The 269,612-nt window shown below is 42.1% G+C and overlaps 2 protein-coding genes across 16 annotated transcripts; one reads left to right on the top strand and one right to left on the bottom strand.

Moving 5' to 3' along the window:
• Window positions 1–50,046: 50,046 nt before the first annotated feature.
• On the top strand, window positions 50,047–69,340 carry LOC119655285 (zinc finger protein 420-like). The gene is made up of 6 exons (XM_038061102.1): window positions 50,047–50,329; window positions 50,639–50,743; window positions 50,802–50,894; window positions 66,789–67,218; window positions 67,274–68,800; window positions 68,868–69,340. The coding sequence occupies exons 2-6, from the start codon at window positions 50,639–50,641 to the stop codon at window positions 69,236–69,238; spliced, it is 2,526 nt and encodes an 841-aa protein (XP_037917030.1). The 5' UTR covers window positions 50,047–50,329; the 3' UTR covers window positions 69,239–69,340.
• Window positions 69,341–82,245: 12,905 nt separating this feature from the next.
• On the bottom strand, window positions 82,246–218,665 carry LOC119654291 (ryanodine receptor). Of its 15 annotated transcripts, none has more exons than XM_038059580.1 (38): window positions 217,937–218,664; window positions 137,208–137,411; window positions 136,545–136,556; window positions 135,772–135,849; window positions 135,516–135,704; window positions 129,866–130,065; window positions 129,604–129,778; window positions 129,190–129,539; window positions 129,007–129,131; window positions 119,763–120,327; window positions 119,565–119,705; window positions 118,782–119,498; window positions 118,117–118,720; window positions 108,931–109,030; window positions 107,549–107,655; window positions 107,387–107,484; window positions 101,216–101,440; window positions 100,704–101,161; window positions 100,567–100,631; window positions 99,328–100,499; window positions 98,717–98,932; window positions 98,547–98,662; window positions 97,407–98,493; window positions 96,464–97,334; window positions 96,099–96,410; window positions 95,419–96,036; window positions 94,966–95,252; window positions 94,230–94,903; window positions 94,046–94,164; window positions 92,607–93,920; window positions 92,304–92,416; window positions 91,173–91,509; window positions 91,064–91,084; window positions 90,554–90,854; window positions 86,603–86,737; window positions 86,122–86,541; window positions 85,861–86,062; window positions 82,246–85,794 (listed from the first exon to the last, which is right to left on the bottom strand). In XM_038059580.1, exons 1-38 carry the CDS (start codon window positions 217,988–217,990, stop codon window positions 83,118–83,120), a joined length of 15,459 nt encoding a protein of 5,152 aa, XP_037915508.1. In that variant the 5' UTR covers window positions 217,991–218,664; the 3' UTR covers window positions 82,246–83,117. The 15 variants fall into 15 exon arrangements, with proteins under 15 accessions (XP_037915508.1, XP_037915510.1, XP_037915514.1 ...); XM_038059582.1 differs by having other exon boundaries at window positions 86,603–86,713; XM_038059586.1 differs by lacking the exon at window positions 91,064–91,084 and having other exon boundaries at window positions 86,603–86,713; window positions 94,966–95,243; window positions 217,937–218,665.
• Window positions 218,666–269,612: the final 50,947 nt, after the last annotated feature.

Genomic DNA, 269,612 nt, shown 5'->3' with positions numbered 1-269,612 from the left:
TTTTTTTATGAAAGCAAATCAGGCAGAAATCGGGATTTTGCAAAAGTAAATAACTAACAATAAAACACAAAATTTCTAAACATTCCTAATTTTTCTCAAGAGCTCTTGGACCGATGTTAATAAGTTTTTTTTTTTTGAAAGCGATCACATTCGTCATTCTGAGATTCGTTGACATTAAATAACTTTTGCAATGTTTTAGGTATACAAATTAAGGCTATTTTGAAATTCAATTTTTTAAAATCTTGCAAAATTTTATTTTTTACCGAATCCGGCTAGTTCTAGTTCAGACCATAGTTATATGCGTTCTAAACAAAATTGTAACTAGTCAAGCATTAAAAAAGGGCAATTTCAACATCAGATGCAACCTTGTGTACGACATCAGCAACTGGATACATTTCTTATTTTCATTTCATTTCTTATCTTTTAAATAAAAAAAAAACATTATTTCATTTCTGAGAAGCCACAACGGTAAACACTGGCGCTCTGATTGTGAAAAAACACCTTCACTAGTGCCTGGTAAGGTAGTTTTAACAAGTTTTTGTTTCATTTTTTTGTAAACCTGGTGACTGCAAGTCTTGGTTCTTTTCTTTGCTATTAAAACGCGGGTATTTATTGGCTACGATTTTCGGCTATCGTATAAGGACATGAATTGGTTAGAATGTGCATACGCTTCCCGCCAACAGTATCGCGGACTGCTAAAATACTCGTTTTTTCCAACTTGAGCGAAAGTTCTAGCGCTAATCTAGGCAAGTGAATTCCCGTTAGCGCGAATTACGTGAACATTCCATCGAAGAAGCCTTTCTCGCAATTTTTTTACGATCGGTGCAACCCCATATCGAGAGCGGATATTTAATTTCTGATTCGATTAAGGCGTGTTACGCCACACGTCAAACGTGACATCTTCGTCTCCATTACCGCAAGACGCCATTCATTGTCTTAATCGGCCAACACTCAGTACCATAGAGAGTGACAGAGCGGACAATATTGGGGTAAATTTTAGACTTGAGACTTTCGAATTTGAAATAATAACAAGCCCTTGTTAGGACTGATGAAGGGAACAAGTGTTAATTAACACTAGCGAATAGGAATATTATTTCAAATAATTTAATCCCTAGAAATACCGCGTAATTACACTCAGATTGAGACTTTCGTTGGTATGTCGATCACAAAGAACACCATTTGTGGAACGCCGTTTTATTTAGATTCTGGAACTCTGGTACTTTCTTCCGGCTTCAAATTCTTGGGAAATTTCACTCAATAGAGCATGTACAATTTAGTGGGATCTCTAAAATCTTTTTCCTTTGTAGACTGCCGAAAGCTTTCTCGAAATCAATGAAGAATAGATGAAGCGAGGATCTGTTCCAAAATGACCCGCGGAGTGCCAATATGATCAGTGTAATAGGAACCAAAGGGGAAGCCAGCTCGCCCTCTGCCCATCAAATTTTCGTTTGTTTCGGATTATTTTAGCTATTATCTTCGCGACGGCAGGAAGCATGCAAACACCCTTCCAATTATCGCTCTTTTTAGGAATCTTAATTTTCCTTTTTTTACAAATCTTAACCAACCTATTGTGCCACCCTCTGAATTACCTGAATTTCTCAATATGTGGAAGTCACGGCTCTGCAGGATCTCTAGGAGCTGCAATAAACCATTACAATGGGAGATGACGATTGATGGCTGAAATGATTTCACTTCTGTTTGGAGGAGCAGACCGCGTTACAGCGAGAGGTTAAACCTCACCAGACGCTATAGTGCATAAAGTTTAAAGCCCATTGGGGACAGCACGAGACAACAGACTGGCTAACGCTCACAAGAAACGGCAGAATATTGTCCGGTGTATTTGCAATATATACCTATTAACTTAAGTCGGTAGTTTGATTTGCTGGTTTGTGATTTGAAAGTCTCACGACTTCATCCAACCCAGGTCCTTGACAGAGCAAAAAGGGATCAAGATGAGCCAATCCTGCTTCTGAATAGGACAAAGGTGAAAAGAGAAGAAGAAGGCACGTTAATTTGTGTCAGGCTTAAGCAATTGTCTCTGTTTGCCTCAGACAGCAAAAGGACGAATGTCTCTCTCGGATACTTGTCTGTTTCAGACAAACCTCTGTGCTTATGTCAGACAAATGTCGGTGTTTGTCTCAAACATTAGAAGGACAAATGACTGCGTCTCTGTCAGACAAATGTCTGTCTGACTTCTTCAGCTCTACAGAATGTACTTACTTATGGAAGTGTAAATATTTACGTTTCAAAATTGGGAATATTTTAGATCATAGTAAAGTCATATATTTGTGCACATCTCAGTTTATCATTTCCAACAAGCTTGTGTCTGTTGCGTAGCTGCGGGCGAAAACAATGGAAAATTTGCGCATTAGGAATTAAGGCTACTAGCAACTGCAAAGGGCGAGCATTTATGGATGGTTTTAAAAAAAGATAAGAGTTTCATCTGTTTATCTGAGTCAAGTAAAGTTAATAATCACGAACGAGCGCAATGTTCACCAATTCTTTGGAAATAACCATAATTACAATGATTCAGAAAACTGACAAAGACACTACGCAATAAGCCTCCTGCTAACTTTTAAAATTTTTTGGAAAAGCCGGTTCTTTTTAAAACCATTACCCATTTGAATAAATTTAACGGGATATCCAAATATAATTTTGAATTCAATGAAAAACATGGGGGCGTTGTCCTTGCAGTGTACTTGTATAGTGAATGCAATGCTTTTGAAGAAAGTGGATACTACTTAGCGATATTCTTCGACATAGTGTTAACGTTCGAACGCACGTAGGATTTTTCGGTTTCTGTTAGGGCAGTGTTGATGGCAGTACTAGTAAGGAAATTATTAGATAACAAAATTGGTTTTAGTCACCTTAGTTAGTTAGGTTAGTTCATATTTTCATTATTCATTCACGGTGCAACTTTTTTCGGCATTAGTATCTTTGTCAATTTACTTCAAGGATAACAGTAAGTTTTATTATGTTAACTAACCGCCATTAGAGTACATTTTATTGCTTTTGAGCCTCAATGTATTTTAGAGGAGAAGAAAGAGGGGTTGTATCAAAATTATCAAAGTTAGCCAGTTATATCCTACGCCAATTTACCGTTGAGAACATAAACAAGTAGAGAAAACTGAAAGCCCGGTGCTTCAGATACGAAAGATCTTGTTGATTTTTCATTTAAGAATAGTTGCATTCTGATGGTTTCTTTTGTAGTAAGTTCGTAGTGTATATATGTATATATCAATGTGGCACTGACATTTTATGATTTTTTATGGTACAGAAAATTTGCCGGAAAAGGGCAAAGAGAGCAACTGCAACTTTGTTAATAATAGTAAGACTTCCATCAAACCAGCATGATGATCCCTATTATAACCAACTACCCTACAATTTATAATTCTAGAATCAACTTCCGAACTTCCCGAAAAAAAATAAAAGACACAATTATTAACTTTATTTGAGCAGCTATCATTATAAAGGGCATTTTGAGACCCAGACGTTGTATAGAGGCACTACCATGTTTATTTTTTTAAATTTTTCCGGTAGGGAAATTCTGAAAATAGCCCTTTAATAGAAGTAATCTATTTTTAACCACCTCGCTCCTCCTTTGGAATTGGTGCTAAAACTAATACCTGATTTGAAAGATACTAGCTCATATCTTTCATTTGACACCCCACATTTGGTGAAGAAGATTACAAACAGGAGAAAGTAATGTAATGTTATGTTATTTGTATATTTAAAATTAGCAATTTTGACTTTGTTTAGTAATTGAACTTTCCATGATTGGGGTTCTAGCGAGATTGCTAGTCAACAGCTAGGCAAAGTACTTTCGTCATAAATACATATATATACAGTCGCGAATTGATAAAATAGAAGCAGTCAATCTCTGCTTCTTGTGTTTTAATGCTTTCAGGGTAGAGGTCAGTCAGACTCTGAGGAGTTATCTTCGTTCTAAACGAACCCTCCAAGTCAAATTTTGCAATGATGCTATGATCATAGGGTGCCGGAATTTATCAATAAAGCAAAAACAACTTAGTTTTCAGGCAAATTTATTCTATCTCCTTCAAAATAACATCAATTTGAAGCAACCCACGTGCGCCAGCGTTTCAGCCAATTATTCATGCACCGTTGGTTTAGCGCGTTTAGCTCTCGTATTCGCCACGCCACTCGGACGATTGTTGACTTGTTTTCATGTCACTCAAAGGCCCACGTCTCATCACCGAGAATTATGCGTTTCATGATGGTCAGGTCATTATTCGCCCCAGAAGTCATGTCTTCACCAATCGTCTTTCGATGTTGCTTTTGCATGAAATTCAGGACTCCCCAAAAGCTGTTTGCAACATTGTCAATGCATTAGCACACGAAATTTCGTTAGTAACACAAAATTTCGAACAAACCTTTTGCTCAACAAAATTATCCACATTAAAATACGACAAAAGGTAAAATGTTAACTGATATAAATAGACGCCAGGCAGATGCTAATTATCCATTGTCGGTAAAATATTGACTTATATATATCAGTTAAGGTGGTACTAGCTTTGTGAACAATAGTGCGACTTCCACCAAACTTGGTAGGATAGGGGTTTTGCTGTCAATTACTAAAAATGATGGGGATATACTATAATTAACTTTATTTGAACGGATATCGGTATGGAGGGTATTTCGGAGCCTAGGCACCATATAGTGTCAGCCTCCTGATTTTTTCCGATTTTTCGGTTGGGTAGTTTATGAGAATGGGTCCGTGAAAGAAATGATCACTTTGGACGCCCCGCACACCCCAGTTTCCAACAAATGTCAAAACTGGCTTCGGAAAGTATTAACTGGGACCTTTCATTTAATACCCTACATGACTATATTTGATGAAAAAAAATTTACATCTCCCCTCCGCGCCCGTTACATGTATGCCCCCCACCCCCTTAATTCGACGTGGGATGATGTAGCTCATTGTATGCATCTGAACATCGAAGTCGATGGTAAACGACCAAAAGGCCGGTTGAAACAACGGTGGCTTGATACGCTGGATGGGGATTTAAAAGCCTCGAGATTGCATTCACATCAGGCATTTGATCCAGCCAATCGGCGAAACCGATCACGGCGAGCCGACCCCGCTTGTGAACGGGACAAAGGCTGAAGAAAAAGAAGGATCTATGATCTTGTAACATGAGAGCTGGGGCAGATCCTTGGAAAAGAACAGGAAAGGAAGAAGTGCCTTGTAGGATCCTGTGCTGCGTTTGATATTTCAATGGGCAGGGGGAGTGCTTTGATGGTTTTGTTTACTTTCAATCAAGTGTCCATTATTCAAAGACAAATAAGTGCGCGTTCGATGTATATCGATATCTCCAAGAAGAAAAGCCTAAAATACAAAGCTTATCTTAAAAATAGAACACGATACCTGATATTTTTCCACTTTGAAGCAGTTATCATTTCAAGTTGTGCATGTAGTCAATCAAAATAAAGTTGAAGCTAGATATTAAATTTTGTGCATTCCGACTATATAACATTACAGACTGCTTATTGAATTAGACAGTTAAAAATCATTTTAGCGTAATCACACGCGTATTTACGAATAACTCACGTTCTCAAATTAATGAAACCGATTTGTACGCACGAGTTGAGATGAATATGCGTAAATGTTTGTTTGTATACACTTAAACTGTAAACATGAAGCATTAGTTGGAAAATGCATTGTCGTGGTAAAATTATGGGACCACCACGAGTGATAAAATGCAAATAACTTCACAAAATGGATTGACATAAGTCTAAGTGAATTCGCTATACACATTTCGGTAGTTATGCAATTTAAAATTGAAAAGCAATCAACATAAGGTAAGATTTTAAATTGAAAGAAGTCAATATTCTTGAATGTCCATCCAAACTATTCTGAACTCGCCATATACTTTCGTAGCTTGCTTTTATGCTTTTGAACTAATGAGAATTAAGTATTTTGTCCCCGATATCTAGGCAAATGGTATTTTCCGATGTTCTGGAATATTGAGATACCTCTTCGTCGGAAGTTAGAGTTTTCAGCGCATTCTTAATAACCTCATTCGTCACATCATTCAAGTTACTATTAACCAAGTCGGGTTTATCAAGCACTCTGGAACTTCTAACGCAATACACGATGCGACTGCTTGTGGAAAAACTTCATGCGAAACATGTCCCTCTCTATATTGCCCAACTCGATTTAAGTAGAGAACGTGTAGCACTAACTCATGTAGTACACACTGTGACAACATCTGGTACTAGAAGAAGGCAAAATTCGAAGCGCCGCAGGTAAGTCAAAACCGATCCGCCACTCCTCTTCGTTCTTCTGATGGATATTGCTACGCAGAATATATAGATGATGCTTTCTTATCATACAAAAACAAATTTGATGCCGAGTAGTTCACCCAAATATGAAATGATTAGCTCACCCAGCATAGTCTACGACTAGAGGTGAGTTCAAAGAAAACTCAGCTTTTGAAACTGGTACGATCAGTGACAGCAACCTTCCCAGAGCTGAGCAGTTTAACCACCCTGAATCGGTGTTTTTATTTAATGGTGGATTTAATATTGCTTCACGTATCAACGCAACCCGGATGAAATGGCGTTTCGAAACTGTCGCTCTCACCATCGCCGCTTCAATGGAAGTCTCAGATCCGTTTTTCCTCCGTGCGGATACTGCCCTATCTAAGACTGACATCCAAGTCGATGGGGAACAACTTAAATACCGACTGGAATAGTAATGGCTTCGTAGGCTACACGGTGATTTGAGCACCTTGCAACTCCCGTATCCCGCTCTCGAATAACATAAAGGCTAAAGAAATTTCTGAGAGGGAAGCTAATTTTGATGAATAGATTTCAGAAGTACTCGAAAAACACGGAGGTCGAAAAAGCTTAGAAAAAATATAATAAGTATAATGATAGCCATTTCACAAGTAGAGAGATAAAGCCACTACATCTTCCAAAAAGCCTCCATTGAAATGTAGAAAAGTAAGGAACAAATGCTATAAAACCTACCCATCCCAAAAACCTATTCCGTTAATGTAAATGCAGGACTGCATGCTAATCAAAGTATTTATTATTTACGGTTGTCTCAAAACCCCTAACATATGTCAAACATAGCACGCCAGCTACCTATACACGTCATCACATTAAATTGTCGCTTTTTTTCAATGTGTGGACTACCCAGTACCATTTCGGTACTCCGTGCTCGTATGCCGACGAAGTTCTTTATTCGACATTGTCTCTTTGATGAAAGTTTAGAGCTTTCAAAAAACCAGGAGTTAAATTATATAAAACTAGAACAAGTCAGAAAACCGGAAGCTGGACGCTTCAGGTACGAAAGGTTTATTATGTGAGAATATCCACTTTCGGATGATATTGACATTCATAGTCTTGAATTTGCAAAGAAGCAACAAATTTGAAGTACTATAACTTTGTTAATAATAGTGCGATTTCCACCAAACTTGGTGAGATGCTCTATATTAAACCCTATATTGTTGCGAAATTTCGTGGTGCTATCATGAACTCAAGGAGGTTTTTGCAGCCAATTACTAAACACTATTATTAACTTTATTTGTACAGATATCCACATAGAAGGTATTTCAGAGCCCAGGCACCATATAGTGGCAGCATCCTGATTTTTTTCAGATTTTTCGGTTGGGTAATTTCTGAGAATGGCCCCCTTAAAGGAATGATCAATTTCAACCTCCCGCACTCCCCACCTATCAAACAAATGTCAAAACTAAGATCTGCTTCGAAAAGTACTTACCGAGACCTTTAATTTGATACCCCACATGATTATATTTGATGAAAAAAAATTTACATTTAGGCATGATGTTTCATAAACAGATGAAAAATCGGAGAATCAAACATGATGTAGGGGTAAGCATGGTCCAATGGTGAAAATGTTCAAAGGCATTTTTTCTAAGAATACAACTATTTTAATTTCAATCAGCGCCAGAATGGGCAATATTTGCTATTGTTTACTTGGTAGCGCAGGTATGTTATGTTTTCAGCAAGTAGACTACGCACAGACGAGTCTATTCGCGACTCAAGGAGGGGGAAAATCCCTGGTAGCAATTCCGAGTGGATGCCCGGTAGGACCAACTTGGGTTCTGTGCATGCTTTACATGGGTTGATGTGTTTCTGGTTAATTGCCAGACATATTTTTGTCAAGTCAAAGTCAAGTCAAAGTGCAAATTGTGAAGGTGATGAGATGTATTGTTAATAATATAGTCAAGTTGCGCATCAAATGAAAGGCCTCGAATAGTACTTTTCGAAGCCAATCTTAGTTTCGACATTTGTTGGAAAAGCGGGGAATGCGGGGATCAAAAGTGATGATTCTCAGAAACTACCCAGCCGAAAAATTTGTAAAAAGTCATAAAGCTCTAGCCTCTAAACGGTGCTCAGGTTTCAAAATACAATTCATATCGATATCTACTCAAACTAAGTTAAAAATAATATATTACTGTGCTTTTGAGAAATTGATTGGAAACCCCTTAAATTTGTTATAGGATTACAGAAATAGGAAAAGATAAAAGACTGTTGTATGAAGCAAGATATCCCGAAGTTTGGTTAAAAGCATTCTATCACTGACAAAGTTACAGTAGCTCAAAATTGTCTCTTCCGTGTAAATTTACTGCAACCCAAAATACTAAATATCAATATTGCACTAGAATTAGTAATTTGACACGCTGGTCATAAATTTTACGGGCTACCTACAATTGGGAGGGTTCTACACTCAAATATACTTATATAAGAAGCAAAGAAAAACGTTCATACTTGAATACCATACCATACCGATATCTGTTCAAATATTACTACTTTTTTTAGTAATTGACAGCCAATTTCCCTCAACTATTGTATGCATCGGAAAATATTTATTTATTTTTTATAATGTAGGTACATGTCTAAAGTTTTTATTTACATTGTTTTGAAGATCAAATCTGTTAGGTGACGTCCCCCATTCTCCATACATTGCGTAAACCGATTTCTGGCGTTTGTCATGACTCTTGTTAGCATAGCAGGTGTTATGTTGGCAATTTCTTCTTGGATGTTGGTCTTCAAATCTTGTAGGGTTCTTGGACGGTTCACATAAATACGGGATTTCAAAAAACCCCATAGAAAAAAATCACAATGCTTTTGCACCGTCTTGTTGGAACCAAGTGTCAACCAAATCCAAATTTTCTAGCCGTGATAAAAAAAAATTCTGTAGCATGTTTGCATACCGGTCCGAATTCATTATCACTGTAACCTCATTTTCCTCAAAAAACTAGGGACTCCAGTTCTTCCTTTTGTCGCACTTGCAGTTTGTCTGAATGTAGTGACCCATGTAACAATTGATTTGCGATCTGGGACGGGATCAACGGGGCTAAATTAAAGCGATTCCGAAATGCACGCTGTGTTGCAATAACCGAACATCCGCTTGAAAAGTAAACCTCAACGGCAAAGGCACGCTCCTCATTATTCCAACGCATGATGGCGACTGAACCGTGTGGGGACAAAACTTTACAGTATCCCCTCTTGAACGAGACCACTAGCGCTCCGCTATGACATCAACTAACTGAGTGGCGCGCATTTTAAAAAAGGAAGTTATGCTACCGCACCCTGTATATAGCAAATTCTGACATTTTTACCTGAACGACAATAAAACGTACGTTTCTGAAAGATCCACACCTCGCAAAAAAATGAATTTGCACTGAACGGGATTCGAACCTTGGGTACGTTGAATATTCTGCGATACCTTTTCTCCTGTGACTTAATTTGAATTTGAATAATAGTGACACAAAATTCTAACGCAATCGTATATTATCAATTAAGATTGAAGTTAAAATTTAAGAAATGCTAATTCATATTGAAATGATCCTCACAATTTAAACCTGACTCCAGAGAAACTGGATTGTTTCCGTCAGACGATGGCACTTCTTCGGAAAATCTCCTTTCGGAACAGCCGAAAAACCGTTCTGCAGGGTTTTATGCAGTTGTTTGTGCACCATGGCACGAAACAATATTTCATCGTCCTCCTGAGCATTTGACTCGGGAAATTAATATTGACAGCTTTATATTTCTATGAGTAACTGCCAGTTGCCGGGCTACTGAAGTTTCCTGGGTCGATCTGTGATGTCACACAACATGGCGCACAAATGCCCGCTTGGTTGAAATTTCAAATACTAATAATTTCTAAAACACATTTTCTTTGTCAAAAACGGTCTTTGAGAGTTTTGTTGGATTGCACCATAGTGTAAAATACTGTAAACTTATTCACTTTATCATCGCCTACTATGTATTATTTTCTCTAAAAATACTGTAAACTTATCATTGCCTACTATGTAATATTTTTCCTAAAATACTGTAAATTGATATGTACCGGCCTACTAAGTATAGGTAAAAATTGTATAAAAAAGGAAATATAAATTAAAAATACGTAGTTCGTTGGAACTATCAAACTCAAGCTTAACGTGTTTCATTCTGTGGAGTCCAAGCAATTCGCTGCTCCCATAATTTACACTGCTTGATTAGGTCATTGTGGAGTTCAGGCAATTGCTGCTCCCATAGCTGGTTAGTCTGGAGTTTTGGCATTTAGCTGCTCCGACTAACCATAATCTAATCTAGAAAGAAAGAAGAATAAGGTATTGCCAAGTGGACTGGCAACAATCACATAAGGTGGCACATCACAGGGATTGCCAAGTGGACTGGCAACAACCACATAAGGTGACACATCACATGGCGACCGTGACAGTCTAAAGACTTCATACATAAGTAACAGTCTAAAGACTTCTGCTTACTAGCGTTTCTACTTACTATCGTGGAAATTTGGAAATCAAGGTCGTGTAAATGAACGACATTGGGGAAAAGTTCGACCAGCTTTACCAGAAAATCTGGCAATTGCTCAAAAAACCAGAGCAAAACAATGGAGGCATAACACTATATAAAATTGGAGAGCAACCACCACGCTGGAAGCCGTCAGAATCAACACCGACAACTACGGTTGATGATAAACTTGCGGGACCTCGACGCCTTACGATAGAAGAATATAAGAAACGTACGAAACGACTATCCAATAACGAATCTGTCAGCGCTAAAGGAGGACGAAGAAGAGAACTCCAGCGGCAGTTCATAAAATATAAACGGTTAGAGGAAATCGCAGCTACACCAGAAGAGACCAACAAGTATAAATATTTAATAACCAAAGTTAAAAAAGAAATAAATTATTTAAAAAAAATGCAAAAAAAAAATAATAAAGTTAATCAGTAAAATAATATAAAAAAAAAAAAATGTTTGTTCCAAATTAGAATTAGTTTAATAAATGTAATAGTAATAAATAATAAATGATTTTTTTTGTTTGTTCCAAATAATGTTAGTATTTGTATCACATGATTGAAAGCACGACAATATAACAATATAAAAGTAGATGTCTGAAAATGTTATTCTTTGCTTTTTCTAAATGGACAAATTAGAATCTCTAAAAGAGAAACTTCAATTTACACTAATAAATCTACGGAAAAGTGTAAATCGTCCTTACAGTGAAAAAACTATACGCGAAAAACGCGAATTAATTGAACAAACACTAATAGACGCAAAGTCGACTGAACAAAATATACGAACAGACGTTAAAACAGCAACTCTAATAAAGAGAGTTTACAAGGAAATACAGCAACTATCTGCTGAAATACTTTCAATATTAGACAAACAACAGTTAGGGAACATGGCTTTCGACATTAAAACAGCCACAGCTTTAGTCAAATACTTTGACGGAAACCCAGAGGAAACAGAATCCTTCATTGAGTCAGTTTCACTATTGAACGAACTCACACCAGTAGAACACAAAGGTATTCTACTTAAATTTGTGAAAACCCGGATAACCGGCAAAGCCAAATACACGGTATCCGAGGAATTAAACACAATAACTAAACTAATCGATAAACTGAGAGTAAAATTCTCTATAAAAATATCGTCTGATGCCGTTCTGGCACAACTTAAAAGTTGTAAACAGGGAAATACCAAATTAACTGATTTTACAAATAAAATAGAGGACTTGTCAAGGCAATTGACAAGAGCCTTTATATCAGAAAAAGTCGCAGAGGGCGAAACTGCAGAGAAATTAGCCGAAAAATTTGCAATGCAAACAATAGCGGAAAATGTTTCGAACAGCGAAACCTCATTAATTTTGCGTGCCGGTAATCTTACAAATCTATCCGACACAATTGCAAAGGCAATTGCAGTCGATAAACCAATTCCCAAAAATGTCTATCATTACAAAACAAACAGAAGAGGTAACAATCACAATAATAACTTCAATAACCAAAACCGACGTAATAATCAAAGTTTTAATAATACCGCAAATAGAAATTCATATGAAAATTTTAACAGAAACAATACTCCAAATAGAAACCAAAATTATAACCGCAACCAAAATAACAGGTTCAGAAATAATAACAACAATTACCGAAGACCCTTCTGGAACAACAGTAACAACCGACAAAATATAAACCATTTGAGTTCGGGGGAATCCCAACCCCCTCAGTCGGTGCTAGAAACCAACCAAAATCGGTTGGGGGGAAATCAATAAGAAAGGTCACATTCCATACTATAAATCCATCGCTCACAAGCTTTGTACGAGCTTTCGTTGACATGTGCAACACAACATGTACCTTTATAATAGACACAGGAGCTGACATTTCTATATTTAAACGGGGAAAAATTGACAATAATCAAATATACTATCCAAATAACACATGCACAATACAGGGCATTACTGGGGTACAAAAAGAATCAATTGGTGCAACAAAAACCCATATAAAATTCGATAGTACTCTTTCAATTGAGCACACATTCCAAATAGTTGCTAATGACTTTCCACTAGACGCAGATGCGATTCTAGGTTTAGACTTCCTTACTAAACATAGGGCAATAATCGACTATGACACCTGGATATTGACAATTAATATCAATAATATTCTTCATGAAATTCCAATTCTAGATGGTCCTACACGGAACACAATCTTAATCCCGCCCAGATGCGAAGTAATACGCAAACTAAACAATCAATTCTTAAACGACATAGTTATACCCGGACAAGAAATACAACCCGGAATATTCTTAGCAGGATCAATTATTTCTCCTCAAAACCCACTAGTTAAAATCCTAAACACCACTTCAAGTACAGTAAAAATCAAAAACCTCAACCCTCAATGGGAACACCTTTCGGATTATTCTGTATACAACAATACCGATAAACTGCATAACACACAAAGAATGCAAAAATTGTTAAATACATTGAACGTAGAACACGTACCAGAATATGCAATAAAAGACCTTAAAACACTATGCCGAGAATTCGCGGATATTTTTAATATGGAAAATGAGCCATTAACCACCAACAACTTTTATAGCCAACATATCCAGTTGAGTGATAACTCAGCGGTATACACAAAAAATTACCGTATACCTGAAGCCCACAAAACAGAAATAAATCGTCAAGTCAAACAAATGTTGGACGACGATATCATTGAGCACTCAACATCGCATTTCAACTCACCTATACTACTAGTCCCTAAAAAGTCATCAACAGGAGATAAGAAATGGCGTTTGGTAGTTGATTTTCGTAATCTTAACAAAAAAGTGGTAGCAGATAAATTCCCACTTCCCAGAATAGATGAAATTCTTGACCAAATGGGTCGAGCCAAATATTTTTCCACTTTAGATTTACTATCTGGATTTCATCAAATACCTCTAAAACAATCATCGCGAAAATACACAGCTTTTTCTACAAACCAGGGACATTACCAATTTACCCGCCTACCCTTCGGACTAAATATTAGTCCCAATAGCTTTCAGAGAATGATGACCATAGCATTATCAGGTTTATCACCCGACACAGCTTTCTTATACATTGACGACATAATAGTCACTGGATGTTCGAAAAACCATCACTTAAAAAATCTAACGTCAGTATTTCAGTGCTTACGAGCCAAAAATTTAAAGTTAAACCCTGATAAGTGTAAATTCTTTCAATCAGAAGTAACATATCTTGGACATCAGATCTCTGCCGAAGGAATACAACCTGATCCTTCAAAATTCGAAGTCATTAAACAATTTCCAGTACCAAAAAACCCAGACGAAGTAAGACGATTCGTCGCATTCTGTAATTATTACAGACGTTTTGTCCCAAATTTCGCTGAAATTGCCCTACCTTTAAATCAATTGTTGCGTAAAAATGTGAAATTCGAATGGACACCACTGTGTAGCACTGCATTCGACATCCTTAAAACAATATTAATGTCCCCACCCATACTTCAGTACCCTGATTTTAAACAACAGTTTACAATATCCACAGATGCATCCGAAAATGCATGTGGAGCAATACTATCACAGACAATAGATGGAACTGAATTGCCAATAGCTTTCGCTAGCAAAACATTCACTAAAGGTGAAAAAAATAAATCTACCATAGAAAAAGAACTAACAGCAATTCATTGGGCAATAATGTATTTCAAACCATATGTTTATGGAAGACATTTTATAGTAAGAACAGATCATAGGCCACTTATTTACTTATTTGGGATGAAAAACCCATCATCGAAACTAACACGGATGAGGCTTGATCTAGAAGAATATCAATTTGACATACAGTACATTAAAGGTAAAGAGAACATTGGCCCAGATACATTATCTAGAATAGAACTAGATATAACAGACCTGACAAACCTGAAAAATATCTTGCAAATACAAACAAGAGCAATGACCAAAAACACAAATCAATCAAAACTCATTCACAATACTTCAGAAAACCACATTACTAACAAAAACATGCAGCCTGATCAACTGCACGTTTTCGAGGTTCTATCACCTAATGAAGTAATCCAATTACCGGAATTGAAATTTAATATTGCGCAATATAAAAATAAAAATACTGATATAGAGATAAACGTAATACATAAAAATAAAGTCCAAATAAAGCGGTATATAAATCTAAATAATAACCAATCAATTGAACCCGCATTAGTGCAGGAACTCACAGAGTTGGAAAAATATCTAAATAATAGGTTTCAGACCAAGACTCTGAAACTATCGGCCGAAAGTGAATTATTCACTATATTAAATACAACCGCATTTAAAACGCTAGCGAATAATACTTTGAAAAATATGGATATCCAAATATACAAACCACTAATTACGATAACGGACAAATCGAAAATAATAGAAATATTGCATAATAATCACTCTACTCCAACAGCAGGACACATTGGACAGAGTAGAATGTATAAAAAACTTCGTGAAATATACAAATGGAAAAACATGAAAAAAACAATCGCTAATTATATTAAAAACTGTAGTTCATGTACAAAAAAATAAACATCAAAAACAAAATAGGGAATTACTAGAGATAACAACAACACCAACCAAAGTATTCGATACCATGTCCATAGACACAGTTGGACCGTTTACCAAAACCAACCAAGGTAATAAATACGCTGTAACTATGCAGTGTGATCTGAGCAAATATGTGATAATAATACCTATTCCAAACAAAGAAGCGAACACTGTTGCAAGAGCAATTGTCCATGGATTCATATTAAACTACGGACCCATGAACAAAATAAAAACAGATCTCGGTACTGAATACAAAAATCAAGTATTCTCAGAGATATGTAAATTGCTAAAAATTGAACAAATATTTGCAACACCAGCTCATCCTGAAACCATAGGAGCTCTAGAACGTAACCATAAGTGTCTAAACGAATACCTACGAAGTTTCGTTAACGAAAACAAAGACGATTGGGATGATTGGGTACAATACTACTCTTTCTGTTACAACACGTCACCCAATTCCATACATGGTTACACACCATTCGAGTTAGTGTTTGGAAAAAAAGTAAATATACCCTCAGAACTCTCTAAAACAAAACCAGAACCAATATATAATTACGATTTGTACAATAATGAACTAAAATACAGATTACAAAATTCCATTAGCAAAGCCAAACAACTTCTAGAAAAAGCAAAGAAAAAGACAAAGAACCAAAATGACCCAAAATGTAACCCATTATCATTGAAAATAGGAGATCAAGTTTTGTTATCCGTCGAAAACAGACGAAAACTAGACCCATTGTATGAAGGTCCTTATAGCATAATATCAATTGACAATGTAAATTGCCTGATAAAAGACCAGGACAATAAAATATCTAAAATTCACAAAAATAGGTTAAGACGAATAAATAAATAAATAAAATAAACAAAATTGCTTTGAAATTGCCTATACTGTTATAAATATAAATATACCACCTAATTAATCAATACCAATACAATATATTACAATAAGTAGACTTTAAAAATATTACTCATTATTGTTAAAAAAAAAAAGAAAAAAAAAAAACTTCTGACTATACATAATATAAACAATAAAGAAAAAACGAATTGTCTACCGTTCCTAAAGACAATTCATTTTTTTCAAAAGGGGTAAGGTGTAAAATACTGTAAACTTATTCACTTTATCATCGCCTACTATGTATTATTTTCTCTAAAAATACTGTAAACTTATCATTGCCTACTATGTAATATTTTTCCTAAAATACTGTAAATTGATATGTACCGGCCTACTAAGTATAGGTAAAAATTGTATAAAAAAGGAAATATAAATTAAAAATACGTAGTTCGTTGGAACTATCAAACTCAAGCTTAACGTGTTTCATTCTGTGGAGTCCAAGCAATTCGCTGCTCCCATAATTTACACTGCTTGATTAGGTCATTGTGGAGTTCAGGCAATTGCTGCTCCCATAGCTGGTTAGTCTGGAGTTTTGGCATTTAGCTGCTCCGACTAACCATAATCTAATCTAGAAAGAAAGAAGAATAAGGTATTGCCAAGTGGACTGGCAACAATCACATAAGGTGGCACATCACAGGGATTGCCAAGTGGACTGGCAACAACCACATAAGGTGACACATCACAATAGAAATGATCTCCGTCATTAGTGAAAATAAGGCAGGGAGTCTGTTATGCAAGAAAAACACCCTTCAAAAAACATCATCATCATCAACGGCGCAACAACCGGTATCCGGTCTAGGCCTGCCTTAATAAGGAACTCCAGACATCCTGGTTTTGCGCCGAGGTCCACCAATTCGATATCCCTAAAAGCTATCTAGCGTCCTGACCTACGCCATCGCTCCATCTTAGGCAGGGTCTGCTTCGTCTTCTTTTTCTACCATAGATAGTGCCCTTATAGACTTTCCGGGTGGGATCATCCTCATCCATACGGATTAAGTGACCCGCCCACCGTCACCTATTGAGCCGGATTTTATCCATAACCGGCCGGTCATGGTATCGTTCATAGATTTAGTCATTGTCTAGGCTACGGAATCGTCCATCCTCATGTAGGGTGCCAAAAATTCTTCGGAAGATTCTTCTCTCGAACGCGGTCAAGAGTTCGCAATTTTTCTTGCTAAGAACCCAAGTTTCCGAGGAATATGTGGGACTGGCAAGATCATTGTCTTGTACAGTAACAGCTTTGACCCTATGGTGAGACGTTTCGAGCGGAACAGTTTTTGTAAGCTGAAATAGGCTCTGTTGGCTGACAACAACCGTGTGCGGATTTCATCATCGCAGCTGTTATCGCTTATGATTTTCGACCCTAGATAGGAGAAATTATTAACGGTCTCAAAGTTGTATTCTCCTATCCTTATTCTTCCCGTTTGACCAGTGCGGTTTGATGTTGCTGGTTGATTCGTCTTCGGTGCTGACGTTGCCACCATATATTTTGTCTTGCCTTCATTGATGTGCAGCCCAAGATCTCGCGCTAATTGCCGCCTGCTCGATCTGGATGAAGGCAGTTTGTACGTCTCGGGTGGTTCTTCCCATGATGTCGATATCGTCAGCATAGGCCAGTAGTTGGGTGGACTTAAAGAGGATCGTGCTTCTTGAATTTACCTCAGCATCACGGATCACTTTCTCCAGGGCTAGGTTAAATAGGACGCATGATAGCGCATCCCCTTGTCGTAGACCGTTGTTGATGTCGAATGATCTTCACAGTGATCTTGCTGCATTTATCAGGCCTCGCACATTGGTCAGGGTCAGCCTAGTCAGTCTTGTTAGTTTCGTCGGGATACCGAATTCTCTCATGGCCGTGTACAGTTTTACCCCCGATGAATAGATGGTGGAACTGTTGTTCATATTCCAACAGTTTTTCCATCGCTTGTCGCACAGACAAAATCTGATCTGTTGCTGATTTGCCTGGAGTGAAGCCTCTTTGGTATGGGTCAATGATGTTCTGGGCGTATGGGGCTATCCGGCCTAGCAAGATAGCGAAGAATATCTTATAGATGGTACTCAGCAACGTGATACCTCTATAATTGCTGCACTGTGTTATATCTCCCTTTTTTTGTATGAGACAGATGGTGCCTCGCTACCAATCGTCAGGCATTGATTCGCTGTCCCATACCTTGAGCACAAGTTGATGAACCACTTGGTGTAAGTGGTCGCCTCCATATTTAACCAATTCGGCTGTAATTCCATAGGCTCCTGGCGACTTATGATTTTTTAGCCAATGAATTGCACGGACTGTTTCTCCTAAACTTGGTGGTGGCAGTGTTTGTCCGTCGTCTTCAGTTGGCGGGACCTCCAACTCGCCGATGTTTTGGTTGTTCAGTAGCTCCTCAAAGTACTCAACCCATCGCTCCAATATGCCCATTCTGTCGGAAATCAGATTTCCACCTTTGTCTCCGCAAGGTGAGCATCGAGGTGTATAAGGCATCATCCTGTTGACGCGTTGTTTTTCCGTCTGTGAAGTCGCTTCTCCACTCGCCGGAGTTCGTGATAAGTCTCTGCGCGTACCCGCGTTCTTTGAGAATACAACATTACTCGGTATGCGGCATTCTTCCGTAGCTAGCTTACATTCATCGTCAAACCAGCCGTTCCGACTTTTCTTGCGGCTGGGGCCAAGTACCTTTGTGGCCGTATCAATGATAACGTTCTTCAGGTGATTGTGAAGATCATTTGTTGATGCTTCATCTCCAGGATCTCTGTTGACAAAGGTTATTGTGGCATCCATTTCGCCCTTATAGGTGTCGCGGAGGACTGTGTTGTGGATGGCTTCAATGTTCACTCTCACCTGATTGTCAGAGGGGATTGTAGGTGGTGTCGTAATTCGAGCCTGGAGTATTATGCCAATGAGATAGTGGTCCGAGTCTATATTGACCCCCTAAAATGTTCTGACATTCATCAAGGCTGAGAGGTGACGGCGTTCGATCAACACGTGGTCAATTTGGTTGAAATTCGTCCCGTCTGGAGAGGCCCACGTATGTTTGTGGATCGCTTTCCGCGCAAACCAGATACTTCCAACAACCATTTCGTGTGACCCTGCTAATTGAGTAATCCGCAGTCCGTTATCATTTGTTTTTTCGTGTACGATATGGGAGCCAACGTATCGCCTGAATATGGGCTCCTTCCCTACTTGGCTGTTAAAATCTCCAAGTATGATTTTAATATCATATCTGGGACAGGCTTCGAGGGTTCGTTCCACTGCCTCGTAGAAGGTATCCTTCTCCGACTCTGCGGTCTCCTCTGTAGGGGCGTGAACGTTAATGAGGCTTATATTTCTAAACTTGCCTCGCAAGCGCAGAGTGCATAGCCGTTCACTTATGTTTTCAAAGCCGATAACAGCAGGTTTCATTTTTTGGCTGACTAAGAAACCTACTCCGAGCACATGGTTTACTGGATGACCGCTATAATATATGGTGTAGTGGCTCTTCTCCAGGAAACCGGTCCCTGTCCATTGCATCTCTTGTAACGCCGTTATATCAGCCCTATATTCGGACAGGGTATCGGCTAGTTGCTCATCAGCGCAAAAGAAGAGAGAGAGAAAATGCGCAAATCGTTATTCCGTGTTCGTTGCCGGGTCCGTCGTTTTAAAATCCGTCCTGTCCGAGGCTCCTGTTGTGGCTTCGTAACAAGTTGTTTTCCGTGTAGGGTTATCAGCCCTACCCAACCCCCAACCTGGAGGACCAGTTGGTACAATTTGTCCCGTTTTTAGGCGCGGGAGACTCGCCTTCATCCTTCTCCGTCTGCAGCTTTTCGTTAAGAAAGAGCTCCCAGCGGTCACCACGTGGAGGTGGAGATAGGGTTTGGTAGTAGAGCTGTTGGTGTTGGTTCAGCAGGCATTTCCCAGGTTTAAGCTCCATCGTGGGTACCAGTCCACGTTTCGCCCTACCGTTCCACTACTACCCTTTGACCACCTCAAAAATCATATTATTCCCAATTTCAAAAGGAATCATATTTCTAGAATGCTTAATGACCGGCTAATTACTTTTTGGCTTAGGATTCCCACAAATGTGATAAAAGTCATTTTGAGAAAAACGTGTTTAAAATAGTTTGTTTTGGAAAGTCGCATTTTGGTTGTGAAAGAATTTGTCGCTCTTAATTACAAACGAAATACAGTTACAATGAATACAAATCCACAAGTAGAAGGAATTGACGCCAAGTATTTATAAATAGCGCTACAAGATTACGTAAGGACATAAAGCGACTACCGCCTGGGCTCTCGAGCTTGAGCCTGTATCGAATTTCACTTTAAAATTTTCGTGGCGTATTCTGGGAGAGCTAAGTTAACCATCGCATTAAAAAATCGATTCTGAAGCCTACTTATGTGGTTTTCCTCTTAATTATACAAATCATGAAAGATTGGTAAAACATATTTGACGTAATAATTGGCGGATATCTATGTACATATGTATATTTATTGTAAACATAATGTAATCGAAATTATATTTTAAATCATAATCCCACCTTCATACAACATCAATGATTTAAAGAATTTACAGAATATACCGCAGTGTTTGGTAAATTTTTCAACATCACTTCCGACTTTGACAAAACGCTTCATTGTACATCACCCCTAACGTAGGAGATGTTTAGGGGCCCGTTACGTAAATGTCCCCAGATTTGAATGGAATCATGCGCGAAATCTATTTTTTCCAGACGTCACGCAATCATCAGCAGAAATTTTAATCCCTAAACAAAGGTCACAACGTAGTAATATATATAGAGGTTTTTATTCAAGTTGTATTCATAGCATACATGCATATATCCTTCGGGGAAGCGGTCAAAGTGAAGCTATTGAACTACAAAAAGAGAAAGAGAAAAAAGCTACTTAATGTGGTTATATTATGGACATTCATATTTGTGCAGGAGAATGTCAACTGTTATGTTGAAAGGAGGGTAGATTGCGAAAGTGAAGTAAAAGCTACCCCATGTGCCTGTTGGCTGACGTATCTTTGAAAACATGTGCAGCTTCTCTAATGGAAAGTACTTGGAACTGAGAGCGAACACACCTCCTAATCGTCACATCGCTTATTCCGTTCCTCCCGCCGTGTCCTTTCGTTTCCCGGAAAGCTTTTTGAAATGTACAAGCTTCGATATACATAAGTATGTATGTTATATGCTACTGCAGGTTGGCCGTAAAGCAAAGAGAGAAGGGTCAGGAATTTTCATTCTGTTTTCGGCTTCCCCTTTCCGCCCTCGTGCCAAGCTCTGTCCTAGTTCCCTAACCCTGCTTACAAAATTCGCAATGTCTAATTGTACTCGTAGAGACGCCATTTCTATATATATGTATATACGAGGATATCCATACATACATGCACGGCCATCTAGATTGATAGCAACTATACAAATCAAGGATGACGCTGTTTGCTATATACTAAAGCCACCATCTGCCGCTCAAAGACAGGGAATGGAGTAGCGTAAGCATAAATGGTTTTCAAATCGAAGCTTTCAACAACAGGAAATCACAGAGGAACGATGTGTTTTCAGTTGACGGGGGTAGGCGTTTGCATGTGAGGATGGTTTTTGCCTTGATTCAGGATCAGGTGAGGGGAGAATTGCGACGCATGCAACTTCACACGACTAGCCCTAACAGGATATTTGCGGATGAGGTATTGATTGTGATACTGTAAAGCACGTGAACTAGGTTGAAAATACCGGTTACGTCTTGAAAGTGGGTGTATCTATTTCTGGCAATATATGCTTTGATGTGTTCATTTGAAGATCAGGACTAAATCGATGACAATTTCCTTTTACATATTGCAATCAGCCGGCGTCATGGATCAACATGTGCTGAGAATGTTTTTTTTAATTTCGACAAAGTCTCCGTCTTACAGTCTCAATCCATAATTTCAATAAAGGTAATCTCTTTACTTCGTGAACGTAGCCAATCATTGTCATCGTCGTGCCTGTGCACCTTTTACAAACTGCGTCGAAACTTTCTCAATCTAAAACAGGACACATTAAGGAGACTTAAATGTTGTTTAGCTCCCACGCGTGAACGTCAACTCGTTTTCATGGTCTCTGCGAATGGAAATATTTCGTTGGCTTGATGGCGTCTTTCTGAGGTGTTATTATTTTCTTTTTAAATTTGATGAGAACAATTGACATGGGGTATGAAATAGGGAGCGCGAGGATGGGAAATCTACATCAGCCGGAAAAACGTGTTGGGAGGATCTACTTGCGTGCATACATGCAAGCAAAATGGCTTCATATTCAGGAAGTTGTATTTGATTATAAAATGTTGCGAGGATTATCAAGTTTAAAAATTGAGCGCACTAATCTTACCTTGCCATGATTTTTTGCATATGAAAAAACCAAGTGGCTAATATTGCCTTTCCACATATGCACATGCGCTTCTTAGAAAAAGATTTCAATTTTCAGTTGATCTATGTAAAGTATATTTTATAAGCTACTACTAACCCTACTATTATTATCAAACTAACAGTAAGTTAAAGTTGCGTCCAAGATGTGAAATTAAAATTCCTTATGGGATAAAACGCTAGTATCATATCGAATTGAATACTCAATTCATCATGCGCAGCTAACGAAAGATAAACACGCGAGTTAAACCTGGAAGTTAAAAACAAAATTAACGGCTAGATCGCTTGCGCAGACTTGCTCCGGCTATTATATTGGAAAGCTGCTGTTATCGGCAAGTATGATATCAAAATCATACTAGGAGATTTCAACAGTCAAGCAGGGACGGACCCCGCATTTAGAAGATACGTCGGCTTTCATAGCTTACCTAGGGATACCAATCATAACGGACTGCGGATTATTCAGTTAGCAATATCACACTAAATGGTTGTTGGAAGTACCTGGTTTGCGCGGAAAGCGATTCACAAACATACGTGGGCCTCTCCAGACGGGACCACTTTCAATCAAATTGATTCAGCCTTGATGAATGTCAGAACATATAGGGGGGTTAATATAGACTCGGACCACTATCTCATTGGCATAGTGCTCCGGGCTCGAATTACGACATCACCTACAATCCCCTCTGACAATCAGGTGAGAGTGAATACCGAAACCATTCACAACACAGCCCTCCGCAATACTTATAAGGGCGAAATGGATGCCGCAATAACTGCAGTCAACAGAGATAAGAAGCATCAACAAATGATCTTCACAACCACCTGAAGAACGTTATCATTGATACGGCCACAAAGATACTTGGCCCCAGCCGCAAGAAAAGTCGGAACGGCTGGTTTGACGATGAATGTAAGCTAGCTACGGAACGGAAGAATGCTGCATACCAAGTAATGTTGCATTCTCAAAGAACGCGGGTACGCGCAGAGACTTATCACGAACTCCGGCGAGCGAGAAGCGACTTCACAGACGGAAAAACAACAAGTCAACAGGATGAAGCCTTATACACCTCGATGCTCATCTTGCGGAGACAAAAGTGGAAATCTGATTTCCGACAGAATGGGCATATTGGAGCGATGTGTTGAGTATTTTAATGAACTGCTCAACAACCAAAATATCGGCGAGTTGGAGGTCCCGCCAACTTAAGACGACGGATAAATGTTGCCATCACCAAGCATAAAAGAAACAGTCCCTGCAATTCATCGGTTTAAAAACCACAAGTCGCCAGGAGCCGATGGAATTACAGTCGAATTAGTTGAATCTGGAGGCGACCAGTTACACCGAATAGTTCATCAACTGATGCTCAATGTATGGGACAGCGAATCAATGCCTGACAACTGGCATCGAGGCATTATCTGTCTCATATATTAAAAGGGGGATCTCGCGCAGTGCAGCAATTATGAAGGTATCACGTTGCTGAGTAACATCTATGAGATATTCTCCTCTATCTTGCTAGGCCGTATAGCCTCATACGCCCAGAACATCATTGGCTCATACCAAAGAGGCTTTACTCCAGGCAAATCAATAACAGATCAGATTTTCTTTGTGCGGTAAGCCGCCTATGACAGCATAGTCAGGGTAAAACTGTATACGGCCAATGAGAGATTTCGGTATCCCAACGAAATTGATAAGACTGACTAGACTGACCCTGACCAATGTGTGAGGCCAGATAAAAGCAGCAGGGTCACTCTCAAGACCATTCAACATCAACAACGGTCTAAGACAAGAGGATGCCCTATCATGCGTCCTCGTCAACTTGGCCCTGGAGAAAATGATTCGCGATGCCGATGTAAATGCGAGAGGCACCACCCTCTTCAAGTCCACCCAACTACTGGCCTACACTGCCGATATGAACATCATGGGAAGAACCCGAGGTGTACAGTCTACCTTTATCCAGATGGATCAGGCGGCGATTACCGCGAGATCTTGGGCTGCACATTAATGCAGGCAAGACGAAGTGCATGGTGGCAATGTCAGCGCCAAAACCAAAAGAACGAACAGCATCGAATCGCACTGGTCAGACGAAAACAATGAAGATAGGAGACTATAACTTTGGCACCGTTAAAAATTTCTCTTATCTAGGGTCGAAAATCACAACCGATAACAGCTATGACGATGAAATCCGCGCACGGTTGTTGGCTGCCAACAGAGCCTATTTCAACTTACAAAAACTATTTCGCTCGAAACGTCTCATCATAGGGTCAAAGATTGTACTGTACAAGACAATGATCTTGCCAGTTTTTATATATTCCTCGGAGACATGAGTTCTTAGCAAGAAAAATTGCGAATTCTTGGATGCGTTCGAGAGAAGAATCCTCCGAAGAATTTTTGGCCCCCTACATGAGGATGGACGATTCCGCAACGTACATAACGACGAAATCTATGAGCGATATCACGACCATCAGGTTGCGAGTTTTACGGGTTTAGATAGGAAGAGGGGAAGAAAGAGTCTTTGAAACAAAATTTTAGTTTCTCTTCATTTTACCATAATTTGTGCATAAATAAATCAAATACAAAAAAAAAAACAAACAAAGCTAACAGTTTTAAAGAATATATATATAAAAAATAGGCTTACAATAAAAAAAAGGAAAATATGGAAAAGAATATAGAACTAGGAAAAGTAAATAAAAATAAAAAATAAAAATAAGAAAACCAAAAAGTACAATTAGAAACAAAAATAAGAGAAACAAATAACAAAATTTTCATGAATTTTCCTTTGATAATAATAATGAAAAGTTGGGTCAGTTTATATTTTTGCCTGAAATGTTGAATTTCAAAACTAATTGAGCAAATATTTGGTTGTTGTTTTGCTTCGTATTTCGGATTGGGTACTTGAACCCAGATACGATATTGGAAGTTGATAATACACCGTTAGTGTTGTGTTGTGGGAACGATCGCTCAATTCGATTGTTTCCAGTGTGGAAGCGAAACATAAGCGCGGGCCGGAATAATGTCCGCATTGAGGAGCGTAGAGGTCACGGCCTCAACTGCCAAACAAGTTCAAATAAACCAAACGCTTCCCCGAGCTTCTTTCGCAGCTACAGATTTACACTTAAAGACTAGTTTTTTTACAATCCAGATTAGTTTTGTGGTTATGAATGTCAATATTCCAGTTTCAGAAGCAATCAACATACGCAGAGTTGAAGTGTCCCCAGGCGCTTTCAGATCCCCATAAATTTGGTGTAACAACTTTCGAAAATTCTCCAAGTAGTTCTTGTCGAAAGATAGCAACGAATGTACTTATATAGACGCGGGATAAACTATGAACTTCACTGATAGTGACGTTAGTGAAAGGTGATAACACCCATTATTTATCCTTCTTCAATCAATAGCTGTTAAAAAAACAAATCCATTCCCTTCGACACAAGAGCCACTACAAATTCTTGCGAAGTATCTGTAATTTTGGAACCATCCATTATCCGCCCCCTTCTTAATTAACAGCTTACCTTTTATTAGTTCCGCAATCGATCGACAAGGTGCACTCGCAAGACAAAATATGTTCGATTAATTAATGATAATGTGGTCTTCCTAAATCACATTATGTAAGACGATGCAACTTCCTTTAATTTTTCCAAAAGTCCCTCAGTCCAGCCGATCACCGAATTCGAACTTGAAATTCAACATCGCTGGGACTATAGCAAAAAACCCCAATTTTTCCCCAGTCGTTTGCTTCGAATCGCCTCACTACAAATACAAATTCCTGTTCGCCCCAGCCAGAAACAAGCGTTCGATATGCACTTAATAATATGCTGCTTAAGCAAGCCTATGTGAAAGCAAAACGTCAACAATCATTTCGCAATATTAGGAAATTAATCGTTGGCGCAACAATTCATATTCAATCAGGGCTTTGAAGTGTGTTAGAGCACTTCATTCAAGACCGTAACGGTACACTACAGGATTACAGTACCCTATAGGAGGCAATGGGGTCAGCATTGCGCTCGCCCGAGATTATTACCCTGATTTGTCTCAGGTACTCATTCACAGCTGAGTCGACTGGTATCCGACGTCAAATCATGATACAAATCCCACTGCCACCAGTGAGATTTGAACCGCGACCTTCCGTACGATTGCTGCTCTAAGCACTCAGCTATCCGGACAGGAAAATGCTATGTTAAACTAAGAAATGTTTAAATCAAAATGGGTTTTCCAATTTTAGCGAAATGTACAGGGTGATTAGGGTTTGTGAACACAATAAAATTAATCATCTTAAGAATTGAATTTTGAATATAAGGAAGCTGGAAGGATTATATTGGAGAACCCAATGGGTGCTAAATGTTAAAAAAAGAAAAATGCTGTATATTAGCAAATGCAATCTCTCGTTAGTTTCTCAGTGGACATGCGTAAATTGAGACAATCGTGCACCTAAATATTCTTACACAATCCACAAAACCTTTCATGCTGGTTTCCAACTTGTTTGCTAAATAATGCCCAATTCTCAATGGAAAGCACGTTCCAGATTGAAAAAGTTGTGTAAATTTTTCTTGACAAATATTGCAATCCAAATAGAGTTCATTCCGAAATTTATTCTAATAAAGCTAATAACATTGTATTACCACCTTTCTGGATATTTTCTCGAATGTCTTCCTCAAAATCATCCTAGAAGGAGAATTTGACGAGAATTCTATCACTAATACCAAAGTCATAACCGATCAAATTTTGTGTGTATGTTTATTGCATGTTAAGAGATTATAGAAAGTCAATATTAAAATTAAGTGAAGAGTTTCATATCATCACTATCAACAGCCCAGTGCTGCTCTAATCAAACTCAATTACTAAATGATGCCCAAATAATCAATCATATAGAGTCCTGACATATTGAATGAAAAATTACCCTAATAAACAAATTTTAAAAACCAAAGAAATTTAGGTTTTTTACCATCCGGGTACCAGGGCATCCAAGCTCAAAATAAGTTCATATTTTTTTTTTTTTTGTGCGTACACGTAGGTGGAAAATCTTAGAAAGACACGTCCGCCGCAGCTCCGCCGCCCGAACGGCGGAACAACAGCGGGCGCGTGTGGGATTCACACCCACTAAAAACCACCCCCGGTCTCTCCAGCCCCAGCCCCGCGGGACCACCATTGAGGTATTACTTCGCGGGGTAGGTTTGCTCTTAGGCACTCATCCTTCTCCTATTTGCAGCTTTCCTCCTTCTTTGTTCCTTCTGCAACTCCTCCTGCATTTGGATGATTGCGGAGCCAACCGCAAGCCACTTCTCCTCGGACTCCAGCATCTCAGTAACCAAGCTCTCCGGGGTCCCGCTCCTGCCCAGCACCTGGTTTAAGCTTCTTCTCTCCATCGCAAATCGTGGGCAGTGAAACATCACATGCTCTGGATCCTCCGGTATGCCATCGCATCTGGGACAGTTCGGAAAATCATCCAACCCAAAGCGGTGCAGATACTGCCTGTAGCAACCACCGTGTCCCGTGAGGAACTGGGTAATGTGGTAGTTGGTATCCCCATGTTTTCGCTCAAGCCACACCCTAATGTTGGGAATGAGCCTGTGGGTCCACCGACCTTTCGCAGACTCGTCCCATCTGCGTTGCCAGAGATCAAGCGACTCTGACCTTGCCGCATTTCTACGCTGTGCATGCCCCTCCATATGTTTTGCATTGTACAGGACACTCATTTCTTTGGCCAGAATGTCAACCGGGATCATGCCTGCCACCACCAATACTGCCTCATCTGATGTGGTTCTAAAAGCACTGCCAACCCTCAAAGCCATCCGCCGGCAAACCGAGTTCACTTGCTTCCGTCTCTGAGAGTTTGCAAGCGCCTCTGCCCACACAGGCGACGAGTAGAGCAGGATGGAGCGCACCACTCCGGCTAGCACCAACCTTCGGCAATGTTTCGGCCCACCAATATTTGGCAACATTTTTGCAAGTGTCGTGGTGGCACTGGCTGCCTTTTGGCATGCATACTCTAGGTGCTCCCTAAAACTCAATTTGGTATCAATTATTACCCCCAGGTATTTGATAGCCGGGTTTGATACGACCATATGTCCACCGACCTCCACTTTTATAGTGTTATTTTTCCTGCGTTTCGTTATCAAGACTGCTTCCGTTTTCGCGTCCGCCAAGGTCAGCCAGGACTTTACCGCTCTCACTGTTTCCGTTGCGTAAACCTCCACATCTTCTGGGTGTTTTGCTGCAACAACCACAGCTAGGTCATCAGCAAAGCCGACAATTGTAGTCCCCTCTGGGACGGGAAGAGCAAGCACCCCATTATACATGATATTCCACAACAGGGGACCGAGTACCGATCCCTGTGGTACCCCGGCTGTGACAATGTACTCTTTGGGGCCCTCATCCGTCCCGTACCAGAGAGTCCTCTCTGAGAGGTAGTTTTCTACCAAATTCGCTAAGTATCTGGGGGACACCTATGTCAGCCAACGCCCGTTTAATTCTATTCCAGTTGGCCGAGTTAAATGCGTTTTTGACATCCAACGCCACCACGGCGCAGCAGCCGCTAGAAATCAGTGCACCTTTTGCCAGGTTTACCACCATGTCAATTGCGTCCACCGTAGAGTGGGCGCGTCGGAAACCAAACTGGCGTTCCGACAAACCATTGCTGGCTTCAACGATGGGCAGGAGTCTGTTGTAGATGACTCTATCCATCATCTTCCCCATTGTATCCAACAGGCAGATAGGACGATACGACGTTGGGTTTCCAGGTTGCTTGCCAGGCTCCGGAAGCAACACCAACTTTTGCTTTTTCCACTGGGCAGGGAATATTCCTTCTTTTAGGCACGCCTCGAAGGTGTTGGCGAAAAGGTCGGGCCTAGTCTTCACTGCCAGTTTCAAAGCTCGGTTGGGGATGCCATCCAAACCTGGAGCCTTGTTGTCACCGAACCTACCACATATTTCCCCCAGTTCCTTCACAGTTACAGGCGGTATTATGCGGTCATTTGGCTGGACAAAAATTTGCCTTGCCCTATTTTCGTGGTGAGGGAACAGAGTGGTAACAATCTGTTTCAGGAGGCGCGGGCAGGTCATCTGGGGTGATTTCCGCAGCCTTTTCATCACCACTCTGTAAGCCTCGCCCCAAGGGTTTATGTCGGCATGGTCGCACAGCTGTTTGAAGCAGTTCTTTTTGCTCCTCCGAATGGCTTCCTTTAGGCGGCCACGCAATTGCTTGTGTGCCTCCTCTCGACCGTCGCCACCGGGTTTTCCCCTGAGTCTCTGGCAAAGCCTTCTTGACCGAAAACATGCGGCTCGCAAACTTGCGATTTCGTTGTTCCACTAGTAGTTGGGTTGCCTACTGGGGAGCAATCGCCTTCTGGGCATAGTAGCATCGCATGCTTTCGTCACCATGCCCGGTGGTATGCTTGGCTGGACAGTGAAAGCGTTCGAGGGGGACACGTTTTCCGCGGTGCTCAAATCCGACATATCCCTGAATGGTACGGCTGGAGAGAAAGCCACCCAGATCACTCGATGGGTGTCGCATGCTTTCGTCACCCATCGAGTGATCTGGGTGGCTTTCTCTCCAGCCGTACCATTCAGGGATATGTCGGATTTGAGCACCGCGGAAAACGTGTCCCCCTCGAACGCTTTCACTGTCCAGCCAAGCATACCACCGGGCATTTTGCGAAAACTCTTTTTCGAGTTCGATCCGCCCTTGATCTCTATGCAGATTGCCTGGTGGTCGCTGTGAGTATAGTCCTCACTGACATGCCAAGCGATTCTACTGGCTAAAGTGGCACTCACGTATGTCAGGTCCACTATAGACCCCAGGCCCCTTCCCCGGAAAGTGTACGAAGACCCAACATTCGCCAGTACCACGTCCAGCTCCGCGAATGCTTCGAGGAGAACACGTCCCCTGACATTAGATATCCGGCTGCCCCATTCAAGAGCCCACGCATTGAAATCGCCTCCTATTATGATCCGCCAACGTCCTCTTGCATCTAAAACAAGAGCAGCAAGCATCCGCTCATACTTGACGAGTTTAGCGTTGGGTGGAGCATAGCAGCTGTAGATGTGGATGCCCTTTCATCTTCGCTCTGATGAAGCCCTCCTCCGGGTGCTCCATTATTTCCTGGAAGGCTTGTTTTCCACAAGTCCACAGCGCTGCTTGGCCCGTTTGGTCTTTGATCCAAACGCTACCACCGCGGTTTCGGTATGGTTCACTTAGTATGGCCCCATCGATGTTTTTCTCGCGGATGGTTTGCGCGAGTAGATCCTGCGCCGCCTCGCAGTGGTTGAGGTTGATTTGTATCAACCTCATCTGCGATTTGTGCTAAGGGCTCTCCTGTATTCGGGGCACCTGCTGCTGCCTCCCCCTCAGGGGTCGTTAGCGATTTTTAAACGGGTCGCTTACGATACGGGGTGTGACGTCCCCGAGGTGCCCGAGTAAGTAGTTTTGCCCCCTAGCTGGCAGCATACCTGCGTCCTAGGTAGTAGTGAAGAGCGAACCGCGAATGACCGGTACACGTCGGGACACACTGGGAGTCTCCGGAGCCGTCGACAACTCTCTGTCGGCGTCGACGGGGTGATGTGAGCGTAGCTCTGCCAAGGTGGTAGTTGCGACGTGTATCAGGAGCCAGCCCCTTCGGGACCCTGGTCGGGAAGTGTGCATTGAACCGGTGTTAGTAGACCGCGTTGCCCCGAGCGAGCGCTGATCCGTCCGTGTATTCCGGGATCAGCTAAGCGTAGGTCAGGCCTCAGGGAACTGGGGTAGGGGCTGTGTCCCCGAGGGTATACCCGTTCTTGACTATTGCGGCCCGCTCCCTTGCACACGATGCGCTGGTAACTTTTTCATGGAGAATATTCTAAAAATTATAAAAAAAAACGACGAAACAACAGACAAGGAGGAAGAGCTGGGTGCGTTTGGGCGGAGCACAAAGATGCGTCGTTCACCGCAGCGACCAGTGAAAGAGGCAACGAGGGCTGATATACCCGATGAGACACCGGGGCGCCCAAATAAAGAGGAAGCCTCATCAAGTGGTGCGACTGACCGTGCGGGTATGGCAACTCCACTACCTTGCAGTGCCCCTGTCCTGGAAGTAAGCTTAATGAGAAACGCTAGTCCTGAGCAGATGGATTTGGGCACAAATCGAGTGGAAATGCATTCGACCGTCCTCGCTAGAGCCGAAGAGGAAAGGCTCATCCGAAAGTGCGCAGCAGTGGTGAAGCGTATGCGGTCGGCAACGTTCCTTCAGAGAAACGTCAGTAAAGGCGTCAAAAACGGGCTGATGGAACTGGAGGAACTACTGGACCGCGTTTCCTTTTATAGACGCACGTGGAGAGCAGCGGAAGACGATTGTAGAGCAGAAACGGTCGCACTCCCCGCTGAGAATGCTGCTTGCGTCAAACGGACCGCAGATAGTCCTCTGCAAAGTGAACAGGGGAAAAAGCGGAAAGAGGACGACGTGCCTGAAGGAGACTTTATCGAAGTAGTCTCCAAGGCCCAAAAAAAAAAGGCGAAAAAGGATAGAAAGAAACAACTGACTCCGGCGCCAGAGACACGTCTGTCCAAAAACAAGGAGGCTGCCAACCCAAAGCCAGTAGCGGAAAAAACGAGGACACGAAGAAGGACTAGACCGTCGGCTCTGCTCATTAAGCCAACGGAAGGCAAGACATTTGCGGAAGTCCTTAGTGAAATCCGCTACAGGATGAAACCCGAGGAGAACGGAGCAGAGGTGTCTTCGATACGAAAAACGAGGAGTGGTGGAGTTCTCGTCGAACTGGGCCCAAAGACGACCAACAAGAGCACGTTCTGCGAAGCGGTCAAGGGGCTATTGGGGGAGAAGGCCCTTGTTTCCAGCCTAGAACCCATGTGCTCTCTGGAAATACGGGATCTTGACTGCCTCACAGAAAAGGTCGAAGTAGAGGAGGCGCTAAAGCGTGAATGTCCAGAGGTAACCAATGCCCGGGTAGCTATTACCTCTGTAAATGCTCGAGGCCGAAAACTTGCCGTGGTGGATGTCCCCGAGCAATATGCGAGGAAACTCCTTAACAGCGGGAGAATCAAAATCGGATGGGTAGTATGCAGGGTACGAATGCGGATAGTCCCCACCAAGTGCTACAGGTGTCTGGACTATGGACACACGTCAGCAGCTTGCAAGGGTCCGGACAGGAGGACAGCATGCCGGAGATGCGGCCAAGCGGGTCATCAAGCGAAGACTTGCAAGGAAAGCGAGAGTTGTGTTCTCTGCAGGGATCGTGGTGCGTCTGGCGAAAGCGTCGCACACACTGCGGGCTCGGGACGGTGTCCGATCTTCAGGGCGGAATTGGAGAGGGCTAGGGTGCGAACGCCATGATCCGCATTTTGCAAATTAACATGCACCGGAGTGCAACCGCTCACCAGTTGCTAGCACAGTTCGCTGCGGAAGTAAATGCTGATCTAGTGCTGATTAGCGAGCAATACCGAAACAAGGACCCGTCCTCATGGTATCTGGACTTATCGGGCACCGCTGCCATCTGGGTTCGGGACGACGCTCGACTTCGTGTTCTTGCCGAAGGCCGGGGGGACGGATTTGTCTGGATCCGGTGTTTAGGGATAACGTTTTTTAGCGTTTACCTGACGCCGAATGAGTCGATTCCGGACTTTCGGTGCCGGCTTGATGCTCTGGAGGACGCCGTTTCGAGCACGGAGGGACGAATCCTGGTTGGCGGTGATTTTAATGCCAGGGCTCTTGAATGGGGCATGCCTCAATCAGACTCCAGAGGGAAACGGATTCTGGAAATGGCGGCGAGAACCGGGCTCGTAATTTTAAACACCGGATCCACGCCAACGTTTCGGCGCTCAGGTTGTGAAGGAAGCATTCCCGACATCACTTTTGCGTCGGAATCTCTGGCATCATCGGTGGACGGGTGGCGAGTCCTAGAAGACTTCTCGGCAAGTGATCATCAGTACATTGCGTTCGAAGTGTTTGACGCTACTTGCCGGCGAGCACCAACACGACGTTCCCCCTGCGTGTGGAATGTCGCGAAGGTGAACATCGGAAGGTTCGTCGAAGCTCTTGGAGCAGGTAGGGCCGCACTGGGGGGCACTCCGGGGGGTGGTGGTGTCGCAGCTGACACCGTCGTAAATTCAGTGATGAATCTGATAACGACGGCGTGTGAGGCTTCCATGCCCCGGAGGGGCCCCAGGCGCGACAAGCCTTCTATGTACTGGTGGACGGCGGAAATTGCTGACCTACGGAAGGAGTGTCATAAGCTCCGCCGTTTGGCACAACGTTTGTACGCCAACGAGGAGCCATGTGCCATAAAGGCACAATATAGATCAGCAAAAAGGAGACTCCGCAGCGCTATAAATAAAAGCAAAGCTCGCGGCTGGCAAAATCTTGTTAATGAGGTGAATGATGACCCGTGGGGACTTGGCTATAAGCTTGTCACTCGGAAAATCGGGACTCTGCGGAAGCCCTGCATACTGAGCACCGACCAGATGGACCGCATTGTGCGGGCATTGTTCCCCAGACACCCTGTACGGGTTGATGTAAACAGCGCGGAAAGCCTCGTGGATTGCCCCCTTTTCACAATGGGAGAACTCGAAGAAGCGGTTCTCACTATGAAAAACAGGAAGGCGCCAGGTCCTGATGGCATCCCGGCGGAAGTTTACAAACTGGTGTTCCGCCAACGGCCAGAATTGCTGCTCGAAGCGTTCAACGCGTGCTTGAAGGAGGGCATTTTTCCTTCTCGCTGGAAAGTGGCCAGACTCGCGTTGATCAGTAAGGGTAAAGGAGATCCGGAGCTCCCGTCTGCATACCGACCGCTGTGTATGCTTGACACGGCCGGAAAAGTGCTCGAGAAGCTCATCAGGGGTAGACTCGCTGAAGCGATCCGTGCTGCCGGGGACTTATCCGCAAGGCAGTTCGGGTTTAGAACAGGGAAATCTACAGTGGATGCTGTTATGGAGGTCGTAGATGCGTTTAATCGAGCCGGGGCGCACAGCCGCCGATCTCGACGGATAGTGCTCCTCATAACGCTTGACGTCAGAAATGCCTTCAATTCCGTAAGATGGACAGATATGCTGGGCACACTAGAGAACTCCTTTCACGTGCCAAGCTATCTCTTGCGGATATTGAGGGATTATCTGAAAGACCGCTCCCTGTTCTATGAGACGCTAGAGGGCCAGAGGAGGATGGAAATCACGTCGGGAGTAGCATAGGGATCCATCCTAGGGCCGGACCTCTGGAACGCTTCCTACGATAGTCTGCTGAGACTCGATATGCCTGAAGAGTCGCGCCTGGTCGGTTATGCAGACGACGTTGCGGCACTTGTTGCCGGACGCACTGTTGAACAGGCGCAAAGCAAACTTGGCATATTGATGCGACGGGTAAGCGGATGGATGACTGCTCACGGTTTCAACCTTGCGCTGGAGAAAACTGAAGTAGTCATCCTGACCAGAAGGAGAATCCCGACCTTGCGTCCCATATCGATCGGCGAGTTGACTATAGAGTCAAAACCAGCGGTTAAATACCTTGGTTTAATGCTCGACTCAAAGATGAGCTTCTTCGAGCAAATCAAAGCAGCCGCGGACAGGGCTGCTGAGTCGCGGCCTTGAGTCGGCTAATGGCGAATGTGGGCGGCCCTGTATCAACTAGGAGACGTCTCCTCATGGGAGCAACGCAGTCCGTCCTTCTCTATGGTGCGGAGGTATGGGGCTGATGCCCTTGACAAGGAGGTGCATCGTAAACGCCTAGCTCAAGTGCAGAGGCGGGGAGCTTTGCGAGTGGCGTCTGCTTATCGCACTGTCTCCGAACCGGCTGTGATCGTGATTGCGGGAGTGATCCCCGTTGCCCTCCTTGCCAAGGAGCGCAAAGCTATCTATCGCCGTAAGGGCGAAAACTTAAGAGAAGTGGTTGCCCGTGAAGAACGTCAACGCACCCTTAACGAGTGGCAAGTTTCTTGGCAAAATGAGCCAAGGGGCAAGTGGACTGCGCGGCTCATCGACAAATTAGACTCATGGTTGAACAGAAAGCACGGTGAGATTGATTACTTCCTTACCCAACTTCTAAGTGGGCATGGAGGTTTTCAGTCTTACCTGCACAGGGTTGGGAAGGCGCGATCTCCTGATTGTGTGTTCTGCAATAGAGTGCCGGATGACGCTGAACACACTTTTTTCTCTTGCGAGAGGTGGGACGGCCTCCGCGAGCAGCTTTATGCAGATACAGGGGAGCTCTCTCCAGACAACATTGTCAGAGAGATGCTGAAGAGCGCTGGCAGCTGGAATCGTATTGCGCATTATGTTCGGGCTCTTCTTACTACGAAGAAGATTGAACTCGACCGGCAGAGGGATCGGACGGTAAGGGGTTCCCTTAACTAACAACTCCCTTCCTCCCCTCCCCTCCCGTTGGTGAAATCAATTCCCTGAGTTGAAGGCTCCCAAAGCCGGGAGAGCGGGAGGGCTAGCCCGAAGTAATGTGTCAAACGGTTCCAGGCTAGTTCTCTGATGACAGGGAGGTGTTTAGTTGGTAGTCCGCCAGCGTGCTTTTGCGGGAGTCCAACACTCTGTGCGTAAACGCATTCACCTACCCTACTCCAAAAAAAAAAAAAAATAAAAAAAAAAAAAACCTGCTGCTGCCGGCAATGTGGCGATGGTCCACACCCTCCTTTCCTTTGCACAGTAGACAATTTGGGTCAGCTCCGCAAACCCTGTTGATGTGGCCTTCTACTCCGCATCTCCTGCATTGCTTTGACCTGTCATTTGGGTTAGTGCATGACTTCGCAATGTGACCAAAGCCAAGGCATCTAAAGCACCGTTTTAACGCCACCTGTTCCCTAAGGCGACACATAACCCAGCCTATTCTCATTCTCCCTGCTGCTAACAGTTTGAGTGCGTTCTCCACTGGTAGGCCGATGATGGCGGTTTGTGTTCCCCCATAGGCTTTCCTTAGCGTTTTCACCACTGACTCTTGTAGTCCGGCAAGATCGAACTGTTTCTCCAACACTTCGCGAACCTCCTCCTTCGTCGTGATTTCATCTATATCTTTGCAGATTATAGTGATCTCCGGCCTGCTAGCTCTTATGTCGGCTTCCTGCCCTAAAGTCTTCCCGATTTGGCTTAAGAATTTGTCCGCGGTTACATCCTTGGATTTCTTAAGTTCCAACATATGATCTCCCTTCTGCGACCGTCTAATACGGCTGACGTTGTCTCCCAAATAGGTGAGTTCGGGGTCTGCCTTCACTTTCCTGAGAATGTCGGCGTATGACCCTTCGCCTCGTTTGGAAATGAAAATCATCTCCGGTCTAATCTTCCTCCGATAATTTCTTTTCCGCGGTTCTACCTTCCTCCAAGCTTCCGCATCCGCCTTTGAAGGTTCGATCTCTTTTCTCGAGGTATCCACTCCAGTATTTTCCCTGGTAGCTTCAGACGTACTTTTCATGAACTCCGCCTTTTTGGGAGTTGAGTCCTTTTTTCTTTTCGGGGTTTGCTGGCTTGTTGAGTCATTCAGCTTCTCGCGCAGCCTCTTCCCCGGTTTCTCCCGTTTTGTGTTTTGAACCGGCGTTACTTGAGTTGCCTGGTTCACTTTTCCAATCGGCGACTTCCCTACTCGTTCATCCTGGGCCTTGCCGTACGTCAAACGGATGCCTCTTATCATGGCCCTTATATTTTGGTGAATGTTCCTGCGCTCCTTTATAAACTCACACAGCTCCATGATCTTTTTACCGAGGGCAGTAAAGGCAGCTCCAGACTGATCATTGCCCAAAACATCGCTCGGGTGAATCGGCGTCAGTGATTCTTCCTCATCGGAGACTCCCTCTATATGCTTCCCACTGGGGGTAGCGATCGTGGGGGCTTGTGCCCGTGTAGGAGGGGATCTGCGAAAAATCGAGCTCCTTCTGAACGGATCCATCACTGGAGCCAGTTCAAGTTCCTCCCGTACGCTTGTAACATTAGATGCCACAGTAGCCAAGGTTCCCACTACTGAGGCACTGCGGTCGTTGGATATCGACGGCCGGGAGCCCGCTTGCTCACTCCCAAAAACCGCCGGCACTGGGTTTCCGAAGCCCTGCACCGTAACTTCATTCTTCTTCTGTTCCTCCATGTTTGGTTTTATTTCTGGGTATCCTTCCCATAGCCAATTTTTATCCACGGGTGGGCGTTTACTTCCCATACACGCCATGCCCATACACGCACATCGCCGGATGCGTGCATGTGCATGGCCATGACACATTCGCCGAGCATTCCCTTATCTCCTGATGGGAGATTTGACAACTCCACACAGGAAATAAGTTCATATATTAGACAGATATTGACTAAGTTATGGTTTACCAAGGTATTTAAGCTAAATAGAATTAGATATAGTGACTTTTGTATTATATTATTGAATTACAAATAGTGGTTTGTAATACTAAATCAGGTATAATACCTAGTGTACCTTCTTAATTCGGGTAAGACCAGGTTCCTTGAATTGAAAAGATAAGTAAGAAGAAGGGTTTTTATATTCTTTGATATCTAAGAAACATTCTGGAACACTTTCGGAGCTATAAATTCGCTCGCTTCGGGAGACCGTTTATTACCTTTTGTTTACTCGCGCATATTACTAGCACAGCTTGGATATTTGCATATATATGTTGATCGACATTTTCATGGGTTCATGTGTTGTAAATATTATTTAACATTCATTTGTGAAAATAAATACGATTTCTCGCACACAGAAGTGACATGAGCTGAATTTTTTAGGTAACATATACATAGAAAACAAAATATTTGATAGGCTAATATGGGTATAAAGGTTTCAAAAGATATGCATTTATTTATTCTTTAGATGATGATTTAACTACAAATTATTGTTTTATAATCAAACTAAAAATGGCGTCGATATCATGGGCCACATTTGTGTGAGATATGCTCAGCGGCGGTCACTAGCGTTTGTCCTCAACACCCTTGATATTGCCTTTCTTGGCGCTTACATCGTTTATTATGAAAATAAGGTAAAGTTAATCCTAAACAAGTCGGAATACCGGATGCTCACGTTTCGGGTATAAAGGTTTTGTGTTTCTTATGTAAGAAACTTCAACGCACATTTTTCTATCCGTATATAGCTACAAATCCAACATAATCCTTCATATTTTTCCAAACTACAAGATATACGTACATATTAGAACCATAGATATCTCCGAATACTGTACGTACGCATGCACATATATAAATTGATCGTACCCATATTTTCGATTTACTTCGTTCGCAAAAGCATACATGGTTACATGTCCTGTAACATGCGTCACTTCACCTTACACAAACACCACATGCCCATAATACGTATGAGTCATGAGCATCTTATCTTCATAAAATTTATCTTACTAAACTCAAGCGAAATAATATAAACATTGTCATTCGAACAAGAAGCTAGAATCTATCCATAAGAGATAAGCGACATTTGAACATAAACAAAAACATGACTCAAACGAACATTGAGCAATATCGAGTTACAAAAGATGCAACTTTGCAAACTCAGCAATTTGCGCCCTTTGTTCAACTCAACTATAAATATAAGGTAGAATTGATCTAAGTCTTTAGTCTTAGGCAAAATTCATTGAGAAATAAAGCTTACTACTCCGAGTAACCGCCGTGTTTTTTTATTTTAATTAACAGACGGTACAAACTCGTAACTACATATGTACAAGACAGTATGTACATATATAGTAAGTATATTAAATATGATTGGTTTAATGTACAAATATATCTATCTGAATTAGACATTATCCTTCATTAGCGCATATCTACTACTACTACTACTTCATTAGCACACATATTCTATATACCTACATACACACACATCTGTTTGGAGTAATTGATATTCATTCATTCATTCTTTACGGCCCCATTAATACGAATTGCCTTCGTGTGGTATTGATGAATGGATATGTTATGATGACGTCACACCGGTTGTAGAATGCACGAAATTCACAAAAAATGGCAAAGTTTCACCCTCTATAACTTTGTTAATAATAGACGGTTTTCCTTTAAACTTGACCATATTGTGCATTATGTTATCCCTTATCCCCATACCATACATTTTGTACTTCTAGGATGAACATAAGGGGATTGCCAGGTCAATTTCTAAAATGTGGAAATATACTATTGTGGCGCGGCAGGATTCGTGGCATTCGAAATTTATTTCGAATTCGTGGCATTCGAAATTTATTTCGAATGTTGCGAATACGAGCGAGCGAGTAGATGGCGCACCGGAGCTCTCCACGTTTTTCAGAACTCGCCACTGGAGTGGAGAGCTAGCAGCTAGAAGGACCGTATGGAGAAGAACCGGTCCCTTCTGTCCCAGCCGTCGGGGAGCGCACCACGGGCTCAATAATTAAAGTCGTTCATCCTTTTTTCGACTTAAGTAAGAGGTGTACGAATAAGTTTTCAACATTTCCAATTCGATCTTAAGTGAAGTTATTTTAAGCCGATGCTGAATAAATGGATCCGTGCATAAATAAAACTTGAGGATTTCTTGTGTTCGGCCCCAGTAAAGACTAGGACTAGATTAGTTCACTATTATTAACTTTATTTGTGAAGATATCGGAATCGGATGTATTCTGAGGCCAAGATTTCATAGAGATGCACCACTGTGATTTTTTTCAGATTTTCCGGCTGGATAGGTTCTGAGAACAAGAGCTGTTACACTTTTTGGGGGTCATATTTTGGGCCCTTATATTTCACCCAATATCAAATATGAAACCAGTTTCGAAATTGAATTGAATCCTTTCGTTTGATACCCCACATTGCTACATTCACAAAACCTTAAATAAGGTTTTGTTTCACACAAAACCTTGAAAAAACGACCAACGGAGACTTTTACCACGGCAGAAGAATTAGCAATGCGATCGAATATCAAGCTTCAAATCAACAGATTATACGAAATCAAACAACGAAATTGGCGATGAAAAGTTAAGAAGGCAAACCAATTATAGTAGAGGTCGCTGCTGCTAATCAACTGGGAGACAACACTGGCAGAAAGGTTGTGAAAGAATCATGCCTTATTTGCAGTAAACAACCTATTCGCAAAAGAAGAATGATACTTCCTTATAAAGTTTCAGTAGGTCAAAGTGATATATTTCCTGTGAATCGAGAGCTACTTACTCTCTTCCTCAGTACTTAAGCTTACTTATTGTAGTAGGAGAAAGCTAGTTTTATTTTTATTTAGAAGAACTACAAGCATCGGAACGATAACTAGATTAATGGAAACTTTTTTTTATGGATGAAGGTGGAAATCTTAGAAGGATGCTGCTGCCCCAGGTTGCAGCAGTGTGTGGGATTCGCACCCACTAAAACCACCCCACTCTTCCGCCCCTCGGGAACCAGAGCGGGGAGGCTCTGGTTCGCTATACCAGCTCCTCCATCTCGCGTCTCCGTCGCGCCGCCTTCCGAGCTCGATCCAACAAAACTCCCAGACAAAACTCCTGTCTGCGCCACGGCTGCTGTTTCATTTACCGTCATCCAGCTTTCCTCCGACTTCAGCATCTCTTCCACCAGATGCTGTTCAACCCTTTTTTTCTGCTGCAGAAATCTGGGACAATGGAACACAACGTGCTCTGGGTCCTCGGGTGTAGCACCGCATTCAGGAGAGTTGGAAGAGTCGTCCAACTGGAAGCGATGCAAGTACTTCCTATAACCACCGTGTCCCGTAAGGAATTGTGTCAGGTGGTAATTCAACTCTCCGTGCTTTCGGTCGATCCATTTCTCGATACACGGGATCAATGTATGGGTCCACCGGCCCTTGTCAGAGTTATCCCACCGTTGTTACTACCTGCCACACAACTCTCTCCTGATGGCTTTTCGGAAATCCGCATTCATCTCGGCTGGATTTGCCTTCCGTTTTTCGTAGAGCCAGTGTGGATCGCTCGCTAGAAGATCTACAGTGATCATTCCCGGGATGACAGACACTGCCTCCGTCGAAGCCGTCCTAAATACGCTGCACACTCTTAGCGCAATTGGCCGGTATGCTGAACTCAGCTTCATCTGGTTGACAGCGTGGTTCAACGCTCCCGCCCAGACAGGGGCCGCGTATAGCAGGATCGACATCACCACTCCCGCGATGAGTAGCCTGCGACTATACTTCGGCCCTCCCACGTTAGGTATCATCCTTGGAAGGAATGAGCTAGCATTTGCTGCCTTCTCTCGTGCATAATCCAAGTGTCCCTTGAAGTTGAGCTTGGCATCGATCATCACCTCTAGGTATTTGACAATTGATTTTGAGACGACCTCACGATTACCAACCCGGATGTTAACCGTGTTGTTCTTCCTACGGTTGGAAATGAGGACCGACTCCGTCTTTTCATCCGACAGGTCTAGCTTGGCCATTCGTAACCATGACTTGATGGTATGAATGGCTTCATTTGCATAAAGCTCCACATCCTCGGGATGCTTTGCAATTGCAACTACCGCCAGGTCGTCCGCAAAACCAATCAGCGTTGCCACCTCCGGCACGCGTAGGCCAGGCACTATATAGTTCAAAAAGCCCACGGATCCTCTTCCCGCTCAACCGGACCGAGGGGCGACCAACCTAAGAATGGGCTGAAGGCAACATCCAAAGGCCCGCATCACAGCGATGATGCGTTTTAACGCAAAGTGTGTGCGACCATGCGAAAATGTATTACTACATCCCGATTGTCGCAAACACTTCAGCCAATGACGCGGAGGTTCTACACTACAGAGACATAGATCTTATATCGAAGACAGTGCGGATCAAGACTGAAACCCATTAGGTCAGATTGTTACCAGACAGGACTCTTCGGACTATAGCACAGGTTGCAAGGATAACCGCACTACTGGGACTACTTCGATCTTTTGTAGTCTCCAAGTCTGCTTCATATTTTTTCGTGCTGTTTTTCAACAGTGTTCCGGTCCAACGGTACGGCTACATCGATTATAAAGCACGCTCGTTCTTCCTTCAAAAGCAGAACTAGATCGGGTCTGTTATGATTAACACTGTGGTCAGTGGCAATAGTGTAATCCCACAGTAGTTTGACCCAATCATTTTCCAAGATTCTCTGCGGAGTATACTTATAGTAAGGATGGTAGGTTGCCACTAAGTTATACTTCAACGCAAGGTTTTGATGGAGAATCTTGCAGTCGGAGTTATGACGATTGGTGTACTCGGTACTGCTCAACATCCTGCACACAGATGTTATGTGCTGGATGGTCTCCTCTTAACAGTTGCATAACCCACAACTGAAGTTGGTGATTGAGGAGTCGTGAAGAATGTACCGTTTATAATTTTTTGTTGGGAGCGAAGCATCCTGAATGGAAGTTAGGAATGCTTCGGTCTCATAGAAAAGTACACCATTAGTCAACCATTTGTTGGAGGCTTCGATGTCAATGCCTGACAACAACAAATTTTTTATACGACCTCCGTGAATCGGTTTCTCTTTCCGCATGTCGATCTTCTGTTGGACTGAAGTAACATTCGACATGGGATACCATTCTCTGCTTCTCAAGTTCAAAGGAGATAATTTATTATCTGCCATGACGGTAGCCTAATGTATTTGGCTAGAGGATTGTTTCTCATAGAAAAACTCACGAAGAGAATGCACTTGATTGTAGTGCAACGTTTTTAAATCAAGTACCCCCCTTCCTCCCTGATGACGTGGGATAGTGATCCTCAATTTTTCAGCAGCTCTATTGTGCATGTTGTTGTTTGCAAGAACTACCCTTACCCGTCTATTGACACATTCTAAATCAGTATTACTCCACTGTATCACACCGAAAGTGTATAGAAGGACGGGAATGGCGAAGGTGTTGATTGCCATGATTTTATTTTTCCCGTACAGCTCAGTTTTAAGGACAAGATCCAGACGCCGTTCAAATTCCCCCAGCAACTTAGATTTGATTGTTGCCACAGCAGGTGTTGTTGCTTGAAATATGCCGAGGTATTTGTAGACGTCGTCCGAATCCATACCCTCAATTCGGATGTTATTTTGGCTGTATCCTTCGTTGTCGGTGTGTTTTCCCCGAACAATTGTTTTTATGCGACTTTTTTCCAAACCCAACTGCATGCCGATATCCCTGCTGAACTGGATGGTGATGTCCAGCAAGGAGCGAAGTTGATTTTCATCTTTGGCATACAATTTGATGTCGTCAATGTACATTAAATGGCTTAATGTACATTTCGACAATATGCCATGCTTGACTTGGAACCCGTATTTGCTTTCATGCAAAAGATGGGATAGCGGATTCAAAGCCAAACAAAACCACAGTAGGCTTAGAGAGTCGCTTTGGAAAATGCCACGCCTGATTCGTATCTCTCCTGATGTTTGTGAGGATACCGATAGCTTCGTGCTCCACTTCTTCATTACTGTTCTCAGAAGAAGAACGACATTCGGGTTGATTTTATATAAGCGTAACACTTGTAGTAACCACGAATGTGATATGGAGTCAAAGGCTGATTTATAATCGATGTAGGCTGTCGAGATATTTCGTTTCTGATGGACAGCCTACTTTACAGCTACCGTATCGATTATAAGCTGTTCTTTGCAGCCTCGGGAGCCTTTTGCGCATCCTTTTTGCTCCTCAGCTATTAATTTATGAACATCAAGATATTTTGAGATGTTCGCGCACAGAACTGAAGTGAAGACCTTGTAGATGGTAGGAAGACAAGTAATTGGTCGCCATTTTGAAGGGCAAGAGGCACCCTGTTCCTTGGGGGTGAGGAAAGTTATCCCCTTGGTGAAAAATGGTGGAACTAAATCAGGATCGGCAATCATCTGATTAAATTGATTTGCCAATATCCTGTGAGTGCTCTTGAACCGCTTCAGCCAGAAGTTGTGAATCTTGTCAACTCCGGGCGCCTTCCAGTTACCTGCCTTGTCAAGGGCTGCTTTAACGTCGACCTCAGTTACGTCAGGCATGGTCATTTCAGGGAGGGCCTCGCATGAACGCATAAGGTGTGGGAGCCACGCTGCTTCTAAATTGCAACGGCTGGATTCGCTCCAAACACGTCTCCAGAAGTCTTCTGCCTGATCCAAATCGAGGTTACTTTCCCTATCTGAGTTGGTGAGATTTTTGAAGAATCCCCGTTGGTTCTGGAAGAACAAGGTGTTGTCTGCCCTTCGCTGAAAGCTTTTCTGGTACCTACGGATGCGATTGGAGCATACCGCAAGTTTCTGCTTCAGTACCTCGAGGATTTCTTCGATTGGCATATCATTGGACAGATAGTAGTTTCCAATGATGTTCGCAACGCATCTGTGCACTCTTGGTGATGGATTTCCAAGGAGTGCTTCCGTCACACGACCAATCTCCTTTCTCAACTTTTCGACTCTTTTGTTGAGTGGAAACACTCAGAACGGTAAAGTCCTTCTGCGCATACCTCTGTTATTCGCTCTAAGATGTTGATTATGGAGACGAATAACCATGGCAGCTGCAACATAGATCAGGTTGTGAACCTCTGTAGCAGTAATCTCGCTAGCCAAACGATCAGCCAAAATTCTGTCAACGGCAGCAATGATGTTAGTAGTTGCCGAAGTAAACTTCAGTTTTGGGATCTTTGGCCTAGCGTCTGGAAGAATCTCAGCATACTCTGTGAATGCAACCTGGAATGCGGTCAAAGCCTCATTATAAATTGGGTCGACATCCTCAGTTACTAAGCTTCTCCTGACTACTGGATTCATGGAGTGCCTTACAGGTGGAGTACTTGTGTTACTCCTTTGACTAGTCCGGTAATTTGATGACTTCAGCCCGAGCTCAAGTGAAACCTCTTGGAAGATTTGTTGCTTAGTTGGTAAGGCAACTCGGTTGTTATTCACTATCACCCGGTACTGGTTGACGACGTTCTGTTCCGGAACATGACTTAGCTCCGGAAATCGGGTTATGAACGCGTCATGTAGTCGATATCTGTACCCTGATGGATTCTGTTCCAAATCCGTGACACGGTAATAGGTGCGGACGATAAATTCGTTGAGTTGGTTCGTCCAAACCATACGACGCCTAGGTCTCCCGTTGTTGATGTTGCTGGTCGCATGCAGCTCTGCGTTTGCAACTCAGGTGAGGATTAATCTGGTACGCCAGGTATATATATATATATGGACGTAAATGGATGTAATTCACTGTATGCGTGAGCGTTCACAGTTCTCACCTTTCCAACAAATTTCGTATCAATAGCTACAACAGTCTCCGAGAAAAATGCGTGTGACGGACAGACAGATAGTAAACCGATTTTAATAAGGTTTTGTTTTACACAAAATATATTCCAGGTGGCAATATACGACATAGATAGATCTGCTTCCTTCAACCTCCAAAGGGGTTATAGAAGTTATACTATTCTAACCGACAACCAGCGGCCATTAGTCACAGCCTTGCTTGGAGGGTACGCAGCTGCTTCAGCAGAGTGAGACTATCAAATCGGTAATTAAGATCGGCTGAACTATAAACAGCTTCTTTGCGAAGGACTTTCGACGAATCAGCCTCACCTATTCCGTGTTGAAAACCCTAGAGCGCGTCCTGGGCATTCACTTAAGGATAATTGTGGAGAGAATGGCTTTCCATAAGTCCCAGCATGCCTACTATAAAAGCAATCCACAGAAACCGCAATTGGCACGTTCGAACGGTCACTGCAGTACAAGCAGTATAGCAGTGCCTTTCTGGATATAAAGGAGCAATCAACAACAACGCCATCAAGGAAGCCTTGACCAGTATTGGATTGAGGAGATATGTTATAGATTGGATAATATCCATGCTGAGAACCAGAATAATCCAGTCGGATCTGGGAGATAGCTACTTGACCAGAGCTATGAACAGAGGGACGCCCCAGGGTGGCGCCATCTCTGCGGTGCTCTCAATGAACTCCTGCACCTCCTACCCTTAGACCTTCACATTCAATGCGCTGCAGCGTGCAGTTCCGTCAGACTACGTGAGTTCGAATGTTGGACAGCGAAACTCTATGGCCATAGTAATCTCCTAGATGATCTACTTCGGGAAATTTAGGCATTCCCCAGGCACTACAATACAACCAAACTGAACTTCACGAGAGACTTTGCTCTGGACTTTCTAACCACGGTAGAGTGGAAAACGGCGGCATGTTGCAATGTTGGGACAAATTATTCTTCACGGGCGGATCAAAAATGTTCTGCGAAGTTGTTTCGGGCCTTGTCTCGAATACACACAGTGTATCCGAGTCGCAGCGTCTCCCAGGCTTTTCCAATTTATTCTAAGCGAAAGTGCTGGCGATACTGGAAGCCTGTTGATAACTGGGGCGTGATCCCAGCCCCAAACGTGACATTGACATTCTCCAGGCTGGTGAGGTAGTGCAGAAATGCGTTTAACAGTCTCAAAGTCACCCTTCTTCGGGTTCCCGATCATAGGAAAATTGGGGGGAATGAGCGGGCTGACGGATTGGCAGGGAGCGGCGCTGTTCTTGGGAGTCCTTTGGCGAGTACAGTCTGTGTCCCGCTGTCGACTGCTAATGGTGGAATCTACCCGTACCACTTATCAGCCGCGGACCTCAGATGGCGAAGGTTGACCACCTGTGCCAAGTTAAAGAGGATTTGGCCTGCTTATAGCAAAACCTGATCGCGGGAGCTCTTGTGCCAGACGCGTCCAAATGCATCCAAAATTACGGCGGTCTGCACGGAGCACTGGTCTATAGGAGACCACGCCGCCAGACTCTCGAGCACTTCCTTTCCGATTACCCAGCTCTAGCTAGAATCAGGCTAAGGACAGTAGAACCTCAGAGAGATTTCTAGTTTCAGGATGGGAGAGCTTTTTTCCTTTGTAAATGCTACGGGCTGACTCTGAAGGCTTGAGCTGGCTGGACTCTGCCTCCTTGCTCTCATAACAGCATTCATGGTCGTGGGAGTGTGTGGCCTCAAAACGGCGCACCACAGCGCTAATTTGGCTTCTCGGAACGGCCACTAACACCTACCTATCCTACCCCCTTTGCGAGTATGGGGAGGGTCATGCCACTCACTGTATACGTGAGGTTTCGTAGTCTCTATATGTTCATCGAACTTTGTTTAAATCCATGCACCCGTGCTGAAGAAAAGTATGTGTGACAGACAGATCAACAGACAGGCGGTAAGCCGATTTTAGTAAGGTTAACCTTAACCTTAACAATCCGCAATTTTGCATCTCAATGCTTCCACGGTAGCAAGATAAACTAAACTGTGTTTAGAATGAAAGAAATATAATATGTATGCCATCGAGACACAAGTGTAAATAGGTCGTACATTTATTTCAAAATTTTCGAAATAATTGTCCGTGTGTTATGTCATACATTTATTCATGATATAAAAATCTCGGGATTTCTTTTCGTATGTAAACGGTCAAAGCAATTTTTGTCTGAGACCCGGCGATTTTTTTTCTGGAAAGAAGTGTCAGATGTAAATGTACCTTTAGTTTGGCTGGATTCTCGATGATGAAGCGGCATTCCTTTAATACTTTTTCCACCTGTTTGATTGAATTCGCCAAAACATCTTTCCTTAATTCAAAAATATTCTCCCGCGGAAGTCTGTTTTCTCTACTATCAGTAGCGCATTCCTTTGTTCGCTTTTAAATAAAATACTGGCTCACGCTTTAGTTCCTTTATGTATGTCAAGTAAACAGACTTTACGTTATCCGTAGTTCGTTTAGGGCTGGTTTGTTACACGAGGAAAGGAGGCGAGATAAACTGATATTTTTTTGCAAACGAAACCTTATTAAAATCGGTTCAATGTCTGCCTGTCACACGCACTTTTCTCAGGAACGGCTATACTGATTGAAACGAGATTTGGTGAGAAGGTGGGAACTGTGAATGCCCAGACATGCAGTGAGTGATACCTTTCTACTTTGAGGTTAAGGGGGGCTTCCCCATACATGCAAAAGGGGGGTGTACATTTTGTTTTTCATCTAATATAGTCATGTTGGGTATCAAATTAAAGGTCCTGATTAGTACTTTTCGAATCTGGCCTTAGTTTTGAGATTTGTTAGAAAGGCAGGGAGTGGGAGTGGTGGAAAGTGGTGATTTCGTTGACGGACCCATTCTGAGAAACTACCCAACCGAAAAATCTGAAAAAATTCAAGAAGCTGCCACTATATGGTTCCCAGACCTCAAAATACTCCCCATATTGATATCTGTTCAAATTAAGTTAATAATAGTATATTACCATATTTTTGGAGAAATCGAGTGAAACCCCCCTTAAGTTAATCCCAGAGTTATAAAAGTAGTATAAAATATACTATAAAGCATGTTATCCCTAAGTTTGATCAAAATCATACTATTAGGAACAAAGTTCCAGTAGCTCAAAGTTGACTTTGCCGTGTAAATTTACTGCAACTAAATATCAATATCACACTAAAATGAGTAGTCCGACATGCTAAATGCATATACATAACGGGCTACGCACAAGTGGGATAGTTCTGCATTCAAATATGCTCACAGAAGAAGCAAACGAATCCTCTCAGACCGGAAGCGCCGAGCTTCCGGTTTTCCGACTTGTTTTCAATTGCTTTGCAAAATACTCTATCGATTATAGTTAATGCTATACACTTCACATTGGCAGTTCAACAAACAAGGGGAATACCGGAAGTTGGACGCTTCGGGTATAAAGGTTTTTGTGTTTATCATGTGTGGGAAATTTTCTATTCACGTTTCCCATTCGTATTTAAGTAGGTAACGGAATTGAATGTATTTTGAAGCTTAGATTTCATATGGATGCACCATTCTGATTTTTTTTTCAGAATTTTCGGCTGAGAACGAGACCCATTACACTTTTTAGGGCACACATTTTGAGTCCTCACTCCCTTATGTTCCACTCAGTATCAAAAATAACATCAGTTTGGAAAAGTACCAATTGAGACCTTTCATGTGATACCCCACACGGGTACACTAGGTGAAAGAATATTTTACATCTCCTCTTGCATGTTTAGGGAGCCGCCTTCAGCCTCCACATAAATTTACGCCATTGACTGTATGCGTGGGATTTCATAGTTCCCATCGGGCCGCCAAATTTCGTCCGAATCCGTGCAGCCCTTTAGACGAAAAGTGCGTGTGGTAAACAGGCAGACGGACAGACAGTGAATCGACTTTCATAAGGTTTTGTTTTATACAAAACTTTAAAAATGTGTGCCTATGAAAATAAAGTATTAGTTACTTTGCAAGGCGGCTTCAACTAACGGACGATCGACGGAGTACTGTGTTGAGCCGACATGCCCCAGGTTCCGCTTCTATTTTCGACCTCCTTCGTTTTGGGTTCCGTACCGTCGGTATTCAAACGCGTTCTTCGCCCCACAGCACTATATATTTGATAATGGTGGTAGTTCCGCTCTTCCTTGTTTCATCTAAAAACATACTCGTCAATTCAAAAGAACCATGGAGTTAGCATTGCATCTGACAATCGCGTGAATGAAGCCTGTTCTTTGCACGCCGCTGACTAGGTTTGAGTCTTTTCTTGTTACGCCAAGGGAACTACCAACAGATGTCGCTGATATAGGTTGGAGAAACGGCGAACCAGGACTTCACAGATGATGTTACTTGCAGAGTTGTAAATGGTGCCATCACCTCATGAATCCTTTGAATTCCTATAATAACGCGACAGTCCCTCGCCCGCATGTATTAACGTCAGGATAAAAAGTTACATCACAGAGATGAATTGCAAGGCGTTCTTCTTTGCCGCAGTGCTGACAACTACCGGCCGTTGAAGACTCAAATCCATGAAACATTCTTGACAGCGATCGGATTTTCTGGCATATCGAGAAGAGCTTCCTTCTCTTCAGCAAATAACTCTACAGCACTGGAACAATAAACGCAGGACAATGTAAGTAGTTCACTATAAAATGCGGTTGTTTCCCGACATTCTCCCAACGCATTGCTATGATAAATCGCGGATCGCATCCGATGCCGCGACGCCCGCGGCAGCCATTCGAGCTGTCAATTGCTTTTTGATTTCGCCAAATTGGTCAAATTGCTCGTGTCCTTTTAGTCTGAAACGTTGGCATTTTTATTGTTTACAAATTTGTTTTGCAAAGTGGACAGCGCGACTGGGAGAATGTGCGGGCATAAATGGGACTGCATTTCGCAGCTTGGGTGGCGGAGCGCCAGTGACTGCATTTGATTTGGATTTTAGATGACAGAAACAATCGTCAAACATGAGAACATCGAGCTAAAGTGTTTCGTCTGCAGCCGGGAAATGCAGCAGGGCGACTTGGCCTTCTGCCTGTTCAGCGAGAGGGTGAGTAGCAGACCCGCCAACTTGCAAGGGCATTGGTCATTGCTTCTGTGAATTTCAGTATAAACCTGACGGGACTCAGGACACCGCAATATCGGAGGTGCTGTCGTCGATTCTATCGCTGGAAATTTTAGAGGACGGTTCCCAATCAAAGGTACGTAACAATTACCATAAGAATTACATTTACTTTGTCGGTTGGAATGACCTCAGTGTTGATGTTTTGCACTAAGGGCAGTGCCGTTTGTTCCCCGTGATAGTGTATCTTCTTTCCTCCTTCAGTTATGCTCTAGTTTTACTGCAGTTTGGTTTGCTGTTCACTCGATATGTTAATCTCCTTAGAATACATTCCCGAGGATTGAAAAGGAATTTGATAATTTACTATTGCACTTGAAAATTATCATCAGATCCGCGACTCTTCCGTGGCATTTCATCTTCCTAAGTGACTTGCTTTGGAGTGTACACTCCCCGAGCTAGAATTGCGCGAAAATTCACCTTAGTTTAGTGGGGGAAGCCGCGGCTGTAAGCAACTTTTCGTTGGGTCCATTGTACTATCCTCGGAAGTCGCCTATTCAATAGTCTCCCCAACCTTTCCCAGAGGCAGAGAGTGCACAGATTCTTCGTTGAAGAAAAGCTTACTGAGATGTCTTCGTCTCAAATCTGAGGAGGCCGTGCAGGGATGTTCTTCTAGTTAGCGGGTCAAACCAAAAGAGTGGCACTTTGTGTAACGGTACTTTTTGATGTTAGAGGTCTGAAAATGTATCTGGTTTTTGGCGACTCGGGATTCTAAGGCATGAAACAATAAAATATTGGGGAAAATCCTATAACTTCATTACGGTAAAGCCCTGTGAGCTCAAGTAAACGGAGAATTACAAGTTTCCATGAATTTTCAATAAAAGAAGAAGTAGGTGTTCTCCGTGGTGTCAGACGGAACCGCCATTTTAGATTATTTTCTAAAAATAGACTCTTCTTTTTCTTCAGCCTTTCTCCCGTTCACAAGCGGGGTCGGCTCGTTGTGATCGGTTTCGCCATTTGGCTCTATCGAATGCCTGATCTGGGTGCAATCTCGAGGCTTTTAAATCCCCATCCAGTGTATCAAGCCACCGTTGTTTTGGCCTGTCTTTTGGTCGTAAGCCATCGACTCCGAAATTCAGACCAATCTTGGTAAGTGATTTCTCCTTAGCACGAATTGCGTGACCATACCATCGAAAGCGCCTCTCTCGCAACTTTTCCACGATCGGTGCAACTCCATAACGATCGCAGATATCCTCATTTCGGATGTGATCAAAACGTGTCACGCCACTAGTCCAACGTAACATCTTGGCCTCTATTACCGCAAGACGCCGTTCATTGTCTTTTATAGTCGGCCAACACTCAGAACCATAGAGAGCGAAAGGACGCACAACATTGCGGTAAATTTTAAATTTGAGACGTTCTGGGCAGATCACTGCCGCTAACAGTGATTGTGCCTGTTTCATGGGGATCGGTCGTCAAAAATTCAGTTTTGTTCAGATTCAATCTGAGACCGTGTTGCATGAGGCGATAATTCCATTTTTGGACAAGTAGTTCGAGATCATTTTTGCTATCAGATGCTAAGAAAACATCATCTGCATAAAGCAGTGTGTAGGGCGCTGGACGTTGGATATCCCGTGTGACGGTGACCATAAAAAGAAGAAAGGAGTGGTGAGAGGGCGCTTCCTTGATGAACACTAACAGAGACACGAAGCGGTTTCGACACACCCGCCTCGAACTTTACTTTTCTTTGTTGTCGTACAGCATACCAGATGAGTTCCTGTGGCACGCGGTCAAATGTTTTCTCTAGATCCAGAAATGCAATATAAAGAGGGCGATGCTTTTCACGGTGTTTCTCCATGAGTAACATGAGTTCTTGACAAATCCGGCTTGATTCACGGTTATTTCAACGATTTCGCGAATACGGTTGTCAAGAATGCGTTCAAAAATCTTCATGGTATGGGAAACTAATTTGAACATTCTGCTGGGCTATCTTTCTTTTTCCATATTACAACAGTGGTACTTTCTTTCCAGTCAGATGGTGTTCTTCCTTCCTGAATAATCTGATTAAAGAATTCACTGAGCCACAGTGTTGGGTCCCAGCTCTTTGCTTTCCAGAGCTCAGATGCGATGTTGTCAGGTCCCGTGGCGTTTCCCGATTTCATTCGTTTTATTGCCTCCTCGACTTCAGTTGTGCTGACAGTTAAGTCCTTGAGGGTTTAACGTGAGCACCTGTCTTGCGATTTAATCCCACGGTCTTCTTAAGACACGGACTGATTTTGTGACCAGAATCAGAGCCCCGCTGAGACAAGCAACAACAATGGTTCGCTCGGGTGACAGCGACCGCTTTCTTTGCTTCCCGGTTGGCATTCTTATAAATTTGCCAATTAATAGGCGTTTTATCGTCGAGAAATTTGTGGTAGAGGCGTTTCTTTTCACGGACCTTCGTTTCAACATCATCATTCCAAAGCCAAGTATCTCGGTTGATGTCCGCTAACCTGGCTTGGTGACCCCGAGGGTTGCAGAGCCCGCTTTGTGGATCGTGTCTTTCCACGATTCTTCCACATTCGTAATGGTCGGCAATCGTATGAGTAAGATCGTTTCTTCTTTCTTCTCATCAAATCCCCACAATTTGATGTGCCACGAGCCAGTGCGCTCCTCACGCCGTTTTATCGGTGGCTTAATTCGCAGGACGGCAATCAACGGATGTTGAGGTGCGATGGTTTCATAGGGAACGACTTTGCAATCAGTGACGGTGGTAAAATGTCGGCGTCTTATGAGAATATAATCGATTTGCGTTTTACTGTTCCCACTATAAAATGTAGGAAGATGAGACAATCTTTTGATAAACCATGTATTCATAAGTACAAGATCATGGGTGTCCGCAAAATCGATTATACGATCGCCACCCTCATTGCGCGTTCCGAACCCCTTTCCCCAATGGCACCTGTTACCGTCTGCCTTTTCACCCACATGACCATTAAGGTCGCCGGCAATAATAATATAGTCGTCAGCAGGCACGTGACAAGTCTTTTCATCGAAAAGTTGCCAGAAGGCATCTTTCTCGGAATCAGGTCGACCTGTCTGTGGTGCGTACGCGGCGAAGAAGTGAATAGTGCGATCAGCTGATATAATGGTGAGCTTCATCAGCCGATCCTTAAATCGTTCGACTTCTTCAATGGCATCACGGAAACCCTTTGAGATGGCAATGCCAACACCATATTGAGTGTGTGGGTTACCAAAATAGAGAAGTTTATACCCATTTTTACCGTGTTCGCGTTCAATGTCGCAGCTTTTGGCACCAGGCCATCGGGTTTCTTGCAGAGCGCAGATATCAATGCGTTTTTTCCGTAAGGCTCTTGCGAGTTCCTCGGTCTTTCCAGTTAGGGTACCAACATTTAGCCTGCATATACGTATTTGTTTTGTTTGTTTTGTTCGGACTAACTTGCTTACGGCCTAACGCCGTCCATGCGTCAAGAATCCTTGCCCATTTCTCGACAGGACCGGGGCCCGTCCTGCCGCGTCGACTGAGGTGGACGCCCTAGCATTTCTCCGAGGCTTGTGACTCAATCCGCTCATCATGTTTGTAACGACATTGTATGCATTTTCTTGGTCGGCCTGTCGCGGATCTGTCACCAAGAGAGATCAGGTAGGATTGAGCATAGTGGAATAACTCCAACTATACTCTATTTATCTCTTTCCCTGCTGTCAGCATTTTATTTTTGTTTTACTGAGGATAGTACAGAATACGTTGCCTCAAACCCTCCTCCTTTACCTGGGCTTGGGACCAGCATACTATGTTAATAGCATGGCGGAGTTTTTTCTAAAAATTCACTAATTAGGTAAAAGGCATATTACCAGTAATTTACTGGAATTTTATAGAAGGAAAGTCATTAGGGCTTTTGCGAAATTTTGTGATGCAATAATAAAACCCACTTCGTTATTACTTGAACATATCTCCTGCTGATCTCAGTGGCGATTTGCATTGAACAGGTTTCTTCAATTTTCTCTTAGTTTCCCACGGAGAAAAAATAAGTTGATGTAGCAGGCGATAAACCTAGTAAGTAACTTTGTGACTCTTGTCCTCGTTGATCCTTAAAGGCTTCATGGAGCGATCGACTTGCTCCTGCCAGTTGTTTTTTTTCAATCTGCAGCTGCCGTTGTCTTCTCAACTTCGGCTTAACTTGGACCAGCGTTGCGACCATGTACTTAATCTCGTTTTCGTCATTAATGTGCAGCAGCCCCCTGGATGAATGTAGACTGTATATCTGGGTGGACTTTAAGAGTATGTTGCCTCTTGCACTTACATCAGCATTACGGATCACCCTCTCCAGGGACAGGTTAAAAAAGATGCTTGATAGGGCATCCCCTTGTATTAGATCGTTGTTGATGGTGAATTATCTCGAGAGTGACCCTGATGCTTTTATCTGGCCTTTTACATTGGTTAGGGTAGTCTATCTAGTCAGCCTTATCATTTTATCAATTCATAGGTTGCCTGGAAGCCGGTGAAAATGTGGAACATGATGACCACATTCCAACAGTTTTTCCATTGCTTGTCGTAGAGAGAAACTTTGATCTGTTGATTTGTATGGAGTGAAATCTCTTTGGTATGGACCGATGATGTTCTAGACGTATGGGGCTATCCCGCCTAGCAAGACAGCGGAAAATATCTTATAGATCGTACTCAGCAACCTGATATCAAACAAATCAGTAATGGAAAATAAACTTATTGAAAGAACATCGTGATGTGCTATTAATGTTTTAGTTGGATACTGTTCGAATAGATAGAAAGCAAAAGCATGATTAGTTCTCGGCAAAAACATGATTCTTTGATTAGTAGTAATTGTAGATCTCCCTCATCTTAAAGATCTTCGATATGGACCGATCGGCTTATAACGCATTTGTAAATTTGTCAGTTAGCTACCGCGCTTTCACGAACTTTCATTTGGATATCGGCATTCCACAATCAATCTCAGTTGATGAACCGCTTACTGGTGGCTTGATTTGACGAAGGTCCCATAGGGAAATATAAATAAAAAAAAATAATAGCTATAAAAACAATTGTATTGGAAGATGCAGTATACAACAAGAATATTTTCAAACTGGATTCCCTTCGTTTGTCGTACCATATCATTGTTTTGGGATATCTATTCACAGGCTCATATCAGACTTTAAATGGTTTATAAAAAGGTGTTTCCTTTCTTTAACTCGTTTCTCCTCTAAGTTGCCACATTTTGATACTAGGTTGCAGCAGTCTAGGTTTCTGATCCAGTTCATTGCTTTGAGATGAGAGGCCCCCGAGCAGCATTCATTCTAATGAGGACCTGCGAGCACGTCTCGAGATCCCAGGGGCGCTGACCGTGTCTCAGCTTCGGAACCGCGTCCCTAAGCAGGCACAGCACACTAGTATAGTTTAAATTCGACCTGGTGTCGAGCACAGGGTCGGCGGGCAATCTTAAGTTCTTCCAGTATTTCCGAGAGGCTGTCCGCGAATTTCTCTCGTTGGGCTGTTCGGAAGCTGAATAAAACGAAAGGCATTAAAGCTAACTTCAGCGCCTGGTACCATCGTCCCAATACCCCATTTGCGGTTGTTCTTTGGCGTTGCCTAACTCCGAGAAAACAGCGGACTCGAATTGCATTCCTTGGTCTGTTAAGATTACGGCTGGTACACCGAAGCGCGAGATCCACTCTCGAAAGAGGGCCTCATCACATCATTGTGTAGTAATACCAGTCAGAAATATTGCTTCAAGGTAATATTTGAGTCCGTCCGATTCTCGCAAAGGACCCATTTTGTCGAGGTGAGTGATGTGAACCTGTGTGATGGTCGACCGAGGGAATACGCCTAATTCTTTCCTTGCATGTTTGACCTTGCGCTTTCGACATGCGGTGCATTGTTTGGTCTAAGAACTGATGTCCTTGTTCATGGAGGGCCAGAAGCACTTTCCTGTTACTAGCCAGTTCGTTGTCCGGATGAAGTGCGCGAGATTATGGACAGCGTGAAATATTTCCTTGTGAAAAGCGACCGGAATGAATCGCCTTGGTTGCTCTTCCGAGGTTTCGCAGAATAGGTGAGAGTTTGAGCCTCTCTTTGAATCCATACTTGGAATCTGTCCTTAGTCTCTGAAGTTCTACCTCTTCTTTCTCTGCCTTGGCAATTGCCGTAAAAACGACCTTGGCGGAGACTGTGACCTCGGCGACACGTGACAAAGTATCTGCAACCACTTTGTCTTTGCCAGAATGCTGAATGCCAAAAGTGAACTAGCTGATGAAGTTCAGTAACCGAAGTTGGCGAGAGGATGCTTTATCGGGCTTCTGTTTGAGAGCAATCCGTGAAGACTGAAAGGCCTGCCCTCAAGGGAGAAGCAGAAGTATTTCACAACGGTTGCCAGGTTTGATTCACCTGCAGGTGAAGAGCAGCGCCTATCGCTGTGTGTGAGGCGTCAGCGAACACGGCTAGGGGTGCATTTGGTTGAGGAAATGCCAAAAGTGCAGCGTGAACCAACTGTTGTTTCACACCCTCAAATGCCTGGACAGTCTCCCAGATCACGCAATCACGCATTTAGGGTAAGCATAATTAAGCATTGAGAATCGTTTCATGGTGAGCGGTTCTGGGCAAGAAACGATAGTAGTTTAACATGCCCAAAAATCTTTGCAGATGCTACCTGTCGAAATTGGAGAACATCGGCACGATCTGATGCCTGATGCGTCCATAGGCGGGGCATTCACATAGGAAATGGTCCGTGGATTCCGCTTCCTCATTACAGGAGGGACATGTATCATCTTGAGTAATTCCTATTCTGAATTATGGCCATCAGAATGCCCACAATACACCTGCAAGTCCTCCTGCTTTTCGACAGGATAAACTATGCGGTACGTATGTTCGGTTCTGGCAAGAAAAGTTTGGTCTTTCGAGCAGCATTTAGGCTCTGCCACCTGTGATTATGGGAAGCTTGTTGCCAATTTTTGAAAACAGACTTAGTCAATGCTACTGATACTCCGATTGCTGGCTTCAGTACCGGCATAGGGGAGATTGAACTCTCTTTCGCTAAAGCATCCGAGATTTCATTTTCCTCTACGCCACAGTGACCAGGTACCCAGAGTAGTTCCACCGTATTGAATCTAGAGATAGGGTTCAAACGGTTTCTGCATTCCTGAACGATTTTCGAGGTGATCAAAGAACTACTCAATGCCTTCAATGCAGCTTGGCTGTCACTGCAGATTGCGATGCGCCTGTGGCGCGAATTTGCAAGGTAGCGTACATCTTGTCGCTTTATCTCCGAAGTTACGATGATACCAGCAAATACCCTGGTCCGCAGGCTGTCTTGACGACCTGCTACCCGAACGCCCTTTCCGTGTGGCAGACCGTGAGCGAGCTCGCGGCCTGGCACTCGAACGCTGAGCGTCCAACGTCGCCCGCATCTCGGCCACGCTGGCAGTTAAGGCCGCGATCTCGCGCCGTAAGTCGCCGACCTCATCCGACGGTGGTTGAACGGCCGCTATGGTTGGGCGAACGTACACCTCCTGTACTTGATCGGCCGTTGCTGCTAGTTCCTCCAAGGAACCGGAGACGCATGCTAGGATCGCCTGGGTGCCCTCCGGGAGCCGACGCAGCCAGAGCGACTTGATCAGGTCGTCGCCGATCTTGCTCCCACCCAATTGCCTCATTTCACGAAGCAATTGGCTGGGAGTTCGATCACCCAACGTTAAACCCGCCAGCAAGTGGTCTAATTTTGCCGACTCGCTTGCCGACAGGCGCCTGATCAACTCGCTCTTGAGCTGAGCATACGATGCCGACTTCACTACGTCGGACACCAGAAGTATGGACTCTTCGTCCAGGCCGACCACCGCGTAGTTGAAACGGGTCGCGTCCGATGTGATACCGGACATTTGGAACTGTGCTTCCAAATGCACGAACCACAGCTCGGGGTTCCGACGCCAAAACGGAGGAACGCGTACGGCGAGGGCGGTCACTTGTGGGTCCGATGGGCCTGCCGCGTCTTTATTTTCAAACGACATTTTTCCTAACGAGAAGTACGATATTGTGATGCAGACGCGGTGAGTTTATACTGAAACGCGGTGAAATTTACACCGACACGGCAGGCCGCACCCACAAATGCACGCACGAAACGAGAAAAAGAAAACGACGACCGAAGCGGACGCTCTCCAGCGCAGACCAAAAACACCGGGAAAACAGAGAACTTGCGATTTGAAACACCTCAACGCCGTCTCTTGCAGCGGCTTTAATTTTATTATTGTCACTTGTTAAATTTTTAATAATATAAATCACAATTAGTGCAAACCACTTTAGCAAATTGGTTTTAAACTTGGAATCCTCGGGCTAATGCTGATCGTTGCCGCGGCTGATGCTGGAGTTCCCAAGGGTGCTGTTCTTCGGGCGGGGTGTGCCACTGGCCGGGGCTCGGCGCAGTTTATCCGTAGGCGCTTCGTCGGCTGTAGCTGCGGCGTCTGTTGCTGTGGCGATGGTTGTGGCCGTGGCTCGGCGCAGCTTATCCGTAGGCGCTTCGTCGGCTGTAGCTGCGGCGTCTGTTGCTGTGGCGATGGTTGTGGCCGTGGCTCGGCGCAGCTTATCCGTAGGCGCTTCGTCGGCTGTAGCTGCGGCGTCTGTTGTTGTGGCGATGGTTGTGGCCGGGGCTCGGCGCAGCTTATCCGTAGGCGCTTCGTCGGCTGTAGCTGCGGCGTCTGTTGTTGTGGCGATGGTTGTGGCCGGGGCTGCGTGTTTTATCACGTCGGGGTCACCAATTTAGTCACAGTTGTATAACTAAAAAATCAAATCACGCAACTTATATTTGTATTGTAAATATATTATTTCCACTTTGTTTTGAACAAATCTTTGGATGGCAATTTTGTTAGAGTTGTTTCTTATAAAATTTGTGGGAAATATTAGTAACAAATATTAAACCGCTAAAATACTCAACAACCCTCGTCAATTTAAACGAGATAAAACTTTCTAACTAGAAATTTACCAAGTTGCCACGGAATACAATATTTTAAATTAAAGGAGAAAACGCGTGTGTTTACGGCCGCGGTTGGAAACAGAAGAGACCGACTTATTTCCATGCGGTCCTTACTGTCCCAACCAACGGCACTTTTTTACCGCTGGCTCTCCACTTCCCCGGTGCGTTCTGAAAACGCGTGAGTGGAGAGTTTCCACGTTCAGCGCCATCTACCCGTCCGCATCCGCAACATCCGAAATAAATTTCGAATGCTGCAGATCCTGCCGCGCCACATCACTCCGCCCCCCTACCACAAAAAACTAGGTCCGCGGGGGGTCTTGGCGACGGCCACCCAGAGCGCAGCGCCACGTCGCCTAACTATTTTCGACCCCCTCAGCAGGCGCAACTACCTCGTCGACACGGGTGCGGAGGTTTCGGTTCTTCCCGTACCCCAGCATCATCGACTATATCCACAACCCCTCAAACTGGCGGCAGCAAATTCATCCCGCATCAATACATACGGGTACAGGCAAGTGGACGTGAGTCTTGGCTTGCGTAGGACGTTTCCGTGGCGTTTCATCCTGGCGGATGTCAGCTTCCCCATATTAGGCGCAGACTTCTTGTGTCACTATGGGTTGCTGGTGGACTTGCAACATAAGTCCCTTATAGACCCCACAACCAAACTAAATTCGTCGGGCCAAATGGTATCTCACGCTGACAATAACCTTTCCGTTCTTTTGGAAGACATCTCCGACTCTCGTGTTCGGACACTCCTCCAAAAGTTCAGCCAGATAACTACCGAATGTAGTCTCTCGAAACCAGTAAAGCACAATGTGCAGCACCACATAAATACTACTGGTTCCCCGATTTTCTCAAAGGTGCGTCCTCTACCACCCCAGAAACTGGCTATCGCGCGGAAAGAATTTGAACAACTTGTTCAACAGGGTATCTGCAGGCCCTCAAACAGCTGTTGGTCTTCCCCTTTACATATGGTCCCTAAGCCAAATGGCGAATGGCGTCCCTGTGGGGATTACAGAAGGCTAAACGCACAGACTGTTCCTGACCGATATCCAATTCCACTCATCCACGACTTTGCGCATCACCTCGCGAATTGCCGCATCTTTTCGACCTTGGACTTAGCCAAGGCATACCACCAAATCCCAGTAGCTCCTGAAGACATTCCAAAGACGGCAATATGCACACCCTTTGGACTCTTCGAGTTCACCCGAATGACTTTCGGATTGTGCAATGCGGCGCAAACCTTTCAAAGGTTCATTCACTCAGTCCTGCGAAACCTCGATTTCTGTTTCGTCTATTTGGATGATGTTTTGGTCGCTTCTTCTACTGAGTCTGAGCACTTAGCCCATCTCGAGTGCATTTTTCAACGTCTCCTTGAGGCCGGTTTAGTCTTAAACGTTGAGAAGTGCAAATTCCTTCAAAAACAGGTGAGATTCCTCGGCCACTCCATTTCCTCTGAAGGAATACAGCCCGACCCAGACAAGGTGCAAGCAATAACAAGCTTCCCGCGTCCAAAAACAGTGAGGGAGTTGAGGAGGTTCTTGGGCATGCTAAACTTTTACCGTCGTTTCCTGCCCAAGGCCGCCCATCACCAGTCCATTTTGAACGCGTACTTGTCTGGCCCCAAAACAAAAGACACACGAGAGATTGTGTGGTCTGAAGAGGCTGTCTGCGCGTTCAATAAATCCAGACAGCAACTGGCTGATGCTACACTTTTGGCATTTCCTCATCAAGATGCACCCCTAGCCGTTTTTGTTGATGCCTCTGACATCGCAGTAGGTGCTGCCCTTCACCAAAAGGTGGACCAAGTTTGGCAGCCGTTGAGCTTCTTCTCGAAGCAGTTGAATCCCGCTCAACGGAACTACAGCACCTACGATCGCGAACTGCTCGCCGCATACCTGTCCATTAAATACTTCCGTTTCTCCCTAGAAGGCAGGCCGTTCACAGTGTTCACGGACCATAAGCCTCTCACGTTCGCTTTGAAACAGAAGCCCGACAAAGCGTCCCCTCGTCAGCTTCGACACCTGAGCTTCATAAGCCAGTTCACGTCAGACATCCAGCACGTGTCCGGGAAGGACAACATTGTTGCTGACGCTTTGTCTCGTGTCTCCGAAGTTAACATCCCCGCCTCACTCGATTTCTCGGCTATTGCCAAGGCGCAAGTGGATGACGCAGCACTTCAGAGCCTCAAGTCCAACCCCAAATACAAATTTCGGGAGTTGCCCATCTTCGGCTCAAACCTCTCGCTCTGCTGCGAAGACTCGGAAAAGGGACCTCGGCCATACATTCCGGCCACATTTCGCAAGGAAGTGTTCCACGCAGTTCACGACTTGGCGCATCCCGGCATCAGGACAACAAACCGGTTAGTCACCGGAAAATACTTCTGGCCCTCCATGAACAAGGATATCAATTCCTGGGCCAGAGAGTGCATCGCATGCCAGAAGTGTAAAGTCTCCAGGCATGTAAGGAAAGAAGTGGGCTCATTCCCCCGCACTACCAAGCGTTTCCACACAATACACCTCGACATAATAGGGCCTTTGCGAGACTCGCACGGTTACAAGTATTGCCTCACAATCATCGACAGGTTCACGCGGTGGCCTGAGGCAATACCTCTGAAAGACATTACGGCGCAATCTTGTGCCGAAGCCCTCTGCCGAGAGTGGATACCTCGCTTTGGCGTCCCTGCAGTGATCATCACTGACCAGGGAATGCAATTTGAGTCCACCCTTTTCTCCGAGTTAGGCAAACTCCTGGGTTTTAAACGCCAGCGGACTACTGCATACCACCCGCAGTCCAATGGGATGCTAGAACGTTGGCACCGGACGCTGAAAGCCGCCATTATGGCACGCGACGACCCGTCCTGGACTCAAGTCTTGCCTCTCGTCCTACTCGGCCTTCGAACAACCCGCCGAGAGGAATTTGCTGCCAGCCCCGCGGAGCTGGTTTACGGGGAGAACCCAAGACTCCCAAGCGATCCGGTCTTCGACAAGAGATCGGGTCTCACGGAGTCGGGGTTGGTGCGTCTGCTGAGGGACAATCTCCGACGCATCAAAGCGCCACCACCCACTCGACACTCGTCCATACCTGCTTGTTCGCCCAAGGAACTGGACACGTGCACGCACGTGCTGATCAGGACGGATGCCGTCCGGAAGCCGCTGCAGCCTCCATATGAGGGCCCGTACCGCGTTCTCGAGAGGGGAGAACATTTCTTCCAGCTCGAGATCGGTGGTCACAAAAAGGCGGTCTCTTTGGCCAGGCTGAAACCCGTGTGCGCCCCGAAGCAACGTCGTGTCCGCTTTGTGGATTAACGGCGAACGAAGTTCGGGGATCCGTCGCCGAAACCCCCTAGGTTTCGTCTGGGGGCGGAGTGATGTGGCGCGGCAGGATCTGCAGCATTCGAAATTTATTTCGGATGTTGCGGATGCGGACGGGTAGATGGCGCTGAACGTGGAAACTCTCCACTCACGCGTTTTCAGAACGCACCGGGGAAGTGGAGAGCCAGCGGTAAAAAAGTGCCGTTGGTTGGGACAGTAAGGACCGCATGGAAATAAGTCGGTCTCTTCTGTTTCCAACCGCGGCCGTAAACACACGCGTTTTCTCCTTTAATTTAAAATATTGTATTCCGTGGCAACTTGGTAAATTTCTAGTTAGAAAGTTTTATCTCGTTTAAATTGACGAGGGTTGTTGAGTATTTTAGCGGTTTAATATTTGTTACTAATATTTCCCACAAATTTTATAAGAAACAACTCTAACAAAATTGCCATCCAAAGATTTGTTCAAAACAAAGTGGAAATAATATATTTACAATACAAATATAAGTTGCGTGATTTGATTTTTTAGTTATACAACTGTGACTAAACGCCTGCCCTTCAACCGCTCGTCAATCACCCAGTTTGCCGCCCTTAGGATTACATAAACTTCGGCTTGAAAACCGTTGCATACTGTCCCAAAGGAAAAGCCAACTTCTCGGTTTTATTCGAGAGGTAGACTCCGGCTTCAGAACCCTCTTCTATTTTTGAGCCATCGGAGTAGAAGACTTCCGTATATCCCGCTATGCATTCCTCTGGGTATTCCTAGTCCTCTCTACGCTTCAGGGTAACTTTATATCTTCGATACGAGAATCGGAAGGTATTGTCAGAACTGGATTCAGTCCTCTTCCAATGCTCTGTGCCCCCCACAATCGTTGTTTCCCCATAGATATAATCGAATTAGTCTATAAGCTGCTCTCATTGCAGTGCTTTGAATAAATATATCCAGGGGCTGCAATTTGAGTAGTGCATTTAGAGCTGCGCCGGATGTCGTGCTCATGGCACCAGTGATACCCAGACACACAGTTCTTTGCAGCGCGGCTAGTTTACGGTGAAAACCTTTTTGTCTCACCTTAATCCACCATACTACGGATGCATATACGAAAATCGGCCTAATGATGGCAACGTATATCCACATTACCACATGAGGTCTGAGTCCCCATGTCGAGGCAAAGATCCGCCTACACAACCCATAAGCTGTGAGAGCCCGTTTCATCTTTACCTCTACATGTTTGTTCCAAAGAAGCTTTTTGTCTAGAATAATTCCCAGATATTTCACTTCTCCGGAGAGTTGAAGGGTAGTACCCCTCATCTCAGGGAGGTAAAGTCCATCTAGTTTTCTCCGTTTTGTGAATAAAACCATTGTGGTTTTATTTGGATTAACTGACAGACAATGTCTGAGGCACCAGCTGTCTATCAAATCAACGGCACGCTGTACATTCCTACACACCGTTCCAAGATCCCGATCAACAGCAAGTACAGCCACGTCATCAGCATAAGCTTGAGCGTGTATTGGCAAATTTTTCAGTTCGCATAGTGGCGAAAGCACACCTCCTTGGGGGCAGCCCTTCGTTGCTTTTGCAATCAGGTACCGATCGACACCCACCTCAGCGCACAGCAATCTCTGCGTTACCATAGCATGGATCCACTTAATTAAAGCATCATCAGCACCATGCGCTCTGGCGGCATCACAAAGTTTTTGAAAAGGCGCACAGTCAAAATCCCCTTTCAATGTCCACGAACACTCCCATCGCGTACTCACCATTCAAAGTCGCATCCTCTATCTTTGTGACTAAAGAATGAAGAGCAGACTCACAGGACTTTCCACGTTGGTAAGCATGTTGGTTTTCACGAAGTGGATGTGACCTAAGTGCGTTTCCACGAATGTGACGCTCTACCAGTCTCTCCAAACCTTTCAGCAAGGATGAAGTCAAGCTGATCTGTCTGAAGTTGTTTGGATTAGAATAGTCATCTTTCCCAGGTTTCGGTATGAAGACTACCTTAACCTGTTGCCAAGAAGAAGGCACGTAGCCCAGAGCAAGACATCATCGAAAAATATTTCTTAGAGGTGGCTTTAAATGCTCCATACCCTCCTTTAGTATTGCCGGATAGATGCCATCCATACCAGTATGGCAGCTCTCATCTTTTCATGAGTAACAACCGCTTTCGCTGTGTTCCAGTTCCCCTTACAGCACTTGCGTGTTGAAGGGGTTGTAAGAACCGTCAACTCTCCCCCTGCCACTTCTCTCGCCCGTTCTCCCGGGTGGTGTACTTCCAGGAGGGTCTGTACTGAAGTCTGTCTGAAGGAATCGTTTTACCGCTTTGGCCTCGGGAAATAGGACAAGCCTCTTCATAGCACTCCAAAAGTGCATATTTCAGAGTTTTCAATTCATCTTCCAGCGCCAAAGGAGTCTTTAGTCGCCTAGGAAACTGTACTTTATTGCCGAGAAGTTTATTAAACTTTGCCTAATCCGTTTTACTAGGGTTCCGTCTTTGTACTGCAGACTGTTCGTCCGCAATAGCCAAATTGAATTCTAGATATCGCTGATCTGACATTGAGACCTCGTCTAGCACTCGCCAGTGTGTAATCAACTCTAACAATTTTGAGGTACAGATTTTTAGGTCAATCACTTCGCTTCTTCTCGGTCCCACGAACGTAGGGGCGCACCTTACAAATAGTTGTTTTCGGAATTTTTTTCGGAGGCTACGAGGATTTGATGGTACGCCATGACTAGATCCAAGGTCGAGTGAACGCGGCAGTTTGTCGTGTAAAGTGAGAAGTCATGGATGGGGGGAATAGGATATCAGTAAGGAACCGTCTGAGCATCTAGACGCCTGTAATATCCGCAACGCGTCCATTCGCAATTTGGTTTAGGGACCATATGGATTGGACATGTCCAATAGCTGTTAGAAGGTCTGCAAATACCCTGTTTCATGAGCTCAGAAAACACTTTCTTGGCAGCAGCAAATTTCTGTGGTAGCAATAGATGCACCTTGGAGAACATAGAGATAGCCGGTGGTGTTGATGTGTTGCTGTAGATCATGCTTACCCGGTTTAGAGAAACTACATTCGGTAGTTATAATGCTGAACTTTCGGTAACATTGTCGAAAATTGACGACTTCAAAGTGGTTGCGGGGTCCATAGTGACAAAGGAAGTTCGCGCCTAAAATGGGGGTACGGATATCAGATCGTCACTCAATTAATAATAATCGTTAGAGCTCTTCATTGAAGACCGTAACGGTACACTACAGTAGTACACTGTAGGACGCAATGTGGTCAGCATTGCGCTCGGTCGAGGTTATTACTCTGATTTGACTTAGGTACTCTTTAACAGCTGAGTCGACTGACATCCGACGTCAAATCACGATACAAATCCCACTGCCTGATTTCAACCGCGACCTTCCGTACGATAGCCTTGTGCTCTAACCAGCTATCCGATCACTCAAATACTACTTATAAAGTTGGTACCCCAGTAGTTAGAGAGGACTTCTACACAGGTGGAAACAGTACGAATTAACAGGGTTTTTGAGCTATATGACGTTTTAAGTGACCTCGGGCATAAAAATAATACGAATTGCCGACGAGCCTGAATGTAATGTTAATAAATAATACTAATAACCGGTTTATTGGGATTCTTCTTGGGTCCGGTAAATTTTTACGAATTAGTCGGAAATATCAATAATCGGTAAAGGAATTATCGGGATTTCACTGTATTTAAGAAAACTTTCAAATGAGATCGAATTGCAACTCTTTTTCAGATAATATGCGAAAAGTGCAACAGTCGTCTCAACAAATATGAGGAACTTGAACAGCAAATGCTTGAAATTAAGTACAAAATTATACAAGATTTCAGCGTAACATCTCGCTTGGACAATGGTGAAATGCAATTTGAAATTGAAGAGTCATTTGATATGGCCATTGAGGAACAGTTTGAGCAGCAGGTGGACAACGATCCAAAGGATCTCCAACCGGACCCAGAGCAAATAGCGAACAGTGCGGAGACATCAAATGCCGATCTCTTATCTTTGCTTTCTAACCATAAGGGTGTCTCTGAGTCTATGGAAGACCGGAGCGTTGCTAGAAACAATGTCGTCATTAAGGAAGAAAATTTAGAATCAGAACACGAAGAAGAAGCATACTTCGATCCTAGTACGGGTAATATGGTGGAAATAATGACGGATGGCAATGGTAAATATATTTAAGATTATCGAGTGATTCTGTCTAATTTAGTGTTTTATTCTAGTTGATTACGATCAATTAATGGATGGCGGCACGACAGTTCAAAATAGTATAATTCCTAATTCCAGATCCTCGCCAAACGAAAGTAACGTGGAATGTAGTGAGGACGACAATCTGGACACTCGGTCCTTCGTGTTTTTCAATGGGCTGAAGTACATGTGCTTGATCTGCTCTTCCGAATCATCAGAAGAAGAGCAAACAAGCGAATATGATGATGTCGATTCAGTTCTAAGACATTTGAAGGACGTCCACGACGTTGTCGCTTTCATTTGTGAAATTTGTGGAGAGGATTTCACAAAGCAAGAAAATCTCTCTCAGCATGTGCAGGAAAAGCATGATCAATCTGGAAAGGAAAATTTCAGCGCGAAAGTGGTCGAAGAACGAACTCCGTACTATACATTTAATGGAGAGAATTTTTCATGTCTATTATGCCCCCCAGATTCGGATGCTGCCAAAACAAAGTGTGTGGCACGGACGATGTCAGCACATTTTAAGGCTGTCCATAACTTGCGAGTTTACATTTGCGATATTTGTGGCATCGATTTTAAAAAGCGGATGGAAGTCACAGAGCACGTGGATGAGGTGCATGGAGGCACTGATGATGGCGAATTCATATGTGATACTTGCCAAAGGGTGTTCACTAATCTGCGTCAATTTCGCATCCACAAACGTTTGCATTACACTTCCACTAAATCGTACCAATGTAGTCAATGCGATAAGAAATATAGTTCAAAAAATTTACTGGATGAACATATGAATATGCACACCGGTTTACGCCCGTACAAGTGTCCTATTTGCACCAAAGATTTCGCCTCTAAATACACTTTAACTGCCCACATGAAAATCCATTCCGAGCGTCCAAGGCCTTTCACTTGTAAGCAGTGCGGGAAGGCTTTCTTCAGTGCCCAGAATTTGTTGCAACACGAAAAGATTCATACAGGATTGAAAGAATTCGTTTGTGAAGTATGCAATAAAGCATTCGGGACTCAGCACAATTTAGAAGTTCATAAAATCATACATACCGGCTACAAACCATTTATCTGTAGAACTTGCGGCAAGGCTTTTGCTAGACGAGCGGAGATAAGAGACCATGAAAGAACTCATACAGGTGAAAGACCATTCGTTTGTGACATTTGCAATATGTCTTTCGCCCAACGCTCCAATCTCACCACTCATAAACGAGCTACACATTTGAATGACAAGCGATATAAGTGTGAACAATGTGACCGGTCGTTCAAACGGCGACGTTTGCTTGATTATCATATCAGAGCATCACATACGGGAGAGCGCCCGTATGTCTGCGTGTTGTGCAACGCAACGTTTGTATATCCAGAACATTACAAAAAACATTTGAGGATACATAGCGGGGTTAAACCATACTCTTGCGAAGTTTGTGGAAAGTCGTTTAACAGCCGCGACAATCGTAATGCTCATCGCTTTATACATAGCGACAAGAAACCGTACGAATGCCTCGTTTGTGGCCAGGGATTTATGAGAAAGCCCTTGCTTTATACGCATATGCAACAATCAGGTTTGTATCGTTTGGAAGATGTCCTTGTTCAAATCATAAATTGATTATTTCTTTTCTCATTTTGCAGGACATGTCAACGATACCATCATCATAAACCAGCCTCGCATTATGAGTGAACCAGAGAGTAAGAAGGGAGCCGACGAAAATGTTCTAATCGAGATGGTGAAAGATGAACTAGTTGAAGAACAGCTAATTGATGGACCAAGTCAATATGCCACAAGTGCCGATGAAGAAATCGACGGCGTTATCGACGACGACAATTCTATTTCGAACGAAATGCTCGAAGTTGATCTCACCGAAGTTATGAACACAGATCAATTTGTAGTGCGCTATGAAGGTGATTCGGAAGCAATGCAGCTTGTTCAAATCCGTACAAAAGATGAGACTGGTAAAGATGCTTTTGCATGGGTAAATCTCGTTTCCGAAAAGGATAGTTAAGTGGTTTAGGTGTTGGATAAGATATTTGCTTGATTTTTTTGTATGCAATCGACTGTTGGAAATACAGAGGACTGTTCAAGATAAAGGAGCAGATTGAATGACTGTCGGGATCTTTCTTTATCACGGAATTCAATTCCATGAAATGGAGGTGAGTATCAAGTTAATTTTTGTTTGTAAACAAGGGTATATATATGAGTGCGAATGGTTGTCTTAAATTGCACGGTGAGTGATTATTTTGTGTTAAATTGCACCGATATTTAGGGAAAGCCTGAAAGAATTATGAGTAATTACTGTACTGGTACTGTGTGGTTAAGCGCGAGTTAAGTCCACGCGCCGTCGTGTACAGTTAGCTGAAATACGCTTCAACTCCTTTCAGGACTCTCCTAGTGGATCTAGTGTTGTTAATGCGCCAGACAACATCCAGTTAGGTGCCACCGTCGGCAGAAACCACGCCTCCTAGATATACAAATTGATCAAAGTCTTCGATGTTCGGTTCATTAATGCAGATGAAGCGGAAATCTAAACTTTACGCACTGTTCAAAAATGATTCGTAGGGTGTTGATGTGGTGAATGCAGGAAGATCCAGAGCGGAAACTAACCCCCTCTCTCTCGATCAAGATTTCGATGTGTCGCTTGGTTTGTTGCAGGATTATTTACGCTATTAACTTTGCGACGACATGGAGCAAGCAGATTTCCCTTCAATTGTGGCACTGAACGATTATCCCCCCTAGGTGACGAATTACCAGACCTTCCGTACGATTGGAAGTGGCAGATTTGCAAAAACTGCTGGTGCAGCGATAAATAACTATACGTCAAGCCATCGATGACCAATATTTTTTCTCTTTAATTTCGAGGAACAGTCCGTATCCACATGATACGGTGACTAGCCATTCCATCCACAAGAGAGTGACCTTTACCGGATGTGATACGGTTAAGTACTGTGGTGAAATATTTCTTCCTTCCCTCATTTCTGGAAGGCAAAGACCATTCAATTTCCTTCTTTCTGTAAATAATACCATTGTGGATTTGATGATGAGGCACCAACTGTCAATCAACTCAACGCCGCGTTGTATAGGCTTGTAGTGAGTCGATGAACATATTCCACAGAAGCGATCGACACTCACAGGTAGTGATCAACACCCACTTCAGCACATATCAATCTCGGTGTCAGCTTACCATAGACCACTTAATTGAAGTTTCACCGACAACATATTCTCTGGCAGCATCACAAGGCTTTTGAAAAAATGCATCGTCAAACGCATCTTCAATGTCCACGAATACCCACATTATGTACTCGCCTTTCAGGGTTGCGTTCTTTATCTTTGAAACCAAAGAGTAGAGCAGGCTCATAGGACTTTCCACGCTGGTAAGCGTGTTGATTTTCATTTAGTGAGTGCGATCTCAGCGCTTTCTCGCGAATATGATGCTCAACCAGTCTTTCTAGACATTTCAGCGAAAATGATGTTAAGCTGATGTCTCTGAAGTTCTTTGGATTTGAATAGTCATCTTTCCCAGGATTAGGTTTGAAGACTAATTTAACCCTCCGCCAAAAGGTAGTCCAAAGCAAGACATTATTTGCTCTAAGTGCTCTATACCCTCCTATACCATTGCTGGAGAGATGTCATCCATGCTAGGTGCTTTTAAGTGTTTAAAGGACAGTATAAAAGCTTTGGATCTTACTGGGGTTACCAATTTGTCCTTACCTTCCGCCGAAAATACCGCTTTCTTGCGTTTGGTTTCTCTGGATATTGCCATACACACTTGGTGGTGTAGTAACGCGGAAGAGAAGGTAGAGGCGGAAGGTAAGGTTCTGATAGGCAAAATTTAGCCTGTAGTCTCTTTTCCGCTGCGTCTGAAGTAGAGCCCCTCTTCATTAAGGGAGTTACTGTACTCTCCTTCCGGGCTTACCGTGCTGTACATACTGGATACGGGCTTTTAATTGAAGTGGAGACCACAGATTTCTCTGCGGAAGAAAATGAATCTGGTGAGGCCTCCAACATCCGTGCCTCGGCCGCGGCTTGATTGTTCAAAATCGCGGGTGAATTCGAAGTCTGTGGCTCCTTACCATTTGAAGAGATACAATCTGCTGCTTCCATCTTCATATGTTTTGGACACTCTTAGTGTAGTAGTAAATTACTGCAGGCTCCCTCATTATGACAAGGTGGTGTCCGACGGGGAGTTTCTAATCAAATAGTGAAAAGTAGTATTTGTTCGCCCTTTACACTTAATTACCTAATCACAATCAAATCGTGAAATAGTGAACTGTTTGATATCTCAAAGTGGTGGTATCGTATAATAGTCCTACATTTGATCAAGGTGCCGTTTTCATTTAAAACATTATTGTGTTTGTAGAGGGAAAAAAGAAGTATGGATCCGCACATCGGGGATTCGTAAAGTTTCGGTCAGGTGACATGACCTTTCAAAGTGAGCCACCTGGACAGCCAGGACCATCGATCGACAATGTAGAGTTGCGCTTTCTGGTAGAATCTGACACACGTGCATCTCTAAGAGGCATTGTGCACTTATTAGTTGTCTGTACTTGCAACAGCTTGGGAAGCTGAAAAGGCTTGATAAGTGGTTCCGCATAAACGTAATGAGTAAAATATGGCGCTTCGAATGGATCCCCTTTTGCATAAAATAGTGACATGAAAAGTCGGTGTTGTACGAAAATCGTCTTAGATAAGCATAATGGCTAGATGTCGGCGAGGTAATGTTAATGTTTAATCCACTATTTTTTGCAACTTACCGAAACCATTAATGCATGGAATCATTGAGTCAAGCTCTACAGAATACTTGATAAAATTCCTTATTCAATAGCCAACGAACGCCATCATATATTCGTTATAATGGCCTAGGCGGTTGGCTGCCGCGGCTAGTCGTGAGACGCGGTTCAAATACCAAGCGGGCGCGTAAATAGAGAAGCAATCATCGTATATAATCGGTATACCGCTTTATTGTTAACACATTGCCACGAGCGCTTAAATTTTCTTCTCAGACACTACGGCGCATTTGTGGATGTAGTGTGGGCATTTGTGAATTTGCCTTAACGTGGTAAGGATTTGAAAATTTACAAAGAAGTTATCGGTGAGTTTTTTATTTGACAAAAAAAAAATATACATTCATACCAGCTTAAAACAAAGCTCCCACAAAGAAGGGTTACGCCTATCACTGCCCTGTATCCGTACTATATTGATTAGCAATATACACGGCATTTGAACGATTGTATCGTACGCATAGGCAGTTGAAATGAAATGAAACCAATTGGAGTTTCGGAGATTGAATGAATCCAACATTTTATTAAGGTTCCTAAATCTGTTGCGATTCCTCTTCTTACCCCTTCCTTAGTTAAGTTCCTTCCTCCTTCCCTTTGTGTATAATCGTCAACAGAGGTCTTGAAGAATGCTACTTTCCTCATCTTTGAAAAGAGACCTTTACTATATATAAAACCCTATTTCCGCTGGGAACTACTATCTCTTCTTTTTTGCTCCAAAATTCTCAAGAAGTCGCAGACAACCAGTCGGGCTCTCTGCGCAGTTCGGTCATTTCATAATGAAAGAGCAGCATAGTTTTGTGAAACATTCATCTACTGCTCCAAACCTTCTGGATTTTAACAATCTCATTGCGAAATACCTTAATTCACGGTAGAAGGTACATGCCATTTACACCGATTTCTCCAAAGTCTTTGATATTGTAAACCACAATATTCTCCTCAACTTCCCCTCCTCAATCACCTTGTGCTATTTGCACTAGACTGCTTAACGATTTCCAAGTGTAATTCCAATCTATTTGAAAGGAAAAACACGATGAGACCAGAGCACGGATTAATCATAAATTTCAAATGACGTCGTTATGAATTGAACTTTTATTTAACAATCAAACTTAATTTACGACAGGCAAGGAATAATAAAGACACTTTTTATTTAAACAATCAAACTTAATTTACGAAAGGAATAATAGAGACACTTTTAACAGCGCGAGAGATCCGTCGTTGTTCCAGGCTGGAGGCAGAAGATTGATTTGGCTTCATGTGTTTTTTCTGCCCCCAACTCATGGCACACTATCTCCGCTAGTCCTCCACTCCCGTGGCGAGTTCTACAAAGTGGAAAGTTCCGCGCCATCTATTTGTCCGCATTCGAAATAAATTTTGAATGCTGCGAATCCTGCCGTGCCACAACCTCATGGCTCTTTTCCTACCAATCAAATCGTTCCTGCAGAGTTCTTTCTAGGGTTACTCATCACGTTCCTTCCCTCCGTCCTTTTGTGTTTCTTAAAGTTTTATCCTTGCGCCAAACTACTCCTATTTTCATTAAATACCTTTCCTCCATCCTCACCTGCCTATCTTTGCTTTACGCAGAAGGACTTAAATTATTTGCCTCTGCTGGATTGTGCTCTTACATTCTAACCTGGATGCTCTGGCCCGTTGGTGCTAGGTTAACCAATTGACACTAAATGTCAGGAAATGACACTGGATGGATGTGCTACTTGCTTACACCTTCCCCCACATTATTTTTCTACTCTCTTGGTGGGCAACCCCTTTCATTACTGACCGCGTTTCATTACCTGAATGTAATTTTCGCTGGCAAGCTTCATTTCAATGCCACTTCGTTGACATCATCAAAATGTCTGGTTTTATCCTAGGTGCCTCCTCCGACTTTACCCCAGTCCAGCAATATTCCTTTGTTAAAAATATCCTTCAAAACTGCTGTGTTGAAGCTGTTCAACTGACATTCATCTGATCCCACCTTTTTTTGTTAAAAAAAACGTTCTCCGTCGAATCTTTCTTAATATGTGTACCTTTCCAAACTCTGCCTAATGAACTGCTCTGCCACCTCGCCCTGTAAGATGACCGCACCTAAATCCTGGGAACTTAATTGCCTCAGCATGGTTGCTTATAACTTCTACAATATCAGGGCACGGGCTCTCGGTCTTGTGGATCTTTCGTCCTATAAGATTCTAGTGAAATCCGGACCCCGTCGTATGAAATACATAACTGCTCAGAAAAGGGGGGAAAAGGAGTTGTATTTGTTTTTTTTTCGAGAAATTTACGTGCACTCTATTGGATACAATGCAAAAACAAGCAACGAAAAGAAATAAAATGAAACCCTTTCTGAGGGCGAAAAACAAAATAAATTCTATTTTCGTATGCAAAATTGAAATCCGGACAGTGCTAAGAAATCGTAATAATGACATAAAAAACTCAAAAAATGACTAGTTGATACTCCGTATGGAAACTTTCAGCATCATATACATCCTTCACTGGGCAGTGGCGAGTATTTGACCAAAGCTTAGATATATTCTGCTGGGATTTTTCTCCTTTATTCGAGAAGACGTTTAGTCAAGGATTTTTTGTTTGAAATGAGACCTTCGCGAAGCCTACCGTCGATGTAATTTCGGAGATTCTGAACAACATTGCACTCCGAGGATTGTGGAAAAGTTTTTAGTAGATTCGAATATTTCATTTGGTGGTGCAGCAGTGCCTCTGTGCTCATTCACAAAAGGTCTCGTCACTTAACGCAAAACATTATTTTATTTTCCATTTAGCGCTTTCTCTGGTTCCCGGTGTTCGGTCAGCACAGATTTGATTCCATAAACTGGTAACGAGTCAATTCCGTTCACGTTTCTAGCTTCCATTTCTTGGATTTGTCTTGTAGTCCAATCGCCAGTACGAGCTCCCATACGAGGGTTCCGTCAATGTATACATTATTCTTCGTACACAGATTCTTTGTGGAGAAACGCATTGAATATATTTCTATTTTGTATGAGTCGAAGAAGATCATTGATCTTCATTTCCCGAATAAAAATAATACCATACATTCTTCCGAAATGAATTTCAATCGTTCCAGGAAAAAGTCAAGCTTCATATGGTGACTGCCTTTGAACCTGAATATTGCTGTTTAAATAACTGACTGGAATTGAAGTTTAAAGTCATTAAATGTAAAAACATGAAAAATATTGATAATCTCCAGTTTTCCTTTTATTAAAAGTATTGCTAATGATGGATTTTCGTGAAAAGGGGTGGTATGGATATTTGAATTGAGTTGAAATGGTGCATTCAATTTTCAAAGGATTTCATCAGCAGCGCATTTAGTTCTACCTTTCTCTTGTCTGGAGGTAATATGACAACTTTTCTACCGTCATCTCCCGCTCACCTCTCAGGCATATAATCTGCTGCATTGCAGGCACCAAATATGAGCTTCAGTTTACCAGTTTAGAAACCTATGTAGGCAAATGCAAGGATGCACAGTGATAAAGGCACTGATGGAAGAGATAGTTCCATGAACCGCAACCGATAACCAACTCAAACATTCTGAACGAGTGTAACCCGAACCACCTCTTGCAATCCTACATAACGTGACTGTTCATAAGTTCCCATCACAAGACGAATATCAAAACAGGTAGATATCAATTACAAAGATGCCTTCCATCAGTTCGTGCTCTCATTGCTATTTGGAGGCAACTCAGATTATACAGTATCTGGGCAGATAGGCACGGTGTAATTGTCTCGAATTTGTATTTACACTGAAAGAGCTATATCCATCCCTCAGGCCTGCACCTGCACTCAGCGACGTATCCTTCTACTTCGGCGGATGTCGCTCGTGCCAGCCGGTGTAAGTAATAAAATAACATTTGCCACAGGATATGACGAGATAAAGTTCTAATTTCATTCCAGCACTGATTTGCAACTTGTGCTCAAGGTGTGAGACAGCGAATCAATGCCTGACGACTGGCAAAGAGGCATGATCTGTCTTATACATAAAAAGGGAGATATCACACAGTGCAGCAATTATAGAGGTATCATGTTGCTGAGTACCATCTATAAGATATTCTCCGCTATCTTGCTAGGCCGGATAGCCCAATACGCCCAGAACATCATTGGCCCATACCAAAGAGGCTTCACTCCAGGCAAATCAGCAACAGATCAGATTTTCTGTCCGCGGCAAGCGATGGAAAAACTGTTGGAATATGGACATCGGTTGCACCATCTCTTCATCGACTTTAAAGCCGGATATGATAGCATAGCCATGGTAAAACTGTACACAGCCATGAGAGAATTCGGTGTCCCGACGATATTAATGAGACTGACTAGACTGACCCTCACTAATGTGCGAGGTCAGATAAAAGAACAGGATCCCTCTCAAGACCATTCGACATCAACAACGGTCTACGACAAGAGGATGCCCTATCACGCGTCCTCTTTAACCTGGCCCTGGAGAAAGTGATCCGTGATGCTGAGATAAATGCAAGAGGTACGATCCTCTTTAAGTCCACCCAACTACTGGTCTATGCTGACGATATCGACATCATGGCAAGAACGACCCGAGACGTACAAACTGCCTTCGTCCAGATCGAGCAGGCGGCCATTGAGACGGGATCTTGGGCTGCACATCAATGAAGGCAAGACAAAATACATGGTGGCAACGTCAGTACCGAAAACGAACCAACCAACAACCACAAAATCTACACTGGTCAAAGGGGAAGAATAAAGGTAGGAGAATACAACTTTGAGACCGTTGATAATTTCTCCTATCTAGGGTCGAAAATCACAACCGATAGCAGCTATGATGATGAAATCCGCGCACGGTTGTTGTCAGCCAACAGAGCCTATTTCAGCTTACAAAAACTGTTCCGCTCGAAACGCCTCACCAAAGCTCTTACTGTACAAGACAATGATCTTGCCAGTCCCCATGTATTCCTCGGAAACTTGAGTTCTTAGCAAGAAGAATTGCGAATTCTCGGCCGTGTTCGAGAGAAGAATTTTCGGCCCCCTACATGAAGATGGACGATTCAGTAAAGTACATAACGACGAAATCTATGAGCGATACCATGGCCGTCAAGTTGTGGACAAAATGCGGCTCAATAGGTTACGGTGGGCGGGTCACTTAATCCGTATGGATGAGGATGATCCAGCCCGAAAAGTCTATAAGGGCAATATCTATGGTAGAAAAAGAAAAAGAAGATGAGGCAGACCCTGCCTGAGATGGAGCGATGGCGTAAGTCAGGATGCCAGACAGCTTTTAGGGATATCGAATTGGTGGACCTCGGCGTAAAACCGGGATGTCTGGAGTTCCTTATTAAGGGGGTCATCCCGTGTGTCGAATCCGCGGAATCGAATTTTTTTTGCACGAATTATATCTAGATATAGTGTAGAATATGTGGACAAAGTGATTTTTTGATACTCGGAGTCGTTCGGAAATTATAGTGTTAAACACGTGATAAGTCATATGCCCGATTTATGTCGATCGCCGTAATAAAGTTCGTATTTATCGGTCCGAATGACTTCGCTAAAAGGACAAGAATTGAAGCCAAGGCTGTACATTTGTTTCTTGAAGAAACCTTAAGGTTTATGGACTAGGTAAAGCAGATTCATGGCCAGTTAAGGTTTTATCGCAAAAGTGGAATTCTACTTTTTAAATGCGTTTTTCTGGAAAATGCATGTTGAAAATCGACTGCCACCATAGCCCAAAATCTATCCAACGAGTTTCTTTGAAATTTTCACAACTTATTTAGAACATATTTCTACGGTCTGCAAACTAGGATAATTGCGATTCATTCAGTAGTTTTTTTTTATTCATTGAAGAAGCCGTGAAAAAGCACCAAAATTCAAAAAAAAAGTTTAACACGGCACCAAAAATTTAGCTTTTAATACTTTTTAACAATCCTAGTTTGCGGACTGTAGTTAAGTCTGGACGTTAAAATTCCATTTACTTTTTTCTTTAAGATGATCGCAGCGCCCTCTAGCGTGGCAGCAGAATAACACCTTTTTTTGAGATGGGTGTATAAATTTCTCTATTTCTTTGTCTATTTCTATGCACGCTGAAGATATTAATAAATATATGGTGAAATTTTTGTATTTGTATCTTCATCCTGTTCTTCACAAAAAATGTCCAAAAAAAGGCCTTCACAAGGGTTGACCCCCTTAAGGCAGGCCTAGACCGGATACCGGTGTTTGCGCCGTTGATGATGATAATGTCTGATTTGCATATTTTCTTTCAAAAGTTTAATTAGAAGTTGAAACTTTAGTAAACATAAAAGACAAAGAGCAAATTTTATGCAAGCAAGTAAAAAGGCGAGAGTTGAAAGCGACTTGGGTATGACTCTTCGACTGAATCCATCAAGATAAAATATTTGGAAGCATTTTGAAACCCGAAATAGTATTCAGTGAAGTGTTCGCGTGGATTCCGCCTCCGCATAGAAATGGAAATATGGGAGAGGCGCCAAACTAATTCAGACTATATTGCATTTTTCCGATATTTTGAGCCTACAATGAAAACCTGAGTTTTACCGTCTTCCGTTTCAGTGGCTATCGTTCAGCTGAAAAGCAATAGATTCTGAAATCCGTTTGACTGCGCTGTTGTAAATTTATATTTTCCTTGGCACATAGACAGTACAAACTACGCCGTAATTGTGATGTTACGATGTCGGAAACTATACTTCATTTAGGGTAGCGATCCTTTGACGCGAAGCCAAACTATATGTATGTGTTAAATTATTGCATTAATGAAAATTATAACCTTCTCCACTTTCGCATGCTTTGAGGAAAAAATATTCAACAACAAAGACAGACAGAAAGGCGGGGCTGGCAGCAAATTCCTCTCGGCGCGTTGTTCGGAGGCCAAGTAGGACGAGAGGCAAGACTTGAGTCCAGGACGGATCGTCGCGGGCCATTATGGCCATAATGCCAATGCTCTAGCATCCTTTGGATTGCGGGTGGTATGAAAAAACTCAAAGTGCATTCCCTGGTCAGTGTTACTGCAGAGACACCAAAACGAGGGATCCACTCTCGACAGAGGGCTTCGGCACAAGATTGCGCCGTAATGCTCTTCAGAGGTATTGCTTCAGGCCACCGCGTAAACCTGTCGACGATTGTGAGGCAATATTTGAAATCGTGCGAGTCTCGCAAAGGGCCTACGATGTCAAAGTGTATTGTGTGGAATTGCTTGCTAGTGCGTAGGAATGAGCCCCCTTCTTTCCTTACATGCCTGGTGACCTTACACTTCTGGCATGCGATGCACTCTCTGGCCCAGGAGTTGATGTCCTTATTCATGGAGGGACAGAAGTATTTTTCGGTGACTAACCGATTTGTCATCCTGATGACTGGATGCGCTAAGTCATGAACTGCGTGGAACACTTCCTTGCGAAAGGTGGTCGGAATGTATGGCCGGGACCCCTTTTCCGAGTACTCGCAGCAGAGAGAGAGGTTCGAGCCGAAGATGGGCAACTCTCGAAATTTGTGTTTGGGGTTGGATTTGAGGCTCTGAAGCACTGCGTAATCCTCCTGCGTCTTGGCGATAGCCGAGAAGTCGAGTGAGGCGGGGATTTTTACCTCGGAGACACGAGACAAAGCGTCAGCAACTATGTTGTCCTTGCCGGGCACGTGCTGTATGTCGGACGTGAACTGGCTTATAAAGCTTAGGTGTCGAAGCTAACGAGGGGACGCTTTGTCGGGCTTTTGTTTTAAAGCATACGTGAGAGACTTATGGTCTGTGGACATTGTGAACGGCTTGCCTTCTAGGGAGAAGTATTTAATGCTCAAGTACGCAGCGAGCAGTTATCGATCGTAGGTTCTGTAGTTCCGTTGAGCGGGGTTCAACTGTTTAGAGAAAAAGCTCAACGGCTGCCAGACTTGATTCACCTTTTGGCGAAGAGCAGCGCCTACTGCGATGTCAGAGGCATGAAAAGAACGGGTAGGAGTGCATTTTGTCGAGGAAATGTCAAACGCCCGGACAGCCTCTTCAGACCACACAATCTCTCGTGTGTTTGTTTTGTGGCCACCAAGTACTCGTTCAAAACGGACTGGTATTGGACGGCCTTGGGCAGGAAACGACGATAGAAGTTTAGCATACCCAAGAACCTCCGCAACTCTTTAACAGTTTTCGGACGCGGGATGCTTGAGATCGCTTGCACCTTGTCTTGGTCGGGCTGTATTCCGTCATGGGAAATGAAGTGGCCGGGGAATCTCACCTGTGTCTGGAGAAACTTGCATTTATCAACGTTTAGGACTAAACCGGCCTCAAGGAGACGTTGAAAAATGGTCTCGAGATGGGCTAAGTGTTCAGATTCAGTGGAAGAAACGACCAAAACATCATCCAAATACTCGAAACAGAAGTCGAGTTTTCGCAGGACCGAGTGGATGAACCTTTGAAAGGTTTGCGCCGCATTGCACAACCCTAAAGTCACCCGCGTAAACTCGAAGAGTCCAAAGGGTATGCATATTGCCGTCTTTGGAATGTCTTCTGGAGCTACAGGGATTTGGTGTTACGCCTTGGTTAAATCCAAGGTTGAAAAGATGCGGCAGTTTGCGAGATGATGCGCAAAGTCGTGGATGAGTGGAATCGGATATGGGTCAGGAACAGTCTGTGCGTTTAGCCTTCTATAATCCCGTTTGGTTTATGGACCATATGGAGTGGGAAAGACCAACAGCTGTTTGACGCAGCAATCCATATTGGATCAAGGCCTCGAAGTGTGTTAGAACACTGCATCCAAGACCGTAAGGGTACACTACAGGGTAGCCTGTAGGAGGCAATGTAGTCAGCATTGCGCTCGCCCGAGATTATTATCCTGATTTGACTCAGGTACTCATTCACAGCTGAGTCGACTGGTGTCCGACGTCATCAGTAAGATTTGAACCGCGATCTTCCGTATGACAGCCTTGTGCTCTAACCACGCAGCTATCCGGACACCTGTTGCATAAGTTGCTCGAATTCTTTCCGTGCAATAGCCAACTTTGGGGGATGGTAGAGGACGCACCTTTGAGAAGATAGAAGAACGTACATCTGGTAGCTTTTTCGCCAAATCTACAATATTACCAGCAAATGCTTGGGTCCGTAGGCTCTCCTGACGATCTGCTACCCGATAGCCCTTTTCGGGCGGTAGACCGCGAGCGAACTCGCGACCTGCTGCCCGAGCGCTGAGCTGAACGGCCGCTATCGTGGGACGCGCCTGCATCTCATGCCTCCCAAGAACCGGAGACGCGCCCGAGGACACCCTGGGTGCTCTCCAGAAGTCTTTGAAGCCAGAGCGACTTCAGTCGTCGTCGATCTTGCTCCCACCCAATTGCCTCATTTCGCGAAGCAATTGGCTGGCAGTTCGGTCGCCCAACGTCAAACCTGCCAGCAAGTGATCCAGCTTAGCTGATTCACTTACCGACAGGCGCTTAATTAGTTCTGTTATTAGCACATTATAGGAGGCCGTTTTGACAATATCTGCCACCAGGAGGATGGTCTCCTCATCCACAGCTCCGGGTTCCTCTGCCAAAAAGGGGGCACTCGCACAGCGAGGGCGGTCACTTGAGGGTCCGATGGGCCTGCCGCTTCTTTGTTGTCCAGAGACATGACAATAGCTAAGTTAAACGATGCGAGATGAGTCGAGGACGCGGCTGTACTGAATTTGAACAGACCTTAATTTGACGACGGCAGACCGCACCCCCAAATGCCCGTACGAAAGGCAAAAAAAAATCACACTTCAGCAAAATCCACCGAAGCACCCGGGAGCGGTCGCATGACGCGCAAGCCAAAAATGCGGCGGTTCAATATTTATTTATTCTTTAACTATGTAGTAATTCAGGACACGGAATGACATATTCCTTCCTCCTTTTTACAACTTTTTCCTTGCGGCGGCTTGCACTGACAGCGTTTTTGAGGTTGGGGCTCCTGAGCGTGCGGATGATCCTTGCCGGCGGCTCCGGCTCCCTGCGGTGACGTCGTCGAAGTCAGCTTCCACTTCTTAGAGGCTGTTGGCTCAACGGACTGTTCAATGATTTCTACTTCACGCTATGCTCTTCAATTCCGCGACGATCTAAGCACCTCTCCCAGCAAAATAAACGCCACGGTTCCGTTGATGTGGGATGGTCCGGTCTGCGGTTATTTTTGTGAGTCAACGTTTTGAATGGTGATACAGTATTATTAATTTCGACGTTGTCAAAATGCTCTGGGGGTCCAGGTTTACTCCAATATTCGATGAACAACGTGAAAGAGAAAACAACTTCTACGCAAAGAAGACCAGTTTTATGATAGACGAATTTTTTAAAATGTTTATTTAATTAGACTTTTCAACTGGCATAAAATTTCATTTGACATAAATATATTTAAAATGATGAACAACAGCAAGCATCCGTCTCAAGTATCTCACTGTCTATGCATATTGGATTAAAGTATTGACAAACAACGAAATAAACAGAAATACATAAAACTGACTTACTTTTTACATCTTCAGAGCATTTCTATTCCTAAAATGCGTTTAGTTTGAAATAGATTAAGATTGAACTGAAAAAACGAAAAGCGAACTTGCAAACTATGCGAAATGCATTGAGAATTCTATGAAGGTGGAAAACTCGAAAGACTAGCTTAAAGTAAGGACGGACGCCTTTACAAGCTTCCAAACTTGCGATTTGAATATATCCCTCCTTAAATCTGTTTTTTGATGATGAAGGCTGGATAAGGATTAATTTGATTTTATAAAAGAGAATGTTTTGATTGTTTTATTTTACCGCCTGATATTCGGGTTGGCATTTCACTGCGCTCCAAAACTAATTTTATCGTTCATTTTTTTACTTTTAATTACAGAAAACTAAATTAAAGATTTTTCTTCATTGACTTTTTACTATTATTATGAAAGACGTTTCCATGTGAATAGCATTCTGCTTGCCGGACAACATTTAGCGAAATCAATCGCTCATGCAGATACATTTCGAATCTCTTTTGAAATATTTGCTCTTCCTTATTAAGTAAAATTCAATTAGAATCAAATGAATAAATATTTCCCTAAAGTAGTATGTAAAGTCCAAAATCTATAAATTGACGCGGTGGATTCAATTGGGGTTTTTACATTGTTTAGATATTGCTATAAAAAAGTTAGGTACTAATTGAGATTTTTATGGTCTCTAACCACCTCCACCGCCACCCAGTTCATCCTCATATTGCTTACGGAAGCAGTCGCCGACTGGGAAGAAGTCCCAACTTCGCTGCTGGTACATATTCCATACATAGGTCTCTTGGCCCGTATACTCAGTATCCGGCTTGTTAATCAAGTGCATGAGGAAGAACATGTAGTTGGCCAAATTATGTTCTTGTTGAACGTGTGTATCGAACCCATGCGGTACTTTGTCGAAATAGTCCTTCCCTATGCCGCAAATGAAGCAATTAGACTCCATGTCATCCTTGACGGATTCAAGTTGGTCACGGAGTTCACCGAAAGCATCAATAATCAAACCTTGGATGATGGCCAAGAGAATGACAATAACGAAGAAGAAGAAAGTAATGTCGAAAATGATACGATAGACTTCATAAGGATCGCCATCAGGATCACCGATTTCATCACCGATACCGCCACCCGCTCGGACGCCTTTGTACAAATGGAAGACAAAACAGGTCAACATGTCGTGGCACTTTCTTTCTACCTCTTCATCCTCTTCCTGAACGTAGAATTTACGGAAGAAGTTAAAAGCGATTACAGTGTAAATGTAGACTACAATTGTGAGGAGCATTACGGTCAAAACGAGCTGCTTTCCGTTGTGCGTTACAGATTGCAGGATCGTTCTTAGCGTTTTGAAACCGACGGCGACATCCAGAAGATGAGCAGCGAAGAAGAAATTGTTGAAGTTTCCTAGGATGGAGAAAGTAAAGTACCACAAAGAGTACAGGAAAGCATTGTCTGTAATGGTCACTCCAGCCTTCCAAATCTGGTAACGCCAATCAATATTGATGATGTAGTTGAACAACCCTCCTTCCTCAGATTCTTGTGCGGTGAATGCGCTTTTTTCCATTCCAAGTAAGTTTGAGATGGAATCAAAGTCATACGTTTCACTGTACTTCTGCCTGACTTTCTTCTTAACAAATTTGTCCCAATAGTTCACAGGGAAGGATTTAGCCGATATGACTAGTTTATCCCAATGTGATTTGAAATCATCATCCTCTGGCTGTTCAACAATGAAGAGGCCATCAAATTCTAAGCGCCGAGCGATTTCCTTTTCTCGTTTGAATATGGCTAGGGGGACTTTTAGATGGTAATAAGCAATCAGCATGCAAAGCGATACTATGCTGTGCAGCATCGCAGCTATCCGCAGTACGTGTGCCATATAGAAGTAATGCTCGTCTACTATCACCGCTTCCAGTGCGTCCTCATCCTCTCCGTCTCCTGACCCCTCACCAGATCCTAATCCAGAAGAAGCAATACCTCCTCCAGATCCCGACCCCATGAATAAGTCTCCATCGCCATCACCTGAACCTTCCTCGTCGCCACCAAAGTTCACTACCTTATAGAAGAGCAACATGAAATTTATTCCGAAAGCCAATACCAAAGCAACGTATTTGAGGTTGTAGAAATTCCTGGCCAGAAAGCTAACAGCCCGATGAGTGTATTGTGATAAGTCGATTTGGTTGACAGCAGGAGTTTCTGTGGCAGTAGCTGCTGACTTTTTAGCTTCAGCTTCGATGGAAGCCATGGCAGCTTCTTGTACTTTTTGTGCTTCGGATCGTTCTTGCGCGGCACGTTTGGCTGCATCACCTCCCAAAAGATCAACCAATGTTATCGGCTCACTTCCGTCTCCTTCTTGTTGCTGTTCAGTTGTTCCACTTTCTTCAGGGCTGCTTTCCCCAGTTTCTTCTACCGAAGAAGTGGGGCTAATTGCAGGCGATTCATGCAAAACTACTTTATATTGTCCGTTATCTTCTTTGCTAATATCTACGCCAAACGCTTGAACTGTGCCAGGTGGTTCTTCGAGCGGAAGGGGCGGCAGTGCTCTTGCAGAGAATTTATCTTCTGGCTCAATAGCTGGTAATTCCACTTCTTCGGTAGCCGGTCCTCGCATTAGAGACATAAGGATGTTGAAAATGTACTTGACGATCATGCAGTTTCCGTAACCTGCGTAGTAGAAAGCATAGAAGATCATTTTGAAGAATCCAATAATAATTTCCGGAATTGTCTTTGTTTGCATCACGCCTATTTGATGTTTAATGTTAGTGGGGCTTAGCATGTGAATGAAATATTTCAGTCCGTCTTTTACAGCTTGAGTTCCTCTTCGGAAGGGATCACGAGCCGCTCGTTCTTCTTCTTCCTCACTCATGTACGAACTATACGCTGCTTCTCTCTTTATGTTGCTTCCACTGTCCTCTGTAGCCATCAAACCTGAAGCGTGGGTCATTTCAAAGATAGCATCTTCACAGAAGTTGACAAATGCTTCTAGTTTCTCCTTATCGCCTCCCTCAGTAACGATTGAATAGAAGAAGGCTCTCTTTGACTCTTTAATTTGTGGTTTCTCCCATTGCTCAATATTCGATTCTTTGATTTCGAAGTAAACCCGTTCAATACGTTTGGAGCTGCCCAAAATTTCAATACGACCCAAGAATGGCTCAAAATAGTTCAACACCGACCCGGCTGTTTCGAGGAATCTCGCGAGACGTGGTTCATTTGGCATGTGCTCACTTAGATTTGTCAGAAGAACTGCTAAGTTGAAGCCGATTTCCTTAGAAGGTTCGTGGAAACGATCTACGAAACCGACATAATCGATTTTGCCGTCGTGATTGCGTTCGCAGCAGGCCAGGAGGAAGTCCATTTCCTCGCTATCAATAAGAAAAGTTTTTAATTTGAAAAATATATGGTGAAACAATATATTGAAATGAATTTACGTGGTATAGCTTTTTTGCTGTTCCATTTTTTCTCTGAAATCCTTTGGCGTAACCCATCCTTCACTGTTTGGATCGACCTCCTGGAAACTTGCCGATTCGATTAGATCCTTCAATTTGAGGAACATATCGAAATACTTCAAAATCAGCTCGACATTGGACGCGGATTCGACCAATGTATCCACCATTTGTTTACCAATGGTTCCTTGGAAGTAGAAGAGAGACCAATTAGAAAAATTGTACGTCTTGATTTGGATAACTTACCATTGACAACATTGCCCTCAAGCATGGACAGCATCATTGTAATCATGTCCTTTTGCAAGTTAAGTAGTTCCTTAAGTAAATCCACCTGGCTCGAATGTTTTGACAGCTTCTCCTGCATATGAGAGAAGAGAAAGAGGAAACCGCCGACAGCATCCCACAATCTTGAATGTGCTAGGGCCTGTTGATTTAGTGGGCATGGACCTTGGATGACTTCAGTCAGGGTGTTGAATACTTGGCTAGCGACTTCAATGGCTTTAAAGAAGTTGGCTTTTCCAGCAGGATCAATGATCTCTTTGCTAGAGTAGTGCCAGTAGAAGTCCATTATGGATTCCTGAAGCCTTAGCAGGTAATCAACGGTGCAGATTACAACATTTACCGTGGTTGTGTTTCCGGCTTGAGTTCTCAAGTAGTTCTGCCATTCTGGAGAGGAAGTAGGTTCATTAGATTTGCGAGAGAAGCAGTATTGACCATCGGATATTACCTAAGTTGTGCCCTTCGCACGTCAGCTGTATGAAGCGGAACAAAGCACAAGTAAACTCTGCGTCGTGCATATTCTTCTCGCCAGCAGCTCCTTCGGATCCAACTCCCAAACCTGCACCCGCACTTGGAATGTACTCTTTTTTCGTTTTGTTTTTTGCCAAAAATTTCACATAACAATCGGGGTGGGGGAAGTTTTGGATGTCCGGGTGATTTTTAGAGGTTGGTTTTCGGAAGTTCACCAGTTATCGTGCACGGATTATTGGTTTAATTAATTTGGAACGGTTGTTTTGGTTTCCAGCCAGAGCAAGCATTAAAGCAGTCAACATCCAATAGAGTAGGTATATTTGATTACAAAGATGGATAGGAAATGATGACATTTTTTATGATTGATGCGCACAGGAGGGAAGATGCCAATCGTGCATATGACGTTCATTTGGTTGATTTCGGTCAAGTCAATTCCCCGAGTTATTCGAAATTTGGTGTTGGTGATTTGTGGGAGATTGATTGGTATTGATTGATGCATAAATTTATCGAGGATAAATATAAATAGAGAGAAATTAAGAGATAAGTGACATTTTTAAGGGTTGGTTATAAACTTTCGAAATCGGTTGTATGTAAGGCTTGATAATACAAAATTTCAAAATTAATCAACACAATTGATTTTAAAAAGTTAATTTTGAAGGGAAGCTCTATTAGTAGAAACATTAAACAAGTTAGACGTCTGTGTATGAGATTTAAATTGCTGACTGCATTGATTGATTAGTAAAAACGCTAGTAACGGTTAACATATTAAAAGCAAGGGTATGTCAATGCATATATAATACTATCAGTTAATATTCTATATTTTATTGCCTTATGTACCTAATAAACCTAAAGTAAGATGCTTGCGCGCTGATATTATAGGAGAAATATCTTTGAACTATGTAAGGATCCGCGGTAATGTAACAGTGGGCACTGTTAAATGAAGACGATTTAGGAAGAAAAAGAAGAGAAGAAAAATAGAGCTGCTTTAGCACGACAGTGCATCCAGCGAATTTCCAAAATATAGGTACATAAGTTTTATTTGTTTAACGAAAAGACCAATTGTATCTAGATATAGTGTAGAATATATGGGCAAAGTACCCCCTAGCGTGGCCGCAGAAAAACACCTTTTTTTGGAGATGGGAGTATAAATTGCTTTGTATTTCAATAACGAAATATGTGATCGGTTTGGGAAAATTACTATGTACGCTGAAGATATTAATAAATTTATGGTGAAAAATTCGTATTTGTATCTTGATCCAGTTCTTAAAAAAAAAATGTCTAAAAAAAGCCAAAAAAACGACATTCAAACGGGATGACCCCTTAAGGACGATTATGGAGAGAACGCCTTTCTTCAAGTCCCAGCATGCCTACCACAAAGGAAAACCCGCAGAAATCACTCTCCACCAGGTAATTGGCATGGTTGAGCGGTCACTGCAGTGCAAGCAGTATACAGTAGCTCCCTTCTTGGCTATAGACGGAGCTTTCAACAACGTTAATACCAATTCCATCAAGGAAACCTTGACCAGTATTGGATTGGAGGGGTATCTTACGCATTGGATATTCTAGTCGGATCTGGGAGGCAACTACTTGACCAGAGCTGTGAACAGTGGCACGCCCCAGGGTAGCGTCCTCTCTCCGGTGCTCTGGTTAATAGTAATGGACGAAATTTTACGAATATTGGCTTTGTGGCGTATGCTGACGGCTTGGTAATATTAGTGTCAGGGATGTTTCCGTCCATTATGAGTGATATCATGGAAGGAGCGTTGCGAAAGGTGTGCCTATGAGCCGCAAAATGTGGACTCGGCATAAACCCAACCAAAACGGAACTGATGCTATTCACCACCAAACCAAGTATACCCGAATTCTACCTACCACGGCTGAATGAAAAAAGATTGGTTCTTTCCTCCAATGTGAAGTATCTGGATGTAATCCTGGATCCAAAACTAAATTGGAGATTGAATATAGAATTGAGGGTTAAGAAGGCCTCTATAGCCTTCTATGCCTGCAAGAGAACCTTTGGAATGAAATGGAGTCTCCGGCGAAGGATGATTCTCTGGATGTACGCCGTTGTGGTGTGTTCTAACGTACGAGTCTGTCGTATGGTGGCACGTTTTGAGCAAAAAATACAATAGGATGAAACTTAATAGGATTCAAGGACCGCGTGTGCAGGTGCAACTGGGGCTCTGCTGTCCTGTCCAGCATATGCTCTCAATGTACTCCCGCATCTTCCCCCCCCCCCCCCCCCCTCGTGTCGTCGTCAGAATACGTGCTTCTGGACACAGTGTATTCGAGTCGTATTGTCTCCCAAGTTTCGCCAGTGTGTTCCAAGTGGAAGTACTGGCGATACTGAGTCTGTTGATGGGTGGAGCGTGATCCGAGCCTCAAGCGTAACATAGCCATTCTGACCGACAGCCAAGTGACAATCAAGGCCTTGTACTCAGCAACGACATCCTTCGGGCTGATGGGGCAGTGCAGAGACGCGCTGAACAGTCTAGACGGCAAGTTCAAGGTTATCCTCCTCTGAGTTCCCGGACATAGGAACATAGAGGGGAATGAGCGGGCTGACGGATTGGCCAGGCGGGGCTCTGCGGTTGGCAGCCCTTCGGCGGATACAGTCGGTGTCTCGCTGGCGGCTGCCAAGAGCGGAGTCTACTCGCACTACTTAGCAGCCGCGGGCCTTAGATGGCGAAGGCTTACCAGCTGTGCCAAACTCTAGCTAGTGTCAGGCTACGGACACTGGGTAAACTATTCTTTTGGGGAGTTCAGAGAGATTTTTAGCTGCAGGGCGGGAGAGCTGCTTTCCTTCGTGAATGCTACGGGCTGGCCCTGAAGATCCGAGCCGGCTGGACTCTGCCTCACTGCTCTCATAACAGCAGTCACGGTCTTAAGAGTTTGCGGCATTATAATGGGGCAACACAGTGCTAATTGGTTACGTCGGTCACTGATACCTACTTATCTATCGATCCAGATTTTAGTTTTGACATCAATTGCAAAATGGTAGAGTTAACGGGTCATTCTAATTCTCACCCACTTAATTAACCTGGAAAACAATTACCATGGTTTACCTACATAACATGAAGGCCTCAAAATACCTCTATACTGATATCTGCTCAATTAAAGTGAAAAATATTATATTACAGTAGAATCCCGATAACTCGTATCGTCAAGGCACTGACGCTTTGGTATGAAATATCCGGGATTACAAATTATAGGGAGTGCAAAATAAAGAAAATTAACTCTGGGGACCGCAAATTTGTACGAATTAGCCGGAATTAGAAATAATCGATATACGAATTATCGGGATTCCATTATATTATATTTTGGAAACCCCTTTTATGCTCACGTTAAAAGTACTAAATAAATGCTAGGGTGGCGCATTATTTCGGATGAATATACTGAGAGAAACGAACTTGAAAAATGTTGTGATTCTGTGCAATTTTTCTTATGCCTCGACTCGATTGCAAAAGAATCCCGAAGAGCACGGAAGAAAATCTGCAAAAGATTTCTATGGAGAATAGAAATCTATCGTTACCTAGATACTTTTTTATAAGTCTCGGATACTGTTCCTAAGATAACTAAAGGATCCATGGAAAAGTGTTTACACTTCAGTTCGAATATGTATGTATCGGAGAGAGTAGACATTGAATCCTCATCTTTAACTTCATTTATTGGGTGGATAGTTTACCGGCGGATCATGAGAAAAAAGGTTCACTTCTGGATAGATTTGGATGACTTTTAAAAGGGTTAGACCTGATTGTAGCTTGATACTACGTGAATAGTATATACCATGTTCAGATTTTTAATTTATCTTGTAATTAGCACTTTTGCATTGGGATTTCCATTGGAATGAAATCAAGCGCTTGACTTAACGTAACGTACTTGCCACTTTTTAGACGATGGGAACTTCCACAAAAAGTTTTCTACTAACCTTCAGCTTTAGTATTCCTCTCGAATGCATCCAAGTCCAAAACGCTGCACGAATTCATAAGTCCTGCTATTGATGTGAAGAAGCCAACGTCCTTTTTCTCCTTTAAATGATTAAGCATGCCCATCTGAATGTCAATGTTGCCACCTCGCAAGATAGCAATTCCCAGATTAAGTGTTGTCATAACCATATCGGACGGTAATCCCTTTGATGCTGATATGTGTAGGAGAACCATTTCCGCGACACCACGGTTGGCCAAGCGGGCTTGGTGGAAAAGAAGTTTTTGTTTCTCCATTTCTTGTTCCTGTCGAGATTGGAAATTTGATTACTTTGGATATTAAATACTATTTTTTCATTGAACAGGGATCAGACTTTTTCATTATTTATTTTGGACCCGTAGTTGATGGGCTAAACCATTTTTCTAATTCCTTCAATTTAGCTCTGATCCGTACTCAATAATTCATATTTCTTGTTAGATATATAATACATAGGTGGTATAATTGAAAATCTCACCATCAATTTATTGATTGTTTTCTGGGTTAGTAAGCGTTTAAAAGGTAGATAAAAATAGAAATGTTGTTACAAATTAAATATTCTCAATACAAACTATGTATTCACTTACATGTATACTAGTTCCTTCGCCCTCTTCACCGCCCTCTTCATCACCGCCTTCTTCATCCTCCTCGCCGCAAGATTTGGCGGCGATTTGCGCGTAAGACATGTATAAAGGATCTTCTTGTAGAGCGCCACTTCTCTCGGTCATTGCTCCGCGGCAAAATGTTGTAACTAACTGGGTAAGAGGGTCTGGTTTACCTTCCTCGTCAGTCTCCTCTTTCTTGGCTTTCTCAGCATCTTCAAAAGATTGGGTCAAGTCTTCGATCATAACTTCTTGTCCAACGTTCTCTTCCTGCAGCCATTGTTCGTAGTATGACCTCGCGAAAATATTACAGGCACGATGTCTGTTGATAGAGGCGTTAATTAATATATAAATTTAGTGATGAGTATAGAGGAACTGAATGTGATATTGCGGTTGTCAAGTGGAAGAAGTAGCTCGAGTTATTTTAGCGAACTCCCCAGCTCACTTGTGAGTTGAAGTTATCACTCGAACCAAGAAAGCTGAAGAGTCCTTTTCCGGGAAGAGGGATATTTATTTTTAACTAAGATTAGTAGGAACAATTACTGGGGAACTGGGAATGCTTTTTCGAGCTACTTCTTTCCGCAGTTTGGAATGAATTTAATTTCTGCAAAGCAGGCACCTGCTCAAACGATAGAGATGCTTTGCTCTTAGACATGAAACAGCAGCTTGTCGACGTGCCATTGAAAGGATGCGATTCCAGCCGCTTTGCTTTTGGCAAGGACGCGATGCCTATGGAAAGGACAAACAAAAATTTGGACACACAATTAGTTGGGATTAGTATTCAACTGCAATATTTGTCAGACACGAATCAACAACTTGAAACAAGTGCGATTACCAGGTGCATGTCTATCAGAGACACAGTAGATAAAGTGATTAGGCTACAAATGTTAGGTACATCAGGTTTAAAGATTCATAAAAATTAAGTGAAGGATCTTAGTTAGCAACAAATGGGGGATGTTTTTGAGACTAGAGCAGATTATTCAGACACTTAATCTTGATCGTCTTCAACTGGATCTATTATTTGTTGTCTGCTCCAGTCTCTATAGACTGTTCAAATTATGCATTCATAACAGATATGGACAACGGACATAGCATTTAAAAAAAACCAATAATAACCTTGGAAGTGAATGAAGTGATGTTTGACGGAAGCAAGCGATTACAGCGCGCTTCCTTTGAATGGAAACCACACTCCTATAGACGTTCCGGCTCTGCTGTTGCGGGTGGTCGATCTGTGGCAGTTGTTGTATTTGATATGGTGTAATAATAATAATCCCGAATGGTGAAAAAATATAGAAGAGTGGTGGTGGTGATAAACAAATGAAACATAATAGCGAAGACAAAAGAGAGAAAATTATAAGTAAATAGGAAATCATAGAGAATTGATAGATAAGAGACTACATTCAAAGTTCAATTACGTACCATATGGAGGCCATAGAGGACTTTGGCCATAGCAACGATTCGATCTACGGTGTCTTCGATTTTAGCCTTCTCACTTTTTTTCTCGCCGGTTGCGGCTGATGCTTTTTCTGCAATTTCTTCAATGGTGGCTTCTTTCTTGCCCAGTTTTGAATACAGATAGTGTTGCCACGACATTTCATCAGCTGGATCCAACTTATCGGGAAGAGTGAGTTGAGTCCTTGCAAATTCAATGACCTCATACTCAGGCATCTTTTTGAGATAGCGATCTTTGCAGTGCTGAACCAGTTCTTGTTCGCGACCCGCGAACAGATTCAAGCCTACTGGTAGGAGACGCTTAAGACATGCTACCATCAAGCTGGCCTGGACTTCTTTGTCCTTATCGCGCTTCTTGTCACGGTGCTTTTTCTTCTTTTTCACTTTGCCACCCGTGACGGGCGCTCCATCAACAACTGTTGCGGATCTTCGTGTGGCTGTGGGCATAATCAGTGCCATGTTATCAATTTCATTTGTTGAAATAAAGTTCTGCTCTTCTTTAAGGAAGTACTGGGACTTAGACCATATGTTAAATATCTCCGCAACGTAGTTATATAGTTCTTCGGCTTCAGGAACATTGTCCTTCAGCCAGTGATTACGTTGTAGATCAACGTACTTGATCAGAAGTGGATAAAATGAGTATATGTCTCGTACTAGAAGCTGCCAGTCTTCCTGAATCTGCGTTTCAACTTGTGAAGTATCGTCTGTTGCTGACTTGATGAAGCCTCTCAAGCTTTCCTCTTTATGGAACATAGTCTCCGTGCGTTTTTTCACTCTTTCAGCTAACGGTAGGAAGGGATCTTTCAATAATTCCTCAGAACTGTTGATAATAATTTGTTGAGTGTAAGCCGCAATTCGCGTCATCCAAGGAGCGTTCTCGTTGCCGATATTCTTCTTGATAAGTTTGAGAACATTTTTCAAAAGGTGATTCATATGATCCGCTGTTACCATGGTGACGTGGTTTCCACTAGTAGGGCTGACATTATCCGGGCCTTGGGCCCACCAGAATGGCAAATATGCACAAAGAAGGGGCAAAATAACATCAATTATATGCGGGACGTCGTGATACGTTTTATCGGACTCAACGAATTGATCGACTTCCTGTAAGATTGCTTCTAAATTTGGCATAGAACTTTCCATTCTAACTAGAATGTCTTGTGCTTCCAACGAATGGTCAGCGATGCGGTTGAGCAATGAGAATTGATTATGTTTGTTGAGATGAGGCTCAAGGAAGGCGACGGGGAAAGTTGAACTGAACGCTCCCAAGCAAGATCCGAGATTCTGCGGGAAATGAAATTCATTTAATTGAAAAAAAAAATATTGTAGTCTTCTCAAATTTATAAGTAGAAAGTAAGACCTCCCCCTAAATCCACAAGATAGTCGCTATATTTACAAATATAACTTACCGGCCGATGTCGTTCCAGTTCTGTTTTTAAATATTTCCTTTCTCTAGTTAGAGTTAGATCCGTTCCAAGCATGTACAAGGCAGCAAGGATCTTATAAGATGCCACTTGAATTTCATCCACTATGAACGGTAAGAAGCGATTTAGCTTGATGGACGGTATTATTGCTGTGAAAAGGTAAACTTACGTAGAAGATCACTGCCGTAGTCGCATGCAGCCAAATGATCAAACATAGCGGTCAAAACGGGCAGGATAACCGTATTGACATATGAAAGAGATGTTGACGTCTTTAGATGCGTTCCCCTGAGATAACTATATCTACCGTCCTGCAAATTGGCTATGGTTTGGGTCAAATCATCGGCTGTGTTGTTGAAAAACGTTAGCATAGATGTCCTGATGAATTCTGGGCAATTCTTTGTTAGTGATTTTGCATCGATACCCTTGACCAAAACTTGCAGACATCGTACAGTAATTCTAACATCTGGGCCAAATGCCGACATTCTGTTGCGCAGAAGTGATGCTAGTTTGCAGAAGATTGAAGCAACCATTTCTTTTTCCTTAAGTGACGCTGCGCCAATGTTATTTGTGGCGGTAGCAACTGCTATGAAGTAGTTTCGATGCGTTGAGAAATATTTTTCCATAAGAGGCAGAACCACTTTGGAGAAGAATTTGATATCGCGGGAACTTGTTTTAAATGAGCTACGTCTGCTGAAAGTTGCCGAAGGCTTTAGGATCTTCATGTTGATGGTTGCTCGATCGAGATATGCGATCAACTTCTCCAGAAGGGAATATGAAAATCGGAGCTCGACGGAAGCTTGAACGGCACCTAATTCGCCTTCAACTATGCCACCTTTTGACGGTCTGGAAGAAAAATAAGGAAAAACGTAAAATTTCATATATTCAAAGAATTTGAATACGCATACTTGTGCAATTTGTATCCTTGATATTGCAAATATTTCAAAAATTCTTGTGAGCGTTCTCGATCTTTTCGCTTCTCTTTATCTGTAAGCAAGTCGTATGGCACCAACTGAGGGTGTATGGAACCCCCACAAGTGTTTAACTCCTCCTTTTTCTTCTTTGCCCAGATGTCGTGAGAATTTTCGGCAAGACGTTCGGCCATATTTTGCATTTCTCTGCTTAGCGTCAAGTTTGTCATGTCGACCGGATGAGGATTATAGTTGAATGGTGTAGCTGTCTCGCTCTGAAAATCCTAGACTTGTGGAAAATTGTTCCAGATCGGGGGAAGGAACGGAGGATGTTTAGGTAGATTGGTAGGTAGGAGGGTGAAAAATGTATTGGGAAAGTTAAAGTGAAAGGAAGAGTTAAGTTAATAACAACAAAGAATGTTATTGACTCAAGTTGGGGTTTTAACTTACGAGTTGATGCTTGGATTGCCTTCTCATTGATCCTCGGTTATTCATAGGGAGGTCGACATCAGAATGCTCTATTGTCCAGCCAATAGCTAGCAATGCTTTCATACTTTCCCTTACAGGTTCCCGGTATCGCTCCTTTTCATAATCATTCAAGCTACTGTACGGCTTCAATCTTGGATGAGTTTTTTGTACATCAGACCAGGACTCTCCATGAACCCAGCCGGCTTCTAGTTTTCTGCTGGCCCAAGAGTCATGGTAATGTTCACTGAACTTTTGAATGATTGAATTAAGATCATTGTCTAATTGAACTGTGGTAGTGTTGATTGGTTGTGGATTGTACTGAGGTTGGTCCGGAGCCCCTGAATGTCGACCGTAACAGTCTTCTTCAGTATTTTTGCATAAACTGTAATCAGGTGGTAAGGCGCAACCAATAGCGATAAGGCAAGGGAGTGCTTTTCCGAATAATTCGGGGTCGTAGTCCATATTGCTGAGAGAATCAAAGATATTTGAGAATAAGAGCATTGTTAGTCGTTTTTCTTCATCCGACGATGCTCCGTACGCTCCTTGTCCTTGGCTTGATCCGTAATACTTAGCGCAACGATCGTAATGAAGCGTTAGTAGCTGTAAAGAGTGGATGAAGGTGTGTCAAAAATGCAGTTGAGATGTAAAGAGAGATTACTTACCCTTAATGCGACGGTGGTGTATTCTGATAGTTTGGAGACATCGACAGTTAATTTCCTGAGAAGTTTCAACAACATAGCAGGTTGCATCTGAGAAGTCAGCGCGACCAAAAAGTCGGACACGGCTTCTCTTTGCCCTTTGGTCAGCATGCGATTTTTAGATAATCTATAAACGGTGTGCAAGGTAGCGTCAAGCAAGCTAGCATAATTTTCTGCTTCGTTGTAGAATTTCGAATGCTTTATGAGAAGTGGGAGAATTGAATTCCCTATGTAACGGTTCATAGACAATGCCATGTCGCTCTCAGATCCATCGTTCTGAAATATAAGAATGAATCAATTGGACTTTAGGTGAAAAGGCTAGTGTATACCTTATCCAACATTGTAGCAGTTCGTAAGTCGGGCAGGAATGCCTCTTCCAGCAATTTGTAGAATAGTTCTTTTGTTTCGATGCCATAAACTCTTTCCAGAAACAAAACGATGCTTTGTTTATTTCCTGGAATCAAACCAGATGGCATATCGGATTTGGGTTTCTCTTCGCCGGGTGCCGGGGTGGATAGAGTGAACCTCAAACTTAAGACTCCTTGCAAGTCTTCTAATGGTACAAGGGATCTTAAAATCGCACGAGCTCGTAATGATTCGTTTTTGCCTTGTTCTATTACGGCTGCATCTGGAGCACACCGCCCTAAAAGATCCACGAGTGTACAGTAAAAGTTGAGGATTGCTGCTCCTGTATCAATATAATCCTCGTCCTCATCCCCTTCTGGTAGAGGATGCGTGAAATTTAGTCCCGAAATTGTTCCTTCTGCTTCATCCTGCATTTTGCGGCGATCAGCAATTCTCTCTGACATCTTATTAGCGTCGATGATAGCACGGAGCAGACCTTCTCCTTCACCGCGAAGGGCAGGGCCCAAACATTCTGGTCGGCGAATTAATAGACGAATGACAAGATTGGCATTTTCTTCGACGCTTTCTCCATTCACCCATACACAGAATCGGAGGAAATCAAGATAACGTTCACCTTCAACTGGATCCCATCCCAAATCAGGGTAGCCTTTTTCTACAAGTTCTGAATTGCTTTGTAGACCGCAGCGGGATAGATAAACTGCAATTTTTTCCAAGTAATGTTCTCGAAGAGCGAGAGCAAGTTCAGTATTTTCCATCAAGCTAGAGTACGCAACGTCGAGTGGTGTAGAACCACGTAAACTTGGTCGTGAGAGAAGGATGTTCGAGTTATCCAGTCTACAAATTCAACAGAATGCTTTCAAATCCATGTGTTTCAATATTGTCACATAATTTAGGTATTATACTTACAAGAAATCGAAATGATCAAACATAGCCTTCTGATTCTGTCTGCTTGTTCTACAGAAGTAACAGAGGAAACGACAACACGCAACAACCATCTCGTGTGAAGTATCCTTTTCTTTAGTGGCAACTTCCGTTCCTTCACTTTGCACGGGTGCATCGCTTTGAGCTTGAGCTCGTCTGCCCAACGTGTTCATCATCACAGCCATTACGTTTTCGTGAACGCGGAGAATGCGAATTAGATCGGGGTGTTGGAAGAAAGTGTGGTTATTGACTAGTTTCCATAGTCGTTTACGCATCAGCTCCTCCTCTTCTTGACTCATTTGCACTGGAAGAAGCGCTCGAATCTGACTCAAACCCACCCACATTTCCGCAACGTCTTCCTTTGTCTTACTGCTTATCACATATGTTTTTTCAAGGGCTCGGACTAATTCTCCCACAGTATCATATTGCCGTACAAGAAGGCTGAACATTTCACGAACTAGTTTAGGGGTTTCGATTTGTGACTCTTCAGCCCACTGTACGATTGTCTTAATAAGAACCTTGCGGAAAACCTCTTCAGGTGTTTTCTTCTCCGGCACTTCAGGCTCTTTTGGACCTTCCTCCAATTCCTTGACTGCATTTATTAAGTTATAGAGTTTAGTAATGGGCCCTGTTTTAACTGATTCGACAATGGCATTTTCAGGCTCTTCGGGTTCTTGTAAAGCATTCAATGAGACCTTTTTCATAAGATCATCGTGGAACTCCTTCAAACCAGTCCTAAGTTCCAGGCCACAAGTACAATTCTCAGTATCATCTGCTTCTAAATTTTTAAAGTTCAAAATGAAATTCATTTGCTCCCTGGGCGGACAACGGAACTCCTTAGTCTTCTTAGCAGCCAAGGCGCTTGGGAGGTCCGATTGTTTAATTTCAATATATCTTCGGAGCTGATCGCTTTGAAGGTCGCCGACAAAGTCGTGCGAGAAAGCAATAATACTTTCTGTCCTATGTCGTAACTGTATATCGTATAAGTGATGGAGAAGGTAGCACATTTGCAATTTGGCTCCCTCTGCCATTTTCATCGTAAGGAGGCCCTTACGGTGTTCGTCTTTTCCATCTGTTTAAAAGTAATGGATTATTTATCTGTTTAGTGCGCAAGTGATCGATTACCTTTTTGGAAGGTCGGGTCCCATGTTTCGGGATCAATCATAATCAGTAATTTCTCGACGTCTTCATCTGTAACTACGCCGACCAATAATAGACGGTCGGTGAGCTTCAATAAGGGTCTAAAAGGTGTCCCATGAATTAACTTTTCTTCAGGCTTTTTAAAAAATACTTACAAAAATAGGTTTTCGTTTGACCAGCCAATAGGGTCACGGTTATGAATCTGGTTCACTTCAACGGCCTCCGAAAGTGCTTCCATGACGAATTCCCGAACGACATCCAATGGGAATTTCGGAGAGTAGAGTTGGTCGATGTTGGGTATCGGCTCACTAGAAACACTTGGTGCTACTATTGTGGATTGTACAGGGGTGTGGTTGTGGTTGTTTGGGGGACTTCAAATTTTCAACGGGATGAACATCAACACAACATCAAAGTGGGAATGCGTGAGAAAGAAACAGTGAGGAAAAGCCGGGAAATGAAGGGGATGAAGTGAAATGATAGGACAGCGAGCAGCGCACAAGTTTCGAAAGATAGAAAGAAAGATGAGATAGAGGTAAAAATTGCAAAGGTAACACCATTCACTGGACACCCTTTTATATCTAGATTATATCTTGCAACATGATTGCAACACCCAAAATTTATCAATCTTTGATAGTATCAGGATAAATCTAGATGTGAAAGAGTTTTGGAACTGTTTAGAGTAAAGTTGTGGAGACATCTTAGATATTCAGTTGAAAGGTATTTGGAGAATATACACCCAGAACTATTTTCTTCGTGCCATACTTACGCGATTTCAGTCATCCGCAGCTGTGGTTTGACCGACTCCGTTTTCAGAGACCGCAGAGAATGCGACATTTCCGGTTCGCCGTAAAGATCTTTCAGCTCTTGCCCTAGAGGAATTATGAATTCGTTCTTACAGACTTCCATTGTAGTGGCGTGAGACTCCAAGTGGAGAGCAATCAATAAATCGTAGAAACCTTGCCGCAGTGGACCGCTCATATACTCTGATTTGATAGCATACAACAACTGTTTCTGATCGACGTGCTGACAAAGTGCATGAGCAGCTCTGAAGTTCGATTGGTAGCAAAGGGCTGCATAGAGTGTTAGTGTGTGAGCGTGGAACGATAAAAGTTTTTCCATTTCAATCAGTTCGAGAATGTCAATGCAGCGGTCCTCTTCCGGAATGTGGAGAGCGAGCATAGACACGGGGTCTTCGCACAACATCGACCAGCCCCGAATATCAGATAGTTTGAGAGCGTGAACTTGTAGAAATTGGTTTGGCACTCTAGCCCATTGGTACGGCTTCAGACATTGTACCTTTAATCTCGGTGGGAACTGGGGATTGAGGTGCTTATCGCTAGTTGGGAGTACGGCGGCAGAGAGTGGAAGCGTGGTCGCCGTTCGTCCCAATTCAATTTGAAGTATTTCCTTCGAAGTTGCCTCCACGAAAATAGCCGGGAATAGCTTGGTATCTGGTTCCATCATCCAACGGTGAGATGTCTCTTTGCCCTCGCAAGTGAATCGAATAATTCCAGTTGACGTATCAACAAAACAGCCAATAAACATGCCTTGCGAGGCACCCTTGCCTGATGCGTCTTGCGTTGTTTCATTGAATAGTTCGTCAGTTCGGACCATATAGCAGCTTTGTCGATTGATTCTGTCCAGGATTTGTTCGTAGTCACCTTCAAGTACTACAGATGCACAACGGACCTTCTCCTTGTTGAATTCTTTGCTATGTAAATTAAATTGGGTGGTTACCCAGCCGACATAGACATGTGTTGGATCCTGGCCGGGGTAAATTCTCACACCGTAGAAGTATTCATTCATGAGCTTGAGGCATTCAGCGTCGAAGATTTCATTTCCAGATGATTCAATGCCTTGAGAGCCCAGGTTTGTTGTAGTTAGAGTTTTCGATCGTTCAGCGGCTTGCTGAGATTGAGCCTGCATGCGAAGTTCAGTCTGAAAAATAATAATAAATAAGATATTGTGGAGTGGGTTTCACGCCCTAAGTTAATAAATGACATACGTCTGAGATTCGAACAGTTGGCGGTCGAGTAGTTATTGATGAATGAACCACATTCCTTCCATGGGCTATGCGAAAGATATACAGATAATAATTTGACTTTGGTATCAAAGATTACGTTTTTGTTATGCGGCACTTACTGACTGTATTTCTTCGTTCCATGTACTCTGCTGCCTTTGCCTTTTCCTTGCTCTGGTCGCGGCTCTTCTTCGAGAAGAATTTGAATGGGCTACGTCCCCGTTTTTTCTTATCATCGGGTTGTTCTATGATATGATTCATATCCAGAGCACTCGATGATCTCTCCAATCGTCCATTTATTCCATTGTACATAGGCGTTTCGAACGTAATATTTCGGGACAAAGACCCTTTCCGCGGCGGTCGTGCAGGCGAGGTTTGCGTCCGTAATAGATGATCTTCGGGTTCTGCATGTTCTTCTGGATAGCTTCGATGTAGACTCTTCAAATCGTTCATCGTAAAACCGCTCTTCATTATATGATCGATATGAGCTGGCGATGCGATATTTTGATTTTCCGCTTCGGCCATAAGGCGATATTGACGTAGTTTGATATCATTCCAGCGATGACTTTTCTCTTGTTCGCTACGAAAAATATTTCTCCGGTTATTGACATTTGGAAGAAAATGAAAGTCTTACTCAATAAATGTTGAGTTACAGGTAACAGGCAACGACAAGCGGAGGAATTCCCAATTGGCTTTTTCCATAGTTTCGAAAGTATTGTGGGAAATCTTCAAGCATGGAGGTGTATCGGCACCGGCAGGGATTCTTGTCACATCGATGCGGCAATCAGGCATGTCTTCAGTGTTCTCGAAAATTGGTTGATCCTTAGTATACCAGTGAGTGACAGCGCGTCGCATGTTACTGAAAAAAAGAATTTCCTTGTTTAACATGAAAATTTCATTCAGTCTGGTCTACTGCAGTTTTTGGGGAACTATGAACCTTTCCCTTGCATGCAGTGCATGACGTCACCTTACGTTGAGTTGTGGAGGGTTTCTTATGCATGCACAGAGGGAGGGCACCATTATTAAGTACTTAGTACTTAGTTTTCACATTATTTGTAAAGGGTAGAATTTGGGGTAGAGGAAGGAGGGTCAAAATAACTCATTCAAATCAATAGCCCATTTTTAGAAATTTCCTAACCAAGGGTGTGGGTCCTAAAATGCCCGCATCCTAATATCTACTCAAATGAAGTTGTGGAGAGTGTATTATAATTATGTATTCTGTAAATTTATTTGAAAATTTATCTTAAAGTGCAAAGTTTTCCAGTAATATATCCCATAATATACAGCACATTCACCACCACTGGAAAGTTTGGTGGGACTCCTATAATTATTACCAACGTTATAATAAGTCCATGGCTTAAAGTGCGAGTAAGATCATCATCCTCAACGGCACCACAACCGGTATCCGGTCTAGGCCTGCCTTAATAAGGAACTCCAGACATCCCGCTTTTGCGCCGAGGTCCACCAATTCGATATCCCTAAAAGTTGTCTGGCGTCCTGACTTACGCCATCGCTCCAGGGTCCAGGGTCGCAGGGTCTGCCTCGTTTTCTTTTTCTACCATAGATATTGCCCTTACAGACTTTCCAGGTGGGATCCTCCTCATCGATACGAATTAAGTGACCCGCCCACCGTAATCTATTGAGCCGGATTTTATCCACAACCGGACGGTCATGGTGTCGCTCATAGATTTCGTCATTGTGTAGCCTACGGAATCGTCCATCCTCATGTAGGGGGCCAAAAATTCTTTGGAGGTTTCTTCTCTCGAACGCGGCCAAGAGTTCGCAATTTTTCTTGCTAAGAACCCAAGTTTCCGAGGAATACATGAGGACTGGCAAGATCATAGTCTTGTACAGTAAAAGCTTTGACTTTATGGTGACACGTTTCGAGCGGAACAGTCTTTGTAAGCTGAAATAGGCTCTGTTGGCTGACAACAACCGTGCGTGGATTTCATCATCGTAATTGTTATCGGTTGTGATTTTCGACCCTAGATAGGAGAAATTGCCAACGATCTCAAAGTTGTATTTTCCTGTCCTTATTCTTTCCGTTGGACCAGTGCAGCTTGATGTTGTTGGTTTATTCGTCTTCGGTGCTGACGTTGCCACCATATATTTTGTCTTGCCTTCATTGATGTGCAGCCCAAGATCTCGCGCCAGGCCAGTAGTTGGCCGGACTTAAAGAGGATCGTACCTATTGCATTTACCTCAGCATCACGGATCACTTTCTCGAGGGCCAGGTTAAAGAGGACGCATGATAAGACATCCCCTTGTCGTAGACCGTCGTTGATGTCGAATGGTCTTGAGAGTGATCCTGCTGCTTTTATCTGGCCTCGCACATTAGTCAGGGTCAGCCTAGTCAGTCTTATTAATTTCGTCGGGATATCGAATTCTCTCATGGCCGTGTACAGTTTTACCCTGGCTATGCTATCATAGGCGGATGAACAGATGGTGCAACTGTTGTCCATATTCCAACAGTTTTCCCATCGCCTGCCGCAGAGAGAAAATCTGATCTGTTGCTGATTTGCCTGGAGTGAAGCCTCTTTGGTATGGGCCAATGATGTTCTGGGCGTATGGGGCTATCCGGCCTAGCAAGATAGTGGAGAATATCTTATAGATGGTACTCAGCAAAGTGATACCTCTATAATTGCTGCACTGTGTGATATCTCCCTTTTCATGTATGAGACAGATAATGCCTTGTTGCCAAGCGTCACGCATTGATTCGCGGTCCCATACCTTGAGCACAAGTTGATGAATCACTTGGTGTAGCTGGTCGCCTCCATATTTAACTAATACGACTGTAATTCCATCGACTCCTGGCGACTTATGATTTTTTAGCCGATGAATTGCACGGACTGTTTCTCCTAAACTTGCTGGTGGGAGTATTTGTCCGTCGTCTTCAGTTGGCTGCACCTCCAACTCGCCGATGTTCTGGTTGTTCAGTAGCTCATCAAAGTACTCAACCCATCGCTCCAATATGCCCATTCTGTCGGAAATCAGATTTCCCTCTTTGTCTCCGCAGGTTGAGCATCGAGGTGTATAAGGCTTCATCCTGCCGACTTGTTGGTAAAACTTCCGCGCCTGGTGCGGTTGCTCCCTGTACTTTCCTAATTCACAGACTTGTTGGTTCTCCCAGGCTTCCTTTTTCCGTCTGTGAAGTTGCTTCTACGCTCGACGAAGTTCGTGATAAATCTCTGCGCGTGCCCGCGTTCTTTGAGAATGCAACATTACTCGGTATGCAGCATTCTTCCGTTCCGTTGCTAGCTTACATTCATCGTCAAACCAGCCGATCCACTCCTCTTGCGGCTGGGGCCAAGTATGTTTGTGCCTGTATCCATGATAACGTTCTTCAGGTGATTGTGAAGATCATTTGTTGATGCTTCATCTGCAGGTCCTCTGTTGACTGCGATTATTGCGGCATCCATTTCCCTCTTATAGGTGTCGCGGAGGGTTGTGTTGTGGATGGCTTCAGTGTTCACTCTCACCTGATTGTCAGAGGGGATTCTAGGTGGTATTGTTATTCGAGCTCGGAGCACCATGCCAACGAGATAGTGATCCGAGTCTATATTGGCCTCCCTATATGTTCGGACATTCATCAAGGCTGAGAGGTGGCGGCGTTCGATCAACACGTGGTGAATTTGGTTGAAAGTGGTCCCGTCGGGAGAGGCCCACGTATGTTTGTGGACCGCTTTCCGCGCAAACTAGGTACTTCCAACAACCATTTCGTGTGACCCTGCTAATTGAATAATCCGCAGTCCGTTATCATTTGTTTTTTCGTGTAAGCTATGGGAGCCAACGTATCGCCTGAATACCGGCTCCTTCCCTACTTGGCTGTTAAAATCCCCAAGTATGATTTTAATATCATATCTGGGACAGGCTTCGAGGGTTCGTTCTACTGCCTCGTAGAAGGTATCCTTCTCCGACTCTGCAGTCTCCTTTGTAGAGGCGTGAACGTTAATGAGACTTATATTTCTAAACTTGCCTCGCAAGCGCAGAGTGCATAGCCGTTCGTTTATGTTTTCAAGGCCGATAACAGCAGATTTCATTTTTTGGCTGACTAAGAAACCTAATCCGAGCACATGGTTCACTGGATGACCGCTATAGTATATGGTGTAGTGGCTCTTCTCCAGGAAACCGGTCCCTGTCCATTGCATTTATTGTAACGCTGTTATATCAGCCCTATATTCGGACAGGGTATCGGCTAGCTGCTCATCAGCTTTATCTCTGTACAGGGAGCGCACGTTCCATGAGAAAATGCACAAATCGTTAATCCGTTGTCGTTGTAATCCGTTAATCCGTTGTCGTTGTAAGATCCATCTTGTCCGAGGCTCCTTTCGTGGCTTCGTAACATCGGTTTTCCGTGTAGGGTTGTCAGCCCTACCCAACCTCCAACCTGGAGGACCAGTTGGTACAATTTGTCCCATTTTTAGCCGCGGGAGACTCGCCTGCGAGTAAGATGCAAATACATTAAAATGAGTAGTCACACTGCGAACGTAAAGCTTTTCTTTATGGGATTGCGAGGAGGGAAGGATGTCGTACACACGTCGTACTACTCGTAATTACATAAAAGATTTCAAAATCTGAAGAAATTATTGCCGTCGGTACAGACGAACAAAAACAGGGTAACGGTGCATAGAGATTGAAAAATTTTTAAGGACTGCGATGGAGCTTCGCTTCCAACAGAAGATCCTGTATTTTTTTTGGTTTGAAGTTCTCTTAGTTACTGGATGTGTATACTACATGTAGTCTCGATTAATTTTAGAAAAAAATTCCGAGGATATTATTACATAATATGACGGAAATTGGTTATGTTTTTTAGTTGGCCAACCTATATATATTAGCGTTATTGGTCTGAAATTATATATTAGCCTGTTATAAGTTGTGATTGTATTTGGCCTTAATTCTTGCAAATATCGTAAGGTTATATTTGAGAATTTGAAATTATGACATTTAGCTACTTGCGGTTAAGGAAAATGTGCCACGAAGGTAGTATTATCATTATGAATATCCAAATGCGGGGGCAATTTCCAGCACTTCTTGTTGAGATTTGGAGAAGAATGATACATACTTTGAATGAAACGGGAGCATCTTCTAATTGAAAAATCAAACCATTTTCATTGATTCACACATTGAAACTTGTATCTTTCTTCAACAAGGTAACAATAATAATTGCGTTTGGTGAAGCCCAGATTCGTTCGAAATGAACGCAACTACTATATATTTGAAGATTGCAATGGTTCTAAGTCGACACACTTCAATCATCATAGTAGTTTCATCACACGGTGTAGGTCTATCTTCAACACTTGCGAATTTGGAAGTGGAAACACTTAATACATTGGTGATATTAGGAGTACCGCAAGTATCCATTTCAGGGCCTACCGTATATAACGGCATCGAGATAGAGAGGATGACACTCAATCGAAGGTCTTAAATGTTGGTTTATGCTGAGAATTTAGGACATAGCCATTGTTGTCGAAAAGGAAAAATTGTTTTATTTGCAAGATATTAATAGCAGCGAAGAATCACCTGACAAAAAAAGCATCAATGAGGATACGATCTGTTACCGGTTTTCTTCCTCGATTGTGCCATATGAGTCGAGCCGGTATATATATCTTTTCTCGCTTTTTCACTTTAACTTTGGAATTTTAGATCCATCTGGGTGCGATCGCAACACGTCATAATCCAAGACAGGTGCAGTTCTGTACATAAGACGGGGAGACTGAAGTATCAAAGAAGAGCTTCTCACATTCTCAAGCGGATATGGGTTTTGCAGCATGTTAGAGCACTTAGTTCCAGATCGTAGCAGTACATTACAGGATCACGGTATCCTGAAGGAAGCAATGTGGTCATTTTGCTCGCTTAGCACTCTAACAGCTAAGCTTTGGTGACCTTAAAAATTTGAAACGGTGAAAAATTCTCAGACGCGCAGGTATAGCCAGTGAGATTGCAAGTTTTGACACTGGTGTAAGTAGACACTACTATCATTCGGCATCAGCGGACAACACTGTAATTTACTAAAGTTGATGTTCAACTCCAGTCCAAATTCGCAATCAGCTGCTACACGCAGTTAGACAGAGTCGTCGATGAATTGGGTGACGCAGCTCTCAGTCAAGTAGCAGACGTGATAAGCTTCTCGCCAGACACCAAATAATTCTGCGTGTGACATCACTTTAGTAGATGACGTGATGTCATTCCACTTTTTGAAAAAGTGTATATCCCAAGGGTGAGGTGAGTCGCATATGTAATGTTATATAAGCAGCATTACTATTAAACTCCGCAGGCAACATTACTAAATATTTCCTACTACTAGTGGTGTTTCCTCGGCGCTTATCGTGTCGGCACTGTTTCATGATTTATTTGCAGCCCAAGATCCCACGCTCTCTCTGTTCGATCTGGTTGAGGGCAGTGTCTACGTTCTTCCCATGATGTCGAAAACCTCAGTATAGGCCAGTATTTGGGTGGACTTGAAGGGAATGTTGTCTCTTGCATTTACGTCAGCAGTAGGAATCATTTTTTCCAGGATCAGGTTAAAAGGGATGCACATTAGGACATGCCCTTGTCTTAGACTGTTATACATGTTGTATGGTTTCTATAGTGATCCTGCAGTTTTTACTGGGACCTGCACATTGGTCAGGGTTAGCATGGTCAGCCTGATCAATTAAGATGGGGTAAATGTCCACCTCTTGAAAATCTTTTCATTTGACTTATTAGTAACGAGTGGTATATCAAATGGTAATATACATACAAGTATGCTGTATTTTCGGAGGTTAAAGTCGCGTCTGAGTTTATAAACTTCAATTAAGGTACTTACACGCAAAATGGTTCGTATCCCTCTTGAAGACCGCAAGTTGTGAAATATTTAAGGGAATCCACATTTTGTCCGTATGTTAATCTAGCTTTCTGGCCCACCTATAATAAAAGGGTCGCTTATATATTTTGTCCATATTTGAGTTTCCAGCAAGCTCGGTCTTACCCCAAGTGTACAAGCTGGGACGAATCCTACTCCTTCCGCTGATACTTCAGCAAATGTTGTTTCTCCTCCGAGTGCATCCATCAGTAGTTCGCCGTTCAATGAGAAACCTGTACAAAACAATTTGTTACATTTTAGTGGCCTTCACAGGTACGACAGTTTTTGAAACGAATGCGAAATCTGAGTCATGCTATTAAATTCCGTATTTGATCAAGGAAAACATCAAACATTCCAATCGCATGCAATGTTTGTTTTGTCAGTTTCGCACAATTTTTGTGAGTTAGAAATGAGAGTAAATGTATGTATTTTAGTTCCTCTGATTATTGGGCATTGCATCAGTGTTTTCATCTAATTAGCATTTACACTAAAATTTGTAAGTGAAACCATCATTTCGATAACCAAAGTGTTATTTATTATAGAAGTACTGAAGGAAGCAGATGTTTGTTTATCGAAGCCTGTGAATGCAAGTCAAGTTCATTGCCTGTAACAAGTGTATTAGGATTGAATAAATGGATAGCATCTATCATTTTGGCTATATTTTTTAACAAGACTAATTAGCTTTTTGTCTTTCCAACCCAATACATGACACATGTTTCAGGCATTGAACACTATTCTTAAAGAATTTAGTTCTGAAGAAAGCTCTAAGCCATTTCAATTTAAATCTTGCCTTTTTGGTGTGAATTAACTCTGGATCCCTAATTCTAGAAATTGAGTGTTCCTCTCTACGGTTATCTAGCCTTCTCATGCCTGAATAATATAATCGGCTGTGGCGATTCACAGCTATCTTTGTGAAGTAATCTTTTTTTGCTTTTCTCTAGATAAATACAAGTCCAACGACACATCTTTAGATTTTTTAATTATAGCTAGGTAGGATGGGAAGCTGAGATGCTTAAGGTTGGGGTTCCAGAGTTAACCTGAGCGTTGGTGTTTAAAAGTTGCGTAGGTGATTATTGCATTAAATCTAATTTATTTTCCTAATGAAAATCAAAAGGTGGCATTTGAAAACGACAGCGAAGATGGGAGTGGGGTGGTGGCTTTGATAATGTAGATTTTGGTCATGATGAAAATCTTGGAGCTGTAGTCTTGTTTTGTGTGTGTTCGTGTTGTATGCAACTTATCAAGTTTAAAATATTTCAAGAAATTATAAAAAAAACTATTGGGAAAAATCATTCTCTTCTTTGGGGAAACAGCAATAATCGCCACAAATTATCGTTCCAAAATAAAATTGAATTTATAGCAAATGTTCCGATTAGAAATTGAAACAATACACCAGAAAATTATACAATCATGGAAATAAGAAAATATATCTGATCTAGGTAAAAAATGCGGTCTTCGAGTCAATGTAATTCAATTTGATATAAATACATATTAAGACCATGTCTTACTGATCGTGTGATCGACGAGATCTAGGAAGACACCTACTACATCACCAGGTCCCCATTGTTTTCCAAAGGATTCTGTTGCGCCACCAGAGACTTTCTCTTCCTACATTTTTACATTCATGCCATGTTTTGTTATGTACGAATATTCACAGATAAATTTCATTGTTTTGGTTTCAGAGTTTTTGGTGTTTTTATCGATTTGATTCGAACATGGTAAGAGAATATAAAAGAGAAAAGTAGTTTTAGAAATATTTTAGAGACTGTTAGTCAACCATTTCGTTTTCATATAGAATCCATGTTTGCTGCTATCCAGTGGCAAAAGAAGGCCATTAATTTGGGCTTTAATACCGATCGTAAGTTTACTGGCAATATTATTCACAATCGTATTTTCTCTGAAGAAAAAGTTTTTTAAACCTAGTTCCACGCGTTAACCTTTTACTTGTGAAGACTTGCTACTGAATAGCATAGAACAAATTAATTCTTATAAATTGAAAATTACATACATAGTGACTAAATTAGTTATTATTTTAACTTATTATTCTGTCCACCTATATTGCATATTACAGTTGGTGATAAACTCGACTTGAGTTCAGATATTTACGGTTCTTTTAGTAAACCTCGAAATTTTCGGAAATATACTATACAGAATCTATAGACATAAAAAAAATCGTTGATTTCTTCCTAAAACAGGATATGTTATTTATTTGCAAATACGTATTTAGGATACAAGTTGTGTTCTTCCTTAGTACCTGATCAAGAATTTAGATTCTAATAGAAAGCGTAGACAAAAGCGACAAAATTGAATTTGGTGACATACATTGCAACCAACCATTGACTGCGAATGAAAAAATGTGGAGAATTGGGGCAGAAGTAAAGACATAATTTGTGAAAGACTGAAAACTATGAAAATTTAGGAACCTAATACATAAAAAAAAGAAAGACCAGAATGTAACTACCTAAAATGCAAAATATTTTACTTTTATTTTTATCAGGCAAAAAATGTGCAGTTTGTTCAGTTACAATAACTTCATTTTCTTCAAAGTAGCACGGTTGTTTTCCAAACTTGATAGGCCTTCTTGAACTCGGGAACCGGAATGCTATTCAGGACTCGTGTCGAACTAGCTCCGTCACGCTTTCGTGACCGTTTTCATTCGGGAGTACAAGAAAAAGTCGTAGCAGGCAGTCGTAATAGGCAGTACCCACACTAAAATGCCCTAACTTGCAAATGTATTGCGGAAGCTTATCCGTACACATGATGGGCGTTGAAGAAGGACAAAGCATCACCTTCGTCAAATCGGATTGGGAAGAGAGAGATGAAAATAACATGTAAGCCATATTGGATTGAACGAGAAATTATGTGTTATGGCCGCTGTTATATTTGTATATTTTTGTATTTTGAATCGAAAAAAGAGAAATTTCTGAATGAAAAAATCATTTGAATGGCCTCAAGCAAACTACATTTGGAAGCTGCCGATGCGATAGTTTCATTCATGAAATGCGTTCACCGTGACGAACAAAGGTAATACAACGAAACGTGAGATCGGCCTCGACCTTTGAAATGGCGAAGTACTCTCGCTTGATTGTCCGGTCTAGTCTTTTCGGAATGTAGGACTTTCTTCGCATCAGGAAAAACAACTTTTTCAGACGGCGGCCTGGAGCATTTTGTTGATTTGTTCCTTCTTGGCTAAGACCTCCCTTTATCAATTCCTTCCAAACCGATCACCTTGTGTGCCCTTTTCTGATCAGCAAAACCCCAAACTTTCGCATCGCACAAATAGTCTTATGTATGTAGTATATATTATGAGCTATTGACGTTCAGGACAAGAAAATGATAACTGAAGTTATTATTGGGTAATAAGGAAAAGAAACGAAGCAAAATGATTAAAGTACTGTTTTCCGCATTGTACTACTACAGCTGGTGGCTGGACATATCCTCCTAGTGAGAAGTTTCATTTTTAACCTTTGCTGTTCTTATCAGCGGTGAAACATCTTGCATTTTCAATGAACTTGATTACTCATTCCAGTTGCAAAGGTCGTACACGTTATTAGAAGCTTATAACCATTTATATATTTTCATTTTGTGAATTTTTTGCCCAGGAATATATATACCCTGGCGTACCAGGTTTATCCTCACCTGAGTTGCAAACGCAGAGCTGCATGCGACCAGGCGCGTGTCATGGGTTGCGGATAATGACATGACCCACCGGGTCAGCTACGAATATCGTAAGTTAATCTTGTAAATAAGTAGCCGCGGACGAGCAGAACGTTTCCCTTTGTGTTCATCCTCCCTTACCGATTCTTCCCTTTCAGGGGGAGTAAACCTCCTTAACAAATCCATAATCCAGGGTGAAGGGATCGACGCGCCTATCGGATGAATTGCAGTGACGTTACACTGTATTTCAGCGGCTCTCCTCCAAACACCTTCCCTACCTTTGGAGGTAACCATGGGGTATTGCAACATTGGAGCTCTGTTGCAGGGTTGACTGCCTCCCCAATACTCGTGGGAACAAAATTGATGGGACCCTAGGGACACGAAGACAGTACCCAATACGGTTAAGGGTCGTTCAAAAACATCAGAGCGGCTCTTCGCCCTTGGATATTTTGGCGGTTATGCCATCAACCACCAGGGACGGGAGACCTAGGCGTCGTATGGTTTGGACGAACCAACTCAACGAATTTGTCGTCCGCGCCTATTACCGTGTCACGGATTTGGAACGGAATCCATCAGGGTACAGATATCGACTACATGACGCGTTCATAACCCGGTTTCCGGAGCTAAGTCATGTTCCGGAACAGAACGTCGTCAACCAGTACCGGGTGATCGTGAATAACAACCGAGTTGCCTTACCAACTAGGCAACAAATCTTCCAAGAGGTTTCACTTGAGCTCGGGCTGAAGTCATCAAATTACCGGACTAGTCAAAGGAGTAACACAAGTACTCCACCTGTAAGGCACTCCATGAATCCAGTAGTCAGGAGAAGCTTAGTAACTGGGGATGTCGACCCAATTTATAATGAGGCTTTCACCGCATTCCAGGTTGCATTCACAGAGTATGCTGAGATTCTCCCAGACGCTAGGCCAAAGATCCCAAAACTGAAGTTTACTTCGGCAACTACTAACATCATTGCTGCCGTTGACAGAATTTTGGCTGATCGTTTGGCTAGCGAGATTGCTGCTACAGAGGTTCACAGCCTGATCTACGTTGCCGCTGCCACGGTTATTCGTCTCCATAATAAACATCTTAGAGCGAATAACAGAGGCATGCGCAGAAGGACTTTACCGTTCTGAGTGTTTCGACTCAACAAAAGAGTCAAAAAGTTGAGAAAGGAGATTGGTCATGTGACGCAAGCACTCCTTGGAAATCCATCACCAAGAGTGCACAGATGCGTTGCGAACATCATTGGAAACTACCATTTGTCCAATGATATGCCAATCGAAGAAATCCTCGAGGTGCTGAAGCAGAAACTTGCGGTATGCTCGAATCGCATCCGTAGGTATCAGAAAAGCTTTCAGCGAAGGACAGACAACACCTTGTTCTTCCAGAACCAACGGGGATTCTACAAAAATCTCACCAACTCAGATAGGGAAAGTAACCTCGATCTGGATCAGGCAGAAGACTTCTGGAGAAGTGTTTGGAGCGAATCCAGCCGTTGCAATTTAGAAGCAGCGTGGCTGCCACACCTTGTGCGTTCATGCGAAGCCCTCCCCGAAATGGCCATGCCTGACGTAACTGAGGTCGACGTTGAAGCAGCCCTTGACAAGGCAGGTAACTGGAAGGCGCCAGGAGTTGACAAGACTCATAACTTCTGGCTGAAGCGGTTCAAGAGCACTCACAGGATATTGGCAAATCAATTTAATAAGATGATTGCCGATCTTGATTTAGTTCCACCATTTTTCACCAAGGGGACAACTTTCCTCATCCCCAAGGAACAGGGTGTCTCTTGCCCTTCAAAATGTCGACCAATTACTTGTCTTTCTACCATCTACAAGGTCTTCACTTCAGTTCTGTGCGCGAACATCTCAAAACATCTTGATGTTCATAAATTGATAGCTGAGGAGCAAAAAGGATGCGCAAAAGGCTCCCGAGGCTGCAAAGAACAGCTTATAATCGACACGGTAGCTGTAAAGCAGGCTGTCCACCAAAAACGAAACATCTCGACAGCCTACATCGATTATAAATCAGCCTTTGACTCCATATCACATTCGTGGTTACTACAAGTGTTACGCTTGTATAAAATCAACCCGAATGTCGTTCTTCTTCTGAGAACAGTAATGAAGAATTGGAGCACGAAGCTATCGGTATCCTCACAAACATCAGGAGAGATACCAATCAGGCGTGGCATTTTCCAAAGCGACTCTCTAAGCCCACTGTGGTTTTGTTTGGCTTTGAATCCGCTATCCCATCTTTTGCATGAAAGCAAATACGGGTTCCAAGTCAAGCATGGCATATTGTTGAAATGTACATTAAGCCATTTAATGTACATTGACGACATCAAATTGTATGCCAAAGACGAGAACCAACTTCGCTCCTTGCTGGACATCACCATCCAGTTCAGCAGGGATATCGGCATGCAGTTGGGTTTGGAGAAATGTCGCTTAAAAACGATTGTTCGGGGAAAACACACCGACAACGAAGGATACAGCCAAAATAACATCCGAATTGAGGGTATGGGTTCGGACGACGTCAACAAATATCTCGGCATATTGCAAGCAACACCACCTGCTGTGGCAATAATTAAATCTGCTAAGTTGCTGGGGGAATTTGAGCGGCGTCTGGATCTTGTCCTTAAAACTGAGCTGTACGGGAAAAATAAAATCATGGCAATCAACACGTTTGCCATTCCCGTCCTTCTATACACTTTCAATATTAAAAATCATCATCGAAAAGTGGCCGCTCATCAATAGGCACCAAACTTTCTAAAAATCAATTCTACAAAATTCAAAGGTTTGGTATGTTGTTTGTATAATATAATAATCTATTTAGTTTCAACACGAGCATATACAAACAAACATGTGGTGGGAGGTATGGTACTGGAGGACTTCGACTCCTCCGTCTAGCGAAATATACCAGATAGGTTTATGTATCACAGGATTTCCGGTTGTGGACAGTGTTAGGCACATTTGTATTCGTAAATACGAATATGAATAATTTCCAACGATGATTTTCTATGAATACGAATACGAATGCATTCGTATTCGAAAAAGGGAATATCTCGATATTTACACAAGTGAATACGAATATGGCCGTATCCACACGTCCGAAAGTGAATACAAACATATTCGTATTTCCGATTACGAATACGAATTCTGTTCTGATAATATTTCCAAGTGTCAATACGAATTTTTTGTTATTGGAATGTGGATAGTGAATATTAGCGCCTTAATGATCCCATCATGTACGTATGGTTGAGTTAGGCTTAATATTCAATAAGAGAATTCAAAAGGCGTTGCAGGTGTAGACAAAAAGATAAAGTAAAATAAGTAAAGTAACTCACAAGGTGGGAGGAGGCAAAAAAATGTACCCATCTCTGCGATAATATTACTGAAATCCTAAACGTTAGCTGTACATCATTCCAAAACTAAAAGCACACAAACGATAAGTAGTGCGGGTAGTCGCGCATGTGGACGGATCAAATGACTGTTTATTGACTTGCAATTGCAACGGGAAACATCCTCAAATATTCTTAAATAACTATGACATTTTCAGACTTTAATAGGTTTAATTTGCATTTGCGCGCATTAACATATTGCTATATCCTCGTATGATGTTTACGAATTATCAGCTTCTGTTCAATACATGATGAAACAATAAAAATTGCGGTGGAGGACGCTTTTATAGATAATAGCCATTCTATGTTCCTTATAAGACCCATGCACTACCAAACAAATTGCGCAACGGAGGTTGTTACGCAGTAATTTGCTAATGTATGGCGGTGTTTGATGAGTTGCGTAAATGTTTGACGAATTTCAAACATGTTTGAAATCTTTTGCGGAATATTTCTCAGCTGACGGCTGGAATATAATTTTCGCGAGGGTAGAATTTTCATTTTCATCCCCGGAGATATCACGTTGCTGAGTACCATCTATAAGATATTCTCCGCTATCGCCTATGATAGCATAGCCAGGGAAAAACTGTACACGGCATGAGAGAATTCGGTATCCCGACGAAATTAATAGGACTGACTAGACTGACTCTGACCAATGTGTGAGGCCAGATAAAAGCAGCAGGATCACTCTCAAGACCATTTAACATCAACAACGGTCTACGACAAGGGGATGCCCTATAATGCGTCCTCTTTAACCTGGCCCGTGATGCTGAGGTAAATGCAAGAGGTACGATCCTTTTTAAGTCCACCCAACTACTGGCCTCTGCTGACGATATCGACATCATGGGAAGAACGACCCGAGACATACAAATTACCTTCATCCAGATCGAGTAGGCGGTAATTAGCGTGAGATCTTGGGCTGCACATCAATGAAGGCAAGACAAAATATATGGTGGCAACGTGCTGACGAAGACGAACCAACCAACAACATCAAACCGCACTGGTCAAACGGGAAGAATAAGGATAGGAGAATACAACTTTGAGACTGTTGATAATTTCTCCTATCTAGGGTCGAAAATCACAACCGATAACAGGTACGATAATGAAATCCGCGCACTGTTATTGTCAGCCAACAGAGCCTCTTCCAGTTTACAAAAACTGTTCCACTCGAAACGTCTCACCATTGGGTCAAAGCTCTCTCTGTACAAGACAATGATCTTGCCAGTCCTCATGTATTCCACTGAGACTCTGGGTTCTTAGCAACAAGAATTGCGAACTCTTGGCCGCGTTAAAGAGAAGAATCCTCCGAAGAATTTTTGGCCCCCTACATGAGCCTATATAACGACGAAATCTATGAGCGATACCATGACCGTCAGGTTGTGGATAAAATCTGGCTCAATAGGTTACGGTGGGCGGGTAGCTTAATCCGTATGGATGGGGATGATCCCACCCGGAAAGTCTATAAGGGCAACATCTATAGGTAGAAAAAGAAGACGAGGCAGACCCTGTCTAATATGGAGCGATGGCGGTCAGGACGCCAGAGAGCTTTTAGGGATATCGAATTGGTGGACCTCGGCGCAAAACCGGGATGTCTGGAGTTCTTTATCAAGGCAGGCCTAGACGGGATACCGGTTGTCGTTGATGATGATGAATATTGCTTCACGTATCAACGCAACCCGGATGAAGTGGCGTTTCGAAAACGTCGCTCTTATCATCGCTGCTTCAATGGAAGTGTCAGATCCGTTTTTCCTTCGCGCTGATACTACCCTATCTAAGATTGACATTCAAGTCGATGGGGAATAACTTAAATACTGACTGGAGCAGTAATGGCTTCGTCGGCTACTGTGCGATGTGAGCACCTTGCAACTCCTTGCAACTAGACGAGCCTCCTGCATTCATCGGAAATGAAGTCGAAGTTTCCAGGACATGACCTAATTACGGGAGAAATATTGAAGGAACTTCTAGGAATCGCAATCATTTATGTGACTCACATATTCACTGCAATTCTATTATACTTGTTGCCTATTTTCCCAAGGCTTGGAATGTTTCAGAAGTTACAATGATTCCTAAATATTGAAAGGACCAATCGCAGGTTGCAGTCTGAAGGCCTATAAGTCTGCTATCCATCCTGTCAAAGGTGTTCGAAAGACGATGATAATCTCACTACATCTAGGCTTTTGAGAGAAGCATGGTAGAATCGAACAAGTCTAGAGGATCCTCGAGGGTTTTTCAAAAAAATTCTACATGTGGCCTCGAAAATATTCATCAAGCTTATCAAATATGTTGATGACCTATTGCTGATTCTCCTCAGAAAAGCAGTGAGTGCCGTTTACAATACTAAAAGCATTTTTGCGAGTACTTATGAAAATGTTTTTCCAAAATAAGATGCTTATATGGAAAGCTCTAACAAATATGTCTAAAGAGACCACAAGGTATACAGTATCGTCCAGCCAACTACATGGCATGGATTCCAGAAAGATTGGAAAATAACCTATAAGAGTCCGTCAACAAACAAGTATGATACAGGAATCGCATAATGTAGAGAAATGTTTGTCAAAATCGAAAGATTAGGAGTTGGTTCGAAAGATACCGTACGGAGGAGAAACTACTATTGGGAATACCGGAACAATTAAAAAAATTTAAAAACAGGTTCGCTAGGTACACACATTTGCAGTCTCATTTCTGGAGTTATTTGTTTTTGTATATTTGCTTTTCTTAATGTGCACGGATCCAAGTGTGAATAAAAGAACTTGTTTGGGGTACTCGAAATATGGCCACAACTACCATTTAGAACATTCTGCTCTCCTTTATCTACGGCCAATCATTTTATCGGGAAGATTCGGTTCTTGTGAATTCCTGGGTAAAAGTGAAACCAAGGAGTTAATCCAGAATTGACATTAATTGTGTTTTAGCGATTTTTTTTAGCGAGGAGGCCAGGTAACTCCATATTTTTGGCATACAGATTTGCTTCTTTTTAAGAAACACCTAAGTATTATATTTTACTGGTTTGCTTGTTTTATCACCAAATAATATGCAATATTTCATAAACATTTACAGTAACATTTTCAACAGGTTCTCGATAGAATGAGAAAAGATACCTTAGATCAACCTTAGATCTGTTTAGAAAAACTAGAAAACGATTATTAATTATTACATCTGCAGAAAGCTTTTGAAATCTAAGATAGAAGCGATATATAAATATATATTCAACGCTTTTGGTAGATGAGCAACACAACAACGAAAACAGACGAAAAGCTGATTATATTAAATTGTACATGAATTAATTTCTTACTGATGATTTGATCTTTAACATCTATAAAACAACCGATCACATCGCCCACTTCATACCGAATACCGAAATGCTCAACAGTTCCTCCATGTATTTTCGTAACCTAAGTTTTTTGGTAAAATATAAAGTAATTTCGTCCGTTCAAGGATATTTTGTAACTACACTATTATCTTACGCAATTGGAGAATATTTGCCTTTTTCTGGAAGTTTTTGATATTTATGGTAAACTATTTGTTTATGAAAAATTTCTCCGAACTTCCTAATTTCTTTTTTAAAATTTCTACTTTGAAATTATTTCTATTTACTTTTTATTATTTTAAGATGAGCAACGAAAAAAGATCCAAAATTACTCACATTGTAACCGTCAAAAGCCCAAGTGCTATCATCACTTCCCAGCATTGTTCCGGGGTGGCAATCGGCGCGTGCCCAACCTACTCGCATGGGCCCTGCAGTTAACACCTCAAATTCAAAATACCACTTCCCTGATGTAACGGCATAATTGCGTTCAACACGATATGTTCGGAACGCAGCATGTTTCAAGCGAAGAGCTTCAGCCACTAGAGCTTCATTTCCTTCTCCAGTTGGTGGGTCCAAATTATAACCATAAACAAGGAGGGTTCGTACTGTCTCAGAAGCTGTATCACGGTTAGCTTTCTTGATAGCTTCATCGACTTTCGAATAAGGAACCAAATGTGGGCTCCTTAAATTATCGGAGTCTTCGTTGAGACCGTAAGTCCATCCTTGTTGAATTCTTTCTTTGGCCCAAAGATTGTGGGTGTTTTCAGCAAGTTGATCAACTAATTCTTCCAGTTTGGGTGATAAAGTGACAGCGCTTAGATCAAGGGGGGCTGGTTTATAGCCGTTTGCCTGCATGAATGGTTCGTTGGGAAGCCGAATTGGACGAATTCTTGCCGGGGGTTTATCTACTGTGATGTAATAGCCCAAAGCTATGATAGTTCTGAAATGAATTCGAATTGTTGAGACATTATCTTGCTGACAAATATTACATCAATACTTACTTCAACGTTTGAACAGCTAGTTGACAATCGTAACGTTTTTCTGGTGCAGGGAGCTTTTCAAATTGTGTCAAGCATGGGTGTATGCGGTGTAAATCGTCACGATGTTCGCCCCATGACCAGCCAGCTTCTATTTTATTTAAGGCCCACATTTCATGAATGTTCTCAGCCAACTTCTCTTTAATTGAATCAACTGACGATGGAAGTAAAATTTCTGAAGTGTCTACTGGGCTAGGAACAAATGCAGTATCATCTTCCACTAGCCATGGCCCAGCCAAAACGTTTTTGTTCAAATTTCCAAAATAAAAGCAAGGATCCAAGCTAAGTATTTGATGTGGCATAAGGCACTGAACAAGTGGGCTGAACCCTAGAGGCGGAGCATATTTCAAACGACCATGGTCGCCGCCTAGAAGGAAACGACAGCTAATCTTCGATGAGCAACTCATAACCGGGAAAAACATTCCATCCAAGTTGAAATTTCGGAAACTTCCGCGGACTTTGGCACCATTAAAAGTAAAGGTAATAATTGGAACTGTTAAGTCGAGTGCTACTCCAATAACATCACTTTTCCGAATATATGGTTCTATGGGCTCCTGATTAACTACTGGAGTTTTCCGACCCCCTGTCCAAAGAAAGGCTCCATCGAAACCAAATGAGTATAAATCATCTCCAACACCATTACCGCCCCATTTCTTACCACCACCAGGATATGGGACATACCTTGAAGACCATGTTAAAATAAATTCGTTTAGAGCAGCGAAATAAAATGAGCCTAGTACAACTTACCCAGATGTATTGGCCCACCCAATACGCAAGTGAGGCATCATATGAGTGGTCTGCTCGATATGATCCATGGTAACTTCGAAATACCACTTTTGATACATTGCGGAGCCTTGCACACGACCGACGAAAATGTTCGGACGAATACTGGAAAGTATAGTTTGAACCTAGGATATTTTTCTTCTAAATGTTTTGACAACTTACCTTGCAACATGATCCACTAATTGTGTTTGCAGCAGTAGGTTCTTACCCGGTAACAAATAGTCGCAAATGTTATTCTGCGATGACCTCACAGCAACTCCGTTACCAACACATAGTGAGCAAAGTACATCCAAAACTTTCGGATCACGCCCATGTTTTTCTAACAAGGAAATAATGACTTTGATATGTTCGTCGCGCATCATATTCAAGGCTTCCGGTGAATCGATCAGGACACAGTGGAGTACATCCAACATGCCAGAACCTTCACTCGAGGCTTGCGATCCCAAACGAGAGAAGAGCCAGTTGAGTCGGTTGCTGTTGGCGAACTGAGCGCAGTTCGTGTGGTTGCCTTTGATGATGGCAGCCAGGAGCTGGTACAAGTATGTAGAGATGAGGTCCCAGCTTTGGCCCATTTCGTCGCCAGCCAAAAAACTGGCTAAAAAGCCTTGTGAAGTTATTACGTTGATTTTATCGATTGCTTCCAGGATCAAATTAAGAACACCTTCTTCCTGAAAGAGATCCTGCCGATTTCGGAGCGCACGGAAGCGATTCTGTTTTTCTTCATGTTCTGGAAAGAGCGAGGGGTTTTGGTAATGACAGAGATTACTAGTGTTTATACAGCTTCAGAAATAATTAAGTTAAGTTCAGAAGATTATTTTAGAACTGCGATCATAAACTTACGGCACAAGTTAACTATTAAAATGTAAAGTTAGAGCTAAAGTTTCAAGTTTTCAGTCGATTTTAGCCATTGTGGCTAAATATGATCGATTATTTAAAATTAGCGCAAAGATAAAACCTTCGCTATAAACTGAAGCGGGAAAAATCTGTGCTGTGGGCAGAGCATACGATTTTGAGAAAATCGAATATGAAGTCAACGGAAGAGAGTCGTACCAGAGACAAAATAGGAACATGCCGTCGATGACGCGATATTTGTTAATTAACTGAATGGATTTTAGGAATAAGTCGGGAAACCGGAAGCTGGACGCTTCAGGTACGAAAGGTTTTGTGTATTTCTTAGTACGTAGCACGTAATATATCCATATATTCACTTTGATGTATTATAACTTTGTTAGTAATAGTGCGATTTCCACGAATCTTGGCAAGATTATGCTCTACATTATAGCCTACACCCCTGCAAAATTCCGTGGTGCTAGGATGAACTTAAGGGGGGATTTCCAGCCAATTATAAAAAATATAGTAATATACTACTATTAACTTTATTTGAACAGATATCGGTATGGAAGGTATTTGGAGCCCAGGCATCATATAGTGGCAGCCGCTTGATTTTTTTCAGATTTTTTGGTTGGATAGTTTCTGAGAATGGCTCCGTTAAAGAAATGATCACTTTCAACCTCCCGCACGCCCCACTTTTCCAACAAATGTCAAAACTAAGACCGGCTTCGAAAAGTACTAACCGAGACTTTTAATTTGACACCCCACGTGACTATATTTGATGAAAAAAAATTTTACACCCCCCTAAATTCAACGTAAAAGGATGTAGCACACTGTCTGTGTGAGCGTTCACAATTCCTACCTTTCTACCAGATTTGGTGTCAATCGCTATAACGGTCTCCGAGAGAAATGCGTGTGGCGGACGGACCAAAGCCGGCAAAAGAGAAAGTCCATGGGGGGTCAGTAATTGAAAAAGGCGAAGGAGTCAGTGAAAGGAGTAATCTGGCCAAGACCCACCGAGAACGGAGCCCTGACCCAGAAGAGCTTTTATGCAGCCTGGGATTAAAATAGTTGAGCTGTCCGAATTCATCAAGGACAAGCACAACGTGCACCAAGCCATTAGGAACATGGTGAGAGCCATCAGGGTGCTTTACATTAGGTCCCAGGAAGAAGTAACAAAGCCTAAGGAAAAGCCGGACATCCCAGCCCCAACAGTGTCACAGGCGAACCAAGTGACACTAAAGCACAAGGTCATCGATCTTCGATCAAGTAAGCGAGTGCGGAATAAAGAAAACGAAGCTTTGGGGAATCAACAGGCACCAAAAAGGAAACAAGTCGGGAAACCGGAAGCTTGACGCTTCAGGTATAAAAGGTTTTGTGTTTCCCTATGTGAGGAGCATAACGTAGTTCCCCATTGGCTGACCCGAGATATTGAAATCGCTCAGTTCTGGGCAGGTTACTGCCATTGCCAGAACTGAGGGATTTAAGTATCTCGAAGGGCAGGTTACTGCCATTGCCAGAACTCAGCGATTTAAATATCTCGAGTCAACGCTATTAGCCAATGGAGAACTGCGTAATGAAATTGTTTCACGCATTAATGCAACCTGGATGAAGTAGCATTCCCCAACTGGTGTTCTTTGTGATCGACGTATCAGCGTACGTCCCAAATCTAAAATTTACTGCAATGTCGTCCGTCTGCCACTCTCTATAGTTCTGAGTGTTTGCCGACTATAAAGGACAATGAACGGCATCTTGCGGTAATGGGGACGAAGATGTTGCATTGCACTGGTGGCGTGACACGTTTTGATTACGTCTGAAATGAGAATATCCGCGATCGATATGGGTTTGCATCGATCGTGGAAAAACTGCAAGATAGGCGTTTTCGATGATGTGGTCACGTAATTCACGCGAACGAGAATTCAACAACCAGTATTGATCAGAACATCGAAAGCAATGGTAAGCAACCAAAAGGCCGGCCAAAACAATGGTGGCTTGATACGCTGGATGGGGATTTAAAGGTCTCGCGATTACATCCTGATCAGGCATTTGATAAAATAAAATGACGAAACCGATCATCACGAGCCGACCCGGCTAGTGAACTGAAGGCTGAAGGAAAAGAAAAAGATGTGAGGAGCGACGAGTGCACGACAGCTCCGTGTAATATAGCTAAAAATTCCATTGCCCTCTATTTTCTAGAAAGCGATTTAAATAAATCATTTGATGGAAAGCCCTGTGTTGGTCAACCTCATACGCTTCACGCTCTGAGTTTAATATTATTAGCGAATGAAAACAATTTAACCAACATCAAATATAAACAAGTCGGAATACCGGAAGCTCGTGCTTCGGATATAAAGGTTTTGTGTTCATCTTATCTAAGAAATTTCAACGCATATTTTTCTATCCGTATACAGCTACAAAATTACGAGACATACGTACATATTACAGCCGTAGATGTTACGCTCACTCTAAACAAACAAACTGCCTATTTCCGAATACTGTACACATATATGCACGTATATAAATTGATCGTACCCATATTTCCGATTTACTTCTTATATCTATTTGAATTAGGCACTACCCGAAATGTTCATTAGCACGCATATATTATATACCTACATACGCATATGTCTGGTTGACAAATAACTAAAAATAAATAAATAAATAAATAATAAATAAAACAAAATAATTCTCTGCGACCCAATTGATAAGAACTCATTTCGTTGTGGTATTGACGAATTGATATGTGATGATGACGTCATGCAGGTTATAGAGTGCACGAAATTCACGAAAAATTGTGAAGTTTCACCCCCTATAACTTTGTTAATAATAGTTGGATTTTCTTCAAACTTGACCAAACTGTGCACTATGTTCTTCATTACACGCATGCCAAATTTTGTACTCCGAGAATGAACATAAGAGGGGTACCGGGTAAATTTCTAAAATGTGGAAATATACTATTATTAACTTTATTTGTGCAGATATCGAAACCGGATATATTTTGAGGCCTAGATTTCGTAGAGATGCGCTACTGAGATTTTTTTCAGATTTTTCGGTTGGATAGGTTCTGAGAACGAGACCTGTTACACTTTTTGGGGGTCATATTTTGAGCCCTCACTCCCCTATGTTTCACTCAATATCAAATATTGAACCAGTTTCGAAAAGTACTAATTGGGACCTTTCATTTGATACCCCACATGGCCACATTTTATGAAAAAAAATTTTGCACCCTCCTTTCACATGTATGGGGAGCCCCCCCTTAAACTTAACACAAAATGGCGTCGGTTGCTGCATGTAAAGGGAACGGCAGATCACACACTCCTACCAATTTTCGTGACAATCGGTTCAGCCGTTTCCGAATAAATCTGCTGTGACAGACAGACAGACAGACAGACGGACAGACAGACAGACAGACAGACAGACAAACCTCGCAAAGGAATAATTTGAAGCCATTCACACGAATAACGATGAGCTGGGTAACTAAGAAATTCGACGCAGAAATGTTCAAGGAGGTACTTCTGGAAGATACATTGCTATCGGGAAGCGCACAAAACAAAGTTTCACAGGTCGTGGAAAAATTGCAGCGGGCATGCGATGCCGCTATGCCTCGACGTAGCACTTTCCGAAGACGAAATCCTAATTTTTGGTGGAATTCCGAAATTGAGGAATGCCGGAAAAAGTGTCTCAAAGCTAGGAGACGCTCCCAGCGCAGAAGAAACCGACCTGAGTTCGAGGAGCTACACGTGCAATATAAAGATGCGAGGAAAAAATTGCAAGTAGCTATCGCAAGGAGCAAATCCGAACATTTCAAGCGGATGTGTACTGAAGCTGATTCCGACCCCTGGGGTGGCGCATATAGGTCAGTGATGTCATCACTAAAAGGCGAGCGCTCCCCACCGATTACTTGCCCAGAGTTGTTGCAGAATATAGTGAACACTCTATTCCCAGTGGATCTGAATGGTACAAGTTTACCTGCAGTACAGTTAAATCCCGACGAAGTTCCAATAGTGGAAAATGAGGAGGTTCTAGACGCAGCAAAAAGATTGGTTGAAAAAAAGACTCCAGGACCGGATGGAATCCCTAACATTGCCCTGAAAGTAGCCGCCAGGACAGCACCAGGTATGTTTGCCCAAGTTTTCACGGCATGCCTTAGGGAAGGAGAATTCCCCGAGCAATGGAAGGTACAAAAGCTAATACTCATTCCGAAGGCAGGTAAACCATTGGGTGACCCCTCCTCATATAGGCCGATATGTCTGGTCAATACCATTGGCAAACTTTTTGAACGAGTAATATATAACAGACTGCTCGCTGTTGCGGAAAAGGAAGGAGGCCTTTCCGACAAACAATTCGGATTTCGTAAGGCAAAATCAACTGTCGACGCAATCAGCATGCTGACTGGCTTGGCTCAGGCTGCAATAGAAGAAGGAAAAAGCTGCGCAGTAATAACCCTCGACGTAAAAAATGCGTTCAATAGTGCAAAATGGAATAAAATCATCGAGGCACTCGACAAGATACAAGCCCCGAAGTACATTGTACGCATTGTAGTCGAGTTTCTCCTTGGGAGGAGACTTTACTGCGACTCGGACGATGGGCTAAAAATATTCCCGACAACTTGCGGAGTGCCACAGGGTTCTGTCCTGGGTCCCTTGCTGTGGCTAGTTATGTACGATGGAGTGTTGACGCTACGCCTACCGGACAACGTGACAACTATTGGCTTCGCCGATGATATCGGAATAACGGTGGTTGCAAAGCACCAAGATGAGATCGAGATCTATGCAAATGAAGCGATATGGGAGATCAATTCCTGGTTGAGAAATTCTGGCCTTTCACTTGCCGAGCATAAAACAGAAGTAGTTCTCATTAGCAAGAGAAGAAAGAACACAACTGTGAAAATCAAAGTTGGCGGAAAGACAATTTACTCCCAACCATCGCTCAAATACTTGGGAGTAATTATTGACAGAAGACTCAACTTCAAAAGACACATTGAGTACGCCGCAACTAAAGCGTCTTCCATCGCTACAACGATGTCGAGGATACTACCGAACATTGGTGGGCCAAGACAAAGTCGACGTCTTCTGCTCTCCAGGGTAGTCAGCTCCGTGCTACTCTACGCAGCTCCAGTTTGGGCAACTGCTCTGAATAACAAAGTGAACTGCCGAAAATTGGGAATGGCGTATCGGTTAAGTGCACTCCGGGTATGCAGTGCATATCGGACAACATCAGGAGAAGCGGCATATGTACTAGCAGGGATGCTCCCCATAGACATCTTGGCGAAGGAAAGTCGGCGACTCTACGACAAAACGTATGCAGCTGGAGAGTCTAGCGCATTTCGACGGCAGCTGGCACGGTGGGAATCTATCGAACGGTGGCAACAGCGATGGGACGAGTCCCAAAATGCTCGTTGGACATACCGCATCATTCCGGATATTCGGAGATGGTTTGAACGAAACCATGGGGAATTAAGCCACGAGCTAACACAATTCTTGAGTGGACATGGAGGTTATCGTGCTTATTTACATCGATTTGGTCACGACGAATCACCATGCTGCCCAAGATGTGGTAACGTGGCTGAGAATGCGGAGCATGTCATATTTGATTGCCCCAGGTTCACCGCGCACCGAACAAGAATGGAAGCGGTCGCAGACAGGCGTTTAACACCCGAAAACATTGTGGAGTTTATGCTGGAGTCAACGGATGCCTGGAACCAGGTTGTAAGGGAACTACAAGCTATTCACCAACAGCTTAGGCAGGAAGAACTACGACGAAAACAAGAAAGGGAGAGAACCATAATGAGCCGCAGCTAAAAGCTGATCCAGCCCCGCGATGCAATACTTGATAGGAGTTCCGTGGGGAGAGTGGAATGAGAAGGAGGTGGTTTTAGTGAGTAGAAGTCTCACATAACTGCGTGGCAGGAGCCAGCAGTAGGTTTTAAACCTTTCCACCTTCCAACGCCGAAAAAAAAAAAAAAAAAAAAAAAAAAAAAAAAAAAAAAAGACAGACAGACAGACAGACAGACAGACGGACAGACAGACATTGAATCGATTCTAATAAGGTTTTGTTTCACACAAAACCTTAAAAAGGAGTCTCGACCAGTCCAACAAACGGAACTAAAAGTTCAGAAGGGTCCAAGTGTCCAAAGTAAGAACGTCGGTTAGCGAAGCGAAACCGAACGAAAATAAGAGCGGTGGTTGGACTAAGATCGTGAACAAGAAAAGGGAAAAGAAACCAAAGATGCGAATTCGCCCAGAGGCAATTGTAATCTCCAGCAGAGGAGATCTAACATATGCGGAGATACTGAAGAAGGTGAAATCTGACCCTGACCTAAAAGACCTAGGGGGAAATGTGGGCAAAATCCGGAGGAGCCAGAAGGGGGATCTCATGTTTGAGCTGAAAAAATCTAGCGTGGGGAAAACTGACGGCTTTCGTAACCAAATTGTAAACTCACTTGGGAATGTCGCGGTTTGCTCCCAAAAACATCAGATCTACATCCAGTGCAAGGATCTCGATGAGGTAACATCCAGTGAAGAGATCTGCACTGCCTTGAAGCAACAATTCAATTTGAAGGAATTCACGAAGGATCTATCGTGAGCCTAAGAAAAGCGTATGGTGGTACTCAAACCGCCACAATGCGACTGCCAGTGGAGTCAGCGCAGAAGTTGTTGGCCGTGGGAAAGGTTCGCCGGCTAAGGGAGCAGATCTGTTTAAAGAGGTGCTTCAAATGCCTAATGTTTGGACACTTCGCGAAGGCATGCACTAGTGGCATCGATCGGACCGATCGAGAGCATACTTACAAAAAAGCATCCACCACGAGTATAGATGATGCCGAATGTAGGAGGACCGCGGCATACTTCCAGGCTGTTGATAGCCAGGGTGGTGAGTTCTATCATGCTGTATGCAGCCCCAGTTTGGGGAAACGCACTATAGGTTTTAGGCAATGCATATAAACTGAGTACGGTTTATAGAAGAACAGCGTGAAGGGTGTGTTCTGCCTTCAGGACCGTGTCAGACGATGCGGCGTTCGTCATCTCGGGAATGTTGCCGATTGACATCTTGGTAACCGAAATGATGAACATTTATAACACCAGGTCCATCTCTCCCTTATCGCAGGAAAAAAAACCGAAAGGGAGAGATCCATAAGCAGATGGCAACAGCGATGGGACCAGTCAGAGAAGGGTCGTTGGACTTACAGGTTGATCCCTTCCATCAGGGAGTGCCTGGAGAAAAAGCATGGGGAGATCAATTATAATCTCACCCAATTTCCCACCGGCCATGGAGGATACCGTCAATACCTGTACAGGTTTAAATTGGACCCCTCACCTAATTGTCCAAACTGCGACGGGGTCCTAGAGGACCCAGCGCACGTAGTCTTCCAATATCCTAGGTTCGTGCAAGAAACGAGGAGCCTAGAGGAAACTCTAGGTGAAGTGCTATCACCGGAAAATTTTGTCCGGAGAATCGTAGCTTGCCAGAAAGATTGGGATGCGATCAATTCCATGGTCGCAGTAATCTAGGAGAAACTACGAAAAGCAGAAGAAGTGAAGAAGGCGCGGTTACGAACCCGGCGGGAAGACGGAAGGAGACCGAGCTAAAGTAAGCTAACTCCGCCCCGTGATGTAATACCTAAAGGTGGTTCCACGGGGTAGGGGGGAGTTGGGGGTGGTTTTAGTATTTAAAAATCCCACACTCTGGCGTGCCCAGGCTAGAGTCTTTTGAAGATTTCCACCTCCTTAAAAAAACAGACAGAAAATAGATGTTAATAAGGTTTTGTGTTTACACAAAACCTTAAAAAACAGGCCTATTAAAAAGAACGCTAATCCATTACATTAGTTTATACCGTTGTTAAAATCGGTTTACTGTCTGCCTAGATGTCTGTCCGTCACACGTATTTTGTGTAAATATCTAAACCACACCCGCACGTTTCCAAGAGTGATACATATTCGAACGAAATACGGCTCCGGTCAACTTGGAGCAGGTTTCAACCGAAGAATTTGCTCATCCAAAACTTCCAAAAGCACTGGCGTCGTTTGTGAGCATCACGGAAATTGAAGAGACAATCAAGCGAATGAACCCTAGCAATGCAGTACGACATCGAAACTGGTCTTTGGAAGCAACAGTCTGGCTTGATTCGTAAGAGGGCAGTTCCTTACTGTGGTACCAAGTGTTGCCGACATTAAATATAATGAACTCCGCCTCATCGTAATGGAGGCAAAGAGGTTGCGTTGGATGTATGGCGAAACACGCAGTGATTAGGTCCTGCCCATTTTATTTATTTAATTGTAATATTTCAGCTCAAAACGAGGCCCTTTTCATGAAAATTTAATAAACGAAATTTTGAAAGACTCTAGTTTGGGCCGAAACTGCTTAATTAAATAAATAGTATGAACGAAATTTTTATTCATACACAATTTATGTGTATTTGTTAATTATTTGAAGGATTAATTTGCTACGTTCTCTCTTTTCCAAATTACTATGTCTACTTTTACAGCATATACTATTTGATTAAATTATATATAGATGAGTTTGTTAAAGGTTCAAGGTTTTCCGGCTTTATAATAGGCCAAATTTTGTACACACTCACCCATATCATCATCAGGCTGGGAAAAATAATTTATAAGGTCCTCAAGGCACATGACCATCTCGCCCAGGTTCACTGTATGAAAGAACATAGAATGGCGACGATTCCCTTGCAAAGTTTCAAGGCCACTAAAAAAGCATTTTTTAAAGTTATTACTGTAGCCTAGGTTAAAGGTTATTTGAATACTTAATAAAACTCGTGAACAAACTGCTGCATTTGCGGATAACGCGAGCTGTCTTGGACTCCTCTTCTTGAGATCTTGAGAAGTCTAGCCCGTCATCCATTTTTCCTTCTTCGTGCAATATAGCTTGTTTCTCCTCAACTTTGCCAACGCCTTTTTTTTTTGTTTCGTAACTTTTATAACTCAACCACAATCCTGACTCAGAATGTTGTACGATGACCGTAGAATCACCATATTTGATAATCGGCGAACCGATTATTTCCAGATCTTTGTCTTCGAGGACGACTTTTTGATCGTCCTTTTCCTGGCGCAGGCAGAACGTCGAAGAGCTTATTGTTGCTTCCTCTCGTCGAAGCTGGAATTGAAGTAAAAATCTCATAAGCCAGTTTTAATTGTGGGAAGGCAGTATTTGAATGTACCAGAACAAGTTCATTGTTCTCGTTAACGCCTAAATATCGTCCTGTAGTAATATGTCGAATTCGCATCGGGTGGTACCAGTTGATAAAGCCTCCAGTCCACTTCGTTCGGGCAAGTTCTAGTCGCCATAGTGAACGAGCCTGGCTCATTACAGATCCTCCTTCGTAAATTACAATGCTACAAGGAAGTTCCATCATTGAATTGAATTCATTTGTGTACTTATAGCAGTCAAGAAATTCTAAACTTAAACTTTTAACAACTTACTTTTGTCCTATCTCTTTGGTCCATGTACTTGGTATTGTTAGACACTCATCCCCTCCATGGAAGAATCGAAGGACATCGCCACCAAAGACATAGCCTACATACTTCATACGTGAGATACCAGTTCCATATGGTTGCACTGACCAGTGGGTAACATGGAAGCTAGCATTCACGACGGATAGATCGTTTTCTTTTGTAGTATGCTGAAACAAATTCATTGTTTAATCAATTAAAAATCCATACAAAATCGAATTTTCATTATTTTAAGAACATATTACTGCCAATTTATTAATTGCATACTCCTTATAAGTAACCTTATTCATTGCTTGCATTGGCTAAGAAGAATAACCCACAGAAGATACAGTGGCAGACATAGAAAATTTGACAAGAAAAAATACTGGTTTGAGCAGGTAGAGTATAGCGCTGAAAAATATTTTTGTTTCAACTACTTCTTAAGGGGATCATCCCGTGTGAAGGCCGTTTTTTCGCTTTTTTAGAAATTTTTTCTGAAGAACTGGATAACGACGAATTTTTCACCATATATTTATTAATATCTTGAGTAGCAATTTTTCCAGCTCAGTAGCATAGTTCATTACTAAAATACAGAGCAACTTATACACCCATCTTCAAAAAAAGGTGTTTTTCCGCTGCGACGCTAGAGGCCACTGTTATCATCTTAAAGAAAAAGATCAAATGGTATTTTAACTTGGGGACTTACTTACGCAAACTAGGATTATTAAAAAATATTGCAAGATAAATTTTTGGTGCTTTGTAAAACTTTTTTTGTGAATTTTGGTGCTTTTTCAAGGCTTCTTTAATGAATAAAAAAAACTACCAATTATCCTAGTTTGCGGAACGTAAAAATATGTTCTGAATAAATCAATTTCAAAGAAAAAAATTCGATAGATAGATTTTGGGAACGCAGTTTCGAGAAAAACGGATTTAAAAAATAGAATGCGATTTTTAACCATAAAATCTTAACTGACCATTAATCTGCTAAATCTAATCCATAAACCTTAGGTTTCTTGAAGAAACTCATGGAAAGCCTTGGCTTCAATTCTTACGATTTTACCGAAGTCATTCGGACCGATAAATACGCGCTTTATTACGCCGATCGACCTAAACCTGGCATGAACATTTTACTTGTTTAACACTGTAATTTCTGAACGACTCCGAATATCAACAAATCACTTTCCTCATATATTCTACCCTATATCTAGACACAATTGAGGCCAGAAAAGGAAAATCAATTCGTCGGATCTGACACACGGGATGACCCCCTTAAGAAAGGAACTAGCTTTAGAAGATCGTACGAAAAATCTTTTGATCTCGGGAAAATACAACGTTCAACAGAAGGGCATCAAAATATCTACTTTTTTAACAGTGTAAGGAGGATCAATATGGCAGCTATTCACCGTAGGCTATATAAGCCGATTTATTTGCTATGAAGCTTGCGAATGTACTAAAAAATAAGGATCAAGGTAGAAGTTGGGAAATACGCGTACGTGTACAATAGGTTTTCTTCTCTACAAGTTAAAATACAAGAAAGCCATGAATATGCATATAACCAGAAATACAATTCTACACATATACAATTTTTGGAATGGAATCATGTTCGAAATCAAAGGGACCAGTGGGAAACTTATAATTATCCAAAATTCGAATTATCCGTAAGACAAGAAGCATGCATACACATACGTATTGGATATATTTCGTAATGTAGATAACTTTACATACTATAAACATGACTCAAATAGATAAGGTAACTAATGACATAATGCTTTGCATTATTGTAATTACACTCTTTTGAAGTAGAAAGATATTTTAGTCTGTCTCTTTGCGCTTATCGCTCCTTTCTGCCTTAAATCAATTTGATTTAAAGCAAGAAACGTCGAATAGTTTACGTTGTTGTTGTATAAAATCAAAAGATTTTTAATTTGATCTATTTTGACTTTATCAATAATAGTAGGATTTGCAATAAACTTTTCAGTTTCGCTTCATATAAGCTCACCAATTTCCTGAAACGGACAAAGTAATGCATAGAAGCATTGCTAAAGGAAATAGAGTCCAAAGTCGTGAGGCGAATACCTGTAGAGATTTAAAGGCGACCTATCGGAAGTCAATCATGAAAATCATATCTGTTGTACAGTGAAAAATTATAATATAAAATTATAATATTAATTATATTATTGTTGGGTGGCAACAGTATTGTATTTTCAGAATTTGATGTAAAGTTTCGTATCACAAAAAAAGGTTTGGATTTTGTAGGAAGTATGGCCATATAAATTGGGTTGATGTTAACTTTATACGTCTACTCGTATGGATAGAGAGTCTCGTCTCCCGAAGCCCAACAGGGTCCGCTTCCGGAATCTGGTTGACGATCGTCAGGGAGGTGCAGCATATCGTGCGCCGTGACAAAAAGGATTTCATTATTGTGTTGGTCAGGGAAGCTGTCACAAATAACATTGATTTCAGTACCGTGTACCGCATCACGAAGAAACTTAAAAGTCCTTCGATGGTCCGGTGAAGGTAGTTAAGGGTAAGCTTCTCATCTAGGATATCGAGCCGCAACATGCAGATGCGAACCGCTCCTCCAAATAAAAGTGAAACCATCTCTATTAACTAGGAAGAAAAAACATTTCGAAAGCGTGAACGACAGAAAACAAGCTAGTTTTCGTTTTGAATATTCCGCCACTGACCTGATCAACACTTTGTGGGTCACTGTGGAGTAGTGTGTAATATTCAGATCACGTCACCTGCTTCCACTCGTTTTGAAAAAGGTTTTCGACAGCCTAAACGGTAGCCTATCTGTAGTGCTCTTTGCAGGAGGAGCATTCCGGAGTCCGACAAGGTTTCATTCTGCGATACTACTCCTTTTTGTTATGGGTGGTGTCCTTCATGATGCTTTGTTGGCGATTTTTCTCTTTCATTGATTCGTGGACTTTGGCCCGATGGCTCTCGATTTAAGAAAGGAAGGAAGCAGAATCGGACGTACGTTGACGCATTATCCCCCATTTATAAGATTGGCTAAGTTGTTGTCAAGGTGGTCTAGGGAACCAGAAATGCAACCTGAAGGCCAGCGATAATTGAAACCCCAAGGGAAGGTTCATCGATATGTGTTGCTACTCATATGGAAGGCTGAATTGTTAGAGGGGTTAAGATGTCGCCATGGAGTCTGGGCATCTGTGACTAAAGGCATTGGTTCTCGGACGATCCCAATTCCTCAGCCCAAAGGGTAGCAAAGAGGGTTCAGCCCTCTAGGGGCATAGAGGACCATAGTCTAGATTGTGCACAGAGGCCAATTTGTCTTTTGCAGTCAAGGTTTCCATGACGACACTAACCCAGATAGTGACGTTATTGAGCAGTGCAAACATCTCTCATCCCTTACTTATAAGGACTACATCATCGCAAGGCATCAAGCTCTATTTGGAGTCGGTAGGTGTATACCATAAAATATTACGGCCGACGAAAACACCAATGATTTCCCCTTCCTATGTCTTGATTGCGTGTTCAGGGTTAACCTGAAGTGGAACTCGGATTTAATATCGTCCAAAGAGTATTTTCTCTGGAACGTGGTGTCCACCTCTTCTTTGATGTTACTAGACAGCAAAGTAGAAAGGGGAGTCAATAGCCTGCGAATTTTCCATAATATAAACAAACGGGCTGCCAGCTTTACTACAGACTTGGTATTGTCACGTAACAAGTGATAGTTCCTAAGGCCAGTGAAAGGGATGTGCAATCCGCGGTATCTCCGTATGAAGTATAGATTAGGTGCCATATTTCACAAAATAAATTTTTAGCATTCTGGAGCGCACTAATTTTCGGATCGTTCCAAAACATTTATATACGTTATGCAAAAACCATGGGTTGTTGGTGGTGAAATTAGGGCATTATTCCGATACGTTAACCTATTCCAAGCCACTGGAAGCATACCCCGCTTCTACGTGGTAGTTTCAAAAGACCTTCAGGTTGTCTTAGTTAGCTAACCATTAAAAGTTAACAGCGACATAAAGAGATTCGTTGGTGTTCTGCTTATTTTCTCCATGACTTGGGCAAAGTTCCCAGTGGAACATTCATCACAGCTATTCAATATGCCAAAAGTAAACGCATGGAAGCAATAGCAGAATATGGTGTTGACAATCACCAAATGTGTTGGCGATGTTTCAACATCAATGCCAGAGGATCGATACGATTAGAGTATCTGGTATGAACCGAATTGCAGGTTCTGAAATTGGGTAATGGACCCACTTTTCTTAGCGTGGTCTGACGACAGGCCATCGAAAGTATTAAAGCATATTACGTGTTCGCATCACATGCGCATGGATTTAATGGACATGGGTTCACTTTCAACCACTCCATTTCAGAATCCGCAAGACAGATTGGGCGACGTACAAAATAGAGCTGAGAACCGGAGAGAAGCTTTTGAAGAGAGCTGTTCACACAAACAAGTCAAAAAACAACATGGTGGAACTCAGGTTTTGGATAACAAAGGAGGACGATATGCGTACTTCTCAACCGATCTTCAAAGTTTGATTGTAGGTTGGAATTGGCATAAAGAGGCACCAAAACTCTAAACAAAAATATCAAGACAGCTTAACGATTATGGTGGAAACGCTTTAGTGAAGAGACTAACTCGCTTGACGCGGCTTTAGAGTTGAAACCGATGCTGCTCAAAGAACATAGCCAGCAGCTGCGTTGCACAGAAAGCGCAGAAAGCGCCGCAGCGAAGAGGAAGCGTAAAGATTTTCCCCCAATATAGTCATGTAAAGTATCAAAGGAAAAGTTGTAACTGTTAGTTTGCGAAAAACGTCCTAAATTTGCTACTGGATTCAAAGTAGAGGATTGAAAGGTTAAAAAGTATAAACTGGAAATGAGACAACAGAACAATCTGAAAAAAATATGATGGTATCTCTATGCAAAATTTAGGCCTCGAAAAACGTTTCATTTCGATGCTTCCTAAAATAAGGTTAATAGAAGTGTATTGTGTACGAAATTAGTAGTCACAGTACTAAGCTGCCACAATGGAAGATCTTGGTTCAAATCTCGCTGGAAGGAGAGGGATTTGTATAGTCTGGGTGTCGGATTCTAGTTAACTCAGCTCTGAACGAGTACTTGAGTCAAATCAGGGTAATAATCACGGGCAGTCGTAATACTGACCACTGCGGTTCCTAACCTTCCAACCTAAATATAATTAGAGTGATGCATTAATTAATCGCGTACCACTATATTTTCGAAATTTGCCGAAGAACCCCGCTTAAACTGATCTTGGTATAACGAAATTGTGTAGCAAAAATAAACGACAATAATTGACACAATACTGGAAAGTTTGAAGAGAATCCTACCATTATTAAAGAGGTCAAAATTGCCATTATCAGGCAGATTTCAATATCATAGAAAGTCGATATCTAAAGTGACTAGAATGGAATCTTTGTGTAACGAAATATTCTCCCCTACGAAACACATAAAACCTTTCATTCTTGGAGCCTCAAGCTTTCGATTTTATATACCTGAAAGTATATATGCGTGTTAGCAAATTTAACTAAATGTTCAACTTAGCAACAAGCAGCTATTTACTGGCCTGTTTTTCGTGCATTGACGTGCTGTATAAACCTTTACTTAAAGCATATGTCTTGATTTTGAGTTATGTACTTACCAAGTATCGTTCCGTAGCGACGGACACCAAAATCAAGTCATCACCAACTCGAACCTTTTCACCTTCAGATCGTTGTTTACTGGCTGGATGAACAGTCCACCAGCAAGCTTCACCTTGGCTATGTTCCTGCAAACCTACGTCGAAAGATAGCTTATCGTTGGACGATGATGTCGAAAGGCACGCTAAATACTGAATGGATAAAGGAGTGTTGAGAGAATATTATCTAAATATGATAACTAGCATAGTGAATCCTTACCATATCACTATTGTGATGTCGGAGAAGAATGGCATTGCCATAAAGTAAAGTTCTATGACCGGATCCAGTTCCTTTGCCCTGTGAATGAGAATCAACATTTTTGGTAGAGTAAAGCAGTCCTGGGTGGACTGAGTGCCCCCGACTACAAAGAAACAAATCCTTCAAATTCTATGTTAAGAAGCTAGTGTTATTCCAGTTACAGTGGATTAGATTATTTCGGCGCTTGCTAATCTACGACACCAGTGAAATTTTCAAACGTGATTCTAAACTTCTAACACCTTAAAGTGTTGGGAGTTTTGACAGAGTTGCATCGACAAATATGTGTATGCATCTTGAAACCCAGCAGACAACATATCCTTTGCCATTGACCTCAAACTTATGAAAGACATTTCAACGTTTAAAGTTACTTTACAATCATTAGTTTTTTCTTTCAAATTATCACCGAGTTTATTTTGTAGATTTTTGTTTTCTAGATATGTCAATGGCCAAGGTTTTTGCAAGAAGTAGTAAAACCTAAACGAATTATCTCCGTTTCCAGAAACTTAGATACGATCATGGTTTAGTGAGTTCCTCTCCTCTAAACATTGTCAAGATACTCTTGAGGCATTCAAAGTTCGAACTACATGAAATCAGAAAGCAACGAAACAATATTAAAAATCCTTACATATTAAGATTTTAGTACTTTGTTATTCACATTTTCGATTTTTGTTTTAGTAGCATTTTTTCAGATGAACTGAGCCCGAAACAGAATTTATTATTTTATGAGTACTTACAAGCGCCTTATCCTGCGCACAATGATAAATTTATTTCGTGTTTTATGACCATTTTGAATTTTTAGCAGTTTTAAGATAGATTTTTAATTTGTTTTGTTTTTGAAATTTTGAATGTGCGAGCGAACAACAATAAATATGAACAAAGCGACCGAGAAAAGAGAAAAATAAAATATATATGAATACAATTATAAAGTAATAGTCTTGTAACGAAGGGTATGAAAGTGGAGTTTTTTTTAGAGGAAGTTCTGAAGGAAGTAAAAAACTCGACTCACAGACCATGAATCAAGAATTAATGGATTCAATTTGTCTCACAAATGAGGGTGATAAATTTACAAACTTACTGAAGAAAATATATATGAGGAAATGTACACAGACACAATGAACATAGATGCATGTATAATATATAGTATTTTTAGTTTTGGGGAACACCAATAGTGAACTCAGTTTCTATACATATGTGGAGTGAAAAGGGATCTGAGCTTACAATAGATTCTGATTCAAATTGAATGAAATTCAATTTATCCATTAACATGGGTATTTCAAAATACATGTATGCTGCGTAGTGTCCTTGATTTAGTTATTTGAAACTTTTTACTTTATGATACACATTTGTTTATGAATTTTTTGATTGCAATTGAGGTAGTTATTAATTTTGGTACTTACGGTCTCCGAACCGGCTGCCGTCACCAACTCCTGTAAGGCACGCACTGATAGCGCTTGTTCAATGACAAAAACACATTGCGACAAATCTGGTGGAACATTTTTGTCTGCAATGTTCTCAAGGAAGCAATGGCGGTTGCCAAAGCCTTCAGCAGCTAAACACACACGTTCACCAGTTGCTGTACATGAGAGGCAGACCATGTCTTCCTGCAAAAAAGAAGGAGAAGTCTAAGTTCAACTGGCTCTGCTGCTGGAAAACTAAATATCTTATTTCGATAAAAATGATAATAGATACATAATATTTTCGACATTTGTGGGGAAAAGCTGAAATTTTTCAACCGACGCATATTAAGTACACTGGCTTAGAAATTTAACCTTCTTCTTCTGCAAAAGGAACCCTTATTCAAATAAATTCTCGAAAGGGGAGTGTAAATATAGGAATGTGGGGTATCAAATAAAAGGTTTGGAACAGTATTTTCCGTAATAGTCCTCTTCAATTCCAAAGTACACTAAAAGTGTAAATGGCAACTCATTTTTTGAAACAACTCGCTGAAAAAATCTCTAAAAATGTCACGGTAGTACTCAAATATAACATCAAGATCTCAAATAAAATTAATAATAGCGTATTTTCGTCTTTTCTAAATTTTCTGCAAACCCTCCTTAAGTTCATCGTCGAAATATATCTTACATTTCACTGCACTAATATGGAGAACCGTATTGGAGATCCTATCATTATTCGTAAATTGTACTAAGTCAAATTTGTTGTTTAATTGTAACAATCGTAAATCCAAAAATTTGTATGTAAAGGATGCACGAAACCTTTCATTCCTGAAGCGCGAAGATTCTGGGTTCCGACTGGTTTTTTAATTGTGCTGGTCTCAGATGTCTCCAGGAAAAAGCGCTAGATAAGGGACATGTTTAAAACCTCATTGATGAAAGTGCATAGAGGTATCGTGTTGCTGAGTACCATCTATAAGATATTCTCCTCTATCTTGCTAGCTCCATACGCCCAGAACATCATTGGCCCATACCAAAGAAGCTTCACTTCATTCAAATCAGCACCAGATCAGATTTTCTCTCTGCGGCAAGCGATGGAAAAACTGTTGGAATATGTACCTCAGTTGCACCATCTTTTCATCGACTCTAAAGCTGCCTGTTTAAGCGATTTGGCTGGATTTTCTCCAGCAGCCGCATTTTTGGAGCCAGCCCAATGAAAATAAGTCTGCTAGCGCATTTAACCTCTTCCGTCGTTACATCACATGCTATGCAAATGGCCTGTTTGGACATAGCGAGATTCCTTTCCGTCATTGCATCAGCATGTTACTTGCCAAATGCTGTATTTGGCCTCGACACGACTCTCTTCCGTGTCATCACTTCGCAACACAACAGCAGGTGTCGATTTGCCACAAACAACAAAATACATAATAAAAAACAAGTGTTATTGTGTTGTGTACAAGAACACTTTCGAACCAATATGTAAACACGGAAGGGTCAAAGATAGGTGAATTAAAGAATGACATTACTTTTAATTTTTAGTATTCAAGAAGTCTCTGGACAGAGCTAAAGTGTTCTAACCGAGAACACTTTATTACGGCCAATGCCCAAGTAGAATAGCCCATGGATGAGGCCGTCTAGGATATCGCCGAAACACTGCCTATGATAGCATAGCCAGGGTAAAATTGTACACGGCCATGAGAGAATTCGGTATTCCAATGAAGACTGAAGAGGCTGACTCTGACAGGCAGGATCACTGTCAACACGATTCGACATTAACAACGATATACGACAAGGAAATGCCCTATCATTTGTCCTCTTTAACCTGGCCCTGGAGAAAGTGATCCGGGATGCTGAGGTAAATGCAAGGGGTACGATCATCTTTAAGTCCACACAATTACTGGCTTATGCTGACGATATCGACATCATGGGAAGAACGACTCAGACGACAAACTGCCTTCATCCATATCGAGCATCCATAGCGATCTTGCGCTGCATCAATGAAGGAAAGACAAAACATATGGTGACAACGTCAGCACCGAAAACCAACCAACCAATAACAACCGCACTGGTCAAACGTTGATAATTTCTCCTAGGGTTGAAAATCACAACCGATAACAGCTACGACGATGAAATCTGCGTACGGTTGTTGGCAGCCAACAGAGCTTATTTAAGTTTATAAAAACTGTTCCGATCGAAACGTCTAACCATAGGGTCGAAGCTCTTACTGTACAAGACAGTGATCTTGCCGGTCCTCATGTGTTTCACGGAGACTTGGGTTCTTAGCAAGAAAAATTGCGAGCTCTTGGCCGCTTTCGAGAGAAGAATGAGGATGGACGATTTCGTAGCCTACATAACGACGAAATCTATGAACGATACACGACCGTCAGGTTGTGGATAAAATCCGGCTCAATAAGGTCAGCCCGGGAGTCTATAAGGGCAATATCTACGGTAGAAAAAGAAGACCAGGCAGATGCTGCTTGAGATGGAGCGACGGCGTAGGTCAGGAGGTCAGACAGCTTTTAGGGATATCGAATTTGTGGACCTCGGTGCAAAACGGGGATGTCTGGAGTTCCTTATTAAGGCAGGCCTAGACAGGATACCGATTGTTGCGCCGTTGATGATGATGAAAATGTCATTTTTTCCAGGATTGAAAAAATTTTAACTTTAGATAAATTTCATTTACTTGAAGAGAAAACATTGAAGTTTATAATGAATTATATCCCAGTAATTTTTCCGAATTATTAGAAAATCGTTTGAAGTTCTTCGTTACACGCTGAATTTTTCAGAAATTGCATAGAAATTTTTAATTTCTTAGGGAAACCTCACCAGACAATAATCACAAGCCTAGGAAATTGTTTAAGGGAGATCCCTGTTCCTACAAAAACAAGCTGAACGTTTCAGGTATAAAAGCTTTTGTATATTTCCTATGTAAAAAACATTTGATCGGACTCCGCATTAGCACCTAGAATAATACTCACTTTTGCGTGCTACTGACATTCAAAGTCGTAGAATTTACACTGAAACGACAATTTTGACCGATTATACCTTTTTTAGTAATAGTGCGATTGCTGCCAAACATGCTTTGTATTATTGGTGGTCAAAGGGTAGTATAGGTCCCAGGGCGTGGATTGGTACCCACGGTAGAGCATAAAACCTGGGAAATGCCTGCTGAACCAACACCAACAGCTCTACTACCAAACCCTATCTCCACCTCCACGTGGTGACCGCTGGGAGCTCTTTCTTAACGAAAAGCTGCAGACGGAGAAGGATGAAGGCGAGTCTCCCGGGACAAATTGTACCAACTGGTCCTCCACGTTGGGGGTTGGGTAGGGCTGACAACCCTACACGGAAAACAACTTGTTACGAAGCCACAACAAGAGTCTCGGACAGGACGGATTTTAAAACGACGGACCCGGCAACGAACACGGAATAACGATTTGCGCATTTTCTCATAGAACGTGCGTTCCCTGTACCGAGATGAAGCTGACCAGCAGCTAGCCGATACTCTGTCCCAATATGGGGCTGATATAACAGCGTTGCAAGAGATGCGATGGACAGGGACCGGTTTCCTGGAGAAGAGCCACTACACCATGTATTATAGCGGTCATCCAGTAAACCATGTGCTTGGAGTAGGTTTCTTAGTCAGCCAAAAAATGAAACCTGCTGTTATCGGCTTTGAAAACATAAGTGAACGACTATGCGTTTGCGAGGCAAGTTTAGAAATATAAGCCTCATAAACGTTCACGCCCCTGCAGAGGAGACTGCAGAGCCGGAGAAGGATACCTTCTACGAGGCAGTAGAACGAACCCTCGAAGCCTGTCCCAGATATGATATCAAAATCATACTTGGGGATTTTAACAGCCAAGTAGGGAAGGAGTCCGTATTCAGGCGATACGTTGGCTCCCATAGCTTACACGAAAAAACAAATGATAACGGACTGCGGACTATTCAATTAGCAGGGTCTCACGAAATGGTTGTTGGTACTACCTGGTTTGCGCGGAAAGCGGTCCACAAACATACGTGGGCCTCTCCAGATGGGACCACTTTCAACCAAATTGACCACGTGTTGATCGAACGCCGCCACCTCTCATCCATGATGAATGTCAGAACATATAGGGAGGCCAATATAGACTCGGATCACTATCTCGTTGACATGGTGCTCCGAGCTCGAATAACAATACCGCCAAGAATCCCTTCTGACAATCAGGTGAGAGTGAACACTGAAGCCATCCACAACACAACTCTCCGCGACACCTATAAGAGGGAAATGGATGCCGCAGAAACCGCAGTCAACAGAGGACCTGGAGATGAAGCTTCAACAAATGATCTTCACAATCCCCTGAAGAACGTTATCATGGATACGGCCACAAACATACTTGGCCCCAGCCGCAAAAGGAGTCGGAATGGCTGGTTTGATGATGAATGTAAGCTAGCAACGGAACGGAAGAATACCGCATACTGAGTAATGTTGCATTCTCAAAGAACGCGGGCACGCGCAGAGATTTATCACGAACTCCGTCGAGTAGAGAAGCGACTTCACAGACGGAAAAAGGAAGCCTGGGAGAACCAACAAGTCTATGAACTAGAAAAGTACAGGGAGCAACCGCACCAGGCACGGAAGTTTTGCCAACAAGTCGGCAGGATGAATCCTTATACACCTCGATGCTCATCCTGCCGAGACAAAGAGGGAAATCTGATTTCCGACAGAATGGGCATATTAGAGCGATGGGTTGAGTACTTTGATGAGCTACTGAACAACCAGAACATCGCCGAGTTGGAGGTCCCGCCAACTGAAGACGACGGACATGCAAGGTAAATGCAAGAGGTACGATCCTCTTCAAGTCCACCCAACTACTGGCCTATACTGACGATATCGACATCATGGGAAGAACCACCCGAGATGTACAAACTACCTTCATCCAGATGGAGCAGCCAACAGAGCCTATTTCAGCTTACAAAGACTGTTCCGCTCGAAACGTCTCACCATAGGGTCAAAGCTCTTACTGTATAAGACTATGATCTTGCCAGTCCTCATGTATTCCCCGGAAACTTGGGTTCTTAGCAAGAAAAATTGCGAACTCTTGGCCGCGTTCGAGAGAAGAATCCTCCGAAGAATTTTTGGCCCCCTACATGAAGATGGACGATTCCGTAGCCTACACAATGACGAAATCTATGAGCGATACCATGACCATCCGGTTGTGGATAAAATCCGGCTCAATAGGTTACGGTGGGCGGGTCATTTAATCCGTATGGATGAGGATGATCCCACCCGGAAAGTCTATAAGGGCAATATCTACGGTAGAAAAAGAAGACGAGGAAGACCCTGCCTAAGATGGAGCGATGGCGTGGGTCAGGACGCCAGACAGCTTTTAGGGATATCGAATTGGTGGACCTCGGCGCAAAACCGGGATGTCTGGAGTTCCTTATTAAGGCAGGCCTAGACCAGATACCGGTTGTTGCGCCGTTGATGATGATGATGCTTTGTATTATACCGTTTATTACTATATTTCATGATTGTAGGATAAACTTAAGTGGGTTTTGCAGTCAATTACCAAAAATTCTAGTAATATACTATTATTAACTCTGTTAGAACAGAGATGGGCCTGGAGGGTATTTTGGAACTTATGTACCGTATAGGGGCAGCTTCGTGACTTTTCAGTCGAGTAGGTTTAGTGAATGGGTCCCTGAAAGAAATGACCACTTTTCAGCCCCCGTCCTCCCCGGCGTACATTAAATGTCAGAACCGAAACTAATAGAGACTTTTCATTTGATATCTCACGTGGCTATATTTGGCGAAAAAATGTATACCGCCCTTTTGGATATATGACGACCCTCTCTCCTTAAATTCAAGGTAGAACGGTGTAACTCACTACATGCGTGGGCGTACACATCAAATTTGGGGTCAATCGGTATAGTCGCTTTCGAGAAAAATGCGTGTGACCGACAAACAGACAGTAAACCAACTTTAATAAAGTTTTGTTTTACACAAAATCTTGAAAACATTTCAGATGGAATCCTTACTTAATTTTAGCGCTTTCAGATACTTTTTCAAGCAGGTGTAGATAATCGAGCCTGTTTAACAGTGGGGCATGTTTATACCATCAACAGATTGTCGCTCTTGTCCACCGTTACCGCCCGTACATGGTCTTCACGAATTTGTAGGGGGTTCAATTGTTTGGCACGTAAGTTGAGCATATTTAGTTTAATTTTGAAGATTGATAGGGGATTTTTGTCATAAAGTTGTTGTTGTTCTTGATTGCTATTTATTACCATTTGCTTGGTACCCTTTTCTCTACTCTCGGGTGCTACACAGGTCGTTGGCCACGTTCCGACGAGGCGTCATAAGATCTGGTTGACTGCGGAATCGTGGAAGCGGATCGATGAACGGTATACCGCATGACGAAAGAACTTGCTTGCGGTCGTAAATCTTTCGAAGGTCCTGTGAAGGATGTTAACAGTTGACCCCTCATACACGATGATAAGCAGCTGAGTTGAAAGAATACGGTCGCTAATCGTATCATTTTCAGTGAAGTTCTGACTCTTGTGCCATATTGGCCATCAATGCGCTCAAATGGATTAAAGCTGTTGTGCTTGACGCTCTCCTCGCAAAGTTATTTATCGCTGCGCTTGTAGTTGCCTCAGATTTACTACTATCAACTGTATGGAACTCCTAGGAATTCAAGACCTGCCCCGGAGAGAGGAAGAAAGGAGCGACCGTTAAGATTGCAAAGAAGGACCTGTTTTGAATGTGGAAATTGGAGCGATATCTGCGGGCTCTCTGCCGTCACAAAAATGATCGAGAAAATAATCCTGGAACGCATAAAAGAACATCTTAAAAACTGGATTGACAAAGAACAAACACTATGGATCACTTAGATATATTGCGTGAAGTTTAGATGTTTGTTTCACTTGGTCATCATTGAGTCCGAAAAAGCTCTCAAAAGCGTATGCCGACCAAATTCCTCGTTTGAAATTGCTTCAGGCCCGAGTATAGGATGAAAGAGACAAATGTGGTCGAAACTTTCAAGTAACAGTGATCAGTTTCGCGGCACAGAAGGGATATTAGCACAAGACAGTGTCAACTTGATGTTAAGATAGTTGCATTTGCAGATTTTGGATGTAAACTCGGAAAACCGGATAGTGGACCCTTCAGGTATAAAAGGTTTTGTGTTTCCTTATGTGAGGACATTGAATGTATAACGCAATCGTCTATATTCAACGATTACAGTGTGTCATTTGAGGGAATCTTGGCTACTGGGGCATTAACTGTTAGAAATCAGGGGGAGAACTGCGACTGATTCCATTGTTCAGAAAAAAGTTTGTTCTTCGTAAATGCTGTCATAAGAGCAATATTCCACGCCGAAAAAAATACTTCCCTAAGTGGGGTCAGTGCAATCATTCAGAAGTCTAATCACCTGAGCGACCTAAAATACACCTACTAATAAAGATCCGCCTTTATTGCGAACGGAGAAATGAAAGGGCGAAAATAAAAGGCAAGCTGGAATACGGCAATGCCCAAGACGAGGAAGGTGTAAACCGTCGAGCGGAAAGTTAAAGTAGGAAAAGGATGGCGCCTAAAAACAGAAAAGTGGGAAAGCAACGGGGGCGGAGGGATGGAGGTAATCATCATCTTCAGATACGATAGGGAGTTGATATGCTAATATCCTCAGAAGGGTAAAGGCAGATCCAAAAGTAACTAATTTAGACGAACACGAAAGCCACAACACAATCTTATATTGGAGCTCAACAAATCCAAGAAAGTCTTTAGGAGAGAAGGCAAAACTAAGGGCTAGCAGATAGGAAATTATTAAATAGTATAAGATGGACCTTCCACAAAGGAGGAATTTTGCGAGGTCTTAGAGAAAGAGTTTAACTTCATTACAATTCAGAACGAATATGTCGAGGAAAAGAGAAGAATATAAAGAAGAAAAGCAGAAGTTGATACTATTTCCCAAATGAATAAGCCACATGGAGTACCGAGGATCACGTCGCCCGATTTGTCTAAGATTTGGTGGCTACAACAATTAGAGGATCTCCTTTAGGAGAGGGAGAAGTTTTGGCTGATGTGGACCAAAACGACCTTGACTGATGAGAAAATCGGAGCTGTCTTGATAGCAACCTCGTAGAAGAACATTGTCAAGCCGGCTATTAAACATTGACACCAAACAAGGGGGCAAAAACTTGATGAATGTGCGGTACTTGCAAGAATGTTGCCAAGTTAGAACACTGTCTGAGATTGCTTATGGCTGTGGTGGAGCGACCCATTTTGTTGTAAGCGTTGTCTGTGTGGATGGAGGAGCTTGCGAATCTACAGAGCCGGAAACAGATGAGTTCGGTTTACCGTGTAATACTGTGTGCTCAGGGACTTCATAATAATAAAGGAAATAAGTAATGGTGTATCTTAAAAAAAAATAAAGTAGTAAAAAAAAGCGAAAACGACTATCAATATTATACGAAGTTATACTTTTCAGTATGTTCTTTGAAGCTCTGGTACTAGATCTTATCTCCTAATTTGGGAGATATTTTTTACCGGGAGACTGTATACGGAGTGAATGTGGACGATGCGGTGCCTGAAATAGGGAAAACAGTTCCAGTTGGCCGAGTATATTGGTGGTTGATGCAGATCTGACAATCTTTACCCAGAAAAAATACTTTGCGTGGGATGCTACGAAAGAGGCCTTCTTTTACGCCGTGCAATATTGAACTGTGTCTGAGGTGGGATATTAAAATCAGCAGCATGAATGCCTGAACCTGAAGGGCGGGCAACTATCAATTATCTCGTTGGAATTGTGCTCCATGCTCGAGTAGCGGCATCCCTGCAACAGTGCATGTGTTCACCGAATTTCATTTTAATAGGTGCAGTCGTTTCCGAGAAATGTGTAGGTGACAAACAGACAGATAGACCAATATTTTCCCGCAAAATGAGAGTACCGCTAACCTTTCGACTGTTTAGGTAGGTGAAGATTCTGGAAGCTGCGTAGAAAATAATCGAAAATAAAGTGAAGACTTAGCACTCCACCTAACCTCTTAAAGTGGGTCGAATATGTTTGCCGAAGCATTAACCGTATGTCTTAGAGAAAAATCATTTCACACACAGCAGAAACTAATACTTATTCTCAAGCCAAACAAACGTTTGGGTGAACCTTCGTCTTTCAACGAATAATCTATGTATAACAGATTACTTTAGATTACCGAAAATGAAGATACTCTCTTTCTGAGAATGAGTTCGAGTTTCGGAAGACGAGGATGATAAGAAGGATGTCTTCAGTTTTGCCATACGGAGCAAAATACTGGAGGCCCTTGTCAAATTAGGGACTGTCTAATCGATAGGCTTCTTAGTTGCGATTTAGCTGAAGGACCGAAATTGCATCCAGTAACATGTGGCATCCCACAAGTGTTTGCCCTAGGCCCACTCTTGTGGATAATTGTGTATATCGGAGTATTGATGCTAGACCTCCTTGCTGCCGTGGTCACCACTGGGTTTGCGGGCAAAATTGGACTGACAGTTGATATACGTTTGCTCGAAGAGGTTGAGATTTACGCGAATGAAGCAGTTTTCGGCAGTCCTGATTTAGAACGTGATTTTATAGTTTTAGCACATAAGATGGAAGTAGTACTTATTACCAAGCGGAGAAAATGCGTGACTATAAACATTAAAGTTGGAACACAAGCCATACATTTTCAGGCTGTGCAATCAAATTACATGTTTAGTATGGGGCAACCAAGGCATATGATAGCAGTGATCGTCGTCTGCAGTTCCAGTGCGAACAGATGCACTTTCAAAGAAAATAAGCAGAAGAAAAGTTGGAGCTGCATTTCCCTTAAATGCACTATCGAATGGCGCGTCGTCCGTCACAGCAGGGCTAATGCCAATTGGTATTCCAGCGAAGGAAGGACAACGTTTGTATAATCGACCGTATGTTGTTGAAGAATCTCCTGCCTCCCGATGGTAGTTAGCACGCAGTGTAAATATCGGCGAAGTGGGTTTCGTTTCAATTCGGTATAACAATTCGGGTATAGTAGTCTTCCATATTGCCAAAAGTATCCGAATCTTGCAGAGACCGCAGTTCATAGGGCCAAATTGGAAGCTACAACGGGGGAGCACTTTACATCCGAAAATATCTTGGAGCATGTGTTGATATGTACTGAAATCGTAAAGGTAATAGCAGCCATATAGAAGAAGTATAGGGTGGGAAAAATTGGTCGGAACAAAGAACGAGAGGGTAATACAAACGAGCGAGCGCGAGCACAAGATAAATATTAATGCAACCCCGTGATGTAATAATAATAATGAAGTAGAAAGAAAAGGAAGTGGTTTTAGCGGGTAAGAGTCACACATAATCGTCTCACATTAGTCAAACGTAGTATCTGAAGCTTTCCACATTCTTTTAAGAAGATGTGACAGACGGACCGATTTCAATATGTTTTGTTTTTAGACTTGAATATTTTGATGTGATATGATGTGATGTATTTAGACAAAACCTTGAAAAGAAATATTTTATCAGCCTGTCACCCTAAGATTATACCCCCAATTTGTTTGTCAAAACTCCTGTGTACGTTCCCAAATATTTGGTTTCGGAAAAACAAAAGATCAAATTCAAAATTTGTTAAATGCAATTGATATTGCATTATTTCATCACACTTTGGAAAAGCTGCTCGTATTTCTGTGGAGTAGTTTATCGAATTTTCGTTTCATTAGTGATGCTTGGCTAACCCTGGTGCTATCATATTATCATGATTCCACAGAATACTGCGATTATAACACCTCAATTTAAAGTACACAAAATCAAATTACTCAATAATCACATATATATCTACATGAATAATTTGGTTTGAATTGTGATGGGGTTAAAGCCATCACCTTTTCAGTTATTTCCATAATCTGTTTTCTCAAATTTCGTTCATTCAATCGAGTATAATTAAATGCTCCATTGATTGTTCACTTAATTACCAAACTTTTGTGTGAACCACAATTCGCCAATAACTAGCCAATTATAGGGAACACAGTGAGGGAACATCAACACAATCACTAGCACTTTACTGTTCTTTCGAATCGCATTATATGCTGCTCCTGAATTGTCCCGTAGTAATTTTTGTCATCGGCCCGTGTCCATCATTTTCGAAAGTTTCTCCTATCCCTTACTGCTGAATCCAAAGGATGTCAACTCTTGCCATCACGATTCCAAGAGACAAAAGATACGAAAGGTCACGGTCTTGTCGCCTGGCAGGAATCAATATTAATTGAAATCATATTTAACTGAAAGGAATATGTGCCATCAACGTTGAAAACTGTTTGGTCGGAAGATCATGGCTAATGTCATTATTGAAGTATGCATGGTTCATTAAAAGATGACTTTAAAATAAATAAACTGAATTGTTTGTGATAGCCACTTCCTTCCATGGCTTCCGGAGGTTTTCCCTCAATTCTCTTTTGTTTATCATGAACCTTCTACCTCTGGCGCCGTTTGACATCAAGGCTCCCGGATAACATATTTTCAAAAGGGATGCAACAGACCGTGAAGTTAACTTCACACATCTGAAATCTGTTTTGGAAACGTTTACGCTCCCGCCTACTAGATTAAGTATGCTCCCCTCGCCAGGAGCTAGAGACCCGGCCTTTAGCATTAAAGCGAAACAAAAGGAGGATTTGCCCAGTAAAATCATCCATCGGTTGATAGCCGGGAGTGCTGCAGGCAAGATGGATTTTGTGGATTATGAATTATCGCTCGTAAATCCAATTTGCAAAGGATTTATGAGCATCGCACCCTCTACACTGTTTCACATGATGACCGGCTGCTTCTGGAGTGAGATACTTTGCCATTTGCTTTGAACAACAGAAAGGAGCTACCACAAGCGAGTTGCCGAATCCTGACGTGAAGTTCTTCTGTGAGATTAGTTGTAACATCTCTTCGTGGAGGGAAGGCGAGCGAAATCGAGTCCTGGTGACTGATTAACTTTGCGGCCGTGGAAAGTGTACTTGGAAGTGAACGCTGATGAGAAATGAGAAATTTCACATAATATTCACATTGAGTCCAATCTGGCAACACCTATTAAAAGACCATTTGCACGCATCTAGCTACGAGTTCAGCATGTACTGGATTGATTGATATCCGGTCTATGCGGTCTTAAAAGGCCATTTAATGGTCGTGGTTAACGCGGTCTAACGCGTTTCTTTTATTATTGTCCATTTACAAGTCACCATATTGCACCCAGTTGCTCCTGCGAGATGCCATTACGGTGCCATAAAACCTGACCCCTCACAGTCCGATTCGAATTTATCGTCAAGAATGACTGTGTTATAGGATTTTCAGTTTTATTGGATAATACACACATGCTTGTAGCTCAGGCGATTCCACTTGCGAATGCCATTCCAAGTCATCACATGGGAGTCACGCTGCATATTATGGCTACTGAAGGAACATTCGCAGTTTACTTATCCAAAGAAATACCGCACGAAAAACACTAAATGTTTCCTAGTGTTCAAAATGGATTTCATGAACCCTGCAGCGGCCAGCGATCACACCAACATACTATATCTGTCGTAACGTTATGAAAACACTCTCTCCATAATTCTAGCTTCAATTTCTTGGTGTATTCTTGTAATCTCCCTTTGATAGTGTGGTCTCCTTAACGAGCAAATCAACAAGTCTCTTTTTGCGGAAGTAATCGGCTGCTTAGGAACTTGGACATGTTCGTGCAATAAATACTCGCCTGCAGAAGGAGATGTTCATGGTCTACAAAGTGTTCCTTGTTTAGTTGTTTGGCAAGTTTCCAAAGTTGTTTTTACCATCCCCTACTTCGGCCGAGCGTTTCTGAAGGGTTTATATATATTTTTCAATTGAAGGACTCGACTAGTCCAGCTCGCCTTATATTCTGTTTAAAGTTAGTTGTGGGTATCACTTGTTTTGGACTTAGCTAATCCATTTCAGAGAAAAAGTATCTAGGGCTTCTTGTGTATTCACTAGTCTATCCAGGATGCTATGACTTCTCTGACTGATAACACCCTGATTTGATTCGTGAAGGAAAACCTACCCTACAAAATACCCCAATGAATTTCTTTCTAATAGAATCTTTCCTTGCTTTACTTTTTGGATGTTGCAGCATAAAATTGTGGTAATTTGGTTCTATCGAAATGTTGAAATCATGATTGGAGATATGTGTAGTTAATGATGGATTTCGATGGGCTCTTTCAACAAGGACTTGACAATGGCGTTGAAATAGGCTATGTTGAGACTTCTGTCTGTCGGTTCGACATGTTAACCATTTGTTATAATGATTTCGAAATTGCTCGGAAGTGGTATTAACACCATTTAAATCCATTATGACATGGTCGCTTCATGAAAATTTCGCGATATAGGTCTCATTATACTAAGTCACAACATGTGCTCATGCTCGTGAACTGAAAATATTGCTGCAGTACGCCAAAATGCTAAGGAGGATCCAAATTTAATGGTTTCACGTCTTTCTTAAGAATCGGACCAGTCCAGATAGACTGAATTTTACGGAAGAATTTGGCTCTAAAATGTTATATGGTGTAACTCGTATAAGAATTAATACCATGAAAAAAGTCATCAGAATTATCAACATACTCTAAACTAATCATATGAGGTAACACGCTTCAGCATATACGGTGGTGGAAATTCATATAAACTTAATCAAATTCACCATTATTTTTTTTAGAAGTAATTCAACACTTTGTTATCGTTTTGTGATATTAGATTCAATGTGTTTTTATTTTGTTTTTTATTATTACGTGCAAGGATTGACCGCAAATTGTGGGGTTCAGATCTAGGTACGTGCCGGCTAATTATGATACTGCCCCCACCACTAGCTCGATCCGGCTCGGATTCATTCGAACTTCTTCTCGGAATCGTTTGTAGTGCTTGTAGAATTGAAAGCCACTTGGTTCATCCAAATTGAATTTCTTCTCATCACTGAAGAGGACTTAACACCCTTCTTCCTTTCGTCCTTTGTACTTTCTAGCAAAATTCAATCTTGGATCCTAATTGAGGGATGGCGTTTTTCATCTTGTCTTCAAAATCAAATTTGCGTCACTCGGCGGCTTGTGCCTGGAACTCCAGTTTGACACGATTTGCCAAGAGCATAATTTATTTTTGTTTCAGTCTCAATTTATAGCGCGTCAAAAATGGAGTCCACCAAGGAAGAAATTCGTCATATTTTACATTTTTACCACCTGAGAGGTAAAAATCCAACGTGGCGGCCAAAAAAATTTGTGAAGTTTATGGGTCCGATACTGTAACGATTCGCACAGCACAGCGTTGGTTCGATCAATTTCGTTCTGGTGTAGTGGATGTCGAAGATACACCCCGTACTGGGAGGCCAATCGTCGTAGAAACCGATAAAATCGTCGAAATCATCCAAGTTCACCGGCATGTGAGCATTCGCTCGATTGGCCAGCAACTGGAAGATTGGATTCCAAAAAAAGCTGGATGTTTGGGTGCCACACGAGTTAACGGAAAAAAATCTCGTGGACCGAACCAACGCCTGCGATGCACAGCTGAAACGGAACGAATTCGACCCAGTTTTAAAGCGGATGGTGACCCGGTTTTGAAGCGAAAAATATCGTGATCGTAGCGCGGCGAGCCGGTCCAAACCATCGCCAAGCCCGGATTGACGACAGGAAGGTTTTGCTGTGTGTTTGGTGGGATTGGAAGGACCCTCAATTCGGTCCTCTACTGTGAGCAACTCGATCGTTTGAAGCAGACCATTGACCAGAAGCGGCCAGAATTGGTCAATACGAACAACCAGGATGTCCCATCGCACCCACCGTATAAATCTTGGTGTTACTAAGTTCTCCTCAAAAGAGGCTTGCGAAAACTGGCTGTCTGAGTTTTTTGCAAATAAGAAGGGGGTTTTATAAGAGGGGGATAATGGAGTTGCCTTGCCTTCTAAATGGCAACAAGTTTGCGAACAAAACGGCGCATATTTGACTTAAATCGAATAGTTCTAAGTATGTTAAATAAAGCGTTAAAATTCGATCACAAATACGACATTACTTTTCCCTCAACCCAATAAAAAGCGGAAGTAGTGATTGGCTTGGTGCTCAACGAATTCATGCTTTGCCATTCTCCGTCTGTTCACCAAGAAATGGAGAACTTTCAGATAATTATCTTTCGTCTCATTTACAACAACAGCGCGCAGTATCGAAACCTTAAGGACATTTTTAACAGTTAGCATAATTAGTAGTATTTTTAAAATTGTGATTTCTCAGAAATGAAAAAATATATTGTTTTACTTTGAGGTTATGGCCCGAACTAGAACTGATTGAAAAATAGAATTTTGGTAGCTTTTAAGAAATTAAATTTCAAAACCGTCTTCATTTCTAAGTTTTTGTGGAAAACAAAAACTTATTAAAATTGATTCACTACCTGTCTGTCTGTCTGTCACACGTATTTTTCTCCAAAGCGGCTAAACCGATTCGAACGAAATTTGGTGGGCGGATGCCAGCTATGAGGTCCCGCGCATACAGTGAGTGACATAAATTCACGTGGAGGGCTCTCCATACATACAAAAGGGGGATGTAAAAATTTTCTCCGGATATATTCACGTAAGACGGAAGGCCTCAATTAGTACTTTCCGAAACTGATATAACTTTTGACGTGGATTGCAAGGTGCGCGGGTAAAGTGAGACAGGACTCATTTTAGGAAACTACCCAACTCAAAAATGTGAAAAATTAAGGCGATGCGCTTTCAAGAAAGCTGGGCCAAAAAATATGTCCAATTCCGATATCCGCTCAAATAAAATTATTAATAGCATATTATCAACTTTCAGAAATTTACTGGAAAACCCGCCTCATGTTCGTCATAGCCGCGGGCAATGTCCTCTAGGACAGTATCGCGTATATGCATGCCAAGTGTAATGGAAATTCGGTCATTAGTGTCAAGGTTATAGCGGTTCAATTTCGTGCGACTTTACTGCATCCTAAGCCATGCAAATAAGATGATGACGTCATAATTAACGAGAATAATTGACATATGAATGAAATATTAAAATTCCACTTCTGAAGAATCTACTTCTCTCCAGCCGTTTATAAGGTTGTGTGTGAACGTGGGTGAATCGTTTCAATGTCTGTCTATTCGTCTGTCACAGGAGATTCAATCCGAAACGGTTGGAGCTGTCTTCACGAAATTTGGTGAGAATATGAACCGTTACACGTGCAAAAAGTGACATTATCTTATGATACTTTGAGGGGGGGGGGGCTATGCGAATCGGCTTGGTGTGTAAGATGCGCGATCGGCTTAACTGCATTCTAAAACACCACCACAATGAAGCCGATAGTCCGGAATCCGCTATACCTATATAAGCCGAACGTGTTCTTTCTACTTCTAATCTATTGGAAAACTTCTTTAAAACGCTTTCAGCTGAAAACAATTTACTAAATGTATTAATTACCAATTACGAGCTAATCCTAATAAGATTATCAAATACTCAAACCACTGAGGATTAATAGACAAAGAAGTAGTTTTACCCAAACCACAATTTTTTGTTTCGACGTATATATATATATTTCGGGAGCGACTTATCCCCTTCCTCATTAGGAAAGCTATTAAAAATAATTGCTAGTACAAAATCCTTATATAATATATACTTTTACACTAATTACCTAATAACTTTTAAACTGTGTTTGAACTCGAGGGGCAGTTGCCTGAATTCTTGTTAAATAATTGCATCGCGTCTCCTCTAAAAATCTCTAAACTTCGCAAAGGGTTCAAGGTTGTCGTTCGGTTTGCATGATGCAAAAGCTCCAGATTTGTCCATTGAATGGTATGACCTTCTTCAATTATGTGCGGGTACTACTTACCGCTTCTGTCCTATATATACCGTGTTACACGCACGTTTAGCCAAAGATAGGGCAATATCTTCTGTCTGAAGAAGGAAAATGAGGCGTGTACTGAGAATGAGGAGGGCATTTTCTGGGGTCCTATCACACGGCAGAAGGCGAGAACATTCTGCCTGACATTTGGCTCGGAATCTACGGTAGGATGGATAGTGCCAACCTTTAAACCACTGAAATCACCCGGATTCAGGACTGACAAGAGTGGTTAGAAAGCAGGGGATTTTTCTAGGGCCCGGGATTTTCTCTAGGGCCAGGAGTAGGAATTTCTATGGATAAAAGGGATAATATAGGGGCCCGTATAATTTTCACTTCAGAATCGTACAATTTTCACCCCGGCTTCTATTTTCCGCATCATTTTCACCCCGGGCCGGGTTTTCTCTCTGCGACCCTGCCGTAGTAGATGGCATTCTCCTCGTAATACTCCAGAAAGGACTAGAAGTTATCTTAGACTCATTTCTATATACCAACGGCACGGAGGCGGACTAAAGTTTTCTTCATTCCGAAAGTAGGTAAAATGGATCCTTTTCATTTATGTTTGCTTTACATCGTTCCTACTGAAAACGGTAGCGAAAGTCATAGACAACTATATTAAAACCAATGTTTTAACACTTAATCTCCTACAGCAGTGTCACCACGCCTACCGGACAGGACGGTCAGTCGAAACTCTCCTGTATCAGCTGACGAATTTATTACGGGATGCGATGGAACCAAAAGAAATAGGACATCGTAGGAGCGTTCGAGAACACCAAGGACATAGAGATACAAGATGGAGTAGTAAACGCCCTTGCTTTCTGGATGGACAAAATGTTAGAGAGCTGACAAATAGAAGTACCGACAGGCACAACTATTCAAAGTTGTCCACAGGGTGGGGTAATATCATCGCTTATGTGGAGTATAGTAGTGGATGAACTAGAGAGAGAGAGAGCTAACAAATACTGGAATACAAGTTCCGTGAATTACACTACACCAAATATTATTCTGAAATACTCATGTTGGAAACAAACACTTATCGGAAAGTTACGAGGGGCTTGATGATTTATAGCTCCCTAGTAAAAGAGAATGGGGTTACACCCCGACGATACTACCTTGGACATACACTGCAATAGTAAGGTTTATGATTACCTATGGGGTGGTAATCTGAACAGAAAGAACTGGACTCAGCACAACAGCCAGGGAGTTCCACAAACTCCAAAGACTGGCTTGCTTGTGTATCAGCGGGACAATGAGGACATGCCCAACGTTATCTCTGTAGGTATTTCTGGAATAAACTCCTCCCCATGTTGGGTTGGAAGGCAATGAGGCAGCAGAAAAACTAGCCAGGAAGGGAGCAGGGACGTCTATGCATGGAAGAAACCCTTTCAGTAGAATCGGAAATTGGATCGTGGCTATGACGGTAAAAAACTAAGTGGAACGGCTGAGGGAAATATATTGGGCGAACTTACGAGAATAGAATGATCCAGGGTGCTTACGAACCCCAACGCGGGAAAGACTGTTTAAATCTGCCAAGAAGAGCCTCCGGATTATCATGGAAATCCTCACTGATCACTGTTACCTAAACTATCACCTAGGGAAGTTAGGGATATCTACGGACATTGCCTGCAGGTGCTGCGCGGAGAGTGACGAAACCTCTATAATGTCCTCGACTTGCGCGAAATAGGTTGAGCCATCTGGCAGAATACTTAATACTAAATGTTAAATTGAAATACTTGGAAGTAGCGAATATATTAAAATTCCTGTTGGTGAAATATAATAATAATATAACCAGTAAAAGGGGCACAATAGTTCTTTTAGGAGGCAGTGCAGAATAATAACGATAATAATAGTTATCCAAGAATGTGCTGCGAAGATTTCAAAGCAAAATTCGTGCTCTCTTAAATTTCATGAGCGTAAAATGAGCGATTATTGGATAGAGGATTAGGCTTGAACGCCCATAGGGGGGTCGTTCTATGTCTTTACGTAATCGCTCTACGTCCTTATGTACAAATAGCGTATTTATAACTACTTGACGTCAGTCGCTTCTACGGGTGCGATGGTATTTGCTGCATTTTGTTTGTAATTAAGAGTGAGGAATATCTCTATATGCGAAAGGGTTTTTTCTTTTCAAACGCCTTTTTCAAAATGACTTTTTCCGATTTTGCGGAAAATCTGACTGAAAAAACCTTTCATTATGATATTTGATGTTATTTTTTACAAAATTACCAAGAATATGAGCCAACATTTGGGATGATATTATATTTTTAAGGGCAAGTTTATTTGCAAAATTAGGGAAAACAACTCGGGAAACCGGAAGCTGACGCTTCGGTTTTGTGTACTTCTTTTATAAAGATATTTCAGTGTGCATTTATCCCCTTAGCACCTAGCACGTAATATATGCATATATTATGTGAGAATATCTACTTTCGCGTGACATTGACATTCAAGGTTATGAATTTGTGAAGAAGCGACAGCTTTCACCTATTATAACTTTGTTAGTAATAGTGTGATTTCCACGAAACTGGGTAGAATCATCCTCTATATTGTAGTCTAAGTTCTGCAATTTCGTGGTTCTGGGACGAACTTAAGGAAGGCTTTGCAGCCAATTATTAAAAATTATAGTAATACAGGGTGCGGCAGCATAACTTCCTTTTTTAAAATGCGTGCCACTCAGTTAGTTGATGTCATAGCGGAGCGCTAGTGGTCTCGTTCAAGAGCGGATACTGTAAAGTTTTGTCCCGACACGGTTCAGTCGCCATCATGCGTTGGAATAGTGAGGAGCGTGCCTTTGCTGTTGAGGTTTACTTTCCAAGCGGATGTTCGGTTATTGCAACACAGCGTGCATTTCGGAATTGCTTTAATTTAGCCCCGTTGGCCCCCGTCCCAGACCGCAAATCAATCGTTAGATGGGTCACTACATTCAGACAAACTGCAAGTGCGACAAAAGGAAGAACTGGAGTCCCTCGGCCCGTTAGATCACCTGAGAACATTGAAGCAGCGAGAGCGCCAATGTTGCGATTGCCACGGCGTTCTGCGCGCAAACAAGCATCTGCCCTTGGACTATCTGATCGTTCTGTGAGAAGAATTCTTCATGATGATCTTCATTTTCATCCCTATAAGATGGCGATAGTGCAGGAACTTTCAGAACGTGACTTCAATTCTCGGATGAACGCGTCTGAACTTCTTCTTGATGTCGTTCCCGAGGGTGCTATTGTTTTTTTTAGCGATGAAGCCCATTTTCATTTGTGTGGGTCGGTTAACAAACAAAACATGCGCTACTGGGCTGACACCAACCCTCGAGAATTGCATCAAAGGCCTTTGCATTCACCCAAAGTCACAGTGTGGTGTGCAATTTCCTCAGCTGGAATTATTGGTCCCTGGTTTTTTGAGGAAAATGAGGTTACAGTGACAGTGAATTCGGACCGGTATGTGAACATGCTACAGAATTTTTTTTTCCACGGCTAGAAAATTTGGATTTGGGGGACACTTGGTTCCAACAAGACGGTGCAACAGCACACACTTCAAGAGCATCGATGGCTATTTTGAGGGAACACTTTCCAGAGCGCCTTATCTCAATTAGAGGCGATTTGGAATGGCCGGTACGCTCTCCCGATCTGTCCCCTTGTGATGTTTTTCTATGGGTTTTTGAAATCCCGTGTTTATGTGAACCGTCCAAGAACCCTACAAGATTTGAAGACCAACAGCCAAGAAGAAATTGCCAACATAACACCTGCTATGCTAACAAGAGTCATGACAAACGCCAGAAATCGGTTTACGCAATGTATGGAGAATGAGGGACGTCACCTAACAGATTTGATCTTCAAAACAATGTAAATAAAAACTTTAGACATGTACCTACATTATAAAAAATAAATAAATATTTTCCGATGCATACAATAGTTTTTATTGAGTTTTGAAAAAAGAAAGTTATGCTGCCGCACCCTGTATATTATTCTTAACTTTATTTGAGCAGATATCGCTGTGGAGGATATTTCGGGGCCTAGGCACCATATAGCGGTAGCTTTTTGATTTTTTTTCAGATTTTTGGTTTCAGTGGTTTCTGGGAATGGGCCTGCTAAAAAAATGATCACTTTCGTCTCTCCGGACTCCCCACCTTTCCATCAAATGTCAAAATTGAGGATGCATTCGGAAAGTACTAACGGATGATATCCTACATGATTATATTTGGTAAAAAAAATGTACACCCTCCTTTTGCAAGTGTGGGGAGCCTCCTTAAATTCTACGTAGAAGGATGTAATTCACTGTGTTCACATAGGTTTCATAGGTAAGAAACGGTCGAATTTCAAATATTTTGAATTCTCCCGTAATTTATCCATAAAATTGTATGTAGTAGTATTGACAACGTGTTGAGCCATGCAGCTTAGATTACAAAGAAAAGTTAAATCAGGCAAATTAGAGGTGGTCTTATTCTCTTAGTTGCAGTCTAAAAGCCGGCTGCAAAGAAAGCAATATGACTTGATACATATGGTTGCCATTCCCCCTAATGGGTCCTAACCATGCCTAAGCACCATCATTCACAGCTCGTCTAAATACGCTTCAGTTCCCCTAGGACCTACCGACCACATGAAAGTTCTCTGGTAATGTAGTATACGGTTCTGAAGTCGTTGCTACCAGCGGCGCAATAACAAAATTTTTTTTTGTCACTGTACATATTATACTGAACTTCTCGGAGCTTCGCACGATATCAGAGCTCGAGCCCGTCACGTACCTCAACATTCGTAACGATCAACGGAGTCTTCAATATTTTACGTTTATCGATTCGCTTCCACGATACTGCAGTCAGCCAGAACTGGTGACGACTCGAATAGCGTCCGAGGATTATTCCAGGTATCTGCGGTTCGATAAGCAAATAGGTCTCCCACTGTCGAGCAACAGCTGGATCATATAAGTAGTCGATGTTAAACGTGGGGATTACAGCTTTTCAGCGCTGCGACAAGCGGCAGACGCAAAAGCGGGCTACCATTTGATATCAGCACTCTTCTTGTTATGCTCATCCAGAAGAAAACTTCTCAATCTGTTGCTTATCACAAAGTGGTGTATCTCGTTGCTCGTACGTTGTTAGCCATTTGGAACAATATACAACAAATGAGGCGGTGGAAACTGAGGAAGTCCATAGTTATGGTCGCTAAGATCGTGTTACCCTATGATATGTTTGAGCAAGGTGCGGTCAGAGCCCATCCTGGTATTCAGATCATCTCTTCCAGTATATCCTGGACTGCGTTAAATTTCTCATAGAAAGACTTCTTCTTCCCTGTATCAGGAAACTCCGTCCGAAACCGACTCCGAAGTAATGAGGGTGCAACTAGCAGTTGCCGTAAGTATTAATTTAAAACCGGATTTCCACTTACTCCCGTCGGGTTTCCCGGAGAATGGTAGTATATTGCCGTAATAGGGAGGGGAGTATTCTCCAGAGTCCCAACACGTAACTTCACTCAATCCCAGAATGCTCAGCCTGTAACGCTTGAACTCACACTAAAGTTGGAGAAAGCGAGCAATCTGTCATCTGCCATCGGTACGCTTATCGACGAGAACATTTTTGTACGAAGAGCGTTCCGAATGTGTATTATATGATAGATAAGTTGGAGTATTCATTTGACACTACATGTAGATCGTAGTAAAAAAAGTGAAGCGATGGCGGCTTTACGGTTTCTTACCAGGGCAGAGGCAAATCGTCAGACGCTGCCTCACCTCTGCCCTGGGAGCAGCGTGACCGTAGCGGCTCGCAGATGTTGAGTGCTCCTTTCCTGCATTAAGTTGATGCGGACTTAGGATCCCATCATTCCTAAAACGTTTGTAGTAAGTCTACACGAAAGGGACAATTTTTAGTTAATACTACTTTGTCAGTCATACTGAGGGACATTTTTGACAACAATTTTGAGCTTCTAGCATGCACTTGGAGGCTTCCTGTGAATTTCCAAAGAATAATAATACAGCTTTGTAAGGGCAAAAATCAACGTTATTAACATCTACCGCACAGTATGAGGAGATGCTAGAGAGCTGGGCTTTAGAAACTACAACTTTTAAATAATTTCTGGTAATTTCAAAGTGGGGATCTTGGCATGAGGAAGCCTAGTGACAAACACCAAAGGCCAATCCCACTCAACATTTTTGCGGAGCTAAGCATTGTGTTCGCTAACATAAAGTGCGTTTTTACTTTCCGATCGACATTGTAAATGCAAAATGCGAGAATCCTATACGCTTTGACAATAAAAACGAGTCGGGAAATCGGAAGCTGATGTTAAAATATTTGGCTATACGATGGCTCTACTTATATGTAGATAGCGTGTAGTGAACATACGTTGAATATACCCGATATTCAATTTGACGAGCTAGTGCCATTTTATCTCGTGAGAGTAGTATTTTTAACGCGGAAGGGGCGACTATATCCATTATGATGCTTCCTATTGAAGTTTAATTCACTGCAAGATATTATGGATCTGAGACGAACTTAAGGGGTGTTCGCAGTAAATTTTCAAAATATACTAATATACAATTATTAACTTTATTTGGGCAGATATCGTAACAGGGAGTATTTTTAGGCTTAGATACTATATGCATGGATCTCCATGTTTTTTCAGATTTTCGCATTCCTCCCCTTTGCTGCGAAGAAAAGTACTAATCGTTTCATTTGATATCCCACATCACTATATTCGAAGAAAAATAAATTTACTTTTGCATGTACGGGGATCCAACCCCCCTTAAATTTAACGTAGAACTATGTTACGCTGCATGCAAGCGGATTTACAGGTCCCAACTCTCTACCACGGTACTACTCGGGATAACTGCTTCTGAAGAAATAGGTGTGGCAGAGAGATAGACAGACAGACCCTGTCCACAATTGCTAGATCTCCCAGCAGGTATGACTTCAGGTGGCGGATAAGGGCATACCTATTGATGTGTAAATATGCATTTATGCACTTTTCTTTTCTGACTATGCATAGACTAGTGTTTCCCTGTCTTTTGTGCATGGATCAAAATGGCTTAGGAGGGATACCCAGAAAATAAAACCTACATGGAAGACGTGATAAGGAGTAAAGTTACAGTGTAGGTGCTCGGAAACTAAGTACTGCCGGTTTTTGGAAGGGGGCAAGCGGGCTCCCAGCCTTCGATATTCCTTGACGGTAGTGCCTCGGTGGTGCAAAACTTTGCCGCCCTGGCATCAAATGGTACAACTGATCTAGATTTAGGCGGTTTAGGCTCCCATCGCATCTGCCTAAGAAACACCAAAATCAAGGGATTGACCCATTCAGGGGAGGCTTCTTAATTCTTCGATCTCCACCAATGCGAAAGATGGCGAAAAGTCTGGAAAGCACGTTAAATGCTAAGGGTAATGGGGTAGTTAAATGGGTAATCCAGTTAGGAGTCCAAGAGAACAGAGCCCTGACATGGAGGAACTACGTTTCATGAAGCTTGGAGCAAAAATAGTTGAGCTGTTCAAGTTCATCAAGAACAAGCATAACGTCACATTAGGGTCCTCTATAATAGGTCGCAGGAGGGGAAAAAAGCACCCAAACAATAGCTGAAACCGTCCGTTCAGACGATGTCACAGGCGACTCAAGTGAAAACTAATGACACTGCCATAAACCTGCCACCAAGTACGGGAGAACAAGTCGGACTAGCAGTTCCAAAGATTGGAGTGCGGAAAGGAGGAAGCCTGAGCCCTTAGTCCCATTGTCAGTAACTGAAGCGAAACCAAAGCGAACCGAAAATGGTGGATGGACCAAGGTCACTCAGTAAAAGGTAAAGAAGAAATTGAAGGTGTGAATTGAAGGAGGCAATTCTTATCTCCACCAACGGCAATCTGTCCCGGATTGAATACCAATGTTCGCTGAGTTGTCCAAAGCATGCATGCTCGAAGGGATATTCTTTACAGCATAGAAGCGACACAACTTGGCACTGTTGCCTAAGGCTGAAACGTCTAGCCATTCTCGTATAGATCCAACCATCCATGCCATAAAATTGATTACGCCGGCGACATTGCACTGATTGTGCCCGCATGCACCTCAAAGATGCCGAATTGTACTCATGCGAAGCAATTACTGCTGTTAAGGCTTGGTTGGTTAGCGCTGGGCTGGCACTCGTGAGGGGAAATAGGAAACTGTCCCATCACCATGCACCGGAAGGGAAATTTCGCTCGCATTAAAACTGGAAGCCATATCATTACTTCCAAGTCCGCCATCAAATTTTTGGGAGTGAATATAGATGCAAAGCTCAGTTTTCAGCAGCACGTGGAGTATATTTGCGAAAAGGTATCTGGCAAGAATGATGCCGAATAAGGAAATCCGCGGTATACCTGCATGCTGTCAATAGGCAGGGTGGTGAATTCCATGTTCCTGTATGCACTCCCATTTTGAAGATCATATCTTATCTAGCAGCCGTAAAGGTGTATTCTGCGTTCCAAACTGTGGTGGGTGGATATTTACCCTATGGACCTAGCTCGTAATGTGGATGCCTTCAGTTTGTCAGACCATTCACTTTAGTATGACACTGACATTAATAGTCTTAGAATGCAAGAAATTTCCTCAAAAGTGACAATATTGATCTTTGCAACACTGTTAGTAATAATGTGTTTTTCACGAAATTTGGTAGTATCATGATCTGTAGAATAGCCTTTATTACTGCAAAGCTTGATGATTCTAGGATAAATTTAAAGGGGGTTCCAAGTCGATTTCTACAAAATCTACTTACAAGAAATATGATAATATACTATTATTAACTTTATTTAAAAAGATATGGAAAGTATTTTGAGAGCTACATGCCTTGTGCATGGACCCACAAATTTTTTCAGATGGTTGGGTTGATTAGTTTCTGAGCACGGGTTGTTGAAGTAACTGACCCTTTTCGGACCTCCGTCCTCCTCCCCTTCGCAACCAATGTCAAAACTAATATCGGCTTCGGAAAGTACTAATTGAGGCTTTTCATTTGTTACCCACACGAATTTACTCTGTGAATAAAAACTTTACACACCTCTTATATATTTGAGAATCCCCGCTTTCACACAAAACCTTAAAAACTATTTTGAGGCGGAATAACTTGCTAAGGGGGAGTAACCGTAAGGAGTTTTCGTCACCATTGAAGAGGGGAGATCACCATCAACAACCCCCCCCCCCCTCCCCTTCATAAATTCTTTACCCCTCGGAGGTGGGATTAAAAGTTCAACCTTTACCGATTGTGGTGAACCTTGCATACAATGAAATTCGTAAAACTCAATGACCTATTTCCATACGACATTTATTCCGACAATTTGCAAGTAGTTTTTGGCATCTTACTAGGTTCGCTTTCCGCATTCGCTTCTAGTAGATAGGTATGTCAAAATAAGATCTTTGTCAACATTGTTATTCATCGTCTGCATTCCACGATTCTACGAATTTAGAAAATGCGAGCGAAAAGTTACTACCATTTGCCGCACTTCATTGAATTGAAATTGTTATTACGCTGGTAATAATGGTGGCGAATTATAAAATTCGTCCACACGTGCTTACCCTCAATTTTGTGGATTCTTATCAAGGACATGTGTAACGGAAATAGGTTTTTCTTTGCAAACATTTTCGATTTTCGAGGACATTCGTTATTCGAACAAAGAATAAATACAACGAAAGTAGCAAGGAGAAATCCAAGTGACATTCAGGACACCTGTTATGTAAATTATTAGGAATTTTCTCCTTCATTCGCATCTTTGGCAATATTTTAGTGAAAATACCATTCAAATACATTCAAATGGTTATGGCCACAGGTAGTGATCGTAAAATTCAGTGTTGCTGAGAAGACCTTCGGAATTTCAGTACTCCCTTTACCTATGATTTGAGACTACACTGATTCTGTCTACTACGTATAACGCCGGTTATAGCTTTTAGATTGCTTGTAAGAGAATTCATGAAAGAAGTGCAACTTGACCTGCAAACGAATTCAGTGGAGACTGCTTTGCTATGTCTCTATCCTACCGTGCTACAAATATCTTTTGAAAAACGCCTCCATTTTTTAACTATCCTTCCGACTTGCTAGGCAACACTAAAGACTATAAATATGATTTTCTAAATCTTCGCTAACTAAATTAGCATTGGTTCTTGGTTACGCATCTGTTAAGAGGTGTGTGTATGAAATATGTATGCATATATCTTCTTTATTTTTCACCTTTATAACATTAATATTATCCTTTTCACATCGCTATTTTGCATAAGGGACTGCTTTCATTCCGAAAATCAGACAATGCGAATACTAGTTAATCCGAGAATCGGTTACTGTAGGACTTGGTTAATCCGTCAACATATGAGACTCCTCTGACCACGGCCAAAGCAAGATTAAGAGATGTACCGGTTTCCTTCGAGAAATCTGAAATGGAACCGGCGTGTCACTTACGTAGATATAGTATCTCGTTAGCAGGAAGAACGATGCTAGAACGACGACACCAATGACAACGGCTGATATTACATATCCAAACAAGCACCTAATCTGTCCAATAAATCTGGTAATCTTTAGATAGTTTGCATAATTTATATATTATGCAGGTACGTTATTGCCTGGCTGGCGATTGTTGTGAAACTGGAAGAGAAAAGGGAATTTGTCGTCCTTTGAACATTTGAACAAAGTGGCCTGACCGATAAAATCATTTGCGTATGAGCGCTTGAAGAAATGGTATCTTCAGGCAGTTGAAAGAATTACATTTGTCACAGGTTTTGATTGCAGTTTTCGTTCGTTTGTTAAGCAAATGCAATTTAATAAAACTTAAACCACACTTAAAAGACTTTAGCGTTTATAATTGATGTAGACCTGAACAATGACAAAACCGTCAAGAATTTCTCCATACAAAGAAATCTGGTAAGATACGGAATATTCGCACAATCTGTAGAGGATTCCACAGTGCTCAAGAGGGGCAGCGGCTAGCAGGGGACAATTTTTTCACTACAGTAGGAAACCAAACTACGGGTGAAATCAAAAAATCTCGCAGTTGAGATCATCGTGTTTGCGAGGCAGGAGATTTTGCCAAAGGACTAGAAGGAAGCCAGTAATTGGGTGTGTGTGCATGATGGAGGAGAAGCTATAACTTCTGAACGCTCAGCACTAGCTATACGGGAAAGTAAGCAAAATTGCTACAGTCAGGTATGAAAGGTTTTGATTGCTGAGTGTGAGTATATTTGAGTGTAGAGCTATCCCATTTGTACGTAGCCCGTTAAGAATATGCATTTAGTATGTCCGATTTAGTACTTCGGGTTGTAAATTTACACGGTAAAGAAAACTTTGAGCTACTGTAACTTTGTTACTAATAGTGTGATTTTTTTCTGGAACTTGGAGATAATATGCTTCATATTATATTTTATACTACTACCAACTTTTGTAACTCTGAGGTAAACTTAAGGGGGGTTTTACTCAATTTTCCCAAAAATATGGCAATATACTATTATTAACTTAATTTGAACAGATATCGATATGGAGAATATTTTGAGGCGTGGGCACTATATAGAGGCAGCTTCATGACTTTTTTCAGATTTTTCGGTTGGGTAGTTTCTGAGAATGGATCCGTTAAAGAAATCATCACTTTGCACCCCTCCCACTCCCCGCCTTTTTAACAAATCTCAAAACTAAGACCGGCTTCGAAAATTACTAATTAAGACCTTTCATTTGATACCCTACATGACTATATTTGGTGAAAAAAATGTTTTACATGTATGGGGACCCCCCCCTCCCCCCCAAATCCCAACGTAGATGGATATCACTCACTGCATGTCTGGGGGTCCACAGTTCCACCTTCTCTTCAAATTTCGTGTCAATCGGTATAGCCGTTTCTGAGAAAAGTGCCTATGACAGACAGACAGACAGATAGACAGACAGGAGTGGATCCAGCGACGACACGGTAACTACCATCTGACGCAATTCCTGTCAGGACATGGTGGTTACAGGAAGTACCTGCACCAATTCAGGCTGGATGATTCTCCCTTGTGTCCTGAATGTGGTTGCACACATGAGACCCCGGAGCATGTTATGTTCCATTGTGCACGATTTCCCTCAGAAAGGAGGAGTCTGGAAACTCCCTGAAAACCAACCTAAGCCCGTAGAACACCGTCGGGGAAATGTTGAAGTTGGACGGAAACTGGTGTGCGGTGAACTTCGCAATCAAAAGAATACAAGAGGAACTTGGAAGAGCGGAGGGCGCAAGGAGGACGTGAAGAACGGAAGGATTGGTCGCTTAAAGCGCATTCCACCCCGCGAAGTAATGCTTTGCGGCGGTCCCGCGGGGAAGTAAAAAGGAGAAAATGGGGGTGGTTTTAGTGGGTGAGAATCCCACACGCTGCTGCAGCCTGGCGCGCCAGTGTCTTTGTAAGATTTCCACCTCCATCCATACAAAAAAACAAGACAGACAGACAGACATTGAACCGATTTAATAAGATAAGATAAGAAACTGTCCGCGACTCTTGTTGAAAATAATTGCAGTTTCTTCACACGACACGAAGAAAGTGGGCCTCAGTCTACGGTTCAACAGGATGTCATCTGGATCCCAGCGATGACCGAGAAGAAACTATAAAAGATGTGTGGGCAAATTAAAGATCTTAATACTCCGGGACGGACCATGGGGTGTGACGTCCCCGAGGTGCCCGAGTAAGTAGTTCTGCCCCCTAGCTGGCAGCGTACCAGCTAGGTAGTAGCCTCGAGAAAGCTTCTCGGTGAACAGCGAACCGCGAATGACCGGTACACGTCGGGACACACTGGGAGTTTCCGGAGCCGTCGACGGGGTGATGTGAGCGTAGCCCTAAACAGTAGCATCGAGAAAGTTTCTCGGTGAAGAGCGAACTGCTAATGACCGATGCACGCCGGGACACACGGAGCCGTCGACAACTGCTTGTCGACATCGATGGGGTGATGTGAGCCTAGCTCTGCCAAGGTGTTAGTTGCGACGTGTATCAGGAGCCAGCCCATTCGGGACCCTGGTCGGGAAGTGTGCATTGAACCGGTGTTAGTAGACCGTTGCCCCGAGCGAGCGCTGATCCGTCCGTGAATTCCGGGATCAGCTAAGCGTAGGTCAGTCCTCAGGGAACTGGGGTAGGGGTTCTGTCCCCGAGGGTATACCCGTTCCTGACTATTGCGGCCCGCTCCCTTGCATACGATGCGCTGGTTCATAAACTTATAAAAAAAAAACGACGAAACAACAGACAAGGAGGAAGAGTTGAGTGCGTTTGGGCGGAGCACAAAAATGCGTCGTTCACCGCAGCGATCAGCGAAAGAGGCAACGAGGACTGACATACCCGATGTGACACCGGGGCGCCCAAATAAAGAGGAAGCCTCATCAAGTGGCCCGACTGACTGTGCGGACATGGCAACTCCACTACCTTGCAAGTAAGCTCAGTCAGAATTGCTAGTTCTGAGCAGATGGATTTGGACACAAATCGAGTGAAAGTGCATTCGACCGTCCTCGCTGGAGCTGAAGAGGAAAGGCTCATCAGAAAGTGCGCAGCAGTGGTGAAACGTATGCGGTCGGCAACGTTCCTTCAGAGGAACGTCAGCAAGGTCGTCAAAAACGGGCTGATGGAACTGGAGGAACTACTGGACCGCATTTCCTTTTATAGACGAACGTGGAGAGTAGCGGAAGACGATTGTAGAGCAGAAACAGTCGCACTCCTCGCTGAGAATGCTGCTTGCGTCAAACGGACCGTAGATAGTCCTCTGCAAAGTGAACTGGGGAAAATGCGGAAAGAGGACGACGTGCCTGAAGGAGATTTGATCGAAGTAGTCTCCAGGGCCCAAAAAAAGAAGGCGAGAAAGGAAAAAAAGAAACAACGGACTCCGTCGGCAGAGATACGTCTGTCCAAAAACAAGGAGGCAGCCAACCAAAAGCCAGGAGTCGAAAAAACGAGCAAGCGAAGAAGGACTAGACTGCTCATTAAGTCAGCGGAAGGCAAGACATTTGCGGAAGTCCTTAGTGAAATCCGCTACAGGATAAAACCCGAAGAGAACGGGGTAAAGGTGTCTTCGATGCGGAAAACGAGGAGTGGTGGAGTTCTCGTCGAACTGGGCCCAAAGATGACCATCAAGAGCACGTTCTGCGAAGCGGTCAAGGGGCTATTGGGGAAGAAGGCTCTTGTTTTCAGCCTAGAACCCATGTGCTTGCTAGAAATACGGGATCTTGACTGCCTCACAGAAAAGGTCGAAGTAGAGGAGGCGCTAAAGCGTGAATGTCTAGAGGAAACCAATGCCCGGGTAAGTATTACCTCTGTAAATGCTCGAGGCGAAAAGCTCGCTGTGGTAGAAGTCCCTGAGCGTCCTTAACAGCGGTAGAATTAAAATCGGATGGGTAGCATCAGGGTACGAAGGCGGATAGTCCCCACCAAGTGCTGCAGGTGTCTGGACTATGGACACACGTCAGCAGCTTGCAAGGGTCCGGACAGGAGGACAGCATGCCGGAGATGCGGCCAAGTGGGTCATCAAGCGAAGATTTGCAAGGAAAGCGAGAGTTGTGTTCTCTGCAGGGATCGTGGCGCGTCTGGTGAAAGTGTCGCACACACTGTGGGCTCGGGACAGTGTCCGATTTTCAGGGCGGAATTGGAGAGAGCTAGGGTGCGAACGCCATGATCCGCATTTTGCAAATTAACATGCACCGGAGTGAAACCACCCACAGTTCGCTGCGGAAGTAAATGCTGATCCCGTCCTAATGGTATCTCGACTTATAGAGCACCGCTGCCATCTGGGTTCGGGACAACTTTCGACTTCGTGTTCTTGCCAAAGGCCAGGGGAACGGGTTTGTTTGAATCCGGTGTTTAGGGATAACGTTTTTTTCGCGTTTATCTGACGCCGAATGAGACGATGCCGGACTTTCGGCGCCGGCTTGATGCTCTGGAGGACGCCGTTTCGAGCACGGAGGGACGAATCCTGGTTGGCGGTGATTTTAATGCCAGGGCTCTTGAATGGGGCATGCCTCAGTCAGACTCCAGAGGGAAACCAATTCTGGAAATGGCGGTGAGAACCGGACTCGTAGTTTTAAACACCGGATCAATGCCAACGTTTCGGCGCCCAGGTTGTGAAGGAAGCATTCATGACATCACTTTTGCGTCAGAATCTCTGGCATCATCGGTAGACGGGTGGCGAATCCTAGAAGACTTCTCGGCAAGTGATCATCAGTACATTACGTTTGAAGTATTTGTCGCTACTTGCCGGCGAGCACCAACACGACGTTCCCCCTGCGTATGGAATGTCGCGAGGGTGAACATCGGAAAGTTCGTCGAAGCTCTTGGAGTAGTTAGGGCCGCGCTGGGGGGCACTCCGCGGGGTGGTAGTGTCGCAGCTGACGGCGGAAATTTACAAACTGGTGTTCCGCCAACGGCCAGAATTGCTGCTGGAAGTGTTCAACGCGTGCTTGAAGGAGGGCATTTTTCCTTGTCGCTGGAAAGTGGCCAGACTCGCGTTGATCAGTAAGGGTAAAGGAGTCCCGGAGCTCCCGTCTGCATACCGACCGCTGTATATGCTTGACACGGCCGGAAAAGTGCTCGAGAAGCTCATCAGGGGTAGACCCGCTGAAGCGATCCGTCCTGCCGGGGACTTATCCGCAAAGCAGTTCGGGTTTAGAATAGGGAAATCTGCAGTGGATGCTGTTATGAAGGTCGTAGATGCGTTTAATCGAGCCGGTACACAAAGCCGCCGATCTCGACGGATAGTGCTCCTCATAATGCCTGATGTCAGAAATACCTTCAATTCCCTAAGATGGACATATATGCTAGACACACTAGAGGACTCCTTTCACGGGTCAAGCTATCTCTTGCGGATATTGGGGGATTATCTGAAAGACCGCTCCCTGCTCTATGAGACGCTAGAGGGCCAGAGGGGGATGGAAATCACGTCGGGAGTAGCATAGCGATCCATCCTAGGGCCAGAGCTCTGGAACACTTCCTACTATAGTCTGCTGAGACTCGATATGTCCGAAGAGTTGCGCCTGGTCGGTTATGCAGACGACGTTGCGGCACTTGTTGCCGGACGCACTGTTGAATAGGCGCAAAGCAGACTTGGCTTCAGCTTCTTCGAGCAAATCAAAGCAGCAGCGGACAGGGCTGCAGCTGGAGTCGCGGCCTTGAGTCGGCTAATGGCGAATGTCGGGGGCCCTATATCAACTAGGAGACGTCTCCTCATGGGAGCAACGCAGTCCGTTCTTCTCTATGGTGCGGAGGTATGGGCTGATGCCCTTGACAAGGGGGTGCATCGTAAATGTCTCGATCAAGTGCAGAAGCGGGGAGCTTTGCGAGTAGCGTCTGCTTATCGCACCGTCTCCGAACCAGCTGTGATGGTGATTGCGGGAGTGATCCCCGTTGCCCTCGTTGCCAAGGAGCGCAAAGCTATCTATCGCTGTAAGGGCGAAAACTTAAGAGAAGTGGTTGCCCGTGAAAAATGTCATCCTGCCCTTAGCGAGTGGCAACTTTCTTGCAAAACGAGCCAAGCGGCAAGTGGACTGCGCGGCTCATCGACAAATTAGACCCATGGTTGAACAGAAAGCATGGTGAGATTGATTACTTCCTTATCCAACTTCTAAGTGAGCATGGAGGTTTTCAGTCTTACCTGCACAGTATTGGGAAGGCGCGATCTCCTGATTGTGTGTTCTGCAATGGAGTGGCGGATGACGCTGAACACACGTTTTTCTCTTGCGAGAGGTGGCTTTATGTAGACGCAGGGGAGCTGTCTCCAGACAACATTGTCAGAGAGATGCTGAAGAGCGCTGGCAGCTGGAATCGTATTGCGCATTATGTTCGGGCTCTTCTTACTACGAAGAAGATTGAACTCGACCAGCGGAGGGATCGGACGGTAAGGGGTTCTCTGAACTAACAACAACTCCCTTCCTCCCCTCCCGTTGGTGAAAGGAATTCCCTGACTTGAAGGCTCCCAAAGCCGGGTGTCAAACGGTTCCAGGCTATTTCTCTGATGTGTGTTTACTTGATAGTCCGCCAGCGTGCTGTTGCGGGAGTCCAATACTCTGTGCGTAAACGCATTCACCTACACTACTCCAAAAAAAAAAGACTCCGAGATTGGGTGGGATTCTAAAATCAGGCTTTTAGGGTTCATAAGCACATTTCAATATTACATAAAGAGTGTTTTCGACTAGTCGAAGAGGCAGAGGTTGGTTCTGCTACCGAAACTCCAAAAACTACTACCGCGTCCTCTTCATATCGCCCCTCTTTTAGGCGCTATGGGGAGGATGTTGGGTAAGATGATATTCAGCTGATCTCTATCGGAACGTCTGTATTGGTTTCGGCGACGTAGTTCTACGGTTGATGTAATAGCAACGGTGGTGGATCTGGCTCAAGAAGCACCGGGCGTTGGTGAGTGTTGAGCGGTTGTGATGTTAGATATCAGGAAAGCCTACAATTTTGATAACGGGGGTACGATTAAAGGTACCTTGGCTACGCTACGTGTCTCTGCTTACTTAGCTCGCATAATTGAGAGTTACCTCGCCGGGAGATTCCTTTCGTACTAGACGAATTATAGATAATACGAGAAATTGTTGTGACAGCAGGTGTTTCCCAAGGCTCTGTATTGAAGCCCCTGTTTTGGAAATAATGTATGGCGGAGTGCTTGGCCTTCTCGTGTCAAAGAAGGCATCGCTGATTGATTTTGCAGACGACCTGGTGACGGTGATAGTTACGAAGCACCTCGAGGTCGTATATCTGCCATAAAAGCACGGTTAAGAAAGGTTAAATTGGATTCGACGAAAAAGAAAAGACGGAGGTCTTTATTACTGATTGCCTTTCATATTTGGTTTGGTTTCTCAACTTGCTGGGTTTGTTTTATGCTTCATCGTCGTAAGTAATTGCAGTTTAAAATTCTCTGGAAATTCAGCCTGTCGCAACTATGAAGTGAAAGGTGTTGCCATGGAACCGTGTTTGTGGACACTCATCAAGCCGGAATATGCTCTAAACACCAGTCCCAAGCGTTGTCTCGCGGCGACTCGGCATCTGCGAGCACAGACAACACCTTATAGGGTATTTACTTTTTGGCCGCTTCTAATTCTAGTTCCACCTCTGCTTGGTTCTAATATTGTATCTTGTTCTTTGAATCCGGGGATAGGGAACGGATCTACGCTTACCTCGGATTGAGTAGTGATCATATGGCATGTTTGGGGCTTAAAAATCTCGGTGGTGAATGTTCGCTTCCGATCAATACATTTTTATATTCAGTGGTAGTCTCGATATGCTTCAGCTTACATGATGTGGTAGTTTTTATCTTTTGGTTGTGGGGGAGCGAGCGATTTACCTGACGAACGAATTTACACTGGTCGATTTGAAGGATTTAGGCCGCCAAAAGTTAAATTCTCAAAGTGGCCATAGATATGTAAACTGAAATTGAAGTGGTGAAGAACAATGTGAGCAACAGTAATTCACCATCCACACTCCTGAATATGTTGAAACGCACACGCGGAGGAAGTTGAAACTTGACCGTCTGACAGGGTGCACGTCTTGTTCTTAGCACTCTCAGTGTGGTTTGTATGGAATAAAATGTTATTAAAATCAGTTCAATGTCTGTCTGTCTGCCTTTCTGTTTATCTGTCACACCCGATTCGAATTACACCCGATTACGAAATTTGGTGAGAACATGTGGCCTGTATGTCCCTTTACATGCAGCAAGTGGCGCCATTAAAAGAGGCTCTCCATACATGCGAAAGGGGTATGTAAATGTTTTTTCACAGGACATGTTCATGAAAGAATGAAAGAGCTCAATTAGTACTCAATTAGAAATTGATCTTATTTTTGATATTGGGTGAAATTGCGGTTTCCAAAAAAAGAAACAGGTCTCGTCCTCAGATCTACCCAAGCGAAAAATCTAAAAAATTACAATGATTCAACTATAGGAGGACGGGTACAATTTGACATCAGCATAAACGACGATATAGGGCATAATTCTGGAAAGTTTGAAGATAACACAATTATTACTAACAAAGTTACAGAAGGTCAAAGTTTCGCATTTCAGGTAAATTTATGGCACCCAAGACGTCATACATGTCTTGGACTTATATGAATGGTGGGGTCGATCGGGACGTTTTAGTTTCCCTTTTTTTCAAATATATGTATGCTTTGTACACGGAGTAAAGTGGAAATGGTAATGGTAATAGACAATATTTGTTTATTTAGGGTGAAAACAGCTGATTTGTATGCACATATGTGTATTTTCGCGTTTGGCAAAATAGACGGAGTATTTTATATTCTTAGCTATGTACGAAAGGAAAATCGTGCATAGAGAGTTTCTCACATAAGATGAACACAAAACTTGTATACCCGAAGTGCCCGGCTTTCGGTATCCCGACTTGTTTAATCCATTCTCAAAACTTCAAAATCGACCATTTTGTAATGAAATTTTATTTATTTATCATATTCATATTTGGATTGCGAAGTTGTATGGTCGCAAAAGCTGTTGTTTCCAACGCAATAAAGTGCGATTTTGTTTATTTTAGGTATATCTGGTACTTCAGGCATAACATTAGTAACTTTTAGATATCTTTGCGGCCGAATACGAAAGCAAGTAACTTGAATGTCTGGAAAATCACTTGGTCTTTTGCTATGGTGATGCCCCAGACATTTTAAACAGTTTGAAACACCCATTTGCTTATTTGAAAGCGTGTATGAGAGAGAAATGGTCACGACCCCATAGAAAAGAAGCAGTATTCCTTACACCCCAATGCAGGCTAGAAGGAACATTTACACTTTCGCGCGACCAGGTTGGTTTTCTAAAGGATTTATAGATTCTAGTGAGAGGATCAGAAGGAAAAAAGCAGAAGAAATTCGACTCTGTACTTGGTGGTAAATTAATCAAAAATACTAAAAGAAGTCACAATGCCTACAACTCGTTCAGGGAAATACAGAAATGCGTACAGAAAGTTTAAACAAGAAGAAATGACTTCCCTTAAAGCGTTGTGAGCACTGGCAATATTCGTGGAATCAATTTACCCCTACAAAGGTAGTATGAAAGTCATGAGTACCTGCGCAATTTCCAACAAAGAAAGATACAGCAACGTAAATATAAACATAAATTTGACGATGACTTTGCCTTTGATCCACATATATTCCTGATCTCTATTGTACCACTTAGATTACCTTGTAGCAAAGATGGTAAGAAAGTAATTTGGCAAAGCTTGACACCGTCGTCATCCACATATTGAAGACCAATACGATCTAGGTTTACCAAAGAAACTACTGATAAAATAAACAACGAAATTAGTTATCTGTCTGTCAAGGAGTAATTTAATTTTTGAACTTGGAAGTGTGTAACACTGCAAGTGGTACTAAATCAATAAGTCGCTGTTGCAATGCATATGCGGATCCAGATCTAGAGACTTTAACAATCTGACGAAAAAGTTAACTATAACACTCGAAAGGTGTCCAGATTTTTGGCACTTGCTGCTAACTTCAAACCTCCGCAAATGTATGGCAGAACAAACATCGCCCTTCACACGTTTGCGAGTGCGTTAGTGTTTTCTGAGCAGGCAAGCGAATTCTCTTTGATATTTGAAAAAAACTGACATGACGGATCTGTGTGGAGCGTTTGCAAACCAGCCAAGCCAAAGAAGAGGGATTCATAGTTCGCAGGGGCTCATCAGATTTTGTGTTCAAAAATGGAACGGTTGACGTCCACTAAGCTGGAAAATGTTTATATCACCATCACATAAATGAGAAACAATACTAATGATGATGCGCAGAACGCAACTGCGATCTTGACTGAAAAGTCCTGCCTACCTGACTACATCTTTTTTGCCCTGCGAAAATTCAAGGCTTGCCTAGTTTCACCTCCTGTGTATAGTCTTCTTGTGTTGACGAAACATTTGCGTGTGACAGGCTGGTTCTGCTAGTTTCAATACACATTTCTTATGACTCGGTGATAATTGAATGAATTCCGTATAGAACATTTTGGATTGTACGGTGTGTATTCGTGGTATAAGAAAGTTGGATATATAATAACTTGTCATGTTGGCTTCAAACCGGACATATGGGATATGGTCCAACGAAATTGAAAGTATTTTGGGTAATAAAGTTATTTGTGAATAGGCAAACCGAATTTTTCCTTCAAATTACCCGATACTTTTACCCTACCTGATAAATCGAGATGATATTGAAAGATTGCTTAGAAAAAGGAACTATTGTCCCAAGGAATCTTTCAAACATTCCAGGTTTGTTCCAGTTGACCTGAACACTTTTATCTATGAATGTCTGTCATCAACAAAAGTCAGTTCCAATTAGTGCAAACATTAAGATCAATACAAGCAACAAACAGAGTCCCCTTTTTTCAATTGAGAACCATTCAAATTCGCTTCTGAAAAAAGCAGATAAACGGAGCATAGATAGAATTGTGTACCCTAAAATATTTTCCATAGAATCGAGAATCTTTCCAATCGACCTCTTTTCACATTTTCATCGTGATGATATGAAATTGAAATGGCATGCAAAAGACATTCATCGAAAAAAGTGCTTGGGTTGAGGGTTTTTCTGCTGCTCCACTATCGTCATCATAGCTTCCACCTTGCTTACCACTACTATGAACTCCTTTTTTGTGGATGCCTGCCACTTTGGGCAAAGCGGTGTTATTCGCTTGGAAGGAATCAAATAGTAACATTCACAAGAGGTGGGAGAAAAAATCAAGTCTGCTTTCCGTTGTGGATATGTTTTTGACAGACTGGATGACTTATGACTTTCACAGAAAAAAGGTTTAGAAAAGGAATTTCGATGGAAAAATAAAGGTGAAACTATAGCTACGAGTCTTGTGAAATTTGGAGGTGTAATAGATTCGATTTGATTTAGGAAGGGAAGTTCAACTTCTCCTTTACTTCCGAGCTGATAGGTATAGATTAACTCGTGTATGTAGACAGAAACATTGACGGCCATCATCTTATTTGCCTTCATTGAATTTTAGTTTCTATATATTTGACGAAGGACACTTCTTCAATTTGGTTACAGTACACTAGTCACAGGCAGAAGATTGGGGCAGCATTTCCATATAAACCTTTCAAAGGGCATTTTGAGAAGAACCAATCCAGGGCTCACAATTAAGATTATCGACTACTAGATAAAGTCAATTTCTGCAGAAGGATCTTGCATTGAATCTAAGGACAAAGGGTACGTATATATATATATGCTATAATATGTAAACACATGTATATGTATTTACATACTATATAGTATATTCACTGAGGATAAGATATAATGAACGCAAGTTTAGCAATGACCAGGATTTTGGCAGGATATGGAAATGAAAGAAGCCATAAACTGATTGATTCCCAGATATAGTAGATTATGATTGTAGCACAGCGTCTTCAGGAGTCTCCCTTCGATTGTGTTCTCCCATTCTGCATGTGCAGCTGGACCAGTCTACAATGAGGAGGAATATGAATTTATATGTTCACATGCATAGAAACGTACCACAGCTTCCTTGCGCTATTGAGTAAATACACATTCATGGCGTATCTTCAAGGAAACCAAGTGTCATCCTTTGGGGAAAATTTAACTACTTCTCGCATCCATGATCCTGGGCATTTTCGTATCGCTACTATCGTTTACAATGTGCAGAATGGAAGACTTCTAATGGTTCTATTGTTCGATTGACTGACGTGATTGGGTGAATCAGTGACATGGAAATGCTTTATTGAGATTGTCAAAATTCTATTGATCCTACACACACGAGTGGAGTATGGAAAGATATGGTATTTCGATATATTATTTCGAAGTATCTGATGCGAGAGTTGTACTCAAAGATAACATCATCTGCCCATTATCTTATTTCTATTGTTGTCAATGGGTAACAAATCAAGAATGCGTGAGGAATGTAAAGGTTTGCTGTATTAAAGCGGGACAAGTGTGGAAATTTTAGTCGCCATTGAGTTACGATGACAATCTGGTTTCATTTACGAGAAGACATTGATTTTTAGTGTTACGAAATGCCGGAACTGTAGAATATTTTGAGAATACAGTTAGCCATTCTTTCTCCTGTAGTAGGTAGCATAAATATTTATTATAAGTACCCGACAATCCGATTGGATCAGGTGCTTGATGTGTGTAACAGCACTTCATTGAAGACATTACAGGATTACAGTACCCTTAAGGAGGTAGAGTGGTCGGCATTGTGGTCGCCCATGATTATTATCCTGATTTGACTCAGGTACTCATTCATAGCACCTTCCGTACGATAGCTCAGTGCTGTAACCACTTATTTATCCGGTCAGTGATTGAATGTCAATCATTTATAAGAGCAAAAGGAGATTTCGATGGTCAAATGTCCATCCAGGGGGGGGGCATTTCGCGGCTTCGGCGGGGCGCCATTTGTAATGGCAAAATGAGATTTCCATGATCAAGGGACCATCCTAAGAGGCATCCTCTTAACTTATGGTCTGAGGATGCCCAGGCAGGGAGGGAACCTTTTGCTATCTTGTCTTAGTAGTACACCTCAAAACCGGGTCGTTACTTGCGTTTGTTTTTAGGATTACTTGCTTGTTTTGCAGCTAGATGCTGAAAAGTACAGAAGGCGGCCAAATTATTGGATCCCTTCATATTTTTCGTCTAATTTTATTGATATTTTTTCACATTAAGTATGTGATCTTGATGCATTCACATGGTAAGTACCCATTTATTCATTAGTTATTTTTTTGAATTAGCTTATGCATGACACAGCTATATATATACTTTTTTATTTTATTGTTTTTCATTATGAAGAAAAATAAGACCTCTGCCACAAATAATTTTTACTTTTTGAGATAGGAAAGTTGATAATTAATCAATCAACTCAATTGTATTGATAACAAATGTTTCGAGGCCGTCTTGGAATCAAACAAAAAGTTGGTGCAAAATACAATGCAAAAATAGGATCAATAAGGTCAGCTCGATGACGCATAAAAGAATGAGTTTTTCATGTCGACGTCCATTAAAGAAATCCCTGCTAGTCTCCGCGATAGTGAAAAAGTATGCCTTTCTGTTGAATCATCGGCTGACGAATGGCAACTTGAGATTTGTATACGAGGACAAAAAAGAATAATTTTTTTGAGAAAATGAGCCAAACAGGATATTTTGATCGGCGTGGTAATTCATTGAAAACCTCTGGGGATCAATGAAAAATAGAAAATTTACCAGAAAAATATAGTGAATAAGGTTCACAGTAGTCCTTATTGTGGTTAAGTATAGAAGTGATGAAATAAAAATAAGCTACATTAAATGCATTGAAAGTATACCAAGAGCGTAGTACGTGGGTACGAGTTATGATTCCAGTAAGAGACGGCTTCACAAATTCTAAGCATATTTCAAATGTATACTCAATACTTTTCGACAACATTACTAATTTTTCAAAATGACAAAATGATAAGTTTGTTACCTATCGTTCAGGAATTGATCCTACCGACTGTATCAAATCGTCATGGCGGGATGGCGATGGGTTCTGACTTCTCATCTTCCATTCTGTCATTACAATTTGGTACAGTATAGAGTGATTATTATGCACCTGACAAAAGAAACTGTAGTCATTGGCGAAACACTAACTTTCGGCTATAGCCCTTTCCACATGATTGTTAGTCCAAGGGCAAATGTAGTAGTCGAAGTCGCCTACTGGCCACGGCTCTTTCATCTGGAGCTGTTTACTGTTATTAATAAATTTTTTACCAGTTTTATTCAATAATTTTAGTCGATTTTCCTATTTCTATCGCCGATTCATCTACCTCGATGTTTCGGGAACTACTTCAACCCTACTTCAAGATGGAGCGATGGCGTATTAAGGCAGGCCTAGACCGGATACCGGTTGTTGCGCCGTTGATGATGATGATGATAATACGCATCCTTCATACAGGTCACATACAACAAGCGATAAATGGTGTACAGCGTAGCATTCATGATGAATGTGTCAATTCTTCATCGTGTCAACAATTAAACTCGTGCCCCTCGTGCAACTTTATGGAAAATTTTTCAAAAAAATCTTAGTTTAGTTTAAACTTCGAAGGAAATTTTGGTATTTATCCCTTTCATTTGAGAAATTTGTTCAGCAATTTACTAATATGTACTTTACATAAGCATTATATCTAGAAAAAGCATGCATTTGATGGACCGGTGTATATCTTTTCAAAAATGATGATGGTCGGAATGTTGCAGTGAACGGTAAGCACTACGGGGATCTTCTTACCAACTGTTTCGTGCCCCAGTTGCTGACATGTGGTTTCAGTAGGACGGCACCATATGTTTAAGCCACACACGCTATACAATTCATTTATTGAATAAAACATTTGATGAACGAATAAATCCACGAAAATGATCTGGCCTCGTTCTTGTGATTTGACTTGTTTAGATTAGTTTCTCCGAAGATATGTAAAATCGCAAACCTACCCCGATAGGCCAGAAATAGTCTAGCATTTGGAAGCTAACATTCAGCTCGTTATTGTTGAAATGCAACTTGATTACGTCATTGGTCCTATTGCTCCCGCCAGAGACAGAGCTCTACGGAGTAGTGAAAAATGGTATTATCACGCTTGTTGCAACGATGGAGCATTTTTGCTGAAAGACCCTCTCTATGAAGCCACGTCTAAAATATATTCGATACGTACTTACAGTTTTCGAAAGGCTGGCAGTCGCTCACCGAATCACGAAAATTCAACACTCCGCTAAATTTCCTGCAGATATCGCACGAATGGACTGTTACTTCCATCGCAAGTATTGCGAGAGAGCTCGAAAATGAGATAAACAATGCAGATAGTTCAAGTCCTCACATCAGGTAAACTAATCGGGTTGCCCGGGAAAATGTTATATAATATTGGCACATATGGCGCTTGATCTCGGTCCTTTTTGTTGATATTGTGCAAATGTTGAGCAGCATATCCTGTCGATTTGCAGGGAGGGTAAATCATCGAGGGAGCAACCACTCTTTCTTTTGTGCATTTGTAGTCAACTGCAATGGTCCAAATATCTCCACTTTCTCTTCGGTGGAGAAATACCACGTCTTTCTTTGAGAGTACAACGATAATACCGTTCAATCCAGTGCATATAACGTTGTGCGTTAAAGATTAGATTATCACATCGTCGAGCGCGCAGGCTAATAGCAGAGAAAGTATAGCGGGCCGGGAATTTTAGTTATTCATTTGCGATTTCGGGAGTGATCTATAAATTATTTTGGGCATAAAGCTCTTTTTCGAAGAAGTTTAGTGAGACATATTGACAATACAGCAAATATGATAAAAAATCACAGGCAATCTAAAGCAGTATCAAATTATTTAAGGACCTTGAGGAGGGAAGAAAATTGAAGCTAAAGACTGGTCGCTGTGATCACCGCTGCTGTCCAGTTTGAATACGAGGAGCTTCACCGGCTTCACTCTAATTCATTGTAACTACAAAAGGTCCCCTTAAACAGTTGCGTTTTACCTATATGCCACGCAAAGAGATACGACCATACAGCACCGATGGAAACCACTTTCACCATGATGCACGGTGGTTTACACCCAATTGATCGTTCAACAAAGAGATCTAGAGGAAGCGAGCTTGACCCCCCTCATTCAAAGACTTTGACGATGTGTTTGATACTTTTTATCCTGCAGAAAAGGAAAATTAACAGGCTTGGTGAGCCTTTCTCGTTTTGAACATGTCTTAATTGACAATATTAGCTTCATGGTCAAATCGCCTGTATGTTGACAATCGATCAAAGTCTTTCGGCTGAGACCATTGCATTTTATTTAACATGGCTTCCGAGATTTAGCCGCTCAGCAATTAAAACCAGCGTCCAAGGACCGCGATTAACTCTTTGTCTTCGTTACGTACCGCTATCAAAGAAGTTCTGGCTACGCAACCGAGGTCGAATAACATCAGGTCTCCATCGCTGGAGTATCTTCTTTTATAAATTTTCGTCAGAGTCGATCGGATCACAAATTCGTTAGAGCTAATTTGTTTTTCTTTTCATTTTTATGTGGGGCCAGCTTCCGTCTTCCTTTTCAGTGCATTGTTCGGAGAAGGACATCTTTGACAAATAACTGTAGAGACATCTGAAAAGGCCTGCCTGAAGCCGAAATGAATCAAGTGAGTTTGACGATAGCTTACGACTTGTTAGGTTTCATGAATTTTTTTTTCCAGTAGTTCTATTTGTTTGGGATTTTATAGATTTCGCGACTCTAACGTATCAATTTCGGAAGTTTAAGTTGAAATTTAATCAGTGGGCATAGAGTCTGCTGGAAAAGCTTTATGAAATATCTTACAAACGGCTACTTCCACGGGGTAACTTCGAGGTACTGTGGCCACAAATGTGACGTGTACGTCTGTCCATACCTCTTTTGCTAACTGAAAGTCACTTGCCAATTCCCTGGCGCCTTAAAAAGAAAAATGTTTGTCAAGGAAAGCCGTACTGTACCCTAAAAAACTATTGTGTCCCTTTACTGATTATAGTATATCTATGTTACAAACAATAATATGTCGTTTATACCTACAACTGACAGAAACTTTATTATGTTCCCTACTTCCAAGTATTTCAACCTGGCATGTGGCATTAAGCATTCTCCCAGGTGCCTGTACCTACTTTGCACAAGTGCCGGACACTATCCTAGAATATGTGTGGAGGTTTCATTACTGTCCTCATAGAATTTACAGGCAGGGTGGGTAGATATCCCTAGCATCCTTAGATGATAGTTTAGCCTGCAGTGACGAATGATTATTCCCACTATGATCAGCAGGTTATTTTCGGTGAGGTTTAAACAATCCTTCAAGCGCTTGGGTTCGTATCCCCCATAAGTGCTCTGGACTGATCTATTTCTGGTAAGTTCGCCCAGTAAAGTTTCCTCAGCCGTTCCTCCTCATTTTTCAACGTCCTGGCCATGAATAGATTTCCGAGTCTATAGAAGGGCTCTGGTCCGTATAGCGGCGGTGATGCTTTCTTCCTGAAGGAGGCACATCTGTCAGTGGCGTATATTTCCGCCTGCTGGCGTGCATACCTATTGATTCAAAGTGCGTTTTCCATGCACCAATAACCCCGCCACCTGCTCCCACTGCCATAAGGTATCCGTGAGTGTACGAAGTAATCATACTGATTTAAGCCGTGCGTCCATGCTACTCTCTCCCACTTTGCCCTGTTGCTCCAACGTGTTTCAAATTTCTTATCGAAGTGAAACCTTGTTGTCATGTTTATTTATTTATTTAATTTAACGGACAACAAACAGAGTATATTCCGATTAATTTTCGTCCTCAGGAGGAGGAGAAAGCAAAAAACTTATCCTACGTTTAAAACTACTTAAAGTAAGGAAGTTAAAAGGGCCAAGCTGTTCTGCATTATAATTTCGGCAAAGCCTAGGAATCAGGGAATAAAAATAGACTTCGAGCTCTGCATAGGGCACGTTGAAAATGTCTGCGCTACGTATGTTATAAGACGCAGGACGGCAGGTGATCTCGTTAGCGGCGGAGCAGTCCATCACACCCGAGGAAAGTTTAAAGAATGTGCATAGATCCAGATAGGATCTACGCTGTTGTAGGAAGGGAAGGTTCAGAAAGCGGAGGCGGGAGGGGTAGTCCACACGAGGGAAGCTTTTCTTAAAGAAGAGGGAACGGGTGAATTTACGTTGCACATTTCCAAGGACAAGACAATCACAGTTACCGCCAGAGAATTTAATGGACGGAGGGGATAACGGCAACGGGAGTTGCGAATGTGGGACCAGAAAGGTTTCAGATTCCCGCGCTTTGGTGTGTCTTCCACGCTCGACAAATATTCGTTTCTGGACTTACGTATTAAGGATTTGACCGAGGAACTAAGAGATTTGAAAAAAAACTAAGTCTGCAACGTTTCTAGATGACAGGAACTTCTTTCTCGCAGTCTGTTTTTGACGGTGTTTTTTGTGAATTTCAGTGGTGAATCAGACGGAGTAAGAGCGTAAGCACTTAGGAGAGGAGGGAACGTAACAAGGAAGAAGATCAGATAAAATGGTATAAAGTGTTGAGTGCTTGGTCACACGTAAATGGAGAGAAGAGGGGGACGCAGTTGATTGACGCCAGGGCTGAGTTAAGACCTTCAAAGTTCGCCTTACGAAAGTTGAACTTGGTAGGCTTGCGAGCGACAGGAGAGTGGAGTCGGGATATCTGAACATTGAACTGGAGAGCAGGATGTTATTCTTTGATATCAGTGATTCGGGATGCCGCGAAAAAAGAATATCAATTTTTCTTCGCTCACTTGTACTCCATTCTGAGGATTGCCCTCCTTGCCTGCATTTGTATGTGTAGGTGGAGAAGAGCTAATCGCAGGAGCATCTCTAGGGAAGCCGTTGGGCAAGCTCTCATTGCCCGACTGATATATACGTAGCCAGCTTTTGAAGTTTGTGTAACTCTCTGGCTTTTGCGGTGAGTTCAGTTCAATGCCCATATGTAATCATAAGGCCTTACTATTGCAGTATAGCAGTATTCCTTAACCCTTAAGCCAACTATATCTAATGCTCCACTCTGCACGTGCGGCTAACGTTTAAATTAGCGCATAATTGTGCCGTTCACTGCCAGTTTAGTTTATGAGCCCAGCCGTCATTAAGATTCATGACAGCCGATTTCAGATAGTGTTCGTATGGTCCGATTTTAAGAAAGCAAATTGTTTTGCTGCGAAATGGATTTCAAAAGGCGTCTATGGAATTTTTGGAATTGATTTTGTAGTTGCGGATGAATGGGAACTATTTCAGTTATATATTGTGTTACGGTGAAGCTTGCAGGTTCAACGATGATGAATGACTTAAAAGTCATGAGAAGAACTCAACTGCGACACCCTTAATCGAAGTTTTTTTCACTTATTATACCACTTTAAAAAATATCTACATTTATAACCATGTTTTAAATGAACGTTTGGGAAGCGCCGAGCGGAGTAAAGGACCTTGGTGAAGTGACCCTGCATTTGGGGATAGAGGCAGGGGAAGTCGGATTGAAGATAAACCAAGGTTTTCCATCATCATTGCGTCACCGCACTGTTTCTCTTTGCATGAATGTGTAAAGCATTGAAGGCATTGGTCAATTAGTATATTTAAGTAGTGTTGTTTCTGCCAACGGTGAGACCGAGCGTCGCTCGACGCATTAAAAGCGCTAGCGTTGCCCCTCGTTATTTTATTTAAAATGTGGAAAGGTAGCTAATTACCATCAACTTCAGAGTATATAGGTTGTACATTAAGAAACGGCGTCAACTCCTTCACTGGTTATACTATGTAACGGAGCCGACGGATCCAGGATGGCCGACAAGAAGGCCACGCTGGAAATACAACGTGTAGAAAGAATATATTCGGAAAATCATGGAAGGACCTGAAACATGTTGCTGACATGCGATGTAATATTTAGGGGTAAATGATGACCCAGAATAATATTTAATTTCTAAAAAAAATAATTGGGCAATTTTAATATTTCTGCTGCTTGAATGAAGTTACGATATAGGGAGAAAGGGAGGGTAATATTTCCTTGATCTTCACCTAAAGCTTATTGCAAATGCTACCCTTATTAAAGCCAGTTGAGTCCAGTCCATTAGGTAGAGAAAACCCATTTAAGTGATTAATGCAATTGCCATCAGATACTTTTTCAAATTTTAAATACGATCCTTTCGATGTAGGAGGATACATCCTGGGGTTATGACAAGCTGATTGATTGATAAAATTTTGCTGAAAATATTCTGGCACGTGCACTCTTGGCGTTCTTCTAATACCTTCTCACACATGTCGGCCCGTATTCTTTTAAATTTTGATAAATTCTCTGAGCTAATATTCGCGAAAACCATTTCTACATCATTAATATTTATTATTTTTCCAAAACATTACAATGTCATGTTTTTATGACACCGTACGAGTCACGACCGTGCCGCATTTAATATTATCATGTGTATCAATATTTTGTATAAAACATATAATTCGGTAGTATCAAATAACGCAGACAGTGTACACCATATGGAGAGTGGTTTCACTTGATATACTCCACTCAGTCAATGTTTATGCTTCCTAAAAATACATAAATTATGGTTTGCCATAAAGCTATCCATGTCCTCTGGTAAAGCTGGGTGGAGGAGCAGCATATGACCTAGGACAGTGAAGGAGGGTAGGTGGTTTCATCACTGGGAGACAAGGACGCATTGTGTCTTAAGTGATGGCAGCAGCTTCTTTAGCATTCTCTGTTTTTTTCTTTTCTGGTCCATTAAGCAATATCTTAGAAGATAATGGAAATACTTTTATTCACACCCATTTGTATGTCCCTATGTATGTATATGTTTTGAAGTGTTGAAAAGGGAATATTCTTTTTGTTATATATTGAGTTTCTTGGTTAATGAGTCCTTTAGTTTGGTGCCGCTTTTGTCAATATTTTCTAACTTATGATACCTGGGTTAGTTTTCATGATCAAAAATGGAAACTCAACCCTTTTAAATCCTGACATTTTTTGGGTAAATTTAATTGGGTAAATTTAATCAGTACAGAACGATGATCGTTGTCAATAGACGAGTACAAGTGACCGCGACCGCGCATGATTGAGGATTGATGTTTGCCAGTTTGAAAACTGACTATATGTGAATAATTCGCAAACTACATATGGCTACATGAGTCAAAATACTGAACTGAACAAGACGGCACTGAAGGACGTAGAATAAGAAATAATAAATAAATTGTTTTACTGGAACTTGCACTACGTCATAGAAGAACTACTGTGCCCCTTTTACTGGTATAGTGTACATATTAACTATTAGTATGTTTAGCAAACCTATCTCCGACAGGAATTTTAATAGTATTTAATAGTATTTCAACTTGGCATTTGGTACTAAGTATTCTGCCAGGTGCCTCAACCTACTTCATACATGGGAAGGGCATTCTCTTAGGGGTTTCGTCATTCTGCGCACAGCACCTGCAGACAGTGCCCGTAGATATCACTAGCACCTCGAAGTGATAGTATAGTTGAAAGTAACCAGTGGTAACACCCTGGAATGCTGTATTTCTGGTAAGTTTAGCCAGTATAGTTCCCTCAGCCATTCTTCTTCATTCAGTGTCGTAGCCATGAACCCGTTTATAATTCCATAGAACGGTTTTGGTCCATCTAGAAGCGGCCCTGCTCTTTTCCTGGCCTACCTGCTGCTTCATTGCCTTCTCAACCATCATGGCTTGCAACGCAGAGTATCCAGAACTTATTGTGAGCCGAGCGTATTCAGTCTCTTAAGGCATTTCTATACTAGTTTAGAGTTCACCTGAATGGAGTGCCTTGATCGTTTGTTTTGTATTTGTTAGTTCTCCTAAGGGCTCATCAACTACCATATTCCACATAAGCGGTGATGTCGGTATTTCTATTTGGCTACTCTTTAGTATTCTGGGCATCCTGAAGGCCAGGGTGTTTCCCGCTCTTTTGTGGAGCAGAGCATCTTATAGCTCGGTTTATGATCTGTAATCAAACGCTCCTTGATGTCCAAGAATGCACACAGTACCACTTTTTACATTTCTATGACATCCTTTATTACATCCGTCAACTGATACAGAGCAGTTTCGATCAACCGTCCTGAGAGGAGGAAGGGACCTGTTACTTGAAGGAACCCGCGGGCATGCGCTTCTCGTAATGCGCAACGCTGTTCCACTTGTCAGTGCTCCTCAGCATCAGTCCGAGAATGTTGTGTAGAGAAAGCTTCCCTTTGTTTAAATAAAGTTGTTGACGAATACCCTCCTTCCATTGCAAGGACACAGCTGGGTTAGAACATTTTCAGTCTCATCATGCCTCTGATTCAGCCAAGCACCTAAGTTGCTAATGAACCGCGTTGTCTATCGGTGTCTTGTCCACATTTTGCCAAGAAATTTGCCACTCATTTAATGTACATTGCTATTCTTTATGCGCAACCACTTCTCTTGGCTCTTTTATATTACACTTGTGTATACCAAGAAGGGTAACGGTAATCACCATCACGTTCGGTTCAGAGACAGTGCGGTAGGCAGATGCCAGCCAAAAAGTTCCGCGTCTTTTTACTTACGCAAGGTGTTTATGATATACCTCCTTGCCAAGAACATCAGCCCATGCTAGTACACCCTAGAGCAGTGCGGACTACTTTGTACTCATTAGAAGACGTCGCCTTCAAGACGTAGGATTTTCGATATCATCCATTTTAAGGCTGAAACTTTAGCTGTAGCCTTGTCCGCTGTTACTTTGATTTGCGTGAAAAAGCTTACCTTTGAGTACAGCGTCATTTCAAAGTACTTACTTAACCGTTGGTTTTAAGTTACGGTACGGAAGGTCGCGGTTCAAATCTCACTGGTGGCAGTCAGATTTGTATCGTGATTTGACGTCGGATACCAGTCGACTCAACTGTGAATGAGTACCTGAGTCAAATCAGGGTAATAATCTCGGGCGAGTGCAATGCTGACCACAATGCCTCCTACAGTGTACTGTAGTGTACCGTTACGGTTTTGAATGAAGTGCTCTAACACACTTCAAGGCCCTGATCCAATATGGATTGTTGCGCCAATGATTATTATTATTTAAGTTGATTATCGCCTTGCAGATCGATATGAGATGCAGGATCGAGATCCTCTTTTTGCCAGGATGATTACTTCGGTTTTTTTCTAGTGCAAAGTTGAAACTATGAGCAGCCTTCCAACTGCTTACCTGTGGCATGAATATGTCAAATCTGCGTTTTGCCTGTTTGACAGTGCGTCTAGCCAGAAGCACCGCAACGTCATCTGCATAACCGACCAGACGCGACTCTTCTAGCATGTCGGGTCTTACCAGACTCTCGTAGGAAGCGTTCCAGAGGTTCGACTCGTGGATGGATAATCCTGCTCCTATTCTAACCCTCTGGTATCTCATACAGCAGGGAGTGGTTTCTCGGATAATCTCTTAATATCCGTAAGAGATACCTCGGCAGGTGGAAAATATTGTTTAGCGGGCGTTGCATGTCTTTGCTCCTTCTCAGCCTTTGTCCCGTTCACAAACGGGGTCGGCTCGTCGTGATCGGTTTCGTCATTTAATTTTATCAAATGTCTGATGTGGATGTAATCGCGAGGCTTTTAAATCCCCATCCAGCATATCAAGCCACTGTTGTTTCGGTCTGCCTTTTGGTCGTTCGCCATCGATTTCGATGTTGAGACTAATCTTGGAAAGTGATCTCTTGTTAGCACGAATTACGTGACCATACCATTGGAGACGCCTCTCTCGAAATTTTTCCACGATCGATGCAACCCCATAACGATCGCGAATATCCTCATTTCGTATGTGATTAAAACGTGTCATGCCACTAGTCCAACGCAATATCTTCGTCTCCATTATCGCAAGACGCCGTTCATTGGGTTTTAGAGTCGGCCAACACTCAGAACCATAGAGAGCGACAGGACGGACGACATTCAGGTAAATCTTAGATTTGAGACGTTCGTTGATACGTCGATCACAATGATCACCAGTTGTGGAACATCACTTCATCCAGGTTGCGTTAATGCGTGAAGCAATTTCATAACGCAATTTTCCATTGGGTGATAGCGTTGATCCGAGGTATTTAAATCGCTCGCCGTGTTGCATGAGGCGGTCATTCCATTTTTGGACAAATTGCCGCAGATCATTTTTGCTATCAGATGCTAGGAAAATATCATTTGCATAAAGCAGTGTGTAGGGCGCTGAACGTTGCATATCCCATGTGACAGTGTCCATAACAAGAACAAAGAGGAGTGGTGAGGGGACACTTCCTTGATGAACATCAACAGAGACACGAAGCGGGTTTGATACACCCGCCATACTTCGAACTTTACTTTTGGGATCGTGGTAGAGCAATATGAACCCAGTGCACGAGTTCTTTTGGCACTAAGTGTTGTCGTAAAGCATACCAGATGAGTTCGTGTGGCACACGGTCAAACGCATTCTTTAGATCCAGAAATGCAATGCAAAGAGGGCGATGCTTCTCGTGGTGTTTCTCCATGAGTAACCGTGCAGCGTGTAGTCAGTAGTTCCGCAGTTCTTGACAAATCCGGCTTGATTCACGGTTATTTCAACGATTTCGCGAATACGGTTGTCAAGAATGCGTTCAAAAATCTTCATGGTATAGGAAAGTAGCCGGATCGGACGGTAATTTGAACATTCTGGTGGACTACCTGTCTTTTTCCATATTGGAACAGTGGTACTTTCTTGTCAGTCAGATGGTGTTCTTCCTTCCTGAATAACCCGATCAAAGAATTCACCACAGTGTTGGGTCCCAGTTCTTCGCTTTCCAGAACTCAGATGCGATGTGGTTAGGTCCTGTGGCTTTTCCCGATTTCATTTATTTTATTGCCTCCTGGACTTCAGTTGCGCTGACAGTGAAGCCCATGGTGTTTAACGTAGGTACCTGTCGTGGAGACTTAATCCTACGGTCCTCTTCAGACACGGATTGATTTTGTGACCACAATCAGAGCCCCGCTGAGACAAGCAACAACGGTACTAGTCTATACCAACTGCATGGCTTAGCATTCATACTGGTGGTTGCAAGAGTTACCTAAATCTCTACCGAACTGAGGAGTACGGCACCCGTATTGAAATGCAACACCATGCCGAGGTCCGAAGGTCTCTTCTCGCTTGAGTACAACCACAATCATCATGAAACTCCCACTAGTGGGTCCAACCGCAAATAACCGAGCTGCACTCACATACAACTGGAGTTCACCCGAAGTATGAGAGTCCAGGGGCTTTCCCGGTTCCCATGGTACCAGTATACCCCTGGTAAGGTTTCGTGACCAATTTGCCACGTCAGATGAGTCCCCAGACTCGGGTCTGATCGCCCTAATTGGGCATTTGGAGCATTCGCCTATTGCATCACGGCCGGCAAACCAAAGTGAGTACAGAGTCTCCCGGTGCCACCACTATGAGGGTTTTCCTCGGCCACTTGGTTTTGGCTCAGCCGACAGGGTTGCCGCCCCCTCTTCCTCAGCGCCACCTCTGAGCACCAGTTGCGCTGACAGGTGGAACTGGTCCCAATGTAGGCAGTGATTGTGGAAGTGGAAGATGAGCAACTTCTTCAGTTGAAATCTGCTCGAAGTATTCTCGCCATTTATTCGTTGCGGTTCGACAGTTGGTAAGAAAAGTACGGTTCTTGTCATTGACGCAACAGATGTGTTCGATAACCTGTGTACGTTACGGCTTTTAGCAAGTCGATACAGATCTCCCTCGCCATCCCGAGTGTCCAGTTTATCGTAAAGATTTTTATAATGGTTCGCTTGTGTGACAGCGACTTCTTTCTTTGTTTCCCGGTCGACATTCGTATAAGTTTGCCAATTGGCCAGCGTTTTATCGTCGACAAATTTGTGGTAAAGGCGTTTCACGGACCTTCATTTCAACATCATCATTCCAAAACCAAATATCTTGTGATGTACAGCCTACCCGGCTTGGTGACCGCGAGGGTTGTAGAGGCCGCTTTGTGGATCGTGTCTTTCATTTGGATCTATGATTCTTCAACATTCGGTAATCGTATGAATGAGACCGTTTCTTCTTTTTCCTCACTAAATCGCCACCATTTAATACGCGGCGGGCCAGTACGTTCCTCACGCTATTTTATCGGTGGCTTAATTCACAGGAAATTAACGGCCGATGTGGGGGTCCGATGATTTCATAGGGAATGGCTTTGCATTCAGTGACGGCAGAGTTCGTCCTTTCATCTTATGAAATTAAAGACATTTCTAACATGAAGCGTTGCGGGGTCACCACCCGTCGAGTTTGGCAGCAGGGTGCCTCCGCTCCACGCTGGCATCTACGACTTGCATGATAGCATCCATTGTGGATCTCCCTGTTCTAAAACCAAACTGTCGTGAGGATAAGTCTCCGACAGCACGTATTGCCTCAACCAGCCCACTTCTGAGGAGCTGTTTGAGCACTTTCTTGGAAGTGGGAGGTCACTATCAATAATAGGATGCGAATATGTGCATAAATCAAATGATTTCAGAACGAAGCCAATTCCTTGACTCTTGTTTAGAGTGCTACAAATTATAAATTCAGTCCTTTAAAAATCAACCCGTAATCTCTCATATAATTTTGTGTCAAACGACATTTAGGCGAGTTGTGGAAAGTACTGATTATGCACATGAGTGAATACTTCTGTTGCAACATATTCTGGGCTAACAACGTCTTCCTACAGCGGCAAATGCCATATTGGATTGAAATTTTTAGTAAGGTTACTTCAAATGCTCTGAAAGTTCGCATCAAAGAGCATCCATGCAAACGACTGAAATTCCAGTGTAGAAAATAAATCAACGTTCCCTGAACAACGGACTCCAAACATCAAGGTTACATTTCACCTACATTCGCCCCACGAACTCTCAGCATCGGATTCCTCCTGGTAACCAACTTTACGTTGCCTGCACACCAAGTTCCTTTCCCAATGTCCAGGTCCCAGCAGGCATCGCCATGCGAAGGAGTCCAGGCACACTAGAAATTGACTCAGGCTGCTTACTTGAGTGGAAACATCAATTGCCCTTTCTGGTTATTGGTTCTTGCTTTATGAATTTCGATGAATCGCCCACTCTTCAGGATAATGGCTGACTGGTTTTGCTGCCAGAATTTTTGACGGTGCGCGCTATCGTCCCAGATTTATGGGCAATGATGCACGAGTCCATCGGATGGCCCGGCCAGCCGGCATCCCCACAATGGAATGCAATGATGTGTTCCGCACAATTGCTAAGTGGTTCCATTGTTGTACAATCGGGTCATAATTGATATACCATTCTGGTCGTAATTCACAACACGCCAGGTCTTGTAGCATCCATTCTCATGCACGGCAGTATGAATGCCAAAGGGGGTGAAATTGCCCGGGTTGAGTGGGAAAACGTCTGGCGATAAGCGAGTGGAAACTTTTTCGAGCGGGACACTAATTTAGTGGAAATAATAAATAATGCTGATATTAGCAAGGGGAACCTATGCATAAAATCTATTTATGTATATGTCCTGCTTTCAGATGGGTTTCCACGGAGTTAATGGGCTGTGAAACGAAATACAGATTCAAACACCGTTTATGTCATTACAAGAAGTTTTTTCGATGAAATACTTGCATTTGGCAGGTTTCGGGCAGGAGTTGTATAGCAAGCGGGGGTTTGTTCCAAACTTGATTCCTGCGATTTACAACATCAAAGCTTGCATGCACAAAGAGATTAGGAATTGCTACTTTTGATACTTACATCTGAAATGAATAAGTTACGCAACAGTTTTGTTCGGTTCCATCTGACCAAAATCAAGCATTCACAGGCTACAAAACATAAGTTGCAATGTTCGCTTCCATAAAATAAAAATGAAAATTCATTTCAGCAAGGAATTTATGGATGGAGCAGTGGAGCATTATTAGTAGTCATGCTCTTTGTAGGTTCGTTACGGGTCCAGTTCTCATTCATGCATTCCCTATTTATGGGAATTATATGAACATGTTTTGTTGGGTTAGGTTGAACTCTATTTTGGAGTGGCCAATCCCTGCACAGAGTCGACACAGTAAGCGTGGAAAAGGTCTGCCGCAGCTCGGGGTCTTATGTTCTTATCAGATGTAGTATATGAGCATTAGTGGTATGGCTACTGGAACGGTAGCCACTTTGATAAGCTCCGGTTAAATGATGTGTCTATAACTACGGAGAAGCATCAGCTACAGAACTTTCGCAGATGGAAAAGGACATCAACACACAACCAATCACTTGTTGATTAACAGAAAATAGAGAATGAAATAGCAGCAGGAATCGATTAGATCGCCATCCATGTGTGATGGTTTTAACTCTGGTATGCCTTTGGTCCTGATTTCAAATTTGCAGATTTGCATGTCGCGTCCTGCTTTGAAATTTGATAAAGAGGACATATACGGGCATGTGCACATTGGAATTTTGGCAGATGTTTCGAGTAAACCAGATTTCCATGCAAAGCTTTTCAAATATCAACATTGACTCTCAGTGTGTATAGCAATGCAAGAGGACAAAGAACAAATGGATCTGAACTGAAAACTCTAGAACTATGATATAAACTGCACGTGGCATGGAATTAAAGGACTAACAAAAAGTCACAGCTTATATTTAATGTAACCATAATAAGCGTTGTTCATAGGTGTAATTCCGGCGCTTGAAGGCACTTTTTTCGAAAATCAAAGGCAATTTCAAATCAGCCAAAAACCACATCGGAATTCACAACTCCGTGTCGGAATTGCTCGACTGGGTTGTTAAGTAAATCCACGTGAAACCAATGTATACGGAACAGCTATCGTTCCCCAAGGCACTATCGAATAATCGCGCTCAGATTGACAGTTTAACATCATTTTCACTACACGGGGCCCATGCTGAGTTCAGGCTTCCCAAATATCCTTTGCGGAATGTGCCAAAGAACCCTAATGCCCGCCAAATGCGTTAAAAGCATACAAAGATAAGTACGGAACAGCAAAAACGATCGAACGACAAAGGTAGCAATGAACAATAACAAAAACCACTTTCGAAAACCAGCCAGCAACAATGTGTACACTCGTGCATACGTATATATCAATACCGGAAAGGATTTTATGCCCGCAGGAATACATTTCGCCGTACTTTCGTACTTGCTCGTTAGATACGTCCTTATTACCCGTATTGTATTCCCATGCGCTGAGATATAATCGAGACAATGCTTCAGTCTGAAGGAGCGGGATACCATCTTCGTCTGATATGATGGTATTTTTATGAGTTTTATTTGAATTGATTGCTTATCGATCGCAGACACTCCCGGCGATTTCGTCCCCCAACCCGCCCCTCCATTCCTCTGCCGACATATTACATACCTTGTTATCCCTTTGCTACGGCAATTTACCTTTTCTGCTAAATAATTCGTTTGAATGCTGTTGTTATATAAAAAGATATTTTATGGGATGGTAGTGTATTTTTGTTGTTATTCACTTTATTATTTAATGATTGATATTAAAGATTAGCTTTTATATTATGGGAGGTATTCAGTGAAACGGATAAGCACAGGCACACAAAGGACAATTGGCAGTAAAGTTGAAATGAACAATTATGCTGGATAATGGAGCGCATTGAAGGGTGATAGTAAAATGATGCTATGCATTTCGAGTTAGGAAGCATCTATTAAAAATGTTTACTTGCTTTGTTCGGAAACGATAAAATTAGAGTGTCACATAAAGATAATGCGATGCAGAACATAATGAGAGAGCGTTATAGATTAAACTAGTGTATCAGCGTCCGGGAAAATGGTGTTTTGCGCAATCTGCGAGGTTTATCTTTCAGTTTTCCGCTTAAATCCATTACCAATTTTAATTATGTACCTTTTAACGTGCCTTTATTGCTAAGTAGTAATAATACAAGAGTGTATTTAATTATCTAAAATGAGAGGGATAATATTTAACTTAAGTCCCAAAAATATTCGAGCGGGGAGAATATCTCTAACAGCTCGTAACTTTCAACAAAATTATAATGATGTACGTGTTTGTTCTGCGAAACTATAATACATATATTAGTCGCCCAGTTCATACTACAAGATTCCCCACAGGAGTCCAGATTCACCTTTCGCAGGATCCCAGTATATTTAGCATGTACTATAAAATGAAATCGGATGGCCTCTAATAGTGCAACACTACATATAAGAACACATGATTCTGTAAGACCCAAGGAAATATCTGAAATTAAAAGGAATAGTCTTTAATCCTCATTTGGATGCGATCTCATCAATAAGTTTCAGAACGCATTATGCAGTGTATAGTGGAAGACAAAAACAGAAATGAACCAACTAACCTTTCTGAACATCACTCTAACGGGAAGGCAGTCTACATTCGCTTCCAAAATTAAGCGGAGAAGAGGAACTAATCAAGCTAGTTTTTCGCCCCCACCATTAGCTCAATACATAACATAAACAGCACTAGAGAAGGATGTTCCCGAAAAGTAATTCTGGCAGTCACTTGAGTTCTATTTGTCGCAGTGAAAGTTTATCGATTTGAGGTGTATCTGTTCACTTTTCCTTAAGATGCACATGGGCAAACGTTACAACGAACAAACAGGTGAAGTGGGAGTGGGAGAAGAAATTTGCAGTAGACTTTTTTGAGGAGGCATCTACAAATTGACCCCCGACTCCCTACCTGTAACGAAATGGATGGCGACAATATTGAAAATAATTTACATACGCGGAACTGTAACTGTGTATTTTTTCTTCAAAAATATTTTTTTTAAGCCTACACAGATTGAGCACACTTACTTTCTGGACGTGGTTGGTATATAAAAAACACACATTAAGTTTATTCAAAAGGGGAACATAGTAGGTCTTAGAAATCCTACATGGTTTTTTTAATTGAAATCTCCATTGACACGCAGTACTGCGCAATTGTATTGCTCCTTAACCTAGACTAGAATTCCGCAGTCAAGAACCTATCACCTGAAGCAAGCAATTCCTAAAAGATACATATTTTGAATTTCTTCGAAAAATGCACGGATTTTAGAGTCGCTGTGGCATCATTGTTAAAGTGGCTTCCAGTGACGGTATCTCATCCACAGCATCAAGTTGAGACCCTTTGTGCTGATATAGAGAAAGCAGAAAAACTCGACGACAAGCGCCTGGTCCAGAACAGTTAGGTGGAGTGTAAGTTTCTCCGGCGGTCACTATGGGGCCTAAGCCAGTGGCTCTCACATATATTAGAGTATAATCTATTCATTGTTACTTTCGCTTTATAATGTAGTTTGCCTGTGTCAACTTTCCAGCGGAAATTATGATACGTTGCAAAACAATGTTTAGAATGCTTCTTAATTTCGAGCGTGCAATTTTATTTTACCTGTAAATGCATATTTTCAGATGCGATATACTATGTCTTCAAGCGTTCCATTATGGCCGAAAAAGTGATGGAAATTATCACTGACGCATACGAAACAGTTGCAACGGGCTAAAAGGTAAGGAACTGGACAAGTAATGCATGCAACAAAAAATTTGCGAGTGTCATTTCCTATTGTTTTGGATATTGAGGCCTATGTCAGTTATCGAGATATCATCAGCGGGGATTATATGACCACCATCGAAGACGCCTGTTTTGCAGCTCCTCTGCCATTGGTTCAACCACATATTCGTAGTGGATGTCCCTATTTAAGATGTAAACATAGCGTGATATGCCACTATGCGACAATCCCTTAACAGAATAATAAAGCTAGGTAGCATTGATTTTCTTTAATAGCAGACTAGCACTCGGAATTATAGTGCGCTATTTAATCTCGGTTGCATGGATGGGTGAAGTAGGTACTTTCATGGGGTAGTTCATCATTGGCGGAGAGTATCGATTCTTTTTCTTCTTTAGCTTTTATGCCGTTCAGTAGCGTCAGTGGGTGGAGTAGAGAGATTTCCAAATCACCATCAAGCAATCGTTGATGTCGTGTCCTATCGATTTCGATTACCAGGTCAATCTTAGCAAGTGGGATGCCCACACCATCGAACACCCCTCTCGCAATTTTTCCATGATCAGCGCAACTACATATCAATTTCAGATGTGATCATGTCTTCATTACTGCGAGGTGCCGTTCATTGTCTTTGACAGTTGACTAGTACCCAGAACCACAAAAGGGCAATAGGGCTGGCGGCACTGCGGAAGATTTCGGATTTCAGAGGTTTGTTCGGGAGTGCCATTTCATCCGAATTGAACTGATGCGTCAAGCAATTTCATAACGCAATTCACCGTTGGCTGACAGCATTCATTCGAGGTACTTAAATCGCTTAGTTCTGGGTAGGTCATTACCACTGACTTCATTGTGGTCGATTGTCGAAAAGTTTGCTTGGACGTTGGATGTTCATCGTAACAGTTTCCATGACAAGAAAGAAGCGGGGTGGTGAGAGGGCGCTTCGTGAAGAACACCAGGAGTGAAGGAGTTTGAAGTCAAAAGCGGAGTCCTTCAGATTTGTATTTCGTCATCGATATTTTCTTCTAGTGGAGACGTAGTTAGTTAGTTAGTGTTGCCTTGGAGAGAGTATATGTGGGGAGGGACAGTAAACAAGCTATGTCCAGAGGTCCCAATTACGCTGATGGCATTTGTTTGCTCTTTCACCGAATCATCGACCTTGACTAAATGGATCCGGATTTTAGAGGCAAGAACTGAAGATAAACAATAATAAGTTTAAGGTTCTCAGTGTGACTGGTTAAGGCATTCACCCTATTAATGGCCATTATCAAACGACTTGTACATCTAGGAACCATTGTTTTTGCGGCGACGACACCGATGATGAACACAGATGCACGTTACCAGGTTGAAATGAAAAGGAATTAACTGGTTTAAATTTCGACAGCATCTATCTAATAACGAAGCTCTTAAATCAAATACATAATAGGCTACATCTGAAAATGGGAAACTAGTTCCATCGTCCTGGTAATATTCCAAAATGTGTCATGAATTTGCTACTAAAATCGGGTATTATTGTGAGGGGCAACAGTATACATATGTCAATGTGTTTGAGAAAAAACAGTTGAAAATAATTGAATTGGAATTATAGAAAGCTCTGAAGCAAAAAAGTTTTTGCAAAAACTGGCTTTCACTCCAATTTCGGCGCTGAAAAGGGGTAGGCCTTGGCACATTAATAGCATCTGAAACTATTGGGATGAAAAAGCTTTAAAGGGCTAAGTAGTCTGGAATTGAAATATAAAGCGTTGATATACAAGGTCATCATAGCACCTATTTCCACGGAGTCTAGAGAGGGAATAGTCTGCTAGTGGACTAACGTTGCTAATAGGTTAACAGATGGAAAAAGCGGGCTGAAGGCTAATAAAATCCCAAAACACATAAACTGTGTATGTGCTAAGTGAGTATCGGTTTAAGTTTCCTCTGTTTCCTTATGGTTGTCACCTTGGAGTAAACAGTACGGCGACGGCAAGTAGTATGATGACGTGCTTGAAAGCAAAAAAATTAGTTTCTGGGCCAAAGGATTCCGGCACTTGCAAGAAAGCTGGGGATAAAGAACCCGAACATTGACAGAAGGTCTTCAAGAAGAAGAGACGGCAGAAATATCTAGAAAGAGCTAAAAAACCAGGGGAAGGGGAAAAAGGAAGGAGAAAAATAAGAGGAGGGAAATAGTACTGAAACAAGACTCAGTCAGCGGCCGCAAATTTCAACGCTATTAGGAAGATAAAGACTGGTCAATATTTTTAGATTTCGGAGAAGCGGACGCCAAATGACAGAGAACAAGTGCTGGGGGGAAAAATGGCACAAGTAGTCTGTGCTGTAAAAAGCTAAAGGAGAGGGAAAATTAGGCGCAAGCCCACTGACCATCTACTGGTTCAACACGTACTTTGTTTACGAACGTAAATACAGTATGTGAGAATTCACAAAAGAAGACAAAAACAATATTGCGAATGCGCATGGCAGGTGGAATGATGAAGGACGACTCCGATACGGCAGTGATCTGATAACTCGGAAACAGCCAGAAATGAAAGCTACAAACTTCACGCGAATGCGCAGTTATCTGACACCTACATTGAACAAGTCACAGTCTCATCGATGGCAAAGCAGCCGAACTGGGGGGAACTTTATTAGTAACAGTATTCTTTAATTCTAAAGTAGTTAAGGGGACCTACAAAAGAAGAACTAGAGAAATGAGGATGTGTGGAAACCATCAGAAAGTTTATCTATATTAACCCCTCTTACAGTATCGGCAAACAAAAAGACGGGGCACAAGCTGCAAGACATTTATATACCTCATACAAGAACCGTGGGTTGTTGATGGGGTAGTCAGGGGTCTAAACTTCCAATACGCTGATCTATTGTATGCCAATGGAAGTGATCGACCCCGCACCTGTATGGTAGTCTCAAAAGACTTCCAGGCTAATTTGGTTAACGACATATGTGATGGCGTCATCACATCGGCTAAGCTTACCATAAAAAGTCAACAGGGAGATGAAGAGATACTATGGTGCTCTGCATATTTTCCCTACGGCGCAGAAGACGTTCCCAGTGGAACGTTCATCAGAGCTATCCAATATGCCAAAGTAGAGGCAGGGGGGTAATAGCAGAATGTGATGTCAATGCTCACCACATATGTACATATGAGGAACATCAATGCAAGAGGATCGAGACTACTGGAGTATCTATTAGGAACTGATTTGCAGATCCTAAATTTGGGTAATGAATCCATTTTCTTCAACGTCATCATCGACATCACGGTGGCATCTCTTGACATCGCGGCTCTGATCGGAGAGTGGAGAGTATCAAACGATATCACACTCTCGGATCACAGACACATTGATTTCGTAATGGGCATGGATCCACCTCCACCCACTCGATTTCGGAATCCGCGGAAGACAGATTGGGTGATGTATAAAATAAAATTGAGCGCCCGAGTCGCGATCCCTGGGAAACGGATCAAATCCATTGCTGGAATTGAGAAGACAACCCAGATGATCACAACTAGCATGAGAGAAGCTTTCGAAGAAAGCTGTCCACTCAAGATGCCAAAGAAGGGTAAAAAACCCTGGTGGAACTCGGATTTGGGTCTCTCTCAAGGGTGAATCAGTCACAAGCTAGAATCTAGCTATAAAGAGGCACAGAAGGCTCTAAAGAAGAGCATAAGATCGGCTAAACGATCATCATGGAGACGCTTTTGCAAAGAGACTAACTCTCTTGATGTTGCTGGTTTATTTACGTTTACAGAATGGGAAGTACGCAGAAAGCGATGAAGAAACGGCAACCCTTTGCTTGAAGTGAACTTCCTAGGCAGCATCCAGAATTTAGTCTCGGGGCCAATAGGTGCATACGGCCCTCAACTGAGAGACAGGAATCTGGCATGCAAAGCAGTATCACTGGAGCGAGTCAAATGGGCATTTAACTCGTTCCATAGATACAAGTCTGTAGATCCGGCTGGCATCATCCCTGCGCTAGTAACAGAGGGAATGGATGTCTTGGGTCTACACACTCGGAATATATATCGCGCATGCCTAGCACACGCTTATATTCCAATTAAATGGCGGGATGTGAAGGTGTTGTTCATTTCCAAACCAGGAAAACCCACCTACACAGACACAAAAAGCTTTCGACCGATCAGCCTAACGTCCTTTCTGCTAAAAGGACTAGAAAGACTAGTAGATCGGTTCATAAGAGATATACAGATTCCTAAGTGGCCACTTCACCATAGGCAACACGCCTACCAGAAAGGCAAATTCACGGAGACAGCGCTCCATGAAGTTACAGCAAAAATTAAAAAGGCAATTTTCGAAAAATAATACGCATTCATGGACATCGAAGGTGCCTTCAATTATGCCCCATTCGCGGCAATTTGTGATGCGGCAAGACAGCATGGAATTGAACCGTTGCTAATCAGTTGAATCCTTCACATGTTAGAGTGGAGAAAAATCCGCATATCGGTCGGCCAGAAGTCTATTGAGAAGGATGTCTTAGCGGCTGCCCACAGCGAGGGATTCTCTCCACTGTTATTGCTTTTGGTAATGGATACCCTGCTGTGGCTCCCGGAGGACAAAAAAGTCTTCGCATAAGCATTTGCGGACGACCTAGCCGTAATAATTACCGGCAAATTCGCGGACACAGTATGTGACCGCTTGAATGCGACTTTGCATGAAATCCACAGTTGGTGCTTCCGCAATGGATTCACGGTGAACGTTTGGAAGACTGGACTAGTTATGTTCACTAGGAACGTTAGGTGGGGCAGCTATACGCTACCCACCTTAGCAGGGGCGGAAATCCAGCTGGCACAAACAGTCAAGTACTTAGGAGTACATTTCGACTCCAAGTTAACGTGGAAGCATCATATCCAGGAACAATATCAGAAATCCTGCAGATTGCTCTGGTGCTGTAGGAATGCGATAGGTAAGACCTGGGAACTTTCACCTATACTGGATGTATACATTCATAATAAAACCCATTTTGATGTCTGCATGCATCGTCCGGTGGCCAAGACTGAACTTTGCTAACAGCAGGAAGCTGCTAATGCAGATTCAGAGACTTGGTTGCCTAAGTATTACTGGAGCAATGAGTACTACGCCCCCATTCACTTGGAGGTGAAGCGGAAAGCAACCAACCACGCATATAGGCTCGATACCATGGGGTGTGGAAAGGTGGCCAATCAAACGGTCTTGCGTCTATCTGGAAATTCCTTGAAAAACATCCGGTAGCCCTGATACCGACCGATCATATGGTTTCCAGATTGGTCTTTGAAAAGACACACACTGTCGTAATCACCGAAAGAGAAGAATGGTCGACAAGTGGCCATGAGTCTTTTCAGATTACAGACGTAATCATCATCACGGACGGGTCAGTCACGGAGAATGGATCGGGCGCAGGGGTGTTCTCGGAGAATAAGATTATAGAACTGGTCCGACCCCTCGGAAAAATGACAACCATATTTCAGGCGGAGATATATGCCATTTCATTGGCACCAGAAGAATGTCTGCGACAAAAGTGGAGGGGTCACACCATTCGAATCTGTTCCGACAGTCAGGCGGCATTATCAGCACTAAATGGCAACGATATATCAAGCCAGTTGGTGTGGAGTTGTCATCAAGTGCTGCTGAAACTTGGCCGACTGAACGAAACATTCTTGATGTGGGTACCGGGGCACTCTAGCATCGCTGGTAATGACGAGGCTGACAGGCTGGCTCGCCGAGGGTCTGGATCCACAATGGTGGGGCCAGAACCAGCTCTTGGAATCCGACCATCTACTGTCAAGTCTACTCTGAAGGGTGAAATTGCAAGGATTCACGCAGCCGAGTGGAGAAATTTGGATTCCTGCCGGCAAGCGAAAATCCTTGTGAAAGAGCCTAGGGCCACTAGAACGGCATTTTTGTTGTCCCTTAAAAAGTGGGACATGAAAACCCTAGTAGGGCTTTTAACGGGACACTGCTCCTTAAATTACCATATGGCAAAGATTGGGGTAGTGGTTTCGGCTATGTGCAGCCAATGTGAGGAGGAGGAGAAGACGGCCCTGCATTTTTTATGCAGCTGCCCGGCATCCTCAGATCTCAGACGAAGACACCTAGGCCAGGTTTTCTTCAATGAAGAATCTGTACACTCTGCCTCTGGAGAATGTTCTCAGATTCGCTAAAGCCTGCGAACACCGTAGGTGTGAATAGGCAATTTACGGGTATAGTACAATGGGCCTAACAATGGCCTGAGTGCTCGGAACTGCGGCTCCCCCCAGTAAACTAAACTAACTAACTAAGAGTCCAGAGTTCAGTGGAAGTAAATGTAAATGCTAGGACGCTGTCTAATGCGACAATGCAACGCGCCTTGGACGCGCTGATGCCCAAGGTTTAGACAACTCGCAGAAAGTCAGGTATGCAATGGTGGATATCATTGCTTGAGCGCACGGGTTTAAATAGACTAAGCAAAACTTGAAGGTTTTATTCAATAGTAAAAGAAGTAACCTCGAAGAATTTCCCAACGATTTATATGTAATGGAAAAACTGCAAAAAAAATTTGACAACACGCCAATTGATGGTAAAATCGCCACATATCTACGTCGTTAACTCCTCTGTTTCTTATAAACCAACCGCTAAGGGAAGAACGGCATCTACTGTGCTTCCTCCGTTCGCAAAAACACAATTGTCCGTAACCATGAAAGCATTGTAGAACAATGAAACACCTGGGTCTGATAGGGACCCACGAAGATTATAAAGATACCAACGACCGAACGTTTGAAAAAATTAGGATGCACCGCGGGTTAAAATATAGTCAACCTTCTTTGGGACCATTTGCAGCTGCTGTGCCCAGCGTAAAAGCTTTTTTCGAGTCAAATAGTCCTATCTGCAACACTGGGCATCCGCGATGCATCCGTAAAGTTGCTTAACCTACTGGTATTAATTGTGGCACAATATTAATATAATCTGGGTATGCTACTAACTGGGTTAATTTTACTAATAGTGTCCGGTTTGTGTCGATAAAAATTCTTCACATGACATACGCAAGAGTTATATTGAAAAGAATGGACGCGAGACCATCTCCTTCCTTCAAATTCGAGTTTGTGATGAAGTTCTGTGTAAACTCTTCATAACCTTTTCAGTGGGGTTTCAAAGTCAAGTATTATTTTATACAGTACTACCGGATCCCGGCGTGTTCCGCTACGCACAAATACTAACATTAGATGAAAAACATTAAGTTTTTGTAGTTCATTTTAATACATTAGTGTATGCAACATTTTTTGTTGTTTTGTTTGCACCACAAAGTGCACGAATAAATAATTTGGTGCTCCCACTTTGGAAGATGCTACGAATAATTGCCCATGAGAAAAGCATGGTTCTTCCAAATTTACACCACAGTCTTGAAGCGTTTGTCCCTGAGGTTTATTAAAGGTCACATCACGAATTGAAATGGTATCTCTGGTGGTATTAATAGGATGCGTGGTATCAGCATAACTTCTTCTTTTGCTTTGCCGGTAAGAATTGTATCTTCCATCAATTTTTGGCATTAATTTTTTCTCCGAAAGTTTCGCTCTATTCTAAAGTTTCTGTGAATTGAGGTTTCGAAAAAGTATGACCGGTGAACCAACTTTCAAATTTAAACGATGTGGTGGCATACTATTGACTGCGTCTTCTTCATTCGTACCAGTATTAATGGATTTTATATTATAAAAAAATTTATTTCATCAGCATTTGCATTGCGCGTCCTCTCAACCAATTATAATAGGTTGTTGCATATGAAATGGCCGTTTTGGCAATCAAGTGAAGTTAGTTGTGATTTTGGTGTATCAGTTGGCGCTGTTGGTGTTGAATATTGAAGTATAAATACTTCTACACTTAACCAAGGAGTCATGTCAGTTCTGACCATCGTTGGGATAACAGTGAATAGAAAGGAAAAAAAAGATGGGAAAGAGCCAAGTATGAGTTCAAACTCGGTCATAAAGCGGCGGAGGCGACCAAGAACATTAACAGCGCATCTGGAGCTGATACGGTAAGCGAACGAACTACACTGCGGTGGTTCGAAAAATTCCGGTCAGGCGACGAAACCCTCAAAGTGAGCGACGTGGACATCCAGGACCATCGATTGACAACGACGAGCTGCGTTTGCTAGTCGAATCCAACACACGTTAGTCTGTGAGAGACATTGCAGAGGAACTGAGCGTACACTCTTCGACAGTTTGCCGGCCCTTGCAGCAGTTTGGAAAGGTGAAAAAGCTCGACAAATGGGTTCCACATGCCCTTACTGAGCAAAACATGGCGCTTCGAATGGAAATTTCTTTACTCTCCCGCAACAGAAGCGATCCCTTTTTGTACAGAATGGTGACATGTGATGAAAAGTTGATATTATACGACAATCGTCGCGATCAGCACAAGGCCTATATACTGATGAGCTACCGAACCACATGCCAAAACCGAGCGTCCATCCAAAGAAGGTAATGGTGAGTGTTTGGTGGTCTAGAGCTTTAGTTATCCACTATTCTTTCTTGGCACCCGGAAAAACGATAAATGCACAGAACTACTGTGCCCAACTCGAGGAAATGCACCAAAAATTGAGTATTCGACGGCCGAGATTGGTCAACAGAGATGGTGTGATACTCCTTCACGACAATGCACGACCTCATGTTTCCAGAACAGCGGTTCAAAAGTTGAACGAATTGCAGTATGAGACTCTACCTCACTCATTCACCGGACCTTTTGCCAACCGACTACCACTTTTATAAGCATTTGGATCGTTTTTTGGCGGAAAAACAATTTAGGAACGAAGAGGCTGTCAAAATTGCCTTCGATGGATTTATCAACACCCGACAGTTGGACTTCCACGAAACTGTCATAAATGCTCTTGAATCTCGCTAAGAGAAGTGTTTTGAATCGACTGGCACCTATTTTGATTAAATAAATAAATTTTTGTAAGCTTTACAGTCGTTTCAAATTTTAGTACAAAAACGGCCATTTCATTTGCAACAACCTAATTTTTTTGGTAGCTTTGAACAATGTTTGAGAAAATGCGATCATTTAGTTCTTCTTTTGATGGTAAAATTGCGCAAAGGTTATTTGGCAACGTGATAAAGTCATTTAAACTGCTTGCAATTTTGCCATCGCCAATCTCGAATAGTTGCTTTGAATATTTGTTCTTGCGTTATAAAATTACTACGCACTTGTAAGAATATTTTATATTTATGGATGTTACGACAGTATACATTACTGTCGTGAGCCCGTCGAAGCCTATAAAGATCTTAATTTCATTAATTTCCTAGAATTCTTAAGCTCTTGTTTTATTGAGCACAGTTGTTATTAGCATGTCCGCCTGTCTGTCTATCTATATGTTACATACAATGGGTGGCGTCACTTTCCACTTTGTTAAAACGGGGATCCCCTGTGCATATCAAATGAAAGCGCTCAATTAGTACTTTTCGAAACAAATGATATTTTTTATGTCAGGTGAAATATAGGGGAATGAGAGCTGTGTGCCCCAAAAAGTTTAACAGTCGAAAAATCTGAAAAAAATCACAATGGTCATTTCGTATGGATACGAAATGCAGGCCTCCTAATCCATTCCATTCCGACACCTGCTTAAATAAAGTTAATAATAGCATATTACTATATTTTAGAAATTTATCCGAAAACTCCCTTAAGTTCATCCTTGAAATACAAAATGTGGTACGGTTCTAAGTAATAGTATAATGCAAAATTTTGAACAGTTTGACAAAAATCGAACTATTATTAACAAAGTTATGGAAGGTCAAAATTGTGTATTTAAAGTGAATTTATCGCACAATAAGACGTGTATGACGTCATCATCATATAAAGGGTACTCATATGAATTTGGAGTTTGGAAATACATATGTCATTGTCAAATTGTTGGAGTTTGGAAATGTCATATATCAAGGAATATTTCGAATTGGAAGTATTAGCGAATGGAAAAACGAGAACAGGAAATTTCTCAAAGAAAATGAACACAAAATCTTTATACCCGAAGCATCAAGCTACCGATATTCCGACTTGCTCAAATCATTTTCGTCATAATTTTGTATCATAAACACAATAATGAACCGCCTTTGCAATTGTCACAGCAGAGCTTATCTTCCTTATTCTATCACGGGCGTATAATGCTTTTGTGCCATTCGACAGATATTTTTCCAATGTGTCCATATTGTAACAGTCCTTGTTTGCATTGGAGAGTTCTCAAAAATACTCCGTCTACCGCCAGTCGGAGTCGGTCCCTAGAATGTTCGCTTTATCCAACACGAGCGAGAATTCCAGCGATATAAGCTGGTCATTCTAAGCTTAAACGACGATGATGTGACTCCGGAGAGTACTCCTCCCCCTCTTGCGTCAATGTATCTTTGTACTCTGTAGTTCAGTTGGCGGCACGAATGCAGTGTGATGGTCACTGACGGTCTATTGCAAGGCACGTTCCTTTGATCTGGGAGCTGGTTTCTGATAGGTTTGTGACTACTAGATTCCGGTGCAGGTTAAGGAGCATCAAAACTGTATAGTGCTATGCACCAACGATACGATAGTTGGAGAGTGGACTGGACTCTTGATCTTGTTGCCTTGGATTCGACTCCCAGTCGTCGTGGATATATCATAGAACTCGGATTTCTCAACTTTCACAGCTTTGTCATCGGTGGTACATTGTTCGAGTACAGAGTTTCTCATAAGGTCAGTCGGTTTTCAACTGGCCGACCACTTTCGATCAGCATCAGATTAGGAGTATGAGTTCTCTTCTGGATGTTATTTTCAAGAAGGATGACTATTTCACGTTCACTTACATTCGCTTGCATGTTGCGTCCGTCACTTCTGGCACAGTTGGAGAGCTTTCTTGCTGATCGGACGCCAGATACCCTGAGTAATCCGCCTGACAATATCGATAAGCATTAGGAAGCCATCAAACATGATTTTTTCTCGGGTGCTACGTAGGTTGTCGAACACGTCTGGAAGAGGCATCACAATATCTGGCTGACAGCAGAATCGTGGAAGCAAATCGATAAACCGAGATAATTGAAGGCTCTATTGACCGCTGAGCTTAAAGGTTTATCTGCAAAGCTATTCAGCGCTGCATTTGCCACTTCTATTTACGCCGAAATCCTGGAAATCCGTGGCCTTATCCAGAGAGTGAAAGAATGACTTTTGAGATTGCAAGCAAGAGTTTTGCCTTGAGTGCGACAGTGAGGAGGTAGCTGTCTGCTCCCTAGCGGCACAAAGATAATAAATAAAATAAGCCTGGAATCAAAAACATCTCGGAAGCTTGATTGTCCGAGAGCAGGGTGGCTTCAGCTCTGAGTCCTCCTGCATCGACCAGATCAATACCCTACGGACCAGTTTGGAATAGTGCGCTTCATCTACTGTTCATGAATTTGGAACAAGCTTTTGATAGCGTTTGGGAAGCGGAAGATATCGCAGGACACAATGATTTTAGAAGTGTATACCTCATCAGGAAAAAACTTGCATGTGGCCGCAAATCATTGAATAGTCCTGCGAAGGAAGTTTTCTGTGCCCGTCCTGAGTATGACAATTGGAGGGGTATTTACGTGCTCTCTGCCGTTGAAAATATAATAGCTAAAATAATCCTAGAATGCATTAAGTAACGTCCCGAAAGTTTGATCAGTAGAGGGCAGGCTGGTTTCGGTTCCGGATTCCCGAACATTGACCACATTAACTTCCTACGGATCATTTTGGAAAAGTGCGCGGATTTTTGATTGATTTCAAGAAAGCTGTAGACAGCGTGAAACGGGGTGTGGAATCCTCCACGCAGGAGGGGCAGGAGAGGACAAATTAAGAGCTATTGCCAAAGCGACATATAATTTCGCCAAATGTCATGCGATGCAGAACATAAAATTACTATTGAAGCCGTGAGAAGGAAGCAATTTCAGCAGGGGCTGGGAACCGTAATACCTTTTGGAAGTGAGCAAGCGAGCTCTACGAGTTTATCAAGGGCAAGCACAACGTGCACCAAGCCATAAAAATATGGTGAGAACTATTACAGTGCTCTATAACAAATCGTAGCAGGAAGAAAGAAGTTCTAAGGACAAGTCAAAAAATGCTGCTCCTACAATGCCACAAACGAACCAATTCCCATTGCCATCTACCTGCTTGAAATTGATAGACAACGGTAGCTTCCTCCAAACTACAATTTTTAGTTTCAACGTGAATATATATTGCGGGAGCAACTTACCCCCTTCATCAATACAAAGCTACTAAAAATAATTGCGATTATGCGGTTCTTTGCGGATTGGATCAAAAAGTTTCAATTGGAAGTCGAATTCGAGTCGATCGTCCACTTTGCGGAATAATTTACTGGCAGGCGTTAAGGATCCTTTAGCAGCGGAGGAAAAAACGGAATCTACCGAACGTGCAGCGAGTGTAATAAGATATACATAGGACAGACTAAACGGCTGATAACGATTAGATTTAATGAACATATCAAGGAAGCGGTAAGTATAATAGTATTCGGAAACAAAAGTCGTGCATAAAATCGTCAGTGGCAGCGCACATAGCCGAAGAAGCCCATACCATTCAACGGGAAAATCTTGAGCTTTTGCGTCATGCAAGCGGAACGACAACCTTGGACTCTTGGGAAAGTTTAGAAATTTTGAGAGAAGACGCAAGGCGGTTATTGAACACAGATTCAGGTAACTGCCCCTCGAAATGAATAAGACTAAATAAGTATGAAAGAACCATATAAGTAGCTTTGCACTGATGAAGGGGGTAAATTGCTCCCGAAATATATAATAACATTGAAAACTAAAAATTGTAGTTTGAAGGAAGCTACCCTTCTCTATCAATTTTAGGCTAGACTACAAATACCAGACAAAAATCTAATCTCTTAGAAATCTACTTGCTACCAAACAAGAGAGTGCGGGTGAAAGTTGTGGATCCTCTGCGAAATTAGCAGGCGTCTAAGAGAAGAAAAATATGTTAACAGTTTTTAAAAATGAAACAAAAAGAGAGAAAAGAGATTCCCCAAGTACCAGTTCAGGCAATCAAATCGACGAAATCTAAGGAGAATAAAAGTGGTGGATGGGCCAAGGTAGTTAGGAAAAAGTTTCGAACCCACTGGTAGAGAATCTCACAGTATGAGGAGACCAATTAAAATAATCACTTTGTAAATTTAAAGTAAAAATTTAATTTTGAAATTGGCCTACTGGAGAAGAGTGTTAAGAGCTGTGATAACCTGGGTTGAATCGAGTGCAATAAAATCTGGAGTATCGCACGGACCATCCGAGGCAACTTCATTACATTTCACTTCTCTTTTTTTATTTATTATTCATTTTTGTTTTTTATTTCTTGCGATTATTATTTTGATGAACTGAAATAAGTTAGTTATCTTCATATACTAATAATTTTTATCTTCAATTTTGGTTTCCTTATTTTTATATCTTGTTTTAAATCCCGCTGCGGTCGGCAGAAGTTTTTTGATTTTTGTTTGATATTGGCTCCCTCCGGTGTCTGCCATAACGTTTTTCGCCTGGGCGGTCACAAGTTCATTTGGAGCCACAGTCGTTTGTCCGCTTCGGTGTTTTGGCGCTTCTCTCGTTCGGCTCCCTGGACTGTGCTGAGTATTGTCGTGCGAGGAAAAATCCCTGCTTCGACCATTTGTTGTTACTATCGGAAATACGGAGCTCAAGCGACTAAATGTACCACCGGATGCACGTTTAGCACAACAGAAACCAATGCACGCTGGGTGCCTCGGCGACGGCTACCCGAAGCGCAGTACTACGTCGTCTTACAATCTTCGGCCCCTAACCAGACGTTGCTTCTTGGTCGACATGTGCGCTGAGGTGTCGGTTCTCCCTCCGTCCGAACACCCTAAGTCCGCAAAATTTACGATTGGCGGCTGCAAACTCTTCTCCCATTCGCACCTTTGGCTATAAGCAGGTGGGCATGAGTCTTGGACTACGCCGAACGTTTTCGTGGCGTTTCATTCTGGCATACATTAGCATCCCCATATTAGATGCAGAATTCCTGTATCACTATGGTCTGCTGGTTGACCTGCAGAACAAGGCTTTCATAGACTCTGCAATCTTATTACATACGTCATGGAAAATTTTCACCTGCCAAGATGACACTTTTTCGATAATTCGCGAACTCCTCAGAAAGTATCACAACATTATTACGGAAAGTAATTTCTACAAGCCAGTTAGCACGATGTGCAGCACCATTAACACTACCGGTTCGTCAATCTTCTCAAAGGTGCGTCCATTTTTACCCCAGAGGCTTGTTGTTGCGAAGAAAAAATATGAAGACTTGATGAAACAGGGTATCGGTAGATCATCCAATATCTCAGAATCTGATCACTTGGAACATCTCGAGTGCATTTTTCAACATCTCCTTGAGGACGGACTTGTCTTAAACGTTGAGAAACGGAGATTCCTCCTGAGGCAGCAAAATCTCTCGGCCACTTAGTAATCCCTGACGGAATCCAGCCTGACCCAGGCAAGGTTGAAGCGATAAAGAACTTTCCCCTGCCAACCACGATGAAGGATCTGTGGGGCATGTTAAAATGCTATCGAGTGCAATAAAAGATTAAATTAAGTGAAGCGTGTCTTTGATGGAAGGAAAGGAGAAAGGAGAAATTTGCACTGCCTTGGGGGAACAGTTGAGGCTGGAGGAAGTTGCCGAGGAGTCTATTGTTTGCGAAAAGCCAATGGTAATGCTCAAGCGGCCACATTGCGATTACCAGCGGAGGTAGCGCAGAAGCTATTGGTGGCCGGAAAAGTTCGAATCGGGTGGGTTGTTTGCCGTCCGAGAGAACAGATTTCTTTGAAAAGGTGCTTCAAGTGTCTCATGTTTGGTCACTTCGCGAAAGCATGGACCAGCGGGATTAGTCGGTCCGATCGATACAGAAGAGTGAGGAGAAAAGCCATATTGCTAAAGAGTGCAATAGGGATCCCAAATGCTTATTGTGCGAAGGAAAGAATGGATGGAACAACCGGGATATTACCGGAAGTGTTAAATATCCGGAATTTAGGAAGGCGCTGGCCTTCATCAGAAAATGAGGTTTATTCAAATAAACTTCAATCATTGCAGCTTTGCTCAGGAGTTACTCGAGCAGACCATCTAAATCTGAGGTGAAAATTGGCAACATTGGCAAACCCGTCACGAGGCCGTGCAGGTTACAGATTCGACTATTGGAGCATCAATATGGGCATGCGGTCGGCAAACCATGCAAAATACAACAAGTGAGACAGCCAGCGGCTTTGTGTGGGTGAAAATAAACGGACTAAATGTGCAAAGGAAAACACAAATTCAAGGAGATACTTGACAATCATGTCCTCGAAGCAAAGGGCTTTAGTCCAAGGGTGATTGCAGGTGACTTCAATATTTGGGTCCCTGGGGGAAGGGGGGGGAGAAGCGAATGCAGGCGGCGTAGTTGGATATAGTTCTGACCAACGAAGGTGATGTAAATACCTTTCGCGCAAATTTGATGCGTTGATACTGATACGAAAAACCAAAAATAACCAAACAAATCGAAATACCGGGAGCAGAACACATCGGATATAAAGATTTACTTATCTTAGATGTGAAACCTATTATGTTCGTTTTCATGCGTCCGTAATAGCTAACAACACAAAATATTGCTTCACATATTGCCAAACTCTATGATATATCAATGCAGACATCAAACATAAACATGGTTTCATCCTAAACATACCAACATTGTCTATTAGGGAATAGTGATACATACATAGATATGTATGCATCTGAAATGATCGAACGCCTCCCAAAAATTCCCTCTTTACTCAGTGCACAAAAGCATGCATTACAAGACAAATAATGAATAACTGGAAATGTTAAAAAAAGATATTTAATTTAAAGAAAAGCGAGTGGCAAGCCCGCAAGCCACATTGATATTTGCGACATAGAACGCGAACACAGTAAAAGTGGCTATAAACTTCTCTATTTTGGTAGCCTACACACTCAATATGTTGTTGCATTGCATTGGTTTCTGTGATGCAATTAAAGAAATCGAGTTGATGAAACTCACCATTTTATCAGTTGATGGCACCATTCACTTGCTCACCGTATACGCACCACACCACCACAACCAAGCTGTACACGGCCATGAGAGAATTCGGTATACCGACGAAATTGATAAGACTGACTAGACTGACTCCAACCAATGTACGAAGCCAGATAAAAGCAACAGGATCACTCTCGAGACCATTCAACTTCAACAAAGGTCTAATACAGGGGTATGCCCTATCATGCGTCCTCTTTAACCTAGCTCTGGAGAAAATGATTCGCGATGCAGATGTCAATGCAAGAGGGAGCATCTTCTTCAGGTCCACCCAACTACTGGCCTACGTTGACGATATTGTCAGTATGGGAAGAACAACCCGAGATGTACCTTCATCCAGATCGAGGGGGTTGCGCGAGATCTCAGGCTGCACAATAATGAAAACAAAACTATATTGTATGCCTGTATATACTTCACATGGTGGCAAGGTCAGCGCCAAAGAGCAAAGCACTATCAACACCGAATCGCACTGGTTAAACCAAAACAATAAAAATAGGAGACAACAACTTTGAGACCGTTGAACATTTTGTCCTACCTAGTGTCAAAAATCACAAAGGAGAACAGCTATTATAATGAAATGTTGGCAGCCAACAGAGCCTATTCAGTTTACAAACATTGTTTCGCTAGAAACGTCTCACCATAGGGTCAAAATTCTTACTGTACAAGACTATGATCTTGCTAGTCTTTATGTATTCCTCGTAGAACTGCGTTCATACCAAGAAAAATTGCGAACTTTTGGCCGCGTTCGAGAGAAAAATACTCCGAAGAATTCTGGACCCCCTACATGACCGTAACGGTACACTACAGTATATTGTAGGAGACAGTGTGGTCAGCATTGCGCTCGCCCGAGATTATTACCCTGATTTGACTCAGGTACTCATTCACAGCTGAGTCGACTGGTATCCGACGTCAAATCACCAGTGAGATTTGAACCGCGACCTTCCGACAGCCTAGATATTATGCTCACACTAAACAAACAAACATTGCCTATTACTGAATACTATATTCGATATTGATATATGAATGATTAGAAAACTAAAACGAAATGTTTCCCATTCAGGTTATCTGATTTCGTTGGAGTGTTGACGAATTGATATGTTATGATGACGTCATACACGTTTTAGAACACATGAAATTCACACAAAATGTAAAAGTTGGATATTCTTCAAAACTTCCCAAAATTAAGTCTTATGTTATGTTAAGGAAAAGCATACGTGTGTTTTGTAGTTCTGGCATGAACTAAAGGGGAATTTTCGGCTACATTTCCAAAATATGCCAATATACTATTTTTAACTTTATCTGGGTAGATATCGAAACGGGATTTGAGGTTTAGATTTCTTTTATTTTCACCACTGAAAGAGTACACCCACAGCGGTCACAAGACAATCCCTTTTCTGTTGCTGGGGCTACTGGACAGAGAACCCTATTTCCGGAAACTAAGAAAGATGTCAGGCTGGTCTGCAAAAGCTTTGGATGAGCAGATCTTCATAGAGGTGTGGCTATACTAACCTAATAAACCAGGTGCCTCTACGGAAAGAACTGTCCATGTTGCACAATGCATCGCCAAAGCATGTAACTTGTCGTTGCCTAGGTGCTCATTCGCCATTAGAAGACCCAACTACTAGTGGAATAGTGAAATGGTCAGCTTTTGATTTTCCAGTTACCGAGCTAGAAGAGCCGCTCTGAGGGCGCAACTCTAAGGAAGCTCGCAAAACTGTCAGGATCGCCATCCAACGGAGCAACAGGGAATGCTTTAAAGAGCTCTGTTCGAAAGCACTGACAACTTCAAGCGACCTCTGAATATGACGGTAATACCGCCAATCATCAGAGATGAGCTGCTGCGAAGGAGATGATGCTGCGTTCGTCATCTCGGAAATGATGTCGATCGATATTTTGGCGGATGAGATGACGAACATATGCGGCATCAGGGACGAAAGGGGAGATCTATAAATAGATGGAAAGTGCGTTGGGAATGCTCGGGAAAGGGTCAATGGGCTTACAGGCTCATTTCTGTCATCAACGGTTGGAGAGGCGGCACCGTGAGATTAATTATAATCTTACCCCGTTTCTCACGGGTCATGGAGGATATCGTCAGTACCTGTTTAGGTTTAAACTGAATACCTCCCCCGATTGTTCAAACTACGATGGAGTCCCAGAGGACGCAGACGAGTGTCCAAGATTTGTAAAGAAAGAGGGAGAGAGAGAAGATTCTAGGGGAGGTGCTGGCACCAAAAAATCAGGTGGCCGGACAGGGCACCAAATTTAACGACAACATTAGCTATGCATTGATTGAAGCCAAATAGGCAATAAGAAAACAGAAAGGGTAACGGATGCTTTACTAAAAATAAAATTATCTCACGTTATGGGGCTTTGTTTACATCAGAATGTGAAATGCGTTTTTTTATGCTTAAGCAATTTTTTATTATGGTATGGTTGTATGGTATTGCTTTTAATAAACAATGTTATTCGTGGTAATAATTGCTCACTTTTATGATATTTGATTTCGCCTAACATTTTACAGGCACTTTTTAAATCATTGCTTAAAATGGCGGTGTACGAATACGTATTTTGCATAGTGTACTTATATACACTATGTGTTAGGCACAAATGGGGCAAATGATGGACAGTGACGTCCACAGGCGGAACTTTAAACAAACAGATTGGAAGAAATTCCAAGAGAGGTTTATTCGGGGATATCGAGAGGAATGCCTACCTCTTGATGGGGAAAACGATAGTACAATTGCACCAGGTGACAGGAACTTGAGCAACGAGGAAATACTTCAGTATCTTCTCAAGCTGGAGAACTTGACGCTGTCGTCCCTAAGATTAAACCTCGCAATAATATGGAAGGATATGAAACTGCAGCCATAAAACGATTGAAAAAAGTGAAAAGCCTTCTGCTCATTCGCATCAACAAAATCTATCGGAGATATGGGGACTATCAACATTACGTAAATGAAGTGAACTCCCAGTGGCGGGAGAACTTAAAGGGTATTTCACCAAGCGATCCAGATTCCATGTTTACTAAGATAAATACGTTATTCCGGAAGAAGTCACGAATAACTGTGCCGAGAATTAAAGTCGGTGGCAGCGAGATACAACACCCCATTGACTCAGGTATAGACACCAATAGTGTAACTACTGATGCGCAAGGCAATTACATCGTGATGGATGATGCACTGAAACTCGAACTTATAGGGGAGCACTTTGAATCGGTGCATCGGCCCAGAATGGACTTAGAGCCAACGCGACTTTCGGAAATTGTAGAACGAGATGTCCACAATTTCAAATATAGCCTGAACGGCACCACAGTTCTCCAGTTTAGCCCTGCGTTGCGGGCTGATCTCATACCTAGTGATAATCTGCTTGATTACTTTGTCTCATGCGTAGAGTTAACTTCCGTATTTAGAAGAGTAAACAATAAGAGATCATCCGGTATGGATGGCATTCCCAACGTGGTCCTCAGGCATTTACCAGACATTGCCATTCGTAATTATTGCATTTTGTTCAATAATTTATTGAACAATTCCTTCTTTCCAGGACAATGGAAGAAAGCCCGAGTATTCCCGATTTTAAAGAGAGGGAAGGATTCATCCAGCCCTCAAAGCTACCGCCCAGTCAGTTTGCTGCCTAACATCAGCAAGGTGTTTGATGTTTTGGTATTGAATGCCTTGAACGGGCATATCAATAAGAAGGAATTATTGCCGAACGCGCAATTCGGATTTCGATTTGAACATTCGACAATACATGCAACGAAGGTAACGTCTGATATTTACTGGCGGATTAACAATGGTGAGTGCGTAGGCGCTTGCCTTATAGGCATGGAGAAAGCTTTTGATACCATCTGGTTGGATGGACTGATTTTCAGGCTCCTGAAGAATGAGTTTCCCAGCCACCTTGTAGCGGTGATGTGTAGTATGCTGTATGGCAAGTGATTTGTCATTACGGACGGAAATTTCACTATTAGCAGAGAATTTTATGTTCTGAATGGATTACAGCAAGGGACAGTGACTGCGCCTACACTTTTTGCGGTATTTGCCGGCGAATTACTAAACTCTTTCGATTTTAATAAATCTCCTAAAAGGTCGTTGGTTGCCTTTGCTGACGATCTGATAGCCTACACGACACACAAGAAGGTAACTGAGGTGCAAGTTGAACTTCTGAAGATGTTCAATGATATTAAGTTGCGCAAAATCAATGCGCAAAAGTGTGAAACGATTCTGTTTCGATATTCCTTGGCGTATGCCAGTAGGAACTTGAAAAGGAACTGGAGAGATTTCCACATTGTCGCGAACGAGGATAGTTCTGAGCGCATTTTTCATAGGGAGTGTGTTAGATACCTGGGTGTGCGTCTTGACGAGCGACTTCAACGAGCACGTTAGACCGCTAGGAAGCGCTCGCTGGGCATTCATGTCTCTTCGAAGACTCTTTTATGGTCCACATCTTAGCCGGAAGGTTAAGATTATTTGCTATCTTACTTTGGTTAGACCGGTGCTCACCTACGGGTGTGTTATCTGGTTTAATTTGAGTGTTAGCCAAGTGGAGAAAATAAGGATCTTTCAAAGGAAATGTCTGCGTGTTTGCACGGGGTTTAATAGGACTGCTTCGTCAAACTATGGGCACTATGTAACTAATGAAGTGATGTATGCAGCTGCTGCTGTGCCAAGAATCGACACAGTTATCGTCAGATTGATTCGAAATCATATAGTGCGATCTGCTTCGCATGGCTAGAACCCTTGGGTTTCGCAGCCGTTCTACCCAAATGATGGGTATTTTGAGAAACTCTCACGGCAGGCTTCATTCCTCCTGAAGCGTTCGTGTATCTTGACAGGAATGGTCTAATTCTTGATTCTGCCGGTGATCCGGTTATGTATCATATACATAGACGGGCCACGGACAAAAGGCTAGAATACGCCCCGAATTTGACAGTAGGGGCTTTGGGATTCGACTGGAGATACTCCAGAGCGAGAGTAATTGATATTAAGCGGGATGAAAAGAGAAATCCTGGTACTGGTGACTGCGGGGTGCCGGTTAGCGGTGGCGGTGCTCAGTTCTGTTTCTTGGTGGGGCTTGTAACTTATGCATACATACGTTATTATTCTTTATTTCTTTGTAAATATTACAACTGTTATTATTACCTTTTCTCCCTATGGATGTTATTGTAAAAAAAAGAAAAAATATATAATATAAAATATATAATTATGATAGTTTTAAGAACAATAATTTAAGTTAAAAGTATCTTTTGAAGCGATCAAACATTTATTATTACTTTTATATTTCTTTATTTGCCACTAAGGCCAAGTGAATTCTGTCCGGTTTTTGACCATTTCCCGGCAACTTTGATTAGATTAGATTTTTATTTCTTACTGTCTCTCTTCTCTGTCTGCAAATCGTTATTCAAAAATTTTGAGAGCCCACAGTGGCCATTAGATTTAAGTTATTTTTGTTATTTTAAAAGATTGTTTTTTATTGTCCATTTTGCCAATCTATATATTATTGTTACGTATTTCTTAAAAATAAAAATGAGTATAAAAACTAAAAACTAGAACCTATAAGAAATACACCAAAGCATCTGGTGTTCGACTTGTTTGTGACTACTTTATTTTGCAAACTTCTTTTTAACTGTAAAACGATGTTGAGTTCTTATAGTGGAAGAAAATAATGAGGCATTTGGTTATTCTCGATACATTATTATTCAGAATGAACCCATCCTGGAAATTAGTACATAAATCGATTTTTAGGTACGGCGGTTCTTTGTCCTAACTTATGCATTGATGGTTGACTTTCTTCACTATTAATGGAATGCTATCTTCTATTGCTGTTAATTCATTATTTATGTCCGCGATTTTAATGCCATAGTACGCAACGCCAACTTTGAAGGTTGTATTCATGGATATCGAGGTGAGGGTCAAGGCCTATGAATAATGCATACCGTGTACATTTAACCTCTTGGAACAATAGGTAGCAACAGCAAGGTTGGCGCGTTGCGAGCTGGCATCCTGAATAAATGTGGTTCATTTCTATTTTGAAAGTTTCGCGCAAAATGTTTGCTCTTTTGTTAAAAATCGAAATCGGTGAGGTAGAAATTATATCCCTAAGCTCTATAAACTTACCGTACGCAAGAATGAAACATCATCCTGCTCGGAGCCACCTTCAGCTTCTGCCATTTTGCGCTGGTTTATTTACGCTCCAGTTTCCAAGCCAAGTATGTCGTTCTCCTTAACGCACCGCTTCACAGTGTTGTAAGCAACAACAGGGAAATCTCGTCTCCTGCGCGACGTCCTTGAACTCAGACGCCCCACAGGATACGTACACACAAACACACACTTGTCACTATCTCGTGAATTGAGCCTTGCACTTCTCGTTCACGGGGAACTTATTTTATAGTACACATTTCCAAACAAAAATAAAAGAAGTAAAGTTTTAAACAGAAGATACTTTTGGTTCACTTCACTTTGGTCACTCCTTCCTGCACCTAGATTTCAGCTTATGTTTAGTCATATTCGGAAAGAAACTGAATTAATTGATAAGAGATAATTCGAACCATTCATTCATTCACTTAGACACTGAAGGCTCTGTCACTGTTTACATTTCTCATATTCGATTTTTCGCTTTCCTATCAACTTTCACAGGAACTTTTTATAATTTTCACCCACTCGTCCGTCGTTGTGTCGCGTTTTCTCCAGTCCTGTGAACAAAAAAAAACATAAAATTGTAGCGAGTTTCAGGAAGACAACACGTCAAAAACACGTGCGCTAGAAAGGTCGTGCTGAAGACAATAACGGAGGTGTTGTAGAATCGCTGGAAAGTCCTTTGACAAGGAGATCAAAGGTGTCCTGTGCTACGGGTGCAAACGCTGAGAAACGGCGAACTTTTTAGGAAAAACGCACGATGTTTCATGGGGAGCTATTCGATTCTTTCAGTCTTCACTGTAATGTAGATGTTTTAATGGCCATGAGGGAATGTAATACAATTGGGGTTGAAATTTTTGGGAAAGACGAAAGGGTGAAATGTTTCTTTAAAACTGGTAGGGTGTCTTTTGTAATAATGGGTGAGGTCAGGTTTTGGTACTGTTCGTTTGTGGCGGCCTCCTTAAAGATAATGCCAACATTTACTATTGTTATGGTCAACGTAGGAGAGATTGAAATGACTGAAATGCTCCTAATTACCTTAAATATCCTGTTATCCTGTTATTTACCAGTAATAGTAAATCGAGTTGAACAGTTATTTATATCTAATTTTAATTGTTTCAAATAAAACAAAGGAAAGTAAGATATGATCTGTGACCTTTCTCTCGCACTTTGTACTTCACTTTCATTCATGATACTTAAGTTTAGTATTTTGGTGTGGATTGTTATGACTGAAGGTGCTGGTGGCAGCATGCTTCGGTTTTACATGTGCCCCGCTTGTAAACTCACAAATTAGGCCAAAGAGTGATTAGGTCCTGTGGCGCAATTCACAAATTCATATTCAAGGAAATTCTGGCTCATTGTTTTTCGACATGCGAATTCAGTGCCGCGTTTTCAAATGTACGAAACGAATATATTCTGGGAACCTAATGGTGTGAATGAAATTCACTAATTCCATTCACTGTACTCCACAAGCATGCGCTCCTGCTCCGCAGCATATCCCATCATAATAAATAGTCGGTTTCGTACAAACATTTTCCTTTCTACAAACGATGAAAATTCTTCAGTTGTTCTCAATGTTTTGCAGTTTTCCCTTGCTGAATCGGGAAAGCTTCACTATGTCTTATTAATGCAACCAATTTCTTTTAATTCCACCTTTCAAAGAAGCTATTTTTGAAACGGAAAATATTCTTGGAATAAAGCTGATTTAATGAACGCTCGGTGGCAATCCAATTTCATCTCTCTGGTAGGACCAGATTCTGAGTGATTCGATTACCACTTTCTTTTTTAAATCAAGACACTCTCGGGTGCTAATAATTAATTGAGATTAGCTTCGCTCGGATCCATCCTATTTATAGAGCTTATTTTTAAAATGAGGAATTCGGTCTCTTAGTATTCACGTTTGGATGCTTTCGGTGGTTCCTCGAAATGTTCTCAATCTTTACGGTTGCAGCAAGAAATATTGCCACATTGTTCTCATCAACATGTGGCAATTTTCATATTAATAATCCTCAGCAAATATCACAAAAGGTTGATGGAAGGAATGGTGAGTGTTTAGTTTAATAGCTTCTGGTTTTACGAGGGTTGCGTTGCTTTTACGACACCATTTCAGCGCAAGGCTACAATGAATTGAGTATTGCTGTCAAGTACATTACATATTTCGGTGGGCAAGTGATTCACATAATAAAGGATAAAGTCTGGCAAGCTTTTATTATGGCGCTGGTTGTCTTGCGAAAACACGCAATGCAGTAAATAGCTAAATGAGCAACAAGTGGAAATGAAAGACGGCTGAGTAGAATGGAAGAAAGAACCGTACAGAGGAACTCGAGGAGCACAGAATTTATCTGGCCTGAGTGCGTTGTGTTGAGGCGGAAAGCTCGATTAGTGATTAATATGAGATTCTTCTAAATTAGCAAGAAATCCTTCTGAACCCAATCAAGTCGAATTATCAAAACATTTATTGCTGTTGCAGTACTTTCGTAGAGATTGATAAGATTTTGCGTGTTTGCTGCAAATTAAGGAACATTGATATGGAAGGTATCTATAATATATATAAAGTGCTTGATAATTGCCCAACTTGTCTCGTGAAAATCCAAATATATTTATTTATTTATTTAATTTACGGACAACAAACAGAGAAAATTCCAATTAATTAATGTCCTCAGGAGGAGGAGAAAGCAAAACATTATCCTACGTTTAAAACTACTTAAAGTAGGGAAGTTAAAAGGACCAGGCTGTTTTACATTATAATTTCGGCAAAGCCTGGGAATCGGGGAATGAAAGTAGACTTCGAGCTCTGCGAAGGGCACGTTGAAAATGTCTGCGCTACGTGTGTTATAAGACGCAGGACGGCTGGTGATCTCGTCAGTGGCGGAGAAGTCCATCAGACCCGAGGAAAGTTTAAAGAATGTGCATAGATCCAGATAGGACCTACGCTGTTGTAGGAAGGGAAGGTTCAGAAAGCGGAGGCGGTAGGAGTAATCCACACGAGGGAAGCTTTTCTTAAAGAAGAGGGAACGGGTGAATTTACGTTGCACATTTTCAAGGGCAAAACAATCATGGTTACGGGAGAGTGACCTGATCACGGAGCAACACTCGAGGGTATTCCTCACGAGGGAATTGAAGAGAGCTAAGGAGGGTTGGATGGAGTCAAAATCAGAGGAGGAGCGAAGTATAAAGCCTGACAATTTTGCTGCTCGATTGATGACATAGAGGCAATGGATGTCAAAGCGGAGCTTATTGTCGAAAGTGACTCCGAGGTCTTGAGTGGAATTTAAGCAGAATAAGGAATGTCCGTTAAGCGAGTAGGAGAAAGAAGTGGGTGAGGATTTTAGGGAGTGGCACATAGAATGACACTTTCTGACGTTTAACGCTAAACCATTAGTCGAGCACCAACGAACCAGAGTATCTAGGTTAGACCGAAGGGAAAGATAGTCCATTGGCGACAATATAGCGGAAAACAGCTTAAGGTCGTCTGCATAGAGCAAACAGGGACAAGTAAGGAGGGGAGGAAGGACGTTAATCAAAAATAAAAATAGCAAAGGACCCAGAATAGAGCCCTGTGGGACGCCAGAAGAGGGGGAGAAGGAGCGGGAAGTACAGCCGTCAAAAGAGACGCGGCAGGATCGGTTGGAAAGGAAAGAGGCAAGCCATAAAACAAGTGGTATGGGAACGTTTAGCGACGAGAGTTTGGATAGAAGTATCTTGTGATTTACAGTGTCGAAGGCTTTCGCGACGTGAGTGTAAATGGTATGCACTTCTTGCCGTGAATTTGGACAATTGGCGACAAAGTTGGTAAAGTCAAGCAGGTCGGAGGCAGTGGACAACCAGTCGCTGACATATCTTTTCAGGAATTTGGAACAGGAGGAGAGGAGGGAAATGCGACGGTAATTCTCGGGAAGCGAACGATTGCCACTTCTGTGAATGGGGGTAATGAGAATCTCTTTCCGCAAGCTGGGAAAATGATTCTCTTCGAGGCTTTTGTTGAAAATAAGAGATAATGGAAGGGAGATGGACTTACCAGTTTTGACCAAAAGGAGGTTTGGAAGACCATCGTAGCCAGGTCCGACATTGGCATCACGTTTGCCAATGAGGTATCCGACAAGGATAGGGGTAAGAAGGGAAATGGTAGGCGATGCGGAGCAGGCTACATCCAATATCGGGAGGGTTTCGGAGGAAGGAGGGGAACATAGACTGACGAAAAGTAGCGGCAGAGTAAATCACAACAGTTAGCTGAGCAGCCAGTGAATTTAATGGAGAGAGGGGATAACTGGGCAGGGCAGCGGGAGTTGTGAATGTGGGACCAGAAAGGTTTTAGGTTTCCGCGCTTTAGTGAGTCTTCCACGCTGGACAAATATTCGTTTCTGGACTTACGTAGGATTTGACCGGGGAACGAAGGTCAGCAACGTTTCTAGAAGACAGGAACTTCTTTCTCGCAGTCTGTTTTTGAGGTAGTTTTTTGTGAATTTCAGTGGTGAACCAGACGGGGTAAGAGCGTAAGCACTTAGGAGAAGAGGGAACGTAACAAGGAAGAAGATCAGATAAAATGGTATAGAAAGTGTTGAGTGCTTGGTCACACGTAAATGGAGAGCGGAGGGGGGCCCAGTTGATTGACGCCAGGGTTGAGTTTAGACCTTCGAAGTTGGCCTTGCGAAAATTGGTAGGCTTGCGAGCGACAGGAGAGTGGAGTCGGGATATCGGAACATCGAACTCGAGAGCAGGATGATGGGCGTCAGGGGCAACGTAAGACGGAGCATGAAGGGATTGGGAAAGATAACGTACAGGAAGGTAGAGAGGACAAGGTCAAGAGTGCGATCTAAGTGGTTTCTAGAAAGGCCACAAGTGTACATGAAAGTGGATAGAGGAAGGGAAGGGTAGGTCGAGTTATTAGGGAGGGAGGGAAGGCCGGGAGTAATGGGCCAGGAGAGCATAGGAAGATTAAAGTCGCCACAGAGGATAAAAGGAAGTGAGGGAAACAAAACGATTAGGGCCTCTGATAATCTGTCGAAGAAATCCTCGTACAGAGAAGGCGGGCTTAGGCAGGGAAAATATACACACGATATGATAAAGGGACATACGTTTGGCGGAAGGACACGTATGGTAACAGAATCGTAGGAGGAGGAGGAGGAGGAGGAAAATATGATTTCGGCACGGAGAGGGGACTTAAAAGCTACTAGGGCACCTCCACCAGTTGTCTTGCCAAGCGCAACGCAGTTTCTGTCACAACGAAAGACAGAGTAACCTTCGAGGAGCTCAGAATCTAAAATCCTGTTATCCAGCCAGGTTTCAGAAATGCAGATGACATGACATGACAGGCAGACAGTTTGAAATCCGACAGCTTGGTCCTTAGACCCCTTGGAATCATTCATGTTCGGCGGGGCAGACGGGCGGGCCGGAAATTTTCACGAAGCTTAGACCTCTGATAAGGCTTAACGAAGACCTCCTGTGGCCAAAAGGAAGATTGGACGATAGCATCGAAGTCATGGGGATATGTCACTTTGAAGGAAGCTATCACTCGGTCAGGAGAGCCATCCTTCGTCAGCTTCACACAGGAAAGATATGCCAAGTTGAGTTGGTTTTGCTTTTGATATAGGCCAGAATTTCGTCGGGCGTGGTGGACTTCGCTAGCCTTGACACGAGCAGCTGTTCCGGTGGCGAGGCGACGTTCAGTTGGGGGCCGCTCGGACGACATGTGGTCGGAAAGGCCTGCGGTTCAGCGGTGGCGGGCGTCGATGATGCACAGGAGGAAGCGTGCGGTGGTGCTAATGCAGCGACTGTAGGATAAACGCCGGAACTTCGTAGCGCATCCGATGCTGCGTAGGGAACTTGTCCCTCGGATGGAGGACGATTTTTCAGTTGGCTAGCGAACATCATCGTGTTGATACCATTTTTTATGGACGCACGGGAATAGTGCGTGGCAAATAGAGGCAGAGAATTAGAATTAGTCGACCGGGGCGTCTTAGGTATGGCCTTAAGTAGAGCCAGTCAGCAGCATCTCAGGAGCTGAGACTACACTAGTGCTCGATGAAGCAGCAACTTGCGGGGGCAGAATTGTCGGCGATTCTGAAACTGCATGTTGAATCGACAACAAAGTCGCCGTATGTTGATGCAGCAGTTGAATTGCAAAATATAGTACAGTGCATGGGCACAGGCTGTTGGCCTGTCCAAGGAGAAGGGGTTGCTATAGTCTACAGCTACATGAAAATCCACAGGGCTCATTGCACGAACAATTTAATTTTAATTTCACTTCACTCTAGAATGCGATCACTTCTTTGTGAGAATAAAGTAAGTAGCTTTCTACAGGCACAAATTGTGTTTTGTCCCCAAAAGTTGTACCTATAAAATTTTATTCATTTTCTTAAAAAAATGAATTTTTGTTTTATTGTTATAAAATTTTCTTAAGATTATTTCATCCCAATTACACAATTGGTGGCAGTTGTGGATTTGGAAATGTGAACCATAAGAGTGGCAAGAATAAGACACTGGATTTCGCAAAATAAAAAGGAAATTTGTTTTTAACGTCCAAAATATAACAACGGACACTTTGTGGAATGAAAATTAAAAGACGTTGTATTAGTGTTTTACATAACCACCCTCCATTGTTAAATAATAGGAGAGTGTGAGTGAAAGTAGACATTGCTTTTAACAACATGCTGATTGATAACTTTATTATAGCACACCTTATTGTAGAAAGAACTTCTTTTAGAACTTTATGATGTCCCTATAAACCGTTTTTTTCAAATGCCCTCACAGGAAGGAAGTTAATTTAAATGGAACAATTTTGCAAGACATTGTACCGGCCCATAACAGACTGTAATGCCTCTGAAACTAGATGGAAGCATCCCATCCTGATGAAACCACATCTTGCTCCTGCTGCGGTACCCTTTTTAATAAATCGAGCGGGGCATCTCGCAAAAAAGATTAATACCCTTCACCTGTCACTCGGTTAGAGAGAATATAAGACCCTGAGGTTCGTCTCAAATAATTCCTGCCCAAACTTTTAAAGTTCATCGGTTTTGGTGATATGCTTTACGAATCAATTAAACCGTGACTATTGGGGTAATTAAAAGTCCCTTCCTAGGTAAAAAGAAGTTCGTCGGCAAATAAAATATTTTCAGTGAAATAACGATTTTGCCTAATTCTGCTTTACAGCCAATCGGGAAAATGTAGTTGAGTTTGGCTTGAAAAGGTTAGAATAAACTTTCTTATACTTTATTGTGGAGGTTATTTGCAAGTTATGCTTGCTTAAAGTCACGATGATTTTAGCAAGTAACAGGAACACTTCTATTAATTTAATTTTTTCAATTGCTTCCGCGTGCACCTATTGAATGAATCATGCGAGCTAAATTGGAAAAAATTACAGCTCGATCGCGTGTGTAAAACTTGTACCCGAGTGCCGCGACCCCGTCCTAAATCGATGCTTTTTCTGTCTCAGATGTGCGATGAGACGCGGCCTTTGAGGTTCCCTCCCTGCCTTGGAATTCTCTGGCCATCATATTGCAGGATGCCCCCTTACTAGAGTTTTGGGGGTTATAAGAGAAAGAGCGAGAAACGAAGTCTTCAAATCAGAGAGAGATTAAATCATTTTTATGCCTTATAATGGATGGATAAAAATATATAAGAAAAGAAGTAAAAATTAAAAGACCTTAACAGGAATTTAAAATAAACAGAAAATAAGTTAAAATAAAAGCATTATAATAAAAGTATAACTAATCCAGATACTACAAAAAAAAAGAAAAAAGGAAGAATTTTAACAGAAAAGAGATAAATAAAAGATAATAATGGTGACCTCAAACTTAAGAATAAACAGCTCGCACTTCGGGTATAAAGGTTTTGTGTTCATCTTACGTAAGAAACTTTAACGCACATTTTTCTGTGTGTATATAGCTACATATCCAACATCTTCCTTCATATTTTTCCAAACTACAAGTTGTACCTACATATTACTGCCATCACCCTAAATAAAACTTCTCCGAATATTGTACATATATATGCACGTATATAAATTGATCGTGTCCATATTTCCGATTTACTTCGCATACATATGTACATATATAGTACGCATATTAAATACGGCTTGTATGATGTACAAATATATCTATCTGAATTAGACACTACCCGCAAACTTGAATTGATTCAATTGATATTCATATAGAAATGACTAAAAAACTAAAACAAAATAATTCTTTTCGACCCCATTCATAAGAACTCATTTCGTTGTGGTATTGATGAATTGAAATGTAATGACGACGTCATGCAGGTTGTAAATTGCACGATATTCACAAAAAGGGGCAAAGTTTCACCCCCCAAAACTTTGTACATAATAATTGGGTATCCTTCAAACTTGATAAAATTGTGCATTATGTTCTTCATTACACGCATCCCAACTTTTATACTTCTGGGTTGAACATAAGTCCAGATAAATTTCTAAAATGTAGAAATATACTATTATTAAGTTTATTTGTGCAGATATCGGAACCGGATGTATTTTGAAGCCTAGATTTCGTAGAGATGCATCACTGTGATTTTTTTCAGATTTTTCGGTTGGATAGGTTCTGAGAACGGGACCTATTACACTTATTGGGGGTCATATTTTGAGCCCTCACTCCTCTACGTTTCACCCGATATCAAATATGGAACCAGTTTCGAAAAGTACCAATTGAGTCCTTTCGTTTGATACCCCATATGACCACATTCTGTGAAAAAAAATTTTGCAGCCTCCTTTCACATGTATGGGGAGCCCCCAAACTTAACACAAAATGGCATGTAAAGGAAACAACAGGTCACATACTCTTACCAATTTTCATGACAATCGGTCAAGCCGTTTCCGAATAAATCGGGTATGGCAGACAGACGGATAGACAGACAGACAGCCAGACAGACGGACAGACAGACATCGACTCGATTCTAATAAGGTTTTGTTTCACACACAACCTTAAAAACAAGTTGGGGAACCGGATTTTTGACGCTTCAGGTATAAAAGGCTTTGTGTTTCCCTATGAGAGGAGCATAACGTAGTTCTCCATTCGCTGATAGCATTGACCCGAGATATTTAAATCGGTTAGTTCCGGGCAGGTTATTACCGTTGCCAGAACTAAGCGATTTAAATATCTCGAGGGACCGGTTACTGCCATTTCCAGAACTCAGCGATTTAAAAACCTCGGGTCAACGCTATCAGCCAATGGAGAACTGCGTAATGAAATTTGTTCATGCATTAACGCAACTTGTATTAAGCGCAATTCCGCAACTGGTGTTCTCTGTGATCGACGTATCAGCGCACGTCCCAAATCTAAAATTTACCACAATGTCGTCCGTCTGCCGCTCTCTATAGTTCTGAGAGTTGGCCGACTATAAAAGACAATGAATGGCGTCTTGCGGAGATGGGGACGAAGATGTTGCATTGCACTGGTGACGTGACACGTTTTGATCACGTCTGAAATGAGAATATCCGCGATCGATGTGGGTTTGCACCGATCGTGGAAAAACTGTAAGAGGGGCGTTTTCGATGTTGTGGTCACGTAATTCACGCTAACGAGAATTGACTTACCAATATTGGTCTGAACATCGAAGTCAATGGTAAGCAACCAAAAAGCCGACCGAAACAATGGTGGCTTAATACACTGGATGGGAATCTAGAGGCTTCGTCGTTACATCCTGATCAGGCATCCTGATAAAATAAAATGACAAAACCGATCACGACGAGCCAACATCGCTTGTGAACGGGACGAAAGCTGAAAAAAAGAAAAAGATTTGAGGAGCGACGAGTGCACGACAGCTCCATATCACATAGCTAAAAATTCCATTGCCCTCTAGTTTTTAGAAAGCGATTTAAATAAATCATTTGATGGAAACCCCTGCATTGATAATAGGCAACCTCATATGCTTCACAATCTGAGTTTAATATTGTATTATTAGGAAATGGCTAGAATGTAATCTACATCAAATATAAAAAAACGCTGGGGAGAATTAGATTCTCCTTGAATGGAATTTTAATATTTCACTCGAATGTCAATTAGTCTCGTTAATTATGATGTCAGCATCTTATTTGCATGGCTTTGGAAGCAGTTAATTAGCCCGAAATTGCTAAGTTAGAACTGCTATAACTTTGGCGTTAATGGCCAGATTTCCATGAAATTTAGCGAGTATATACGAAAAATTGTCCTTTTATGCTGGTACAATTTGGAGGTCCTAAGCTAGTAATATACTATTAGTAAGTTTATTTGAGCAGATATCGGAATGGGACATATTTTGAGGCCTAGATTTCATCTAAGCGCAACAGCCTGATTTTTGTTTAGATTTTTGGCTTGGGTAGATTCCGAACATGAGTCCTGTCTCACTTTAAGTGCGTGCATTTTTACTCTTTACCTACGCACTTTGTAATTCACACCAAAACTAATGTCAGTTTCGGAAAGTGCAAACCGAGACCTTTCATTTGATACCCTACACGACTATATCCGGTGGAAAAAATTTTTTGAATCCCATTTCTGCATGTATGGGGAGCCCTCGGTTAATAATAATAATAATAATCGTTGACGCTACAATCCATATTGGATCAGGGCCTTGAAGTGTGCACTTCACACTTCATTCAAGACCGGAACGGTACACTACAGTACACTGTAGGAGGCAATGTGGTCAGCATTGCGCTCGCCCGAGATTATTACCCTGATTTGACTCAGGTACTCATTCCCAGCTGAGTCGACTGGCATCGACGTCAAATCACGATACAAGTCTCACTGCCACCAGTGGATTCGAACCGCGATCTTCCGTACGACAGCCTTGTGCTCTAACCACGCAGCTATCCGGACCGACGTTAAGCTCCACCAAAATTTATGCCACTCGCTGTATTCGTGGGATTTCATAGGTCCCATTTGTCCACCAAATTTCGTTCTGATCGGTTTAGTCGTTTTGAAGAAAAGAGCGTGTGACAGACAGACAGACATTGAATCGATTTTAATAAGGTTTTGTCCTACACAAAACCTTAAAAGTGAATGAAAAATAAAGTAAGGATAATTTTCGTCGCTAGGCAATAATTGCAACAATTTGTAGATGCGTTCCACAATTGCATCGATTTGTACATTTGTCCTAGCATCCACACAATCTTTTAATACAGACGCTTTCACAATTTACAAATGGTATAAAGAAATTTTCCGGATATTTTATTTTATGGACAAGCAATAAGAAGATTTTTAACAGTAATTGTAATCTCGATCAAAGTAATAGTTAGCTATCGGCGGGAATTCTCCATATTCAAATATGTTAATTGTAGTAAATCTGCGTATTGTGCGTGTATAATTATAATGAATAATAATAACTCATATAGCACTTATAGACTCGCTGAGAACTTCACGAAAGACATTTATTTTACGCGGGGATCCACATCTCGATGCACCACTTTTCCGTTTTGTCCTCTTTTCAGGGAAATCATCCATGCATTTGCCTTCCGCTGAAATTACCGCGCAGAGAAGAAAGGAAATAAAAAAAACCAACACTTCCTGCTCACTGTTGTCCTCCACCTTTATTTCAAACCTCCAAAACTCCTTGAAGTGCTTAAGGTTATCACTTTCAGATGTGTGGTGCGGTGTAGGCGGTTTGATATTATTCGCCGAAATTTCCCGTATCCTGTTTTCCCTTCATCATCAACGGCGCAACAACCAGCATCCGGTCTAGGAACTCCAGACATCCCGGTTTTGCGCCGAGGTCCACCAATTCGATATCCCTAAAAGCTGCCTGGCGTCCTGACCTACGCCATCGCTCCATCTTAGGCAGGGTCTGCCTCGTCTTCTTTTTCTACCCTTATAGACTTTCCGGGCTGGATCATCTTCATCCATACGGGTTAAGTGACCCGCCCACCGTAACTTATTGAGCCGGATTTTATCCGCAACCGGACGGTCATGGTATCGCTTATAGATTTCGTTGTTATGTAGGCTACGGAATCGTCCATCTTCCTTGGGTTGTTATAATCTCTAATGATTGACCATTGTTGTTTCAAAAAAAATAAATTTGATAAGATTTCCTTATCAAAATATAGTTTTCAGCAAAGTGAAAATTGACACAGTAACCAAATTAATCTAGTTTGCCTTGACGGCATCTTAACAATTCAAGGAGCGGTGGTTCACATCCAGACCGAACTCCCCCATCCCCATTATTTTACCACATTTTCCTTGCACTAATTGGGGACTCTTTTATTAAGAGTCAAATGCAATTTCTGCACTCCTCAAAATTAAATTAATAATATACCCGACAGCAGCTCTTCAACAACCGCTTTCGGTCCCGCTGATCACCGGTCTACCTTATCAGCCCACCTTAAGTTGGGAAAACTGATTGAAAGGACTAAATTGGGAAAGCAAAGGATACCAAAACTACTGAGAAAACGGAAGAGTGTTGCATTTTACGAAATAGACATATCATACAGCTGCGGATACAACAGGTGTTTCATTTCAATCAATGGGTTTCCATTTAACTTATTATAACTACCACTAAAACACAATTTCTCCATTTGGAAAATCTATTGCTACTCTATTTTCACAAACAAACATTCGTGTTATAGAGTGAAGTCCCAGCTTAGATTCAATGTTCTTTCCAACGCTCTAGCTGCCGTAGGTTTTCAGTTATTAAGATTTTAGAGGTGTAAAGACTTTTTTTTTAAATTAAAATGCCTGTGGCATCTGATAGGTTAAGAAATCGAAAAAAGTTGCATGAAGAATCGCCTGGTGTAGTTTGTCCGGCAATTTTGAAACACCCTGTAGAAGTAGAGGATATAAATGCGAATTGTCAAAGTTCCTTTTAATATCCAAATTTTACTTTGGCAACTTTAAGCCTTCTGGCAGCCCTTTGTCTGCCACTTAGCCTTTTGATAATATTTGTCCTGTATTTGCGGGTCTTGGCTGGATGTCTGCGAATAAATTCAGCCATGCAAGAGTTATATTATTTTTGACGAAAATTTGGCAGGTTTGACAGTCTATTCATTTCCAGGTAAATTTTTTCGTGGAGCGAGGCATGTAAATTGTTATGTAGTGAGTTATCCGCCTACTTTGAATATGCGGTTCTAGTAATAATTTATGCGGAGTATTATACCATCACATAATGCGTTGAGTGTTTATATGATTTAAAACTATTTTCATCTCAGAGTTTTCATGGTGACCGAGTCATTGGTTTGGCTTAACTGCATGTTTTTAAGGTTTTGTGGAACATAATGTGTTATCACACCTGTCTGTCTGTTGCACACACTTTTCTTAAAAGCGGTTACGGATTTTTGAAATGATATTTGGTAGTAAAGTTGGAACACATTTCCCCACATTCGTTGAATTACATTGCTCTGCATTGAATTTGAAGGGGCCCAATACACTGACGCCATATCAGATGAAAGGCCTCGATTAGTACTCTTCGAAGTAGTTGATAATTTTTACATTGGTTGCAAAGGGGAAGAAAGTGAGGATCGTGAACGGGTCCATTAACATTTCAAAGATGGGCGAGCACTTGTTGAAGACAAAGCGCGCAGATAAGATTTTATGGCTAAAAATCACATTCTACTCTTTAAATGGGTTTTTCTCGAAACTGCATATTGAAAATCGGCTGCCACCATAGCCCAAAATCTATCCAACGAAATTCTTTGAAATTTTCACGACTTATTCCGAAGATATTTCTACGGTCGGCAAACTAGTATAATTGGGATACATTCTGTAGTTTTTTTTATTGATTAAAGAAGTCTTGAAAAAACACCAAAATTCACAAAAAAAAAGTTTAATACGACACCAAAAATTTAGCTTATAATATTTTTTAATAATCCTAGTTTGCGGACAGTAGTTCAAGTAGATGATCGCAGCGCCCTCTAGCGTGGCAGCTGAAAAACACTTTTTGGGAGATAGGTGTATAAAATGCTCTCTATTTAAATAATGAACTATGTTATCGGACTGGAAAAATTATTACGCATGCTCAAGATATTGATAAATATGTGATGAAAAATTCGTGTTTGTATCTTTATCCAAAAAACGACCTCCACACGGGATGGTGGATGCATTTTTGAATGTATTGAACATTGCTGAGCTTATTGAAGCTTGATTTGTTTACTGGGTACCTCGACAAATATCATTTCTTCCGTGCTTTTCTTTTTTTCACAATTGATTCCAAAATGTAGGAACTGCTCTCCTCCAATGAATTGCTCTTTCTCCATGTCGATGAGAATCGTTGTTTGTACGTTCGATTCCCAATTAATGAATTTAGTCCTTGTTAGTCTGAACGTACCCCACTCAGTGCTGATATTGCATAATTTTGGCATACCTCTCTTCCATTATATTTTTTCGCCAAAAATAAGAACCACTGGAGTATGATATGAAGAGAGGCGACTGCTTCCTACTTTAAGATGGATTGTGTTCACTGAGTCAGTAGGTCAGGAAGTGGGCAGTCGGCAAGTCTAGTAAATCAGTCTACCTTTCGTCGTTGTCAGGATCGAGCCTCAAAAGGTATCTTTTGCGTTACAAGTTTCTCCAATAATGAAATGAATAAAAGCATTTGATGACTCTGTCAACTTCTAAACAAACAGTATAGAATAAGGTTTGACAGCAGAGAATTCAGTGGCAGTTCTGCTTGCGTTACTCATCATTTGTGTAGTACATAATGTCGGATTGAGAAACTAGCTATCATGTATGGGGAGGGAGAATGAGAAAGTGGAATAAGGAAGGACGTGCACAATGGGGGAAACATTTTGCTTGTCCACGGCTCCTTATTTACGGGACGAATTTGCATCTTTCTGCGTTTTCAGTTCATTTCGGGAAGAGGCTTTGGCTCCAGGCTAAATTTATATGTATAGTATTGCAATTCAAAACTATGGAACTGGAGCCGGTGCAACGCATTAGAGAACATTGAATTTCTCCGTAAAGGTTCACCCCATTATCGGCGAGGATAAACGTAAATAAATTTGAGGGGGGAAACTCGGCACCTCAGGCATGAACTGTTTTTTGTGTATTTCTTATGTATAGTTCGGTGCAAAATTTGTCGACACGTCACACTTTGTTAAATAAGTTGGAAACAGAAAATAGAGCGTTTCAGGTATGACAGATTTTGTGTATTTTAAATGAGGGAATATTTCAATGGGTTGGTTCGATTTGAAAGTATAGGTCAAAGTGTATATACTATAAATTTAAAATGACGACACTCTTCAGCTGATACCCCATGTGGCTGTATTTGTTGAAAGAAACTACACAGCTCCGCCCCCAACTTTCTTCGATATAATTTGATTATAGTATAGTTATTGCAATTCCATAAAAGAACTAGCTATCCATTGCATGTGTGGGATTTTACAGTTTCCATGAGTTTGCAATATTTCGCCGCGATCTCTTATCGTCGCCCTCTTCAGACACGGATTGATTTGAAGAGCACAGCCAGAATCGCTATTAACCGGGCAACCTACTATAAACAATAAAGGTAGAAGACTACAACTTTGAGACCGCCGAAAATTTGTCCTATCTAGGGTCGAAAACCACAACTTATAACAGCTATGACGATGAAATCCGCGCACAGTTGTTAGCTGCCAACAGAACCTCTCTCTTAGAAAAACTGTTTCGATCGATATGTCTCACTATACGGTCAAAGCAGCAATTCAACACTATGATTTTGCCAACCTTTATGTATTCCTCGGAAACCTGGGTCCTTTGCAAAAAAACGCGAACTCTTGGCCCCGTTCGAGAGAACAATCCTCTGAAGAATTTTTAGCCACTACATAATAATGAAGCCTAGCCTACATAATAATGAAATCTATGAGCGATACCATGACCGTCTGGTTGTGGATAAAATTTGAAATTATTCCATTTCTTTGTCAGTTTTTATCAGTAAAGCTTTGTCTTGTTACGACGCTGGAGGTTGGATATCCAGTACGACACAGAACGTCCAATCTCTAGCGCCCTACACACTGCTCTTTGCAGATGATATTTCGTTGACATCACAGTAGATCTACTATAGGCAGTACCCTTACAAAAATGACCCCACTTACAAATGTGCTTGCAGAAGCTTATCTGTACACATCAGAGACGCTAAACAAGGAAAAGGCATAATCTTCGTCAAATCGTATTGGTGAGAGAGAGATCGGTGAGCTTTTACTATTCTGGTACTACGGCGTGCTCACCCATATAGCAAAAAGTTGTTTCACGTATTCACTTATCCATAAGCAAAAACTTGCCAATCTCAACAATACATTGGCAAGTCCGACGGTATGTCAAACACAGCTGATCGGGTTTTCGGTACATCTCGCTCATGCTCAAGGGCAAAACAATTTGAAATCGTGTGTACTCGCACTGATTTCCCCCCTTGAGGGGCAAGGAGGAGTGAGGTAGCTGTCTAGTATCTAACTGTGGTTGACATGTCATAACGAGCTTCATTTCCAGCAACTTATCTAAAAGTGAAATGGTAGCGCGGTCTATGACTGAATCTGAGTACAATTCAGTCTTTCAGGCCCGAGCCCCTATGAAACAGGCACTAAGGCATTTTCATTACCAATGGCAGCGGGCTGCCGAGAAGAGAGCAATTTACGTATCTCGGATCAACGCTGGCGTTTTTTATGATCGACGCATCAACGAACGACTTAATTTGAAAATATACCGCCGCGTTGTGCCATTCGCCATGTGGCACTCTATGGTGCCGATTGCTGACTAATTTCCAAAGACAATGAACGCCATCTGACGGTAAGTAAGCTATTGTGGTCGATATGCACCTATCGTGGTAAATTGGTCATGTAATTTGGGCTAATTGATTGAAACGACCAAAAAATGATGAGATTCATCTTCTTGTGGATGCAACGGCTAGTTAACGTTACGGGCGGATACGAACTGTTCCTTCAACAATCATTTCGACTTATTGCATGCATAATCTTCATACAAACGAAGTAAAGCCTCTGGGCTCGACCGTCTTCCTTCAGAGTTATTTATATCGAACGGAAACTTTGGGAATCAGAGACCTTTCCCAGAGAGCGAAAGAAGGGGATGATTGCTAATATTGCAAAGACTCTCATTTTGAGTATGACATTTGGAGAGGCAACCGAATCAAGGTGACAGACAGAATACCGGGAACGAGAGGTTTAATAAGGAGTCAACAACCGCAGGTACGCACTAGCCCACAAAATGGGCTTGGAAGAAGGAGTTTATTATAGGCTGATACCCTTCAAAAGCCGAAGTTACGTCATCCTCATCCATCCGCCTACACATGTCGGCATCATCAAAGAACGATGCCTAAATAAATACTCGCTAGCAAGTAAGTTAGTTTTATTGCACTAGACCTAAGTAAATACATAATTGTTAGGAAGTAAGAATAAGGAGAAGATGTGTATTTTATTGCTTGCATTGCGACCCTTTAAAAGGACATGTAACTGCAAGCAAAGGGTCAGTTCGCTCCGAGCTCTCGAAGCGAACGGTCATTAAGAGCAGAGCTGAACAAGAATCCAGAAGGAAGTATACGTTCTGGACAGTGGTGTCATTCACGTCCGAAAAAGGGTAACTATTATAAGAACATTAAATTAAAAAAATATTGTTACATTCCAGAGCTGCTGCGCACAACAGCAAATACGGGCTTGGGGACAGGATGTCCGCCAAGAGGTGTAAGATGATACACCCCGAGGAGATGTCATCGGAAGAAGAAGGCAGCTCCCCAGAGCTGCAAGCAATAAACGCGACCCTCCTCGAAAAAATCGAGGGGCTAAAGCAAGAAAAGGCTGCGATGGTCCAGCAGCTGGACTGTCAGCTAAAAATTATAAAGCGGCTAGAGGATCGCTTGGCATCCCTCGAAGGGAGGATGTCAATCGCAACGTCGGAGCAGCAGCAACGACAACATCATCGTGAACAACATCAACATGAACAACAACAACATGAGCAACAACTGAAGGAGCAACAACAGAAGGATCAACAACATCATCAAGATGGAGAGATGTGCGTCGTCATCCAAGAAGAGGGAGGCGACGAGTTCAACTTCGTCCAGCGGAGGAAAAAGAGAAACAGAGAAAAGGTTAATGCCCCTCCGGCAAGCCCTCAGGCACCCTCCCCCCAGGTTACCCGCCCAAAAAAAGCAATGTTCCTCAATTCTTGAGGATATTAAAAGAGAAAGGGTTAAAAGCAACCCTAAAAAATACGAGGGCCGATAGGACCCTCATTTTTGCTCAAAGTCTTGAGGATCATGCAGCGATCTTCAACCTTATTAAGGAAAAGGCACTGCATGCCACGACCAGTACTCCTCCGGCTTTAAGGACTCAGTCCTTGGTCATCCGTGGTCTTCATAGAGAGACTGAGCCGGCTGACATAATGCGCGAACTCAACGAAGAGTATCCGCACCTAAAATTGAAAAGTGTCTCAAATCTAGTCACACGAGCCGACAAACTGGCCCACAGCCTGAACCCGGCACTTCCATTGAGGTCGCAATCGGGGCTGTTCATGGCTACTTTCGAGCCAGAACAAGATCTAAACGAAGCATTTAAGGTGAAATATATCCTTCCCCAGAAAATTTCGCTTGAGAAAGTCAAGCCGTTTCAAGAAGTGCAGTGCTACAACTGCCAAAACTTCGGGCATATCGCCATCAATTGCTCCATCGTACACCGGTGCGTGAGGTGCACGAAAACCCATGTGCGAGGGGAATGCTCAAATCCCACCGCAGACAAACCAACTTGCTGCAATTGCGGCCAGGCCGGACACCCCGCCAACTATCGCGGATGTCCAGCATACAAGGACATGGTTGCCAGAAGGGAAGCTGGCAGGGCGAAAAAAAATGCCGAGACCATAAATGCCAAACAGGCGGTGACTCAGATGTCACAAAGCTTGGCCAAACCGGGCGTTTCTTACGCTCAAGCAGCTAGGAATACTCTCCCTAGAACTGCAGCCCCCCAAACTCCTCTTACCCAAACAACTAGGAACACTATTCCTAGAACTACAGCCCCTCAAGTCCCTCAAGGCAATAAATTGGCCTTCCAAAACTTGGTCGAAACTATCGCGTCGGCCCAAACAAATGAACAGCGACAATTAGCCGCTATCCAACTTTTGATGAGTTTATGGAGTTAAAAGTCGTCACATTTAACTCCGCGTCCTTGGTCTCACACGCCCAACGTGCCACCGCACAAGAGTTGGTCGATTCCCTGAAAGCAGACTTCTTCTGTGTTTCAGAGACACATTTAAAAAGCAGGCACAACGTTAATTTTACCGGATATAACATTATCCGGGACGACACCAACAGCGGTTCCGCCCTTTTAGTCAGAAAAGACTATGCATTTGAGGAAGTCTCCATCAAAAACCTGCAGACCTGTTCCGCGGCAGCGGCCTTAGTTAAAACTAACGACAATAGACGCATCTTAATAGCTGCAGTCTACATAAAATGTAACTCTCCCTCTGAACAACTGGGCCAAGACTTACAAATCTTGAGCGATCTCCAGTCTAAATCTAAATACCTAATTTTTGGTGGGGACTTTAACTCACGGCACACTTCCTGGGGCGATTTGGCAAAAAACCGAAATGGGGTTGCCCTCGAAAAATGGATCCATAATCAAAGTCCATTAAACCAGCTTGAGATGATCTTGCCAGACACACCCACAAGGCCTGCAAGTCAGTCAATACTTGACTATTTTCTAATGTCCGCAGACGCCACTCTCACACTGCAGGTGTTAACGTGCAAAACTTTACCAGGGATGTCTGATCACTTCGCAGTTGAACTTATACTTTCCCTAAACTCTCAACTGCAAAAGCGAGTACCCAGCGCAATAAGATCATTCGCCCATACTAACTGGGATAAATTCAGGGCAGAATTGGCACCACAGCTAAACCTGAAAAAGATCACTGTCTCGCAAAATCTAACGGACAAAGAAATCGATGAGGCCATCATCTTGGCTACTGATGCCATCAACTCTGCTACACGCAGAAACACAAAGCTCCTGAAAATCGATGAGATTCAGTTCAATAAACTGCCGCACGAGATAATGAAACACCTGAAAGTCAGAAAAATGTGGCGCAGAAATCTCAAGCGAATCTTCCACAAAAATGGCAACAGAGCTAACACGGAATATAAAGTGTTAATTTCGCGGATTAACTGCCTTAGTACATTAATCCGTCAAATGGTGGAACAATTCCGTAGCAAGGAACTCACTCGCAAGCTAGCAGATGTGAAACCCGGATCTAATATGTTTGTACATATAAATAGGCTGACAGGCCGCAACAGATCCAAAAACTTCGTTCTTACCAAGAACAATGAAAACATCGGCAGTGACGCTAGGAAAGCTCAAATACTCGCGGAGTCTTTCCTAAATCAACTAAACTCTCCTTCACCTAGTAACAACCGAGCCGTCAGTTCGATTGTAGACACGACAATCAAAGACTTTCTTCATGAGCATTCACTCAAATTAACTACCTTCTCCACCTTTAACCCATCCTGTAAACCAAATGACCCAAAAACCTTTTTGAGCTTATCACAGCTCGCAGCCATCACTAAAAGCCTTAACGGCAAAAAATCAACTGGACCAGATGACATAGCAAATATTGTCATCAAAAACCTCCCTAAGGCATCAATGAAGTTCCTGCTTGCAGTCTTCAACAACTGCATCAATAATGGTTACTTTCCCACTACTTGGAAAGTAGCAAAGATAATCGCCATTAAAAAAAAAGGCAGCTCCCACGAACCACAAAACTTCAGGCCCGTCTCTCTTCTCTCCAACTTGGGCAAACTCTTCGAAAAAGTATGGACAGTGGGATTAGTCCAACATTGCGATCGGAAAAACATTATTCCGAACCATCAATTCGGGTTCCGGACTAAGCACGGGACCCAACACGCACTAAGCTACCTTCACGATTCACAGTAGTGTGTGCGTTAGACCTCGAAAAGGCATTTGATTCCGTGTGGGTCAACGGACTTATCTTCAAATTAATCAGCCTTGATTTCCCTATCCCGGTAATCAGACTTATAATAAGTTTCTTCGAAGATAGGCATTTTTACGTCAGCGTGAGAAATGATTATTCCGATCTCCTACCGGTCACTTCTGGAGTACCGCAGGGATCCATTTTAGGACCTACACTCTACAACATTTTCACGGCCGACGCTCCAATCCCAGAGAGCGGCACAGAACTATTACAGTTCGCTGACGACACGCTTATCTTCTCGTCGAGCCTCCGACCCGGTAAGGCAGCTAATGCTATTGAGAAATACTTAACAGATCTCTGCAAGTACTACCAGACCTGGGGGATAAAAATCAACGAGGCTAAAACACAGGTTATTACTCTTCGGAGAAAATCCAGATACTTGGGATCTAGATCTATCCACAGAAAAGCTAAACGCTTAAAGCTACGCATCGGGAATACCGTAGTAAACAGTTCACAACAAATGAAATACCTGGGAATGCTATTTCATGAACACCTACGATTCGACCCCCACCTTAATCTTCTTCTCAGCAAAGCACGCGGTGCACTAAGTAAAATCTACTCTATTCTTCGTAAAAGAGTAGGACTTTGCACTCAATCTAAACTGACCCTATACAAAGTCCTCATAAGACCGATTCTTTGCTACGGAGCCCCTACATGGATCTCTTGCTCGACCAAAGCTATGAAGAAGTGCGAGTCCTTCGAGCGCAAAATTTTGAGACACTGCGTCGGCTTGTCGTACAATTGGAAAACCAAGAAGTGCGGCCGCAATGCCGAAGTGTACAGGCGAGCAAAAGTTAAACCTCTTCGAGAGTTCGCTCTCAACCTGTTAGAAAGATTCTTCGAAAGAACGGAGAATCACCCGAATCCACTCATGAGGCAACTTTATCTGGAGGGTAACTCCACCCCATTGGCCACATTCTTAAGGCCTTGCCAAATTGTGAGCTCTGCATTAAAACCCGCCATTGTCTCTCTCTTCGACACTCCTTGCCTGGTAGGGGTGCACAGAGGTTAAGCGCGAAATTGTGAGCGCTATAAAAACATTAGTTATAAGAATTAGATTTAAGTATTATTTATTAGATTAGATTAAGTCAGAATAAGTAAGTAAATAAGCCTTGTCGCGCTCTAGGTGCAGGCGCAGTTTTTTTCAAATATATGTCCAGTTTTTTTTTAATCATGAATTGTCAAGATCTATATGTAAAGTAAATACACAGTAAAAAGTAATGTCAGAGAAGGTCGGGCAGGCCAAACAATGTAATAGCCACCCGTTTTTTTTTTAAATATTTAATTATGACACATAAGCTACATTTAGGCTAGTAATAAGAAACAAACGATATGTATTTAATGTAAGTCACTGGTTTTTAAATAAATGATTTTTAAAAAAAAAAAAAGCAAAGGGTGCACTCTTATCCAAGATATTAAAGTGAAGAGTCACAGTTGAAATCATTTGTTTTGTAAAGGCGGATCACGGTCGGAAATTCGTGATCATAATTCCGAGGAAGGTCAAATTCAAAGCCGAGGAAGGTCTACAAAAAACGATAGTGATGAATCAAGACTAAACTGCGCGGACTTAGTTAACATGGTTGAAGTTTCAAATTTTTAGTAAGAAATGACATCTGGAAGTGTTCGAATACCTAGCTAACGATAAGGTGATTTGAAGCCGCTTGTCGGCGCCCTATAGATTCGAATATAATGCTGATGCAACTTTTGAGAGAAAAACATTCTGCTTATGGTGAAAGGATTCTTATAATTTGCTGATGTCGAAAAGAGCATAGCCATAACCCTATCAGTTTGAATCGAGTGAACATTAAATAAGTGGAAGTTATAACAGCTTACCTTCACAAAAATTGGATTATATCAGAAACAAAAACAAACGGAATGACTGATTTCTAATGGATGCCAAAGCATAGGGGATTGCCTGCTCGCCAATGAAATTGTTTCTTTCAGCCTTCCTTAAGCAAATTATGTTAGTCACTTGTTTTTGTAAACTATTTATTAGATTGTAGAAGTAGATGCCTTTTTAAAGTTTCGTTGACAACAAAACCACAGTTTGTTTGCCCGCCACACATTTTTTTATGAAAGGGTTACACTTATTATCACCAAATTCTGTAGAAAGGTTAGCACTGTGAACGCCCACAAACACGTTGAATTACATTATTCCATGTTCAAATTAAGGGGGGGGTCTCCATCAAGTGAAAGATCTCTAGTGCTCTTCGAGGCAACTAACTCTAACTCTAAGAGGAGGAGTGCGGGGGTCTTAAACGGGTCTATTAATTTTAGAACCCGCTAATTCTGAAAAAAAAATTATGGTGACCCAGGCATATGGTCTCTAGGCCTCAAAATATTCTCCATTGCGATATTTGCTCAAATATAGTTAATAATAGTACATTATTATATTTTGAAAAGTTACTGCAAGTTTGGTGGAAATCCTGCTATTATTAACAAAGCACCAGTTGCCTCTATCCAGTCAAACTTTTACTCTTTAAGAGATGAAATGTCAGCACCACAATGAATTGAATTTCGGGTACATTCAGCGGATATACACTACGAGCCATGTGCTTGGATTTATCGTGTACCCAAATATTCTTATGCAAAAAATTAATGAAAGGTGCCTAATGCCCTGATCTTCCGATTCTCGACTGGCTTAACTTAGTGGCAATCTTCACAGACTTAACATGTGTCAGAACGAGTCGATTCGGAGGGAGGCGTTTGAGAACATTAAATTCGCCCACATGCATTATTTCTTAAATTTTTTGGTGCTTTTTTGCCTTAATCAATTTTTTCTATTTTTGAAATCTTGTGACTTACTGTATCCCTATAGTTCCGCCAGCAGTTTTGACACGACTCCCATTGTATGTTTTTATTGAGATGTTCCGAACTCAGGACGGCTCTCTCAAATATGTTCACTTTTTTATACCATGCACTTATTATTGTAATTCGCCATAAGAGCTTATCCCAGGATACCAACATTGAAATCAAAGGCGAATTTATTTTCCGAACACGTTCGGCCATACATTCGTCACACATACTGGTATGACCGAACGCATCACCTCCCGTTTTGAATCCATGGCCATAAATTTCAGAGCATGCCATATTAGGAGCTCGTCCCTCTCCGTAGGTGCAATCAGCCTTCATTAATTTTCAATGCGTCTGATTCTTGTTTGTAGGATCATTCCTTTGCTTTCACATAATTGCAAAAAAGGAATACAATGCTTCATCCTGACCCGAAACTTGCGCAGAATTTAAATTTACGAAATTCGGCATGAAATAAAATTCGAGGTAATCATGGAATTATCGAATTTTATTGGGGTTTAATCAAAACAAATTTCCATTAAGTCGCGAAATATTGCAGGCCTTCAATGACACGTGGAGAAGTGGCGAGAGGGTGCTTCAAGCAATGGCATCCATGGTGATGGCGTGAAATGCTCCACAAAATTTGTTGCTGTTAAGCGGCTTAAAATCATCCACCAAAAAGTTTTATGGAAATTTGTGTGTTACGAGATAATCTGCGGGAGAAGCGACAGACAATAATCCGCGTATATATTTGCGAGTGCCGTGTGACGAAAATCGAGACGTCGATACAGTGGAAGTTAATCAATCATGAAAATGAGGGACAGGCGCGGTTTGTTTTGCCGTGGGGATGCCATGCACCCGAATCCCCTGGGTTCGAATACGTTTTGTCACTGCTTGACTAATCTATATTCTTCCACTATGTAAGGACGTGGTGTTGCCAAGCACAGGAATATTAAATGCTAGCATTTACATACTTACGGATATACGTTGTGTGATTTTATAGGATTAATTTCCAGAGGTGAAAACACAGTTTATAGTGCGCATTTATAGGTGGTGGAAAGCAAACTTTCAGTTGACTACTATTAAAACAAGTCGGAATACCGAAAGCTCGCGCTTCGGGTATAGAGGTTTTGTTCATCTTATCTAAGAAATTTCAACGCACATTTTTCTATCCGTATACAGCTACAAAACTACGAGACATACGTACATATTAGTCGTAGATGTTACGCTCACCCTACACATACCCATATTTCCGATTTACTTCTTATATTTATCTGAATTAGGCACTACCCGCAAAGTCCATTAGCACGCATATACTATATACCTACATACACACATGTCTCGTTGGAATAATTGATATTCATATACAAATGATTAAAAAACTAAAACAAAATAATTCTTTTCCACCCAATTCATACGAACTTACTTCGTTGTGTATTGACGAATTGATATGTGATGATGACGTCATGCAGGTTGCAGAGTGCACGAAATTCACAAAAAATTGTAAAGTTTTACCCCTTATAACTTTGTTAATAATAGTTTGATTTTCTTCAAACTTGGCCAAATTGTGCATTATGTTCTTCATTATACGCATACTAAATTTTGTACTATTGGGATGAACATAAGGGGAGTGCCGGGTAAATTTCTAAAATGTGGAAATATACTATTATTAACTTTATTTGTGCAGATATCGGAACCGGATATATTTTGAGGCCTAGATTTCGTAGAGATGCACTACTGCGATTTTTTTCAGATTTTTCGGTTGGATAGGTTCTGAGAACGAGACCTGTTACACTTTTTGTGGGTCATATTTTGAGCCCTCACTCCCCTATGTTTCACCCAATATCAAATATTGAACCAGTTTTGAAAAGTACTAATTGAGACCTTTCATTTGATACCTCCACACAAAAAAAAAAAAAAAAGACAGACAGACAGACAGACAGACGGACAGACAGACATCGAATCGATTCTAATGAGGTTTTGTTTCACACAAAACCTTAAAAATTACGAAAAACAGAGTGAGGAGGCAAGTTAAATCTAATGAAGCTTTCAATGGATAGAGTCAAGTCAAATAAATCCTAACAATTGACTAATTTAACAATTCGGTGAAGCTCCTTGTCCAGTATATCATACACAATTTCGTAGCACGATCGTGAAGGACATTTGGAAATTAGTAGAGTAGAAAAGCGATATTATATGTAGGGCATTGATTTGTATACATCTACATGCATATGTATAGCTAAGTGCGATTGAACAGAAAGATAAACTTATGTTATTTGTTTCCTGGATAAAATAAGTTCTGCAGATTCTACACAATCAGGCTAAACTATCTGAAAGGTAAAGAATCTTAAAATTCCGAGTGAAGCAAATGGTACAGGCCAAGCTTCCCGTGATAAGATTTGAAGTTTTATGGAAAGCAAAATTTTGTCGGTTCACTGCTTATCTATCTATCTGTCTATCCGCTGCTCCCTCTGTCCGTTGGGGGTGCTGTTTTCAAAAATGGTCATACGTGTTGATGCGTAATTTGATAAAACAAGCCGGGAAACCGGAAGCTAGACGCTTCAGGTACGAAAGGTTTTGTGTATTTCTTTTATAAAGAGATTTGAGTGTGCATTTGTCCCATTAGCATATAGCACATAAAATATGCATATATTATGTGAAAATAGCCACTTTCAAGTGATATTGACATTCATAGTCTTGAATTTGCAGAGGAGCGACAGCTTTGACCTAGTATAACTTTGTTAGTAATAGTGCGATTTTCACCAAATTTGGCAGGATCATGCTCTATACTGTAGCCTGTGTGATTCTAGCGTGAACTTTAGGGGGATTTCCTGTCAATTACTAAAAATTATAGTAATATACTATTATTAACTTTATTTGAACAGGTATCGGTATGGAGGGTATTTCGGAGCCTAGAGACCATATAGTGGCAGCCCCTTGATTTTTTCAGATTTTTTGGTTGGGTAGTTGCTGAGAATGGGTTCGTTAAAAAAATGACCACTTTCAACCCCCCGCACTCCCCACCTTTTCAACAAAAGTACTAACCGAGACCTTTAATTGAATACCCAACATGACTATATTTGATGAAGACCCCCTACACACCCCCCCCCCCCCTTTTTGCATGTATGGGGACCCCCCCCCCCCCTTAAATTCGTCGTAAAAGGATGTAACTATATGCATGAGCGTTCACAGTTCCCACATTCCTACCAAATTTGGTGTCAATCGCTATAACCGTCTCCGAGAAAAATGCGTGTGACGGACAGACAGACATACAGACGGACAGACAGTATGGTTGGACAGTAAACCGATTTTAATAAGGTTTTGTGTTTACACAAAACCTTAAAAAGGGAGGGTGGTTCTAACATTTTCTTGTTCGAATAAAGGCATGTGGGGTGCCAAATAAAAGGTCTGAATTAACACTTTCCGAGTAAGTTTGAACATGAATTATAAAGGGGGAGTGAGAAGGCACACCCTGAGCATAACATGTCAAGAATATGCACTTTGTGTTCTGTATAAATGAATATATTCTACACTCTTATGAAAAAAAACGCAAAATTTTTCATAACTGAAGTGCCGAGCTTCTTATTTCCAGCTTCTTTTTCGTAAATTCAAATCATGATTTAGTGGATTTAGATTGAAATTCACATAGAGTGTCATTAATCAAAAGTATCGGAATGGCTTCTACCGTGCATTTTAGTGATAACATCGTCCTCTCTTCTGAATATAGAATTTATTCACTTCACAATTGGCGACCTAAAAAACTTATATGTTGGTATTTGATCGATTTCATTCAGATTACAATGGTAGAATTTACTAATCCGTGTACAAGCACTGCTGACATTCAAAACAGTTTCATCTACCACCCCCACAAAATTTCTACAGACAATCAAAAAGCAAAGTTGGGAAAATTAACAAAACCTGACGGCATTACAATTATGTTTTGGAAAGTGGGTATTTGAAACTTAACAGTCTAGTCCAGTGAACAAAATACATAGTGACAAATAAGGGATGGTTCAAATACCTTTCAATGAACCCATTCATTATGATAATAGTTAACCAAATTTACTGCGTCAGGAAATGTTTGGTTGCTTATGAAGAAATAACTTGGGATGGACCATCTTCTCTGCATTGCCGTCCTGGATGTAGAGACATTTCACCATGTGCCCCACAAGCTCAACTTGGGTAGAAACTTCAAGCTGGATACTTCGGAAATGAAAGTTTTTATGTTTCTCTTAAGTAAAATGCAAGGAAGTCCATACATAGATACAAATTAAACTGTGCATTGATTTTTACGTTTCCTAGGCCTAGACTGGATACCGGTTGTTGCACCGTTGATGATGGTGATACACAATCAAATCTAAATACTAGTTAGTAATACTACTCAATGAAGGGATAAAAGTAGCTTCCTTGTTTATTGTCCTAATGAGACGCCTGTTTTACAATTAACCACAAAAGAAAATTAAAATAAAGTTTTCCTATGTCCTCATTTAAGAGTTAACAACTTTCTAGAACGCTTAACCTTGACTACTTATAGTTTGGCTATGTTACTAAGAAGATTGTGTGTCTTGAGGGTAGTTCACTGGGTGAATACTTATTGTGGACTTAATCCATGCCCAATGTTACCCATTAATAAGTATCTGCACTCAGTTGTGGAACAATTTTTCTAGCGTGGGATCTTGATTTGTGTTGTTGTAGAGCTGTGCGATGAAAAATATATAAAGTAGAATTTCGATAATTCGTGTGATCAAAAGGCTGACGAGTTGGTACGAAATATTGATAATCCCGCAATTATAGGGAGTGAAAAATAAGGAAAATTAACTCTAGGGGCCGGAAAATTTGTACAGATTACAGGAAATACGAATAATCGATGTACCAATTATGTCGGTAATTCATTCGATCATTATAATTTATGAAATGAGTAGCGGTAGACCATGAATAGTTCGCGGAAATCCAATGGTATCTCTAGGGAACATTGGGCACACCAGCAATTAGACAAACTTCGCCGTTGATTTTGTATTCTTTTTTTCGGTCTGCCTTGCTTGCAAATTCGTGATAAATTCCTATAGAGACAATGATAGCTAGCAATGATTGCGCCAGCCAGAGATTATTACCCTGAATTGATTCAGGTACTCATTCAAACTTAAGTGGGCTGGTATCCGACGTCAAATCACGATACAAATTCCAATGACACCTGTGAGATTTGAACCGCTTCCTTCCGTACGACAGCTTTATGATCTAACCACTCAGCTATCCGGACATTCTTTTGAAAACCTATATGAATTCTCTACTGGACAGAGCAATAGTATCCATGTCGTTCGGATATGTTTATAGGTCCTGCTAGGTTTTATCCTTTATTTAACATAATCCAAATTTTGAAGCAGTTTTGTAGTAAGTACTAACTAGATTCCGATTCACTATACATTTTTAAGGTTTTGTGTTACATCAATCTACGTCAAATTTAAAAGGGTGGGTCCCCATATATGCAAAGGGAGGGTATACCTTTTTTTCACCAAATATAGTTATCTGGGGTATCAAATGGAAGGTCTCGATTAGTACTTTCCAAATGATTTTGACATTTGTTGGAAAGGTGAGGAGTGCGGGGGCCGAAAGTGATCATCTTTTTAACGGATCCGTTCTCAGAAACTACTCAACCGAAAAATCTGGAAAAATCGAGAGGCTACCACTATATGGTGCCTAGGCTCCGAAATACCCTCCATAACGATGTCTCTTCAAATAAATTTAATAAATAGTATATTGGTCGTAGAATCCCCCATAAGTTCATCCTTGCACTGTGATTTTACGGCAATGTGCAAGATAGAGAACAAGATCTTGCCAAGTTTGGTAGAAATCGCACTATTACTAATAAAGTTATAATAGGTCAAAATTTATTTTCGCTTCTTTGCAAATTCTAGACTTTGAATGTCAATATCACCCGATAGTGGATATTCTCACATAATATATGCATGTATTACGTGATATGTACTAATGCGACAAATGCCTACTCAAATATCTTTATAAGAGGAAGACACAAAATCTTTCATACCTGAAGGTTTCCCAGGCAGAGTTTGACTCAATGTGGGTTGGATACTCCATTCACAGCAAAAAATAAGTAATGAATGCTGATTTTATACCGACAGCTTTACTTCCGACCATGGGGGAAATGTACTACTACATCTCCGATTGTCGTAAAACATTTCAAGCAGTGATGCGGTGGCTTTTAACTACAGAGACATGTAGATGTTAAATTGAAAACAGTACAAATTTAGAGTTGAGTCAACTGGGCCAGACTGTCTCCTTACAGGACTCTTCGAAATATAGCTCAGGTTGCAAGGATGATAGCTTTTTGAATAGTCCCGCCTTTAGATTAAGCGTTTTCAGCGTTCTATGTAGATTTTGCGGGACTAAGCCCGTCGTTGAAATTGCTTCTGGGTCTACTTGGATTTTTTGTCCATGCTTGTTTCATATCCTCCGCCAAGGGATCGTAGTTCCGGATTTTTTTTTTGTTTTTCGACAATGTTCCGATCCAACGGTAAGGCTAGATCGAGAATGGTGCAAATTCGTTTTTCCTCGAGAGGGAGAACTATATTGGATCTATTGTGATCTATACTGTAGTAAATGGCAATTGTGTGATCCCAGTTTAACACACCTATTTTCTAGCATTCTCTACTAAGCACACCTAGGTTGTTGGAGAATCTTGCAGACCAAATTATGACGACTGGCGCACTCGATGCTGCTCAATATGCTGCATGCGCATGTTATGAGCTGGATGCCCTCGCCTTCATAGTCAGATTACCCAAAACTGGAGTTGGTAATTAAGAAGTCATGAAGGGTGTACCGTTTAAAAATTTTTGTTGTGAGCGAAGCATACTAAATTGAAGTGAAGAACTCAGATGTAATAAATGCCACAGCAGGGGTTGTTGCGTGCAATATGCCAAGATATTAGTAGATCTCGTCTGATCCCATACCCTCAATTTGGAATTCCATATGCCTGCATCCTTTGTTTTCGTTGTGCTTGGCCCGAAGCCTCCACACTCAACGGCATGCCGATATCCCTGTTGAACTGGATAGTGATGTCTAGCAAGGAGCGAAATTAGTTTTTAGTTGATTTTGTACAAGCGTAACACTTGAAGCAACCACGAATGCGGTACGAAGTGAAATGTTGATTTATATATAACAGGTCGCAATACCGGAAGCTGGGTGCTTCGGCTGTAAATTTTATGTGTTCATCTAGTGTGAAAAACTTCCTTTGCACGCTTTTCCATTCGTACATAGTTAAATAATCAAAATGTTCTTTGATATATCCAACTCTGCCGTTCATATGAGTTCACTTTATATGATCATGATCATACATGTCCTAGATGTCTTAGTTTGCGGTAAATTTACTTGATATTCACAATTTTGACCTTCTATAACTTTGCTAATAGTAATTGGATTTTTTCCAAACTTTCCAAAATTGTGTATTACATTATTACTTATGGCAGTACCACATTTTGTACTCACAAGAGAAATTTCGGGTAAATTTCTAAAATATGGCAATATACTATTAACTATGTTTGAGCATACATATATCGGAAAGGGATATATTTTGAGGCCTAGATTTTGTAAAGTTTTACCATTGTGCATTTTCCAGATTTTTCAGTTGGATAGGTTCTGAGAGCGAGATCTGTTAGACTTTTGGGGACCCACATTTTGAGCCCTCACTCCCCTAGTTTCACCGAGTACCCGAAATAAGATCAGTATCGAAAAAGACTAATTGAGCCCTTTCATTTGACTATATTTACACTCCCATGCATGCAAAAGGGGGGTGTACAATTTTTTCAATTTGGTCATGTGCGGTATTAAATGAAATACTTTCCGAAACTGATGTTATTTCTAATATTGGGTGAGACATAGAGTGACAGTTACGAAAAGAGAAACAGGTCTCTGCTGAAAAATCAGAAAAAATTCACAATGGTGCATCTACACGAAATCTAGGGCTCAAAATAAATCCCGTTCCGATATCTGCATAAATAAAGTTAATGATAGCATATACTATCATATAATTTAAAAATTTACTCAAAAACCCCCCTTAAGTTCTTTCTAGAAATACAAAATTTGTTAGTAGTATAGGGCACAATGCTGGAAAGTTTGAACGGAATCTAACTATTATTAATAAAGTTTTAAAAGGTCAAATTTTTGCATTTCATGTAAATTTATTGCTCTCCAAGACGCACTTGACGTCATAACCACATAAATGAATTTATATGAACGGCAGGCTCCATGGAGGCTATGGAGTAAAGTGGGAATGCGTAGGGATGCGTTAGATCAATTTGGATGCGTACATATATATATATATGTATCAGTATGTTGTAATAGACAAAGTTTGATTATTTAGGTTGAGCATAATATTTATGTCGTCGATATGTATGTACATATGCATATCTGGAGTTACTAATTAATGAAGAAATATTTTACATTTTTAGCTATGTATGAATCTGAGTGAAATTATGCGGTGTTTCCAACGATTAATTAATTGAAATAATAAAAACTTGTTGTTTCTTTTTCGTTGGTGTGGATATTTATTCTTGCAAAAACCGATATTTCGGGAACCACTTGTTCCCTTCATCAGTGCTAACAAGTTACTATACCTTGTGAGTGCTCTTAAACCGTTTTAGTGAGAAGTTGTGAACCTTATCAATTCCTGTCTTTCCAATAACCTGCAATTTCAAGAGTTATTCCAATTCCATCTTCAGTGATGCCGAGTGTGATCACTTTGGGGAGGGCCTCGCCTCGAAATAGAGAATGTTGACGAGGACAACAGCCGAAGAGCGTAATTAAGATAATCAATTTGAAATTTTAGGCTTGAAAGAAAGGATTGCCCTGAAAATAGATGTTATGACGTGATAGGCAAAAAAAACATTGTTACGTGAAATGGGCAAAATGTCCATTCGGATTGGGTATGGTTAACTACGAAGGTAGAGCTATCCCGAAAAACTTGAAGACCATGGGCGAAGTTGACCGTGCCAGTTTGCCACCATCTAAGTACAGCATCACTGAAATGTCCCGCCAACACTTGCTTGTACGACTTTGTGCCGGTCAGGCTCGAGAATGGAGAGAGGTCCTTTGGGATATTTCAGTCCCTCTTACTGCATTGACAAAATTTAGTTTTACAACACCAGAAGCAGAAACAATAATTTGAGGAAAAAGATGGCAATTTGCCCGAAAGATTTCGCGAAGTGAAAATTAAAATACCGGTTCGACGAGAGAGTGGATATTTACAATCGCTTATATTCCCAATGGATGTTTCTACCGCCTTAACTGTTGATCAGATGCAGCTTTTGGGGTCACCTATTTATGATTGTTTTATGTTTTATGATTTCCATAATATCAAATTTGCTGACCATAAAGCTGCCGGATACCGGAAACTCGATGTTTTTGGTATGAAAGCCTTTGTGTATTTCGTATACTCGTAGTGCTAATAATATATGTAATTTTTTTGGACATAATATATATTGTATATCAGGATGAAGAATATTTTGAGGGTTAATAGTTGAAAACTTCAGTGATACAGGTGCATCATAGTATTTTTTTCACGTTTTTGGGTTACTGTTTCTGACAACGGGGCTTCGATTTAACATACATATGCAACTCCCACATCTCTCCCTTTGCAGCCAACGTGCAATCTAATAATGATGATATTTCGTATAGTTATATTCTGTGAAAATATTCGTCCGTTTACATGTTTGGGTATTCTCCCCTTGTCAACTTGATGTACAATGACATTTCGACCAAATGTCGTAAGTTTCACTGTGCGTGTGACGGACAGGGCATGCATGCCTGCCGGTTATGCATGAAGATTTGAAGCAAGTGGAGCTGTTCGTGCATGCGCACGTTTACGCGGAACTTAGGTAGGTGTTACAAAAACGTTCATCTTCGACAAAATGGCTATGGTAAGGGCATCCAGAACAATAAGTAAATGTGGATGAACAGGGAAGGATTGAGTGTACAATGCAGAAGGTTAGAACCTCCGTACTGACTGTTTTTAGAAGTGGATGGTAGAGAGCTTAATCTAGGTGGAATCTAATGTTACAAACAGCTTCTACCTGGAGCTGTTTAAGTCCAAGCATTAGAATATCCATAACCCAGAAGAAAGCTCGAAGGAAGCAACGATGAGTGTCACGGCACGAAGAACGAAGGTTGGATACATTTAGAAAAAGTTCAGTGATTATCAAATGGTGTTGAAAAGTGCTAACGAACAGAAGTGCGACCTGGGAAAGTCACTATTTTCCTTGTAGCCAAAAACATTGAGCTGTTCGAATAAGATAAGCACAAGCAATTGTGAATATGTTGAGGAGCACCCAAGCAAGCGTTTTAATCAGTTAGAGAACACCCTCTTCCTTGGCAATCTCCGTACAGGAAAATAATCATCAAAACGTTAATTCCAGCAAGCGAAACAGCGTCTAAGCCATGGTTGAACCAAAGGGAAAAAAGGAGGAAATAAGGATCAGTTCTGAGGCGATTATTATTTACAGCATTCTGATGATTCAGCTGATTTCGGTTTTACAGACATTGGAACAGGATTCGGAGCTACTAAAGAGGGGATCTCATTCTGAAATAGAAAAGATCCGACGAGAGCAAAGTTGATTCTTTTGCAGCTGAAAAAGATATCTTTATTTAGTGCGAGGACGTTGCTGAGCTAATTTCTAAGCTGTTTGCAGTAGTAAGGTGCCTATTGGCAAAGAGACGGTGACCATCCGACCACCAACTCCAGGACGTTATGAAGCTGCATATTAGATGGATAGTTTGTAACCTTGGTGAGCAGATCATTTTGAAGAGATGCGTCTTTTGTACGGAAGGGTTATTGAATAAACGAAGAAGAAAATGTCCACATTGTTTATTTGTTTTGACATTAAATCTCCCTATGCCAAACGGTGAAACCCATTGAAAGCTTTACCTCTCTCACCTTGTCATTCAGACCGATTATGTGATAAGTTTCAACACTGAATGCATACGTGCATATTGCGTAATGGACAGGATGGACTTGTTGGCAGATAGATTAGGAAGCCGCAAGTGTCCTGAGTTGAAAAACTGGGGGGCGAGGAAATCAGATTGTTTCGAATCAACCTCAATAGCTGGGTGCGGCAGCATAACTTCCTTTTTTAAAATGCGTGCCACTCAGTTAGTTGATGTCATAGCGGAGCGCTAGTGGTCTCGTTCAAGAGGGGATACTATAAAGTTTTGTCCCGACACGGTTTAGTCGCCATCATGCGTTGGAATAGTGAGGAGCGTGCCTTTGCCGTTGAGGTTTACTTTTCAAGCGGATGTTCGGTTATTGAAACACAGCGTGCATTTTGGAATCGCTTTAATTTAGCCCCGTTGGCTCCCGTCCCAGACCGCAAATCAATTGTTACATGGGTCACTACATTCAGACAAACTGCAAGTGCGACAAAAGGAAGAACTGGAGTCCCTCGGCCCGTTAGATCACCTGAGAACATTGAAGCAGTGAGAGCGTCAATGTTGCGATCGCCACGGCGTTCTGCGCGCAAATACGCATCTGCCCTTGGACTATCCGATCGCTCTGTGAGAAGAATTCTTCATTTTCATCCCTATAAGATGGCGATAGTGCATGAACTTTCAGAACGTGACTTCAATTCTCGGATGAACGAGTGTGAGCTTCTTCTTGATGTCGTTCCCGAGGGTGCTATTGTTTTTTTTAGCGATGAAGCCCATTTTCATTTGTGTGGGTCGGTTAATAAACAAAACATGCGATGCTGGGCTGACAACAACCCTCGAGAATTGCATCAAAAGCCTTTGCATTCACCCTAAGTCACAGTGTGGTGTGCAATTTCCTAAGCTGGAATTATTGGTCCCTGGTTTTTTGAGGAAAATGAGGTTACAGTGACAGTGAATTCGGACCGGTATGTAAACATGCTACAGAATTTTTTTTCCGACGGCTAGAAAATTTGGATTTGGGGGACACTTGGTTCCAACAAGATGGTGCAACAGGACACACTTCAAGAGCATCGATGGCTGTTTTGAGGGAACACTTTCCAGAGCGCATTATTTCAATTAGAGGCGATTTGGAATGGCCGGCACGCTCTCCCGATCTGTCCCCTTGTGATTTTTTTCTATGGGGTTTTTTTAAATCCCGTGTTTATGTGAACCGTCCAAGAACCCTACAAGATTTGAAGACCAACATTCACGAAGAAATTGCCAACATAACACCTGCTATGCTAACAAGAGTCATGACAAACGCCAGAAATCGGTTTACGCAATGTATGGAGAATGGGGGACGTCACCTCAACACGTCAACAGATTTGATCTTCAAAACAATGTAAATAAAAACTTTAGACATATACCTACATTATAAAAAATAAATATTTTCCGATGCATACAATATTCGTTTTAGGAATACCTTAGTTACAATAGTTTTTATTGAGTTTTGAAAAAAGGAAGTTATGCTGCCGCACCCTGTACAAGTGAAAAACACCGTAGAAATCTTGGCAATCATAGATGGATACCAGATTAAGCCATGAAGGAATGTATGCATTTGCAGGTTTTTTTTTGTGCGTACACGGAGGTGGAAAATCTTAGAAAGACACGTCCGCCGCAGCTCCGCCGCCCGAACGGCGGAACAACAGCGGGCGCGTGTGGGATTCACACCCACTAAAAACCACCCCCGGTCTCTCCAGCCCCAGCCCCGCGGGACCACCATTGAGGTATTACTTCGCGGGGTAGGTTTGCTCTTAGGCACTCATCCTTCTCCTATTTGCAGCTTTCCTCCTTCTTTGTTCTTTCAGCAACTCCTCCTGCATTTGGATGATTGCGGAGCTAACCGCAAGCCACTTCTCCTCGGACTCCAGCATCTCAGTAACTAAGCTCTCCGGGGTCCCGCTCCTGCCCAGCACCTGGTTTAAGCTCCTTCTCTCCATCGCAAATCGTGGGCAGTGAAACATCACATGCTCTGGATCCTCCGGTATGCCATCGCATCTGGGACAGTTCGGAAAATCATCCAACCCAAAGCGGTGCAGATACTGCCTGTAGCAACCACCGTGTCCCGTGAGGAACTGGGTAATGTGGTAGTTGGTATCCCCATGTTTTCGCTCAAGCCACACCCTAATGTTGGGAATGAGCCTGTGCGTCCACCGACCTTTCGCAGACTCGTCCCATCTGCGTTGCCAGAGATCAAGCGACTCTGACCTTGCCGCATTTCTACGCTGTGCATGCCCCTCCATATGTCTTGCATTGTACAGGACACTAATTTCTTTGGCCAGAATGTCAACCGGGATCATGCCTGCCACCACCAATACTGCCTCATCTGATGTGGTTCTAAAAGCACTGCAAACCCTCAAAGCCATCCGCCGGTAAACCGAGTTCACCTGCTTCCGTCTCTGAGAGTTTGCAAGCGCCTCCGCCCACACAGGCGACGAGTAGAGCAGGATGGAGCGCACCACTCCGGCTAGCACCAACCTCCGGCAATGTTTCGGCCCACCAATATTTGGCAACATTTTTGCAAGTGCCGTGGTGGCACTGGCTGCCTTTTGGCATGCATACTCTAGGTGCTTCCTAAAACTCAATTTGGTGTCAATTATTACCCCCAGGTATTTGATAGCCGGTTTTGATACGACCGTATGTCCACCGACCTCCACTTTTACAGTATTAATTTTCCTGCGTTTCGTTATCAAGACCGCTTCCGTTTTCGCGTCCGCCAAGGTCAGCCCAGCCTTTTCTAGCCAGGACTTTACCGCTCTCACTGTTTCCGTTGCGTAAACCTCCACATCTTCTGGGTGTTTTGCTGCAACAACCACAGCTAAGTCATCAGCAAAGCCGACAATCGTAGTCCCCTCTGGGACGGGAAGAGCAAGTACCCCATTATACATGATATTCCACAACAGGGGACCAAGTACCGATCCCTGTGGTACCCCGGCTGTGACAATGTACATTTGCAGGTGCAAAAGGAGATAGTATATACAACTACGGTTACAACGCTCTTCCAAGCATAGAATTCCTGTATGGACTAGTTTTGGACCCAAGAGAACGGAGACCCGAAATCAATAAATATGGATTCAATGGATGTGTCATCAATTATAGAACTCTGCCAACGAATGCCTTCTGTTGGCGCAAGTGAGTTTCACACCAGTCCTCGACGGTTTTTGGGCGCTCCTACTTTTAGCGGTCCAATTACTGTTATCAGTTTCCAATTCTCGACGCATCTTTCCCGTTCGGATGGCGTTCGCGCGTTCCTCTTCTTGCTCGAGAGGTTAACAAGAAGAGCCACGCGGTTGCCAACAAGGACTGTACCGATTCGGGTGTAAGCGATGTTAATGAATTTGAATTTGAAATATATGTTATAAAAAAATCGGGGAATGGGAAGCTGGACGCTTTAGGTATGAAAAGGTTTTGTATTTTGCTTATATAAACATATTTGAATGGGTATTTGTCGTGAATGTGTAAAATGAACACATAACTTTTACATTCGAAGCGCCAGCTTCTAGTGTTTCGACTTGTTTAAAATTTGCTATTCAGAGAGCTTTAAATGTGGTCATGATACTTGCAATAGTGACAAAGGCAGAATCTCGAGTTAGGAATGTTCAGGGATATCTCAAACAAGAGTCGAGGGCCGTCAAATCTTAACTACATGACTCCATATCTCAAACAAAAGTATATCTACATCGACAACCCGGGAAATATTAACCAACTGCATTTATTTGCTAATAAATATTTAGTTCCCTGCACACTGCTTTATGTAGATGATGTTTTCCTAGCATCTGATAGCACAAATGATCTCAAGCAACTTGTTCAAAAATGGAATGATCGCCACATGTAACACGGTCTCAGATTGAATCTAAACAAAACTGAATTTTTGATGACCGATCCCCTGGGGGGATTCTGTCAGCGGCAGTGATCTGCCCAGAACTGAGCGATTTAAATACCTCGGCTATCAGCCAATGGAGAGCTGCGTTATGAAATTGCTTCACGCATTAACGCAGGCTGGAAAAGTGGCGTTCCACAACTGGTGTTCTTTGAGATCAACGTATCAACGAACGTCTCAAATCTAAAATTTTGCTGCAATGTTGTCCGTCCTTTCACTCTCTATGGTTCTGAGTATTGGCTAACTATAAAAGACAATGAACGGCGTCTTGCAGTAAAGGTGGCAAAGATGTTGCGTTGGACTAGTGGCGTGACACGTTTTGATCACATCCGAAATGAGGATATCCGCGATCGTTATGGGGTTGCACCGATCGTGGAAAAGTTGCGAGAGAGGCGCCTTCGATGGTATGGTCACGCAATTCGTGCTAAGGAGAAATCACTTACCAAGATTGGTCTAAACATCGAGGTCGATGGCAAACGACCAAAAGACAGGTCGAAACAACGGTGGCTTGACACGCTGGATGGGAATTTAAAAGCCTCGAGATTGCACCCAGATCAGGCATTCGATAGAGCCAAATGGCGAAACCGATCACAAAGAGCCGGCTCCGCTTGCGAACGGGGCAAAGGCTGAAGAAAAAGAAGAAGATATTTAGTTTCACTATCCAAAATCGCATAAAGGTAGTTAGGAGTTACCACAACACCACTTTATAAACAGCAAAAAATCTTCAAATAGCAGTTGCAGAAAACTTGCCTTGAGGGGTCCAATGTTAGCATGTCTTTGGCGTGAATAATAGCTAGAATGGTGAGCTTTATATTGTTTTATGCGGCGATGATTTGAGGAACTACATCGGTTTAACGGAAGATTGCTCTAAAACTGAGGTGCCCCTGCGGGACGCTTCGGACGAAAAGTGGTTCCGATCCTTCCTCTGATCAGTACGTGAAAAATTCTGAAATGTAATAGTCGTTGAGCAGGTAGAAACAATGAGAGGAACGAGCAGTAAAGGGCCAATGGGCCCATAGAATGATTCCCAATATCTTTCACTCTCGCTGGTCTGCCTTCAAATCCTAGGGGCCATGGATATTCGCATTCTCGTTGTGTTGTTCTCACTAGTGTGAGCTCCTCACTTGCACAGCATTAACTGTGATGATAATGAAAATGAAGAGCCATCTGACTGTATACTCCACTAAGAAGTGAACAGGAAGCGCTAACGCAGTTGGGATATCAAAGATACTTGTGTAGAATTAAACTGGACAGTTCAGATAACTCTACCAGCTGCAATAGTATTCAGAAGTATACGGAGTCTATTTCCTTTCATAGTTATAGATTCATGGAGAAAATGATGAGTCTTCAAAAGATATTGGGGAAGACTATAGGACTTGGAAAAATACTTTTATATCTGGAAAATAGCCATGAGCGAAGGTTTTGAGGAGTAGATGGCAGAAATTAGGGGGTGGCTTCAGTAGGGGTGCAAATCTGGACCACTGGTAATATATCTGCCAATGTCTTTTGAAAATTGCCATTTCTGGAAAATGAAAAACAAAAAGAGAAACAGGCGGATTGACAGCAAACAAATGTTAATAAGCTCTTGTTTTACAAAATCAGAAGGCATAGGAGTACATTTCTTCAAAGGGGTTGAAGAATAGGAATATTTATATTCACTTTGCTTTTACGCCACTTCATTTCTTAGAGCATCAGGATGCTGACTTCATATCGGAAGGATTTTTGAAGATATTGGCACAATCATCCACTTCAACAAGAGTTCACACTAAGTTTCCATTTCATAATGTTTCCCGGAATACTACCGAACCCTGAACTATACACAATGGATTCCCATTGCCTGTTTTAATAAAGTGGGCAATATATAAATTTCACCATCATCATCAACGGCGCAACAACCGGTATCCGGTCTAGGCCTGCCTTAATAAGGAACTCCAGACAATATAAATTTGATAGAGAAAAATGTCATCGGTTATAACGAGGAAAAATTGAAGTTAGAAGAGGGACTTCTAAAAGATATGCAACGTTGTTCCCTCTTTCGATAATAACAAAATTTATGATTGCATACGTTTTAAGTTTTTTTGTAAATCAAAACTTTATTCAAATTGGTTCACTGTCTGCCCATCTGTCCGACCGTCTATCTCACTCGCGCTTTCCTTAGGACCGCCTGTACCGATTGGCAATGAGTAACATTGTTCAATGTTGAGTTTAAGGGCATGCAGAAGGGAGGTGTTCACTTTTGCACCAAATATAGTTTTTTGAAATATCAAACGGAAGGTTTGGTATTTTTCGAAGCTGGTATCAGTTTTGCTATTTATATTAAAGGGGAGAGTGCGAGGTCGCGAGGTCATTTCTTTCACTGACCAATTACCAGAAACTACCCAACCCAAATGCTGCAAAAAGTGATATAGCTGCCACTATATAGTGTGTAAGCCTCAAAATACTCCATATGCTTGATATCTGCTCCAATAAAGTTAATAATAGTCTGTTACTATGCTTTTGCGAAATTGACTGGAAACCCCCCTTGAGTAATATAGACTAAATTATAAAGAATGATCTCACCAAGTCTGGTGAAAACAATACTATTGCTGACAAAGCTATAGTAGGGTGAAATTGCCCCTTTAGTGTAAAACAGCTATGCACTCAAATGTTCTTCCACAAGTAGTACACGACACCGTTCATACTTAAAGCACTGGGCCTCCGGTTCATGACATCATTCAGTTCGTCCCAACACAACGTCTAATGGTAAACTCCGTCCACGCATGTTTCAAGTATTTGAGAACGGATTGATTAGAGGGAAGAGAGACTGGTTCTCAGCGTCTGGGAGTAACTGGTCAGCCTCCCAATAAAACAGCTAGGTTAATTCAACTTGAATGTAAGTGGTAACACTCATTACAATCATCTCCAAATAATACAGGAAAACAATGTCACTTTTCCTCAAAAGCAGTGGTATCCGTGAAACAGGACTGCAATAATTAATTGTCAGAGGATGTCATTACACGGCTTATGTCGAAGTGAAATTAAGTGGGTCTCACAATGCCGTAGCTCGTGGTTGCGTTGAGGAGCATGGGCATCATCGCTCCGAGGGGTTGCGTCAATTATATTTATAATCCTGTTAAAGGATCCATGAAGTATGAAAATGTTCACGCTTGCCATTGATTTTAAATAGAACAACAATGTTTTGACGAGCAGTGACATATTCATGGTGTTTCACAAATATTGCCTGACTGAGATTAGATTTTGAATAGAGGCGGGAGGAGTGACTGAATAATAGAGTTGAACTGAAAGCTGTATATATGTAGCTTCAATTGTGCGTGGATTTGTTAATTTGTATACAGGAAGCAATTTAAATATGATGAACGATGAAGAGACCATAATCGAGTTCAGAGGAAGGCATTTGGGTTTTGCAGAGTTCATATTGAGAGCGTGATTATTATTTGCTATTTTATAATAATCGTTACCAGCTTTCTTATTCTAAATACTAAGTCATTTTTTGTGGGTTCTATATAAAGTTATTACGTGCAGAGTAGGGAGAATCTTTTCTAACTATATCCTTCAATTTCATACTGAATTCCAAAATAAAGTATCATTAGCGGAAAAAGCCTTTTTCACTCCTCAGCAATGCGTTGCAGACTGAATTAAATAGTTTTGTGTTCCAACCATAACGAAAATTAATATCTAAACACACATACAGATATGAGTATTGTATTTAGAATGGTATGTGTAGCAGGTTCAATTTGGGGTGTTCAATTTGTGATAGACACTAATATTGTTATGTGGTTAGTTACCTCTCCGACCAGCAGGACTGAATGTGTCCCGGGTCTCATTACAGTGAAAATGGTTAATATAATTGTTAATTAGAGGCGAAAATAATCATCTAATTAGAATTCTCTCATAATTAGTGGATTTTCATCTGTATAAATACCTAGCCTTGGTTTCACTGGCTTTATTACTCTTTATGTTTGTGTGGGTGGTTCCCTGAATGAAGGCGAAATGCATAAAAAAATGCAAAATATGGTACAATGGTTGAGAAGATTCGTCTTTTATGCCCACAGGGTGAGAAATTTCCCTTCCTCCGCGATGCTCTTTTCGAAACAATTGAGTGTTTTTGGCACCAAACGAAATTTGTCCCTTTTGAGTCTTAAAGGGTTCGAGAAAATTGTTTGAACTGATCCATTTGTCATGATATAATAGACAAGGTCTCTAATTGTTCAATTGTCAATTGCTAAACTATTTATATAGATAGCTAGGTCTATTATGACCTCTGTCACAAAATGGCTAATTTTTCATGGGAAGTTTGTTTTTCAGCTCTTTGACCTAAAATTGTGGCCAGCAACTCTTAAAGCAAGTAGAAAATGTACCTATTATGGCTCCACTTAAACTCTTGAGCTCTAGGTTCAGAGGATGAAAGGAATGAAATTAACTTATGAATAAAGAATCAGGTATCGAATGATGCATCCTTTTCCTGCTGGGATAAGATGAAGAAAGACAAGAAAACTACCTAGGTGACATCGACTCACCGGCGTACATATATCAGTTTCCTTCCTCGTCTCTACCCGAATGGGGACCAAGGGGTTCCCTGTCATTTGCCGTTGAAGTTGCTACTCCTGTCTTCTTGATCTCATCATAGACGATGATCTTGGCAGTCCTCGTTTATTCCTCGGAGACTTGAGTTCTTAGCAAGAAAAATTGCGAACTTTTAGCCGCGTTCGAAATAAGAATCCTCTGATCAAGAATTTTGGGTCTCCGACAAAGGCATGGACGTTTCCGTAGCCTATATAACGACGGAATCTATGAGCGCTAGCATAATCGCCTGGTTGCGGTCACTTAATTCGTATGGATGAGGATGATCCAGGTGGGAAACTATAAGGACATTGTCCAGGGTAGAAAAAGAAGACGCGCAGATATTACCGAGTTGGTGGACCTTAGCGCAAAAGCGGATTTTCTGGAGTTCCTTATTAAGGCAGGTCTAGATCGGATACCAGTTGTTGCGTCGCTGATGATGATAATGAAGCTTTTCGTCTAAAATCCTTCTCATATCGTTCACTTAGCTTCGTGTGATTTCTGGCTATTTCCGTAAGTCGGAAGATCTCTGAAGGAAGGATTGGAAAAAATGGTAGACATAAGCACAGGAAACGAAATGCTTTGGATTACTATAATAAATAAAGAATTCACCTTATTTTTAGATAACAGTTTGTTTATTTGATTTAAACTCTGTTTTAGCGGTGATAGGTCTAACTCGCGTCGATGTAATAAAATCTTAGCATCGCACTAAAGTGGGCAGTTGGATGTACTGAAGCGGAAGCATCAATAAAAAGCAAAAGAATGGGGGAAGTCTTACACTTCGCAAAGGAACGAAGAAGAGACATATTTATTAAATTGAGAAAAATCCTAACAAATAAGTCTTTAAAGAACATTGAAACAAATCCTGCTATTTGCTTTTTTCCTCTGTCTTAACTTTGTTTTTCAGGTATTGTCAAATATTTTTTATTTCTTCCTTTAGGCTTTATTTTGTTTGGAAACAGGATCGATTCATCTATAGTAGCATTGCCGTTTTTCTTGTGTTATCTAGATGAGCTCATCCGGCTGGAGTCTAGTGGGTTTCAAATTATTATGCAGCATTTGAGGCTATCATTACTTCGGTCGGCGTTTGCGTCGTTAAAGTGGTTAGTTCGAATTCGATGGATCTCATATTCGAATCAAATTTGGCCGAACTTGATTTAAATGTTTCTGAAAAGATTATGGCTGAAAAAATGCCAACGGATTGGTTAAAGGGCGGAAGCAGAAAAAATGTAGGATTCTGTATATATAAGGAGATCCAAGTAAATAGCAGCCATGACAGCAATAGCTAAAAACAACAACTGACCAAAGCATCAAGCAACCTGTCATGGAAACGCCGAAGAAAAGCACAACTCGGCACTGAATCCTCAAGACTAGGAATAAGGTGCGTTTGTCCCACAAAATCAGCTAAATATTTATATATTTTATATTATTAACACGGAATGAGGTCAGTGGGAGAAGGATTGGTCTCAATGCTTTATAACTTGGCGCTTGAGAGTACGATCACACAAATCCTTGTTAATAATATATGATCTGATTGACCATGCTCTCGAAAGCGTATCTCGATGACATCAACAGCTTTTCGCTCTTCTTTGTCAGTGACAAAAAACCTTCCTGGAGCTCCACGATGCAGCCAATTAGGTGAGATTAGGGCCCAATGAATAAAACAACCAAAATCATTGCCCAAATATCTGGATGGCTCAAGTGGTTAGAGGGTTGTACTATCGTAGCGGAAGGTTTTCTTAGTATTATATCTTACAGATAATACTTTACGTTCTTGTAACAAAAACAAAATACATACAACGCCTTTCAGCCCCTTTCTGGACACTTACATATTTCTTATGATGGTGCCCTAATTTCAATTTTGCTCACTGTATGCTTCTATGACTGGGAATGTGGAGCATGTTGTATTTCATTGCCCCAGGTTTACGGCGCATCGAATAAAATTAGAAGGTGTTGCAGACAGGTGCCTATAAATATTGTGGAAATCCTGGTGAAGCCAATGGAGGCTTTCAACCAAGTTCAAAAAGTGTTGGGAAATATTCATCAATAATATAGGCGGAAGAATTCCGAAGAAAACAAGAGAAGGAAAGAATCAAAATGACCTGCAGTTAAGGACTGATCCAGTCGCATCGCGCGATGCTTTAGAGCAGTCCTCCGGAGATAGTGGAAGAAGAAGGAGGTGGTTTTAGTCAGTAAGAGTCTTATATAACTGCATTGGAGGAGTTAACCGTAGGTTTTGAACCTTTCCACCTTCCGGCGATGAAAAAAAGACGGACAGACAGATGTGAAGAGAAGTTGATTATTAGGTTTTTGCCCTGAAATTTTTTTCTTACTTAGATAGCTAGTTTAAATGATATTATTAAAAAAATTATTTTCATATTATTTTTAAATTTTGCTGAAAATATCACCTTATTTCTGTCCCCTTTTTCGCATCCCATTCAGCGCGAGATAAAGCCGGAATTATCAAGGAAATTAATAACACTAAGAAATTAAGGCCTAGTCAATAACTTTTTCACGTTAGTTATTCCTTAAAGAAACGGTTGGGTCTTAGAGATATTATAATATATATTTAGAGATATTATAATTATATAATGTATTCCCGAAAAAATTTAAGGAGGTCATCCCATGTGAAGGCCGTTTCTTGAGAATTTTTTGTGAAGAACTGGATAAAGATACAATTACGAATTTTCCACCATATATTTAGTAATATCTTGAGCATGCCTAGTAATTCAGCCCAGCAGCATACTTCAGTACAGCGCAATTTATACACCCATCTCCCAAAAAAGGTATTTTTCTCCTGCTGAAAGGCGCTGTGCTAATCTTAAAGAAAACATAAACGGCATTGCAACGTGGGGATTATTAAAAAATATTGAATGGTAAATTTTTGGTGCGTTGTTAAATTTTTATTTGTAAATTTTGGTGTTTTTTCACGGCTTCTTTAATGAATAAAGAAAAAGGACTTAATGAATCGCAATTATACCAGTTGGCGCACCACAGATAGATTTTGAGCTATTGTGGTAGCAGATTTTCAACATGCCGTTTCGAGAAAAGCGCATGTAAAAATTATAATGTGACTATTAACCATAAAATCTAAACTGACCATTAATCTGCTATACCCAACCAGTAAAGCATTGGTTTCTTAAAAAAACGCAAGTAAAGCCTTGGCTTCAATTTTTACTCTTTTAGCGAAGTCATTCGAAGGTCGTTTGGACCGGTAAATTTGCACTTCATTAAGGCGGCCGACATAAACCTGGCATACGATACTTTATCCGTTTTACAATGTAATTTCCGTACGAGTCAGAATATCGAAAAATCGTTTCGCCTAAATATTCTACACTCCATCTAGACACAATTGATGCCAAATAAAAAATCGATTCCTCAGATCCGATACACGGGATGGCTCCCTTAAGCTCATCCTAGTTCTGCAAAATGCAGTTATACGTTTTAATGTGAGGAAGACTTCTGGAAGGTTTGGTGGAAATTACACTTATTAGCAAAGTTAGAGTAGGTCAAATTTGCCCCTTTCGTCACATATCACCACGCCACGTGCCACATCGAATTGAATATCAAATATTTATATTTAACGAATGTGTATACACTAACATACAACCTAAATATAAATGGATCTTGGGTGTACCCAACTATTCTTACATAAAAACTCAACAAAACCTGAAATTTGAATCGCCGAGCTTTCAGTTTTTGACTTGCTTTGAGTTTGTGGTGGAGTCCTGGTCGAATTTTCGCCAAGGACAGCAAATAAATTTATATTCTGCGAAGCAGTCAAGGGGCTACTGGGAGATAAAGCTTTGGTTTCTATACTGGAACTCACTACTATATGGAAATCCACGACCTTGACTGCCTCACAGTTCTGCTGGGTGTGGAACTTGATCGGAGATGACTTCGATACGAGGCCATTTGAATAGAGCATATCTCACCCAGACTCCAGATGGAAACGAATTCCCGAACGAATTCGGTGGCGAGAACAAAATTTGTAGTTTTAAACACCGGATCTACCTCAAAGTTCCGGAGCCCAACCTGCGAGAGGACGTAAAATTCGCGTCGGAATCACTGATGTAACTGGTGGACGGGTGGCAAGTTCTGGAAGACTTCTCGGCAAGCCACCATCAACACATTGTCTTCGAAGTGGTTGACACAAATTCTCGGTGTGCGCCACCCGATAACCGATACCCTCCTACGCATGGCAGCGACGGCCTGCGGAGCGGGTAGCGAGACGTGGGAAGCCTTCTATGTATTGGTGAAAATTGGTGGAAATTGCAGAGCTCCGGAAAAGATGTTACAAACTTCTCCGTTTGATACAATATCTTAACGATCGGGAGTCATGTACTATTATGATAGAGTACAGATCAGCCAAAAAGAGACTCCACGACGTAATAAACAGGTGAAGACCTCGCTGCTGGCAGGATCTGGTCAACGAGATGAATGGGGGCCCGTGAGGACTCGGTTACAACCTGGTAGCCCGAAAAATCGCGGATGCGCAGAAATCTTGTTCACTTAAGGTCGAGCAAATGGACTGCATTGTGCGGACATTGTTTCCTGCACACCCCGTACTGAATCGGTATGAGGACTGCCCACATTTCTCTATAAAGGAGTTTGAAGAATCGGTCCTCCCTATGAAAAACAAGAAGGCGTCAGGTCCCCATGGTATCCCAGCGGAACCATACAAACTGGTGCTCCAATATCAGCCGGAAGCGATGCGGAAGTTCGACTTTAGAGTAGAGACATCCACAGTTGACGCTGTCATGCATGTTGTGGATGCCGTTCATCGAGCCGAGGCACATAGTCGCCGCTCGACGAGTGGTACTGACGTAAGAAATGTCTTTAATTCCATAAGATGAAAAAACATTCTAGAAACACTAGACAATATTTTCCAAGTGCCGAACTGTCTCTTGCGAATATTGAGGGATTATCCGTTCCCTGTTCTATGAGATGCTGGACGGTCAGCGGGCGATGGTGGTCACTTCAGGGGTATTTCAGGGATCTGTCCTAGAGGACGACCTCTCTGCTTAGACTGGACATGCCAGAAGAGTCGCAGCTGATCAGTTATGCAGATGATATGACGGCGCTCGTTGCTGGATGCACTGTCGAACAGGTGCAAAGGAGACTTGGTATATTGTTGCGACGATTGAGTGGATGGATGACTACTCATGGTTAGTCAATCATCCTGACTGAAACAAAAGATCCAACTATGCGTCCTATCCCGATCGGCAAGCCGATAATCGAGTCAAAATCAATGGTAAAGTACCTTAGATTGGCTCTTGACTCGAATATGAGCTTTTTCACGCAAATCAAAACTGCAGTTGAAGTTTCGACCTTAAGTGAGGTACTGGCAAATATTTGGGGCCCTAAGTCTAGTAAGTGACGTTTCCTGATGAGTCGCAGTCTGCCCTGCTCTACGGTGTAGAGGTATGACCTGACGCACTTGGCAAGGAAGTATATCGTAAGCCTCTCGCGCAAGTAAAGAGATAGGCAGCATTGTGGGTGTCGCCATGTACAAGCGGAAGGGAAAAGAACCAAGGGAGCTAATTACTCGTGAAGAATGGCAACGGCAGCTCTTTTGGTAAAATGAGACTAGAGGCAGATGGACTGCGCAGCTCATTGGCGAGGATTGGAAAGGATGGAATTGTGGACGGCGCCCATCACAGCTTTTTTTCTTGTAGAAGGTGGGACGGGATTCGTCAACAGCTCTATTTAAATACAGGGGATCTCTCCCTAAGCAACATTGTCGAGGAGATGCTGAGGACAGGTGTTCCGAATTACATTCGAGTTGATTTGAAGGCTCCGCAAGATAGGAGAGCTTGGAGGCTAGCCCGAGGTAATGTGACAACCGGTTCCAGACTAGCTCTCTGATGGTGGGGAGGTGTTTACTCGGTAGAACGATGGCGTACCGTTGCGGAAGCAACTACCCCCTAAAAACCATTGCAATAAACATACATGCTCATTATTTTAAGTGAATAGTATGTTTGTAGTGTTGAGAATATAGGGTAGATAAGAATATGATGGTGATACCATAGCGAAAGGAGTTTCCATAGAGAATTGATGAGTTTTCAAGACATTGGAATCGCGCTACATGCGAAACGAGCGGGGGGTGTAATTTTTGTTATCCAGATATAACCATGGGAGGCATCAAATGAAAGATCTTAATTAGTACACATCTGTGTTTTGGCATTGTTGTAAAGGGTGAGTGGAATGGATATTGGGAAGGAGGGACTCAAAGAAACTAACCACCAACAAAATCTAAAAAAAAATCATAAGGGCATCTCTATATAACGTTTAGTCCCTCCTCTTTTTTGTCTTTCCAACCATCCAGTACGTAAACATCCATACTTAAACGATTTCATACCTGGAGTTCCGAACTTCCCGCTTCCGACTTGTTATTTGATTATTAGTCACTGACTGCTTCATCACGTAGACTTAGGTATTATAAGAAACCAGAAAGTAACCTGTGGAATTCGATTAATTCGCAATTGTATAATAGGAAATCAAATAAGATCTTCAAGTAACGACGTTTGACTCATCTAATTCAATTTTTGGCCATCTGTTGTCATTACGAAACAGACATTGCCTAGTTCCCCGTAAACTTTTTTCCTGAAAATTAAATAAATGACTTTGTCAAAAGTTATGGTTTTCTGGTTTACATAATCGCATTTACGTTGCTAGCAACATGTCAAAAATAGAAATCGCTTTCACGAAATATCGGATGACACTCATTTTCCTCTTACAAAAAGAAGAAAACCTACTGAGCCATCCGCTGAAAATCCCACATACTATTCTCACCACCGTCATAACATTTTCCCGGCTTTTTTCATTCCATTGGAACCTGTTGTGGTTGTTTTCGTTAATAATGATGAATTCGAATCATGGCAGGTCCATCCGTGAGCAGCATTTCATTTATTTTCTGCTTTCTTTAGCCGCGAGTACTCGGGTAAATCGGAAAATGTGGAAAAGCCCATTATGCATATTGCGAATAAGTTGGCTCACACACCAATTCCCGGCAAAAATAGTTTTCATCGCAAGCAAACGGGTGGCTGATAGTTCGTGTTGTAAGAAAATAGGCAGCAGTTCGTAGGTAGACGTACCAATTGGGTTGGGAAAGCTGAATGAGGGGGAAGGCGCATGAGGAGTCATCCTGATTGGAATTCTTGACTCATTAATGCATGTTGAGTAAAAAGCCAATAACAAAGGCGAAAAGGGTGGATTGGATTACGGATGTTTCCGCATAAAGTGTACGAAATAGTTGCCTTCGGCAAGATATAGTATATCGAACAGAGCAAGTCTTTGTCTTTATAATGACACAACCTGTACATAGAACCATACATCGAGGTCTCCGGCCGGTAGGCCTTGCGAGTGGTCAGCAATATACACCTAAAATGCTCCTGGTAGAGTTGACAGTCTTGCAGATATGCTGTCGCTGGCAAGTGTAAGTATTTTTGGCATGAAATGTGGCTGGTTAAAATTAGTCTCTTTCGAATCTAGAATACTGCACGAACAGACTCAGCTTAGCAAGTAAATATATTAAGTACTGCAGATCACACAGTGAGACCGGAACGACTCACTCCATCGCACCACCCTGTAACAACCCTTCGAGTTCGAGCACATGTTTGACGTTTCGAGCGCACGTTCACTGCATGTTGTGTTGGATCCTTGCATAAACCGTAATCCACGGCCCGGTTAATGCAAGGATTTGTAGTTTTCCAATTTTCATTAATAAATCACTTTAAATTTTAGGGCTATGAATATGTAATTTTTCGAAATTCGTTTCTATTAAAATTTTCACTGAATTCACTTGGTAGTTATGGAAGCACATCACATTCGTACACGTGGCCAAGGAATCAAGAACGAGTATTTGAGCAGATCGCAAAGCGGAGCGGACCAGAACCGAACTAAGATTCAACGCATCCAAAAATAATCGCAAATGACACCCTGGGAAAATCCACAGAAGAGAATTCTTCTTTCGAAAGTACATTTTTCACAATCGACTTTGCCACTGAGGAAATGCATCATGGAAAATCACTTGCACGCCTGCGGCAGTGATTGCGCTAGAAAAGTCTCTCCTCTGGATTTTCAACGGGGGCCCGTATGACTTCTGACTTTCCATCAAAACTTTGTTAACTTGGCAGTAATAGGCGGGGAAAACTTACTTTTCGTGGCGATTTTTCTGAAGACTAGAACCGAACTAAATTTTTCCTCTCAATGTTGTGAAAATATCACCAGACATCGACCAATCGACCGATTTTCCGTCTTTTCCGACTATTTCGGCCACTAGTCTAGCGATGGGGTTTGGGTTTAGAAATAGCCAACCGAACCCGGCAAGTCTTCGTTGTCATCGACTACATACGCAGCCCGGCCGGAAAATTCAGTAAAATTGGAAGTTTATACTGCGAAGGCTAAATGAAATTTATCTGTCGTCGAATGGATTGAGATAGAAGCTTTCTGCCGGGAAGATTTTGTCATTAGTCTCGTTTGTTCGAGTTAAAGTCAGGGATTATTGTGTTTATTACTTGGGGAAGAGCATTTCCTTGGCATGTCTACATATAGCAAGTACGACTGATGCTGGGCAGAAAGTGATTGC

The sequence above is a fragment of the Hermetia illucens genome, chromosome 4 (assembly GCF_905115235.1).
Source record: "Hermetia illucens chromosome 4, iHerIll2.2.curated.20191125, whole genome shotgun sequence".
In the NCBI taxonomy this organism is placed as follows: Eukaryota; Metazoa; Arthropoda; class Insecta; order Diptera; family Stratiomyidae; genus Hermetia; species Hermetia illucens.
The sequence above is the reverse complement of the archived record's forward strand: the minus strand, read 5'-3'. Positions and strand labels throughout refer to the sequence as shown.

Bases quoted from the DNA above. Each gene is read 5' to 3' on its own strand.
- LOC119655285 (XM_038061102.1), top strand. From the start codon at position 50,639: ATGACAGAAACAATCGTCAAACATGAGAACATCGAGCTAAAGTGTTTC. The intron at 50,744-50,801 runs GTGAGTAGCAGA...TGTGAATTTCAG, and splicing joins TCTGCCTGTTCAGCGAGAGG to TATAAACCTGACGGGACTCA. The intron at 68,801-68,867 runs GTTTGTATCGTT...CTCATTTTGCAG, and splicing joins TACGCATATGCAACAATCAG to GACATGTCAACGATACCATC.
- LOC119654291 (XM_038059580.1), bottom strand. From the start codon at position 217,990: ATGGCAGAAGCTGAAGGTGGCTCCGAGCAGGATGATGTTTCATTCTTG. The intron at 101,441-107,386 runs GTAAGTACCTTA...TCTTTTTTTCAG, and splicing joins GGATACGAACCATTTTGCGT to TAACATGCGACGCGCTGTCA. The intron at 100,632-100,703 runs GTAAGTGCCGCA...TCTTTCGCATAG, and splicing joins GGAACGAAGAAATACAGTCA to CCCATGGAAGGAATGTGGTT.